Source organism: Mirounga angustirostris, unplaced genomic scaffold (assembly GCF_029215605.1).
Source record: "Mirounga angustirostris isolate CCGP_5_RB_7025 unplaced genomic scaffold, mMirAng1.0.hap1 SCAF_4, whole genome shotgun sequence".
NCBI lineage: Eukaryota > Metazoa > Chordata > Mammalia > Carnivora > Phocidae > Mirounga > Mirounga angustirostris.
This window is the reverse complement of record NW_026991712.1, coordinates 89,605,606-89,829,010: the sequence shown is the minus strand read 5'-3', so window position 1 is coordinate 89,829,010 and position 223,405 is coordinate 89,605,606. Positions and strand designations below refer to the sequence as shown.

The 223,405-nt window shown below is 43.0% G+C and overlaps 1 protein-coding gene and 1 long non-coding RNA gene across 25 annotated transcripts; one reads left to right on the top strand and one right to left on the bottom strand.

The window, feature by feature from the left end:
• The first annotated feature begins 5,106 nt into the window (after positions 1–5,106).
• PDE4DIP (phosphodiesterase 4D interacting protein) lies at positions 5,107–212,135 on the top strand. Of its 23 annotated transcripts, XM_045896835.3 has the most exons (48): positions 39,018–39,073; positions 58,077–58,132; positions 61,103–61,254; positions 79,367–79,477; positions 105,553–105,629; positions 108,185–108,308; positions 108,495–108,670; positions 112,724–112,841; positions 140,865–140,996; positions 141,956–142,075; positions 142,296–142,388; positions 142,529–142,741; positions 143,602–143,760; positions 144,656–144,769; positions 144,954–145,091; positions 146,212–146,391; positions 147,773–147,967; positions 150,577–150,741; positions 150,914–150,995; positions 154,498–154,589; positions 158,972–159,088; positions 159,474–159,611; positions 160,451–160,563; positions 161,714–161,841; positions 172,579–172,667; positions 178,366–178,598; positions 181,486–181,921; positions 182,757–182,949; positions 183,821–183,937; positions 184,558–185,068; positions 186,712–186,947; positions 187,949–188,000; positions 189,093–189,316; positions 189,973–190,125; positions 192,002–192,187; positions 195,410–195,661; positions 196,668–196,799; positions 197,498–197,617; positions 199,281–199,470; positions 200,557–200,681; positions 203,891–204,115; positions 205,344–205,460; positions 206,030–206,256; positions 207,396–207,539; positions 208,635–208,773; positions 209,072–209,118; positions 210,364–210,415; positions 211,083–212,135. In XM_045896835.3, exons 1-48 carry the CDS (start codon positions 39,054–39,056, stop codon positions 211,226–211,228), a joined length of 7,359 nt encoding a protein of 2,452 aa, XP_045752791.2. In that variant the 5' UTR covers positions 39,018–39,053; the 3' UTR covers positions 211,229–212,135. The 23 variants fall into 23 exon arrangements, with proteins under 23 accessions (XP_054368630.1, XP_045752791.2, XP_045752785.1 ...); XM_045896829.2 differs by lacking the exons at positions 39,018–39,073; positions 58,077–58,132; positions 61,103–61,254 and adding an exon at positions 209,395–209,421 and having other exon boundaries at positions 79,151–79,477; positions 112,727–112,841; positions 142,296–142,442; XM_045896830.2 differs by lacking the exons at positions 39,018–39,073; positions 58,077–58,132; positions 61,103–61,254 and adding an exon at positions 209,395–209,421 and having other exon boundaries at positions 79,151–79,477.
• On the bottom strand, positions 45,070–76,063 carry LOC123859196 (uncharacterized). 2 transcript variants are annotated; one of them, XR_010410754.1, is made up of 4 exons: positions 75,880–76,063; positions 49,671–49,946; positions 45,647–45,870; positions 45,070–45,336 (listed from the first exon to the last, which is right to left on the bottom strand). It is a non-coding gene; the product is annotated as an uncharacterized LOC123859196 (long non-coding RNA). The 2 variants fall into 2 exon arrangements; XR_006794377.2 differs by lacking the exon at positions 49,671–49,946.
• Positions 212,136–223,405: the final 11,270 nt, after the last annotated feature.

The following is a 223,405-nucleotide window of genomic DNA, read 5'->3' as shown; positions in this document are numbered from 1 at the left end:
GACACAGCGAGAGGGGGAACACAAGTAGGGTGAGTGGGAGAGGGAGAAGCAGGCTTCCCGCAGAGCAGGGAGCCCGATGCGGGGCTCGATCCCAGGACCCTGGGATCATGACCCGAGCTGAAGGCAGACGCCCAACCGACTGAGCCACCCAGGCGCCCCTAGTCGAAGGCAGACGCCCAACCGACTGAGCCACCCAGGCGCCCCTAGTTATTGTATTTTTATATTTAGAATGTCCATCTAGGGGCGCCTGGGTGGCTCAGTCGGTTGGGCGTCTGCCTTCGGCTCTGGTCATGATCCCAGGGTCCTGGGATCGAGTGCTGCATCGGGCTCCCTGCTCAGGGGGGAGTCTGCTTCTCCCTCTCCCTCTCCCCTCTGCTTGTGCTCCCATGTGCTCTCTCTCTCTCTCAAATAAATAAATAAAATCTTTAAAAAAACAACTTTTCTCCTCATGTTTAGTCATTTGGATTTGGATTTAGCATGCCTCTTAATTTTATGTAAGATTTTTGACATTGTGGAGCAAAAAACTGTAGAGGTTGTAGATGATGTTATCTACCTCCATAGAGTTAAGTTTTGTTCTGGTAGGCATAAAGAATACCAATGGATCACTTTGATTCTGTAAAGACTTGGCTTTAAGCTTTGTTAGATCGATTCTTATTTCAGTACTGTATTGCCCTTACTCTAAGAGTGCAACATTTTTGAGTCTCAACTGAAAGCCCTGGATGTCTCTTTACCTTGGAGAGGTTTGAAGTCCAAGTTGTATTAGTGTTACAGGATTTTTTTGTCTGTGTTGGTGCCCACAGTTCTTGGTCATGCTGCTTCAAAGAATGAAGTAGTAGACTGGACAGAGTGGTGGGCAGGAAAGGAAGGTTTATTGAGGGATAGCAAAATGATAGTACAAAGCTCCCAACAACATGAGGCTTGCCACTGGAGTTTCTAAATATCGGGGTTTTTTGGGCCTGTTGGTGGGCCATTTTATTTATTTATTTTTTTATTATGTTATGTTAATCACCATACATTACAATATCATTGGTTTTTGATGTAGAGTTCCATGATTCATTGTTTGCGTATAACACCCAGTGCTCCATGCAGAACATGCCCTCTTTAATACCCATCACCAGGCTAACCCATCCTCCCAACCCTCTCCCCTCTAGAACCCTCAGTTTGTTTCTCAGAGTCCATAGTCTCTCATGGTTCATCTCCCCCTCCGATTTCCCCCCCTTCATTCTTCCCCTCCTGCTATCTTCTTCTTCTTCTTTTTAACATATGATGTATTATTTGTTTCAGAGGTACAGATCCATGATTCAACAGTCTTGCACAATTCACAGCGCTCACCATAGCACATACCCTCCCCAATGTCTATCACTCAGCCACCCCAACCCTCCCACCCCCTACCACTCCAGCAACTCTGTTTGTTTCCTGAGATTAAGAATTCCTCATATCAGTGAGGTCATATGATACATGTCTTTCTCTGATTGACTTATTTCACTCAGCATAACACCTTCCAGTTCCATCCACGTCATTGCAAATGGCAAGATTTCATTCCTTTTGATGGCTGCATAATATTCCATTATATATAGCTACCACATCTTTCTTTATCCATTCATCTATGGATGGACATCTTGGCTCTTTCCAGTTTGGCTATTGTGGACATTGCTGCTATAAACATCTGGTGGGCCGTTTTAATATGACTAACCCTCCATGCGCCTACCATCCAATCAGGTTTTTGTCTTCTATCTATCACATGGGAAAGGGTGGAGGGCTCCTTCCAGGGTGGTGTAAAATCCTTTTAAGGGGGACTTCCTCTTAGGGCGGGGGCCCCTTGTCCCTGCCTGTCTACCTTCCAACTATCCTTCGTCATTAGGTGCTGAAATCTCTACTTGGCTCATTAGCCTCTAAACTGCTGTTTTCTGGTGTGTGTATGTGTCTAATCTTGCTTTGTGCATGTTGGGCTTTACAACTGGACACTACCCTGAGGAGAATTTGCACTAGATTTTTTTAAAAGATTTTATTTATTTATTTGTCAGAGACAGAGAGCAAGCACAAGCAGGGGGAGAGGCAGACAGAGGGAGCCCAATGCGGGGCTTGATTCCAGGACCCTGGGATCATGATCTGAGCCACAGGCAGACGCTTAACCAACTGAGCCACTCGGGTGTCCTTGCACTAGATTATTGAACTACATCTCTGCCATTCTTCTTTCTCTGGGAGTGCTCCCTCAAGTCCCAGCCACTTTAGCAGCTCTGAACTTTGACCTTTGACTCTTCAGCCCAGTAATACTGCCAGCTTTTACTTGGACTTTATATTTTAGGACTTGATTGGAAAATTCCCTCAGGAGAAAAATTTTAGGGTGAATATGGAGCCCACTTCATGTTCTTCTCCTCTTTCAGGATCATAGATTCAAGCCCTGACTGCTTTGGTTACTCTTTCATTTCTTCAAAGAGTTGTTTTGATGTTTTTCTATATTTATAAACATTTATATATTCTATTCTATCCTACCCCCCACCCAGAGGGGAAGTTAGTCTGATGCATGCTCTTTCATCCTAAATGGAACTGGAAGTTTCAGCACTTCTTACCTCTTGAGTTTGCAGTACTTTCACTGACCTATTTATTTGCCTGAACCAATGAAGATGGCATATTCTCTTTAAATTAAGGAACCTCGGGCGCCTGGGTGGCTCAGTCAGTTAAGCGTCTGCCTTCGGCTCAGGTCATGATCCCAGCATCCTGGGATCAAGTCCCGTGTCAGGCTCCCTGCTTATCAGGGAGCCTGCTTCTCCCTCTCCCACTCCCCCTGCTTGTGCTCTCTCTCTCTCTCTCTGTCAAATAAATAAATAAAATCTTAAAAAAATAAATTAAGGAACCTCAAAAAATTAATTAAGGAACCTCATTCCTTTTATTTTGTATATTAGATCAAATCTTCTGTCTGTGGGCAAAGCCAAAGTCAGACTGCTAAGACACCAGCTTCAGCTAAGTAATAGGATAAGAAGCCTGACTGCAGAGAATGACATGGTAAAGAATGCATGGAGGGGGTTGGGCGTCTGCCTTCCACTCAGGTCATGATCCTACAGTACTGGGATGGAGCCCCGCATCGGGCTCCTTGCTCATCGGGGAGCCAGATTCTCCCTCTACCTCAGCCTGCCTCTCCCCCTACTTGTGCTCTTTCTCTTTGTCAAATAAATAAAATCTTTAAAAAAAAAAAAAAAGAATGAATGGAGGGGCACCTGGGTGGCTTGGTCAGTTAAGCATCTGCCTTAGGCTCAGATCCTGATCCCAGGGTCTTGGAATGGAGCCCTGCCTCGCCTTGGGCTGCCAGCTCAGTGGGAAACCTGCTTCTCCCTCTCTCTCTCTGCCCCGCCCCGTGCTTGTGCTCTCTCGCACTCTCTCTCTCTCTCTCTCTCAAATAAATAAATAAAATCTTAAAAAAAAAATGAATGGAAGTCAGGAAGTATAGCTATCAAATGCATACAGTGTGTTTAAGCAAGTTGGTTAATGAAGGGAAGCCAGAGATATGGTAGTTAGAGGTGGGAGGACCTTATTTTCGAGATGACGAGACTTGAGCATGTTTATAAGAGTGGGGGTGGACCATGGGGTGCCGGGGTGGCTCAGTCGGTTAAGTGCCTGCCTTAGGCTCAGGTCATAATCCCAGGGTCCTGGGATTGAGCCCACATCTGGCTCCCTCCTCAGTGGAGAGCCTGCTTCTCCCTCTCCCTCCTGCCCCTCCCCACTGCTCATGCTCTCTCTCTCTCACTCTTGCTCTTTCTCTAATAAATAAATAAAATCTTAAAAAAAGAGGGGGTGGACCTAAAGGAGAAGGTAAAGCCAAAGATACAAAGACAACGAAAGATAATTAAGAATTCTAGAAGAGATGGGAGTGGTAGGGTAAATTGCCCAGGTAAAATATATTGGGGAGCAAACAGAGGTAAAGATACAGATTAAAGTTTGAAAGAGAGAATGAGATACCTGATAGTGTCATTTTCTGGAGACATTTGGAATCATGATAAGAGGCAGCACTTAAGATAAACAGTAAAGAAGTAGAATTAAAGACTGGATGAGGTGAATGAGTGAGAGAGATAAGTCTCTGACCACTCCCAGGTTTGGGGCTTGGGCAACTGGGTGGATGATACTGTTGGGTTAAAAAAAAAAAAGCAGAGGCCTGAACAGCAGACTTGGGAGGAAAAGGTGTTAAGGTAAGTTTCTTTGTTTACACTGAATCCATCAATAGTCCATATTGACTTTTGTCTATAAACTTTGGGGCCCATAGTGCCTACTCCAAAGATGAACCCCTGTTGCAAGTCTTGTTTATATACTGTAGCAAGAAGCATTCTGCTTTGCTGGATCCTGACTAGCTTCTGTTCTTAAAGGACACTGGAATATAAAAAAAGGCTTTTCAGAACGAACATTAAGTGGAGGATTTATTTGACCTATGAACTGTTTTTTAACCATGAATTCATCCCCTTTATGGATACCAAGCTATATATACTTTACTATGAATTCTTCACGAAAAATGGAAATCAGAAAGTCTCAACGGAAAGGAAAACTGAGGTTATTTAGGAGAAGGGTTTTTGTTTTGTTGTTTAACAACAACTAAAGGGAAAGTTGAGAGGGGGAAAAAAAGATTTTAAGAGAGAAAGAGGGAGAAACGGGGTTAGCCAACAGCCCGGAGAAGTAGTGATTCTGAGCAAAGAATAATGTAAAATGGAAGAGGCTGGCTGAGTTGGAGGGAGGAGGAAGACACTACCTAGGAAAATATGGGGAGAGGGAGTGAGAAAAGGAGAAACTTTTAAGGTTGGAAATTGAGGACGGTGACAATGGAGCGGGTAGAAGACAAAAAAGAGTGCCATCCGGGAATGAAAAGGTTTCCAGGTTGAGGTAGCGGGTGGAGAGAGAATGGGCTGATGAGAGGGTGAAGAGGCAGCGGCGGGTGTTTGTGCGCCAGGGACAGAAGCAATCTGGGCGGAGCAGGTGACAGAGGCAGCCGCGGAGGAGGCCTGGTCCTTCCAGGTTTCCGCCACCATCCATGCCCGGAGGATGCTCCCTGGCAGTGCGGGAAGACCGTAGGGAACGCAAGCAGGGACGGCAACCCGGACTGGAGCGGCCGGGCCCAGGAAACCCATGAAGAGGACCGAGAGCGGGTCCTGCTGCCACCGCCCCTGCGACTGCAGCTGCTGCCGCCGCGCGTCCCGCCGGGCGCACCGCGCGCCTTACTGCTCCGGGGACGCCGCGCGAGCCCCACAGCCCTCGCCGCAGTCTCCCGGCCGGGAGCGACGGCAGCCCGGGCCGGCCGGGAGCTGGGCAGCGGCGGCCGAGGAGGAAGAGGCAGCGGCGGCGGCCGCACCCTGGATGAGGTGAGAGCACCGCAGGAGCTCTGCGGGAGCCCGGGAGCCCGCGGTCTGCGCGGGGATTGGCGGCGCGCGGGGCGCTGGGCAGGAGCACGGCGCCCGGGGCTGGCACCTAGGGCGGCTGGAGATCCCGGCGCCTACGAGGGGTGGGCGCCGAGTGACCTCAGCTTGGAGAGGGTTGGGGGGCCCCGGGGAGAGGGGCTGCGGGGGCTGAAGCGGCTGGTGGCCGGGGAGAGAGGGGAAGAGCCAGTGGGGGAGTTGCCTAGAAATAAAGGTGTGGCGCAGGATCGTACCGGACTGAGGCTTGGGAAACGCGTCTCGCTCCCGAGGTCTTCGCTTGATGTGTGTAGACACCCGCTTTGTTGGTGCAGATGAGGTCGAGGCCATGCCTGTTGGGTCGAGTCGAAGGAGAGATGAACACATGATGCAGAAGGCCGTGCCTGGGTGGAAGCATTAGGGATAGCAAAAGAAGACAGAGGATCAGGAAATGCGCGCGGGTGTTCAATTGAAAGAGTACCCACTGCTTTATCTAACACCCCCCCTTTTTTTTTATACATATACTTTTTATTTATCTAAGATACAGACAGCAGGGTGGAGGTTGGTAATGGTTCTTTCTTTCTAGACTAGGTCTCTTCCCCTACAGAGCTGGAGCCATGCCTGTTGGCCGGATGAGGCTGTGCAGGACAAGCTCCATTTAAACTCAGCCCCTTCCTTTGCGTTGAGATGGAAGACAGGACAGATGAGGCCTACATTTTCGTCATGTAGCATCAGCCCGACAAAAATCTGCCATGCATATGATTTTTCGGAGAAGAGACAGATTGTGCTACTGCCTTTTTTGAAATAAGCATTTCTTGGCTTAGCATTTTTAGCTTACTCTTTTATGAGAACCCAGTACTCATAATTCATACTACAAGGCAATCGCGTCTTCAGTCTCTAAGCTGCCATTAACTAACTGGGATATGAAAAAAGGAACTTCATTTCTCTAGGCCTCAGTTTCCCGTGTATAAAAATCACAATCTTTTGAGGATTAATTACAGAACTAAATATTAATGAAAACTGTTCTCCGTGTTTAGGACTGTGTTTATTTGTAAACTAGGAAACTAGTTTATTCACACTTAATTGTATTTATTCATCACACTGTCCACTGTGAGAAAACAGAGTCAAAGACATTCAGTTAACAGTGCTTAAAGGAATCACATTTCTATTAAGAAACCCATAAAAAAATGACTGCTTTTAAGGAGTTGAGGCAACACCCCAAACTAATATAACATTGTCTGTTAACTAACCAGAATTAAAATAAAAACTTTAAGAAAAGGGGGGGTGCCTGGGTAGCTCAGTTGGTTAAGTGTCTGCCTTCTGCTCAGGTCCTGATCCCAGGGTCCTGGGTTGGAGGCCCATGTTAAGCTCCCTGCTCAGCAGGGAGTCTGCTTATCTCTCTCCCTCTTCCCCTTCCCCATGTTCATGCTCAGGCTCTCTCTCTCAAATAAATAAATAAAATCTTAAAAAAAAAACAACAAAAACTGGGGCACCTGGGTGGCTCGGTTAAGCATTGGACTCAAGATTTTGGTTCAGGTCAAGATCTCAGGGTCCTGGATATAGCCCTGTGTCGGCTCCGCCCTGTATCCATTTGTTTGTTTGTTTGTCTATTTTTAAGTAGGCTCCACACCCACTTAAAGTGGTGCTTGAGATCAAGAGTGCATGCTCTACCGACTGATCTAGCAGGGCACTCCTTTACTTTCAAAACCATACCTGTCTTATCTATATAGTATTAGAGGTTTATGAGTATTAGAGGCTTGTACTTGGGTAGGGGTGTTTTTGGTGTCCAATTTTCCAACTATCAAATCACCTATAAAATGGAAGAAAACACCTTTGCACAGTATCGGGATTCAATTTAATTCTGTTATTTATTGAGCAACAATGGTGGAGGCCAGTACAAAACTAGATGCAAAACTACCCTCAAGTAGGTCAGAATCTATGGTTTGTAAACTATGCTCATCTAACTATAGTATGAAGTGCTGTAGCAGAAAGATGAACTGTGGAAAGGATAAATAAACAAACAAATAAATGAAAGGAAAGCAGACTTCAGGGAAAGCAGACTGTGTCCCAAAAGGTCATACAAAGTGACGTTATCTTGGAAAATATATTAGAATCTGGTCTTTACCTTGTTGAGTCTGTTTCTCAGGCTGGTATTAAATCCACAAGACTACTATATAAACCCAGAAAGGCAAATTATTATAATGAGGATTTATTATCAAAAATTAAAATGAGGATTCTCACATCTCAGGGAACTAGACCCTCTTCTGTTGCTTAGTGAGGTCTCTTGGCATACTCGCTGTATTTGAAAAACAAATTATAAGCAAAAGGTTTTTTGTAAAATGAATTTAGAACAAGGGAAAATAATCAGTGCATTCCAGATTTTTAAAAAATTTAAAGCTTTAAACAGAGTTAACAGAGGTGCCTGGGTGGCTCAGATGGTTGAGCATCTGCCTTCTGCTCAGGTCGTGATCCTGGGGTCCTGGGATCGAGCCCCACATGGGGCTTCTGGCTCGGCGGGGAGCCTGTTTCTCCATCTCCCTCTCCCCCTGTCCCCAGCTCATGCTTTCTCTCTCTCTGTATCTCTGTCAAATGAATAAATTAAAAAAAAAATCTTAAAAAAAAATAAAGAGAGTTAACAGGGGATACAAGTGGGTTCTTTTTTCCTGAATGGTGCGTGTCATTAATGATCAACCTCTCTTCTTATGTACTTCTTCTTTTTTTCTATTTCTGACATGCTAATATTTTCAATTAGGTAATAATCTGTTTGGCCTGGGAATCCTTGTGTCCGTTTCAAGTGTTGGCACATCTTTTCTCTGAACCAGTTTGTCTTCACTGTGAAGTTTACATTTCAGACATCAAAGCTCACTTTCCTTTAGGTAAAATTCATGATAGGGGCAGGGAAGTGGGGTGGGGCTTGTTATAACCCCTACATGCTGGCAATATGAGCCAGGTGATTAATGGCTACTGAATGTGATGCTAAGAAGCAGAGGACCAGAGAGGGCTTTGCACATACATAAGAGGTGAATTCTGTCTGGCCTACTAACAAAATAATGAAGCCAGGGTTGGATGGGAGGCAAATTTTAGCAGAGCAATAAAACAAATGTATGGCCCTGGGAAAATGCTTTCTTGAAATGAGACCCATGCTGTGATAGAACTTTTCAATGAGGATTTAATTCAAAAGTGAGCTTCTTTCAAGTGTGCAATTGTTTAAAAGGAGGAATTGAGTGAGTTGCCAGCTGGTGGCAATCTGCCTCAGGGTACAGTTTTGAACCCTAGCTGACTGCATGTTCTAGGTGGATAGCCTGGAACCTACAGAAAACTGTGGGGCGGAATGTCAGAGAAGGTTATATTTCTAACATCAGACTTCAACCCGTATGTCTCTTTAGCCATCTCTCTTTTTGTAATTATTATTTTGTTACTGCTTTATTGAGATATAGTTGACATAAAACAAACTGGGCATATTTATAGTGTACAATTTGAAAAGTTTTGACATATGTCTGTATCTGTGAAATTATCACATGCTCATCATCCCAAAAAGTTTCCTTCTTCCCTTTTATGATCCTCCCTCCTGGCTCTTCTTGCCCCCACTAACACACAGGCAATCAACCACTGATCTGCTTTCTGTCACTATATGTTAGTTTGCATTTTCTAGAAATTTATATAAATGGAATGATATGGTAGGTACTCTTTGTTTTTGTCTGGCTTCTTTCACTCAGTATAATTATTTTGAGATTTATCCATGATGTCGTGGGTATCAATATTTCATTTTCTTTTGTTGCTGAGTAGTATTCCCTTGTATGGATATGCCACAGTTTATTAATTCACCAGCTATCTTGTTTCAGTTTTGGGCTATGACAAATAACACTGCTATGAACATTCATGTACAAGTCTTCGTGTGGACATAGGCCTTCATTTCTCTTAGGTAAATTTCTTTTCTTTTTTTTTTTAATGATTATTTATTTAATTATTTATTTGAGAGAGAGAGCACAAGCAGGGGGCTGAGGCAGAGGGAGAGAGAGAAACAGACTCCCCACTGAGCAGGGAGCCTGACATGAGGCTCGATCCCAGGACCCTGGGATCATGACCTGAGCCGAAGGCAGACACTTAACTGACTGAGCCACCCAGGCACCCCCATTTCTCCACATTCTTGTCAACACTTACTATTGTCTTTTTTATTAGAGCCATTCTAGTGTGTGCAAAATGGTATCTTATGATTTTGATTTGTGTTGCCCTCGTGACTACTGATGTTGAACATCTTTTTATGTGCTTAATTACCATCTATATTTTTGGTGAAGTGTCTGTTGAAATCTTTCGCCCATTTTTTATTGAGTTGTTTGCTTTTTTATGGTTAAATTTGGGAGTTCCTTATGTATTTGAAATATAAGTCTTTATTATAGTGGTACTTTTGCACACATGTTCTCTCAATCTGTATCTTGTCTTTCCATTTTAATAAGGATCTTTTGAAGACCAGAAAAATTTAAATTTAAATTTTGCCAAAGTAAGTACAAACTACCAATGTGTTTGGTACACACACACTCCTATGTGTTCTTCTAGAAATGTTAGAGTTTTACATTTATGTTTGATCTATGATTCATTTTGAGTTAACTTTTGTATGTGGTACAAGGTTCATTTTATGCATATGGATATCCACTTGTTCAAGCACTATTTGTTGAGAATTCTGTTCTTTCTCCATTTAATTGCCTTAGCACTTTCATTGAAATCTACTGATCAAATATATGTGGGTCTATGTCAGAATTTTCTATTCTGTTCCATTGATCTATTTGTCTATTTTAAGACCAATACCATACTGTTTTGTTTTTTGAAAGCCCCTGACTTTATTGATTTAAAAACACTTTACAAGGATACTGCCTGTTCTGCCAAAAAAGGAGCCAAATAGCGTAAGACAGACCAGAGATGGAAGTGGGGGTGAGGGAAGGGCCAGGAATCCACTTGGAAAAGCTGATAATTGTTGACTTGAAACTGACTTGAAGCTGATAATTGTTGACTTGAAGCCGATAATTGTTGACTTGAAACTGATAATTGTTGACTTGAAACTAGGAGAAGGGAAATGCATGAGAGTGAGAATTCAAAAAAAAAAAAAAAAAGCAAAGCAAAATTGAAATGGTGAGGGGGAGAACTCCCAAAGACCTTGGAGTACATCATAGGTGATATGACAACGGCAATCTCTTCCTTTGTAGAGGACAGGGGAGGAGTCCCCATGCGCTGCAAACTCTGGAGACTCAGTGCTGGGGCTGGGTTTGGGGGCCCATCCAGAGAGCCTCACAAGAAGGCCTTTTGCAGCACTCTCAAAGGCCTCCGAAGCAGTCCCAGGGTTGCTTGGCATTGGCACCACATGTGTCCTTCAGCCATTCCCGGAAGAGATTTTCATCTTTCTTTAGCATCAGAAACTGACCAAGGACAACAGTCTTTATCAAAGCCCCTTTCCTCCAGCTTCTTGCCCAGAACTTCACCAATCCTGGCCAGGCTCCCACTGGCTTTTCCCTGGTGGGCTCTCCCACCAAGTCTCAGTGCTTCGGGGAGGTTGTTATCTTGATCAGCTTAATTGGCAGCTCCCCATCCTGCATGGCTCCTCCTGCCACCCGACCACTCCCACTGATGCCTCATCCCACTCCATACTGTCTTGATCACAGCAGTTCTTTTTTTTTTTTTTTTTAAAGATTTTATTTATTTGAGAGAGAGAGAGAGCACATGAGAGTGGGGAGGGTCAGAGGGAGAAGCAGGCTCCCCGCTGAGCTGGGAGCCCGATATGGGACTCGATCCTGGGACTCCAGGATCACGACCTGAGCTGAAGGCAGTCGCTTAACCGACTGAGCCACCCAGGCGCCCTTGATCACAGCAGTTCTTTTTAAGTTTTAAGATCATGTAGTGTAAGTCCTCCAATTTTGTCCTTCTTATTTAAAATCATTTTGGCTATTCTAGGTCCTTTGTATTCTCATATACATTTTAGAATCCACTCATCAATACAGACAAAAATCCTGCTGGTGGTTTGAGTGGGATCGTATTGAGCCTATAGATTAATTTGGAGAGAATTGATATTTTAACAATTTGAGTCTCCTGATCCATAAACATAGTGCATATCTCCATTTATTAGGTTAGTGGTTCTCAACTGTGTCTCACAGTATCTGGACACATTTTTGTTTATCATAACTCAGGGCAAGGGTGATATGGGCATCTAGCAGATGGAGGTAAGGAATGCTGGTAAACATTCTACAATGCACAGAACAGTCCCTGCAATGAAGAATTATCCAATCCAAAATAATAATAACAATAATGTCTTTAATTTCTCTCACCAGTGTTTTATGTTTTTAGTGTACACTATTTATGTATCTTAGAGACACTTATGCCTAAATTCTTCATATCTTTAATTCTATTATAAATGATAACATCTTAAAAATTTCCATTTCTGATTGTTCATTGCTACTTTATATTGATCTTTGTATATTGATTTTGTATCCTTCAGCTTTGCTAAATTCACTGTTTAGTTCTAATAGATTTTTTTATAGATTCCATAGAATTTTCTACATGATGATGTCATCCCCCAAAAAAGAGAGATGAAATCTTACTCCTCTTTCCAATCTCAGTGTCTATCTGTCATTTATTTATTTATTTATTTATTTATTTGTTTGTTTATTTATTTTTGCTTTATCACACTAGCTAGAGCCTCCAGTACAAAGTTAAATTGAAATAGTGAGAGCAAACATCTTTGCCTTGTTCCAGATCTTAGGAGGAAGGCATTCAGTCTTTTATCATTATGTATGATGTTACCTGAAGGTTTTTCATGGGTACTTTTTATCAGGCTGAGGAAGTTCCCTTCTATTCTTAGTTTTCTGAGAGTTTTCATTAGGAATGGATGTCTAATTATACATCTATTGAGATTACTGTATCATTTTTCTTTTTTTATATTGTTAATTTGGTGAATTACACTGATTGATTTAAGAATTAAAATCAACATTGGGCGCCTGGGATAAATCTCACTTAGTAATGATATGTTATACTTTCTATATATCGTTGGATTAGATCTGCCACAATTTTGTTAAGAGTTTTTGCATCTGTGTTCATGAGGGATATTGGTTTGTATTCTTCATTTATAATACCTTTGTCTGAATTTTGTATAAGGATAATGTTGGCCTCCAAAAATGAGTTGGGAAGTATTCCCATCCCTTCAATACTGGGAGAGAGTTTAGGTGGAAATTGCATTATTTCTTCCTTAAATATTTGATTATATTCACTAGTAAAGAATTTTAAGACTAGTTTTTCTGTGTGCGAAGGTTTTTAACTACAAATTCAATTTCCTTTTTATTGATTTGCTTATCTATTTGTCAGAGAGAGAGAGCACAAGCAGGGGGAGTGGCAGGCAGAGGGAGAAGCAGGCTCCCTGCTGAGCAAGGAGCCCGATGTGGGGCTCGATCCCAGGACCGTGGGATCATGACCTGAGCCGAAGGCAGATGCTTAACCAACTGAGTCACCCAGGCATCCCCAAATTCAATTTCCTTAATAAATATAGGACTATTTGGTTTATCTGTTTTTTTCTGGAGAAAGTTTTGTTAATTTGTGTAGTCCAAGAAATTTGTTCATTTTTTTAAAAAAAGATTTATTTATTTGTTTTAGAGAGAAAGAGTACATGAGTGGGGTGAGGGGCAAAGGGAGAGAGAGGGAGGAAGCAGACTCCCTGCTGAGCATGGAGCCCAACTTGGGGCTCAATCCGAGGACCCTGAGAGCATGACCTGAGCTGAAACCAAGAGTTGTATGCTTAACCAACTGAGCCACCAAGGTACCCTGAAATTTGTTCATTTTATCTAAGTTGTCAACTTTATTGCCATAAACTTTTCAGTTTTGAAAATTGAAATATGATTTTATGTGTTTTTTTTTAAGATTTTATTTATTTATTTGAGAGAAATCGAAAGACAGAGCACAAGTGGAGGGGGAGGGACAGAGGAAGAGGGAGAAGCAGACTCCCTGCTGAGCATGGAGCCCCATGTCAAGGGGACTTGTTCCCAGGACCTTGGGATCATGACCTGAGCAGAAGGCAGACATTTAACCAACTGAGCCACCCAGGCACCCCAGAAATACAATTTTCTTATTAGTCCTTTGATATTTGTAGAGTCTGTAGTGATATCATCTTTCTCATGTTTATTTGTGTTTGTGTATTATTGTGTTTATTTGTCTCTTCCCTTTTTGTTTTGATAAACTTGACTAGAATTTTATCAGTTTTATTTACCTTTTCAGAAAACCGGCTTTGGCTTTATTAATTTTCTCTATTGTTTTTCTCTTTTCAATTTATTTCCTTTACCTTTGATCCTTATTGTTTCCTTTCTTCTGCTTACCTTGAATTTCATTTGCTGCTCCTTTTCCAGTTTCTTAAAGTGGATGCTTAGATCATTGATTTAAGAACTTTCTTTTCTAATACAAGTGTTTCAGTGCCATAAATTTCATTCCAAGTACTGCATTAACTCTGTCCCACAAATTTTGATATCTCATGAATTCATCTTCATTCAGTTTAAAATATTTTCCCATTTCACTTTTAGTTTATTCTTTGCTCTGTGGGTTATATAGAAGAGTGTGTTTAGTTTTAAGACATTTGAGGATTTTTCAGACTTCTTTCTGCTGTTGATTTCTAATTTAATTCTATTGTAGTCTTGATGATTTGAATTCTTTTAAATTTGTTGAGAATTGTTTTATGGCCCAGATTATGATCTGTCTTGGTCAATGTTCCTTGTGCACTGGAAAAGAATATGTATCCTGCTGTTGTTGAGGGGTGTGTTTTATAAAGATCAGTTAGATCGAGTTGATTCATTATGTTGTTCAAGTTTTCCATATCATGTGTCTACTTTTTTAATCAATTATTGAGAGAGGTATATTGAAATTCATTAATATAAATTTTGAATTTATTTCTCTTTGATTCATGTCTTTTGCTTCTTGTATAAAGTGAGCGTTACTAGGTACATAGCTTCTCAGTGAGTTACCATTCTCCTTTTTTATTTTAATTTTTTTCTTTAAAATGCTAAACTCAATGGCTTTATCTTAAGTTGTGTGAAATATTAGTATTCAAGAATGCTGAAACTTGTTGCTTACAGGCAACCCTGTAGGGACCCCTCTCACTCGAAAGCTTTTTCTGTATCGTCATTTAATAAGCTTCTGTCGCTTTACTCACACACACACACAAAAATGCTGAAACGGTTTTTATGTCACTCAAATGTTAATCAAAACATCTGAAAGGAATTGCTTTTATAAAAACATTAACATATTAATTGTTATAGAGCAAATAGATTTTTGTTTGTTAGCCTATTATATTTCCATTTTGAAATTAAAATACATCCACATCCTCTTGTGGATGTATTTTAATTTCAAGTAGGTTGTTTTGGCATTTCTGAAGCACAAAAAGTTTTTTATTTTATTTATTTATTTTTAAAAAGATTTTATTTATTTATTTGACAGAGACACAGTGAGAGAGGGAACACAAGCAGGGGGAATGGGAGAGGGAGAAGCAGGCTTCCCGCTGAGCAGGGAGCCCGATGTGGGGCTCCATCCCAGGACCCCGGGATCATGACCCGAGCCGAAGGCAGACACTTAATGACTGAGCCACCCAGGTGCCAGCACAAAAAGTTTTTTAATAAATGCATCCCAATACTGTGCTAAAGGCAGAGTTAGATTAGCTGGTCTCCTTGTTATACATTGTGGCAAACAACTAGAGCACCACCCACTGTTCTGGATTTCAGTCTGTAGTACTACATTCTTCCAGAAGGTTGGCTCCTAGAACTGGTGATGGTAAGAAAAGAAGTAGCGGCATGAACAATTGGAGGACTAAGCCTTGGGAAGATTAGCAATGAGATAATAATACTTTTCTAAATTGGATCAGCATCATTTGACCTGCCATGGACATGAGTTTAAAGTGTCTTTTTTGGCCCCCTTCCCTACGATGTGGAGACTCCATTTATCCCTTACCAAATGCAGCTACCACGGGTCATATCTCCAGTGCCCATTGTGCTTTATAAATCCTAATGTTTTCATTAATCTGAAAGGAGAGTCTTTTAACTTTGAAGGATACCCAAGAGAGCTTTATTACACTTTAGAATTTGAAAGTGCCCTGAAATTTGTCCTTTAAAAAAATTCTCTGTACTTTTTTTTGTGCTGTAAGATTCCTACAGGTGTTATTCTGTGATTAAATATTAAATCTCCAGCTTAATAGAAACGATACCTAAATTTTAAAGAACCAGTTCTAGTTATACCAATATGACCTTAAGGAAAAGTGAAGATATAAGCTTTTTATTTGCCTATTTGTTGGTGTGAAGAAAGATAGAAAGTAGGGGCGCCTGGGTGGCTCAGTTGGTTAAGCGACTGCTTTGGCTCAGGTCATGATCCTGGAGTCCCTGGATTGAGTTCCTGGATCGAGTCCCGCATCGGGCTCCCTGCTCAGTGGGGGGTCTCCTTCTCCCTCTGACCCTCCCCCTTCTCATGCTCTCTCTCTCTCTCATTCTCTCTCTCAAATAAATAAACAAAATCTTAAAAAAAAAGATAGAAAGTAAAGAAAAAGCCCTAAACCTTTCCAAAAATGGAAAATTAATTTTAAGTATATAATTATGTTCCTATCCCCTATTACTGTTACTGTTTTTGTGTAAATGAATACCACTGCTACCTGTAAACTCTCTTCGGGCAATAAGCAAGGGCTCATTTTGTTTCTCTTGTCTCTGGGATCACTGTCTATGTTGCCTGATAGCCAGTGCCTGAAAATCATTGTTTAATATATTTTGTCTGATTTTTTAGTTATTTCTGTCAAGAGTGAGGGGAAATAAATACAGACCCTGTTACTTCATGCTGTCTGGAAGTAGAAGTATCTCTCTAGTCATCTTTCAAATTAGTAGTTTTCAACCCTAACTGCACATTAGAATTACCTGCAGTTGGGGAGGAAGTTTTAAAAAATGGATGTACAAGGGGCACCTGAGTGGCTCAGTTGTTAAGCATCTGCCTTCGGCTCAAGTCATGATCCCAGGGTCCTGCTTCCTGCTCCGCGGGAAGCGTGCTTCTCCCTCTCCCTCTGCTTGTGTTCCCTCTTTCGCTGTGTCTCTCTCTGTCAAATAAATAAATAAAATCTTAAAAAATAAAAAAAAAAAAAATGGATGTACAAGCTCTACTCCAGACCAGTTAAATAAGATTCTTTTAGATTGAGACCCTAGCATCAGTATTCCTTAAAAACACTGATTTTTCTTATGTACAGCAGGGTTAAAGAACCCTGGATTTAAAAAACTGTTGCATTTAGAGGCACCTGGGTGGCTCAGATCGTTAAGCATCCGACTCTTGATTTCAGCTAAAGTCAGGATCTCAGGGTTGTGAGATGGAGCCCCACATTGGGCTCCACACTGGGCTTGAAGCCTGCTTAAGATTCTCTCTTCCTCTCCCTCTGCCCCTCCCCCCACCTAGCACACGCATGCACACACACACACACTCTCTCTCTCTCTCTAGGGAAAAAAAAAAAAGAACTACTGCATTTATGAACAATTCTGAGAGACTTTTGTGTTCTGTCACTCCAACCAAGATGTGCGGCGGGGGGGGGGGGGTGGGGGGTGGTGGCAGTATGGTGCTATAGAAACTTTTTAAAGCAGAGAACTGTCATATTTAGATCTTTGCTTTAGAACCGTAAGTGTGACAACTGTGTGGGAGATGCGGTTAGGTGGACTGAGTGAAGAGGCAGGGGATCATTGAGAAAGCTACTCAGGGTCAGAAGCAATGAGGGCCTGAACATGGGCAGTGGTAGTGGGGAAGGGGAAGAAGGGATACTTTTGAGAATTTCTAAAGTAGAATCGATAGGACTTGCTGATCAAGAGGGAGGAAACAAGAGTACTCTTAAATTTCGAAGTCAGTCATGGAGGGAGGAAGAATATAATTAACTGAGATAGATAATATGGTAGGAGAAGCAGGTATCAGGGAAATGAATTACTCCAGTTTGGGACATCCAAAAGGAGGTGTCTTGTAGAACCATCTCTGACCTTTAAATTTTTCTGAGTCATAGGAAAGAGAAAGCATTTAGGAGCAAATCTTCTGAATGTGCTGTATGATTTTTGATAGATGTATCTTACTCTTTTATTTGATGTAGGTTAATATTAAAATCTATTTACATTTCTTGTGTATGCATCAGTTAATATTAGAATAAAGTAGATGTCTTGTAGATGACAAGGTCAGGGATTATTGCAGAGATTTGTTAATGCCTTTTTTTTTTTGGCTGTGGGAGCATTCGTTTCTCCCCTTTTTGGACAATAACCCTGCATTTCTTTAAAGAATTACCTTTTTTGGGCACCTGGGTGGCTCAGTCAGTTAAGCGGCTGCCTTGGGCTCAGGTCCTGATCCCAGGGTTCTGGAATCGAGCCCCGCATCCGGCTCCTTGCTCAGCAGAGAGCCTGCTTCTCCTTCTCCTTCTGCCTGCTTGCCACTCTCCCTGCTTGTCCTCTCTCTCTCACTCTCTCTCTCTCTGTGTCAAATAAATAAATAAACTCTTAAAAAAAAAAGAATTACCTTTTTTTCCCATTGTTTATTAAAGGGAAGGTCAATTGAGGTCTCCTAACTATATGATGCTGACGAGACCCACACTAGGACAATCTGACTCTCTTCATAAAATCACATCTTCAGTGGAGCCACATAAAGTGGAAAAATGGGGGATGCCTGGGTGGCTCAGTCGGTTAAGCGTCTGCCTTCGGTTCAGGTCATGATCCCCGGGTCCTGGGATGGAGCTCCGAATCGGGCTCCCTGCTAGGCGGGAAGCCTGCTTCTCCCTCTGCCTGCCACTCCCCCTGCTTGTACTCTCACTCTCTCTTTCTCTCTAGCAAATAAATAAGTAAAATCTTAAAAAAAAAAAAAAAAGGTGGAAAAATGGTTGGAACCACGTGTTCCCTGGGTCCTTATTGTTTCTTCTGCCCTTTCTGAGGCTTTTCTTTTGATTCTTCAACCCTTCCTTTGATTCTGTGGGTCTTCCCTTCCAGTAATCCTTTATAAAGGAAAAAAAAACAAAAAACAAAAAACAAAAAACAGGGGCACCTGCGTGGCTCAGTTGGTTAAGCGTCTGCCTTCGGCTCAGTTCGTGATCCCAGGGTCCTGGGATCGAGCCCCACATCAGGCTCCCTGCTCTCCCTCTGCTGCTCCCCCTGCTTGTGCTCTCTGGCTCTCTCTATCTCTCTGTCAAATAAATAAATAAAAATCTTAAAAAAAATTAATTTAGCCAAAGTTGGCTCATTCATCTTCTCAAAAAGTATGTATGGAATGCCAGGAATAATTCTGGGTGCTGGAATAGAACGAAGAACAAGATTATTAGATAAAGGCTCCATCCTCACAGCTTAAGTTTAATGAAGTTGTAGGAATGGTGAGGAGATATACAAATGAGTACATACGTATACAATAAAGTGATTTCTCATGTTCATAAGGTTCATAAGGAAAATAAAAAAGTATCATTGATTGGCAAGGGATCGAGCAGGTTGTAAGAGAACTGCAGTTGTAAACCCCTAAGGTCCGAATACCTGGGGGTGTTTGAGGAACAGAAGGAAGACCAGGGCAGCAGAAACATGCTGAACAAAGGGAGAGTGGCAGGGGATGAGGGGAAGGCGTGGACTGAGATCTTGTAGGCCATGGTAAGAAGTTGATTTTATTCTAAGGACACTGGGAAACTGATGAAGGGTTTGAAGCATAAGCATAATGTGATCTGGAAAATGTTTAAAAATATCACCCTGTGCTTGTAGAAGAGACTTTAGGAGGCCAAGAGTGGAAGCAAAGGAGGCTGCTTTGAAGACTGTTGCAGGAAGTAGACCAGATACAAGATAGTGGTGATTCGTATTGTGGTGGTAATAGTCAGGCTGGTAAGAAGTGAACGGAGTCAAAATATGCTTTGGAGGTAGAGCCAACAGAATTAGATGGTGTATTGGATGAGGGGAATGAAGTTTAAAAAAGAGGTATCACAAGGCGCCTGTTTGGCTCAGTCGGTTAAGCGTCTCTGCCTTTGGCTCAGGTCATGATCTCAGGGTCCTGGGTTCGAGTGCTGCATCAGGCTCCCTGCTCCACGGGAAGCCTGCTTCTCCCTCTCCCACTGCTGCTCCCCCTGCTTGTGCTCTCTCTCTGTCAAATAAATGGATAAAGTCTTAAAAAAAAAAAATCTTAAAAAAATTTTTTTAAAAAGGGAAGTATCATGGGCCCTTTTAAAAAGAATAATTTAAACCTAAAATTGCTCTAAGAAAATTAAGTCTATTTAAACAAAAGATTTCTTTTTTCATGTTAATGAAAAAAAAAGATTAATTTTCCCCCATGGCGTCAGGAATTAGTTCAGGGATAGGCACTTGACTCAGACAGGATTCTTCAGGGGCTTCCTGAAAGAGGCAGCCTCTCTTCTAATGCACGTGAGCCTCAGAGAGAATGTAGGGTCTCCTGGCAGATAATTCACTACCTTGCAGATGCTGAAAATAAAATCAGAACAGAAAATGATTGAGATGGAGAAAGACGACTTCACTGTTGGAGTCTCTGTGTTAAGCTGTATTTGAAACCTCTGGTTGAAGTTTTTTGCTTAATCTTAGTTGAAGTTTTTTCCCCACTCATTATGGGGGACAGGGATGGAGGTCTCTCCAACAGAGAGGACTCTGGATAATATAAAAAATACCTTCACAGAGGGTTGCATATGATGACCAGATGGAGGGCCTCATAAATAAAGGGGATTTGTACTGGATCTCACAGGAGTTCCAAACAGAATTCTTTAAGTTAGATTTTGATCACTGACATTCATGACAGCAGTAGTATCATTGTTATGATTATTGCATGTATAATTTACGTCATTAGTAATTTTTATTAAATAAAATAATTTTTATTGAGCACTTGCTACATACCAAGCCATATCTTAAGCAATTTATTGTTTTATTTTTTTTTTAAAGATTTTACTTATTTTTTTCCAGAGAGAGAGAGCACAACCAGGGGGAGTGGCAGGCAGAGGGAGAAGCAGGCTTCCCACCGAGCAGGGAGCCCGAAGGGGGACTCGATCCCAGGACCCTGGGATCATGACCTGAGCCAAAGGCAGACGCTTAACCGACTGAGCCACCCAGGTCTACCTCTTAAGCAATTTACAAACATAATCTCATTTAGTCCTCAGTACAATTCTGTGAAAAAGATATTATTATTATCCCCATTTTTTTTTAAGATTTTATTTATTTGAGAGAGAGAATGAGATAGAGAGAGCATGAGAGGGGGGAGGGTCAGAGGGAGAAGCAGACTCCCTGCTGAGCAGGGAGCCCGATGTGGGACTCGATCCCGGACTCCAGGATCATGACCTGAGCCGAAGGCAGTCGCCCAACCAACTGAGCCACCCAGGCGCCCTATTATCCCCATTTTTTATAGAAAGGTTAAATAATGTGGCACCATGACACAGGAAATGGTAGAAGTGCTGCTTACTTGGCAGGTGCTAAATGTATGTTTCACGTGCATTGCAGTAATTATTTTTGTTCATCTTGCTTTTAATATGTTTCTTTTCTTTTCTTTTTTTTAATTTAATTTTATTATGTTATGTTAGTCACCATACATTACATCATTAGTTTTGTTTTGTTTTGTTTTATTATGTTATGTTAATCACCATACATTACATCATTAGTTTTTGATGTAGGTTCCATGATTCATTGTTTGCATATAACACCCAGTGCTCCATGCAGAACGTGCCCTCTTTAATACCCATCACCAGGCTAACCCATCCTCCCACCCCCCTCCCCTCTAGAACCCTCAGTTTGTTTTTCAGAGTCCATCGTCTCTCATGGTTTGTCTCCCCCTCCGATTTCCCCCCCTTCATTCTTCCCCTCCTGCTATTTTCTTCTTCTTCTTTTTTTTTTTTAACATATAATGTATTATTTGTTACAGAGGTACAGATCTGTGATTCAACAGTCTTGCACAATTCACAGCGTTCACCATCAATGACCCTAGATTTTCTTTTCCTTAAAAAACAAACCACAACAATAACAAAAAGCCTTTGGTAGAGCTTTGGCAAAAATGGTCTGGTCTCCAAATTAGCATAACAAGTGTAAAATGTCATCTGTTTTAACATAATAAGCTCCATTATTAAAATTTGACCTTGTGAGGATTTGCTTTCTAATTCATATGGTGTAAGTCCTGAAAGCACGGAGAAGTGAATGACCCTGTTTAAAACAAAAAGGAGCATACCTGGACGTGACTGAAAATCTATCAAAAAAGCATCAGATAGTTCCATATTCAGGTTAATAAAAATGGGTGAATTGTACGTTTCAAAGGAGAATCTGGGACACTGAGCAAATAACAAAGACTTAAAGCAAGCTGGGCTCCCCGCCCAGAACAATAGGCACATGAATTCACAGAATGGGGGGATTTTGTCCACTGTGTGTGTGTGCTCATCACACACTCACATTCAACCATACAACATTAGCTCACAGAAAGTGAGCTGTCAACATAAACAAGTGACCTTAGTGTACAAACAGAAATAGTACCATATTTTAGCATCCTTCTTGTCTCCATAATATTCAAATCCATAACATCTTTTTGCCTCCTTGTTATGTAAATCTCAACTTTGGAATCTCCAACTAAATCCCTGAGATCATATATACAGCTCTATTATAATCTCAACAAGAAAGGTTTTCCTGGGGGCGCCTGGGTGGCTCAGTTGGTTAAGTGTCTGCCTTCAGCTCAGGTCATGAGCTCGGGGTCTTGGGATCCAGCCCCTGCATAGGGCTCCCAGCTCAGTGGAAAGTCTGCCTCTCCTTCTGATCTCCCCGCCCCCCCCACCCCCGTCGCGTGCTCTCACTATCGCTAATTAATTAATTAATTAACAAAATAAAATATAAAAGAAAGGTTTTCATGAATTGCATCTATCTTCTAAAAGAAAAACGATGTTCTTGGTAGTAACTGAAAGCACATTCTGGAAAGAGAGTGTTTAGGCAATGTATTATACAGACTGGTCTTATAAAAGTACTATTTATTGCTCCCTTGATTTTCACCATAAATCTAGGTCCTACTGTGCAGCCTTAAATAAGTGCTCCAAATTCTTTGTCTTTCTTTACTCTAAAGAGAATAATAATAGCTTCTTTGTGAATGGGAGGGCTGGGTCTCTAACTCTACAGCATCACCTTGGATTAAGGGTAAGTTTAGGAGTCTGTGTATCAGTTGTCTATTGCTGCATAGCAAATTACCCCAAAACTTAGTGGCTGTGATGGTGAATTGTATGTGTCAACTTGACTGGATCACAGGGTGCCCAGATATTTGGTTGAAACATTATTTCTGGGTGAGTCGGTGAGGGTATTTCCAGAAGAGATTAGCAGTTGAAATTGGCAGACTGAGTAAGGCAGATTGCCTTCTCCACTGTAGATGGGCACCATCCAATCCCTTGAGGGCCTAAATAGAACAAAAAGACGGAGGTAGGGAGAATTTGCTCCCCCTGCCTGCATGCAGTGGCAGGAACGTTAGTCTTCTAATCTCAGCCTGGGATTTATACCATGGGCCCCTGGTTCTGAGAACATCAGTTTTCCTGGGTCTCCGGCTTCTAGACAGCAGATAATGGGACTTCCCAGCCTCCATAATTGCATGAGCCAATCCCTTATAGTAAATCTCTTTCCAATACCAAGAGTGTGATTACCAGGGATCATTGGGGGCTACCTTAGAGACTGCTTACCATAGTCTACAGCCATTACAGAAACTCCTGGAAATTAGAGGAACACCAGGATTTATTCCTTTCCTTCCTTCCTTTTGGACGGAGGCCATTACAAATCAAGCACAAAAAAAGAAAGGACGAGTGGAACCAGAGCTGAGGCCAAAGCTATTTCCATCTGTATCCACAGAACAAAAAACATCAGACTCTACTTGCTCAGTCAGCCCTCCAAGCATCCCAGGAAGACATTGCCAGCAATGACTGGTTCTGGCTATCTTCTTGGATGACTTAAGGGTTGAGGAGGTCAATGTCTGGACAGTGTAATCTGTTTGCAGCCCAAGAGGTATACTGGTTGGAAAGCTCTGCCTTAGATAACCTATTGGGAGATCACCTTGTATTTTTTACATTTATTTTTATTTTTTAATTTTATTTTTTAATTTTTAAAGATTTTATTTATTTGAGAGGAAGAGTGAGTGAGAGAGAGAGAGCATGAGCTGGGGGGGGGGTGTGCAGAGAGAGAAGTAGGCTCCCCACTGAGCAGGGAGACTGATGTGGGGCTCCATCCCAGGACCCTGAGATCATGACCTGAGCCAAAGGCAGACACTTAACCGACTGAGCCACCCAGGTACCCCGGGAGGCCACCTTGTATATGTAGTTTATAGTGATGGTTCCTACCGACTATTTGTTTATCCAAGTTGGCCCAAGAAAAGATCTTAGTTGGCGTATCCATTGTCTCACCTATGTACTACCATGTAGCAGTACTTGCCACCAAATTAGAGCATGTTTCTTTTTTTTTTTTTTTAAGATTTTATTTATTTATTTGACAGAGAGAGAGACAGCGAGAGAGGGAACACAAGCAGGGGGAGTGGGAGAGGGAGAAGCAGGCTTCCCGCAGAGCAGGGAGCCCGATGCGGGGCTCAATCCCAGGACCCATGACCTGAGCCGAAGGCAGACGCTTAACGACTGAGCCACTCAGGCGCCCCTAGAGTATGTTTCTCATATAAATCAGCAAAGCTGGCCTCATACTAGTCAGAGCTTAACAGAGCCAGAAACTGGGGGCATATATGCCTTTAAAATAACTATTAATAACATTACTTATATTATTAATATAATTGATAACTGTGGATTTTTAAATCAATAGCTTCCATAATTATTTTTCTTTTTTTTTAAAGATTTATTTATTTATTTATTTATTTGACACAGAGAAAGACAGCTAGAGAGGGAACACAAGCAGGGGGGAGCGGGAGAGGGAGAAGCAGGTTCCTGGCTGAGCAGGGAGCCTGATGCGGGGCTCGATCCCAGGACCCTGGGATCATGACTTGAGCCGAAGGCAGACGCTTAACGACTGAGCCACCCAGGCGCCCCAATTATTTTTCATTATTGCATCATTTCACTCTTGAAGTAACACTTAAACTTTTATACTTTGAAAGATTGACAGAATTTCCACATGTAAAACATATAAGGAGATTTTTCACTCCAAATTATATCTAGAAAACTTGCCTGTATTTGAAGGTGGGTGTTCAAATATTAACACAAATCTAAGTGGCACACTCTATTTGTATCACGGACATGGTATGTTCATCAGATATTATGGTACTCACATAAGCACAAGTTCAGAGATGCAAGAAACCACATGAAGTTAGCATTCAGCTATTGGGTTTTCTAAAACAAAAGCCAGCTGGCAGATTTTGGCACAATGGCAATGCTGAACTTCAGTGCATCTCTAAATTTTATACCCTCTTTTTACTCTTCTAGTTTGACACAGAGGCTAGTTTTTCTCAGCCTTCAACTAGAGCTCTTCAATGGCTGCAACTTTTTTTCCTCTCTTCCTTATTTCAGGGAAACCTTAAAAGCCTTTTGTGTCTTTTAAGACTTTTGTGTATCTTACCTCCCTTCTATCTCAGCTGGCCCCCAGGATTTCCTTTCCCTTTACCCCATCTTCTCAGGACTTTGTCTGTTCTCATCTTCCAGGCAGAAATTGGATGTCAAGGAAGACCGGAAAGGGCCCAATCCCTGAAAATAAAGATGTCAGAAACAGAGGTAGACATCTGGGACCCTGCTTTCAATTGGACTGGGCCCTGAGTTATACTTCAGTGAGAGAAACCGGGAAGCTGAGTCTGGCCTCAGGTGAAGGGACTGTCAAGAGCCTGGCAAATGGGTCAGTTCTTCAGGCTGAGGTTCTGAGCTGTGATTCCCTTGTCCTGTCCAGAGAATAGATTAAAAAAAAGGTGACACAAAGGACTCAAGATTAGAGAGGCAGACTGGTCCTGTGAGACAGATTTAGATACAGAGGCAGAAGGCAGGCCTCGGGTGCCTCACCACTCGGAACCAGGCATGTCCTGAAGGGATATGCAAATGCCTGGTGCTTGCAGACAACCTGGTAGTAACATAAATGAGTGAAGCAGGTCAGGTGTAAGACCATATGGAGTCGTGTTGGTGACTATGGATACCTGGAGCATGGATGACCCATCCAAGGGCCAACCCATATCTGTGAGCACAATTCTGTAAGATAGGTTCTGCCAGCAAGGGGCAGCTCTAGATGGTCTGCACTAGCACAAGATCAAGTTCATGGTCTTGTGGGTAGGCAGCTCTTGCCAAAGAAGAGGCTCCAGTCTGATGAAATTCCCTAAGCAGCTTGAATATAGTAGAACCTGAGTGGCGGATATAGAATGCCTACTCTGATTTCCAGAGCCAACTATAGTCCAAGTGATGGGAAGGCTAAAGGTGAAGTGGATTTCATCTTTGAGTTGAATGGGTAGGTGCCTCAAACTGAGAGATGGGGCTCAGGGTTTTCTTAAAAGGGCAGGTTCTTGAAAATTTGCATTCTGGTGTAATTGCTTTAGCAGCAGTTCATAAGATAAATTGTTCTTTTTACCCTCTCCCCCCATCTCCCCTTCCCACCCCCAATGCCCTATAAATCACAGGAACTTGCCTTTGAGCCTTGCAACTATTTGGGAAGGAGGTTGGGAGGAGGCTGGATAGTCACTTTTGCCTTGTGGTATCTTAAAGGTGCCACCTGATATGTGGCAGTTCATGATGCACAGAGAGCTGTTGCCAACAAGGTCAGCAGAACATAGCACTAGAGAATACCAGTGGACGCATCTAAAGATTTGGTTCTTGGGCGCCTGGGTGGCTCAGTTGGTTAAGCGACTGCCTTCGGCTCAGGTCATGATCCTCGAGTCCCAGGATCGAGTCCCGCATCGGGCTCCCTGCTCTGCAGGGAGTCTGCTTCTCCCTCTGACCCTCCCCCCTCTCATGTGCTCTCTCTCTCTCTCATTCTATCTCTCAAATAAATAAATAAAATCTTTAAAAAAAAAAAAAGATGTGGTTCTTGTCACACCAGTGGGGATGAACAACCAGGGCCCTGGCCAGAGGGCAAGTAAGGCACTCACTCCCAAGATCTTGCAAACGCAGAGGCAGATCCTGCCTTTATTTAAAATTTTGATGTTTTGTTCATCATGGATTTTTTTCAGTAATTTTGTTTTGAAAAATATTGCATTAAGATATAGTTATCTTGATTACTGAATCTTTGGCATCCCTCAAATTTTGTACTGCAGGTAAGGTGGTGCACTTCTCCCCTTACCTGAGGTCCAGTCTTGAACACCTTCACAGTTGAATCAAAAGCTTGATGGAGCACCTGGGTGACTCAGTTCTTTAAGCATCTGACTCGATTTCAGCTCAGGGTCCTGGGATCAAGCCCTGCTGCTGGGCTCCGTGCTCAGCAGGGAGTCTGTTTGAGATTCCCTCCCTCTCCCTCTTCCCCTCCCCTCTCTAGTGCTCTCTCTCTCTCTCTAAAATAAAATAAAAAATAAATCTTAAAAAAAAAAAAAAAAGCGGGTGCCTGGGTGGCTCAGTTGGTTAAGCGACTGCCTTCAGCTCAGGTCATGATCCTGGAGTCCCGGGATCGAGTCCCGCATCGGGCTCCCTGCTCTGCGGGGAGTCTGCTTCTCCCTCTGACCCTCTCCTCTCTTGTGCTCTCTGTCTCTCATTCTCTCTCTCAAATAAATAAATAAAATCTTAAAAAAAAAAAAAAAAAAGCTTGAACCAGTCCATCAGCACCAGGATCTTCTGGGTCTGATTTTCCCCTCCATCTCCTGAGAACATACCAAGGCCAACAAATATAGGATGCAATAATTCTTCTCTGTACATCACAACTTCTGATTTAGAGCCAACTAGTATTTCTGTACCTGCTGTTGTATCACAGACTTAGCCTAAAATGGGGATACTTTCATCTAATAAAAGATTATTTTAGTTAAAATGAATCACAGTGGTTGAACTATGCAAGTGTGGAACTTTGCGAGGGTGAAAGACTGTTGAAGTAGGCTAATTTTTTTGTCTAAGATTGCCAGATGTTTGATACTGAGCTCCACAGCTCAGTATTTTGGCTTCTTATATGCTAACATAGAAATTGAGACAAAAGTGAATATGCACATGTGGAATCTTTCTCATTAAAATTTGTTTTTGATTGTGTGAGGTTTTCTGAGGCTGCATGTCAGTATGCATGAATCCTTGCCAGCTGGAAGACAGGACGAAACAGCTGTTCAAAACTGACAAGAAATTGGCCTCCAGTGATTCTAAGTGTAGGAGAGGGAATTTATCTTTCTTGTATATTTACCTTTGTCCTGGGAGTGATTACTTTGATGAGTCTCATTAGTTGTGCAGATTTGAGCCAAAAATCTACCAGGGATATCTCCTGATATTAATTAAGTAATTCAGTGCAAATACTTCAGATTCTGTTTAATAGTGACAGAAGTGGACCTGGGAGAGGTGATATATTCTTTTACATAATCACAATAAGTTAATAGTTTTAGTTATTCTTAGGAGATGCACAGTGAAAGGTGGGGGTGAAGAGTCTGCATCTTACTTTCAAAAGATTCATCAATAATTGTGCGCATGTGTGTATGTGTGTGTGTGTGTGTGTGTGTGAAGAGAGAGAAACAAATGTGGCAAAATGTTAGTGACTGGTGAATCAACTGAAGAATTTATAGGACTTCAGTGTACTAATTTTGCAGTTTTTCCATATGTATACAATTTTTACATTTTTGGGATGCCTGGGTGGCTCAGTCGGTTAAGTGTCTGCCTTTGGCTCAGGTCATGATCAGAGGGTGCTGGGATCGAGTCCCGCATCGGGTTCCTTGGTCAGTGGGGACCCTGCTTCTCCCTCTGCCTGCTGCTCCCCCTGCTTGTGCTCTCTCTCTTTCTCTCTCTAACAAATAAATAAATAAAATCTTTAAAAATAAATAAGTAAAATAAAATTTTTACATTTTTTCAAGATGGCAAGTTTTAAAAACTGATTTACATTCTAAATAAATATATATACATATACTTATATATAAATGAAAATATATATACATGTACATATACATGAAGCGTAACACTGAATTTTTTAAACTTTAGGTATAATATCTGTATGTCCTTAGGTCCAGGCTGTAGAAGGAACAGAATACCAGGGATTCTCGGTGTCTGACAGAATTTTAAATCCAGAGAAATCCATCTTGGTCGATCTGAGGACAAGCTAGTAGGTGACATGATACAAGAAACAACAAAAGCAGAGACCATATATGGCTGCCTTCTCCTAAGCAATATGTTTTCTAATTCAGAATCTAACCTGAGCTCTAAGCCAGGATCACACGCTGCACTTAGTTATCATCTCTCTGGGTCTTTCAAGCGGCCTGGCCTCAGACTGGAAGTGCTTGTCCCTTTGCTGGAAAATGACTCAAGTTTTAGTGATGGTGCAGTTGTCATGAATGCCCTGGAAGCTATTTGTCAATTTATTCTAGTATTGTTTCTGGTTTCAGAAATTTATTTATTAACCCTCCCATCAATTGCTCCAATTTTTAAGGCCCAACATCTATGTTCAAATCAAAGAGAGTTATCCATGTAATTCACACAAGTCTCTCCTCACTGTTCCAGCCCCATTCCTAGAAATTTGCATACAACATTTCTTACAGGATTCCCCCTCCCCCAGCATCAGATACACATAAATAGTGGGTGTTGAAAGAATGAGGGGGATTGTAGGAGTAAATTACCACCAGCTGTCTGAAGGCTTGGTCATAATTTCTTTCCTTGTGGTTTTTGTTACAGCTGACAGACAAGACTAGCTAGTGACGGAGATGGAATAAACACACACACACACACACACACACACAGAGTCCTCAAGACGGCGGGGAGAAGGTTGGGAGACAAAGGTAGGCATACATGATGGAGGAAATATCCACTTTTTTTCCCACCTAGAACTCCAGCCAGGAAGCGAGGGAAGCAGCTTATCCAGCTTCCTTGTCAGTGCTTTGGTCTTATATGATAAATCAGAGAGCTGAGAAATGGAAAATCTGGGTCACTGGCCTAGCCCTAGAGTGCAATTTGGAGCAGAACTGAAATTAAAATTCACAACTTCTATGGGGTGTTGGAATCCTGCCTGGTATGCAAACATTAATAAAAAATAGCTATGATTTATTGAATGCTTAAAATGTGCTGGACAATGAATTAAACACTTTTCATATATTATCTCACTTTGTTCTCACAACTACCCTACTAGGTAGTTAATATCATTAGCCTTATTTTACCAACGAGGAAGCTAAAGCACAGGGTTTAATTTGTCAAAATCACAGGGCTGGAAATTGATGGGGGAGGGGAGATTTTCAAATCTCCCTGATTCTAGAGCCAGGAATCTAAGCTACTCTGTTGTGATGCCTGTCAGTGACATCGGCGATGCTACAAGGCTCTTCCAGATGAAGGGGACCCCAAGTAGTCAGTCAGGGGAGACCGGGAACATTTCTTCTCCTACCAGTGAAAATTTATTTTTTGAAAAATATTTTATTCATTTATTGAGAGAGAGAGAGAGAGAGCTAGAGGCGGGGGAGGGACAGAGGGAGAGGGAGAAGCAGACTCCTCACTGAGCAGGGAGCCTGATGTGGGGCTCGATCCAAGGACCCTGAGATCATGACCTGAGCTGAAGGCAGACACTTAACTGACCGAGCCACCCAGGCGCCCCTACCGGTGAAAATTTTAATTTTTAAATAAAAGCACTGTATTTTGCAATCCTAATATATGATAAAGTTTTGAATTACTAGCATCCTTCAGGACTCTACTCAGATGCTACCTCTCTTATGAAACCTTCTCTAGTCAGATTTAGTTAATCACTCCCTCCTTTAAGTTCCTCTTTGTACCGTTCCTGTAGCACTTTGCACAGCATGATTTGTATTGTTGTTTGATGAGTGCCTGCCTAACTTCCCACACTAGATTTTAAACACATAGCACAATGCCTAGCATATGCTCTGTACATGTTTGCTGAACTAATAGTGTTGAACTGAAAGAACTAAAGTAACCAAATTGCCCCAGAGTTTTGTCAGCTTGTGGGAATAAATTAAGTCCCACAAGTGTTAGCTACCTCTGAACTCCCACCTGTTCCTTCAGGAAATGAAGTCTTTCTCAAAGTCGCCGTACCTCACACAAGTATTTCTGCTTGTCCCAAGGGTTGTTTCCCATTCTCTCATAAACTGCTCCTGGTTCCGATCCCAGATGCTCTGACGTGGAGCTGCCACTTTGCCTCCTGTGTATAGTCCTAGGTCACACACGTCCTGGCCCCCACGGCGACTGCAGGGCAGATCTTTCAACTCATACACATGCAGCCTTTTCTCTCCAGGTTACCTGCATGGTCTGGGAAACCAGGCACATGCATCCGAGCTTCAGTTCTGCCCGTTTAGGTTGCTCTGTTTCACTTATAATACAGATATGGGATTTGAATTTGTGAACTCAGTTGGACAGTTTTTCACCACATGAAATTCCAGTTTTATTATACCTGGGAACCTGCTTCTTACTGGCCTGTCAGTCTCTCTGAGGCCCCACTTCCTCATTTATAAAAGAAGGTTGCCCTGCTGGGATGCTCTCTTGCCATCTGGCATATTGTAGATAATTCTTTGTTTATTGTCTGTTTATACCAATAGACTGTAAACGCCATGAAAACAGGGTCTTTTCTGTTTACTTGTCTGTTTGTTCTACTGCTGGGTCCCTCGTATATAGAATAGTGCCTGATACACAGTGGTTCTCAGTGTTTTTTGAATGAATGAATGAATGAAAGAATAATGTATCAGAATTTTTGCGCACACTTTAAGGCATTACTCCAGTTGTCGATTTCTGCATAACGAGGTACTTCAGAACTTCGTGGCTTAAAACAACAACCGTTTTATTATATCTTGTGATTTTGTGGGTTGGGAATTTGAACAAGTCTCCGCTGAGCAAGGTATCTGTACCATGTGGCATGGACTGGGTCACTTGGTGGTATTCGGCTGAAGGCTGCTCTGGAGGTCCCAGAACAACGTCACTCACCTCAGGCGTAGAATGTGAGTAAAGCCTGTTGCAGCTTCATGGGAGCTGCTGGATGATGTTGCATGTGTGGTCTCTGGGCCCCACCTCAGGGTAGTCAGACTTCTTTCATGGCGGCTCAGGATCTCAAGAGGTCCAGGTGGAAGGTGCGAGACTTCTTATTGTCCAGCCTCAGAATTTATGGCCTAGCACTGCATTCTCTTGGTCAAGCCATTCACTAAAACCATCCCAGATTCAAGGGGAGGAGAATTAGACCCCACCTCATAATGGGAGAAGCAGCAAAGAATTTTCGACTATCCTTAATCCACCACAGTCCTGCACCTTTTGGCCACAGATGTTACCACATGCATAACTCCTTCCCTCCGAAAGCACCCAAAAGTTTCATAACATTTACTGTATCAGCTCAGAAGTCCAGAATCTTACCACGTAAATCAAGTTCAGGTGAAGATGAGGCTCCCGGGGTATAGCTCCTTGAGTTCGGTTCCTCTGGATCTGAAGACCTCTTGGTCTGCCTTCTGGGCCTTCGGTTTCAATTCTTTGAGTCATTCTTTTTTCCGTAAGAAATGGTCCTTGTTTGCAGTTGGGTAACTTTCTCAGCTTGTTTGCTCTCGTTGGCAGGTTGAGGGTCCAAAAGCATCTTTTCATTCTGTCCTGTCTTAATCCCTTTCAGTCCATGCTGGTACAGTTTGCTTAAAAACATCGAGGGTGCTTTTGTACTAATTACAGTCAACTCCTCTAGACAAAAGCTATGCCCACATTTCATTCCGAAACAAGGTCTTCTCTACCTTGGGCTGCCTTGAGGCAATGGGCCCCTCAGATTCTTAGAAGCTTCTTTGTCTAGCAGAGAGGCACACCCGCGAGATTCTGATGGGCCTTTTGGTTTAACCGAAATGGTATATGAGGCACCACCTTAAATATTTTGAGGTATTAACCATGGGTCTAACAGTCACATGTTGGATTTGATTTTTGCCCTGAAACTACTTCTTACTTTGAAAGCTTTTGCTATCTGAAGAGACTGGGATGAGCGGCAGTTTAATTTTTGAACCTAGCAAGTCCTGACTCTATATTTCCCCTAAATTCTGCTTAAAAACTGCACAGTTCTTTTTTTTTTTTTCCTAACCCACCTTTTCCCATCCATACCCTGTCATATGTGGTTTAAAAAAGCCGGTTAGCACTTTTGAAATTCTGTCTAAAAATGTCCTTGGCCAGACCCACCCATTCATTAGGAATAGTTTCTATTTTCCACATTCCCACAGGTAATGGTTTGGCTAAATTTCTGCCACGACGTAACACAGGTCATTTTTTGTCAGTCCCTAATAAACTGTCCGCAGTCTCTCTCATAGTCCCCTCAGTGCCCTTCCAGCTTTCACTAACAGTCTCCCTGAGGCCTTTCCAGATTCGGCTGCATCCAGATCTCAAAGTCATTTAGGTTTTTGGTAAAGCAACACCCCATTTACAGGTACCAAATTGGCTTGGTTAACTACTGCTATTTAGTAAACTACTCCAAAACTTACGGCTTAACACACAGAAAACATGTTTTTATATCTCATGATTTGGGGGTCAGTAATCCTAGCACGACTCAGCAGGGCAAATCTACTCCATATAGGCACAGCTGGCGCTGCCCAGTTAGGCCCAGCCCCCCAGGTATCCCCAGCTTACCTCTTAACTCGAGTAAACGACCCTGCAGGCGGGACGCCTGGGTGGCTCAGTCGGTTAAGCATCTGCATTTGGCTCAGGTCATGATCCCAGAGTCCTGGGATCAAGTCCTGCACTGGGCTCCCTGCTCAGTGGGGAAGCCTGCTTTTCAACCTCTGCCTGCCACTTCCCCTGCTTGTGCTCTCTCTCTCTCTGACAAATAAATAAATAAAATCTTAAAAAAATAAAGATCCTGACACAAAGCATCCCCTGATGGACATTGTAACTATACCCTCAAGCAATAACGACTGCCCTGAACAAGCGAGACTGCTGTACCTGACCCCAAGACAATGATCGACCTGGCTTTTACTGTCCACCTGCATGTACCCACCCACCATTGTCCCACATTTTCCTTATATACACCTGGAAGTATTTCCAGCATCGTGCAGATGGTGTTTGAACATTAGTTCTCTGTCTTCCTAGGAATTGACCTCATTGAAATGAATTTCTTTCTTGTTTCACCACGGTTCATCTCTCTGCCTTTGGAGTTTGTCAGGTTAGTGGCTGAATTCACTGAAATGAATTTCTTTCTTGTTTCACCACGGCTCATCTCTCTGTCTTTGGAGTTTGTCAGGTTGGTAGCTGAACCTGGTCTGTTTGGGACCCCAGGAGCCATGTGTTCTTGTTCCCCTGCGCCCTGGCTATAGTTTCTCTAGTATGGGAGTTTCTTATCTGGTAGCTCTGGACTTCGAAAGCAAGTGTCCAAAGAGTCTTGCATGGAAGGTGCAACGCTTCTTAATGACTTAGCCTTGACAGTCCCAGAACATCTCTTACTGCTGCATTCTGTCAGTTAAGTAGGTCTCTAAGGCAGACCCAGATTAAAAGGGAGGAAAATTAGATCCCATCTCTCAATGGAAGAAGAAGGAAAGAATTCATGGCCATCTTTAAGTGCCACAGACACTCTTATCCTTGATTGTGGAATGACTCCTATCTGTCTAGAAAGGACATTTTTTTTAAAAAACCCCAAGGTTAGAGAGATGGACGTGGTGTGGTGAGGGAGAGAGGGGACATCCGCTAACTGACCAAGTCAGCTGAATCAACTACAGTGATCAGTGGAGTGAAAGAGTCACAGATGGTGTCCTCTTATCTAAGTCTCAGTGAATGCTGGGTGCCAGAATTAGGGAAGCAGTGTCTGTAGTGAGTAGTTAGGTGTGACATTTTGGAGCTAAGCTGTTTTACCTCTCAGCTTTGTGAACTTAGGCAATATACTTCACCTCCTTGTGCTCCATGTTAGTCATTTACAAAACAGAGGTAACTAGAGCCCAGCTCATCAGGTTTTGGGGAGGATGAAAGGAGTCAGTACCTACAGCACTCTTAGAAAAGAATCTGGCAAAAGTATGTTAGACATGTTTATTTTTATTGTTGCCTTATAGTTCATGCAATAATTTACATCAAAATCAATAGTCCTTTTTACCCAGCATCAAGCTGGGGAGGAGAAGAAAGGTGAAAGAAAAAAAAAAAAAGAATGGAAGGAAAAAGTACCATTGGAGTATTCTGAGCTGAGTATATTAAAAAAAAGAAATACCTTCCTATTTTTTGTCTTTTCTCATCAATGTAAACATTTCCTGAAGCACAATCCATTGACCAGTTCAAGAGCAAAGTACTTAAGAATAACATAAGTAATTGAATTTACAACTACTTTAATTTATTACATTAGTTACCCAGATTCTTTGAGTTCTAAATCAGAAACCTGGTAGAGATACACTAGGAGAAAGATGTGTAACTTTTTGCGTGATTCATGGGATCTATAGTCTTCTCTTACTCAAAATGGGGGTAAGAAATGTGTCAAGATAGGCAAGGCTATGGTGCAGTAGTAACTAATTTCCAAATCTCAGTAACTTAATACAACAAAATTGTATTTCTTGGTCATTCCACATGTTCAATTTGGGCCAGCAGGAACACTTGGATCATCCGAGTCACTTCAGAGACCCAAGTGGATGAAAGCTTCATGTTGACACATATTGATCTTCAAAGATCAATACAACAGTGGAAACTGCCAGTCACTGATTGTGTACTGACTCTTAAAAACTTCTACATTCTACCTAGAAGTGGACACATGAGACTTCCTTTCACATTTCAGTGGCCAAAACAAGTTACATTTCATTGACCAAAAGCCACACCTAACTTTAAATGGGTGGGGAAGGATAAAGTTACCATGCATCCACCAGGAGAAAAGTTTAACAAAAAGCCAGAAAGCACAGCATACAGGGACTGGTAGATTGTAAATTGCACTGTTGTTCTACACCTACTCACCCCTCCTGTAGTCTGTGGGCAGAGTGCACTTTTTTGCACCAATGACTTTGGACTTGGCCATGTAACTTACTTTGGGGAATGAAATACCGCAGAAAGGGCAATGTTCCAGTTCTGAGTGCAGACTTTAAGAGTCTGTGCCAACCCTCCTACACTTTTGCAATCTACCATGAAAATATTCCCCAGGTAGCCACTGCTTCTTCAGTGTGGGTCCTGAAATGAGAGCTACTTGGAATAGTCTTGAACCCATGCTCAACCAATCCATACCTAAAGCCCAGATCCTTGAGTGAGGAGTGGATGTTTGTGGTACAATATTGAGGTTTAGGAGTTCTTTGTTAAACAGCATTGTTGCAACAAAAAGATGACTAATACAGTGACAACACAACGGGATTTTAGGATGACTAGCTACTAGAGATAATGGTTTGCAAGAAAGCCTATGAAAGGGGCTCCAGGGGGGCTCAGTCAGTTAAGTGTCTGACTCTTGATCTCAGCTCAGGTCTTGATCTCAGTGTCATGAGTTCAAGGCCTGCATTGGGCTCCATGCTGGGCATGGAGCCTACTTTAAAAAAAAAAAAAAAAAGAAGACCTATGAAATAGAATTTTACTAGTTAGTATTCTAAGAAATATCAAGTAAAATGAGATAATGCTTATTTATATACTATATAGATAGATAGGCACAGATACATAGCTATATATATCTTATAACTATTAAATAATTTCTTACCTATTAAAGAGAACAGTTAAAATGATAAGTCCTAGTGTTATTCAGGCTGAGTAAGATGATAAAATTAGAAAGTCCTTTCTTTTTAAAGATTTTACTTTTTTTTTTTAAGATGTATTTATTTTAGAGAGAGAGAAGAGAGAGCAGTGGGAGGGATAGAGGGAGAGGGAGAGAATCCTAAGCAGACTCCCCACCGAGCATGGTGGGGTGGAGGGTGGAGGGGGGCTCTATCCTACGACCCTGAGATCATGACCCAAGCCGAAACCCAGAGTCACATTTTCAACCAGCCGAGCCACCCAGGCGCCCCAAAATACTTTATTTTTTTAAATAATTTCTACACCCAGTGCTGGGCTTGAACGTACAACCCCAAGATCAAGAGTTACATGCTCGACTGACTGAGTCAGCCAGGCATCCCTGGAAAGTGCTTTTATCCTCACATTCCTATGCCCTAAGAAGTTATCCTAGGGAAACAATTCAAAAGAATAAAATAATGGAGGCATTATTTATGAGTCTAATATTAGAAACAGTGTAACTATGCAGTAATAAAATATTATTAAGTAAACTATTGATTGATATTATGTAGTATTATACAATCTTTAGAATAATAAATATAGAAACACTCTCTAACAACATGGACAGATATCTAATAAGTGAGAAAAGGAGGGCATAACTTATGTCTAGGCTGTTATTATAGTTATAGAAATAGATATGTAATATGTGTAGATAATGACTAGATGGAACGTAGAGAAATTTAAAGTTGTGTTGGCGGAGTGGATATATGGGTGAATATTTTGTTTGACAATCTAACCAAAAACTTTGTTCTTTTGACAATAAACGTAATCCAGAAAACAACAATGAAATCTCTCTTTTTAAGAACATACTCTTGGGTGTGTAAGAGAGAGTCAGTGTTTTGGGTTAAAAGATACACTTTAAAAAGAGAACTGAAAGAAATTGCAACAAACATTTAACATTGATTATCTCTGGGTATTATGGGTAGTTTACTTTCTATATACTTCTTTTTGTATTTTTCAACTGTTTACAATGAATGTACTATGAATTTTGTAAAAACATGATTTAAAAATAAACCGGCATATTTTCTAGCTTCACTTCTGAGACCCCATAGTTCATGCAGCTAATGCTATCACTTCTTGAATGCAGCATATGTCTTGCTGTAAATACAGTTCCTCTCCAAACTCAGTAGCCCATAATTTGATTTGAGACAGAACTAAATATAGTGCCAACTTTGGTATGGAGGATGGAAAACTGACTCTCCTAGCCCTTTTTTGCTTGTTTTTTTTTTTTTTGCAGCAGGAGATTCTTTTCAGGACAGGTAGCCTGTAAGCCTTGTCTCGGGTCAAACTGGGCCTTAAAATGTTTCCTGAAAACATTCTAAGCTCAGGAGCAGTGTGGCCTTAGGTCCAAGCTAAATGCTACGGTTTGGGGATTCTAGATTAGGGGCCTATTAGATGGTTCCAATAAACCCTCAAATGTTTTATTATTATCCTGCCCTCCCCACCCCCTATTCTGTGCTGATAATTAGAGAAATTTATCCAAAACATAGTAGGCAGAATGACACCTCCAAGAATACCGGCTCCCCACAGTTTCACCAATTCTCAGGCATGCCGGGGCCCTTCCTGAGTTAAACTCCTAGGATACCTAAAAGAATCAGTTCACTGTAGAGACATCTTGTTGGCGTTATTTTCAGAAATTTAGAGAGTAGATGTCTGGGGTCACACCATGGAGAAGACAACCTGTATCAGAGCCTTAGCAGAGACTTTGAGCTTTTGGGGGTCTCAATTCTATCATCTCTGAAATAAGTATAACCAAATCAAACATTGCCACATGTGGGCACTATAAAGCTTTGTGCAAATTAAAAAAGGTCATTGGTAACGCTAATACTAACAGTGATCGTGTCACTTACTAAAAAGGTTTTACTTTAGAGCTAAAAAGGAGCTTGGGGCAGTAAGCACTTTAATTATAGCATGTCTGACTTGTTTAAACTTCATCCCATAAACAGATGGTACAGAGTCTCAGGCAGTGCCGTCACCAAAGGGCCCTTTTCCATGATCTTAGAATAATTAAGGAGGAGATTCTAGTTCTGTCGGCTACTGTCTTGAAGCTTCTCCAGAGTTCTGGGAAGTTCAGGAACCCTCTGCCCCCTTTGAAGCTACATGAAGCATAGTTGCCTCTGTGCTTGGGAAACTGAAGGCAGAAGATGTAGAACAGGATAAAACCAGGGGCTAACCGAGGTGGAGGCAGCGAACAAGGCTGCAAGGTTTCGAGGAAGGTTCCTGCCCCCCGTTTAATGGTGAGACTGACATGTCCGATCTCTGGGAAAATAACGTCACGTCCGATGACCATTTGGGGTGTGCATCTGCATTCAGCCAGGACTGCACCGAAAACCCTCCTAGACCCCGGCTCCCTCTCCGGGTTTACCTGTGGGTGGGGTGATGCAGGCACACGAGAGGGCCTTCTCTCCAAATTCTCCCGACAGTTAGTTGGGTTTCTTTTACAGCGCCCCTCAGTGGGACGGGGGAGGAACGAAGGGGCTTGGTAGGGCGCCCTCTGAGCCCTCTGCCCTCGCGCCCACATCATCCCGGCGGGGAGGCGTGTCACCTGGGCTGGCTGGGCCCCAGCACACTGGCTGCCGGGAGCCCCGCCTCCGCTCGCGGGTGACAGCTCAGCTGGTGCCGAGCAACTCGTGCCAGCCAGTCGTGGCTCAGCCTGGGAGCGGGCGCGCGCCCCGCAGGGCTGCCTCTGGCCCCAGTTCCCCGAACGGCTCCGGGCGCCGCTCCGCTCCACGTCCCGCTTCCTACTGAGAACAGTCCCTCCCTTGTGCCCGTCGCTCCGCTCGCCGGAGGTTCGGCCACGTCAAATCGGTTTTCTCAAAAAGCAGGGGGCCGAGCGCTCTCTTCGCCAACACAGAAAGAAGGAGCTGGGGAGGGAAAAGCTGCCGCTCCCGGCGCTGGAGCTTCGTGGGCAAGGGTTCTCGTTTTCCCAGGCTGCTTCCACTCCCGGGTGAGGAGCGCCCTGAGAGTGAGGGGGAAGCGCCTGGAAAATGGAGCAGACGTGGACGAGGTAGGTGAGCCGCTGCTTTCTCCCCGCATTCCGGATGTGGTGCGCCCCCCACCCCAGCCCGGCCCCCTCGCCCGCGCCCCTAAGGAGAAGTCGCCCCTCACCTAGGGGCCTTTGATATCGTCTCTCTCTTTTTAAATGCCTCTCTAATTCCCACTTCTCTTGAGCCTTCTGCACATGTGCTGTTCTCTGGCGTTTTCCTTGCTTAATGGATCTCCCTTCCACCCAGTCTTGGTATTAAAAATAGCCAGCGGGGCTTACCTGGAAGTTTTTGTAGAAATGGTTCTCTGTCTTTTCCCTTTTCCACAGATGAGAAGGATTGGCGTAGGTCATTCTTTAGAGATACCTTTATTTCAGAATTCCTCCTCACCCTGCCACGTTTTCCTTCTCAACCTCATCCTCTACCAGTCACACAAAAGGCAAAGCACTGAGTGAGCAGAGCCCAGCATTGCTCATCTCCAGAGTGTCCAGTTGGAGTGACTTTGGAGGAGGGAAGAAGGAAGGAAGAGACCAGGGTGCCCTTCATTGCCCAGGCTTTTTTAAGACCAGGGTGACAGCAAGCTTTTAGGTCAGATTTTGGAGGTGCCCAATGGAATTGTGTTTTCTCCTTCCCCCTAGTCCTTCCCCTCAATGTACTTTAAAACAGACCTACCCAGGGATAAAAGATAATGTGTTGGGACAAAGACTTCATTTTTGTTTGTCAGGGTTAGGGTGGATAGAGAGGCTGGATTCCAGAGGTGTTTCCATGTTAGATAGTGCTCCATCTCCAGATTTAGCTTTGGTGATTGGAGTGAGGCCAAACGTGTGTGTTGACTCCTAAGAGAAAGCAGACTGACTGTACAGACACAGAAGGGATATTGGGGGCTTAATAGGACTTGTGAAAAAGATCTGGGAGACTTCAGCTGATTGTCCAACGGGACGGGTCTATGTCATGTCAGTGTTAAAGAAATTGAAGCTTGGGGTGTGTTGGTAGACCCATGCTATCTAGATTTACAAGTAATCATTCTACCTTTTGCTCTTTCCTGCTCTTCTTAGGCCTCTCCTAGAGGGCAGTGCTCTGTTGTGAGCCTCACTAATGCAATCAAGAGACACAGGGGATTGAAGACCATACCTTGAGGGGTTACCAAAGGACCTGGGGTTCTTTAGTCTGGGGAAGTGAAGACGGGGCTGGGGTCGGGGTGGATATGGTGGCTTCCTTCAAATATTTGAAGAGCAGTTGGTGGTAGTGAGAATTGATGGATTTGGAATCTCTTAGGAGGACAGAACACATTGTGAGGAGGCAAGTTATGGCTTCGCCTAAGGGAAAAGCTTTCTAACAAGTGACCTACCTGGAGAGTAAATAGATTCCTTGACCCTGAAATTGTTCAAGCAAAGGCTAGATGACCACTTGATGGTAATGAGGGATTCTTGCTCTCTATCAGTGTTGTCCACACTTAAAAAAAAAGATATTGATGTTTTTCTAAACTTTATTTTTAAATGTATATTTAGATTTCAGATAAATTCAGAAATAATTTAGAAAACCACAAATAATATGTTTATAGTTCGATTAATGTCACAAACCAAGTATATCCATGTTAATAGGCATTCAGATCAAGAAAGAGGACACTACCAGCACCCCTGAAGCCCTTGTGACCCAAGAATAACCATTATCCTAACTTCGCACACCATAGATCAGTTTTGCCTGGTTTTGATCCTTATGTCAGTGAAATTATCCACTGTGTACTCTTTTATATCTGGCTTCTTTCATTCCATCTGATGCTTGTGGGATTCTTCCACATTGTTGTGTGTAGGTCATTCATTCTTGCTTCTGGATGGGATTCTACTGTGTGTAACTATATCAAAATTATCCATTCTATTGTTAATGAGCATTTGGGCAATTTCTGGTTTGGGGCTATTATGAATAGGTTGCTATCTATGAACATTCTTGGGCATGTCTTTTGGTGAACATATGTACATATTGCTGTTGGGTGAATGCATAGATGTAGAATTTCTGAGTAATCGGAAATGCATGATCAGCTTCAGTAGATACTGCCAAATAGTTTTCTAAAGTACTTATAAAGAGGATAGACAATGGGCTGAGATACAGTGAAAAAGTGCTCCACATCACTAGTCATCAGGGAAATGCAAATTAGAACCACAATGCCATACATTGTATACATATTGGAAGAGCCGAAATGAAAAAGACAGAAAATACCAAATGTTGGTGAGGTGGAAGAGTCAGAATGTTCATGGGTGTTTTTTGTTGTTGTCGTTGTTATTTTTTGGTTTTTGGGGTTTTTTGCCCTTATTCACAGTAAGAAATGTATTTACATTACAACCAGGTATACTCCCATACATAACTGAAACAAGAGTTTCATGTAACAATACTTAACCTTACTGTGTGTTTTGTACTCTGATGTTTTCCACCCTAGTCCTTTTCTTTAAAAAGAAAAAAATGCTAGTTTATTTCACCACCTGGTGGATCATAGATGGAAAAATCCTATAATCATATATCATAACTGATGTCTCAGGTGTTTCCTAACTCACAGCTAAGATCAGTTCATAACCATTTATTTTAAATGTGAGAGCCCAGTACAGGCAAAGCACTGTGCTAAATGCTAAGGGTGAAACAATGAATGAGACTGGGTTTCTGCCTTCAAGCATTGTACTTTCTCATTGTCTGTAATTCTAATAGAGGCAGAGGCACACATATGCATGAGAGCACAGGGGAGAAGCACAACTTGAGAAATTCAAAGAATAAAAATTAACTATAAAGCCACTGTTTATTAGGCTTGCCTCTATTAACTTGTGTGCTAATCCCTTCACAGACTTCATTTCACCTAATCCTCACGACCCTATGAGGTACGAGGGAAATGTTATTATAGTCATCATTTTAAGACAAGAAAAATTGAACTTCAGAGACATTAAATAATGTGCCCAGGGAACACACACAGCTGAGAAAGAAATATAGCCTGGAGTTGAGTTTTGCTGGTGATTCAGTTTCTGAGTTGGTTCTGGAGCTGGCTCCTTATCCTGAAGCTTATGAATAGCTTATGAATAAGTTTAAGACTGTGATTCTATTCCCAAGTTTCATTCTTGGCAGCTCTTGGAAAGCTTCCTCTCTGAAAGGTTCTTCACATGAGCCTCTATACCCTTTATCTTGCTCAGTCTATCCACGAAGGACAGGGTGCTGAGTATTTGAGTTCTCAAAGTAAAATATCCCCGACTGCTATCTGTGCATCATCTGCCCTGCTAGAGGTCAACTGGAGTGTTTTTTCCCAGGGATGTTGCCTGACCATTGCCAGATCCTTTGGTTAAATCATATGGGGAGAACATCATTGGTTCTGGAATAGCAAATTTCCTATGAATACACCGGCCTTACAAAAAAGCTGGTTTGGTCACTAATCAAGCCCATATCCATGAATAAGGTAAGAGTTATCAAAGGAATAAGCTCATGGAGATGATGAGGAACCTGATGATGAGGATAATTTTGCTCATCTTGTAAGTCTCGTATCTATCAGGCAAACAGCTTCTACAGCTCTGAATTTTTAGCATTCACTTACCAGAACTAGCAACTCATTAAAGAAGAGTGTGTATTTCAAATTCCTTATCTGGACTAGCAACTCACCGAAGAGTGTGTATTTCAGATTCCTTAGATTGTATTAGTTTCTTTTTGCTGCTGAAACAAATTCCCACGAATTTAGTGGTTGAAAACAACACAAATGTATTATCTTGCAGTTCTGGAGGTCAGAAGTCTGGAAATTGGTCTTCTAGGCTAAAGGGAAGATGTCTGCAGGAGTATGTTCCTCCTGGAGGCTCTAGGGAGGAATCTAGTCCTTGCCTTTTCCGGCTTTAGAGGCTGTCCACATTGCTTGATCCATGGCCCCTTTCCAGCAATGGCAATACTCCAGTCTCTGCTCCCTTGTCTCCTCTCCTCTTCTAATTCTGACTCTCCCGTGTTATCTCTTACAAGAACCCTTGTAATTACTTTGGGCCCAACTGGATAATCTGGGATAATCCCGCTATCTCAAAATCCTTAATCTCATCTGAAAGTCTCTTTTGCCATGTAAAGTGGCACACTGACAGGTTCCGGAGAATAGGAATGTGGACTTCTTTGGAGGGCCATTATCCAGCCTACCACACTATGAAATGCGGGAAAAGTCATTACTAATTCTCTTCCCCTTTTGGGGCGGAAATGCTCTTGTTTGTAGCACGTGGAAAAGCTGAGTAAAAGTCAGGCAAATCATACGTGAACCTTAGTCAACTTCCCTAAACAAATAACTCAAGGAAAAGTGAACTTGAACTATTTAAACGCTACCTATAAGATTGAAGGTTAGGAAAGGAATTTAATAGTCTGTTTTGTGTTGTTTTATGTAACCTTGTAATTTAATTTAACACAATGCAAGCGATGATTGTATTTGCCTGCTGTGGCTATGCAAACTTGGAGAAGGGAAGGAACAGTCAAGAAAAATAGTGGTTCAGTCTCAAAATTCAAAAAATTTGATTTTGTTTCTTCTCCCCCACATAAAGTGAGTTCAGCCTTCAAGTAAGACAAGAAGCCCATTTATCATGGTTATTTTGCACTTAAATGATCCCCATTGATAGCTTATTTGCATTTATTCTGCCCTGTATTAACGTTTAGCTTAACGCTACATTCACGCCTTCTTAACTGTAGAGGAAGCAGAGACATTTAATTCTCTTTGAATTCATGGTAAGTTGGCAGAGTGTCCTGTTTACTAATACATAGTTACAACCAGAAATCGCATTTCTCCCCATTTTGTAGATGCGGCAGTTGAGGCCAGAGAGGTCAGTTAGGCCCCAGGGCATGAAGGTCTGGTTGAGTCCAGTACCTTTGCCCACTGTGCCGATGCTGCTGCTTTGCATACAGCACTTTTTTATTAGGAAAATGCTCTTTCTCATAATTCTATTATTGAAACATCTTTGGTCTTTGAATTTCCCTTTTAACATTCAGCACTTCCAGCAATTAATTTCCTGCATTTGGGGAAGGAAAAATTTCTGCCTTCGAAACTCTGATCTACTTTTAAATAGGCCTCTACTGGGGCGCCTGGGTGGCTCAGTCGTTAAGCGTCTGCCTTCGGCTCAGGTCATGGTCCCAGGGTCCTGGGATCCAGTCCCGCGTCGGACTCCCTGCTCCGCGGGAAGCCTGCTTCTGCCTCTCCCACTCCCCCTGCTTGTGTTCCGTCTCTCGCTGTGTCTCTCTTTGTCAAATAAATAAAACCTTTTAAAAAAAATAGGCCTGGGCGCCTGGGTGGCTCAGTTGGTTGGGCGTCTGCCTTCGGCTCAGGTCATGATCCTGGAGTCCCGGGGTCGAGTCCCGCATCGGGCTCCCTGCTCGGCGGGGAGTCTGCTTCTCCCTCCGACCCTCCCCCCTTTCATGCTCTCTCTCCCCCTCAAATAAATAAATAAAATCTTTAAAAAAAATAGGCCTATACTTGGATTTTGGCTTGTGGAATTTATCTCGATCAGTGCTTTCATCCCCGCTTGCTTATTTCCGGTGTGCTAGATCAGACTGGATACCCCTGCCGCGCTTCTTTCAGCTTACGTGCTAAGGGTGGATTTCAGATACATTGAGAAGACTGGGAAGGGGTCATTTTGTCTCTGAAAGGATAAACTGGGTGACTCTCATCATAGCGCCCTCTCCATTCTAGTTGGCTCAGGGATAATTTATACAAAACTGTGTGGAGCCTCCATCCATTCAGCGGATGCCCTGGGACACTACTCCTGTTGAAATTAACCCGATTTTATAAATAAAATTCCAAAATAAGCTCGGAACATTCCACAAGTTGTCTCTGGCAAAAATCCAAGTAGCGTTTAAAGTTAGAAAAAGTCCAGAATAAAAGAGATCTCATGATGACCCAAGGTGGCTCTACCCAATTCTATTTTAAAACATTCAAATATACTGAGGACTTGTTTTCCTCAGTCTCAGAAAATCTTCTGAGTTCTGTGGTCAGCAAGACAAACTTGATCTGAATTTTTTTTTCTCATGATGAAGCACTTTATTATTCATAGACTATTCATCATCATCATCATCATCATCATCACAACTATAAGTAGTATTTTCATGGCACATTAATAGTTTCTAATACATTTTCCCTTAATGAGTCTCATTATCTCCAGTCCTCTTCTGCTTGTTCCACTCTCCAGAAACTTCTTTCTCCTTGGCTTCTCCAATGCCATCTAGGGACAGTAGCCACTGGTATCTTTTCTTCATGGCCAAGGTGGAAGGAGTATGAAGAAGCAGTAACTACTGACATAGAAAGCATTGACTGACAAAGAAAATCGAATAATTTTTAGCATTTCACACAGTGGAAGAATGTATTTATTTTACATGTCATAATGTGGAATATTGTTATTCATGATGTAGAATATGTGGAAATATACTACTTTACTCTGTCATTCCCTTATACTGAAGTCTTTAGGGTTCCAGTTTTTAACTATTATAAATAATACGTGATAAACATCTAGGTACATAAAGCATCTTCTTCCATAAGATTATTTTTGAACGATAGATGTTCAGAAGTAGGATAACTGTATCAAACATTTATAGTTGTTGAATATGTGTTGCAAATTGCTTACCGTTTAGACTCCTATAACTTGTAGAAATATAGAGGATATTTTGGCTCAATTTAACCATCTTTTTCAAGACCCGAGTCACTATATTGTAGAAGGGGAAGTGTCATAAAGTGACATAAAGTGATGTATCCCAGGTGAATCAGTAGCAACATCCCAACTTCTACTCCTCTACAGAGTAAAATGCTTCACTTTTGCTCTTAATATCTGTTACCATCTTGGAGTGTTATCTGAAATGGTAATAAACAGAAAATTTTAATAAAATTTTAAAATTTTAATAAGAAAGTAAAAGTGGATATAAATTACATCAAAATTACGCATACAAGGGAGCCTGGGTGGCTCTGTCGGTTAAGCATCCGACTCTTGATTTCAGCTCAGGTCATGATCTCAGGGTCCTGAGGTTGAGCCCCACGTTAGGCTCTGTGCTCAGTGGGGAGTCTGCTTGAAGATTTTTCCCTCTCCCTTGCCCCTCCCTGCCACACACATGCTCTCTCTCTAAAATAAATAAATAAACCTTTAAGAAAAAATTTTCTCTCCCTCTCCCTGTGCGCCTCCCCCTTCAAAAAAAGAAATATCAAATCATTAAAACAATTTAAAAAAATTATCCATACATATTAGGATGTCTATTGCAAGGAGAGGAAAAAAGAAAATAGATGCTGTATTTGGTGATCGGATTATGGGCAACATCGTTTATATGCTGCCTTAAACCTCAGTCAGTATGTTTTTACAGCAGGAAGAAATTTACATTAGTGTGTATCAAGTGACAACTTATAAAGTTTGGAACTGAGTTCGTCTGACAATGCTTCTTCTGTGTATTACTTAGAGATTTCCAGGTTATTGGCACCAGGGGAACAGTGTTATTGCCAGACCACCTAAGGAGCTGGTTGTAGAGTGTCATTTTACTCTTCTGAGCTAAAATTATTATGTGGGCCTTCCTATACCAGCTGTTCCCACCTACACACCTAGCCTTGCCTTTGCTAGGATAGATTTACCCTTCAAAGATTAGTTTTAGTATTACCTCCTTTTGGAATTATTTTTGGAACCTAATTCTGGGTGTTTTCTGTAGTCAGAGCATGCTGTCTGCCATTGCTTGCAGCTAGCTAGTTGGTTTACGTGGTATTTTCCATTCTCTAAGCTTATTGGAAGAAAGGACTTTTGTTGTTTGTCTCTGAATCTTCAGCATCTAACATTGTTTCTAGCACTTAGAAGATCCTCAATTTAGAACTTTCTAAAGAGCATTCCCCACAAGGCTGATATGAACATCTGTTTGGTAGGTGTCTCCCTATTATGGAATGGATACAGCAGATTACCAAAGCTTGATGACACTATATATTCAAATTGCATTTATTTGTTGTTTAAGTTATATGCATCAAATTCCTGTTATGATCTAGACTTTTTAAATGCTAGCGAAATGATAGTGAATGATATAAAAACCCTGCCTGCAAGTGGCTGATGTTCCAGAAGGGTCACTAGACAGGAGTGTATATTACTATTCTGCCTGGACCTCACACTTCCTTTCTTCCAGTCCACTTCCACACACCCTCAGCAAGCCAGCTTTGCAGCTCATCCTCCCTCCAAAGTCTCCACCCTTAGGATCCTTAACTCTGAGTTTGTGTTTCCTGACCATAAGGTCAAATCCCCCCATCTCCTCATTGTTTCTGAATATTCAGTTCACCTTATCGCTTACTACAGTTCCTCTATCTTTCAGGCCACCTACTCTGTCCCTCTCCCTGCTGAGCCTGGACCTCAGGGGCAGCCCTTTCAATTGCTCTCAACACTGCTTCAGAGTCTCTTACTGCCTTAACATTCCCCAAACCTTGGTCACCCTCGGTCAGTTTTATTATCCTCTAGGAGTCTATAATCTTTGTTTTATTTTTTTTAATTTATTTTCTTTGGTTGAAGTGAAATTGACATACGATATCATGTTAGTTTCAGGCGTACATCATACTAATTCAATATTTTTGTACGTTATGAAATGATCCCCATCGTAGGTCTAGTTACCATCTGTCACCATACAGAATTATTATTGTATTATTGACTCTATTTCTTATGCTGTACCTTACATCCCCATGACTTACTTATTTTATAACTGGAATTTTGTACTTCCTAAATCTCTTCATCTATTTCACTGATACCTTCAACCCCTCCCTACCTCTGGTAACCAACAGTTTATTTTCTGTATATATGAGTCTGTTTCTGTTTTGTGTGTTTATTTTATTTTTTTGATTTCATCTTTAAATGAAGTAATACAATATTTGTCTTTCTCTGTCTGACTTATTTCCCTTAGCATAATACCCTCTAGGTCCACCCATGTTGTCATGAATGGCAAGATTTTGTTCTTTTTTATAGCTGAGTGATATCCATTGTATATATATGCCACATCTTCTTTATTCATTCTTCTATTGATGAATACTTAACTTGCTTCCATATCTTGGCTACTGTAAATAATGCTGCAGTGAACACAGGGGTGCATATATCTCTTCAAATTGTCTTCAGGTAACTACTCAGAAGTGGGAATCCTAGATCATATGATGGTTCTATTTTTTTTTTTTTTTAAGTAGAGCTTAAAAAAAGTAGAGCTCCAGCATGGAGCTCAACGTAGGGCCTGAACTCACAACCCTGAGATCAAGACCTAAGGTGAGATCAAGAGTGGATGCTTACTTGACTGAGCCACCCAGGTACCCCAGTAGCTCTATTTTTAATTTTGTAAGGAACCTCCATACTCTCTTCCGTAGTGGCTACACCAATTTATATTCCCACCAACAGTGCACAAGGGTTCCTTTTATAAGCTTTTTAAATTACATTATAGAACCATACTGAAAAAGAAGACTCTAGATTCATTCTTTTTATTTCTAGCAGATCTATAACGTTAAGAAATTCCCCTCCTCCTCCCCTTACGTGCCTCCTCTGCTCTCCTCCCCTGACTGTTCCCCTAAAAAAATGCATTCTTCAAAACCTTTGATTTCAATAATATAAATAAAATCAAGATACAAAGTTGCACATGCAATGTTATTTCTATTTTGTGGAATTCTCACAGGTATATGAACTGAAGAACAACTGAAAGTAAATACATTAAAAATCTTTGTCGAGGGGGGCGCCTGGGTGGCTCAGTCGTTAAGCATCTGCCTTCGGCTCAGGTTATGATCCCAGGGTCCTGGGATCGAGCCCCACATCAGGCTCCTTGCTCGTTGGGGAGCCTGCTTCTCCCTCTCCCACTCTCCCTGCTTGTGTTCCCTCTCTCGCTGTCTGTCTCTCTGTCAAATAAATAAATAAAATCTTAAAAAAAAAATCTTTGTCAAGGGGGGCGCCTGGGTGGCTCAGTCGTTAAGCGTCTGCCTTTGGCTCAGGTCATGATCCCAGGGTCCTGGGCTACAGTCCCACATTGGGCTCCTTGCTCAGCAGGGAGTTTGCTTCTCCCTCTGCCTGCTTGTCCCCCTGCTCATGCACTCTCTCTCTCTCAAATAAATAAATAAAATCTTTAAGAAAAAATCTTTGTCAATGTTACCTTTAAGTGGTAGCGTTTTTTATTACTTTTCTGTATACATTTTTCTCCTTTCCAAAATTTTCTAGAAGGAGCATGTCATTCTTTTTAAATCATTAAAAATAGATGCAATAAAGAAAGGAAACAGTAAAAGATTATGTGAATAAAAGGTAGGTAGATACAGGAAAAAAATATCTATCTCTTGATGCTTGGTCTAGGGCTCCGAGATGGACTGTGCCAACTGCCTTGGCATACCACAGTGCCTTGTGAATAGTGGTTGTTAATGAAGACTGAGGACTACAGAATGCATTGCCAGGACCAAAAATCAAAAGCACAAGCTAAGTTTGAGAAGTGGGTGGAGAGACCATATACCATCTCCCGGTGATGTGACTGAATTTGAAGCAGATTATTTTTCACGTCTCTTTTGAAAGAGTGATTATCAGTGTCTTAGCTGATTTAGGGCATAGGGAAGAGAATTTATTAGATATTTGGGCATCTGATAACCTCATGGGGCAAAGTGAGAAAAAGAATTACTTGAACTTCCTTTACCTTTTTGTGGCATTAAGTGGTTTGTTTCTCTGAACCTTGATGGATAAGAGCAAGAAACATAATGTTCATTCCTTTTAGGCCGAAGACTTAGTACAAGAGCAAAGAAGGTGATAAAACATGGATCAGTTGTCGCAGATGCACAATGATGCTTGTAGCTCTCCGTAGCTGTTGAGGACTTAGTGGCGCTTCGGAAAACTGTCTGCCAGAGTTCCATTTGGCCGTGGTCACTCGCAGTGGGTAGAGTCTGTTGAGTGAAGGGTGTAATTGCAGCCTGTACTGGAGAAGAGTGGAGGTTGTTGTACCAGTGCCAAGTCGGCCCACACGTAGTCGGCATGCAGAGGGACACTCACGAGGGATGCTCTCTCTGTTCTGAGGGGGCTTTGCCAATTAAGCATCCTAGCTTGCAGAGGTTATAATGATAGGTCTTGGGATGAGAAAAAATTATCATCTCCCTGTATTTGTGCTCTGCATCTGTGCCTTCTACCCTATTTGCATGCAAATATGTTTTTGCAGTTCTGGTGCTGAAAGGGGGTGGGCTTTGGTAACATTGGGAGCATAGATGATACACTCCATGTCTCTGTTGGCAAGAGAAAAAGAAGATCTGAGAAGTCTCAGAGCTTGTTCACTATGGGCCTGTCCCGTTTTGATTGTGTCTGTCCCATCACTTCTTCTGCCTTTTAGTTTCTTCCCTTTGTCTGTTAGGGATGGTGGCAAGGGTTAGCACAGAAGACGTGCAGGGAAGGTATGAACATTTAGAGAGATTTGGGTAAAGATAGGGAAGTATAAAATGATGGATGACTCACTTTTCAGGATAGGACCTATAAAAAAACTCATACTAGCCACTTCCCTTTTAGGATTTTAATTCATTTGTCACATGGCATCTATTACACCAGTATTCAAATACTCAAGTGTGAGCTGTGTCCAGCCGGGATGGACATCTCAAAAAACAAGTTTGTGTCTGGATTTGAGTCTAAATCCAATCTTGACAGAGCATCACTGTCCACCCTCCCTCTCCGCTCAGATTCTCAGGGGTCACTTCCCTGCAGTCAAGCCAGGTACAGAGGAAGCTTCCGGTAAAGGCGTAGGTAGAAATAAGACATATTGGAAAGAGTAAAGGTTTGGAGTCAAGTGCCGTTTTCAAGTTCAGGCTTGACACCAGCTAGTGTATGATCTTGGGCAAGTCACTTCATCCTCCTAGGCCCCTTGTTTCCTCATCTGTGACACAGGACCTAGTGGACAGGATTTTGTGAAGACTGAATGAGGTGCTGCCTGGAAAGCATTGGGCATTTAATGAATTCTGGTGACAGCATTGGTGGTGGGTGGTGGTGGTTGTCCACAGTAATGATGGACATTTAATGCAAGATTGGTGCTGAGGGGAATTCCACTGGAAGAGAACATGTTGAACTGTGAAGGCAGGCACAGGCAGTCCAGAGATGGTCACCTGTAGACGTCTCTGTTCCTAAGCTGCCACTGCTCGTGAAACCCTATCATTTAAAAGTTCTCAGAGCCAGAACTTCACACATTAGAGAAAGTAGGCCACAGTTCTTCTCCTTCCAACCCTTTTCTATTTGCAAGTGTTCAATGTGGATACAAATAAAAAATATAAAAAATTGGGGCACCTGGGTAGCTCAGTCGTTAAGCGTCTGCCTTTGGCTCAGGTCATGATCCCAGGGTCCTGGGATCGAGCCCCGTGTTGGGCTCCCTGCTCAGCGGGAAGCCTGCTTCTCCCTCTCCCACTCCCCCTGCTTGTGTTCCCTCTCTCGCTGTGTCTCTCTCTGTCAAATAAATAAATAAAATCTTTAAAAAATATGTATATAAAAAATTGACTCTGAACATCAGAAAGGTTTCTTTGGACCAGAATTTAGTTACTTATGTCAAATGCGCTTTAAGAACATAGGAATTAGGGGTGCCTGAGTGGCTCAGTCAGTTAAGCATCTGCCTTCAGCTCAGGTCATGATCCCAGGGTCCTGGGATCAAGCCCCACATCGGGCTCCCTGCTCAGCAGGGAACCTGCTTCTCCCTCTGCCCCCGCCGGCCCCCCTGCTCGTGCTTTCTCTCACTCTCTCTCAAATAAATAAATGAAATCTTTTTTTTAAAAAAAGAATATAAGAATTAGAATGGAATGTGTGTTTGGTTCAGTGTCTAGTGCTGAGCAAACTTCAACAACCTTCCTGTCACACCACATAATCCCCACTGTTTGAGGAGGTCAGACTGAACCTAATCTCTTACACTGTTTATCTTTTTTTGAGGGCTTCATTGAAGGGCAGTGTAAATTGCATCAAAATACATTCTCTTTTTTAAAAAATAAAAATTAAACTGTTAGGGGTGCTTGGGTGGCTCAGTCGGTTAAGTGTCCAACTCTTTTTTTTTTTTTAAAGATTTTATTTATTTATTTGAGAGAGAGGATGAGAGGAGAGAGAGAGCACATGAGAGGCGGGAGGGTCAGAGGGAGAAGCAGACTCCCTGCCGAGCAAGGAGCCCGATGCGGGACTCGATCCAGGGACTCCAGGATCATGACCTGAGCCGAAGGCAGTAGCTTAACCAACTGAGCCACCCAGGCACCCAAGTGTCCAACTCTTGATCTCAGCTTAGGTCTTGATCTTGGGGTCATGAGTTCAAGCCCTGAATTGGGCTCCATGCTAGGTGTGGAGCCTAGTTAAAAAAAAAAAAAAATTAACCTTTTGGTATAAAATAGTAAAAAAAGAAAAAAGGCAGATATTCACATGTATTTTCTACTATCCTAAACCTCCATCCTTATCTCTTGTGCAGATTCTCTTCTAGTCCATATCTAGAGGCATTTTTACTATGGTACAAATCTTAGTCCTCTTCCTTCTTTGCTTGACATTTTAAATCGTCTTTGGGGGTTCTAAGTAGTTAGACAAAGCTAATGTGTTGAACAGGGAAATGCAAATGAAGAACCAGTTTGCACCCTTGACTTCCCTTAATACTCCTACCTGAGGGTTAGAGCTTAGAGAAGGAAGGTTTGAGGAGAGGGAAAGGTAAAAACATTGCCTGGGGTGGGGGGCAGGTCCTGGGGGCAGTTTGTGCTTACTCAGGTGGACAAAATTAATTGGTATCTCATTTATGTTCTGAAATCCCTGTTTTAAATCTCATTATTCTTGTAATTATCTCTTTGAATGCCATCTGCCTTCCCCAGTAGACTCTGAGCACCTTGATGATGGAGTATATTTCTTTTTCATCTTTATGTTTCCAGGGCTTGCCATATAAGCCACTTCTCAATAAATGTTTATGAAAAGGAATGGAAAAAAACCTAAGAACGTCAATCATGGCCCAGGTTTTTGCTCTAAGTACTGCTATAGCAGATTGTTTTTTCCCCTCCTGAGTTTTTGTTTATGACCCAAAAAACTCTATAAAAATAAGTCTGAAAGATAGAAAAATGCCTCCAAGAGATGGCCTTTGTCCACAGGCTTACAGATCTTAAGCAAGAGTGGTGGTAAGTGATGAAGGAGGGGCCCAAACTGTGTGGCGCTCCAACAACCTAAGTGGATGTGACTGCCCTGGGGAGAGGACCTGAAAATAACCGTCCCTTTGGGAGTTTGCACACTCATCAGGGAAGAAATATCCCTCGGTTAAAAATTTTAATAAGTGAAACCAAGGAGAAGAAAGTACTGGGGACTAGGCAGACATCAGCTCCTCAGACATGGTTTGGGGGGTGACTTTGGTCCTGGGATACCACCATCTCATACTGTTTAAAGATTTGTTGCACAACCTGCTTTGTAATGTAAAGTTGTGTGGTTGCCATCTTGCCATTGCTCGTGAATAATACAGTCCGATAACATGATCCATTCTTCTCAGTCCACAAATTAAACAGACCAAAATACAAGGCTATAACACCAAATGTGTAGTTTGCAAAGGAAGGCCAATGGGTGCCCTATAGAAACTCTCTCTCTGAAGGCTCCATCGTAGTGTTGCCCTTTGGTAAAAGGAGGACCCACGTTTCTACCCCCTCCCCACAATGTTAGGAGAGAATAGACAAGTGGCACCACTCTGCTGCTTACATTTTGGAAAGGAGCTATGTCAGGGTGGCCATTTTCGAGCAAAGCAAAATTGAGTGCTTGGATATTCCTGACATAATTGAAACTGCTATAGTTAGGAAATTACTGGAAAAAAAATCATCAGAGCACAGTTTGACAGCAACAGAGTAGCAGAGTGTAGCAGATGGCTTTGGGAAAGTCAATTATTTTCTGATTAGTCTCAACCTAATCACCCTGGAAAACTGTAGGAAAAACTAGTAATATGGGATATTGAATGTTGATGTGCTGTTTGAGTCCAATATCTTCTTAGCTACTTATCAGCAAATCAAGAGAGCATGGGCAAGATACCATGCAGCAATAAATGGGCGAACAGCTTGTGGGTGGGTTGTACTTGGAAAATGCTTGGTTCTTCAAATTAAGCAAGAGAGTGGCTTGGCAAAATTTAGAATTTACCATCCTATATTACTGCTTCACAAAGCCGTGGGCGTGTGTGTGTGGGGCCTAGCTAGCTTGGAGTCTGTCTCTAGTATACGTCAGTTCTCTTTGCACTTTGCACAATCAGATGTTGTCACAAATTGAAATCCCCTAGACATATACCCTGTGTTTCTTCACTATGAGCCCCTTCCCTGGGGGAGCATCAGATTCCTTCCCAACCTTTTGGAACAGATGATGAGCCCCACTCTTGGGCAATAAGGGAGGGAACTTGAGCTGTTAATAGAGTTAAAGTGATTTTTAAAAATCTCCTGAGACTGTAAGTATGTCCATTAACTCAGTACCCATCCAAAGTGACCTCTCTATCCTTCCACTTATTGATTCACAATGGGCAGACAGCTAGCTCAGAGTGGGTGTGGGTGGGCTGGAGAAGATGAAGTATCTCATGGGGCCTGTATGCTCTGCGTTGTTGTAACCTGCTCCTGATCTATAATGTGGAATCTTCAGAGCAAAGAGGATTGATTGAGATCATGTCTGGAAAGTTCCCCAGATCCTTGGAAATTGTTAAAATGAGTTTTATAGTTAAGCATCTATTGGAATAGAATTGCATAATTACTGTGAGGGACCTTAGAAAAATCTGTGCATTTCTTTTACAAATATTTGAGGAAACTGAAGCGCAAGAGGTAAAAGTGATTTATGAACCAATTTTAGTAGTTTATCATCATAGATTAGTGAATTGCATGCTGAAGCAATCAGGTTACTCAAGACTGTGAGTTTTTTTCCTTTTATTTGAGTGTGGTTGACACACAATGTTACATTAGTTTCAGGTATATAACAGTGGCAAGTTTAGGTATTGTCATCATTCTATGTTCATCACAAGTGTAGCTACTCTCTGTCACCATACATCGCTATTATAATATCATTGACTATATTCCCTGTGCTGTACCTTTTCTCCTCCTGACTTATTCATTCTATGGCTGGAAGCCTGTGTCTGCCACTCCTTTTCACCCATTTTTCCCAACCCCTACCCCCTGGCAACCATCAGTTTTCTCTCTGTATTTGTAGGTCTGATTCTGCATTTTGTTTCTCTATTCATTTGGGTTTTTGTTTTTTTTTAATTGCACATATGAGTGAAATCATATGGTATTTGTCTTTCTCAGTCAGTCTTATTTCACTTAACAGAATATCCTTTAGGTCCATCCCTGTTGTCTCAAATGGCATGACCTCATCCTTTTATGGCTGCATAATTTTCCATTGTGTATATATACACATATTCCTTATCCATTCTCAAAACTATGCATTAAAGCAGAAATGAAATTCTGTCTGCACTTGATCTATACCACGGTGACAGTCTCAGAGACCTACACGGAGCCAGGCGGGTATCATAAGTGGGTGTGCAAGTTAGGACTACAAAGATAGGGAGGATAAGGACTGTGACAAACTGGAGATCATGTGTTTGTTCTGTTGAAAGGCAGCAGGTTATCCCCCTAGGTGGGAAGGCAGGCCCAGTGTTGCTAGACCCATTCATTTTCTAAGAGAAGTTAGAAGTAGGTCATCCTTGTGCCGACCAAATGAAAACATGTTGGCTAGGCTGGATTTGGCCTAGGGAGTGACCATGTTGCTGATGGCAGATGCACAGTTACCTACCTAAGTCTGCAGGCTGAGGAAAAAAGAATCCATTCAGTGGCTGAATAGCAGCAGCTAAGTGCAAGTTTTCTCCCCACAAATCTTTCAACACATTGCTCTGGCTGATGGCTTCAACATCCTTCCCCTACTTTAGCTCAACAGAGGGGGATTCGTAAGCGCTACCATCATCTCTTTAATTGTTCTACTCTCAGGGAACATTTTTAATGGGAAGTAGAGAAGCGAAAGAGGCAGATGACCTGGAAGAACCACAAGCTGTTGATCTGCTTTCGAATAATAAAAACCACCAGGTGGTGTGTGTAGTCCAATGTGCCTTGCCTGGTAGTTTGATGTCCATCTGGAACTTAACAAAGTGAAGATTCATGCCAGCATCCAGGCCTGAGGCCCAGAAGGAAGAACAACAATTTCTAAACAAATGCAAGTCTCTCTTCCGCCTCCCTGTGAATGTGTTCTGGCTTTTAAAAAGAGAAGCCCTCTAAATCTCTGGCTACAGAATTCTTTTTGGAACGACTAACTGGGTATACCCAAGAGGTTTTTTGTTTTTGTTTTTGTTTTTTTAAGATTTTTATTTATTTATTTAACAGAGAAAGAGACAGCAAGAGCAGGAACACAAGCAGGGGGAGTGGGAGAGGGAGAAGCAGGCCTTCCGCCGAGCAGGGAGCCCGATGCGGGGCTCGATCCCAGGACCCTGGGATCATGACCTGAGCCGAAGGCAGATGCTCAACGACTGAGCCACCCAGGCGCCCGGTGTACCCAAGAGTTTAAGGAATAAACTAAATGTTGAAAGCATCTCTCTGTAGGATTATTCGGCTCTCTGTTTCTGCCTTCCCCACCCAGTCCGTTGTCAAAACAGTAGCCAGCCCATTTAAAACATTCATCACTCAGTTCAGCTCTCCTTTTGACTCACAAGATTCTAGTGGCTAAATTCTTCTCAATGGCCTGAAAGGCCTTATATGCTCTGACCCCTGCATAGCCTTCCCATTACTTCCTTGACCTTACCTCCTACTACTTCCTCACTATGTGCTCACTCTCTCTGCCCAGACATACTGGCCTCCTTTCTGCTCCCAAACACTTTGGCATGCTCCCTCCTGTGAGCCTTTGCATTTGATGTTCTCTGCTTAGAAGACTCTTTCCCCAAATACCCCCATGACTATCCTATTGCTTCTCAGAGAAACATTGCCTACTGAAAATTGCAATCCCTTCCTCTTCCCTGTACCTCCAGCACTCCCTCTCCCCATTCCCTACTTCAATGTTTTATAGTACTTGTCCCCAATTACTCTACACAGTTTACTTATTTGTTTCCCCTTTTTGTAAGTTCCACGAGTGCAGGCATTTCCGTCTGTTTTATTCACTGCTATATTCATGGTGCTTAAAACAGTGCCTAAAAACATAGTAGGTGCTTAACAAGTATTTGTTGAATACGTTTTGAAAAAAATTTTCCCTTCTTTGCTACGGATGGTGACTTTCACTGTGCTAGACAAACACACCTCTTGCTACCGAACCGTGGTATTTTTAACATTACCATTAACAGACTTTATCTGGTTTCCAATTTTTCTTTTTTCTTTTTAAGATTTTATTTATTTATTTGAGAGAATGAGATAGAGAGAGAGAGCATAAGAGTGGGGAGAGTCAAAGGGAGAAACAGACTTTCTGCTGAGCAGGGAGCCCGATCCGGGACTCCAGGATCATGACCTGAGCCGAAGGCAGTCGCTTAACCAACTGAGCCACCCAGGCGCCTCTGGTTTCCAAGGTGCCAAGTTTTCTGAGTCAGCTCTACTTCCTACACATATCTTGAGCTTTTTTGCTTATCTCCATCTCCACTGTATCTTATCTTAGTTAAAACCATCACAACTTCTTGCTTTTCCCATCCATTTCTATTCCCCCCACACTGGCCCACTCAGCAGCCAGAATCATCTATTTAAAATCTAAATCTGGTCATTTACCATTCACTCCCTCACTTAAAATCCTTCCATGGTTTCCCACTGCCCTTCACATAAAACTCAATCTCCTTACCCCATCACACAAGGTCCTGCATGGTCGGGTGACAAAACTGGTTTTCTCTGTTCTTCTAACAGATTGACTTCCTCCCCGACTTGGGGTCTTTGCTGTTCCCTCATGATGGAATTGTTTGTTCAGTACTTACTGAGGATGGGAACCCTTCCTGTGGCATTTGTGTTTGTATCTCCAACACTTAACACTGCCCTTGATATATAGTAGGAGCTTAATGAATACTTGTGGAGAAATAAAACAGAACATAGGTGTCTTACTGCCCCAGGGATGGGGGGACCATGTGGGGAGGCATCCCGTTAATTAACAATATGTTTTCTTTCCACAGAGATTATTTTGCAGAGGATGAAGGGGAGATGGTACCTAGAACAAGTCATGCGGCAGGTAAGGAGGCCGTGGGCCTTGCCTTGATAAATTCTTGAGTGCTTGCTGATCATAATTCCCATAAATTATGGCCCCTTTAAAGTCATCATGGCAATAGTCTCTGAATTTCCAGACTTGCACATACCACTGTAGCATATAATTTCCCACCTTCCCAGCACAGTGCAGTAAATCATAATTGAAATACTTATGCGAACTCTTCATGCTTTTGACGATTCTGTAATTGCAAGGTTTAAGGCACTTGTAAAAAGATTAAGATAGATTCTGCCACTCAAACGAAATCTCTACTCGTATACCATTAAAATGTACAATAGTAGTGTCAGCCTCATAAGTGAGATTAAGTGAGAGAAGCTCTTAGTACAGAGTTTATCGAGGAATAAGCACCCGGTAAATATTATTATTATTAATGTATTCATAATAATATCGTATCATTACTGAACTAACATTAGCCAGGGAGCTACCTGAATTATGAAACCAAAGTGAAGATCGTTCTCTTCCTGGGAGCATTTTGCATAAAAACTTTTAATCACGTAAGGGTTCTACTTACTTTGCTGAGTGATTTGCCTTTTTCATACCAGCCTTGAAGCACAAATGGTTCATATGCACAACATGGAAAAGGTTTTAATTTGAATGTGTTGAGGATTTCAGAGTCACTTAAAATTAGCATTTGTAACTGTGTATGCTAAGTCTACAAATTCCAAGGGTCTGCCATACTTATTTTGAACATCAGGATCCTCCATTTTGAGGTAAAGATCAAAGGGCTCGGGCAAAAATGGAAGGGTAGGGATGATACCTACTACAGGCAAGATATTAGGTTGAGTACTTTCATTTTTTATTTCCTTTAATTCACACAGAAGCTCTGTGAGGTAAGTATTGCTATTCCCATTTTTACCGAGGCAATGAGGCTCAGCCAAATTAAGAGATTTGCCTTGGGGGCGCCCGGGTGGCTCAGTCGGTTAAGCCTCTGCCTTCAGCTCAGGTCATGATCCTGGGGTCCTGGGATTGAGCCCTCCCCCCCATCCCCTGCTCAGCAGGGAGCCTGCTTCTTTCTCCCTCTCCTCCCTACTGTGCTCTCTCACTATCTCTGTCTCTCTGTCTCTCTCTCAAAAAAAGAAATAAAATCTTTAAAAAAAAAGAGATTTGCCTAAATTCCCACAATTTGCAAGTGGTCAGGATTCATATCCAAGCTTCAAAGGCTCGTTTCCTTCTATCACATCCCACTAATCTAACTATAATGTATTGTTCTGTTTCATCAAATCGCCTTCCATTCAATAGCCTATTTAATTTTGCCTAAATGTGGGATAAATAATTCTTTCCAATTTCTGTTTAGTAAAGCATTTGCATTTACTTAGAAGTAATCAGAATATCAACAGAACAGGTGCAGCATTACTGTAATTATTATTAATTTGCAATCACAGAGTGGTATACAATTAACAGAACAACAATTATTTCGTACAAGCTGAATGAAAGACAACTGAATATGGAAAAAATACCACCTCTATCCATAACTAATTTGTGCTGTGCACCAATAAAACTTGCTTGAAATTTCTGTTCTAATTTAAACCCCTATCTTCTACCAGGCAAGGTTCGTGGCTTTTGAAAATATACTATTAAGGACAGGGCTGTCAAAAGACACGCCTGATACTGTGTTAATTTTACACAAATGAAGACACTATATAGTGTGCAGTTTAAAAACAAATCATACGGCCTTACATTTCAACGTTTTTTTCTTTGAAACCAGTGGCGTAATGAGGAGTTAAATACTTTTAGACAAGAAAAATAAAAGCTACATTGGAATCATCCTATTTCTCATGACTATTTTCTTCTTCGTCATATTTTATCTTCTGCATTTTCCCCCTTACCATCATCTTCCTGATCCTTTTTGTCTTCCTCCTCTTTTTCTTTCTTTTCTTAGCAGAGACAAAAGTCTGAGTTGACGGCAATATCTGGAGACCTCTTCTTGTGCTCATTCTGGCAAGTTTGCAGAAAGAAAAGGAAGGAGGGAGGGAGGGATATTTGCTCCCATCCCATGGCTTGCCTTTTCATTATTAATGGTTTCCTTTGTGAGTCAAAGCTTTTTAGTTTGATGTAGCCCCACTTGTTTATTTTTGCTCTTGGTGCCCACGCATATATGGTCAATTGATTTTTGACAAAGGAGACCAGAATGTACAAGGAAGGAAGGAAAGAGGAAAGAAAAAAAAAGGAAGGGATGGAAAAAGCATAGGATGACATTTTACCCCTTAGCTCCTTTGTCCATAAGTGTATGTCGAGTTAATTTTTCCTCAGTGAGGCACAGAGTGACCCAGAGCCCCTTTTGCTCTTACTTATACTGATGCTGTCTATGGAGCTCAGTGGATTGTAATGGCTGTCATTCTTTCAGACTTAAAAAAAAAAAAATGCTCAGTAATGAAGGGTCATTGATTCCTCTGTCAACCAAGAAAAGATGTATTTTTCTACATCTACTACCTGTCTCTACAACCCTAAGCCCACCTCAGTCTGATGTCTCCAAAGGCTAGAGAAAGAGACTCCACTTCTTGATGAAGTAGCAGGAGCATCATATCACAAAGGGGCACAGACATAAACCAGTGTGTTTCACTGGGGACCACTATTTTTTTTTTTTTAAAGATTTTATCTATTTGACAGAGAGAGAGCGTGCGCACAAGCAGGGGGAGCGGCAGGCAGAGGGAGAAGCAGGCTCCCTCAGCAGGGAGCCTGATGTGGGGCTTGATCCCAGGGCCCTGGGATCATGACCTGAGCCGAAGGCAGATGCTTAACCACCTGAGCCACCCAGGCACCCCACTGGGGACCATTATTAATATGGTCAACCACAGGCTACTTTATGTGAACTGTTTCCATGTGGCCCAGAATTGGTTTATATTTTGTGGGAACCAAATTCTGCTGGAATGTGCCAGTTAGAATGATCATAGTGCTACTGTTATATAAAATGTTTTTGTCGTTCTGTTTCACTGGCAGCTTTTCTTAGTGACACTAAAGATCGAGGCCCTCCAGTGCAATCACAGATCTGGAGAAGTGGTGAAAAGACCCTCTTTGGACAGACGCCTTCCTTGAGAGCATTTGAAAAACCCCCTCAGGTGCAGACCCAGGCTCTTCGAGACTTTGAGAAGGTAGGTCATGTGGATGGAAAATCGTGTTATCCTGATTAGAAGGAGCACCATGGGATAGTGATGTCTCAGAAAAATATGACTCATGGCTTAGTTTGTGGGCATTCTTACCATAATGATGTCTCTTTTAAGAGTATATTAAGAGTGTATGTGTCCCGATAAATGTATGCGCTGAGCACTCTGGTTCATGGACAATTGCCTGTACCAATGATTCTGTCTTTCCATTTTTACCCCTGGTTTACTTCTTGAATAAATTAGGAAGTTTTGTTGTTGTTTTTTAGAGAGAGAGAGAGTGGGAGGGGGCCCAGAGGGAGAGAGAGGATCTTAAGCAGGCTCCATGCCCAGCATAGAGCCCAATGCAGGGCTCTCTCTCATTACCCTGAGATCATGACCTGAGCTGATAACAAGAGTTGGGGGACACCTGGGTGGCTCAGTCGGTTGAGTGTCTGCCTTTGGTTCAGGTCATGATCCCAAGGTCCCAGGATCGAGTCCCACATCAGGCTCCTTGCTCAGCGGAGCGCCTGCTTCTCCCTCTGCCTGCCGGTCCCCCTGCTTGTGTGCGTGCTCTCTCTCTGACAAATAAATAAATAAATAAAATATTTAAAAAAAAAAGAGTTGGACCCTTAACCAACTAAGCCACCCAGGTGCCCAAATAAAGAAGTTTAAATGGCACCCTGAAAATCTGAAACTAGACCATAGTGGGCCCAGGAGACCTAGTCAGCTGTCTTTATTTTCTCAGTGGCTGGCTTGGACCACTCTAGATATCTGGATACTGTCTGCAGTATAAGGTGGCCTCAGCCACAACCATTTTCTTTCAAAAAGAATCTGGCATTGTTGCTTGAAACTTCTGATTGAACTCTTGAAGTACTCTGTCTTGATATGTTTATCCTTAGATTTGGCCAAGAGCCAAATTACTGATAATGTAATACAAGTCCCCACCTCCCTGTGCCCTGGATTGATCCCAGGAAGTCTGTACAATAGAACCTGTCTACTGGGATTTTATGGCCTGGAAAGAGCACCCAGGATTTCTTACATCCCAGTATGCTAAAAAAAGAAGTAGCTCTTTGGTGCCCCCTGGGGTTGCCCACAGACTGTGTGGACTGAGGACTGAGACCCTCAGATAGTGGCGTCCTTTCATTCTTGGATTGATATCTTTGACATAATATAATGAAATTCCACGTTCAAAAAAGAGTGAATAAAGTGGTGTTGACATGGGGTTACCCCGTCTTCCCTCAACTTGTGAATAGAAATGTTTCACGAGGACCTAATGTACATCCTACCAGATAGTCCTGTGGACAAAGAACGTGCTCCATATAAACTGGCTGAGAATTAAACAGCCTACTCTTAGTGTTGCTATTTTTGGGGTTGGGTTTTTTTTTTTTACTCAGAGTTGTCATGGATACTGTTGTGGGGTTTTTTTTGATTGTTTGTTTGTTTTTAAGACAGAGAGCTTGCAGGAGTATTAAGTGGTTTTGAAGACTAAACCTCTGAACAGCTGTATGGTGCTGGTGGTGGGAAGAGGGGATGCTAACAACCCCTCCTCTTTTTTTCACTCTTTGCATCTGCTGCCGTGCAGAACGGGTGAGCAGAGCCACAGTGCTCCTCAACGTGGTGCGGGGTGCTCTCTGAGAGTCTGCAGATGTGTTCCTTTTGGTCCAGAGGTGATTTGTAACAGAGAAGTGAGGGAGTCACCTCCGCTGATGGAACGAGTGGCTAGAGGGAGCGGGGCGGGGGGGCTGGGCAGAGGGAAATAATCTGAGTTGGACCCCAAGCAGAGGTCAGCTCACTTGGAAGGCCGCACCTGAGAAGAAGTCCTTCTCTCTGCAGCCTGGTCTAAGATGACGGCTTGGTCCTCAATTCTCAGGGCCGGGAACCACTCACAGCAACCAAGAGAGGACACAGAGAAAAAGCCAGCGAGGGATATTTCACGTCTCTCCCCACTGTGTGTCAAGTAATAAATAAATAACAATGAGGCGACCACACACTTCTTTGTCAGAAAGGTGGTTGCCAGGGCTTATAGAAATTGTGTCATAGACTTTATGCACCATGATCATAAACCCTGACAGGCTGTTGGGTCAGAACGATTTTCTTTTTCTTTTCTTTTCTTTTTTTAAAATTTATTTGACAGGGAGAGACACAGCGAGAGAGGGAACACAAGCAGGGGGAGTGGAAGAGGGAGAAGCAGGCTTTCCGCGGAGCAGGGAACCTGATGTGGGACTTGATCCCAGGACCCTGGGACCATGACCTGAGCCGAAGGCAGACACTTAACGACTGAGCCACCCAGGCACCCCAAGAATGATTTTCACATACATACTCCTTGCCGTGTGCTTTCTCATGGGTCGCTCCCACCCACACACACCCCCTCCCTCCCGCATATCTGGGATGAGTGAGACCAGAGCAGCACGCGGATGATGAGCCAGCAAACGCCAGGCACTTTCTATGTGCCAGGGGCTACTCCAAGCGTGTGCATGACTATCTCATGTAATGCTCACCACGACCCTGTGAAGAAACAGAACTACCATCCCAATTTACAAGTGAGGAAATAAAGGCACAAAGAGGAGCAAAGGAACTAACCCAATGTCCCCTAATATGGGCCTAAAAAACTCCTTATTTTTGTGACCTAAAAGAGTGAGTCCTTTCTAGGCTGGGGGGCTCCCCTGGGAAAAGTATGGTGGTGTCAGGACTGGAACCATTAATACCTCCTACTTAGCTGAATGGAGTGTGGTGCTGTCTTCTCTAAGGATACTGTAAATCTCTTTTATTTCCCTATAGTTTCCATCACATGCTTTTTGCTCCATTAGTTCTGAACTGCTTGCAAGTTGAAGCTGTTTCATCTTTCTGAGTTTTTGTTCTGGTGGTCCCCTCTACCCAGAATACCTTTTCTCTCCTATTCCCTACCTGCCAGCCTACTCATCCTTCAAGTTGCAGCTCAAGCACCATTTCCTTTTTTGGGGGGGGGTGGGGGGTGGGGGGGGAAGGGTGCCTTCCCTGATTCTCCAATCTCAAAATATGACCCTGACTATAAGCTCCTCAAGGACAGAAAACACCTCTTGTTCATGCTTTTCTACTTTCTAGCATTTAGTATAATGCCAGTATGTAGTAAGTGCTCAGTAAATGCTCATCACCTAAACTAAACTTGTTGGATTTAGATTTGGATTTCCCCTGCCCTATTTTCCTCCAGCCAATTCTAGTGAATTTGTGTTTCCCCCAGCCTCCACTCAGTAGTCACTGGATGTATTCACAGTAAATTGCCTTGTTCTAAGGAGGATAATTGTGTATTAATTGATTGGTTAGGATAGGAAACTGAAAAGTCAAGAAAAGTATGCTTGTTTTTAATGATGAGTTTAAAAGAAGACAATTTTTCACCTAAACTGGGATGATAAAATTATAAATGTAGAGTAAAAGACCTTTTCTAATATCTGACTGGACTTTTTAAGATCATAATAGTAGCTAATAATAATAAATAATATTTATCCAGTGTTTATTATATACGAGGCACCTTTTTAGATGCTTAACATATTTTATTTTAGCTGTTTTTCAGTTCATTTTCTTAACTGATGAGATAGGTATTATTATATCCATTAGGCCTGTGAGGAGACCAAGCTTCAAATAACTTGTGTAAAGCTGTGCAGGCATAAAGTGGCAGCCGGGATGACTCCAGTGATTCTCAACGTCCTTGGGAAATGAAAGGACCATTCAGAGAAGGAGAGGTTACATTGGTGGAATGTTTACAGTTTGGTTTTATAGATAGGATCAAAATGGCAGATCCTACACAAAATCCCTAAGGGGTGGAGGTCCGTGGCTGCAAGTTCTAGAGAGGGCCTCCACTGCCCTCTCCTGTTTACCCATTTTCTAATAATGTCATCTTTAACACGAAAAGGCCAGCAAAACCAGCTGCAGTGCTTGCTTTCTCGGGCAGTCTCAACACAACACAGTGATTCAGCCTGTTGAGGCCCCACCCACGCTGGCAAATTTTTCCACTTGGATCTTGAAGTCTGTGGGGAGGGAGGGGAGAAAAGAAAAAAGCCCTAAAAGGTTTTTTTTCTACCTTTATGGAGATCCAAGTTATCACAGTCGGGTTCCTATTCTAGATGAGGTGAATCTGGGCCTCGTCACTGCTGCTTTTAGGTCCAGCCATTCCCAGAGCCTCTCCGGGGTTTCTCTGTCCTTACGGCCTTGGGAAAGGAATGCTCCCGGTGAAGTGCACTCTCATCAAAAAAAAAATAGAAAAGAAAAGAAAAAACGACATCTATGCTCACCAAACCACAGTGCCCCAAGCATACTGGTTTTGTTTTCACTGGCGTCTTGAGACATTCAAAAAGCTGTTAGATGAACAAGTAAAGGCAGGGGCAATTCTAAACTTTGAGGGATCATAAGCACAGATATTTTTTTCCATTATTTATTTATTTATTTGAGAAAGATGGAAAGAGCCCGAGAGTGCCCAGGCCCTTGAACTGGAGGGGGGAGGGGCGGAGGGAAAGGGAGAGAGAGAATCTTAAGCAGCCTCCACGCCCAGCATGGAGCCCCCTGGAGGGCTCCATCTCATGACCCTGAGATCATGACCCGAGCCGAAATCAAGAGTGGAGGCTTAATCAACTGAGTCACCCAGGTGCCCCTCTTTTTCTTTTTTAAGATTTATTTATTTATTGGACAGAGCACAATCAGAGGGAGTGGCAGACAGAGGGAGAGGGACCCAGGCGCCCTTTTTTTGTTTTTTAAAGATTTTATTTTTAAGTAATCTCTACACCCAATATGGGGCTCAAACTCACACTGAGGTCAAGAGACATGTTCTACCGACTGAGCCAGCCAGGTGCCCTGATTCAGCTGAGCAAAAACCTCACTAAGTTAATATACCTTAGTGAGTGGGTGTAAGGAATGCAGAGAAATCTCAAGACTGGAGAAAGACACTCTCTCTGACAAATAAATAAATAATTTAAAAAAAGGGGGGGGTGGCTTAGTCAGTTAAGCGTCTGCCTTTTGCTCAGGTCATGATTCCAGTGTCCTTGGATTGGTCCCGTATCAGGCTCCTTGCTCAGTGGGGAGTCTGCTTCTCCCTCTGTCTGCTGCTCCCCCTGCTTGTGCACACACACTCTCTCTCTCTCTCTCTGACAAATAAATAAATAAATAATTTTAAAGAGCGGGGAAAGACTGAGAGAAGCCAGGATGCAAGGCCTTGCAAATTGTGTAAAAGCTTTTAAGTGTTAACGGAGCTCAGTGGGGGAATTGCCAAAAGTTTGTGAACAGGGAGGTGACATGATCAGATTTTCCTTTTAGAAAATTCCCTTTGGCTTCTGCACGGACTCTGGGTTGGAGGAGGGAAGTCTAAGGCAGAGAGGGCAGTCAGGAGGCTATGGCAGGATTCTGGGCAACGGCTGGTGGTGCTGACAGTGTAGGAGTGGAAGAGATGGACAGATGAAAGAGAGAAGGAGAGTTCAGAAGCAGAGGTGACAGGGCTACGCTGTTGATTGGATGCAGAGCCAGGAAGGGAGAAGAAGCCCGAAGATGACCTCCCACCAATGCATCTCTCCATTCCTATCTCAGCTAGGCTGCCACTCTTGTAAACTTCCAAGTGCCTTGCACTTTTCCCTTTAACAATATGAGTTCTTTGTTCAAGGTCTGTCTTCTCTTTAGAATCTGAGCTCCATGATAGCAGGGACAGGGTTTGTCTCATTCATTACTAGATATAGTGATTAGTGTAGAACCTGGTACAGAGTGGGAAACCTCTTTCTTTTTTGTTGTGTTTTGGATGAATGAATGAGGCCAGGCTTTCTTGCTTGGGCAACTTCTAGGTGATGCCATCCTTTGAGAAAGGGAGAAACTAGAGTACGCAGGTGTAGTACTTCTATGATTATTAAAACAACAACAAAAGCCACTAAGAAGATTTTTATTTTGGGGGAAAAAAAAATAAGGAGATCCTTCCTGTTCTTGAAAAATTCTGACTCTAACTGGCAAGACAGTCAAACAGACAATTCCAGTAATAAGAGGGGTCCCCAATATGCTGTGGAAGCACTTGGGAGGGGCCCTTTTGGCTCTTACTAATAATGCTTTTATTAACATTCATATGCAAGACTTTGTGTGGACACAGGCTTTGGGTCAGATAGGCTTTCTTTACTAGGTAATATCTAAGTCAAGTCCCAAGGGCAAGTTGGAGATAGTCAAGTCAGAGCTGAGTGGGAGGTGAAGAACAATGACGTTCCAGGCTAATGCTGCCACCCATGAAAAGTCCTAGAGGCAGCAGAGAGCATAGTGAGTTCACAAATAGGCTTTTTGTCATGGCTGGAGCACTAGGGTGTTGATTGAGGTTCAAGTTGGCTGTGTCTCCTCCCACCCACCCCTCCTCATGGTCAAAGCCTTCTTGTTGTAGCCATGATCATTTATGGTATCACTGTGAACTCTTAGCTCTTATGCCTAGAGAGTCTTACTTGTGCCTTTGAAATCACCTTCTTTCCTAGAGAAGGTTGGAGAAAGGATTATTGAAAAGCTAGAAAAATAATTGAGGCCATAAACTGATATGTCACCCCCTGAATCCTAGAAGCTCAGCAAATAATCTGTCTGGGTTGAACCAGTTGTGAACAAAACACCAAGGCCTGCTGGTGTTGGTTGGGCCAAATGGATGGAGAAGTGAGTCTGGAGCCCAGGAGTCCTTGGGATCTCCCAGTATCAGTGCATTTCAGCTGTCCTCTCTGCCATGGAGCTCATTTCAGTGTCTCTGACAACACTATTTCTGGCTGGCCCATTTATTTTTGGTGTCCAGGGGAGTTGTTATTCATTTTATTTTGGTTTTATGTAGTTCACAGTGCTCTAATGTGATGGTGACCATGATACCTTGTTGTTCTAGGATCGGGGGTGGTGTGGGTGAATATCTTTGGTGGGGGAAGACAGCAGGAACATCATCTGAATCTCTGTCCTTTATCCACATGATGCTCTTGCCAAAGATAGGGTTTATTTATCAACCTGATGTAGTAACTCTGTTGTTAGCTCTCTTGCCATCCGGTCAGTTATATCAAGAAAAGGCTGTTTAGATAATGGGTCTCAGTATGCTTCTGAATTTTAGGGGAGAAAATGGAATGATATTATTAATATTTTAGCATTTAAAAGACCGCAAACTTCAGGAATTAGTTGAAATTTTAGAAACAGAGTTTGAGAAGAAAGATTTGGTTTTTGTGGAACCCAAAAGAAAAAAGAAAAAAAGCCAGGTCTTTGTAACATTTGCAGTCTGCTCTCTGAGGCAGGCATCAATAGTTAACTTCTGGTAGACTGGGCGGAAACCCCGTGTGGAAATGAAAGTGAAAGCTGATGAGTGGAAAACTACTTTGATTGACTTTGATTGGCATTTTCCTTGTTAAAATGGTGTGCAAAAGTTATGCATGTTCTTCAGGATAGCCTAAAGAGTATGTTTTTCCTGTGTCAAAATACAAAGTGGATTATATGTTTTCTGTTTTATCTAAGGGTTATAACAAAACTTTAACTTGATAAGACATGGGAACCCATGAGTTTTTGATAGTGAGTGCTAGAGAGGATACTTCCTCAAGCCTTCATGTTAGGGCCCCATAATCTAAGAAGGATTAATATACATAACACTTAGAAATGATCAGTTCTAAACCATTTGCTTTTAACTGAGTTGAAGTGAACTGAACTTTGAATCTCGATCATTAAAAATCCTTTGTATGGCGCCTGGGTAGCTCAGTCGGTTAAGTTTCTGCCATGGAGACTCTTGGAGAATCTGAGCTCCTTGCTCAGCGGGGAGTCTGTTTCTCCCTCTGCCCCTCCTCCCACTCGTGCTCTCTCTCTCTCAAATAAATAAATAAAAAATCTTAAAAAAAAATCCTCTGTAAAAGGCAAAGGACTGAGCAATTCACCTCTCCCAGCTTGGGTTTCTTTCTTCTTCTTTTTTAAGTAATAGCTTTATTGAAATTTAATTTGCACTCAATGAAATTCACCCTTTTAAAGTGTACAATTCCATGATTTTAGTATATTCACTGAGTTGGGCAACAATTACCATTACCTAGTTAAACAACATTTTCATCTCCCCCCACAAAAAACCTCATACCTATTAGCAGTCACTCCCCATTCCCTCTCTCTCCAACCCCTGGAAACCATTCATCCACTCTCTGTCTCTGTGTATTTGCCTTTCTCAAACATTTCATATAAAGAATCATACAACATGTGACTTTTTGTGCCTGGCTTCTTTCACATTAGTATAATGTTTTCAAAGTTCATCCATGTTGTATGAGGTATCACTATTTCATTCCTTTTTATGGCTGAAAAATATTCCCTTGTATGGTTACACTCAACTTTCTTTCCATTCATCAGCTGGTGGAGATTTGAGATGTTTCTATTTTTTTGGCTCTTACTAATAATGCTTTTATTAACATTCATATGCAAGACTTTGTGTGGACACACGCTTTCAATTTTCTGATGTATATAATGAGGAGTAGAATTGCTGGGTCAGATGGTAACTCTGTTTAACCTTTTGAGGTTCATCTTGAAAATGGGGAAAACTATGTTTTATATAGGTTCAGGTGGTCAGATCCTCCAGGGTCACGAGGAAGATTATTTACAGTGAGAGATACTTTTTAAAAAAATGCAGGGATGTGAGGTAGAAGTGGAAGTACTTTATCAGTCCCAGGGACTCTCAAATTCACAGGGGTCATCTAATGTCATGATTAAGGCCCTGGTCAGTATACAATAGGGGTCAGACTGTTGGAAGCGTTAGTCTGTGCTTCTCTACTTTCTCAACGAGCAAGGCAGCTACCTTCTTGATGTTTCACTGTCCTGGATAGTGATGGAGATAACAGTATCTAATCTGCTTACTTCTTCACAAGATAAAATGAACTAATATACATGGAAGTCCTTTGTACATTGTTAGATTCTATGCAGGTGATTGTCATTGTGAAGACAGCATAATTATATCCAATTAATTTTGTAATTCAGTCTAAGTCATTCAAAACAGCCAGGAATTAAACTTTTGTATTTCTTCAGCTTAGATTTTATCAGGAAAACATAGGAATGGCCAGGCACATAGATGTCTTTCAAATAAAATATTTATATGTGAAAAAGCCCATCCTTCTCCTTCTCCCTGCCCCATCTCTTCCTGTCTACCCCTATCCTCCAACGCAAAACAAGTTAGGCTTCTGGATTGGATTCCACTGGATGTTATAAAACAGGAAATAGTCTCCAATGATTTGTATGCCCCTCCCATAGTGCTGTCTTGGAAAATATGACAGTTAGAAAAGTTATAGGTTAAATCATCTATTGGGGATCATCCTTGGGTCCCAGTCATCGTTGCTGCTTTTGTCTTGGAAATATGATGCCCTTGATGCTCATTACTCTCCTCCCCACCTTCCTGTGAAGGCAGCCAGAGCTCTGTCAGAACAGGTCGACTCCCACCACCTTTTACGGCTCTACTATCAGAGAGCTAGTGGCATGTTCTGAGATTTCTTCAAAAAGTTATAGCTTTCTCACTAGTGCTACCTTTGGTAGTATTGTTTCTGTGAGAAAATATGCTTCGTACATGGAGTTTCAGGATAAGTAAGGATCCTTAAAGTCCTCTAGAGCTCACTCCTAGCCAATGTGTGAAGACTTTTAACAAAATCCCTGATAAGTAGTCCTTTAGTTTCAGTTGTGTCCTTCTTGTGACAGGAAATATACTGTCCCTCATAATGTAAGTGGTCAGTAAGTATTTGATGAATGAATGGATGGATGGAGTGTGGCAATGAGTTCATTACATCCAACTCTACTAGAGAATTTATCCTCCTGTCTAATTCAGAGCTGCCTCCCTGTACTTCCTAGTTTCATTCTCTTTGAAATAGTTTTTAAAAATTATGACCTATTTCACAAACAACACGAACATACAAAGGACAATAAAATACTTGTCCATGTACATAATATCTAAATTTTTTTTTAAGATTCATTTACTTATTTTAGACAGAGAAAGGGAGAGCGTGAGTGGGGGAAGGGGTAGAGAGAGTGGGGGAAGGTGCAGACTCCCCACTGAGTGCAGAGCCCCATCTCACCACCCATGAGATCATGACCTGAGTCGAAACCAAAAGTTGGAAGCTTAACTGACTGAGCCATCCAGGCGCGCCCCCCCTCATATCTCAATTTTAACAAACACTATTTTCACTCTATTTGTGTCAGATTAAAAAACAAATATAATTGCAACCCTCTTAGCAGCCTACCCAGATCCCAGTCTCCTGGCTTAATTACTATTAAGTATCTTTCCCAAAGTTACACGGTTAGGAAATAGCAGAGCTGGGATTTGAACCTAGATCTCTTTAGTTCAAAAGCTATTGCTCTTTCCATAACGTCATGCTATCCCACCTGGATAAATATGCATAATAGTGATAATATTTAGTGCCTATTTATAAATGGATAAAGTGTCCAGGATTACTGAAAACACTACTCCTGCTCCTCTGTTTACCGTATTAAGTTACTTAAGAATAATTTTATTTTCATGAAATGTAGATATGAATTATCATAGATATCGAGTTAACAGAGTTTAAGTTGCAGAAGTATTATATTTGAAAAGAATGTCAATGAAGGGCGCCTGGGTGGCTCAGTCGTTAAGCGTCTGCCTTCGGCTCAGGTCATGATCCTGGGGTCCTGGGATCGAGTCCCGCATCGGGCTCCCTGCTCGGCAGGAAGCCTGCTTCTCCCTCTCCCACTCCCCCTGCTTGTGTTCCTGCTCTCGCTATCTCTCTCTCTCTGTCAAATAAATAAATAAAAATCTTAAAAAAAAAAAAAGAATGTCAATGAAGATAATTAATCATTTTTGGTGGAGTGGACCTTTATTTTTAGGAGAGAGATTGGTGAGACATTAATATGTTTTCAACCATTTCCATTATGAGAGCAATCTGGGGGGTCTGAGTATGATTAAGCAAATGTGAAGCTGAGTTTTTTTAAAGGCCGACCTGCCAGTTGGTTATGTTAAAGGGGCATGACATACAACAACTGGCTTGTAATCCTCCTACTATTGTTAGCATTGATTGAGTCCTTATCAAAGTCTTATTTCCAGTGTGAACTAACACATTAAGAAGCGATGGGAAGAAGAGATTAAAAAAAGAACAGGGGGAGAGCCATTAATGTTTGAAAAAAGTATTTTGAGAGAAGAGTAAAGATTTTCGATGTTCTATGTAACAAAGGGAGAACAAAGACAGACGTGCTGTCGCTTGCTCAAGAACCTGCAGTGTCTCTTTATTTTCCCAGCAATGCAGAGTTTATAAAAACATACAGACCTGGGACCTGCCCGCAAGAGGCTGGATAGAGTAGGTCTAGTGCGCAGCTCAGGTATGTGCACTTCTGTTTGTTAAAGCTACGAGAGGCGAACAAGTAAAACAAAACAGAAACAACAAACCAAACAACCAGTCTTCCTAGTAAGCAGCTCCTGGCCCTCCTCCGTTGCCCTTTTCTTCACTGGTGCAAATCGAGAGCCAGTATCTGCCTGGAGGAACAAATTCAGGCTCCTCACCCTGACTTAAACGGGGGTGCCTGAATGTGTCGGTAAGAGTCCTGGGATCGAGCCCTGCATGAAGCCCCACATCGAGCCCCACATCAGGCTCCCTGCTTGGTGGGGAGCCTGCTTCTCCTCCCTCTGCCTGCTGCTCCCCCTGCTTGTGCTCTCTCTCTCTGTCAAATAAATATATAAAATCTTAAAAAAAAAAAAAAAAGATCTTTCAAAAATGGTTGTGTACTGAGCGCCTGGGTGGCTCAGTTGGTTAAGCGACTGCCTTCGGCTCAGGTCATGATCCTGGAGTCCCGGGATCGAGCCCCACATCGGGCTCCCTGCTCAGTGGGGGGTCTGCTTCTCCCTCTGACCCTCTTCCCTCTCTTGCTATCTGTCTCTCATTCTCTCTCTCTCAAATAAATAAATAAAATCTTTAAAAAAAAATGGTTGTGTACTTCCCATCCTCTGTCTCCCCATTATGTGACATTATGGGCTCTTTGTTTTAGTCTAGTTGGCCCTCTGCACTTTTGCTTCTGTTCTACCTGCCTGGATTGCCCTGTGTTCTCCCCGGAGCCTAGCCAAACCTGATTCATCCTTTCAGTAGAGCTAAAACGCCAGTTCTCTGTGGAACCTTCTCTGATAGTCTCTCTTTCCTATTTTCTATAGTTTTACTATTTGTACAGTTCATATTGTCCTTTGGTAGTAATGTGTCATTCCCCATTTGCTCAGAACTCTTGTTCAAAGTTCAGATTCTGTCTTGTATGTTGAAGTTAGTTTGTTAGAAAAGTTTATTTTAATTACAAAAATAACATTTTAGGGGTACCTGGGTGGCTGAGGCAGTTAAGTGTCTGCCTTCAGCTCAGGTCATGATCTCAGGGTCCTGGGAATGGAGCCCTTGAGTCAGGCTCCCTGCTCAGCAGGGAGCCTGCTTCTCCCTCTGCCTCTGCCTTCCACTCTGCCTACTTGTGCTCTCTATCTCTGTTAGATAAATACACAAATAAATCTTTTAAAAAAATAACATTTTATAAGGAAGGATGCTTTTAGATAAATTCCTTATCCTGAAACACCTGTGTAATCTTGTATACAGATTGAGTTCCATTAGAATTAAATCCAGAGAGGACCCTGGGTGGCTCAGTAGGTTAAGCATCTGGTTTCAGCTCAGGTCATGATTTCAGGATGGTGAGAGTGAGCCTGGGTTGCGGGGGTGGGGAGGGTGGGGGAGTGGGGGGGCGCCCTCTTTCTCTCTCACTCAAATAAATAAATAAAATCTTTAAAAAAGAAAAAGAATTAAATCCAGAGAGGTCAAAGTCAGTGGATTAATTATTCATCAATTCTTTTTTTAAAGATTTTATTTATTTATTTATTTATTTTAGAGAGGGAGAGAGCACAAGCAGAGGGAGGGAGAAGGGCAAGCATACTCCACACTGAGTGCAAAGCTCAATCCCACATCTCTGAGATCAGGACCTGAGCCAAAATCAAGAGTCGGACACAACCAACTGAGCCACCCAGGTGCCCTTATTCATCATTTCTTTTGTTCAACAAATATTTATTGAGCACCTATTGTATCCCAAGCTCCATTCTTGGTACTAGTGATATAGCAGTGAACAAAATAGGAAAAAATCCTGCCTTTCTTATGGGGTTCACATGCTAGTGGGCAGAGACAGATAAGAAACAAAATAAACAAGGAAATATAATATTTTAAATAATGAAAGTGTATGGATTAAAAAAAAAACAATGAAGGGATTACTGGGGTGAGGTCTAGGGAGAGTTACACTTTTAAATAAGGTGGTCTCTTCCTTGAGGAAGTGACATCTGATCAAAGACCTAATGAAGGTGAGGAAGAGAATCTGCAGATATCTAGAGAAGGAGCATACCATACAGAAGGATCAACAAGCCCCAAGACCCTGAGGAGGGAAGGAGCTGGCTGTTTTTGAGAAGGAGCAAAGGGAGGGGTGCCTGGGTGGCTCAGTCGTTAAGCGTCTGCCTTCGGCTCAGGTCATGATCCCAGGATCCTGGGATCGAGCCCCGCATCGGGCTCCCTGCTCAGCGGGAAGCCTGCTTCTCCCTCTCCCATTCCTCCTGCTCGTGTTCCCTCTCTTGCTGTCTCTCTCTCTGTGTCAAATAAATAAAATCTTAAAAAAAAAGAGAAGGAGCAAAGGGAAACATATGGCTGGAGCAAAGTGTGTAGGGAGAGAGTAGTAGGAAAAATGGAAAAGACAGGATGAGGAGCTGGGTTCTGGATTAGGGCCTTGGGCCTTAATGGGCTAATGAAATGACTTAGCATTTCACTCTAAACTTGATGGAAAACCAGTGGGGGTTTCCAGCAGAGGAGTAATCTGACCTATTTTAAAGGGTCCCTGTGGCTTCCGTGCTAAGAATACACTATAGGGGAGCAAGGGTGGGAGCAGGGAGACCAGTTATCGGGGCTAGTCCAGTAATTTAGGGGAGCATTCAGTCATAGCATCTTGGGCCAGAGTGGCCAAGATACCAGTGCAGTGGTAGTAGATGGATTCTCTCTTTATAGAAAGTAGAAATAAGGGGCGCCTGGGTAGCTCAGTTGGTTAAGTGACTGCTTTCAGCTCAGGTCATGATCCTAGAGTCCCAGGATCGAATCCCGCATTGGGTTCCCTGCTCAGTGGGCAGTCTGCTTCTGCCTCTGACCCTCCCCCCTCTCATGTGCTCTCTCTCTCTCTTTCTGTCTCTCTCAAATAAATAAATAAAATCTTTAAAAAAAAAGAAGAAAATAGAAATAGTAAGATTTACAGACAGATGAGATGATGTGTGTGAGAAAGAAGAGACAAGAATAACTCAGAAGATTTTGGCCCAAACAACTGCAAATACTGAGTTGTTATCAATTGAAATGGGATCCACTGGGGAAGGAACATGTGTGCTGGGAAAACTCAGGAGTTCAGTTTCAGATGCCACAAGTATGACAGGTCTATATTCAAGCGGACATTTCTACTAGGAAGTTAGATACATATTGGAGTTCAAGATAAAGGGCTAGATAGGCATATAAACCTAGAAATTTTCCTACAGTAACCATCCTAGCAAATGTAGTCTCTTTGGAGCTATTAAAACAAACTTTTCTATATTATTGGAAAATTGTGAGAATAATATAAGCAAGCTAGCCCCTATCTAACAAGCCAGATCAGCAAAAAGTGAAATATATAAGGAATACTTACCTACTCATTGATTCCACAGATATTTAGGGATCGCTTCCTCCATGCTATGCAGTGAGTGTGCCAAGACACCAAATACGCCTTGTCAGCCCTCAGAACACTCCAGTGTGGGGGAGGTGATTGTAAGCCAGCTGTGACTCCACAGGGCGATGCATGTCACTGGGGAGGGCTTCCTGGCTGTTGTGGGAGCTGAAGGAAGAGAGAAAGATGTGTGAGTCATTGACCCTTTCCTTGGGCAGCTCGCAGACTAGTTGGAGAGACATAAACACAGGAAAAGTTAAATAGCTCTAAGGTGTAAATAACCCCTCCAGACAACAGACAAGCAATGCCATGAGGCACCCGATGAACGCTTGCTGAATGTTGATATTTGTCTGAGGAGTTCAAAAGAGGGAGACATCTTTCTGGGCTGGGGTAGCAGAGAAGGCTTTGTTTGGGTGGGACTGGAACTAGGACTTGAAAAAAGAGGGGGTGTTTCTTGAGGGGATGTGATAGCGTTTTCCTTTATTCTGAGAGTGATGAGATGCCTGTGAAGGGTTTTAAGTAAGGGAGATGTCAGGATAAGATTTGAGTTTTGAAAACATTACTCTGCCTATAATATGGAGGACAGATGGCTGGAGCGAAGTCTGGCAGACATGACAGACTGTCGCAAAAGTCTTTGCTATGAGGTTTGCCTTGAGAATGGAACATTCAAGTTGAGCTGTCTAGCAAAAAGCTGGGTATGTCAGGTTAGCTCTTGGCGGAGAGGGCTCAGGTGAAGGTTTGGGGGTTGTTTGGGAGGCCACAGTGATAGCCCTAAAAGTGGATAAAATCTCGAGGGAGAAAGTATGGAGAGAAAAACATCAGAAGGGGGAAGAACTAACCATTGTTTAAGCACTTACCTTAAGGAGCTGGCAAGAAAACCCAAAAAAAGGGCCAGAGAGATAGAAAAGCAAGGTATCACTGGGCATAAGACGAATCAGGCATTTATGTACAGAAAGAAATATCTAGGTTGGGTAAGAATCCCTGCATTCATATGCAGTTTTACTTTCCATGAACTTTTATTAAGCTATCTTTTGTGATAAAAGAATCTAAGTAGACATTGAAATCATGATTAAACACTAATCTGGAATCTGGCAGCTTGGTTCCCCTTGTGCAAAATGGTAGTAGGTAGATAATAAGTAGATAACAAGTAGGTTATTTCCTCTAGGAGCTTAGACCAGAAAAGGGCCTTAAAAATCACTTACTTTCCAACCACCTCATTTTATAAATGAGGACACTTAGGCCTCTGGAGAAATGCATTTCCAAGGTCATACAGCTATTTAGTAACAAATACAAGCTATTTTCAGACCAGAAAAGGATCTTCTGAGTTTTTATTTAGACTTTCCTCTTCCTCGCTCTCTCTAAGCCTAAACGACACTCTTTAATTCCAAGAGCACAGATTTAATGAAAAGAGCTAAATGAATTTTAAATGTGTACATTTTTTTAGAAACAAGGAATATTTTGTCTTAAGTTACAGTTGATGGTAAGAAATGTGTTGCCTACGTACAATCCAAATCTGTTTGAGAGAATGCTCAGTTCTAATTATGACCTCCTAAGGCCACTTTATTCACTCAAACGTTTTCTCTCTTTCACAGGGCAGTGCAAGTCTTAGTGAGGCTTTTTTCTCATCTTTCCAGGAAGAATGAATCACTCTTTCTCCTGGGTTCCCATACAGGCAGTGTTTTTTTTAACTTCAGTATGAAACGTCTTAGTGGGTCATGAAATCAATTCAGTGGGTCACTCCCAGGAAGAAAAATAGAATGGAAAAACACCAAAAGTCCATCATAGTGATGGTAACATTACTTTGTGAAACTTTTATTTCAGTTATGTCTCTGTGTGTGTGTGTGTGTGTGTGTACCAGACTGCTGTATAAAATGTAAAAAGTTTGAGTAACACAAGCTTGGAGGATTCTAGTGGAAAACACATCCCTACGTCTGTATAGCCACCCAGCTCTTTTGAGAGTTGGGACTATCTTCATCTTTGCATCTGTCATGCCCAACATACTACCCGGTGGATACACAGGAGATGTTGGTTAGAATTATTATGAAGAATTAAGATAGAAGATTGAAGAACAGGTAGGTTAGGGAAGAAGTGAGTACTTGATTTAAGTAAAGGTCTAGTTTCCTTTTACTTTAGATGTTAATATTAATGTTTTTTCAACCTGGTATTACTGGAACTAAGAACCTGTGTTTCATATCTGTGTTGTGGGATGGTCTCCTAGTCACCTTCAGTGTTCCTTGTGATGTGGTATAAATAATACTTCCTGCTGATGTTGCAGCTGTCATTCAAGGATCTTAAATTGCTTTGCGAGCAGGATCTGGTGATGAGTGCCTGGCTCCACTTGGCAGGTGCCAGAGTTAAGAACCAGTGACTGGATGAAATCTCTGGGCTCCAGACTGACGCGCCCCCCCCCCCCCCCCTCAGCCCTCTCTTTCCCTCATTCCTTGGAGGAAGGAGCCTTTGACCCTGCCTCTTTGTGAGCTTGTCTAGCTGGTAATAGCTCGCAAAGATTTCCACGGAACTAGATTTACTCTTTCTTTGGGGATGGCTCTGGTGTGTATGGGGGTGGGAGGCACATGGTGGTAAAGACTATTTATTTAACTACTTCTGGACTTGAAAAGTCCAGGGAGCAAAACTGGGAAGGAACTGATTAGAGGTGAGTTCTGGATCATCAAAGGAAATTGGAGAGCCCTCCTGTTAATAGGTCTTTAAGATCTGCACCTGACAGAAAGGGGGTATTTGACATGTGCTCTTTCCTATAGCAACCTATTTCTTGCTCCTGGCCACACTCCTTTGGTTTGTTTTTTGTTTGTTTGCTTATTTATTTATTTTTTTTTAAGTAAACTCTATCCCCAGCCTGGGGCTGGAACTCAGGATCCTGAGACCAAGAGTGGCAAGCTCTACCGACTGAGCCAGCCAGGCGCCTCCTCCCCTTTGGGTTTTATTGTGCAAATTGGCCACCAGAGACTTAAGTGCCCACTCACACATACAGCCCTTCATTTTCTTCTCTTTTGTGCAAGCCCACCAGCACCTTGAAGTAGTCCTGTTCCCCATTTCCTGGAAGCTTCTGGGGGGCCAGTTCTCTCTCTTTTCCAAGAAACTGTTAACTGCCTACAGTTGGGCCTGCGAGGCTTGGGGAGGGTGACAGCTCGGTCCCGGCTTGGAGTCGGGTTACACCACTTGTGTCTGAGTTCACGCAGCATGTTCCTCTGTCAGGAATTCCGCAAATATCTCCCAGAGGTAAAAAAGGAAAGTGCGCTGCGCTCCAACACCCAGAGCAGTGAGCCCAGTCCCAGGTCCCCGAGAGAGCGCCAGCCACCGGGGTCATGTCGCCATAGCCTCAGCAGCGTCCCAGCGGCTCGCTTCATGCCACGGTGCAGCCGCACTATGTTCCTAGGGTGAGGGGGCGACTGGGCATGCTGCTCCCCATGGGTTGCCCACCATGTCTAATGGATATCGCACTCTGTCCCAGCATCTCAATGACCTGAAGAAGGAGAACTTCAGCCTCAAGCTGCGCATCTACTTCCTGGAGGAGCGCATGCAGCAGAAGTATGAGGCCAGCCGGGATGACATCTACAAGCGGGTGAGTGCAGGAGCCCTGCGCTCCAGCCCCGAGCAGGGGGCTCGTGGCCCACCCACTGATATCCAGGCTCTTCCTACCTCCGGCGGTGCTAACTAGGGAGGGAGGCGTGTTCCACACCAGGTCTGGCCACCTGAATGCGGGGGTGACCTTGGACCAGCTCATTTCACCTCTTTTGTGCCTGTTTTGTACTTTCCTTTTGTGTAAAGAGACTGAGCTGGATTAAATCAGAGTTTGCTCTGCCGTGGAACTGTTCAGAACAGTCACCTTTGGGAGCAGGTTTACAATGTAGATTCCCTGACTTACCCGCGGGGATTCTGATTTAGTAATGCAAGGGAAGGGGGTCTTAAAATTTGCATTTTTTTTAAGTTTATCTTTTTTTTTTAGTAATTTCTACACCCAACATGGGGCTGGAACTCAGGACCCCAGGAGGCGCTTGCTCTTATGACTCAGTCAGCCAACGCGCTCGCTGGACGTTTGCATTTTTTAAAAACTGCCAAGGTGACTCTGAAGCAGGTTGCTTGCAGGGCATATATTCAGCTAGAGAAGGACCCCTTCTAGCTCTGGCTCAGTGGAGGCAGAGAATGAGCCGATGGAGCAAGGAGCAGGGGCTGAGCGCGGTTCAGTTCCCTGAGAAATTCTTGTTTGTCCTTGAAGATGATAATGCAGATAACATTTAAAGACCGAATCTTAGGCGTTTTCAGGCTTAGGACTAGTTCACCTAAGAATGAAGAAAAGGGTGCTGATGGCCTCAGGGGTGGAAGGGGGCGGGCGCTTCTCTGAGAGGGAGGCCGGTCTGGGTTGCTGGGTGAGTGATTGGGGTGGGGAAGGAAGAGAGAGGGGGTTGACTGAGGGGAGGGTGAGATGAGACAGCACCTTGGTTGGTAAGAGGGCGCAAGGCTTTTGGATGAAGCTTCCTAACTGGTTACCACAATGTTGGCTTCTTCAGCCTTCTTAGTGTCTGGACAAGCTCTAAAGTGGCCTGAGTGACCTAGAGCTGGTCGCCTCTGATTTTTTCTGAGCTTCTAAATCTCCAGCTGTTTACACCAGAAGACTATACAAATATTATCATTGTCTATGTGTGTCCTGTCCTGTCGAGAAGAAGGTTGGGAAGCTTTTGCAGGCTGCCAGAGAATATGTTGGAGCAGAGGAATAACCGGTGTCTTTGAAACCCAGTTATTTGGTAAATTCAACTAATGTGGGCAGCTACATCTGGCGGATTTAGCCCTGTTTTCTGTCTTTCTTGGATTTCCATGTTTTAACTTGAATCTTCCTGAAATTGGTCCAGACTGACCTTCAATCTCTTACGTGGCTATAGAGTGAACATGCCTGAATGGAGTTGCCAGGGCTCAAGGTCAAGGAAGATATTATCAAGTGGCGATTGGTAATGCAGAGAGATGGAGAGGCGGGGAGGGTGAATGGCAGTCTGCCTCGGGGTAGAAATAGTGAATGAATTTGTGCCTTGTGCAGAGGGAGGAGCATTTTTCATTAGCTGTCTCCAAAGCAAGGCAGAAGGAAGGGGCAGTGTCTTGGATTATTTAAGGGAAAGGATTTTTTTTTTTTTAACTTGAATCAACTGACTGCTTGAATCATTTGGTCTCACCCTCTGCTCAGCACTGGCTGACAAGACTGTCCTCAGGGAACATTTTGGGTGGGGTGTGGGAGGGCACCGTTATACTCCTAGAGAAGTGTGATTAAGAAGATTCTTTAAAAAATAAAAAAAGATTCTAGAGGGGCAGGGTGGGGAGAGTCGGCAAAGGACATTGTCATATGCCGCGGTTGCTAACCCTTTTATTAGCCCAGTATTGCCACTAAGCCCTATCTCTTCCTGGCCTTAAGTCCAGAGTCATCAGGCACCCACTGGCATCCTATGATTTAAGGAATCGCAAACTACTGTGTCCCCTCCTTTCCCTTCTTACCAAATCTTTGTTCAATCCATCTGTCATATTACTTATCCCATTTGGCTGTGATTATTTGGGAAGCACTGAAGGTTTAAAATGTTCTTCTTATTTGGGAAGCAAAACACATAAAGCCATTATCAATCATTAATATCATGGTTGAAATTAGTTTATCACACTATGCAGTGATGAGGGCTTGATAGAAACAAGGGCAGTTCCATTTTGATGGAAGGACAAGGGATCAGAAAACCACCCCAGCCGGGGAGCCCTGGACAACCAGGGGACCTAGGCAAGTTACTTAACCTTTCTGAGTCAATGTCAGCCCCTGTAGAATTGGCATGAAGAATACTGCACAACTCCATAGGCACTGAAGATTATTTGTTGAGAGTGTGAATAAATAGCAGCCACAAAGATGAAAGGAGAAGACTTTGATCACAGCACTTTGTAAACTTCGTATCTTCCTATGTATATGAGGGGGTAGTAGTTCTACGTTTACCAGTAGTAATAGTTACTGTGAGATTTTAAAATGAGCAAGAGGCTCTTTTAATCTCACTTGCAGGCATTCCCATGAATATGCCTTACGTTCCACAAGGTTAGGACAATGAATGAGTAGCAGTGTGGGTGAAGAGACACCCAGGACGACATGCAGTGCATCACATTGTAAGTCAGGTGGTTCAGATGGGAATTTAGAGCCCTGTTCTGTGACCAAACTTAGCTTGATTTTTCTTTAGCATTGGAAGGACGCTTCTTTAAATATAGTAAAAACCATTAAATCACACCCAGCTGAGTCAGAATCCACACTAACTTGGGTGCTGTATGCATGATTCTTTTAAATAAAACCAATGTTTGTGAAACATACGTAAGTCTCTTGTGAATAGTAATTATTTTATTATTTTATGTATTTTTGCTACAGCAGATTTTTGTTAAGATATTTGCACTAAAGAATGAAATATTACTGTCTTAGAGACAATCAAACATTTCGCCATGACTGCAGGCAAGGGAAATGTAGGAAACTTTAGGAGAAAAGGACTGGAGAGAGGGTTCAGTCTTTCTCCCACCAAGTGGCAAGTCCTCAGTTAGGTAGTTGAGTGAGGGAGAGACTAAAGTAGATATAGTCCTTAGTTGTAATGGCAGCTATAAGGATGTTTAATTGTATGAGAAGGTGTAAGAGAGAATTATGTAAAAACCTAGAAGAATCAACTTCAAAGCAAGTAAATTAAAGGAGTTAAGGGTTTCTCTCTTTAGGGCTGTTCAGAGAATTTAGAAATAATCTTAAACTCATGCTAGGTATGGATTAATAAAATAGTATTAAATTGTACATAAAAATTGGTTCTGTGAGACTGGAGGCGTTTCTGTTGAGTGTTTATCCTTTGAACTTCAACTTTTGTAAGCAATTTAAAAAGAAACAAGACAGGAAGAGGCTGCTTACCCGTCAGCGCAAGTAAACTGGGGCATATTCAGGTACCACTGCCCCCTGTTGGTAGCAAATATTAATTGTAGGTTCAGCTTTTGTGGGAAGACCGTTTTGAAAGTCTGAAGCAGGGAAGGGAGAAAGCACTGTCATACATACAGCTCCTGATTCTGGAACAAAGTTAAGTCAGAAAATGCTGTAAGTGGTCCACAGCTGAGTATGGCCCACTCCGAGGGAGACTGGCTTGTGAGCATTTCTGGACTGCAGCTGCTCTGGTAAATAATTTCTGGGTGGCAACTTGGCTGACTTCCTGGTTGTTGTTGATTATCTAATCCTCCATCTTCTCATGATCGCTGAGTGAGCTGCCACTGGAAGTATGCCCAACCCTGGAATTTATGAAATCCACTGCTGTGTGGTAAACATCCAGTCCCCAAAGAGCACACAAAACCACTGTCAACTGTGTTTTGCCCCATGATGACTACTTACTTGTTAAACTTGTGTGAATTTAGTATTACCCAAGGTTGCTTTATTTTTTTAATATTTATTTATTTTATTTGAGAGAGAGAGAGAGATCACGACCTGAACCAAAACCAAGAGTTGAACACTTAGCCAACTGAGCCACCCAAGTGCCCCCTGCACCCCCCCCCTCCGCCCCCACCCCGGCCCCAACAAGGTTGCTTTAAAAAAATTTAAGGCTCCCTTTTAAGAATGGAATTTAAAATCTGACAGGGCCAGATCCAATAACAAAACCATCAGGAAAAACTGAATGTCATCCTCCTGGACCAGGTAGAGTCAATGTTTAAGTATGACATTATTGATACCAGAAGGTTAAAATGGTTTTGGCCTTTATTTAGATAGGAGTTGAAAGAGTTGTATTTCATTCATTATATATCGGCCTCTTAAACTTCCTGACTTCTCTGAGCTGTGCTTTCTCATCTTTGAGATTGGATGATATTTCTCCTGAGCAAACTTTGAAGTTTATTTATTTATTTATTTTTAAACTTTGGAAGTTTATACATAGCGTACTTCTGTAGCAGGTTTTAAAAATTGTGATAAACAGCCTATTGACTTTACTTGCCTCCTAAATTTTCATCATTTCTACTATTCTGTGATCACTGGGCATAATAGTTAAGAGCTGAACCCAACAGACCTGAGAAGGAATCTTGGTTCTACTACTTGCTACCTGCGTTAATTTGGGAAAATACTATAATTTCTCTGAGTTGAAGTGGGTGTTGTAATAGCACCTATCTTATAGGATCTGAGGGAGAATTAAATGAGCCAATTAGTTGAAATCAGCACAATGCCTATCATATAGTAAGCCCTCAAGAAATATTTGCCATTATTGTGACAAATTGAGAGATGACAAAATTGCCCAGATAAGTCCAATTATTGGATAAGTCCAATCATTTTTTATTTTAAGTCAGTTTTTTTTCCTCAATAGTGGATTTGGGACCATTTGTCCTATTTGTCTTAATTCTCCATTTTAGTTTGCCCGTAAATAACATAATATAATCCAAGTGTCCATATTGCAGCAAATCTACTGTCACCCTCAAGTACAAATATTCCTTCAAAGAGAATGAATAGGAAAGATTGGGTTTGTTAAATTTCTGTTTTTTGTTTGTTTTTTTTTAAAGAAAATATTGGAGTCTGATGTGGGGCTAGATCTCACCACCTCGAGATCACAACCTGAGCCCAAACCAAAAGTTGGATGCCTAACTGACTGCACCACCCAGGCCCCCCTTATTTTTTTGCTTTTTAAGAACTATCTTTCTTTTTGTAGTTGAATATAGGAACTCCAGTTTGACTTGAAGCAACGGAAAGCTATTAGAGAAAGACTATCTTTGAGGGATAGCAAAATGTAGGTAGACAACTTTTGGACTCAAATCAGAAGACCTGAGTTCTGAATATTCCTTGCTACGTGTCCTTGGCCATGTCCATAACGTCTTTGAGCCTCTGTTTCCTGAAATAGAGGCACGAATTCCTGTCCTGCCCTCCTCCCCATGTACAAACCTGTTTTAATGTGTTAGGTGTTAAATCAACGTAAAGGATTGTTACTATAATCTTGCATACCTGGAGATACCTACTAGAGCGCAGACGCACCTTCTCGGGTTATTGCCTAAAGGGATGGTGCAGTTGCTCTTACACAGTGAATGGTTTTCTTCTTATATTTAACAGAGTTGACTCTTGTTTTCCTTTTATAGTTTAGTAAACCTTTAAACCCTTGTTTAGTTAGCTGCTAAGGTTTTTATCTCCCTCTATGTTTTACTTATGTGAAGTCTAAGAAATATGCATAGTAGGGAACGGAGAAATAAATAAGTAGCGAGAAGAGAAATCAGGATGACTTTGGCCAAACTATTTTAAATAGTTCTCTGGAAGCCTGGTGTGAATGTAGCCCGTGTCTGCGCACACTGTGTGTGTGATTCCTCGTTCTCAGCTTTCTGAGGTCTGTAAGGCATGCTTGTCCATTTCCTCTTCTTTTTGGGAGTAGAAGTAGGAAGAAAGGAGGGAGACTCCGTCATTACATAGTTGTAACTGGTATTTGTGTTCTTGGTTTAAAAAATGTGTAATCTTCACAGCTATTAGGGTGACTGCTATAAAAACAAAACAAAGAAATAAAAAACTGGAAAATAACATATGTTGGCCAGCTGCTGTGGAAAATGGCATGATGATTCTCGAAAAAATTAAACATAGAATTATTATATGATCCAGCATGTCCACTTCTAGGTATATACCTGAAAGAAGAGAAAGCAGGGACTCAAACATATTTGTACACCCATGTTCATAGCAACATTATTCACAGTAGCCAAAGGGTAGAAGCAGCCTGAACATTTTATTTATTTATTTGTCAGAGAAAGAGAGCACAAGTAGGGGGAGTGGCAGGCAGGGAGCCCTGCAGGGCTCGATTCACAGACTGAGCCACTCAGGCGTCCCGGGGAGTTATTGTTTAGTGGGTACAGTCAGTTGGGGAAAAAGTTCTGGAGATGGATGGTTGCACAACAATATGAATATATTTAATATCACTGAGCTGTATGCTTAAAAATGGTTAAAATGGTAAATTTTATGTTTTTTATATTTTACTACAATAAAAAAAATTGTAAGCAACTTTCCCATAACTGTTATAGTTACTTTATTTTTTTTTTAAGATTTTATTTATTTATTTGACAGAGAGAGACACAGCGAGAGAGGGAATACAAGCAGGGGGAGTGGAAGAGGGAGAAGCAGGCTTCCCGCTGAGCAGGGAGCCCGATGCGGGGCTCGATCCCAGGACCCTGGGATCATGACCTGAGCCGAAGGCAGACGCTTAACGACTGAGCCACCCAGGCGCCCCTGTTATAGTTACTTTAAAATATTCTGGGAGCTTTGACCAAAACAACTTATTTTCTGTTTTTGCTTAACACAATGTTTCTCATTTTTAAATTTTACTTATGTATTTGAGAGAGAGAGAGTGCCTGTGTGAGAGAGGGAAGGGAGAGGAAGAGAGAAAGAATCCCAAGCAGACTCTGTGCTGAGTGTGGAGCCCAACATGGGGCTTGATCTCAAGACCCTGACATCACGACCTGAACTGAAACCAAGAGTCTGATGCCTAACCAACTGAGCCACCCAGGTGCCCCAACTTTTCTCATTTTTAAGAGCTTTTCATTAGAAGTCCTAATACTTGCCTGTTGGGAAAAAGAAAATTTTTTCTTTGAATATTTAAGACCTTTTCTTCCAATCACTAGAAAATAAATCTAAAACTAAATTCTGGAGTCTAATTTAATTCTAATCCATTTCTAATTATCTCCTTAACTATGTCTACAAAATTTGCATTTCTGCATAAGCTTATTATAAAGCTATTTCCTCTTCCTATTGGTTATGTACATCTAAGTTTACACACTGATAGAAATAGGCATTCTAAATTCCTATCTCAAATGTTTCCCTTGTTTGCCTTATCACCGTGGCCATTCAATTACTCAGGTTTGCACACATGCATTCATTCATTCATTCATTCAAACATCTATTGACTATCTACTATATGCCAGAGACTGTGCCAGCTGCCGGTGGAGAAAGATATCAAATAAATAAAAATGGCATAATAAAGGCTACCATAGGGGCACCCAGGTGGCTCAGCTGGCTAAGCATCTGTCTTTGGCTCTGGTCATGATCCCAGGGTCCTGGGATCGAGCCCCACATCGGGCTCCCTTCTCAGCGGCCAGTCTGCTTTTCCCTCTCCCTCTGCTCCTTCCCCCTCCACCCCTGCTTGTGTGCTCTTTCTCTCTCAAATAAATAAATAAAATCTTAAAAAAAAAAAAAAAAGGCTACCATAGAGGCATGTAAGATTGCTCTAAAGTCCTAAGGAGAATGACAAAAATCCCCCAGGAAAGGCTTTGCAAGTTAGTGAAGTTCGAACTGAATCTTTTTTTTTTTTTTTAAAGATTTTATTTATTTGAGAGAGAGAGAATGAGAGACAGAGAGCATGAGAGGGAGGAGGGTCAGAGGGAGAAGCAGACTCCCTGCCGAGCAGGGAGCCCGATGCGGGACTCGATCCAGGGACTCCAGGATCATGACCTGAGCCAAAGGCAGTCGCCTAACCAACTGAGCCACCCAGGCGCCCTCGAACTTAATCTTAAAAGGACACAACAAGGAATGGGGAGAGGATCTTAGAAGAAACAGCATATACAAGGGCACAAAGTCATGAAAAAGCATTTTGTGTTTGCCATGCTTCGAGTCATTCTGTAGGGCTAGAACATGGTCTCAAGGGCTTGTAGCAGTAGTAAGATGAGATTGGAAAGATAAGCAGGGGATAGATCATGGGGAGCTTTGGATTTATCCATTTGCTTATTCATCAACATTCATTGGGTGCCTACTGTATTCTGAGTACTGTGCTGGAAATTGGGGCTTTGAAGATGATTAAAGCACAAGTGATAGGGTGTGGTAAAAAGCAGTAAAAGAGATGTGTACAGAGTATAAGCAAACTCAAATGAGGCATCTCTAACCCAACTGAATAGAATAGATGGAAGGAAAATCTACAAAGGATTCTTTGAGGAGATGACGCCTGAGCTTTGTCTTCAAAAGGAGAGTAATCATTAGTCAGTGGGTGGTGAGGTGGAAAGAAAGGGCTTTAGCCAGAAGCAAATGCCAAAGGCAAGAAACCACATGGAATGTGTGGAGAATTATAAGTCGTTTTGTGTTGCTAAATTTAAGTGCTAGACACAGAATGATGCTGAAGAGTCTGTGGGACATAAATCTTTGTGCCATTTTTAAAAACTGTAGACTTTATCCTGAGGATGATAAGGAGCCACTGATGGGCTTTAAGCAGCAGGCAACACGCTAGATCCTTCTGGTGGGTGGGGAGGATGGAAGATAAGGCAGGAAGTCATCAGGACCGGCTAGACAAGAGATGATGAGGGCCACGGGAATAGGCAGAGGGGAGGGAACTGATCTGTGAAATATGTAGGTAAAATACCTGTAGGACTGGGTGATAGATGGGATGGAAAGATTAAGAGAAAGACATCAAGAAGACTGCTAGGTTCCTGGCTAAGACAAGTCACTTTTTCTGGGCCTCTGGTTACTTATGTGTAAAATCAGAGGGCTGGACCGGGATGGTCACTAACATCGCTCCCAGCGCTGAAGTTCTGGGGTTCTGAGCACCCTCTCACTTAGCATTCATCTCCTGGTCTCTCAGCTCCTCCGAAAGCCTTCTCAGTACAGGAGGGGCCAGCAGAGCTGAGACGGCTTTAAAACTGCCAGCCAATGTCAGGGAAATCTAGTGCTGTTACCAGGTAGCCGGAGTTATAATTAGCCCAGTTGCTAGGGAAAAACGGAGATTCTGTGAGCATGGGTTGCCAGAAACAGCTTTTCCCTACCTGATGAATTTGCTTGTTTACAGGAACAAAGGGGATATGGATGGAGTGTTTTTTTCTTTTTATTTATTTATTTTTTATTAGCATATAATGTATTATTTGTTTCAGGGGTACAGGTCTGTGATTCATCAGTCTTACACAATTCACAGCGCTCACCATAGCACATACCTTCCCCAATGTCCATCACACAGCCACCCCATCCCTCCCACCCTCCTCCGCTCCAGCAACCCTCAGTTTGTTTTTAATGTGCTTTTGGAGAATTCAATTTTTGCCTAGACTACGGGATATGTTGAAAGCAAAAAAATAGGTTTGAGCTAGGGCTAATCAACGTCTTGTCTGAGGTAGGAAGAGTGGGCACAAATATCTTTGGATAGCTGGAAAGAGACTTATTTTCACCTGAATGGAGATAAACAAGAACACAGAATCACAGTTTGGAGCTAGAGAAGACCTTGGAGATAATTTATATAACCCCTTTACTTTTTTTTTCAATTATTATTTTATTTGTTAGAGGACAAAAAAATCTATTTACACTTTATAAAATTAAATCATTTTTTAATAAAAACAAAATTAATAGTTAATATATAGTATAATAGAGAAAGCTTATTAGCACGTAACATGATAGAGAGCAGTTTTTCTTTTCTTTTTTTCTTTTTTTTCATTCCCTCCCCCGTGGCCCCTCAGGGCAGTTTTTCAGTTGCTACTATGGATGAGACACTGTATGTAAGAAATTTCAGACAAATTGGAGAATTATCAGCATAAACAATCACAAAACATTTTGTTGATAAGAATAATTTTTAATAGCAAAAATTGATTATTCTATACTTAGAAACTAAAAGTAGTATGATTAATCAAAAATTTTTGGATACTATGATACATCTCCACAGATAGATTTGTCTGTAAATTGGATGTAATTCCAACAATAATTTTTTTTATTCAAGTGTAACTAACATACGGTGTTGTATTGCTTTTAGATGTACAATATAATGATTGATCTATGCATTTGTCAGTGCTCATGATGATAAATGTACTCTTAATCCCCTTTATCTATTTCACCCATCCCTCCACCTACCTCTCCTCTGGCAACCACATTTGTCCTCTGTATTTTTTTTTTTTTTTAAAGATTTTTATTTATTTATTTGAGAGAGAGAGAGCATGAGCAGGGGGAGCAGCAGAGGGAGAAGGAGAGGCAGACTCCCCGCTGAGCAGGAAGCCCTATGCGGGGCTCGATCCCAGGACCCTGGGACCATGACCTGAGCCGAAGGCAGACGCCTAACGACTGAGCCACCCAGGCTCCCCTGTCCTCTGTATTTAGGAGTTTGTTTTTATCTCTTTTTTTCTTTGTTTGTTTTGTTTCTTAAATTCCACATATGCGTGAAGTCATATGGTATTTGTCTTTCTCTGATTGACTTATTTCACGTAGCATTATATCCTTTAGATCCATCCATGTTGTTGCAAATGGCAAGATTTCATTCTTTTTTATGGCTGAGTAATATTTCAGTGTGTGTGTGTATACTGCATCTTTTTATCTATTCATCTAGAGATGGATACTTGGGCTGCTTCCAATAAACATAGGAATGCATATATCTTCTCGAATTAGTGTTTTCGTTTTCTTTAGGTATATACCCAGTGGCGGAATTATTGGATCCCATGGTAACATGTTTACTTTTTTGGAAAGATTTTATTTTAAAATAATTGTAGATTCACAGAAAAGTTGCAAAAATAATAATTCACTTAGCTTTCCCTAATTTATTTTCGAGAAAGGAAACTGAGGCCCAGAACAGTCAAGTCACTTGCCTAAGGTCACAGAACAAGCTACTGGTCAAGTTGAGACTAGAATCCAGGAGGCCTTGCTACCTGTCCATGTATTTGCAGTGACTTCCTTGGTCTTCAACAAAAGTTCAAGGGATTTATATACTTGTCACAAGTGTAGACTTTCTTCCCCTTTGCACTACTGGGCTAAAATAGAATGGTACACAGCAGGAGCAATTCACAGATAAGTGATTCTGTAATCTGTGTGCACTTCCAAAAGAAAATATTTATTTCCTCAGCCTACATACCCCTTCCCCAGGAGTTTCATTTATGTCATTTACGTTTCCAAAAGTCATTGTGAACTTTTTTTTTTTTTTGCTCTGCTTCCTGCCTTTGCCATCTCATGTAAGCAAGTTCAACTTCACAGAGAAGTGGGGATCTGTTATACATGGAGAAGGCGCATCGTGGGGGGCTGGTGCAGCCTGGAAAAGAACCTGCCCTATCATGTTAAATAGCAGCTAATCTACCCACACACCAAAGACAGTGCTCCAACTTGGTACATGCCGTTCTGTGGAAACCTAGTAATAGTCAGGTGGCTTTTTGCCAAGGAGCTTTAGAATGGACTTGGGGCTGCACTGGGCAGTTACCACCCCTGTTATTTGGAAACTTGGCTTGAAAGAGGTTGGGAGCGAATGCAAGGCCCGGGCTGCCTTGTAAAGCCAGCTTTTCATCTCCCGATCTCCTGCCAGGCCCCGCTGCCATGAAGGGCAGGAAGCCACCTCTCTAGGCACACGGCGCTCTAGAAAGCCTGCACAGAGGCCTGAGGGGGAAAGCCCTCCTCCAAGCCCCTGGGGAAATGGAAAGGAGGCTGCCTGCAGGGGAGCCACGGCCTGGAGCTGCATAAGGAGAGTCTAGGTCCTAGCTGAGGGCCAGAAGGAAGCAGATCCTTCTAGGGCACCTTTCTTGACAGGTTTCAGAGCTTCTCTCTGAGGCTGCCCCTCTCAGAGTTACGGCAGTGGGCCTCCCCGTCCAGATTCTCTCTAGTCAAGCCGAGTATATGCTCAACATAAACAGTCTTGTACTGCCCACCTGCACAACTCAGTCGATGACAAGGTGTGTTGCTGGCACTCCACTCCAAAGTCAGGAACTTCTGTGTCCAGAGCTAGAGCCTCAAATGAAGACAGCGGACTTCAGGAGTTCAGGGGAGCAGATCTCTTACAGGCGGGGAGCAGTTTTCGTTCGAAGTCTTCTTTCTCTCAGATCCCTTCCCTGCTGTGGGATTGTGGAGAAGCCCAACTTGCTGCCAAACCTGTTCAAACCTCAGAGGACCCAGGCAGAGTCGTGATAGTAGTAACTGGGGTGAGAGCAGAGGGGTCCCTCCAGCTGTAGAAAGGTTGGGTTTGCAGGGGCCACATAGGGGGGATGGCCTGAATCGCTACAGTTAGCGATTCAACTGGAACTCCACTTGAGGCTTTCTCTACCCTCAACTGCTAGCTTCCTACTTTCTCTCGCCCCTCTTTTCTCTGTTTCCCCTACTTCTTCAAAGTGCCAGAGTATGTCCCCAGTGCCTAAGGGTCTTGATATAAGCTGGAGGAAAATAAGTCGTCATGAGGAAAAACAGCCTGAGGACTCCTCTGTCTATTTCTAGGTAGAGTTTCTAGACCCGGGTCTGGTCCTGTCTCTGGTGTCAGTGTTTTCCCCACGCTTAGGCCCTTTCTGTCCTTCTTTGTCCCATATCCTCTCTCCCCTTCCCCCAAAATTCACACAGACACAGGGAAACTAAATGCTAAATGCTTCCCATTTAAGCTCAGGGGAGGAGGATGTCCATTTAGTGTTTACTACATGCCAGGCACCATTCTCTGCATTTTACACATATTTCAATCTCAACCGTATTATAGCTCTAGGAAGTTGGTGTCTTGTCCCCAATTTTCACAGGACCGGCTGTGCCTCAAATAGCCTCAGGGCATGTACCTGGTAGCCCAGCAGCTCCATGGCCTGATTCTTCAGTTAGTAAGCAAGGCCTTGGCACATTCTTTAGAATTTAAAGTTAGTCATTCTTTCAAATGCAAATGATGCCTCTTAGTGAATCACTCTACATTGTATTAAGGGTTGACCAATGAGAAAAGAAGCAGCTCTAGTAAAATGCTATCTCTTTTCATAGTGGCTTTCACCAAGATGGTGGCAGGAAGAGGTGGCATTGTCTCATTGATGTATCTACACTGAGAGGTGGCATTTACCTCATTTTTCCTTGTGAAACAGGTGCAAATTGCCATATGGAATGTAATAGGAACCAGACTGTCCTTATCCCTGTACACTGTCCTGTCAGACTTGTGCGGAGTCTGGTATGGGACTCCAGGAGTTCAGAGGAAATCAGAAAAATGAGGCTTATGAGAAAAAGGCAATGGAATTGGATTTTTTAATTTGGGGAAGAACAGACTCAGAGGTGACCTAACAGTAGATTTGATATGTCTCAGTTTGTGACAGACGGTGAGTTGTGCTCTGTTTCTGCTGACAATTAGAATAGATTGATCCTAGTTGAAACCTAAACATTAGGCCTCATTCATTTAAAACATTTATTGAACACATACTATGTTCCAGATGCTATTGGAGGTGGTTGGAATATATATCAATGAGCAGAACAGACTAGCATTCTTATCCTCATGGAATTTGTATTCTGGCTTGAGGAAACAGGCAAAGAACAGTAAATATTATAAATAAATAAAATATGTACAATATTGGAAAGTAATAAGCCCTCTTGGGGAAAAAAAGAAAAAGGTAGAGCAGGGTAAGGGGGTCAAAAAGTGTAAGAGTAGAGGGAAGGTTGCAGTATTAAAAAGTGGTTGGGGGGTGCCTGGGTGGCTCAGTCGGTTAAGTGTTTGCCTTCGGCTCAGGTCGTGATCCCAGGGTCCTGGGATAGAGCCCTGCATCTACCTCCCTGCTCAGTGGGGAGTCTGCTTCTCCCTCTGCCCCTCCCTTACCACCCTGCTTGTGCTCTCTCTCTCTCTCTCAAATAAATAAATAAAATCTTAAAAAAAAAAGTGGTCAGGGAAGGCCATTTTTAGAAAGTGATTTTAAAAACACATACATATTTATTATCTCACCATTTATGTGTGAGCAGTAAAGGCAGGACTTCACTGAGTTCTACGCTCAGAGTTTCACTAGGCTACAACCAAGATATTGGCCAGGCCAAGTTCTCATCTGAAGGCTCGACTAGGGAGGAATCAGCTTCTGAACTCATGTGGGTTGTTGGCAGAATTTATTTCCTTGTGGTGGTAGGACAAAGGGTCCTGGCTTCTTGCTAGGTATTAGCTAGAGGCTGCCCACAGTTCCTTGAGGCTACCTCTGTTCCTTGCCATGTGAGCTTGCCCCATATGGCCACTTATCTCATCAAGTCAGCAGGCTCTAGAGCAAGTCTGCTAGCAAAACGGAGTCTTAAAACTTAACATAGTCACAGGAGTGACATTCTGTCACCTTTGCCATGTTCTTATTTATTTATTTATTTGTTTGTTTGTTTGACAGAGAGAGAGAGAACATAAGCAGGGGGAGCAGCAGGAAGAGGGTGAGGGAGAAGCAGACTCCTGGCTGAGCAGGGAACCCGTTGTGCGGCTTGATCCCACGACCCTGGGATCATGACCTGAGCTGAAGGCAGATGCTTAACTGACTGAGCCAGCCAGGCGCCCCTCCTTTGCTATGTTCTATTGATTAGAAGCAAGTTACGCATCCTGCCTGTACTCAAGAGGAAGGGATTATACAAAGGCATGAACACCAGGAGACAAGGATCATGGGGAACCATGTTAGAGTCTGTCCAGTCCTCCCACTTATTTTGCAGAGAGGAAATCGAAAGGGAAGTAAATAAACATGTTAGTGGGTTTTACCCTCACAACATTTATAGTCCTCAGGGCTGACCTGAGGCAATGAAGGCATCCCAGATTGGTGGTCCCTGTGCTGAGCTCCTTGCTCACCCTTTGCACTTGGCTGTTTGCATTGCCACTTTCTTTATCATTTCTATTTTCCTTTGATCTTTTTGTTTAATCAGTTGTATTAAGTGTATAGTTTGGTGAATTTGAACAAATGTCTGTAACCATACCACAACCATGACAAAATTGAGATGTAAAACATTTCCATCACCCAGAAAAGTTGCTTTTATGTCCCACTGGTGCCAATTCTCTCACAGCATTAGCTGCAGGAAACCACGGATCTACTTTCTGTTTATAGCTTAGTTTTGCTATTCTAGAATTTGATATAAATGGAATAATACAGTGTATATTCTGGTATTGGACTTCTTTCACTTACCATGATTTTGAGGTTTATCCATGTTGTTATGTCAGTAGTTCATCACTTTTTATTGCTGAGTAGTATTCCATCATATGAATATAATGTAATTTGCTTTTCCATTTACCTGTTGATGAATGTATGGGTTGTGTCCAGTGATTGGCTATTATGAATTAAGCTGCTATGAATTTTCACATCCAAGTCTTTGTTTTATCTCTCCTGGGTAAATACCCCATAGTGGAATTGTTAGGTTACACAAGAAGCGTCTATTTCAACTTATAGGATACTGCCAAACTGTTTTCCAAAGTAGCTCTGCCATTGGAAATGATTTTTAAGCAATGACTTGAAGGAAATGAGGAAGTTAGCCAAACAGGTAACGGGGAAGAACACTCCAGGCAGAGAAAGTGCAGGAAAACCATTGTGGCCAAAGCAACATGAGAAAGGGTGAGAATGTTCGGAGGTGAGGCCTCAGAGGTAAAGGGCCCTTGTAGATCATTTTAGAGACTTTAGTTTTTACTCCAAGTGACAAGGGAAGCCATTAAAGGATTTTAAGCAGGGGAATGAGTCCTATCTGACTTTTGAAAAGATCCTTGTGGCTATGGTAATGAGAATAGGCTGTGGAAGGACCAGAATACAGGCCAGAACAGGTGATTAGGAAGCCATTGCAGTAATTAACATAGGAGCCGGTGGTGATCAGACTAAGATAATAGCAGTCGTGGGGATAAGCAGTGAAGGGAACACCAACGAAATTGCTGATGGATTGGCTGTGAAAGGAGCCAATGAGAGAAGGAAAGGAATCAAGGAAGACCCCAGGGCTTTGGCTTAAGCAGATGGAAGGATGGAGCTGCCATAATTGAGATAGGGAAGGCTACGTATAGAATAGGTTCGAGGGTGGAGAGTGGGAGTTAATTTGGGACATTTTGTGTTTGAGATATTTGTTGAACATTGCCAGTGGCAATATCAAGTAAGCAGTTGGAAAAGGGTTGTGCTGGAGGTATAAATATTGAAGGTATCAGCATATAGTTGGTATTTAAAGCCACGAGACTAGATGAGATCACCAAGGGAGTTTGACCTACCAAGGGGGAGGACAAACAGACCAAAGGCTAAGCTGTGGGTCATTCTAATGTTAACAGTTGGGGGGAAGGAGGGAGAACCAGCAAAGGAGAAAGAGAGGATGCAACCAGTGAAGTGAGAGGAAAACCAAGAGTCTGGAATTGAGGAGGCCAAGTGAAGGAAGTGTGTAATGGGGGTGGGGGGATCAACCTTTCAAAATGCCAATGGTAGTCAAGTAATATGATGACTAAGAATTGACGTTTGGATTTAACAACAGAAATGCCCTTAGAGATTTTGATTAGAGTCATCATTTTGGTGGACTGGTGGAGGCAAAAGCCTGATTGCATTAGTTTAACAACAAACAGGAGGAGGAGTCGAGGCAGTGAGTGTGACCCAGTATGTTGAGGAGTTTTGTTGCAAAAGAGAGCAAAGAAACAGGACAGTAACTGGTAACAGTATGGGGTCCATAGAAGATTTTTTTAAAAGATAGAGGAATAATAGCACTTTCGTATACCAACAGAATTTTCCAGTAGAAAGTGAAATATTGGTAGAGAAGAGAGGGGAGACTTTCTGGATGTTATTTTTGATCAGTAGGGAGAATGAGACCTAATGCGTAGGTGGGAGGTTTGGCTTTAGATAGGAGCATGGACAGTCGATCTGTGGTCACAAGTGTAAAGACAGAATGTGTGAGCATAGATGCTGGTGGATGGATTGATGTGGTGGTAGGAGACTGTCAGTTTTCTTCCAGTTGTTTCAATATTCTTTTTTTTTTTAAAAGATTTTATTTATTTATTTGACAGAGAGATAGCGAAAGCAGGAACACAAGCAGGGGGAGTGGGAGAGGGAGAAGCAGGCTTCCCGCCGAGCAGGGAGTCCGACGCGGGACTCGATCCCAGGACCCTGGGACCATGACCTGAGCCGAAGGCAGACGCTTAACGACTGAGCCACCCAGGTGCCCCTGTTTCAATATTCTTAATGAAGCAGGAAGCAAGCTTTATTCTCACACTGTATATTTGCAAACGTGTTCCTGGAGTGAGTCAGTCCCCCTCGTGTGTGCTCATTCCTGCTGACACATCCTTGTTCACACCTGGACCACCTGTATCCTTTTTCTCTGCCTATCCAAACCCTACTTGGGTTTCAGAGTCCAACTCAGATTACATCTGCTCAGGTGGGCCTTTCCTCACCCCTATTGCCTGAAATATCTTTCACTCTCTCTGCTCTTCCCGAAATTACAGTTCAGATGCATTATTTGGCACCTGTTATTTAATCCTCAGCTGGTAATCATCTTTCCATGTATGCATTTCTTATCTCCTAGATTAGAAACACTCTGTGGGTTGGATTGATCTCAAACTTCCTCTGTAACTTCAACATAATCTTCAATAGTGCTGAGCCCAATCATAGAAACCTAGTAAGTTTTGTTGATCAATTGCAAACACCCAGAAGTTGCCGGTGAGGCCTGTCTGTACAGAAAAGGTGGAAGGGGGACCACCTTTGCTATTTCCTCCCCCTGAGAGGTCCAGAGGCTGGTGTTCCAGGTGAACATCCCAGAACTGAGCAGTCTCTCCGAGGGTTGGCAGAAGTAGAAAGCCAGCAAATTGGGAAAGTGTAAGACAAGGAAATTCTTGACAATGAGAATTGTTTGAGTGGGTTGTATTTCTATTTTGAACAACATCTTTTCATTTGATAAATATATAATCATCTTCTGTGTATGGGCACTATGCTAGTGATGAGGACACAATGATGAGGAGACAGAGGGGGCCCTGCCTTCCTGACATTTGCTGTTTACTGTCTGAACATAGTTTGGGTAGTACTGTGATCTGGCTTTTTTTTTTTTTTTAAGGTTTTATTTATTTGAGAGAGAGATAGTGAGAGAGAGCACAAAGGGGGCAGAGAGGGGATGGGCAGAGGGAGAATCAGGCTCCCCACTGAGCAGGGAGCCCAACTCAGGGTTAGATTCCAGGAGCCTGGGATCATGGCCCGAGCCAAAGGTAAGCGCTTAACCAACTGAACCACCCAGGCGCCCCGGTGATCTGACTTTTGTTCAGTTACTCTTATCACCCCCCTAGATAGTTTTGCTCCACTTGTAGTTAGCAGGAGTCACTTCTGTATTTTGTTGGTTGATGAATGCCATAACCCCATAAAAACTCTGAAAGGTGCTCTTATGCCGCAGAACTAACTGTGATGCAGGTCAGAGCACGTCTTCATGCAATGTACTTGAAACCAGTACACCTTTTACCTAACATCCTATAGAGCAGCACTGTCCAACAGAAATGTAATAGGAGGGACACCTGGGAGGCTCAGTCAGTTAAGCGTCTGCCTTTGGCTGAGGTCCTGGGATCGGCGAGCCCTGCATCAGGCTCCTTGCTCAGCGGGAAGCCTCCTGCTCCCCCTGCTTGTGCTCTCTCTCTCTCTCTCTCTCTGACAAATAAATAAATAAAATCTTAAAAAAAAAAAAGAAATGTAATAGGAGCCACAAACGTACTTTATAGTTTTCTAGTGGCCACATTACAAAAAAAAGTAAAAAGAAACGCATGGCATGAATATTAATGATATATTTAAAATATTATCATTTCAACATGAAGTCAATATTTAAAAATTATTGAGATTTTATATATGCTTTCGTTGTGGCTAGTTTTTGCAACCCAGTGTGTATTACGTCTTTGTTTTTTTTTTTTTTTTAAAGATTTTATTTATTTATTTGACACATCGAGAGAGATAGCAAGAGAGAGAGAAAGAGAGAAAGAGCACAAGCAGGGGGAGCGGCAGGTAGAGGGAGAAGCAGGCTTCCTGCATGAGCAGGGAGCCCGAGGCGGGGCTCGATCCCAGGACTCTGGAATCATGACCTGAGCCGAAGGCAGTGGTTTAACCAACTGAGCCACCCAGGAGCCCCGTGTATTACATCTTTGAAACCTTTACAGCACATCTCAGTTTGGACTAGTCACATCTTAAGGGTACGGTAGCTCCATGTGGCTCATGGTTGCCGTCCTGCACCACACAGCTTGGGGTCTACAGTCTAAGCACTGTCCCTGGTCCCAGGCAGAGGTATAATTTCAGAAGAGTTGCCTGATCAGAGCACCTGGCTTCAGGACACAGCGAGGTTTCAGAGGAGTGACTGCCCTGTGTTAGAACTTCAATTCCAGTTTGTAATGCAAGCTTCAGGGTGAGCAATGGATTCCGTCCTGCACTTTGCAGAGCACCAATGAGTGGCTTTATCCTTTTTGGAGAATACATCAAAGCAAGTGTCAATCCAGAATTGAGAGCTGAATTTGGACATGAATGTCAGATCATGTTAGAAGCCATGGATAACTTTAAAATACTTAGTAAGCCATTGGTGTCCTGAGCACCAATGTATCTATAGAAAAATTAATATAGTTTTTAAACTTTTTACTCTAGAGTAAATTTTTACTTATCCCAATTCTATACCTGCTGCCCAAAGAGAAGTCAAAGAATGCACAGGATGGCTCCCCTGAACTCCTGTTCCTGAATAGCTGAGGGAAACAGATCATTTTGAATAATCCTTTCAGCCCCTTTGGTGGGGCTGCATTCCTGTCTCTACACAAGGTGTCCTGGGATCACAGGGGCTCTAGCCTCACCCCTGGCTTTCACAAGAGGCCTGCACTTTGCTAAATTAAGCCCAGCCAGGCCTATTTGTGAACAGAGAGGCTCCAGCCAAGTGAGAGAGATTCGTCCTGCTAAGGAATGTGCTGGGAGGGGGAGAAAATCACTGAGATCATTGGTATTTATGTGTATGTTTTCTCACTTGCCAGCTCAGTTGGGTCAGATCAACTGAGGCTTCTGGGACTCCACCAGGATTTTTAAAGGGTGGCTGAGAAGGGTTTAAGTTACAGATCAGTGTGAACACCAAGGCAGTGTGTATATTGGGACCTCTGAGCTCAGAGTCTAAATAAAACAAGCTCAAGACACCTCTCCTATTTTCTCCCATATTTTTAAATAGACTTTGTCTTTTAGTGCAGTTTTAGGTGCACAGCAAAAATGAGCAGAAGGTACAGTGGTTTCTCATATATTCCCTATCCACCCCCCCCCCAACGTAGGCTCCCCCACCATCAAAATCCAAAGACACTTTTTTTTTTAAGTAGTCTCCATGCTCAGCAGGGAGCCCGATGCAGGGTTTGAACTCACCACCCTGAGATCAAGACCTGAGCTGAGATCAAGAGTCAGACGCTTAACCAACTGAGCCACCCAGGTGCCCCAAGACACCTCATTTTCATCTATCTTTTCTTGGGTTCCTAAACTCAGGGTTAGCCAGAAAGAGCTCTCTCTCCTTCCTGATTCATGCATCTTACTCCCTTCGGGAAACTAATGTTTATCGAACACCCACCATATGCCAAGTATTTTCCCTTACATCTTTTCCTTTAATTTCTCAATATCCCTGAAACATAGTGCTGTTAGCACCTGAAGCAAAACTTAGCTTACGTGTTTTTTTGTTTTGTTTTGTTTTTAAAGATTTTATTTATTTGAGACAGAGAGAATGAGAGAGAGAGAGCACATGAGAGGGGGGAGGGTCAGAGAGAGAAGCAGACTCCCCGCCGAGCAGGGAGCCCGATGCGGGACTCGATTCCGGGACTCCAGGATCATGACCTGAGCCGAAGGCAGTCGCCCAACCAACTGAGCCACCCAGGCGCCCCTTAGCTTACGTGTTTTACCTCTAGAATGCAGAGGATGAACTCTGTGAAACTACGTGAAACTTAAAAAATGGTTGAATATTTGCACTTCCATGTGATTCAACCTAATACAATGTGAGAGAGTTTGTATTTGAACCCAGGACGGTTTAGTTCTACATTCTACACTGTGGTGTCTAAATGGGTGTCTCTCGAGCGGATGGGAGCCCCCAGATGTGGGGCGATGATTGGGTGGAAGCCGGTGGCACAGACGGGGAAAGGATTCAGCTGAGGCAGAACAGAGGAGATAGAAGTTTATTGACTCCACCGCAAGGGAGCCATGAGCAGGACAGCAGAGGAGAGACTCTCTGCAAGGAGGCAGTGGTTGGGGCTGTTTTTAAAGGGGGAAGGTGAGAAGGCATGGCAACCTATGGAATCTTCCCTTTTTTGGGAACTGTGCCTGGTTGTAAAGCTCACGGTCAGTGAGGGCCTATTGCTCTGTTGAGGTAGGTCATCTGAGGGGCCTGTCTGTATTTGGCCAGGGGGTCGCTGTGGGCCCTTTCTACATTCCATCACTTGAGCCTATTGCCTACCAGCGGCCTCGACATACACTGTCCTGAGTACCACCTCCTTTATTTTCCCTCAGCAGCTCTGTAGTTTCTAATTTAGAGGCCTCCTCCCTGAAAGATTAGAATGAGGGAGCTGAGAGGAAGGGCAACCCAAGTTATGACGTACATGAGTTGAGTCTAGGAGTAATTTCTTTGTAGGCTAAAGCTAGGAGTTAACAGGAATTGTGTATCTGCTGCCATTTATACCTCCCACCTGCGTGCATTCCCGTTCAGCTATCTGATGCTAGGTCTCCTCTGTGTTTTGTTTTGTTTTGTTTTGTTAAAGATTTCATTTTTAAGTAAGCTCTATACCAACATGGGGCTCGAACTCACAACCCTGAGATCAAGCGTTGCATGCTCCACCGACTGAGCCAGCCCAGTGCCCTTAGGTCTCCTCTGCTTATCACACTCTATTATAATCGTCTGGTTAATTGCCTTTACAGGCTGCAAATTCCCTGAGGACCATGGTTGTGACTGCCTTGCTCTTTCTAGTACCTATTAGAGTACTAGAATTGGATGAAAATACAAATCTCACAAGTCAGCTACCCTGTCCTCTTCCCAATGAGCACCGTTTCTGTCTCTGTCTCTCTTTCACACACACACACACACACACACACACACACACACACGAACCCTGGCTGCATCTGTCCAAATACCCGATCACCTGAGAACCCATCCACAGCCTCAGTGTGGATTCAGTCCGTGTTTGTCTAACCAAGGTAAACTGGGCTAGGAAGGAAATGGTATTGTTTTCGGGCCTCTGGTAAGGACTGACATGGGTAGGGCTTGAAAGAGTGACCTGAATAGAGGAGTTTTGTTATTTGGATGTGGATCCTTGTATTTTGTATTGTAGAAGCCGAAACTTTTCCGCTTGTTTTTTTCCATCTCTCTGGGAGACTGAACACTAAGGCCGTCTCTGGCAGAAGAGTGCCCTTGTCTTGTAATCTTCTGGTTACTGAGGTTGAAGACACTGCCTTATTGTCCTTTCCCTGACAATGAAGGACACTTGTCACATGTTGGGGCAACCGGTGTGTCTAATTTGGGGCTTCACTGTGCTAGTGGATGACGTAGAAAGACAGGGACTGAATAAAGTCTTTCCTCTACCCTAGGTTCCAGGAACTTGACGTTTTGCATTTGAACACATTCTGGCTAGGTGTCTCACATCAGCTGAGATGAGCAGTGGGGGTTGATTATAATTCTTATGGGCAGGAGGGAGAGGCTCTGATTTAAATTAATTGTATAAAACCCAGAAAGTTTTGGGGATGACTTGTCCAAGGTCACACAGTTAGTTAATGACAGAACCAAATATTTAGACTCACTAGAGTTCTATTTTTGCTTTAAAACTGAGTGAATGGAGGGTGCCTGGGTGGCTCAGTCATGATCTCAGGGTCCTGGGATCGAGTCCCACGTTGGGCTCTCTGCTCAGCAGGGAGTCTGTTTCTCCCTCTTCCTCTGCTCCTCCCCCTGCTCGTGCTCTCTTTCTCTGTCTCAAATAAATAAATAAAATCTTTTAAAAAAATTTAAAAAAAACAAATAAATAAAAAATAAAACCTGGGTGAATGGAAAGAAGCTTCATCTACAGATAGCTCACTGGTAAGCTACTAAAATGCGTTTGTAGGGATTTGTAGGGACCAGTCATTTGTCCCTTGGTCAGGACACATTGAACTCCTTATGAAAATAGCTAATACTTCACCCTGTTTTATAGAGCTACGGCTTTGTCCCAGGGATATCAGAGAGGTCCGGAAAAGAAACTTACTCTGGGGGCGCCTGGGTGGCTCAGTCATTAAGCGTCTGCCTTCGGCTCAGGTCGTGATCCGAGGGTCCTGGGATCGAGCCCCACATCGGGCTCCCTGCTCTGCGGAAAGCCTGCTTCTCCCTCTCCCACTCCCCCTGCTTGTGTTCCTGCTCTCGCTATATCTTTCTCTGTCAAATAAATAAATAAAATCTTAAAAAAAAAAAAAGAAATTTACTCTGTATGCAAAAAATATTTACGAACTACACTTTTCCTTAGAAGGGATACGATTCTAAAAAGAAAAGATTTTAAAATAAAACTCACCCACTTAGAGTTAGTTTTCACTTTGAATAATCACAAATTATAAGAGGGTCTGCTCACAGATTTTGAGACTCTTCTTCCTGCTAACCTATTTCTTCTTGAATTACAGAATTGATTTAAAGTGAGATCTGGCCATATTTATTTTTGTCTCAGATAAGGATTCTTCTATGGAAGGCTGTGCTCCTCTCTGGCTTATAACCTACTGTCTTGCAAAGACGTGATATCCATTTCCTTCACTCACTGATCCCAATTCACATCTTACTACACTGAGAACTTCCTGAGGTCAAGAACTTCAATGGGAAGAACTTTGGTTCCAGCAACCTTTAATCTCTAACACATACTTTGCTTGCTGATTTTATCAATGACTGTATGCTGTCAAGCTTTTTGTTTTTTTATTTTAAGTGCCTGCACTTACCCCAGCAGCAAATTATGAGAGACATAAAATAAGACATAGTTCCTGTCCTCAAGGTGCTTGAAGAGTAATTAAAACACACACACACACACACACACTTGCATGAATATGAAGTTATGAGCAGTGGATCGGTTTGTAGAGTTAAAATTGAAGCCTTGGAGAGGAGTTAGGTAATTGGTTATCACTGGCGTGATTTTTCCGGAAACAAGACAAGTTGCAACACAAAGTCTGATTAAACACAGTTAATCTATAAACTCATCATTAGCCAAGTTCTCAAGCTCTAGGTACTAACATAATGAAGGTTTATTGTATTTCCAGTCATTTAATTTAGCTTCATCAGTGAAACTTTTCCTTCAGTTAGATGGGTGAATACTCCTCTGGGGACATGTATAAAAAAAGGCTCTCTTCCCTGCCAGCCCAGTTGCCCCTTTCTTGAGTACAGAAATTTCCTCAGATATCTTGACCAAGAGCTGACAAGACTTGGTGATAAGCAGATGGAGTTAATTTGGGATCCACTCCAGCTGTACTTAGAATTGGACAATTTACATATGAATATTTGCTAATGGATAATGAATAAATGTGATAAACCATGCAGAGATTTTTCTGCAGAGAGAGGTTACAGAAGGGTTAGACCGCAGTGCTGTCAATTGGTTATATACTCGCATTTCCATGTGGTAGATTTTCTAACACCCGTGAAAGTACTTTGATCCACTGGAATAACTGATCATAAGATTTAGGATCTAATCTTGTGGAGATGAGACTATTTTAGCAGTTCTGTGTGAGCCTCATAAACTTAATTGTCTGTTTGATTGAGTGGACCAAATGCCAAAGCCTGGAGAATTAATTCTATTTTTCATCCTTCCTATTTCTTCTTTTCTTTCCCTGCTTTTCTTTTGTCTTTTCTACTTATGTTAGAAGGATAAAGCTCACCTGCAGACTCTTCAAATTGGGCATGTATTTGTGTGCAGGTGTCTGGGATAGCCTGCCTTTGGTGTAGTAATTTTCTTTCCTTTCCATGACATGACATTAACTTAACATGTGATTGGTTGAGAAGTTCAGCAGTCCTAGTCAGAGAGGGTAAATTTTTGTTATTATAGTTAATAACAGCTAACATTGGCTGAATGCTTACTGCATGCCATGGATTGTGCAATGTACGTTTTGTGCATTATTTCATTCAATTTTCTTAACCCCCTAATAAGAGAGGTGCCATTATGATCCTCCGTTGATAGATGAGGAGGTTGAGGCTTTTAGAGAGGGCAGGTGGCTTGCCAACTCCTCTTCTCACCTTCAGGGCCTATGTTCTTGACCACTATACTTAACTGCCTAGTGTAGCACATTCCCTAATTCTATAATTTACCACATTCTACTAAATCAAGCAAAAATTGGCAGTGCTTCCTGGGCTGGTGTCTGGCTGAAATGCTGGAGCACATATGGAATGCTGCATTCGATTATTGTTTTTATCTTAGAGGAAGTCTTTGAGTTTCAATTTCCTTATCTTTAAAATGAGGGACCTGGAAACTTTTGCCAAGTTAATTCAAGTATAGAATCGTATCTTAAATATAACTGGGGACTTAATTATTTAAAGAAATCATGTTGCAAATGTTTTTGAAAGCAATATGCTGCCTTTATCGTTAAATTGCATTTTCATAAATTGCATTTGCTTAAGGTGATAGGGGATTCTTATGGTAAATCGATGAAGGAGACAATTTTTGTCAAGATGAAACAGCAACAAATTACGACTTGACAAACACAAAAAGGAAATAAAAACATCCCAGGAGAAGTAAAGTATGAACAGAGATTTGGTGAAATGTTGTCCACGGAACGTCCAGTACAGCTTAAATGGCCTGGTGTATGGTGAAGAGTGGGAAATCAGCACAGAAAATGTTCACGACAAACGGACTTTGGTGGCGTTCATCATCCAGGGGAAAGAATGAATGGCTTGGGAGAACAGATAAGCAGCTCTGGGGAAATCCCGAAGCTGTATAGTCCATTCATCCTTGACTGGGTTACTGATCCATGTGAATCTCATTTATGTCATGGGTCATGAAGAGGGCTGGGATAAGATGAGAAGCTGTGGACCAAGGCAAGACTCAAGTAGGAACCTGGTTGAAGGACAGAGGGTCTGTGGCAGTTAATGACGATTAATGCCTGTGTGCTTTTCAGAACATCGAGCTGAAGGTTGAAGTAGAGAGCCTGAAACGAGAACTCCAGGACAAGAAACAGCATCTAGATAAAACGTGGTGAGTTGCAGTTTGAACCAGTTGAGCTCTTGGTTCTTTCCAGAGTCTGGTTTATTAATCTGAGAACAGTAGATTTGGAACCAAATTCCTTCACCTTAACAACTCTGGCCTGTGAATGCTGTGGCCAATGGAGAAACTGAAACAATGTGCTTTCTTTCCCTTTGGCTCTCTCTGTTACTAAATCTGACAGACCTTGAGGTGGATCAGAAATTCACTGGGCCTACGATTATAAACTTCCTATTCAACAATCAGCTAATAACGTCAAGGGCTGACATAGATTTGGGGGAAAGTGGGCACTCTCAGATACTGCTGGTGAGAGTTTGAATTATGGCAACATTTTTGGTATGTGGTACTACCTACCAAAGTGAAAAATACATATTACCTTTGACCAAATAATCTCTAGGAGGAATCTATCCCTCAAAAATAAATGCAGAAGGATGTTTACTGCATCATTATTTATAATGGCAAAAAACTAGAAATAGCTATCCATCAAGAGGGCAATGGTTGAAGATATTTTGATACAAACATACTGTGGAATATTATTCAATCATTTAAAAAGAATGAGTTAGCTCTATATTATTATCTTGGTGGGAAGTCCCTGATAGACTAAGCAAGGGGGAAAAGTGCTGAGTGATATTTATGGTATAAAGCCCCTTTGTGTAAAGATAAACAGTCCCCTCTGTGTCTACCTGTGTTTGCTTGATTATGCATTAAAAAAACCCAACAAAACAAAACTAGAGGGCTATATACCAAACTCTTCAACATTACTTGTATCAGGGAAATGAGATTAGAGTTTTTGCTAGGGAGAAGACTTGTTTCTTTTTTTCTTTACGTAATTTTGTATTGTTAAAATGGTTACTTTTATAATTTATAGTTTTTATCATTTAAAACCCCTTCATTTTCAATGACAAGTATTGTTTAAATTGCTGTTAAAAATAATTTTTAGATTCTGTTCTGGGATCTGTATACATTTAATCCGATCTGGCATTCCTTCTGTCTCTACAGTATTTCTTGATATTTAGGATGACAGTCCAACAAGATCAGAATACTCAAAACCAGACTCGATTGTACACACGATGCTGCTATTACTAAAGACTTACTAAGTCATTAAATGAGCTAATAGACTTTAGGAAAACTTACGATTGAGAAATAAATTTTGAGATTCGTGTAATGCTTTTAAAACATGTTTTATGTCCGTTCAACTTTTAATTGGTTGGCATTATCCTATTTTTAGAAATGAGAAAACTAAGGTACATTAAAGTCTTCTCAAATGAGTGGCAGAGCCCACATCTCTGGCATCAAGTTCAACACCCTTATGACTTTACAACAGCTGTAGCCTATTAAATCAGGCATTCCCTGCCGAGTTACTCAGAAAATGTATAACTTCCATTCTCAAGATATTGTAGTTAGCTGTTGTCTTTTGCATTTGTCAAGGAATATGAAGTCAAAGTTGATGATTCTTGAGGTCTGCCTATTTACAGGTCTTGAGTTGTGTCCCTTGTACAACCAAGACCCTCTCTCCCCACCCCCAATCTGTATAATGATATGGGAACTCAAGAAAATGTAGCCTCGGAGATGGTGCTGAGTAGTGTCCATTATCAACCAGAGAATCCTAGAATCTTTGGGAAAGCCCCCTTTGGTCTTCACAGACACAGACTTCTGGGTCAAATATTAAAGTACCACTGGGCTTGGATAGAGCAGCTTTGATTTATCATGAATCTATGAAGGCATAATATTGTTCTCTGTCTTGAGAACAAGAAGATGATCCATGATTCTCAACAAATGGCTTAAAACAGGAATAAAACCAAACCGGAATTAAGATCATTCAGCACCTGAAATTGCCTCCAAATTGTTAATCCTCAGACATCAAGGGCAGCTGTCGTTAGCTATAAATAAGCTGGTGACACCTTACCCGCTTCATGCTAGTGCCTGGACACTCATTCCTAAGGATATCAGGGAAGCAGAGCTGGGCCAGAACCCTGAGCTTCATAGATTAAATTCCTATTCTCTGCATGGGGCCATGGGAAAACTGGATAGATAGCCCAGATTCAAGACAGTCTGTGGGTTACTGGCTATAAAGGAAGAGAGCATTTCTGTGGCTGTCCAAATGGATATTCTGTCCCAGCACCCTAAATGGAAGGAACACTTTAAATTCAAATAGCAAGAAAGACAGGAAATTAGCAAAGCACTCTGGGGGAACAGTCTAAATGGAAGAGACCAGGGACAGATGAACATGGATGTTGAATTCTGAACCATTTGATGACTGCGCACCTCCCAAATGAAAGAGTTTCCTCTTGAAGCAATAGCAATAATGAAGCCTCCTCTAGGAAGTCAAGTATATTCTGATTAACAAGCAACAAAAACAATTAGAGTTCCTGAAAGATTACCTGAAAAGTTTGGAAAAAGCAGTTCCACGAATAGTTGCAGAGGGAAAAATGCTTCATTTTTTTTTTTTCTTCTCATCAGTGTGACTCTGAATTATTCAAACAACCTTAACGGGTCCCTTTGCTAAATTATATGGCTGGCTCTGACTGGCGAATGCTCTGTGGTTTCAGGGCTGATGTGGAGAATCTCAACAGCCATAATGAAGCTGAGCTCCGGCGCCAGTTTGAGGAGAGACAGCAGGAGACGGAGCATGTTTACGAGCTCCTGGAGAATAAGATCCAACTTCTGCAGGAGGTGAGCAGGACTTCCAGAGATCCATGGCCCTGGGCCCCCTTTCATCTATTTCCCTACTGCTCTGCCTCCTGGCATTCACCTTTTCTCTCCCTGTTTTCCTTCCCCAACCCATCCAAGTGTCCACAGTCTTGGGCTCCTAACCTAGGGGGGTACTTCGCAGTCTCTCAGTTGTTGCTCTTTTTGCAGGAATCCAGGCTAGCAAAGAATGAGGCTGCACGCATGGCAGCTCTGGTGGAAGCAGAGAAAGAGTGTAACCTGGAGCTCTCAGAGAAACTGAAGGGAGTCACCAAGGACAGGGATGAGGCACCAACAGACCGGGTCAATCCTGACCAATACACTGAGGCCCTGGCCCAGCGGGACAAGTAGGTGCCTCCTGTGCTCTGTTTGTCACTTGTCTTTTGCCTGTTCTCAAGGCTACAAAAGCATACACCAGCTGTGCTGTTCCCTTTTAAGGCCCTAGGGTAGACCTTCACAATTTCCAAGACTTTACAGCCCCCGCAACCAAGGATTTTCTTTTTAGGGTTGATTCTTCAACGGTATCCATTAACAGAACTCACTTCTTAGCCATAAGGAGCCCAAGTAGGTATAAGTAGAATAATGGTCAAATGGTGGCAAACAAGAGACATGTATTCACTTATTCATGTTTATTGAGCACCTGCTACATGGCAGACACTGGCCTAAACACAAAGGTTACAGAGATGAAAGACCCAGGTCTTCTTGGTAAGAAACATGTTACGTGATTTTAATAAGTTCTCTGATAGAAGTAGCATGGGATGCTCTCTGGAACATAGAGGATTGTCATCTATTCCAGACTAAAAGAGCAAGTTGCCATTGAAAGTTTCCTGGGGGAGATGAAATCTGAGCTGGGTTTTGAAGGATGAATAGGAGTTCGAAGAAATAGTGTAGGAAGTAGGTGGGAAAGGGAAAAATTCTGTGCCGATGGAGAAACTATGCAAGGGACACAGAGGGAAAGGCATATTTCAAGACCAGCAAATAGTTCTAGGGTCTGGGAAAGACGAGAGGGAGGCAGGCTGCACTGGGAATAAGGTCTGATTGTGCTGGCTTTGTATGCCGTAAGGAACTTGAATTTTCTTCTAAAGGTAATTGGACAATTGTTGAGGTCACCCCTGTCTAGGTTAATGCAGCAACTTCCTAGTTACTTCTTTACTTCTGGGACCTGCCCCTCTCTATTTTATTGCAATTTAACAATTCAGAGAAGTTTTGAAGTGGAAAATTCAACAGTATCAAACTGGCACATTATGTGTAGGCTCTTAGATGCATAGTACTATGGTGGCATAAAAAGCCTTTAGTAGTTTTTAACTGGATAGGTGAAAAACACACAATGTAAAAACAAGGAGTAATGTGATCTCTTTGAGACACAGATCTGATCACTGACATGGCAGAGTCATTTAAAATGCTCTCCAGGGGCACCTGGGTGGCTCAGTTGGTTAAGTGTCCAACTCTTGGTTTTGGCCCAGGTCAAATTATATCATGGGTCGTGAGATCGAGCCCCATGTCAGGCTTTGTGCTCAGCAGGGAGTCCACTTGAAGATTCTGTCCCTCTGCCCCTTGCCCCACTTACTCTGTCTCTCAAATAAATAAATAAATCTTTAAAAAAAAAAAATGCTCTCCAACACTGTCAGGAGGTAAGGTCCATTTTCCTTATGATGGTCATCAAAGCCTTTTATGATCTGACCCCTGATTTCTCCCAGACTCATCCCTACCATGACCCCTTCTGTACACTTCACTGATGCATGACTAGTAATAATAATGATGACTAAAGTTTGTTTCACTCTTACTATACAGCTGAGCTGAGTACTATAATGTTGTGTAATTCTCCTAACAACCCCAGAGGTAGGGATTACTATACTTTATAAATGAAGAAACTGGCATTGAGGGAGTTGTGTAACATGGCCGCAGGCATTGCCGGAATCTAAACCCTGAATCCACACATTGCCTCCAGAAGCAAATGATGCTATGTCGGGTCTCCCAAATTTTGCTCATGCTCTTCCTTCTGTGGAAAACATCTGCTGTGTTTTTCCTTCCTGGTGAACTCCTATTCATACTTCAAAACTCACTCAGGCATCAGTCGTCACTTCTGCGAGTGCTTTTATGACAGCAGAATTAAGTCTCTATATTGTTGCTGTGTTTTATATACACATCCACTGTTGTATAGTTCTCAGTGTGGCATTGTATTTGCTTTCAGATTTTCCCTGTTAGATTCCCTGAGACCCTGTCTCATGTCCATATCCCAGTAAACACTTGTTAAACAAACAAAAGAAAACATATGCACACGTGACCAATAAATTAGGGAGTTTAGGGGCACCTGGGTGGCTCAGTCATTAAGCGTCTGCCTTCGGCTCAGGTCATGATTCCAGGGTCCTGGGATCGAGCCCCGCATCGGGCTCCCTGCTCGGCAGGAAGCCTGCTTCTCCCTCTCCCACTCCCCCTGCTTGTGTTCCCTCTCTCGTTGTCTCTCTCTCTCTGTCAAAAAATAAATAAAATCTTAAAAAAAAAAAAGCTAGGGAGTTTATATTAAAATGGCCTTACTAACTTTGTAAAGTAGGAGAATAGATCATCTATAGAGACTCATGGTCAAAGGGATAAGTAAAGTTGGAGGCTTGAGAAAAAAGAAATGTTCTAGTATAGATACCATGGGGAATTTGATATGGAATCCACATTCATCATCGTAATTACTATTTTTTTTTTTGAGAGAGAGAGAGAGAGAGAGCGCACAAGCAGAGGGGAGGGAGGGAGGAGCAGAATCCTAAGCAGGCTCCACACCCAGCATGGACCCCGACTCGCGGCAGAGGAAGGGGGAAAGAGACAGAGTTTCAAGCAGACTCCCAGCTGAGCCCAGAGCCTGATGAGGGGCTCAGTCCCACAATCCCGAGATCTCACAACCTGAGCCAAATCAAGAGTTGGATGCTTAACCGACTGAGCCACCCAGGCGCCCCTCATCATCATAATTACTATTACAGCTTGCATTTGCATGATGTTTTTAAGTTTTTAAAGTTCTTTCTCATCCACAAATCTTAGCTGATCCTCACAGCCTTAATTAATTTATAACTTGTAAATTAATTTATAAATTATGAGCAAATGCCTGTGTGCTTCCTACTTGACTTTCTGGTACCCCACACCTTTCTCCCAACTATTTCCCTCCCAAGGTACTATCACTGTCTTACACACCTACATAGGAATAATAATGACAATTGGAAACACTTCATTTAGTACCAGCATGTTTTCCAAGGACAGGTATCTCTAGTACTCTTAAGACTTAAGAGAAACAGCAAGATATACCTTGCACATAGCAGATGAGGAATAGCTATTGATGGGAACCTGTGGTCTGTATACTTTAGCACGGCGTGCACTGTCTGATAACCTAAAGCCGAGGCTGAATTTCCAGCCTCTTCTCTAGCCCTCACCTCTTCCCCCCAGCCTTTGTTCCAGTGACTCTTACCCCAAAATATCTTTTATCTTTATGCCTTTGTTCCTTGGTACAAGCTCCTCTCTGTACCTGGAAAACAGTGCAGTTTTCCAAATCTCTTCTCCTAAATATCCCACAGACTGCTCCAAGCCCAATGACTCTGTCTTTCTTCCTACAGTTCCATGGCAGCTCTCCGTGTACTCTATAGTGGACGCCTCTGTCATGGTAGCAGTCCTTACATTCTATTCCTGTTACTTGTTTGTTTTTTGGGGTTTTTTTTTGTAGCTGAGTATCCTCACTCCCCAAACCCCTGACAGACATACACACACACAGCAAAAGAATTTAAGCTTCTACGAGCAGAGCGTTGTCTGGGTGCCTCAGTTGGTTGAGCGTCTGACTCTTGATTTGGCTCAGGTTGTGAGATCTCAGGGTTGTGGGATTGAGCCCCGCATCAGGCTCTGTGCTCAGCTGGGAGTCTGCTTGAAACTCCTTCTCTCCCTCTTCCTCTGCCCCTCCCTCCCGCTCTCTTTTTAAAATAATAAATAAAGAAATCTTAAAAAAAAAAAAAGTTTCTACAGAGCAGAGATTGTGTGTTTTCCAACTTTATATTCCCAGGTATTTGGTAGGGTGTGTTGAGTTTACGTAATGACTATCCAGGAATTGTTTCTTGAGTGGAACAGTAACAACTAGAAACACAACTTCTGGGCCCTTATTCCAAGAGTTACATACCTATGGTCTATAGATCCGTGGGTCAGCTTCAGGAGGTCTGTGAACCTGGTGAAAATGGAAGCAGAAAGTCATTTGTGTACATAGTAGGGGGCTAGGGCAGAGAATACATGGCCTTCTGAGAAAAAGTACCAGAGTTCAATGACCCAAAAAGGTAAAAACTGACTGGACTCGATCATGCTGTCTTTGGAGTGGGCTGAAAAATAAGGGCAATAATAGTATCATGACCATAAGTGTTGTTCTGACTTTTTCTTCGCTCCAGAAGAATTGAAGAACTGAATCAGAGCCTGGCTGCCCAGGAGAAGCTTGTAGAACAGCTGTCTCGAGAGAAACAACAACTGCTCCATCTGTTGGAGGAGCCAACCAGCATGGACGTGCAGGTGAGGTGTGAGCAGTGCTTCCTGAGCTGTTTGCCTCGGTGTTCGTTATCTGTTGCTGTGTAACAGATAACAAACTATGACTACAGATTTAGTGGCTTAACACAACATACGCGTTCATCGTCCCACAGTTTCTGTGGGCCAGGAGTCCAGGCATGGCTTTGCTGGGTTCTCTTCCCAGGGTCTCACAAGTCTGAAATCACGGTGTGAGCAGGCTGCTTTCTCATCCAAAGGTTCACTTAAGGAAGGATTGGCTCCTAAGTCCCTCAGGTTGTCGGAAGAATTTATTTCTGGGTGGCTGTAGGGCTTGTGGCAGCTTGCTTCTTCACAGCCAGCAGTGGGGAGAAAGAGGGGGTCCGTGGCTTCTCTACCTCTATACACTCTTTTAAGAGGCTCGCCTGATTAGGTCAGGCCCACAGTTATAACCCTTTTGGTTAACTGAAGATCAACTGAGTAGGGACCTTAACCGTACGTGCAATATCCATTCACTTTTGCCACGTAACATAGCATACCTGTGCGGCGATATTCCATCATCTTTGCCACATTCTATTCCTTAGAAATAAGTTGCAGGTCTCACCCACGCTCTAGAGGTAGGGATTACTCAAAGATGCAACAGCTATCAGGGGCTGGGAAGCATTGGGGTCGTTAGAATTTTGCCCACCACCCTGAGTGATTTGTAACTATACAGAATGTTTAATGTGGGTTCTTTCTCAGTTAATTTTGTTTTTATTTATTTATTATTTTAATTCCAGTATCGCTAACCAACAGTGTTATATTAGTTTCAGGCGTGCATAATGTGGTTTTAATATTGAAGAGCTCTTACTGTGGTAAAAATAATTGTATTAGTCTATATTGTTGCTCTTGGAAGTTACCTCAGAGGAAACTCCCCTCTTCCGTTCAACTTTTAATTTTCTAGAAAGGTATTTCCTAAAAGAAGCCTAGAATACATCTGTGCCCAAGCAGCATAAACAATTACTGGATATTCTTACAGGTCTTAGACCAGTGATCAAGCAGGCTGTGAGGTTTAACTTATTAGTTCACATATAGAGAAGTTGGAGTCAGGATAAAAGGAACAGGGAGAAGAATTAGCCTAAAGCAGCGCTTCCCATCTTTCCTGTGTCATGGCACAAATAGAAAATGATAATATTTGTGAGGTACAGTGGTAAATGGATGGAGCTTCTTACTTGGAGGTGGTCAGTCTGGGTGCCTGGGCTGCGACGAGGGCAGAAGAAATCACTATCTCAGCTATACTTGTAAACTTCTTGGACCGTGGCTTCACTTTGGTTAGAAAGCTCTGGTTAACAAATTCAGGAAATGATGTATAAACAAGGAATTAGGCAGATAGGAGGGGAAAATAAAGTTCATAGGCTTTTTACAAGATACATATTGAAATACTTGTAAAGTCTCTGAAGGGACTTTTATTTTATTCAAGCATAATCACCATACAGTGTTATATTAGTTTCAGGTGTACAAAATAATGATTCAACAATTCTATACATTTCTCAGTGCTCATCAAGATGAACGCACTCTTATTCCCCTTTATCAGTTTCACCCCCACCCACCTCCCGTCAGGCAACTTTGGCCTAGAGTGTGCTTTTTTGTTTGTCTCTTTTTAGAAAGACTGTTTTATAGGCAAAGACTCAACTCAAAGTTGTCAATTTCTGTGATTGCTCCCCAGGAAGACCACAACAGAGTGTGAATGGTACAGGGCAAACTGGTCACAATGAGAATTATATCTCACTTTAATCTTCTAGACAAAAAGAGATATTGAAGCACTTTCTATAACATCTTGGGAACATTTAGTTACACTCAAACGGTTCACATTATTATAATATAAAACCTAGAAGTGGATTCATAGGATTTCTTAGATACATATTCCAAGTGCAATTTAAAAATATTTATCAATGAATACTCAACAACTTTTCAATAGTAGTAACTTCAGCACATATTGTAGCATTTTCTGTGCACCAGGTGCTACCCCACCAACCATATATATTAACTCAAATTAATATAAGCCTCAAAACAACCCTGTGAGGTATAGTAACATATGAGAGGGTTAGGATAGGATAGGATAACAAGGATAACAAGAATAATTTATATAAATTAATGGGCACAATTATATTAGCAGACATAGTCAGCTGCTTGTATCTGTATGGCAAATCAAGTGAATGTCATAGCTTCAAATGTAGCCTGATGCAGTCATGTTATATTGGCAATTCAAAAACGGCAAGGGGAATGACATTAGTAAATGAGGGTGACAATGCCAAGGTGAAAAACTCTTGGTAAATTTCCAAACAAAACAAAAATCAACCCTTTCTTCATTTTCATAGCAATTCAATTCATGGAAAACTCACTGTATATTAATATTGTGTTTATATATATAGCAGAACTCAGTTCTAGGTTCAGGTGATTATATAAAGTTATATTACCTCACCAGTGCCCCATGGAACATTTAAAAGTCACTCAGTAATGAAAGCACAAAACAAAACTTCACATTTTAATCCTACAGGGTTACTAATAATACTAATACTGTTCCTACCACAATCATAATGGTACCATGTTGGTAATGGAAAGCAACATAATTTTATTGCAAGTGAAAAAAAATTTTTTTTAAGAGAGAGAAAATGCGTGGGCATGCGTGTGTGCATGCGTAAATGTGCAAGCGGGGGTGGGAGGAAGAGGCAGAGGGGGAGAGAGAGAGAAAGAGAGAGAATCTTAAGCAGGCCCCATATCTAGCCCAAGCAGGTCACAGGGCTTAATCTCACAACCCTGAGATCATGACCTGATCTGAAATCAAGAGTCAGACGCTCAACCGTCTGAGTCATCCGGGGACCCCCTACAGTGAAAATATATTTTTTTAAGATTTTATTTATTTATTTGAGAGAGAGAAAGAGAGGGGGAAAGTGCATGTGCGCAAGAGTGGGGGAGGGGCCATGGGAGAGGGAGAGGCAGACTCCCCACTGAGCATGGAGCCTGATGCGGGGCTTGACATGGGGCTCGATCCCAGGACCCTGAGATCATGACCTGAGCTGAAGGCAGACGCTGAACTGACTGAGCCACTCAGGCACCCCTAATTCCTATGTTCTTAAAGCGCATTTGACATAAGTAACTAAATTCTGGTCCAAAGAAACCTTTCTGATGTTCAGAGTCAATTTTTTATATACATATTTTTTAAAGATTTTATTTATTTATTTGACAGAGAGAGACACAGCGAGAGAGGGAACACAAGCAGGGGGAGTGGGAGAGGGAGAAGCAGGCTTCCCGCTGAGCAGGGAGCCCGACGCGGGGCTCGATCCCAGGACCCTGGGATCATGACCTGAGCTGAAGGCAGACGCTTAACGACTGAGCCTCCCAGGTGTCCCTGGAGACCCAGCTTTTCTTGAGTGTCCATGAAACAGTGTCATGCTGCTAGCCAGTGAAGGGAAAGAGGAAGGACCCATTTTTTTTGAGTCCTGATCCTGCTCCAAGCACTGTGTGGAGGACTGAACACGCAGTTTTTTCCAGCTGTCATTACAACCTTTGAACTAAGTAGTATGACCCTCCCATGGCAAGTAGGGAAACCAATATTTAGATTAAGTGACGTAACCCAAGTTATTAAGGCAGAATTTGAACATAGATTTATGTGGGTTCCCACCCAAATTCACCACTGCTATTCTGAGGAGCTAGTATCACAAATGTACATGTGTGTCACTGACCAAATGAGATCTATTGACAAAGTTCAAAACCAGCTCTCAGAAGATCAATGAACCAAAATTTCCAGAATTTTTCAGTGAAACTACCCATGAAACAATAATTCCTCATTCTTCCCTTTCCCAGGTCCTGATAACCTCTGTTAAAATGAATTAATGAATTTGCCTTAGTGAATTTGGTTGTTTTATGCATTTCATATCTATCAGATAGATAGATAGATAGATAGATAGATGTCACTCAGAATTTGGAACAATGCTTTGCCCTGCCCATTGCTAGTTATGTAGCACCCATTGCTCCAGTCATCATTGTGATGACAATAAAAACAAGAAACACCCCATGAATTTGGAAAATGCACTTTAGGAGATGGTATAGTTGCTCAGTAAGAACGACAGGTCTGGGGGTTTTAGCTTCCAAAGGGTTTATAGTCCAATAAGAGATTGGCATGTAAACAAAGAACTAAAATACAGGATAATAAATGAAGAGATAGAAATATGTGTGAAAGGAACCCACAGATGACAGGGATTAACTCTACCTTTGAAAGTCAAAGAAGCCTCACCTGGAAGTTACTCTTGACCTGGGCCTTAAAGGCTGAGTACCCTAGGCAGAAAATAGAAGTGTATTATAGGCAGGAACAGTATATAAAGTGATATGGAACATAGTTAAGGAATTGGGAGAAATTGGTGTTACCAAATATATGTTAAGTGTTAGAGAATGATAGAATACATAACTGGGACATCCCATAAGTGTCAAGGTAAGGACTTCATGTTATAAGAAAGAGAGAATTAAAAAAAAAAAGTTAGGGGCGCCTGGGTGGCTCAGTTGGTTAAGCAACTGCCTTCGGCTCAGGTCATGATCCTGGAGTCCCGGGATCGAGTCCCGCATCGGGCTCCTTGCTCGGCGGGGAGTCTGCTTCTCCCTCTGACCCTCCTCCCTCTCATGCTCTCTGTCTCTCATTCTCTCTCTCGCAAATAAATAAAATCTTTAAAAAAAAAAAAGTTAAGCAAGGGGGAATAAAAGCATATGATTTGCATTTTAGAAAGGCAATCCTGGGGGTTGTTTAGACCGAGGATTGACTGAGCAGATAATTGATGTCATCTCATGAGATAGCAAATCATGGTTTGATACAGCCATTAACTGCTTCATCTAGTCCATTCTTGAATTGGATAGGGGCAGAGAACATTATAAAACCAATTATAAAGTACTTTGTCTCCCCCCTCTGTCTACAGTAATGTGTGACAGCTCTTGCTCTCTGTGACATTTGAAGTCTTTGCTGTGGGCGTCATCCTTGTCTGCCAACAGTAGCAGCATCTTACTCCCACTGTATTCTCAACCTTTGTCTGCCATGACATCTCTAACCACAGAAGCCACACCCCCACAATGTGGAAGGCACAGGTTCATTTTCTAAGCTCTGGGCCTGCTCTGCAGAGACTTGAGAATTCCCTCATCTCCAGCAAAGCCATCCCTAGAGTTCTGGAGACTGACTCACTTCCTCCACCTCCCCTGACCCCTCACAGCTGAGAGAATACCACAGTTGGGCTTTAGAAGAAGGAGAGTTCACAGACCTTACTCGTCTAGGTTTGAGTAGTTCAAGCGAAAACACTCCTCTTATCCCATTTCCCATAGATCAGTACTTCTCATGTGATCTCAGTCTGAAAGTCTGGACTGGGTATAATCTCTGAGCATAGGAAGTTTCACTTCAGAGCCTTCCATCCCTCAAATAAGAGACAGTTTTGATCAAGATTATTTGATTTAATTGATTTTACTATCCCTCAAGCTGTCTTCCTTTTCCATTCCACCAAAATATTGTACATTCATTTTAGCCATACTTACGCAATACTTATGACCTTCTATCATATAATTAACTCCATAGAACAGCAACAAGGAAAGCCATAAACTTGACATGCCACCGATGGACATCACTCCATGTTTGCTTCCAATCCCCCATGTCCATTCAGATGGAGAGCATGTGGTTGTGATCAGAGCACTCAGGAGCTTTCTGATATAGCTGCCATGCTGAAGTAACATGTCCACATCTTTTAGTAAAAAGAAAATCTAATAAAAGTGAAGTTTTACAAAGCATTTTTCTCTTCCTTCGTGAGTATATTCACAAAGTTGCAGATGAAAGACCTGTACTCTGAAAAGCTAGTGATAGTTCCAGTTATTGATATTATTCCCTTCTACAGGAGAGTAGAAGCTTCATTTCAAAGAGCCTTTTAAATGAAACCAGACCTAGAGGGTGTGAACGCAAGGGGAAATGATGTACTTACTTGCAAAGGAAAGTCTGGAAGAATTCTTGTTTTATTTCATTTTTCTATTGTCCAGTTTTCCCTAAGTATAATATTTATTAACATGTAATTTCACTATGGTTGCCTTAAAAAATGAAACAGGACAACAGAATTAGGATGAGACATCCATTAAGCAATCAGGACATTCCCACTCACACTGATCAGCAAACACTCAAACTATTGCATTTATGCCTTGTTTGGAACCTAATGTAAACAGCACTGCATGCAGTGAGGCGTATTTCTTAAAATAGCAAACATTCCAGCGTTACCATGGAGAGCTCTGACGTGGAGGTTAAGGCAAGAACACACTCCAAATGCTCCAGGCAGAGACTGAAAACCTTGCAGAGATTAGTAGCCGGGGCAGCTCCAGCCAACTTCATATAAGGAGATCTTTTTCAAAGCAGCTTTTCAGTATCCTCTTCTTAAAGCTGATGAATGTTGAAGTGGAGACTCATTTATAAATCCCCATTCAACCTCACTGTCTCCCAGATAAAACCTTCATTGGTAACATGTCTCAGAAAAAGCCCTTATCATCTAAGGCAATTGTAGTCCTGACCCTTTAGAGCAGCAAAGGAGGTGGAAAAATAAGGGATTTCATTACGGCTTCATGAAAAGTATTTATTGAGCATTTCCAATGCACAAAGTACTGTAACATGAAGGAAAAAAAGAACACAAAGATGCATAAGGTTTAGTCTCTGCCTTCTAGAGATGATAGTCTAATTGGAAGGTAAGGAAGCCGCTGATGGAAACAAAATATAAAACAGAGAAAGAACAAAAGGTCATGAGCTGGGGTAGGCAGTGAAGATTCTGATCTGTAAGAAATGAGTAGGATTTTAGTAAAAGATGAAAAGGAAAGGCATTGATTTATTCATTTAGTCATTCAATGATTATTTATTGATATCTAGAAACATACTGTCCAAAGTACCTCAAAAGAAACAATAGAACAGATCGATGAAACCAGGAGCTGGTTCTCTGAAAAGGTACACAAAATTGATAAACAGTTAGACAGACTTATAAAAAAAAAAAAAAGAAAAAGAAAAAGAGGAGACAGAGGGCAAGAGCACGAGTTAGGGGAGGGAGAGGAAGAGAGACACAGTGGACTCAAATAAAATCAGAAAAGAAGAAGAGAAGTAACAACTGATACCACAGAAATACAAAGGATTACAAGAAAATATTACAAAAAATTTATGCCAACAAATTGGACAACCTATAAGAAATGGATAAATTCCTAGAAACATATAACCTTCAAAAACTGAATCAGGAAGAAATAGAAAATTTGAACAGATTAATTACTAGCAATGAAATTGAATCAGCAATAAAAAAACAAAAACAAAAAAACCTCCCAACAAACAAAAGTACAGGACCAGACGGCTTCACAGGTGAACTCTACTGAACACTAAAGAAGAGTTAATACCTATCCTCAAACTACCTCAAAAAATAAAAAAAGGAAGGAAAGCTTCCATTCATTCTGTGAGGCCAGCATTACCCTGATACCAAAACCAGATAAAAACACTACAAAAAAAGGAAAACTATATAGGCCAATATCTCTAATGAACATAGATGCAGAAATCCTTGACAAAATATTAGCACCCTGAATCCAACAATACATTAAAAAATCATTCACCACCATCAAATGGGATTTATTCTAGGATGCAAGAGTAGTTTAATATTTGCAAATCAATCAATGTGATACATCTCATTAACAAGAAAAAGGATTAAAAACCATATGATCATCTTAATAGAGAAAAAACATTTGACAAAGTACATCCATTCATGATAAAAACTCTCAACAAAGTAGTATTAGAACTGATACTGAATTAAGCAAAGTCACAGGATAAAAAATTAATATACAGAAATCGGTTGCATTTCTATACACTAATAATGAAGTAGCAGAAAGAGAAGTTAAGAAAACAATCCTATTTATAATTGCACCCAAAGTAATAAAATACCAAGAAATAAATTTAACCAAGGAGGTGCCTGTATTCCAAGAACTATAAGACATCGATGAAGGATATTGAAGATGACACAAATGAAAAGATATTCCATGCTCATGGATTGGAAGAACCAATATTGTTAAGATATCCATACTACCCAAAGCAATCTACACATTTAATGCAGTGTCTTTTTTTTTTTTTAAACATTTTTTTTTAAAGATTTTATTTATTTATTTGAGACAGAGAATGAGAGACAGAGAGCATGAGAGGGAGGAGGGTCAGAGAGAGAAGCAGACTCCCTGCCGAGCAGGGAGCCCGATGCGGGACTCGATCCCGGGACTCCAGGATCATGACCTGAGCCGAAGGCAGTCGCTTAACCAACTGAGCCACCCAGGCGCCCAATGCAGTGTCTATCAAATACCAACAACGTTTTTTTCACAGAACTAGAACAAATAATCCTAAAATTTGTATGGAATCACAAAAGACCCTGAACAGCCAAAGAGGACTTGAAAAAGAAAAAACAAAGCTGGAAGTATCACAATTCCAGATTTCAAGATATGTTACAAAGGTGGAGTGATCAAAACAGTATGGTACTGGCACAAAAATAGACACCTAGGTTATTGGAACAGAACAGAGAGTCCAGATAATCTATGACAAAGTAGGCAAGAATATACTATGGGGATAAGATAGTCTCTTCACTAAATGATGCTTGGAAAACTGGACCGCTACATGCAAAAGAATGAAACTGAACCACTTTATTACACCATACACAAAAATAAACACAAAATGGATTAAAGACTTACATGTGAGACCTGAAACCATAAAAATCCTAGAAGAAAACATAGGCAGTTATCTCTTTGACATAGGTCTTAGAAACATTTTCCTAGATATGTCTCCTTAGGCAAGGAGACACAAAAGCAAAATTAAACTATTGGGAGTATACCAAAATAAACTTTTGCACAACAAAAGAAACCACCAACAAAATAAAACGTCAACCTACTGAATGGGAGAAGATATTTGCAAATAATATATTTAATAAGGAGTTAATATCTAAAATATATGAGGATCTTATACAACTCAACACCAAAACCCCAAAATAATCCAATTAAAAAATGGACAGAAGACCTGAATAGAGATTTTTCCAAAGAAGACAGACAGATGGCCAACAGACACATGAAAAGATGCTCTATATCACTGATCATCAGGGAAATGCAAATCAAAACCACAGTCAGATATCACCTCACACTTGTCAGAATGTCTAAAATCAAAAACACAAGAAATAACAAGGGTTGGTGAGCAAGAATGTGGAGATAAAGGAACCCTTGTGCACTGTTGGTAGGAATGCAAGCTGGTGCAGCCACCATGGAAAACAGTATGGAGATTCCTTGAAAAATTAAAACTAGAATTACCATACGACCCAGTAATTCCATTACTTGGTATTTACCCAAAGAAAACAAAAACACTAATTCAAAAAGATAAATCACCTCTATGTTTAGGGTAGCATTATTTACACTAGCCCAGATATGGAAGCCACTCATGTGTCCATGAATAGATGAATGGATAAAGAGAATGCAGTATATATATATACAATGGAATATTACTCAGCCATAATAAGAGTGAAATCTTGTCATAGAACAACGTGGATAGACCTAGAGCATTTTATATACATGAAATAGGTCAGACAGAGAAAGACAAATACCATACGATTTCATATATATATGTGGAATCTCAAAAACAAAACAAAAAAACAGAAACAGACTCATAAATACAGAGAATAAACTGGTGGTTGCCAAATAAGGGAGGTGAGGGGATGGCAAAATAGGTGAAGGGGATTATGAAGTACAAATTTCCAGTTATAAAATAAGTAAGTCACAGAGATGAAAAGTATGGCATAGGGACAATTGTATGGTGACAGATGGTGACTATACTTATTGTGAACATTGAATAATGTATAGAATTGTTGAATCACTATGTTATACACTTGGAACTAATATAATATTACATGTCAACTATATTTCAATAATAAATATTTTAAAAATACTTAAAAGAAGAAAGGCAAGAGCCCTTCCCCTTAAGGAGCTTGTATCTAATAAGGGAGATAGATAAATAACCAAGTAATCAAACAAATAGCTAATTGCAAATTGTAATAAGTACTTTGAAGAAAACAAAGAGCAGGAATTAGCCAACTTTTTCTGTAAAAGGCCAAATGGTAAATAATTTAGACCTTGGAGGTTATAAGGTTTCTGCCATTGTAGCACAAAAATAGCCATACACAATACATAAATGAGTTGGCATGTATGTTCCAATAAAACTTTATTTAAAAAAATAGGTGGGGGGCAAATTTAGCCCACAGTTCATAGTTTGCTGACCCCTAATAGAGAGTTAGGAGGAACGAGTGTGGGGGTATTATAGGTAAGGGGAAGATGGTAATTTTGAGATGTCTCTGACATATCATATGCAGATACAAATAGGTAGTTGGCTATTTCAGATTTGAACTCAGAGGAAATTCTGGGATAAAGATATAAATAGAAAGTTACTGGTATAAAGATGGGAAGGGATAAGATGATATTGAAAGAAAATAAAAATAAGGAGGTGAAAGGGTCTAGGACTGAGCCTCGTGAACACCTACAGAAGGTTCGCAGTGGGTATGACTCTTTGTTCACAAATTCAGTTAAGGGGCGCCTGGGTGGCTCAGTCATTAAGCGTCTGCCTTCGGCTCAGGTCATGATCCCAGGGTCCTGGATCAAGCCCTGCATTGGGCTCCCTGCTCCGCGGGAGGCCTGCTTCTCCCTCTCCCTCTCCCACTCCCTCTGCTTGTGTTCCCTCTCGCTGTGTCTCTGTCAAATAAATAAAATCTTTAAAAACAAAACAAAATAAATTCAGTTAAGTGGGAAATACCATGTTTCTTTACTTTCTTTAAATCGATTGAATGTTACCCTGAGTCTCTATCCTAATCAGGCTAGCAGGAAGTTCAAGTTCATCCATTTGGTACATGCATTGCTCCCTACTCTCTCAGTTACCATGAAAGTGAAGAGAATCAAGGGATTACTCTTACCGTTGGTCCACCCCTGAAGTACCCCCTCCCCAAAAAGCATGGCTCTCCCAACTCTAACAGCTTGTTATGTTAGTGTTTTATGGAGCCAGAACCCCTTGATATAGAGTCCAGCCTCTCCAAGTCACCCATTGCCTTTCCCCCTCAGGTCCTACTGCTTCTCTGGGGCACTAATATGGAATGGAGGTGGATCCTTGTTACTCTCTGATCCCCGGTCTCTTTCTTCCTTTTTTTTTTTAAGATTTTATTTATTGATTTGACAGAGAGAGACACAGTGAGAGAGGGAACACAAGCAGGGGGAGTGGGAGAAGGAGAAGCACGCTTCCCACTAAGCAGGGAGCCCGAGGCGGGACTCAATCCCAGGACCCTGGGATCATGACCTGAGCCGAAGGCAGACGCTTAATGACTGAGCCACCCAGGTGCGCCCCACCCCCCCACCAGTCTCTTTCTGATCTGAGTGAAATCTCACCCCCTCCTTTTCTGTTGACCTCAAAGACCTCTTTCTCCTCTTCCCCACTGGGACACCTGGCTTAATCTTCTCACGTGGTTTAGAATTTTATTGAAGTCAGGAAATGCATTTGACTGCAGCCTCTGCTCTTTGCTCTGCAAAAATTCCCAAATTAAGATAATGCTAAGAGCCTGACCATCAGATTAGAAAAGAGGGAGGCGGGGCATACAGATAATAAAGCAGTTTATGTCCTGTCACCACACCATATGATTAGGGAAGGAGTATGAGATGCAGCTGAAAAGTAGATTAGGATCTTTCTGTAGAGATATTGAAATGCCAAGCCAAGGGTTTTGGACTTCATCCTATAGTGGACAATGATGGATCTTTACTATGAATGTTCTGGAAATAGTATGGAGGATGATTAGAGGGGTAAGCTTCTAAACCTAGTGACATGGTTCAGGTTTTAGGTTTCAAGAACTAGAAATAGAAAATGTAGTGAAAATGTGAAGCAACATTTCTGAACATGCTAGAGATGTTCAGAAAAAGAATCCCAAATTTAATGTTTAACTTGATAGGGAAGGATTCTGAGGAGCTAAAGGTAACAACTCTGAAGTTTGCAAGTCACAAGTTTACAAGTTACAGTTACAGCAAATGATATGCTTGACCTTATCTCTCCTACTAATCTCTCCCTAGCTTTGACAATGTTAACTGTCCCTCTCATTCTTGAAACTCTGTCCCCGTCTTACCTGGGCTTTGATTGCAGAAGAGCACCACTTAGTTTCCCCCCCCCCCGCTTAGTTTTCTCAGTCACCTAAACTCAGCATGTTCCTAATCAAATTTTTCATTATCTTTTTTGCAAATGGACTCAACTCTCACATTTCTGTTCATTTAGACCATGTTTTCTGCCAGTCTTTGAGACCAAAACCTAATCTTCATCTTTAATCATTTTTTCCTTCATCCTCTCTATGTATGTGTCATCAAGTCCTGCTCTTCATTCCCTCAAAATGATTCTCATATGTACCACTTTCTTTCCATTTCTACATCAGACTGTTTTTTACTTAAATTCAATTAATTTACATATTCAAGGGTACAGGTCTGTGATTCATCAGTCTTATGTAATACCCAGTGCTCATTACAACACATACCCTCCCCAGTGTCCATCACCCAGTTACCCCATCCCTCCCCCCCCACCCCTCCAGTAACCCTCAGTTTGTTTCCTAAGATTAAGAGTCTCTTATGGTTTGTCTCCCTTTCTGGTTTCATCTTGTTTCATTTTTTCCTCTCTTCCCCTATAATCCTCTGCTTTGTTTCGTAAGTTCCACATATCAGTGAGATCATATGATAATTGTCTTTCTCTGATTGACTTATTTCACTTAGCATAATACCCACTAGTTCCATGCATGTCGTGCAAATGGCAACAGTTCATTTTTTGATGGCTGCAAAATAATTCCGTTGTGTGTGTATATATATACATATATATATCTCGTTTTGTTTATCCATTCATCTGTCGATGGACATCTGGGCTCTTTCCACAGTTTGGCTATTGTGGACATTGCTTCTATGAACATTGGGGTGCAGGCGCCCTTTCAAATCATTACATTTGTATCTTTGGGGTAAATACCCAATAGTGCAATTGCTGGGTGTTGGGTAGCTCTATTTTCAACTTTTTAAGGAATCTCCATACTGTTTGCCAGAGTGGCTGCACCAGCTTTTGCATTCCCACAGACTTTTTTTTTTTTTTTTTTTTTACCTCACATATGAATAACTGCAATGGCTTTTTAGCAGGTCTTCCTATAACCGTCCCCAAATCTCTCCCTGAAATTCCAGTCCATCCTGTTGTCTGGCTAACCTTCCTAAGATGAAGTTTTCACCATGCCATTCTTTGTTCAAGTCCATAACATTAAGTCCAAATTCTTTTGCCTTTGCCGAACATTAAACTCTAGTTGCCAGAGCTTCCACAACACCATAGCAGAGTGTCTGGCTTACAGTTGGCTCTTCGTAAGGGTTCTCTGAATGTACAATTATGGAGGATAAGTTGTATAAAGTAGGATGAACCAGGCCATCCTGGCTTTTTTGATGCCCCTCAAAATCCCCAACATCTCCCTTTATACAGGCTAGCAATGTATCCAACCCACTTCTAAGACTATTGATGATGCCCTTTTCTTTTTCTGGAGTCCCTTTCTTTGTTTCCAACATCCTAAGACCCATCTCAAGTGCCACTCTCGCCCCCCTCAACTATTTCAGCCCACACTAATTTCAGTTTTTTCTGCACTCGTATTGAATTAGTCAGTACCATTTCATTTGCCAGTCAGTTGTACTAATTTTGGCATGCACATTTTCTCCCCTTCAACTAAACTGAAAGCTCACTAAAGACAGAGAAAAGACATACTGAGTTTGTGCAAATTCTTGCTCATTGGTTGGCTTACTTAATGTGTACTTTAAAATTCACTTGGGGCGCCTGGGTGGCTCAGTCGGTTGAGCTTCAGACTCTGGATTTCAGCTCAGGTCATGATCTCAGGTCCTGGGATGGAGCCCAGCATGGGATTCCCTGTTCAGTGGGGAGGCTGCTTGTCTCCCTCTCTCTCTGAAATAAATCTTTAAAAAAATAAAAAAATGGGCGCCTGGGTGGCTCAGTTGGTTAAGCGACTGCTTCGGCTCAGGTCATGATCCTGGAGTCCCTGGATGGAGTCCTGCATCGGGTTCCCTGCTCGGCAGGGAGTCTGCTTCTCCCTCTGACCCTAACCCCTCTCATGTGCTCTCTCTCATTCTCTCTCTCTCAAATAAATAAATAAAATCTTAAAAAATAAATAAATAAAATAAAAAATAAAGAAAATTCACTTAAACAGCTATAGGTATTTATTTTTTTTATTTTATTTTTTTATTTTTATTTTAGCTATAGGTATTTAATTACTTGAAAAACTCTTTACTATTTTAAGATGGATTCTGCTGATGACCATATTGCAATCTGTAGTTGAACTGGTAATCTCTTGGTTTTAAAACAAGTCTTTCAAAATGCTGTGTTATTAATTAATGCAAAGCATGATTGCTTCTGGCTTCTTAAATATTTCCAACCATCACAGGGGAGTCATGCACATGCTTGTGTTTCCATAAAGCCTAACTGGCTTTACTTTGATATTCTTGTATTTCCTCATCTGCTTTAGCTTCTCTGCCAAAATCACTTTTTTTTTTTTTTTTTTGGGCATAGTTTTTAGTAATTAGAACAGCTATTTCCAATGTCATAACTAGGGCAGTGAAACCTAACACAACTGTTTGGGACATGGGGATTTTCCGTCTCTCTAATTCACTTGGAAATGTCTTCCCACCCCAGAATTAGGTCTTAGAAGCACTACAACATAGTGGTTACAAAAGTGGCTATGGTTCTATGAGATACTTCCCAGGCCCCAAAATCTAGAGGTCAAAATAGAGATAGTGCAAAAGATCTTTACCATAATACTACTTAGGAATTTCGATTCAAATGAGAATATAGTTCTCTAAATTCGACAATCGGTAAGTAGTTCTTCATTGATGGGTTTTTCTATTACTCTGCAGAACTAATCTTTTGACTGAGATTTTTCTAAATACAGTTTAGAATAGCTCTAATTCAGTGGTTTTCAAAGTGTGATTCCCAGACAGCAGCATCAGCAAGATCCAGGAATTTGTTAGGAATGCAAATTCTTGGGCTCCACCCCAGGCGAAATGAATCAGAAACTCTAGGAGGTAGGTTCCCGCAATCTGTTTTATCAAGCCCTCCAGGGGATTCTGATGCCTGCCAAAGGTTGAAAACTACTGTTTAAATTCAACATGTTTACTTTGTAGACTAGGAAATTAAAGGCCAGATGTAAATGATTTAACTAGTACATATAGCTAATAAGTGCTGTGAATGCATTTATCAATACATTTTGAGGTCGAACTGCTGATATATAAAATTAACAATTTAATTCATAACAGCTTATCATACTATGAAACCTGTTCTCAGTCCAATTTTCCCTTAAAATGTAACTTTGATAAGTGTTAGAAGTAATTATCCTATTCTAAATCATCTCAGAAGCCCCAAGTCTTACCTTATCAGCATGCCTTGCTTCAATCATGTATGTGTGGTGTGCATATGCATATAAAATGTTTTTCAAAGCTCCTATGGATAGTATCTATAGAGTTTTGAATTTGCAGTTGGGCTTTTTTTAGAATTTTTTCTAGGCCATATTTTATCTTCCCAATTTTCAAAGCTATTCTTACGATAAAGTGGGGGTTACTTCCTAACAACAAAAAAAATCTCTCAGATTAAAAGTTTATGGGTAATATTTTATATTTACTTCTTTTTTTATTGAACTATTCTAACATACATAAAATCTACAGATTTAAGCATTCAGTTCAGTGAACTTGGAGAATTGTACACATCCATGTAACCATCACTGAAAACAATATATAGAACATTTTCATCACCCCAGAAAATTCCTTTGTGCTCCTCTGCAACCAGTTCTTACCCTATGTCATCCCTCATAACCACTTTCTGCACTTCTATCACTGTGGATTCAATTTTTCTTGTTGTTAGACTTAAAAGGAATCACACAGAATGTACTGCCTTGTATACGGCTTGTTTCACTTAACATGCTTTATGAGATTCATTCATGTTGTGGGTATCAGATTTTTTTTATTGCCAACTAATATTGTATAAATATATCAAAATGTGTTTATCTTGGGGCGCCTGGGTGGCTCAGTCGTTAAGCGTCTGCCTTTGGCTCAGGTCATGATCCCAGGGTCCTGGGATCGAGCCCCGCATCGGGCTCCCTGCTCTGCGGGAAGCCTGCTTCTCCCTCTCCCACTCCCCCTGCTTGTGTTCCCTCTCTCACTGTGTCTCTCTCTGTCAAATAAATAAATAAAATCTTAAAAAAAAAAAAGAAACCTTAAAAAAAAAGTGTTTATCTTACCTATTTCTTTTTTTTTTTTTTTTTTTAATTTTTTATTTATTTGCGAGAGAGCGAATGAGAGACAGAGAGCATGAGAGGGAGGAGGGTCAGAGGGAGAAGCAGACTCCCCGCCGAGCAGGGAGCCCGATGCGGGACTCGATCCCGGGACTCCAGGATCATGACCTGAGCCGAAGGCAGTCGCTTAACCAACTGAGCCACCCAGGCGCCCTATCTTACCTATTTCTTAATAACAATTTTTTGTTTTACCACAAAAGCAATTCATGCTTAATATAGAAAATTATAGAATACAAATGAAGGAAGAAGAAAACAAGTATCCATAATTCAACTCTCCAGACATAATCACTATTTAATAACTTGTATATCCCCTTTGAATCTTTGTTTATATAAGTTGTCCACATATATAATACATGTAGTTATCATATGTATTAAAGAATTCTCATTTTAGGTTTAAGTGTTACCACTTAAACCTAAAATGAGACTCTGATATTAGTATGTTAAATTGGCACAAGTCTTAGTTTTTACTATTGAATATTTTCTAATTTAAAAAAAAATTTAAAATGCATGAATAGACATTTATTTCCAAAAATTCAAATGACACATAGTATATATATAAAAAAAGTAAATGTTCCTATTCAACCCCCAGTTTTATTTCCCTCCCCATAGGTAGCCAGTATTAACTAAATACAAAATATTAACCAAGGTGATATTGATAAGGACCATGAAGTTCTGAATTTATTATCACCTGATTTTTCTTAGGTTTTTTGTTTTTTTTTTAAGTTTTATTCATTTATTTTAGGGAGAGATTGTGTGCAAGAGCAGGGGAAGGGGCGGGGGGGGGGGGGAGCAGACTCTCCGCTGAGCAGGGAACCCAATGCAGCTCTATCTCAGGACCCTGAGATCATGACCTGAGCCAAAGTCAGATACTTAACCGACTGAGCCATCCAGGCACCCCTGTAAGTTTTATTTTTTCATTTTTATGTTCAAGTTTTGTTATCTATACACCAGTGATCTTTTAGATGGGATGAAATTTAGTTGGGATGAAATTCTGTAATACCAAATAATCATATTAGGACCAATTCTAGTACTATAATAGTTTACTATCCACTTCAAAATAATGTTTTTAAAATATATTTTCTAGGAGTGAATAGAGTGCTATCTCCAAATTTTCTTTGATTGTTGAGTGATTTATTCCTATCTGTTGTTGGAAGCCTAGATATGTATAGCTCTCTCTGTATGTTGATCTTTACTTATATCTAGCGAACCTATTCTTCAATGATAAACTACTTTTTCTCCGCGTATACTCATTTGCACTTCTACACCAAGCTACCTATATACTGTCATTAAAGTTTAGAAACTATTAATCAGATGCAAAATCTTATTAAGGAATAGAGAATACTACAAAGTATTATTTAATTTGCTTCTGAAAAACACTTTGTTTCATTAATTACTTTATTTCATTAGCCTTTTCCCCGGTAAGAAAATGCGGCTTGCATTGACAATTGAGGATGAGGACTTGATTAATGACTTAATTTGCACTTCTATGGACCTTCTGAGTTCTTTCAGCTCTTTAGAACTACACATCAGACAGGGTACAGCAGGATATAGTCCTGACAGGCTGTCTGTTGGTAGGTGAGTCCAGAAACTCTTTGCCTCTCTGTAGATCACTACAGATTTCAAAGATTATTGTTTACTTTCTTTTGACTTTGAAGTTCATATACCTAGAGGCAGGCAAAAATGCAGCTGTAGTGAGTTTTACTTGGAAGTCTATTTTACATTCTTGGTTTTAGGGCCAGAACATGCATATTTAGGTGAAGGAACATAGGCAAAGTTCTGTAACCTCCCAAACCCAAAGATACAAAGGACTGTTCTTCTCTCAAGAGGGAGCTACTAAGATTTTGTTTTGGTGATTAAATAAGAGAACAAATACAATCTTAAGTGTGCAGAGCCCCACAAAGTTTTAAAATTATCTTAAAATATTCCCATTATTATAATATTGAAATAACAGTATAAGCTATTATCCAATGAGCCAAGCACTGTTAAAACACTTCTAAATCATCTAATTCTCCATAGGAAGTTTGGTGGTTTATTCTGAGTTCTTATTGAAGGCATTTTAATGTCTTCCTGCTTAGGAGTATGGGCTCTGTCTTAGAGATGACGTTCAGAAATACTTAAGACTGTTGCTGGCCTTAACCTCTCCCAAAGGCCAGCCAGTGAAATTTAGCATTTTTGTAACTGGGAATGTCCTGCTCTGGGGGACTCCAGGTGATTGCGGGGGCTCTTTTCCTTCCTGTCTGGTGTCTGCATGCCTCTCCAGCCAAGAAGGGAATTCTCTATTATAAATGGAAGTTGACACCTGGATTCCTCCTACTCAGAGCTCCAGCGTCCCCCCAGTTCGTGTGCATTCTAAGTTCTATACTCAAGGATGGGGTGACAACTGTATGTTGTTGAATAAGACAGGGTACTAACTGAAGTCAGTGAAATGTCCAGCCCTAATTCTGCAGACCTCAGTACTCCCTGGCACTCTGTACTCTTGCTCAAAGAAGCTGTCTTTTGTTCTAAAGTTTGTGTACCCTCCCCACCCCCAAAATAGGGACTGCAGTACCCCTGAACCTGAAAGAGAATTTGGTGATGGTAATCTACTCTCAGGTGTCTACATTCTTGAAAAAGCCCATTTTCTCTTATTTTAAAAATCTTGGTTAACCAGATGCGCTCACGTGGTATTTGCCGGACTCTTTCTCAGGTGACTGCTTTGTGTCCTCTTTTGATTTCTTTTCTAAAAAAAGGCAAATCGTCCAGCGGTGCTAAATCCACCGCCCACCCCCGGAACTGCGAGGAAGAGAAACACTTGTCCTCTTCTCTAGATACTCCCACTTGTCGAGGGAGAGGCTGAATGTCCTCTCCTAAAATCCGCCCTAACTACCACCTCTGGTTTATCAACCCTGTTTCCCCGCCCGCCGCTGCAGCCCCAGGGCCTTTTAATCCCGGCACCCGACTGGGTAGGGGGAAGAGGTGGGGCTGCAGGCGGGAGGGAGGCGGCGCGCAGCGGTACCTAGTGGCGCTGCCAGGCTGTTCCATCCAGAGTACGTGGCACTAGCCGTGGAGAGAGGGGGAGGGGATTCAACCTTCTCCTCCCCACGCAGATCCTCGGGTCATCCCGTTAGGGCGGGAGGGAGGATCCACGAGGGAACTGGTGCGTTCGTTGGGTGAAATCTTAGCAGATGAAAGCAGCCTGGTAGTGGCCAGCGCGCGTCCTGCTGTCCATCGGTACCCACAGGGAGCCACGTCTCGGTTCCACCGCGAGGAGCTGCGACCCGATTTGGGGCGAGGGGGACGCACCCGCCACCGCGCATGCGCAGGGCGGGGAGCGGCCTCCCGGACTACAGCTCCCAGAGGAACCCGCCGCTGGCCGCAGGCGCCGAGCCGCTGGCGCCATCTTGAAATCTGATCCTAGATCTCCGAGTCTTTGCGTCAGCAGCAGGCTGCGGCTAGTGTACCGCGAACCCAGCCTGCTAGGAGGGAGGACGTTGGGGACGCGGCGGCGGGCGGGAGAGACAGCTGGAGGGGACATGGCAGGTTTCGAGCGTGGCCTGCGCTGCCGTCACTCAGCATCCCCCTAAGGCGTTTCTACGCCCGCCCCCTTCCCGAGGGGCGGGGCTGCCCACTCTGGTACCCAGAGCCAGCGCGCGGGTGGCGGAGGTGCGCCCCTGCAGAGCGGGGACCCCACCGGACTGTGCCATGCCGGCCGGAGGCCACCGAGGCGGGAGACGGAGCGCAGCCAAGCGCCAGTGATTGAACACCAAGCAGCAGCCGCCTCAGGGTTGCTCGGCAATCGCTAGGAGAGAAGATGAAGGAGATTTGCAGGATCTGTGCCCGGGAGCTGTGTGGAAACCAGCGGCGCTGGATCTTCCACACGGCATCTAAGCTCAACCTCCAGGTTCTGCTTTCGCACGTCCTGGGCAAGGATGTCGCCCGCGATGGCAAAGCCGAATTTGCTTGCAGCAAGTGTGCTTTCATGCTTGATCGTATCTATAGATTCGACACCGTTATTGCCCGGATCGAAGCTCTTTCTATTGAGCGTTTGCAAAAGCTGCTGCTGGAGAAGGACCGCCTCAAGTTCTGCATTGCTAGCATGTATCGTAAGAATAACGATGACTCTGGCACGGAAACCAAGGCGGGGAATGGGACGGTTGACATTTCCGGCTTACCCGATGTAAGATACTCTGCACTGCTCCAGGAAGACTTTGCCTATTCAGGGTTTGAGTGTTGGGTAGAAAACGAGGATCAGATTCAGGAGCTACACAGCTGCCATGCTTCGGAGGGTCCTGGAAACCGACCCAGGAGATGCCGTGGTTGTGCAGCCTTGCGGGTCGCTGATTCCGACTATGAAGCCATTTGTAAGGTGCCTCGAAAGGTGGCCAGAAGTATCTCGTGTGGTCCTTCTTCTAGGTGGTCCACCAGCATTTGCACTGAAGAACCAGCATTGTCTGAGGTTGGGCCACCGGATTTACCAAGTACAAAGGTACCCCCAGATGGAGAAAGCATGGAGGAAGGGACACCAGGATCCTCTGTGGAATCTTTGGATGCAAGTGTCCAGGCTAGTCCTCCACAACAAAAGGATGAGGAAACAGAGAGAAGTGCAAAGGAACTTGCAAAGTGTGACTGTTGTTCAGATGAACAGGCTCCACAGCCTATGTGTAACCACAAGCTGGAGCTAGCTCTTAACATGATTAAAGGTCTTGATTATAAGCCTATCCAGAGTCCCCGAGGGAGCAAGCTTCCTATTCCAGTGAAATCCAGCCCACCTGGAGCCAGGCCTGGCCATAGCATGACAGATGGACTTAGTTCCGGTTTCCTTAACCGGCCTTTGAAACCCCTTTACAAGACACCTGTGAGTTATCCCTTGGAGCTTTCAGACCTCCAGGAGCTGTGGGATGATCTCTGTGAAGATTATTTGCCACTTCGGGTCCAGGTATACAAAATGGCTACATGGTGCCTTTCTGATTGTAGTTAGCTGGCCTCAAGCTTCACATGATTTCTGTTTAGGTGAAGGTTAATATCCTACACTTGAGAGAACTAATCATTGAGCCCATTTTTGCTGCACCTTTTCTTGTGTCTGATTTCAGTAAACGTGATTCACACTCAACTGGCTTTTCACAGTCCTCCTTGTAACATTATCTATTGGTCTTCTGTTAATTATCAAAATCACAGAATTTTTAGGCAAGAAGACATTTTTAATTGACTTTTACCCTATTAAAAAACATTTAATCTTATACCTGGCCCTAGAACTCTTTTCTCTTACCTCTTTTTCTGTCTCCCACCTCCTTCTTTCTTTGCTTTGTTTTCATTTTTAGATTTATAGATGTTTTCTCCCAGTCCATGAGGGAGTTCTCTAGTTAGTTCTCCCTAGAGCATCAAGTGTTTCATCCCAGAGGTGTGTCTCCAACTGATTAGGGCATAGGATAAAGATTTGGGGAAAACCTATTAATCCACCAAAGTATTGTACTTTTTGGGCAATATTTATAATAAATAAGTCATTTGAGGACTAATGACTTGCTCATAAAAGAAACTGGGAATTCAAGTGTCATCATTTAAAACACTAAGGCAAAAACTGTTCACAGCCAGTTTGCCTACGGAGCTCTGTTAGGAGGATGTTTGACATCCTCTTGAAAGGTTTCCTCCATTATTGGGTGATAGGAGTTTCATCCATTATACTCTTGAATTTCTTAGTGACTGGAAGATGGCACTTGATCTTAATTTGAGCTATTCATTTCTGCCCAGTTGATTTCATACCAACCTTTTAAATTCAGCTATATACGGGAGCCTGACAGGTGTTATTTTGTTTCTGCAGCAACAGTGAATGCTAAGTTCAGTTAACTTTGTGAAACATCTGGCATGTTCTACTTGATACAGATTATTAGAACTTAGCAGAAAAATGGGAGAAATATTTTTAAATTTACATAAAACTGTCAGAAACATATATGAGGTGGTATGAAAAAGGATAAATAACAAAAAGTTTTAAATTGTGTTTTCATTTGTATAAAATGTTTAGAATGCCTAATTCTCCATACTTCTTTTCTTTTGCTTCCTTTTCTTTCAGTAGAGCTTCACGGTTGAATTTGGGTTTTAACAGTATTTCTGCAACTAGACATAGATGTCACAAATTAAACATGGTGTTTTCATATTAGGATCTACAAATAGTCTGGACAGGGTAGATGGCAGATAAACCCTTTTCCCCCTCAAATATGGCCAATATTGTAGAAAGGTAAGGAAAATTAGGAAATTACAGGCAAAACAAGAGTTTGTTTCTCCACACTTAATTAAAAATACTATCATTTGGTGCTTGGATTCAACAAATTTTGCGATTGGGAAGGATTTTAAAGACTGTCTCATGCAGCATTTCAATTTATTGGAAAGCTCATGGTTTAAATAACTTAGGCAGAGTCAAAGATTCTTAACCATTCTCAGCCAAAACCTTTTTATTATTCTGTATATGAAATCACATTTCCTGATGTACGTTGAATTAAATAAAACTTACTTTAAATAAAGAACCTTCTTTTCTGTAACCTAAAGATTCCAAGGAGATTTCTTTAGGGATTCAGCGAAGAAAATTGTCATCCTAATGAGCACATTTAAACTATAGTAACTGCACCTTTAGATCAAGTTTGCTTTGCTTCATTAAATTTGGACACTGGAAAAAAATAGACCTTTAAAACTGTAGTGTGTGATCTTTCTGCTGTCACTTGGCTTACATTCTTTTTACTGTTTGTAGAGTAATAAAACATTGAGAGGAGGGAGAAAACATTCAGCTTAAAGAATAATGGCATTTAATTGCTGTGCCATTTTCTCCAATAATTAAGGATGTGGGGGGAAATAGATTAAATTGGGCTCAGAGTGTTTGTAAATAAAATCTGTATTGGGGGCCTGTGATCTCTTGTTTAAATCTGGTTGACTTTTAAGCTCCTTAAGGCCTGTTGTGCTTTATGTCCAAACCGAGCTAACTGGGACAAAGGCAGACTGGTTTTTGTCTGTTTCTCTGAATAAATGTGGAAAGAGTAGAAATCAATGTAAATTAGTTTTGGTACTTCTGTTTTTAGGTTGTAGAAAGAAAAAACCATGAAAGAAAAAATTTTTTCTTTAGTTAAATTCTACTACAAATACAAAGAAAAGCTCCCATCCTAAAGAGCAAGATTGTTCTGTAAGGTCATTTTGATTCCTTTGTTTAATCCTCCACATACCTATTCTATACACTATTAAACGTCATCATCAGAGTTCCTTCTGATTGCTTTTTTCTTTCTCTTCTTTCTTTTTTTAAGATTTTATTTATTTATTTCACAGAGAGAGAGCACAAGCAGGGGAGCAGCAGAGGGAGAGCGAGAAGCAGGCTCCCTGCTGAGGCTCGATCCCAGCACCCTGGGATCATGACCTGAGCCGAAGGCAGACGCTTAATGACTGAGCCACCCAGGCGCCCCTTCTATATTAAAGAAAAATAGCAACAGTGTAGTACTCCTGCTTACTAATTTTCTGGCATTATGCACATTGACTTATTTGCTTTCCATAGAACTTACGCTTGAAAACCCAAGGTAGTTTAAATATCTAAAGAAAGATATTGAAGCCTTATTCTAGCTGGTAATTTCCTTTATTGTGTGGCCCTGAACTAGAAGACATGATAGGAGGGGTGTGGTCGCTTAGTAAACATCAATTCAGCTCTGGCTCATGTGCAATTTCCTTTTCTATCTAAATTCACAGAGCAGGAGATCTTTGCTCTAAACCTTGCAACACCAGGGTCTGCCCCTGTGTGGCTATGGAATATTTATCCCTCTCACAGTTTAGCTACATAACCTAGATCAGGCCCTTTGGAAGGTGTAGGCATTAGATGCTGCTCAAAGATTAGGCCTTTAATTTTATGCTAGTTGATAGCCCTTTTGTATCTCCCATTATTAGCAATAGGATAGAAAACCACAGCAGTTCCAGATCTAAGACTTGCTGTTGTGAGGACTAGGAAGTGCCAAGAAAAATGCTGTTAACACAGAAGATCTAAACTCCCTTTTTAGGCTAAAGGTCTTATTTTATGCAACATCAGGTCTGGAAGCAATTCTCTTTTCTGATGCTGGGAAGCTTTTGTCCTAAGTGAGTCAAAGACAGTTTAATTTAAAATTACATTAGTATTGTAACATGATTTTAGTAACCTGTAGTCTGGCAATTAGCCCCGATTCAGCCAAATTGAGTATTACTGATTTCAGGTTTTATAAAATTGTCGTAGGAATTATTGGTTTATGTACTTGATATTTCTCAAGAATTCATTCTGAGCTATGAACTCAGGGGACTTTGCTAAGTGGTCTTTTGGCAGACAGACTGCTGTCTGAAAGGACATTTTTCTGAGATGTTCAATAATAAGGTGTTATAAATAAAGACAAAACAAACATCTTCCAGCCTTTAGGTCAGTACATTACATTTACAGATTTAGAGATTTCCTGCGATTATTAATGCCGAGATGGGTTCAGATTAAATCACATTCATCATGTACTATTCTGTGGCATTCTTTGGGTTTAAAGTTGCTGTTGAAATGTCTTTGTTAAATATCTATCGATCTGGTTTTATTTCTAAAGAGCCACCGAAGGATTAGAGCATTGGACTGGGCCATTAGGAGACAGGCCTGTTTTTGTGGTTTTTTTTGGTTCTTGTTCTCTTATTAAACAGAAACTTTTAGTCCCTACAATATTCCAGGCAATATGGTAGCCAGTGGGTTTATAGAGATTGAAAGATACATTCCCAGCTTCAGTGCATCTGGTTTAACTGGACCCTTTTCCTGATTTCCTTTGTAGCTTCAGACGTTCCTTATCTTCTCTAAGTCTCCGTTTCTTCCAATGTACGATGGGATTAGACCAGATAGTTAGTCTATAAAGTTTCCTTCACAGCTCTGAGATTCTTTGGTTTAAAGTGAATAGGGGCGCCTGGGTGGCTCAGTCTGTTGGGCGTCTGCCTTTGGCTCAGGTCATGATCTCAAGGTCCTGGGATTAAGCCCCACATCATGCTCTCTGCCAGTGGGGAGTCTGCTTTTCTCCTTCCCACTCTACCTCTGTGCTCCCGCTCTCTCTCTCTCTTTCTCAAATAAAGTCTTTTAAATAAAATAAAGTGAATAAATAGGACCACCTTCCCTGCCATTTTAAACTTCAAGCTATTTTCTTGAATTCTGCTTGTTATGGTTTAAATTTGAAAAATATTTATAATAGATATCACTGGAAAGGTGTTTTACAGTGAGGAACTGAGAAGCCGAGTTTTGTAGAGAATGTTTTATCATTAAATAGATGATAAAATTATTTATCAGAATTGTTGTGAATATCTGTTCATGTAGTTAATTCTCTCATGGCGTGACATAAATCACAGTGCTTCAGGGCAAGGCTGCCTGTTTACCCACAGCAACAAATATCTCAGTTTTTCTAGGAGTCATCTTTGCTTCTTTTCTTTTTCTCCCTCTCCAGCCCTGTTGACTCTCCTTTCAAAACATGTCCAAATAGATCTATTTCTCTCCCCCTCCATTCCTACCACTATCATCCCAGCCACTATTCTCTTTCACCTACAGTACTGAAGCAGTCTCCTGTGTGGTCTCCCTGCTCCTGTTGGCCTCCCCAGTCCAATCACCACAGCTATAGTGATCTTTTTAAAATATAAATACAATTGCATTACTTTTCTTTTTTAAAAACACTGCAGTCCATTCTCATTTCAATGAGAATGCACTCCAGCTTCTTTAACCCTGCTGTAGAAGCTCTGTACGACCTGGCGCCTGGCTTCCTCTCTTCTGTGCTCAGTATGCCTTAGCCCTGTGCTAGCCAGCAAGGTAGCCCCCAGGCTTATGTGGCTGGCTGTTGAGCACTTGAAATGTGGCTAGCCTGAATTGAGATATGCTGTGTGTATAAAATACACCCCGAATTTCAGAGACTGAGTATGAAGGAAAGTAAAATACTTTGTGGATAATTTTTATATTGAATGCCTGTCTATGATAATTCTTTGGGTATAATATATTGGCTCAGATCAAATATTTTATTGAAATTGAGTTCATCTATTTTTTACTTCAGTCAATGAAGGTACTACAAAATTTTAAATTGCATACATGGCTCACATTATATTTCTGTCGGAAAGTGCTACTCTAACCACGTAGACCTTTCTGTCCTGGGCTCATAACCACTGTAAGCCTTTTTCATTAGCTGTTCCTTCTGCCTAGATTGTTCTACAGGATTGGCTTTCTGTCCTGCAGGTCTCCATTTAACCAGTTTAAAGTAGCTGGTCAACCAACATAGAGTAACTTTGCCACTCTATAATGCTTTTCTGTTTTACAACATAGGGTGTGTCACTATCTGGTATTTTGTGTATTTCCTTATTCCTTTATTATACAGCTCCTCACTCCCAACTCCCACAGTGCTTTGCATATGATGATACTTAACAGATGTTTTAAAAAATTGATAAATAGCATTGGAAGAATAAAAACCTTTTTTTTTCTGAAAGCTTTATACTTTCAGTCAGTTGCTGGCAGGAAAGGATTTAAGGGACGCTCTAATCCCACTGCCTAGAAGGTGTTAGAGTTTCAAAGTGTGAGGGAAAGGGAAAATGAACAGCAGTTGCCTTTTTCTCTTCCTAATGGATTTATATTTTTCCTAATTGGAATGGGTGGGGGGGGTGAGTAGGAAGGGTCAGGGAGAAAGGAGATGGATTTTAATGCCACAGTGAATTCCTAGTTTTATTTTAGTACCCTTAGCTCATAATGAATGTTAGGTCCAGTTCAGTAAGTTTATCTTAGCCTGATTTATTGTTACATTATATAAACAATACGTGTTTTTTTTCCTCCTGAATCTTTTTGGTGACTTGATATTCCTATAAACATACCTCTTTCCCAAACCATTATGGATTTGAAATTTATTTTTAATTTTTTTTACTTTTTATTTCAAAATCATTTTTAATTTATAGAAAAGTCATGAGAGAAATACAAAGAACTCCCAGATTCACAGATTGCTAACATTTATCCAGATTCACCAATTACTAATATTTTGCTACATTTGCTGTTTCACTCCCACTGTCTATATAGACACATTATTTTCTTTATTCCTGAACCATCTAAGAATTAGTTGTAGATATTATGAGTCTTTATACTAAATAAGCATATATTTCCTAAAGCCAAGAACATCTCTTATATAACTATAGTATAATTACCAAATTGAGGAAATACAGTATTGATAAAATATTATACTGTATAGTCCATATTCAAAATCTGCCCATTTTTCCAATAATGTGAACGGGCATAGTAGAAATGTACCTTTTCTAGGTCTTAGGGCTGGTAGAGGTTTGATTATTGAATTCCCTGATTAGAAATAGGATAAAGTAGATATTTGGTCATCTTAAGCATTTTCTTTTTTCAATCCTCTCTTCTGTTTAAACTATGAATTATTTGCTTTAACTGAATATGTAGTGTTTGTGTGAGTTCACAGGGAAAGATAGGGAGGGGAGCAGGGGGGTGTCATAAGGGTGGAAGTAAATCAGTACTCAATAAGGAACAGGACTGTCTTCAGGAATTTGTACTGATAATCGATGTAACAATTCTGGTTTTCTAAGTCTCTGCCAAAAGATGCCAGAGACATTTGAAGATAAAATTTATTGTTGGCTACATTTAACTCAACTTACTTGTCTTGCTGCTTCTTCCAAGCCCGTGACTGAAGAGTTACTCAAACAACAAAAGCTGAATTCAGATGAGACCATTATAACTCAGCAGTCTGTATCTGATTCCCACTTGGCAGAACTCCAGGAAAAAATCCAGCAAACGGAGGCCACCAACAAGGTATGATCAGTCCAGGCCCTTGGAGATCACAGGGCTTCCTGAGGATGTGACTGGCTCTAGCTGAGGCTTAACCTCTCTGAGTAGGACTTGGGAGATGGATACTCTGTATTCCTGTTGTTCTAAGGAATATTTTTGATTAAAAATGTAGTTCTTTCCTTTATCTCTCATCAAGATTTTAGCTTGCTCTACACAGATCCGAATTTCTGGTGCCTTTTAGATCTGTAATTAAAACTTGAATGTAGTCTTTAATTCTATAAGGCACCAAGATAGGTTTATGCTTTGGTTTTAGCTTAACTTCTTACCCCTTTAGAGCCCAAGGAGTCTAACATTTGCTTAGAAGAAAATTTTATCAATGCCCACAATTTGAATGCTGAGCTTCTGGCCAGATGTACTCTTGTAGTGTTCCATCCTGCCCTAGATAGCAGAGCTCCTTGGTCTTTGTATAAAGGATCCACAGTGAGGGGCACCTGGGTGGCTCAGTCAGTTAAGCGTCTGGCTCTTGATTTCAGCTCAGGTCATGATCTCAGGGTGGTGAGATCGAGCCCCGCAATGGGCTCTGTGCTGGGCAGTAGCCTGCTTAAGATTCTCTTCCTGCCCCTACCCCCACCCCAAGTCTGCAAGTGCGCATGCGCGCGCACTCTCTTTCTCAAAAAAAAAAAAAAAAATTAGAATCCACAGTGATTCATGTGGACAAGTGCCCAGTACAGCTGCCCATTACAGAGAAAGCACAGTACATGAGAATTGAAGCAATTGAATATTAAATGAAGTATTTTATATTTCCTGCTACTTTGTCTTAATGAATGATTTAGGGCTTTAATGGTTACTACATGTGAGGAAAAATTAACAAGGTAGTATTCTCGAGGAAACCCTTTAAACCTAGATTTGAGGAAGGACTTTCTAGTTGATTTAGAGGTTAAAAGAAATTGACCTAACAAACTGTTTTTCTTTGCCGAATTCAGATTCTTCAAGAGAAACTGAATGAAATGAGCTGTGAACTCAAGTCTGCTCAGGAGTCATCTCAGAAGCAAGATGGTACAATTCAAAGCCTCAAGGAAACTCTGAAGAGCAGGGAAAATGAGGTAAATATTTGGTAGTCAGGGACCTCTGAGGAAATGATTTGTTCCATCAAAGTAGACATGTATTCCATATTTTGTAGAAACCGATTGTCAGACCAACAGATGTTAGTCTAGAGAAACCATAGTGTAATCTAAATTGGTATTTCTAAAATCTGTACAGGTGAGATAATGGAATTTATTTTTAGTTTACTAATATGTTCGGTACTCCCTGTCTCGTTTTCAGACCGAGGAGTTGTACCAGGTGATTGAAGGTCAAAATGACACAATGGCAAAGCTTCGAGAAACGCTGCACCAAAGTCAGCTTGGACAACTTCGTGTATGTGAGGGTCACATAGGACAGGAGGCGAGACTCCGGTTGAGGCAGTGCCACGTTCAGTCACAGTTTTGATTTCGTTGGTCTTCTCAGCTGCTTGGTGCTTGCCCACCTTGTGATTCTGATTTTTCCTCTTTTTTCAGAACTCAGAGGGTACTTCCCCAGCTCAGCAACAGGTGGCCCTGCTTGATCTTCAGAGTGCTTTGTTCTACAGCCAGCTTGAAATACAGAAACTCCAGAGGGTAGTACGTCAAAAAGAACGCCACCTGGCTGATGCCAAACGATGTGTGCAATTTGTAGAGGCTGCCGCCCATGAAAGAGAACAGCAGAAAGAGGCGTCGTGGAGACATAACCAGGTAAATCGGCAGTTGTTTTGTGGCCAGAGATGCTGACTTTGCCTTGATAATAACTTTTTATCAGGGCAGTTTGTGTTGAATCCTTGAGTCACTTGCTTAATCGAAGTAATTCAGTTTGACGTTTATTGTCCTCATACCATGTGCCAGAGACTGGGCTGTGTTCTGAAAATACATGAGTCAATATCACAGGCTCTTTCCTGTTAAGTCACTTGTAGTTTAGTATGAGACAGTCACATAAACGGAATTGTAGTGCAAATACTGAAATGAGGTAAAGGAGGTATGTTTGGGTCCTATTGGAATATATTGGAGGGGCTGAGGAAGGGAGGCAGGGAAAGCTTCTTGGGGGAGGAGCTATCTGGGGTTATTCTTGAAGGGTGGGTAAAGATTAGCAAGACAGAATAGTGGGAAACAATAACCAAGGTTAAAGGAATGGCATGCACAATTAGCCACATCTTTAAAAAAAAAAATTCTTAGGTGGTTCCTTTATCTCGTTACATTAGAGCATATGCTGTCAATTTTTTTTTTTAAGATGTGAAAGGATGATAGAAATATTCTGTCCTTGAGCTTATCCAGGGTTACAGTGGGACAGAGTTCTGCTTAGTAGTTATATAGAGCTATCATTTTTAAACTAGAGAGTATTATATATAATATGAAATTTACATCTTACCACCATTCACAGTTTCCACAATTTCCCATATCCTATTTGATTCATGTATAATATTTCTAGAGTAATTGTAAGAATGGCCCTTTCCTGCTACTTTATATTTTATTCTGTATGCCTTGAAAGTTTTAAGGCCTCACTAACTACTAACCAGGTGAAAATTTTAGATTGTTTGAAAAAGGGAATCTGTTTAATTCAGGAATTACGAAAAGCCTTGCAGCAGCTCCAAGGAGAATTGCAGAGTAAGAGCCAACAGCTTCGTACCTTGGAGACTGAAAAATACAACGAGATTAGAAGCCATGAGCAACACATTCAGCACCTAAACCACAGTCTGAGTCACAAAGAGCAGCTGCTTCAGGTGAGTCTACGTAATGACTTTAGCAGAAACTGGGCTCACAGAGCTCTGAAAGTTCTGTTCATGTAATCTCAGATTAGTCCACCTGTGTTGAGTACCCGTTGAGTACATGCAGAACATTGAGAGGTGGGAACCAGGAGGGTTCAAAATAAGTAGAAAGTACAATTCATGAACCACAGTGCTAACCAGCAGGTGTAGGAAATAATAAATACAGACCTGAAAGACTTAAGCAATAAATATTTTGCAAGTAGTTATTAAACATCTCTGTGAACCAGATACTATGCTTGTGCTGGGAAGACAGAAGATATGACCACTGTTCTTAGTCTAGTAGGTGAAAACATCTGTATAGAAATTTCCAGTTACTTACATGATAAAATGAACGTCGGAGGGAAAATTTGGAACACTGAAGAAGACTGTGATCAGTCTCCTGCTCTAAGCTTCAGTCCTATTGAATCTCTTACATTCTGATGAGCATAGTTTTTTCATAGTGTGCATGTATTGTACATACATTTTCTCTCTGATAGAAATACCCCCACCTGCTCTTCACTTGGGAAACTCCCAGTACTGTAAGACTCAGAGCAAATGTAACCTCTTTTGTGAGATCTTTAGTGACACCTTCCGGCAGATTTAGACAGTGCATCTTGTATTCCCCAGTAGCTAGCTATGCAGACATACACACCCATATATACATAATGTGTATACACACACACACACATATACACATGTGTACAATAGTTAATAATTTGTATGTCTGTCTGTTATCTCTGCTAACCTGTGTTTTCCTTGAGAGTGATAACATTTTGTTTTTTATCCTGAATAACAAGTTGTTTAGCAAAGTGTAGGAATTTGATGCATATTGGATAAATGAATAAAGGGAAATATTTTTTGGTCTCATTAGGAATTTCGGGAGCTCCTGCAGTATCGAGATAAGTCGGACAAAACCCTTGAAGCAGATAAAATGTTGCTTGAGAAACTTCGGCAGAGAATACAAGATCGAGATGTTGCTTTAGAGGTACGCACCTTAGTTTTGTTTACGGCACTAGGGATTAGTCTATTCACATAGGTACTTAGAAATACGTGTCTACTTAATTTGCTGCTTTTTGGAGTTGGTCTTCCCTTCCTTTATATTTTTGTTGAATAAGTGTGATCACAATAGTGAATCCTAAGGAGCTTTAGGGTCCTTACTTTCCTTGCAGCGGGCTATAGATGAAAAGTTCTCCACTCTGGAAGAGAAAGAGAAGGAACTGCGTCAACTTCATCTCGCCATGCGAGAACGAGATCATGACTTAGAGAGATTGCGTGGTATTCTCTCCTCTAATGAAGCTACCATGCAGGTAAGAGCACAATCTGCCATGATTGTTATCTCTCTCCCACTTGGATGCTAAGCCTGAAGCATCGACCCTTTCCCTCATTTTCTGAAAACCAAGGTATTTGCTTTATAAGAAAAAAAAAATACGGAAACAACAAAAATAGTTATCCATCATTGTAGATTAGGAAGTGAGAAATGTTAGTACTTCTGCTGTGGACTTTGTAGGGGGAGGTAGTGAATATGGATTTCTAGACATCCTTTCAGATTTCTTTTTTTTTTTTAAGATTTTCTTTATTTATTTGACAGAGAGAGAGCACAAGTAGGGGGAGCGGCAAGCAGAGGAAGAGAAAAAGTAGACTCCTCGCTGAGCCGGGAGTCCGATGTGGGGCTCAATCCCACAACCCTGGGATCATGACCTGAGCTGAAGGCAGACGCTTAACAACTGAACCACCCAGGGGCCCCTGATTTGTTTCTAATCCTTGTCAATATCTATATACTTTTACATAAACATTGCCAGGGTACAACTGTTATACTGTTGTTTTCTCATTAATATTACATGCATATCCTTGAATAGCCACAGTCAGAACACTTGATTATTAATATTTACTGTGGGCTATTTTTGGATATGTATTTTAGAGCTTATATATTTAACCATCTTCCACTTCTTAAAGAAGTCCTTCACTTCCTGTGTAGCATAGCCTGCCTCCTCAAAAATGCTTCATTTTTATTTCTCTAAAGAAATTAGTTGGGGCGCCTGGGTGGCTCAGTCGTTAAGCGTCTGCCTTCGGCTCAGGTCATGATCTCAGGGTCCTGGGATCGAGCCCCGCATCGGGCTCCCTGCTCCGCGGGAAGCCTGCTTCTCCCTCTCCCCCTCCCCCTGCTTGTGTTCCCTCTCTCGCTGTGTCTCTCTCTGTCAAATAAATAAATAAAATCTTTAAAAAAAAAAAAAAAAAAAGAAATTAGTTGAGAGTTTCTAAAACCAAAGAAAAGATTAGTATGGCATTGTTAGATTAGATACTAAGTTTTCTCCTTTTGCAAAAAATTGATACGTTAGGAGGTAATTTGAAGGTGGATTAAGTGTCTTATTTATCCTGGGGAGTGTGGGGTGGTCCTTTGACTTGTCCTTGCTTTCTCTGTTACTGTAGAGTATGGAGAGTCTCCTGAGGGCCAAAGGCCTGGAAGTAGAGCAGTTATCTGCCACCTGTCAAAACCTCCAATGGCTGAAAGAAGAAAGGGAAACCAAATTTAGCCGTTGGCAGAAGGAACAAGAGAGTATCATTCAGCAGTTACAGACATCTCTGCATGACAGGAACAAAGAAGTGGAGGCAAGACTTTAGCTAATTGGTTTAGTGGCAGTTGGTTTAGTGATTATAGAATCTCAGTCTTGGATTGGGACGTTTTAGGTCTGGGGGGCCAGTGACCCAAGTCTTAAATTCCATCCTGTGCCTGGGCGAGTCATTGGCTTTCACTGGGACTTTTATTCCTCTACCTCTAAACTCAAGGTGACAATTATCTTTCTCAATTAAGTCATGTGAGAATTAATGAGAACTAAAACATGCACCTATAATGTGATAGCCAACCTTTATTAGTGATGGTGCTCACGCTTGTTAGGCACTGTTATAATTGCTTGATGAATGTTAACTCACTGAATCCTGACAAGTTTATGAGGTGTATATTATTATCCTTCATTTACAGACAAGGGAACAGACTTCTGAAATGAAATAACTTGTCCAAAGTAACATAGTTAATAAGTGACAGAGTCAGTAAGCCACCCAGGCAGTGTGGTTCCACAGTTTTTTTTTGTTTTGTTTTTGTTTTTTTAATTATTTATTTATTTGACAGAGAGACAGAGAGAGAGTACAAGCAGGGAGACCAGCAGAGGGAGAGGGAGAGGGAGAAGCAGGCCTCCCGCTGAGCAGGGAGCCCGATGCGAGGCTCGATCCCAGGCCACTGGGACCATGACCTGAGCCGAAGGCAAACGCTCAACCCACTGAGCCACCCAGGTGCCCCGGTTCCACAGTTTTAACCACCATCTACAACCTTTCAGTATGGAAGTAGGAACTTCATCACCATGCTGAGAAATATAGTGCTCATTATTCTTTTAGAGCTTATTATTTTGTGTTTCCCCTACAAAAGTTATACTGGGGAGAAAATAAATACATGGACTGCGTGTCCATTCATCTTCATCTAATATTGATTATTATGTACCCTGAGCAAATAAGGAAAGGGCTACTTCAGAAAACAATATGTAAGTTGCCATTATAAGTATTTTTCTGTATTGTTAGTGCTCATTCTTTGAGCATGTACTTACAGCCTTCTGTGTACCAGGCCTGTGCGAGATGTGGGGAAACAGAAGTGAATAAAACATGATACTTGTTCTCCAGAATCTCATAGCTCTTTCTTCTATAACAGATTCTTTTTTTTTTTTTTTTAAGATTTTATTTATTTATTTGACAGAGCCACAGCGAGAGAGGCAAACAAGCAGGGGGGAGTACGGGGAGGGAGAAGCAGGCTTCCTGCAGAGCAGGGAGCCTGGTGCGGGCAGGGCTCAATCCCAGGACCCTGGGACCATGACCTGAGCTAAAGGCAGACGCTTAACGACTGAGCCACCCAGGCACCCCTCTATAACAGATTCTTATAAACCCCTTGATATGTAGTAGAGGGAATTCTTTCCCCCAGAACTTAAGAGTGTCCCTTCTGTATTAGGATCTTAGTGCCACATTGCTGTGTAAGCTCGGACCAGGGCAGAGTGAGATAGCAGAGGACCTGTGCCGGCGCCTACAGCGAAAGGAAAGGGTGCTGCAGGAACTGCTGAGCGATCGAAACAAGCAAGCAGTGGAACATGAAATCGAGATTCAAGGCCTGCTTCAGTCTCTGAGCACCAGGGAGCAGGAGAGCCAAGTAAGGACTAATGCACAGACCAGAAGAGTGTCAGTGCATTTGTAGTCTGGGAATAGGGAGCGTTTGAACATTGTAGCGTGTATGTGTGTGTCATTTTGCAGTCCATTCTGTTAGGGGTTCTTCCTTTAGTCTGTTACCTAGACTACGGTTTTACATCTGTCATCAGAGCATGCAAGATTTTTAGGCACTTTGCATTGAGAAGGGTGCCTAAGCAACACACGTACCCATTAACTTCATTCTGTACATTTTCTTTCCTTAATATTCTGATAATTTTGACAGAAGGGAATACAGGGTTCTGGAGTGTTTTGATTTTGATTCTAAATTCTCAAGACTCATGATATTTTCTATTTTTAGCCAAGTTGCGGGAAAACTTACACTTGACATATTTTTTCTTAATTCTTATAAAATCTGAATTATCTTAAGAGGAAAAAAGACTGTTTTCTTCAAAGGCCATGATGAGAATAAATAATTTATAGTAACATGGGATATATTAATCTTACAATACTGGTACACAGGTATTTCAAAAGTCAATTTTTTTTTTTAATAGATTCTACTTTTTTTTAAGATTTTATCTATTAGAGAGAGAGCATGATCTGGGGGAGGGGCAGAGGGAAAGGGAGAAGCAGACTCCCTGCTGAGCCGGGAGCTCTGTCCTAGGACCCCAGGATCATGACCTGAGCCAAAGGCAGACACTTAACTGACTGAGCCACCCAGGCATCCCTCAAAAGTCAATTCTTAATTTATCCCCATTCCCAGGTATCTTTCTCCTCAAGGCTAGAGATGTGTGCTGCATTTCAGGGACCAGTCGCTCACAGTCGCCCCCAGCCAGTTTCAGGGAGGATTGGATTCTTATCATTTGCCTTTGTTATTTGACCATAATATTTTCTAATGCTTCCTTATATCATGGGATGGTTATAATCCTCTTTTCTAATCCTCAGGCCCACTGAAGTGAATATACATTTCCTTAGAAACATTCTGCCATGAGCTGCAGAAATTGCTTCTAGAGAAGACCTAACAAAATCACTGAATTATTTAAGTCTTTGGCAGGAGGCTAACAGAAGTCTTTATATGAGTGTTCTTTTTAACCCGTTTGTAGCTTGAAGTAGTTTATTTCACCTAAGAAAGAAATATTATACACTCCCGATAGTAAAAAAGTAGAAGCTAGCAGATGACTAAATTACAAAAAATTGATTTAACTCAAGAAAAAGAGTAGTGGTTGTATTCTAGATCTGCTTTTTAAATTTTATATGGAGGAGAAATTCCCCCTGGATTGCATTTTAGAAACACAGATTCCCAGGCTTACTCCTGGGGACAGAAATTAGGAGGTATAGATAGGACTCGAGAATTTGCATTTCTTACAAGCTTTCAGGTGATGGTGATGCTGCCAGTCCACGAGCAACACTTGGAGGACCATTGCTAAAAACAACACTGCTAGGAAAAGAATACCAAGCCAGATAGATCATATATACATATACAGAAGAGATCTTGTATATTATTTATTATGTTTTTTCTCATAGTAACTTCTTCAGATTTTTATTCAGGCAAACTTACAATGTAGTGTTAACCTCTAAGATGGTTATGTCCAAATCCTTAAAAAGCCCAAATTTTACTTACTAAAAATGTAAGGTTATTCTTTTATTTACCTTAGAAATTATGACAAGAGCTCAGTTTCTCATTAAAACAGTAGTAATTGTCCCCAGTTGATGCTGATACAGCTAATACAGTACTGATTAATCATCTTTTACCCCCAGTAATTTTAGTCTGAGTTTATTGTTTCCAGATTTTCTGATTAAATGCAGACTTCCTATGTGGTAATGGTCACATAATGTTCTAGATCTTTTCCTTATTGTGCCATCATCTGTCTTAGAAAACTGGGATTTGAAATTAAATAAAGTGGGTTTGGTGGTTTTGAGGTTTAGATTCTCCTGATTATATGGTCTGATAAAAATGTTTCCGGGTATATTGATTCACTCAGTAAATATGCATTGAGTGCCTACTATGTGCCAGACATTGTTCTGGGTGCTTGTGATTCAGTGCTGAAGAAAACATCATAGAGCCTGCCCTTAGCAAACTTACATACAGTTGATGGACAGTGAACATATATCAGATAATGGTAAGTGCATTGTAAAAACTTATCAGGACAAAGAGAACTGGGAGTAGAGAAAAGATGTCTGTTTTAGATAGGATATGCAGAGGAGGCCAATCCGATAAGGTATCAGTAGGCAAAGATGTAAAGGGAGCAAACCAAACGATTGTTTGGGTAAAGAACATCCAGGCCAAAGGCACATGTATCCCAGAGTAAAGGACATCTGCTATCCCACTTCAAACCAGAATCTTAATACCTCAGCCTGATCAAGTTCTGGCAGAGCCAATTTCAGGTTGTTTGATCTGTAACAGATGTGTTACATTCAGCTTTTCCAATATTCTTTACCTGAGAGACTTTCTTTCCACTCATCAGCTGTTTTTCCCTGTAAACTGAAAGCAAGGAAACTATTTTGGGGGGCCCCCACTGGCTTTTCATGAACAGTTGACTTTTAACGAATAACTTCAGAGCACAAATTTTGTTTTCTAGAGTATCTTTTTAATGGTGTGTGTGATTTCCTTACTAGGCCACTGCAGAGAAGATGGTACAAGCCCTGATGGAAAGAAATTCAGAATTGCAGGCCCTGCGCCAGTATTTAGGAGGGAAAGACTTCATGTCCCAAGCACTCATCTCTAACCAACCCACCGAAGTTACCTCCAGCAGCCCCCATCTTAGAGAGCAGACTGACCAAGTAAGAATTACATGCTTGTATAGATGTTCATGCCAACTGCCTTTATTTTGTGTGTCTGAGGCATGAGTTTGATTATTTTAATACCAAATTGTGTGAGGACATTCCGGGTCCTTGTCATTATGATCATGGTTCCTGTAACCTTTCTAAACCCCCTGACTCTTCCAATTTTTAGGGTTCAGTTCATATACCCTCCAAAGATGATAGCATTTCGTTGACTGCCAAAGGGGATACCAGTATACCCAGGTCCTCATTAGGTAAGTATCAAATTTAATTTCACTAAGGAATCTTCTGTGTTTTCTTTCTGTAACTCTGTTAATAGGTTTGGCCAGGACTCTCTTTTCCTACCTTAATGGAAAAAAATAAGTTTAGATTCCCCCTGAAAGGCTGAAGACCTGTCTATTCTAGAAAGAACTACCCTCGTTGTATTGAATTGAGACTATTGTTCTGGGTACAGTTTGGCTCAGGGAAACTGCCTCCTGATTATTCTTTCCAGATAGCTTTTCAGGGGTTCAGAAATGCAGGAGGTGTGTTTCCAAGCCTACACAACAGGACAGTGGGGCTGACACCTTCTCCTGGGTATCTTACAAGCAGGCCGAGGCTACTCACGGTAACTTGACATAACCTGCATTACAGTGTTGGGAGGGGGAGGCAGTGTACATTAAGTTAGTTGCCAAGATCACAACCATCTAAGAGACAGTTGTAGGCCTTGAACTCCCTAAGAACAAATGAATTCTGTGAAGAGTAGGAACAAAACTTAAATGAGTGCTGGGGATTAGAGTCTCTGACTTTCACAGAGCAAAAGGCTGGGATCTAGGGTAGCTTCAAGGAAGAGATTTACCCAGTGAGTTGTAGAAATAGGGGCTCACCATCAGCAATGAAGTGGTAATTATAATGCTATAAGAAATGTTGTGGGGGCGCCTGGGTGGCTCAGTCGGTTAAGCGACAGCCTTCGGCTCAGGTCATGATCCTGGAGTCCTGGGATCGAGTCCCACATCGGGCTCCCTGCTCGGCGGGGGATCTGCTTCTCCCTCTGCCCTCTTCCCTCTCATGCTCTCTGTCTCTCATTCTCTCCCTCAAATAAATAAATAAAATCTTTAAAAAAAAAAAAGAAAGGTTGTGGACTTGAAGAATTAACTTATGATTTTTTTAATATTAAAGAATGTAAGGGGGTGCCTGGGTCAGTCAGTTAAGCATCCAACTCTTGATTTCAGCTCAGGTCTTGATCTCGGGGTCGTGAGTTCAAGCCCCATGTTGGACTCCTTGCTGGGCTGGGCATGGAGCTACTTTTAAAAAAAAGAAAGGAAAAGAACGTAAAAAGTTTGTGTCTGTGTTATAGTGTAAGGTATTAATGGAATTCCATAGGTAAGTCATGCAACTAGTTATTTTTTTGTAGGAAAACTTTGTCAAAGAGTAAAGAATGCTTGATTTGTTTAATTTACTCCCTATTTACCTTTTTTCAAAAAGTACCTCTCTCTAATTTTTTATTTTGCAAATTTCAAACTTCTAGAAAAGTGGCAAAAATCCTGCAGTGAATACAGTGAATACAGACTTTTATTAAGATTCACCATCTATTAACGTTTTACAACATTTGCATTATTTCTTCACATGTACATGCACAGATGGAATGTTTTTTCTAAGCCTTTTAAAAATTACTTAGATATCATGACACTTCATTTCTAAATACCTCATTATGTATTTCCTAAAAGCAAGGGCATTCTCCTACATAACTACAGTATAACGATCACATTCAGGGAATTTAACCTTGGTATAGTCCTGGTACCTAAGGTACAGTTCATATCCAGAGTTCCCATTGTCCCAGGAACATTCCCGGTGGTTGGGTCTCCCTCTCCGGGACCATGCATGCATTTAGTTGTCATGTCTCGTTAGTCTCTTTTAGTCTAGAACAGTTTTCTAGCCTTTTTTGGTCTTTTTTGACATTGGCATTTTTGAAAACTCTGGGCCAGCAAATGGCCTTCAATCTGGCTCTGATTGTTTCCTCATGGTTCGATTCAAGTTAAACATTTTCAGCAAGAATACTACAAGGGTGAGGTCTTTCTCAGTGCACCACATCAGGAGCACATGATAGCAGTTTGTATTTTTCCTTAGTTAAGATTGTATCTGCCAGACCTCTACACGTCTCCCTTTGTGTTGGTGACCTGCTGCCCAACACCCTGAGAGGTTGACCGTCTCCCCACAGCCACTCACCCAGGGCTCCTAGCATCCCCTCAGCTTTGCCCAAAGCAGCGATTACGTTGGTAGTTTAAAAAAGTGATTTCTATTTCTAAAATTTCTTCCTTGTGTATTAGCACCTGTTCTTTCATAAAGAGCTGCCCTTTCCCTATTCTCCCCCACTCCATTTTTTTTTATATCAATGTGTTCTAATGGATTCTTTTAAAAAAAAATCATTTTATTATCTGTTTCTGTCATTATTCCATTTGATGCCCATATTACCCCTGATTTGGCCAGTTGGAGCCCCTTTAGGCTGCTCCTCTGTCCTTTTGATATGTCACCATCAGTTTTTCAGCATTTCCACACTTTCTGGCACAATAAGATGTTCCGTGATCACCTTTCCCTTTCCCTGCCTTGGCCCTGGAACTGCCTGTTACTTCAAGGAGCTCTGGTTCCTTGAAGTGGGTAATGGCACTTAGGTACTAATATCTGGGCATGAGATGGGTTCATAGCCACCACAGGTATGTCATTTGCTTCTAGGGCCTTTTAGGTGAACAGAGCTAAGGGTGTGTGTGTGTGTGTGTATGTGTGTGTGTGTGTGTGTATTTGATACGGATTTCTCTAATTCTAATTTAACACCACAGGTTCGTTCTTTGCCTTATTTTGTATTTGTATCTGCCTTTTTTTGACCTTGAGAAACCTGCTTACCTCTAACGTGAATATACTTACCCATTCACACAATACACTAAAGTAGTTTAGAATTGCTACATGAATACCACAACCAACAATAAGTCTATTAAATAATGTTTAAGATTTATTTTTTTAATCCTTAGACTATTTCCCACTGAGGGCATACAGTTAGAATAGTGAGTTCAAAAAATTATTCGGATTAATTTTTTAATTTTGTGGGTGTTTATATTATCTATTTATTATATAGGCTCATTTATTTATGTTAATATTCAGTTTTAGGCTTTTTCTCCCCCATTATTATTGAACTAACTTTACACATTAAAAATAAAACATTAACGTGGTTCAAAACTCAAATATATAAAAAAGTATGCTCAGAAGACCCATCAACTTCTCTGACATTTCTCTCTGGTTTTCACCCCTCCCTTGAAGGCAACCAATTTCATTTCTGGGTTATCCTTCCTATGTTTCTTTTTGCAAAGTAAGAGAGCAATCCTGTGTCTATATGTGATGTGTATGTGTGTGTTCTTATTTTCCCCTTTCCTAATGTAAAACAGACTCCGCTAGATGTATTCTTTTGTACCCAACTTGTTTAACTTAACAATATATCTTAGAAATTATTCTGTATCAGTTCATAAAGAGTTTCCTCATTCTTTTTTGCAGTTGTATATAGTACCTCATTGCATGGATATACCATAGTTTATTCACTCTTCTTTTTATAGGCATGTAGATTGATTGCAGTATTTTGCTATTACAAATAATGCTGCAAAGAAGAATCTGTGCATATATTTTTGTTGTCATCGTGAGATTGTGTATTCAGACTAAATTGCTCAGAAACAAAGCGGCAGAGGTCATATGATGTTATAGTGATTAAAACGAGTGCTATGTGGTCATTTTTAGGAGACTTGGACACAGTTGCAGGGCTGGAAAAGGAACTGAGTAATGCCAAAGAGGAACTTGAGCTCATGGCTAAAAAAGAAAGAGAAAGTCGGGTGAGTGTTCTAGTGAGCCTAATTTCAAAATTCCTATTATTTTTTTCCAAAATAGTTTATTTTTTTCTTTTCTTTTTTAAATTTAATTTTATTATGTTAGTCACCATACATTACATCATTAGTTTTTGATGTAGTGTTCCATGATTCATTGTTTGCGTATGACACCCAGTGCTCCATGCAGTACGTGCCCTCTTTAATACCCATCACTGGGCTAACGCATCCCCCCACCCCCTCCCCTCTAACACCCTCAGTTTGTTTCTCAGAGTCCATAGTCTCTCATGGGTCGTCTCCCCCTCCGATTTCCCTCCCTTCATTTTTCCCTTCCTTCTCCTAATGTCCTCCATGCTATTCCTTATGTTCCACAAATACGTGAAACCATATGATAATTGACTTTCTCTGCTTGACTTATTTCACTTAGCATAATCTCCTCCAGTCCTATCCATGTTGACGTAAAAGTTGGGTATTCATCCTTTCTGATGGCTGAGTAATATTCCATTGTATATATGGACCACATCTTCTTTATCCATTTGTCTGTTGAGGGGCATCTCGGCTCTTAACACTGTGGTGGGAATGCAAGTTGGTACAGCCACTTTTGGAAAACTGTGGAGGTTCCTCAAAAAATTAAAAATAGAGCTACCCTATGACCCAGCAATTGCAGTCCTGGGTATTTACCCCAAAGGCATAGATGTAGTGAAAAGAAGGGCCATATGCACCTCAATGTTCATAGCAGCAATGTCCACAATAGCCAAACTGTGGAAAGAGCTGAGATGCCAAAATAGTTTATTTTTAAAAGAGTACAGTAGTCCAAGTATAATATCTAGGTCCAAATGCAAAGGAAGGCTTTTTTTTTCTTTCTGGAGAAACATAGAAATTGCTTTATGTACACTTTTTCTCAAAAGATGCTCTTATTTTTATAAATGGAGACCATTAAACTTTTAAGTTCTGAAAAGACAAAGGCCGCTTTCTCTGCCCATTGCTGACTGGAATAATTATAAAGGATCTGTGAAAAAATGAGATACTATATAATTGCTGCTTGGAATTACGATGTTAGATCCATGAAATTAGCTTTAGAAACATGGAACAGAACAATTTGGGGAATGATCAATAAATTCATTGAGTACTTGCTATATGCAATGTACCATACTGGGTACTTAAATTAACACTAAGGCTTACAGCTCTGCAAACTAAGTGGTATTGGCCCTATTTTATAGATGAAGAAGGTGAAACACTGATTTATTTATTTATTTATTTTTATTTATTTATTTATTTATTTTAACATGGAGGTAGGAAGGGCCCCTGGGTGGCTTAGTCAGATAAGCATCTGACTCTTGATTTCAGCCCAGTCATGATCTCAGGGGCATGAGATTGAAGATTCTCTCTCTCCCTCTGCTCCTCCCCCGCCCACCTGCTTAGCAAGCTCTCTCAAAAAAACAAAACAAAACAAAACAAAACCATGGAGGTGGGGAATTGTCATAGAACTAAGACATACCAAAGCTAAGATTTAAATTTAGGTCTTTTGTGACTCAAAATACTTGCTAAGAAGTCGTTACTTGGAGAAGATCATTTTTCCGTTGGGCTGTATTTCTAGCAGTAGAGTTTTCATGAATTTTCTTAGACGAGGCCTCTCGGTCTTACAGAATCCCTTCTCCTTCTCCCTCCCTTTACAGCTGATTGTTATGTTCAGCTGTGATGTGGAAGAAGTATTAGGGCCACAGAACAGAGTTACCAACTAAAACTAAAAGGCTCTATGTGACCAGGGCATCTATTTTAGAGGGTCAGCAGTACATTAAGTTTACCTGGCTAGTCTATGCAAGTGCCAACTAGAAGATGAATAATAGTGCTCTAGTGGGTCAGATCAATTAACCATGTGGTGTGGTACCAAAGGGTGTTTTATGGGAAGCTGTAATGGTAGCTTTAAGGATGTCCTCCAGTTTAATTGGCACTATCATTTCAAATTTGTTTAATTAATGAGTTTATTATGCTGCTTAAAAAAATGGGTCCCCATGAGCAGATGAGTGAATCCTCCCAACCTCCCAAGCCTCTTGGCTTCTCAGATTTGGTCCATCTCTTTGCCAGAGTTAGATCTAGAATATAAAACCTGTATTCATATTTGTGGTAAAATTATCTTACTGTACCTCTTAATTTCTCTTCTCATTACTCTTAGTTCTTACAACCAGCCTCCTATTCTATGACTCAAGTTTTGAGGATATGAAATTGTGTGGCATTTTAAAAATACCAGTTTTAAAAATCCCCTAGCTCCCCTCCTTTTTTGGGGTTCCACCCTAGCCATTATCTGATTACTCATGTTGGAGATTTCGGTTTCCGTAAGCCGTTTCTGTTTTTCTAATATATACTTGATTCAGAGTAATGTTACTTTTTGGTTCTGTCCTGTTTGGGGGATCATCAAATTAGGGCTATGAATGGTTATTTTGAGTAAGTGATATTTAGCTATATTGCTTACTTTTGTGTCCTTAATCAGTTACCAACCTCTCAGTTCAGTGCCATATATATTCATTATCACATTCCCTTTGATATTAGTTATATACCAAAATCCATGTCGATTTTCCTGAATTTTTAAGCATTCCCCCTACTGTCTTGAAATCATAGTAATAGTGGTAGTAATAGTTAACATTCAGTGATTGCCTGCCAGGCACTTTTAAATACATTTTCTCTCCTCTCACGTAGCCCTAAAAAGTAGGTATTATTTGTTTTATAATTGAGGAAACTGAAGCTCAGTTTAAATGCCTTGTAGGGAGATTATGCCAAGATTTAAAACCCAAAACCCATGTCTGCCTGACTGCAGACCTTTATCTTGCTGCCATAATGTTTTCTTCCTCATGTTTGAATTTTTCTAATATGGAGCAAATACCTGGCTATATAATGATAGAGGTCTCTGAAGAGGGCCTCCTGAGAAGCACTCCTTTTCCCTTACCCAAGATCTGAACGAACGGAGAGATAAAACAAAGTAGTGGCAGATAGTTTGGTATTTTATCAACTGCATTACTGATAAAGGCTTAGGTAGAGAACTTAATGCAAGAACCTAGGGGCATGCTAGCCAATCCCCAGAATTAGGTAGACTTATCTACCTAGTCACAGATGACATTGGGCCTTGGCAGACCACTCTACATGGTGAGGAAGAGCCTGTTCTTGGAGAAGCAGTGGCAAAAACAGGCTTCCTGCAGGCAGGTGCCTCCCAAAAAGAAGAAAGGTGGAGCTAAGTCAAGCATGCCTGGTTTATTCTTCCCCAACATACTGTTAAGATAAGTCCCTTTACCTGCCTGGGGCTGACTAAAGGGGTGGAGAAAGGTCAGGAGTTAAACTGAGGTCCTTCAACATGGAAGGAAATGGGAGGAGAGGCATTTCTTCCTAACGTGCCACAGGAGCCCAGAACATCAAATAACTTTGTGTAGTTATAAATCATTACCAGCCCACATAGTGAACTATCATCATTGATGGAATTTGAAGTAAAATTTTTACTGCTCATAACTTACATTTTATATCTTCTTAAAGAAACAGGTGCTGCTTTCTTTAGGAAGTTTGGCTATACCTTAAACTAGGTGTGTATCATCTGTCTTCTTTGTCACACCTATTTCCTTTAATTATCTCCATATAGTTCCTTACATGGGGCACCGGGTGGCTCAGTTGGTTAAGCATCTGCCCTTGGCTCAGGTCATGATCCCAGGGTCCTGGGATGGAGCCCCATATCAGGCTCCCTGCTCAGTGGGGAGCCTGCTTCTCTCTCTGCCTGCTTCTCCCCCTGCTTGTGCTCTCTCTCCGACAAATAAATAAAAATCGGAAAAAAAAAAAAAGCTCCTTACTATGTGTACTTACAAATAACTTGCCATTACCATAAAGAATATATGGATGTGTTAGAATCTGCAGGAAAGGCATTATAACCTCCGTGTTCTGAGTCTGCTTCCTTGAGTTCACATTCTGGATCTCCCCCTTCTTAGCTCTGTGACTTTGAACAGGTTCCTTAATTTCTCTCTGCCTCAGTCACCTCCTCTGTAAACTGGGGAATAGAAGAATAGTGATCCTCTAGGGTGTTGGGAGGATTCACTCATCTGCTCAGGGGGACCCATTTTTTTAAGCAGCATAATAAACTCATTAATTAAACAAATTTGAAATGTTTTATAGTGCCAATAAACTGGAGGACATCCTTAAAGCTACCATTACAGCTTCCCATAAAACACCCTTTGGTACCACACCACGTGGTTAATTGATCCGACCCATAGACCACTATTACTCATCTTCTAGTTGGCACTTGCATTACTGGCTCATGGTGATACAATATGGAAGAACCTTGGCCTCAGTGTTAAAATGGGAATGTGACAGATACTGCGTCCTCTGCACACCGACTTCAGGATCTCTTCTCTCCACAGATGGAACTTTCTGCGCTACAGTCCATGGTGGCCGTGCAAGAGGAAGAGCTGCAGGTGCAGGCTGCCGACATGGAGTCCCTGACCAGGAACATACAGATTAAAGAAGACCTCATAAAGGTCTTTCACAGCTTTTTCAAGATCCTTGGAAATGATGACAGCTCAGAATACCTGTAGGGCATCTTCAAACGACATTTGGATACCCTGAGTCCCTTGGCCAGTCCTTATTTCCTTGATGCACTGTCAGTTTGAGCCTCTTAATATCACCATGTTCTTTCCGACTTGTATTAGAGTTGCTGAGATTTCACAAAGAATGTATTATTTCATATGGCTTATCAATATTCCACTTGAAAGTAGAGCAAACCATTTCAGGGACATCTGCTTCTTTGTCCCACTGTTAAATAGCACTGGACAGCCCCGAGATCGAGAGTCGCATGCCCCACTGACTGAGCCAACCAGGCACCCTGCATTCCTATTACTAGTTTTTTTTTTTCTTGACTTTCAGGACCTGCAGATGCAACTGGTTGATCCCGAAGACATACCAGCTATGGAACGCCTGACGCAGGAAGTCTTACTTCTTCGGGAAAAAGTTGCTTCAGTAGAATCACAGGGACAAGAAACTTTAGGAAATCGAAGACAACAAGTAAGTCTTTGGAATATAAACCTTATTTTTACTGTGAAACAAACAATGGAAAAGCTGTCAATCTCAGTGATCTCTGAAAGGGTCTGTTGATGGAACTTCATAGAGAATCTGTGCTCTAAAGTTGCCTTGCCTTGGTCAGCAGCAGCAAGAGATGCCCCTAACATCTGTAATTCCTTTCGAGCTACTACCCCATAGCTGACCTCTCATCAGTGCCAGACTTTTAAAAAAGACCTTCTTGCCTGTACTCCCTGTTTGTTATCCTCTCTCTCACTAACTCCTCGTTTCACTCCAATCCTGGCTTTTAATTCAAGCAGTTCACTTAACCAGACCTCTCTGCTGGTTGCGTACATCATGGCTCATGTTCTTTATAGCACTCACTATAAAGCTCACTGTGATACAGGTCTGTGATTGATGGTGTCTCCTCCACCCACTAGATAGTAAGTTTAGCCCTAGAACAGAGCCTGGCACATAGAATATTCTCAATAAATCTTTACTGAATGAGTGAAGAATACCAGTAAGTCCTACAGTATGTCTTCTGGCCCTTCCTCTCTTTCCCTTCCACTCCCTTCTTTTAGCTCTTTCCTGTGCTTCTGGCCTCTCCTCTTTCTTCTTGCTTCCATGTTTGACTTCTGCCCTATAGAGTTTTAAAGATTAAAAAACACGGTAATCTGACATTGATTTGAAAACTGTAAAATATAATAGAAAGTTTAAGCAAGTAGTAAAATAGTGAGCTTTTTTGGTCATAGTGCATGTGAGTACATTCCTTTGGCTGCTATCTCAGGATCTGCTGTGCTTCATGTCTCATGTCCGTTCGCGTATTGCTTCTGCTCTTTCCTCAGTTGCTGCTGATGCTCGAAGGGCTGGTAGATGAACGGAGTCGGCTCAATGAGGCCTTGCAAGCAGAGAGACAGCTCTATAGCAGTCTGGTGAAGTTCCACGCCCATCCAGAGAGGTAGGAGAGTGACGGCGGTGTTTATCCTTCTATTCCTCTTTAGGTGCAGATGCTCATGGTCTCAAAGCAGGGAGAAAAAAAAACAGAGACAATTACTAGGACTACTCAGTTTGTCATTTGTTTGTTTGTCATTTGTTGTGTGTGGATCTCTCAGAGCCTAGTGTTTAAGTCTTAAGTCAGGAATAGTGCCTATCTCATATAGCTACACAGTGATCAAATGAGAAGACTTGTCAGGTGTCTAAAATAATGCCTTGTGTATAGTAAACACTCAGTGTTTTCCTTTCCTTCCTCTGCTCCATGTCCTGGTAGGGGCTGTTCCGTTCCAAGAGTGAGGATATAAAGGGTGTTGATACTCAGTGAGTATCACTGAAGAAAATATATTTACCATGATGGCTAATATCAACCCAGGATCACTGATAGCCATCATGGTGAATATATTTGCTTGTATTCTTGATTTTTGGATCACGTATATATCATTCTGGTTCATTTTATATTCCCTTTATTTTTTTTTTTTTCTCATTCTGCCTTCTGCCCTTGTCCCTTTTTCTCTTTCCTAATTTTTATTTTTTTACTATTCATTTTTTTCTAGTTGATTGTTCAGTTTAAGCCTTGTTTTTCTTTCTACTTCAGGGAAATGAAGGCAGAGGAAAGATACAGTAGGACCAGTTGATTGTATTACTTTTTAAAGAATCTCTGGATCTTTGGTCTCTCTGAACTGGATTCCTTTTCAGAGCTCTGTCCAGTCTGGTTACCAAATGAGAGAACACAGATCTTCAATAGCAGTCCTCCTTGGCTCAGTATTGCTTCAGTTTGCATTTAGTTTTTCCTGGGTTTTGGTTTTTCGAAACTAATACTCTTCAAAAAGTAAAATTTCTCTTATGTGGCTATAGGGGTATGAGGTAAGTTTTAGGAACTATAATTTTATGTGACATTGGCTCACAATCTAGCATAAAGAGGCAAGCTTTAAAGAAAGGGCAGGCCTTGCTAATCTGTCCGCAGTGAAGGATAACAGTGCCCAAACAAAGACTGTGTTCACTTACGTGTGCTAGCGAGCATCCTTTAGAAAGTGTCATGGCTCTTTGGAAGTATGCGTAGACTCATTACAGTTGATGGCTAATCCGTTTTCCTTCCATGTGGCATGTTTACTCAGCTCAGAGAGAGACCGAACTCTGCAGGTGGAACTAGAAGGGGCCCAGGTGATACGCGGTCGGCTAGAAGAAGTTCTTGGAAGAAGTCTGGAGCGTTTAAGCAGGCTGGAGACCCTGGCCGCCATTGGAGGTGGGGAACTGGAAAGTGTGCGAGTTCGTCACAAGCATGCCTTCTGAGCACTGGCGGGTCAGCCTGCAGCCCAGGATGGAAAACCTTGTTTGCACTAACCCGAGAGCCTTGTCTGACTCTGACAGAATTAAATGGTGACTTGCTAACGGTAAAACTGTTACAAGTAGCATCAACTACAAAGTGAAACTCACTTTAGTCTATCTGTATGGCACTGTACATATCTATCTCTGAGTTGAACGGTGGAGGTTACAAAGTGTATGTGCACCTTTTAAAGCATTCCATTTCAGTTTTCCCACCCATATTCACTCTTTCTAGGCCCGTCCTTGTTCCCCCATCTCTCCCCGTGGGCCAATAAAGTTTATTCCTCCCCCGTTCTCACCGTCCATTTCATATGTTCCATATCATGTCATAAATGCATGCATGTGTATTATTTTTGCCATCAGCCAACTCCTCTTCGTGTGAGAGAAATTTTTTTTAATCAAATAAACGTCTCAAGATGAAAGAGAGATTAAATGTCTATAAGAATGACTTTGCAAAAGTGGTATAATCCTTATCAGAAGGTAATCAAAGCCATGTCTTGCCACAGCAGACTACAAGTATTGGAAGGGTCAAGTTGAAGAGAGGAGGCAAAGACAGTTAAAGTGTTTACAGTAAACCTTCTCCTCTGACAGTGTTTCAGAGTTGATAATTGAATAATAGCGATAGTGAAATTAGATTAGGTGGAATCTAATGAAATTATAAATTCCATTAATATTTTTCCTTTAAACCACAAGAGTATTATGTAGTCAAAACGATTTCAGTAAAAACTCATTTCAGATTTTAAACTTGGAATTTGGTCTTTCAGAATCATGATTCTTTATGTAAAAAGAAAATTTCAAATGTAATGTTCCCCTTTAAATTCAGCATTTCACCAAATTGCTTATTGCAGCCAGAGGAAAGTATTGCTTCTGGTTTTTCATTTGGTAGTGGCATGAGATGGAGAACTATGTTTTTCATGTTTTAGTGCTTAAACATTACTCCATTAAAATAAGTAATAGGCTTTGAAGTGTTCGAATAGTTTAGAAAGAAAGGTCGTAGACCTGGGTTTGTAGGTTTGGGTCATTGTCTTAGTGCTTTGTTACGGCAGCGTGACAGGTTTAAGGAAAGGGGCCCTGGAGATTGTATTTCTGCTAGCTTCAATGTCAAGAGTATAACAAGTAATCAGGATTACTTTGGAGCTTTGCGGGTTCAACACCATGAGGTTTCATATTTCTGCTGGTTATAAATTTCCTAGATTAGAAGCTGAGATTGCAGGTTTTAAACATGGACTTTGGTGAACAGGGATTGAGGCTTTCCAGCATCATAAAGGTGACTGAGTACTCTTTCTCAATGAGGGGGAGCACAATGAGTTTTCTCTTTTCCCTCCATTATTCACATGGTACTTTAATTTCTTTCACGTTCATGTGTTGACATGGGTTGCCTTACATTCTAAATTCTGTCCAGCTTTCTGTAACCTTAGCCATGCCTGTAACAACAGATAGAGCATCGGTCAAACCAAAGTGGACAGGGAAGAAAATGTTCTACTGGAGAAACACCCTGGGATTTTTCTGATGAAGTATTTTGCAAAAGATTGACAGCCATAAGCCTTCCTCTTAATGAAATGCTTTCCAATTTTCATGGCCTTTGGAGTGGGGAGTCCTTTAAGGAAGGGGATGGGAAGTATAAGCAGAACCATCCACTTTCTTAGTCTTCCAGTCGTTAAAGACCCTTCCCTGCACAAAGATTTTTGTAATTTTCTAGAAGGAAAGAGGGGGTAATGGAACTTACAGAAATGTCAACCCAGCAAAGACTAATCTGTCATATGATTACAAGGCATTTAGGAGTTGTTTTCCCTTAATTTTGCTAACAGACCAAGGAAGCTTTCTAAGTGTCCTATTAAGATTCAACCACGGGTGATTCTTAGGTTCTAAAGGCTTATAGTGATTACAGTAATTTCTAATTACTACTCCTGCTTCTATCATCCTCCAAGAGTAGGAATTTCTCTTTGGTATCTTGAACTGTTACTAAGTGTTAGAAATATTAAGGTAGCTGGATGAATAATGAGAAACCCAACTTCCTATTGAAAAATGATCAAAATAGATTAGTGGGGAAAAAGTAAGTGAATTCTGTTCCTGATTTGGATCCTGAAGAGACAAACCAACTTGTGCCACAGTTAATCACCCTTAATATTGGTCCTTGGGAAACATTTTAGATAATTAAGTGATTTTTGTGGCAAAGGATAAACTAAGAGGTTGATCCTGACACTATGGATGGGACTAAAATCTGGAATGAGGCTTGCAAACAGTGCTACCTGGAGAGAGCTTGCTAGTTTAACAATTTTGTGTGATGATTTGGCATCTCATTAGAGAACTCGACTGATGAATTTTTTCTGTAACCCACAGATAGATGATGCTATGATTGGACACATCATTCATAGAATTCTATTTACCACGATATAATATGATTCCATTCTGTCTTCAGGAGCACAGACCCTTTCTCTTACTGGATTATTCTACCTTTGTCGGGCATTTTTCAGCCTTATAATAATTTTAGAGAAAGCGTCATGGGCTTGTAGAACCTTGTGCTTGAGTTAAAAAAAAAAAAAAAAAATCTTGAAATGAATGAATTAAACCCAGGCCATGATTAATTAGAAGCGTAGAACTTAAAATGAGAAAAATCCATATTGATAGATTTGCTTTTACATCCATTTCCTTTTTGAATAATAGCAAATACGCAAAGTAATGGTTGTAAGAGTCAGGGGAGATGAAGTCTATAGTTCTTAGAGCTGTAGAGTTGAAAAGGACCTCTAAGAAGATGTATTTAATGAGTGAAATGGAAGTCCTTTTAATAGATCTTTCCCTTAAACTCTGTTCTGTTGCAGAAGTCTGACGATTATTAGTGCCTAGTAAAAGTCAATGTTTTTCTGGTGTTTTCTTCTTAGCTATTTAGCCAAGTTATCCTTTTTTTTTTTTTTTTTGAAAAGGGACGACTGGGCTATTTTAATATTGTCAGCCTTTTGCTTTGATAGGTATGCACTTATCCTGAGTCTCACCCACCCCTCTCCCACACCCACTTCTCTTCATTCACTGTGGACAAGAGCAGTACTTTTGGTACTTCTACTTCTTTATTCATATTTTAAAAAAGATGTGTCAAATCATTAAATACAGTAAGAGATCTATAAAGATTAAGAAAATTGTGACCTATACAGGCTATTAGATCCTAGCCACAAAAAGTTTCCTGGAGGGTTTTTTAGTATATTCTACTTGCACAGTTTATACCTAAGTGACCTCTGGCACAGATATACATAAAAGACCTTTCGCTTTTATGCTAATTTATGCTAATTTGGTATCTGGTGCTGGGAAGTTTGGTTCACAGATGCAAAACAATTCAAGAAAACTGATGTTAGTTCTGTCTCTCTAACAGTTTGATCTAGGGTTCTCTGATGAGGGAAAGGAGAAGCAGATGAGACTATACCAAACGTTGCTCTTTTCTTTGAAGGATAAAAGTTGACCCACCTACAGTCACTTCCCTTTAGACTGTAAACCTTAAAGGGACAATACTTCAGTTCCTTTGCTTTCCTTGAGCACCTAGTATTAGCAAACTCTAGTTCCTGTTTGTTAGGATAAAATTGTTGTTTTCTGGTTTCATGGTCTTTTTTTTTTTTTAAGATTTTATTTTTATTTGAGAGAGAGCACAAGCCACGGGGAGAGGGAGAGAGAGAAGCAGACTCCCCACTGAACAGGAAGCCTGACTCGACTTGGGGCTTGATTCCAGGACTATGGGATCATGACCTGAGCTGAAGGCAGACACCCAACCGACCGAGCTGCCCAGGTGCCCCTCATGGCCTTTTTATATGAAAAAGTCATAGGATCTCCACATTTGATGTCCCTGAAAAACTCAAGTTGCCTATTCACCTAGGCCTCCGTAGTAATTCTACAGGTCTGCAGGGAAATGCGACAATCGTCCCATGAAGCTAGGAAGAAATAGTAGTAACCCATGCCCTGACAGTCCACTTTCCATCTTGCCTTGTAAAATGATATTAGAGGTAGAATAAATAAATTAGCTTTCTTTTTCAGAAACTAACATCTTGTGAGATCCGAGCATATAGAATATTTTCTCTCAAAAAAAAAAAAAAAGAATATTTTCTCTCTTTTAAGGTTAAAATTTAGAGCGCTTTTCTTCTCCCTTTGGTCATGAAGAACCATCAGTACTGTAGAAAGAGTAGCTAGGAATACGAAGCTTGTATGAGGCAACCTGGTAATGGGACAATAGAAGGAATGAGTCAATGGGACAATACATCAGAGTGGTTTCTGTAGGTTAATCGTTTTTGAGTCTTACAACATTTTGGAATATGGATTTAAGACACCTTCTCACTAGACATTTAGAATAATAACTTTGTTAAACAACTTTATTATAATTAAAAGACAGGCATGTTGCTTTTAAGTAGTCTTGAGTATTGACAAAAGGTAAGTCCTCAACTTCTTTCTATGTAATTACATGAGCCGGGACGCATTTCCCAAATAAAAAATTTGCATTGTAATTTGTTTCCAGTAGAGGATGAGAAGTGGAAGGAAAACACAACATGTAAAGCTGACAATACAAATTTTACCAGATTTCAAAAAAGAATGATTAAACTTACAAAGTGATGTACTAATTCTTTTTGCATTTGTTTTCCTTTTGCTAAAACTGAAAGGATAAAATAGGAAGTTCAGCAAGAAAATGTTCAATAGAAAATAATATGAAGAATAGAGGTGTTAAGTAGATGAACTAAATCGGCTTCCTTGTTCCCTTTAAAAACTCAAAATTGTCTAGCACATGCATGTAGCTTTGCTTTTAGTATATAACATGAGTATATAGTGCTTCCTTTGCAATTATCAAAATCATTGCTCTAAAATACCAACATCTCAATCTGTACACTTTAGAGGCATGTGTGTGTACAAGTATTTTCTATAAGTCATGAATTTCTGTTTCCATGAAGTATTCAGTTTGATAATAAAAGCAGTTTTACTTCTGTCACTTAAAATTTTGATCCTAGGGCTGTCGAGAAAAAGTAAAGCAATTTCATAACAATTTAAATGAAGGAAGTGACATGTTAAATGATCCAGTAACTTGGCATTAGATTATTTATAGGACTATTTTCCCACCAAAATAAGCTGTATATTTTCCTCTGGAAATTCATTTCTTCATGGCACTGTGCTGTGTTAAACTGTGTTAATAACATTTGTGCTGAAATGGAGAGTGTGCTTTTTAATACCTAAGTGTTAGAATTTCAGCTGCTTTAGTTGAGACGCAAAAAATTGTTACTGATCCAATAAAAGTATCAAAGGCCAAACAGTAACCACTTGGTTTCATTCTTGAAAAGACTGATGAGAAGAGAAGTAGAGAAAGCTCATGTCTTTTTCTTTGTTTGTTTCCTTATAGGAGAATCAGTCTATTGATCATTGTACTAAAAATCCAAGTCAAAAGTTAAGGCTCTGGAATGAGTGAATGCTTTTTTTTTTTTTTTTTTTAATTTAAAGATTTTTGTTTATTTATTTCAGAGAGAGAGCCCAAGCAGGGGGAGCTGCAGGCAGAGGGAGAGGGACAAGCAGACTCCCCGCTGAGCAGGGAGCCCGATGCGGGGCTCGATCCCAGGACCCTGGGATCATGACCTGAGCCGAAGGCAGGCGCTTAACCGACTGAGCCACCCAGGCGCCCCTGAGTGAATGCTTTTGTAATTTGTTTAACTAGAGGAGGGAAGAGGAAGAAACCTGGATTGTTCTTCTCTCACGGAAGTGAGACTAAAGAAACAGCATCACACTTCCTCCAGAAATGTGAATGGAACTCTTTTACCTTAATAACTCTTTCTTGTTCTCCTTGTTGAGGGAGAGCAGTAGCATACAGGATGGAGATCTGAGGAGCCAGTTGTTCTGGTGGGTGGTTCTCCTCCCGTAAATGTTCCTGGAAAGAAAGGCCTGCTGCTTGTGTTCTTTGAAGGGAAAAAAAAAAAGAGGCCACAAGCAGGAAGAACTCCTTGACATTACAGAACTTTAAGTCCCTGGAAAATTGCTTTCTGAATAAAGTACAAGCTAGAAAGCTGCCTAAGAGATGTTACAATCCAAAGACAAAAATACAGCCTAAAGGGGCTCGACTGCAGACAGCAGCTTTCTTTCCTTCTGTCCAGTGGAAGAATTTTATTTCTTAGCAGAAGCTTATGGAGAACTATATGAAATCTTAAAGTTCCTTTATGGTCCAGAAGGGAATGGATGCGGAGTTTGACAGGAGAGCTTTTTTGTTTGATTCTGTCATACAGCATCATAATATTTAAGTCAGGGGTAGTTTAGTTGGTTCATGACACGACCATGTGAGAGTTCTCGTAATAATGAGCACATGGCAGGTGCCTAAGAGTGAAAGTGAGATGGCCCAGAGGATTTGGTACGAGAGCCTGGTGCTGAGGGGAAGACCAGCCGGGGGCTTTGGGCACTACACGATTACTCATGCTATACAGTTTTCATTGTTTGAATCCCCTTTCAAAATGAGTCAAATAGGACTCCTGCTATGTTCTGAGTAACTCTGTGGGAAATATCACTCCTTTTCTGTTGGTTGAATATAAATAGCTTAAAGGGGAAACAATAATGACTGGAGAGTGGCATTCAGGGCAAAGGGTCTTGTCGTAACCCAGTTTGGGCTCATGACTGAAGAATTAACACTATATGACTTTTCCTCTAAGGCTTATTCATACATGATGGAGTTTTAAGGCAGTTATAATATAATAGTGATGAATCCTATTTGTAAAACACCTGTTCAAAAGAATTCATCCTACTTTACTGACAACTGTTTTTTTCAACTGTCCTGTGAAGCAGAGAGACCAAAAAGTATCATTTCAAGCCTCCTGTTGGGGGAAACAGATACTCAGAAGTAAGGAAGTGCAGATAGATGCAATCAAGATCATCCAGTTACAATATTAGGTATAAAATTTCTCTGCAGATTGCACTTAGGTTCTGTGGCCACCTTTTTTCAGCCCATAGACCGTGTCAGTTTACCAACAACAATAATATTGCTTAAAGGCAGTATTTATTGAGTATACACTGCATGCCAGGCACCATTCTAAGCACTTCAAACGCAGCAAATCCTTTGAAGTTCACTAGGGAACAACTGTATGGAGTGGATATCAACTGTTAACCATACTTTGTAAGTGAGGAAACAATTACACAAAGGTTGTGTCTTGCCTAAAGTCACATAACTAATGACAGAAGCAGAAACCAAACCTAAACAATTGGGCTCCAGGGTCCATGTTCTTAATAATTATGCCATCCTCAATTTAAAAATCTCCACAAAACTATCCATTTTTGTTTCAACGATTAAAAGAATACATGTGCATAACACTTAAGTTTTCACGGAAGAATTTACAGTATTTTAGAAGCTTTTATTTCTGTGTAGTTTATCAAGTTAGATAGCTGGTGGAAAATAATTCTCTAAATCTAAAAGGGAGTTTGGGGCACCACCTATATTATATATGGCTCTGAGCCTAGAGATTTGCAAGAACCACAATTTGGGAACCACCATCAAAGCCTCAAATAAAAATTTTTTAATAAAATTTCTAGGCTAACGTGTGAAACTTAACCTGGAGATAAAACCTGGAGAAGAAAGTTAAATTTGAAGTGACAGACTCTTACTTTTCAGAGTATCTAAAGTAACAAGCAGTAGATTCACCAGTATAAAGTATAGTACCTATTTGTTTTAGTATAGTACCTTTAAACTAGAAATTTGGAACATTACAAGTTAGTTTGGAAGATGGTGTTTTGTTGCCTTGTAAAAGCTTAGAAAAGGGTGTACCCTCAGCAAAGAGAAATTATTTTATTGTCATTGATTAAAAAAAATGGTAACAGGTCTCTAGTGTCAACTTACAGGGCTTTATGTGGGATAACTTATTCCAATATTTTCTATAAAATTTTTTCAACTTTATTCTAGCCACGGCCCCCCACCCCAGCCTTCAGCATTCTAATTCACATTGGTAAAAGGCTGAGCACCTGTTGAAGCTCCCCGGAAGGAACTACAGCAGACTAAGCTAGCTAAAAATAAATAAGGAAAGCAAAACTCCTATGTAGTAGAATGTTGGGATGAAATGGGAATTCTTACTTTGTTTCCATTTAACTCCCGATTTGTTTCCATTTAACCCCCCATTTAACACATGGTATTGTGTCCCTGAGTGACTTAAAGAGAGAACATCATCTAAAAATGCAGACATGGTATCAGAAAGGCAAACAAAGGTAAGTGGAGGGCGGTACGTGTGAGATGAGAGCCTTCAAGACCAGTGGCAGGCACTTTTTCCAATCCTCCCTTACCTTACTCCTGGAACCCAGCACAGGAATCCTCTGGGGATATGGGGCAGCATGGTCACACAAGCCACCAAGAATGGTAACGGAGATGAGTTCAGCTCATCCAGTGGAAATTTCTTCAACCACAGGATCATTCTCTAGCCCAAAGCTGAGGGGAGAAACAATGTGAAAACTATGTTTTCTTAATCTGTCATTGTGTGGGACATTCATTTTCTTTGCAAGGAAAAAATAAAAGATTCTGATCTCTACTGTTGTACAGGGAAAGATTTTCCAAAATAAGCATAGTAAGATACGGATGTCCACAAGTGAATTAGCATCCTAGATTTCAAGGAGTTGTCAAAGCTTAGTGAGTGTGTTTATCCATCTCTCTGCAACCAGTATTGTGAATGAGATGGTTCTGGGGCTGGTTTGAAAAAGTATTGGAAATCCCTATTGTACACAGTCTGCCAGGGAATTTCTAAGAATGCTGAGTGGTGTAGGTACCTCCTTGTAGGTAGGACCTTATTGAACAGGGCATAGGAACTTGGTCCAAAGTTAATACAGCATCTATGGAATGAGTCATAAGTTGTTAGGGCAACATGCTTACTACCTTTTAGTACTTTAATAAGATTGGCCTGGGTCATTGCAAATACTCTGGCATGAACTTGCAGATAACAAGAGATGGAATGAAGGTGTGATCTGCCCCTCTTCACCTTATCTGCAGAGAGGATAGTGGATGCTCATTATTCATCCATGGATGTCTGAGCTCAGGAGCAGTTTCTTTGGTCTTGGGGGAAGAAACAAAGATAAAGATCTGATTTGTCACCAGAAGGAACCGTGAGTTGCCTCTGTCTGAAAGTCCAGAGACTTGACTCCTTGGCACAGCTCTTGTCAGGACTGGCTGTGTAACCTTGGACAAACCATAAGTCTCTTTCAGGCACAAGTTACTCAGTGGTCAGAAGAGGAGTTTTAATAGGTTGGTTGCTGAGGCCAGGGTCAGAACTAGATCTCAAGCTTCTCTAACTTGGGCAGGTTCTATAAGACCTGTTCTGTAGACCCGGGGAGTGTCATGGTAGATTTTCTTTGGTGTTAAAACGAATTAACCATCATAAATTCCTCCATTTTCAGAAGAAATCAGTAATGTGGTCCACGGGTCTTAATCTAAAATTGGATGGATAGTCTTTTATTGTAACAGATGTGGAGAGGGGGTGCCTGGGTGGCTCAGTCGTTAAGTGTCTGCCTTCGGCTCAGGTCATGATCTCAGGGTCCTGGGATTGAGCCCCACATCCGGCTCCATGCTCAGCGGGAAGCCTGCTTCTCCCTCTCCTACTCCCCCTGCTTGTGTTCCCTCTCTCGCTGTGCCTCTCTCTATCAAATAAATAAAATCTTAAAAAAAAAACCAAAACAAAACATATGTGGAGAGGAAGAAATGCCCTAGCTTTGTTCTGTCCAATATGGTAGCCATGAGCCATGTGTGGCTAGTTGAATTTAAATTTAAATTAATTTAAATTAAATAAAAAATTTAGTTCCTCAATCATCCTAACCCATTTCGAGTGCTCAATAGCCACATGTGTCTACTCTATTGGGCAGCACATACATAGAATTGCAGAAAGTTCTATTGGTCAACACTGTCTCAGACCTTTGCCTAGACCACAAACTGCAGCTATTTGTCCTCCCTTAGTGCAAGACATAGATGTTTGTGCCCTCAGATGACTGTGTCCATCTTTAAGGAATGAAAGAATGTATTAAAACTCATGTGGACAAAGAAGTATAAGACACCCTTCAGGCAAAAGGTGTTGGCATTGAACAAGAGCTTGAGAGAGATGGGGAGGTTAAAGGAAGGAATTAGGAAACACCCAAGCTATTCTGTGCCTTGAGTCTTGGCTAGTCCTGAGCTTCTGTAGGACACAGAGCCCCTAGTGGGGTGTTCCTCAGAGATACACTCACCCTATGATCCCAGAGATGGAGAAGTATGAGAAAAGCAGGTCTCCCTTAATCCCCAGGAAATCAGGGACCCTCTCAGTACTCGAGGGTGGGGAAAAGGTTAGTCATGTTGGGCTCATGCTTCAAAAGAGAAAGTTGTTACATAACTGGACTTGCAGGACAGGAAATAGTTCAGGCTTTCTGAAAATAGGTGAGAGGGGTAACTATCTAACAGCCAGCTTCTTAGGTGCAGGTCTGTGCAGTCAAAGCCAATGAATGTTTTAAGGCTTAAGTTTAAATATTAGTAAGAAAGTATCAGTGATATAAGGCTTTGCTACAGATTTGGCACACTGGTTCCGCCTTCAGCCCTGCTGGCTAGGGGGCTATGCCAATGGGGAAAGGAAGAAAGCAGAGGCAGGTGGCAAAAAGCGTAATTTTAGGTGCTGTCTGAAAGTCACCTGTGAAGGGAATCACCTTTCTCTTCTGGACTCACTTCCAGGTGCAGCTGCAGGGGACGATACCGAAGATGCTAGCACCGAGTTCACAGACAGCATCGAGGAGGAGGCTGCCCACAATAGCCACCAGCAAGTAAGTCCAAGTCAGGTTCTGGGTTCCCAGGGTGGAAGGCTCATAGCCCTTTGGGGTCTGGTGGTCTCCTGCAGCCCTTGTGAGCCTAGAGGAATAAGCTATCTTTTTATAAAAACCACTTCCCAGTCTTCCTTCCGCCCTCCCTGAGCTTCCCAGTCACTTTGCCAGCCAACCCCTATCCTCACTCCACTTTTCTCTCCAATCCACTTTTTTTTTTTTTTTTTTACTCTATCTCTCGCCCCTCCTTCCCACCTTTGCCCCTATGTACCATCTATAGCTATAGCTTCAGAAGAATGTTTACTTACAACAAGACCATGGACAGTTCCCCTCTTGGGTTTTTGTATCTGAAACACACCACAGAAGACAGGGAGTCATCGGAGGGCTGCTTGGGGAGGTGGCAGGCCTAAGACCTGCTTCAGGAGAGTGTTCTCTGAGAACCTCCAAGAGGATTGGAATGCTTCCAAAGCAGGGATCTGTCTGGTGAAAGCTCGTTACACAAAAGAGAAGTCTGTTGGGCAACCTGACAGACTACCCAGGTTGGGATACATCAGTGACCAGCAGGTGACACTTTCAAGAGCAAGCCCCCATCAAACTTCAGAACTTGGTACCCAAGGCTGAAACACTGTTCCCACCAGCCATCAGTGAAGGTGTAACCAGCATGTTCGAAAGCTCAAGAGTTGAATATCCTGGACCTCAGAGATTAAGTCACTGACAGTGATCCCATTGCACTCACTGGCCCTCCTATGTGTCTCCACCTTGCATAGTGATACTTAGCAATCACATCTCCTACATGGACTGTGCCTGTGAGTCTCTGAGTTATTAAGGAGAAAGTGGATCATTGGTATCCATCCTTCTGCAGAAGTAGCTGGGCTTTTCCAGTGGTAGCTTCCTTGGAGCTATTAGAAAAACTGCTGGGAAAATGAGGCTTTCTGGGTCTGCCTCTATATCTCCTGTATAAGAAAAAGAGACCAACAAAAAGAACCTACATGAGCATTCCTCAAATCTCACTGGACTTGGCATAATCTTTGGCTCTTGAGGACATGAGCAGTTAGTTGTCGGGGCTACCTCATGTCCTCAACACCATTTCTTTACCTTCTACCAAGATCCCCTTTTTGTTACTCTAGCCATACCTGACCCTTACTTCTCCCTTAAATTCTTGCATGAGTTCCACTTCTCCTTTTGCTTGAACAGCTTCTTCTAAGTCCTCCTAACGAATGCTTATGACTTTAATTATGTATACTGCTGCCTCTCTGGACAGATCCCTCTGCCTTGCACTCCTTAATGTCACTGAGGAGCTTTGGGGAGAAGAGAGGGATCTGCAAGATAAGCAAATGTCCACTCTAAGAGTTAGATTGGGATGTCAGCTGGTCACTGGTGGTTATTGCTGCTGTGGACAGGATTAGCTTCAGAAAAAGTGAACCAGAGACACAGATGTGAAGACAGCCCGATTCTTTCCTATAGCCTAGCATGGAGCAAATGACCAGACCACATACTGAGAAGGTCATTTCAACCCTGGAATAAACCTTTACATTGGGGCATGTGTATTTCCCTTGCAATGGCTGCCCTATTCCTTGGCAGAATTACTTAATAAATTATTAGTTAAGCTTTGGATTAGGGCTTGACTCATGATAGACAAATTTATATACCTGCTGGATGAAGACTATCTTGGGAAAGCATCATTTTCTTTCCATCACCTTTCCTTGAAAATCAGTCTCCAGTTTTGGGTAGGAGGAACCATGGTGTATGAAATCATTGTAAATTCACTTCAACTTTTCTGGAGTTTGAGGGTGTGACTCTCCTGCTGCCAAATAAATAAAGCTTGTTTTGCCATAACTGTTTTGTGTCTAGATTCTCAAAACTGTGTTTGCTGGTTTCTGGGGAATTAGGCTCTGAGTTCCTCCTTGCTGTGTCCTTGGAAGGTAAACTTTACTCATCACCAAGCTACCTTCCTACCTCAGGCATACACAGACTTCCCCTAACAAACAAATCCCACTTTGTGTTCCTTCTAAGGCAAGAGCTATCTTTTAGCCAAAGCAAGTTGCTGCATCCTTATTTTTAGACTCACTCACATCAGGAAGTCTCAGGTCTGGCTATGTTGGTAATTTTCCCCAGGTATCTCCCATAAAATCCCATTCTCGAGCAAATGTAAGGTCTGTAATAAATAACTAGGAAATGCCTGTGAAATGAATCAAGCATTGCCTTTCTTCATTTGAACTTGTGCAGTGGAAAAAAGTTAATCAAGAATCAAGATTCCAATGCAATGAAGGAGAAAAAAGTCAGCAGACTCAGTGTGAAGAACTTGAGAAAAAATCATTAATGCCCTTCACTCATGTGAGAACTGATTTACATTGTGAGACATATGTCATAGGGTAAAAACAAAACAACTCGATTTAAACAAGAGGTCAGATGTGCACATAGATTTCTGTAGGGTAAAAGGAAACCCAGCACACACAAAAAAGGTTTAATTATACCATGGAAGCAATAGAACAGATTAATTAGGAAATGACCAGTGGGGAGGAACCTGTAAGAGATATAATTCCTTGTAAGGGAAACTGTAAGAGACCTAAGGGATTCATACTACCACCACACATACTGAAAGCCCTGGGGAAAATATCACCTTTCTATAGATGAGAAAGAAAAACTGATTAAAAAGCTAGATTCTGAGTCATTTTTCATGCATTTACATTTCAACTTTAAAGATAAGTTAGCCTAAAGTAAGCTCCCTTTGACACAGAACCCAAATTAGCCTGGAAACAAATCATAGCTCTATTTTCTAATTTTAAAGTGGGAAATTAGACCAGGTGTACCTTCAGGTCCTTTCTGGTATTGACATTCTGTGGTTCTTAATTTTTTCTTTTTAAAGAAACTAGGTATATTTAAATCAATGGAAGATAACATACATTCAGAAGGCAGTTTAAAAATAGATAGGTATAGCGGGGGTACCTGGGTGGCTCAGTCAGTTGGGCATCCAGCTCTTAATCTCAGCTCAGGTCTTGATCTCGGGGTCATGAGTTCAGGCCCCATGTTGGGCTCCTTGCTGGGTATGGAGCCTACTTAAAAAAAAAAAGATAGGCATCATTAAAGTGAGAGGGTTTTTTTTTTTTAGATTTTATTTGAGAGAGAGAGAGCACGAGCAGGGGGTAGGGGTAGGGGGAGAGGGACAAGCAGACTTCCCTGCTGAGCTGGGAGCCCAATATGGGGCTCGATCCCAGGACCCCGGGATCATGACCTAAGCCAAAAGCAGACGCTTGACCGACTGAGCCACCCAGGCGCCCCGAAGTGAGATGTTATTTTTAAAGAGAAGGAACACTTAGGTTTTAGAGAAGAATAAAGTGCCCATATTCAAAGCTGATGGCAATGTTTATTTATTTATTTTTTAAAGTTTTATTTATTTATTTGAGAGAGAGCACGAGCAGGGGCGGAGGGGGAAGCAGACTCCCTGCTGAGCAGGGAGCCCGATGCGGGGCTCGATCCCAGGACCCTGAGATCATGACCTGAGCTGAAGACAGTCACTTAACCCCACTGATCTACCCAGGCACCCTGGCAATGTATATTTTAGTTAAATTAGTTGGAAAGGGTTTATATAGAAAGGTAGCATCACATAGTTGAAATGAAGGGTTGAGGTCCTAAATTTTCAAAAGTGGTTTTATCCAGTCCCCCTTTCTTTATCTTGTCCCAAGTGCTTGGTGGCACATGTAGAGATAGGCCAGTGTAACTGAGCCCGGCAGCAGAGCCAGGGAGACAAATGTCAGGCTCGGAACCCTAGGAATGCCAGGGAAATGAGCAACTATGTCTATGCATCTTTCTTCATTTTCTTTCTTTGCAACCTCAACTGCTGTTCTACTAAATGCCATGGCACATACATATGGCACACCCATGCTGTGAATCGACTCTACCCATACAGCCTAGGTCTCGCCATGCTCAGTTACAAGCAGAAGTTTATGGCTTTGTGCCAGGCCAAGCAGCTCTCTCGATCATTGATCCATTGAAGCTGCTCGGGGCCCTGTTCTGTTCAATGTATTTGTGATCTGAATGAAGGTATAAAGCATATAATTAATTCTACAAATCATCCCCAACTGAGTGGCTACTACTTGATTTATGAAGATGCACATAAAATATTTTGAGGACTTGGATCATTGAGAAATGATTCTGGATAGCCAGAATGAATTTACCAGCAACAAGTACAAGTCACACTATTAATACAGATAGAAGAAACCGCATGAGCCAGAAATAGCTGTGGGAGAGAGGTGGGAAGCTGGGAGATCAAAATGCACCCGAAGCTAAGTAGAACCCCAAAGTGCAGTTACGGAGAGGAGAAAGAAGCAACGTGGCATTGGGATGTATTAAGATAAATATTGGATGGATGGACAAGAAATGCTTGCACTAAAATACTTAGTCATACACTGAGTGGGTTCTCATACCCAGGTTTTGGTTTCTAAACTTTTAAAAGTGTGGGGGAACCTGGAGAGGAACCCCAGATGAACTGTAAGAAAGTATTTTTTAAAACATTTTATTTATTTATTTTGACAGAGAGAGAGAGAGACAGTGAGAGAGGGAACACAAGCAGGGGGAGTGGGAGAGGGAGAAGCAGGCTTCCCGCTGAGCAGGGAGCCCGATGCGGGACTCCATCCCAGGACCCCGGGATCACGACGTGAGCTGAAGGCAGATGCTTAACGACTGAGCCACCCAGGCGCCCCAATAAGAAAGTCTTTAAAAAACTCTCCTTTGAGGAAAAGCTACGTGATCTGCTTGAGTTGACACACTGAAGAGTAACTTCAGGAGTATCCACAAAACACAGAAAAGTGTTGGGAAGTTATTTCCACCTTTTTTCTCTCAGGTGCTGAGATTTGTAGAGAGAGTTGGCCTGGCGGCATTAGCACAAGGGTGATAACCAACAAGTGGGCAGGTGGCCTCACTTAACTTCTCTGTAGTTATAGGGTGGGATGCTCCTGCTGCCGGTGCAATTAAGCTGCTGTTTTACCTGTAGCTGAGTGTCTTCCATCTTAGTCTTCCTTTTTAGGGCCTGAGGTGCAGGCTTGGCCTTATGCTTGGAGAGCTGGTGTCTCAAACCGAGATCTTTGTAGTCAAGGACTCGGATGTTGTGGCGTCAAGGAAGTTTCCTGTCTTGTAAGAAGTCTCTCAGGGGACTCTGTCCCCCAGGAAGAGAAGAATCACAGCATCCACACTCTCCAGTCCTGTGTAAACATCATGTGTTTGCATTGGGTTTTTATTTATGATGTGCTTGTGTGTTTTTCTCACCCACATCTGGATGCGGCTCTTCCTGCCCATGGCAGCAATCACCCTGCTTTCTTGTGTCCTCCCCACCCAGGCCAGTCTCCAGGGCCCTTATGGCTGAGGAAGTCCTTAGGGCAAGCTCATTTTAGGGCTGCCTTTTTTGTTACCATTAAAGGCTGTTTTTGCAGGGCGCCTGGGTGGCTCAGTCATTAAACATCTGCCTTCCGCTCAGGTCATGATCCCAGCGTCCTGGGATCAGCGCCACATCGGGCTCCCTGCTCGGTGGGAAGCCTGCGCTTCCCTCTCCCTCTGCCGTTCCCCCTGCTTGTGTTCCCTCTCTCTGTGTCTCTCTCTGTCAAATAAATAAATAAAATCTTAAAAAAAAAGGCTGCCTTTGCAATCTGATGTTCCTCTCGGATCCTCTTTCATGACCTAACTTCTTTAAATTATGATTTTCCTTCAGCTCATCAAGGTGGCCTTGGAGAAGAGCCTGGCAGCCGTGGAGACCCAGAATGCATGTCTTCTCCCTCCTTCCTCAATAGGAGGGGACAGTCACAGAGGTCTTCAAGAGGAAATGCTCCACCTGAGGGCTGAGATCCACCGGCACTTAGAGGAGAAGAGGAGAGCTGAGGGGGAACTGAAGGAGCTAAAGGCTCAAATTGAGGAAGCAGGATTCTCCTCTGTGGCCCACATCAGGTAGGACACCGCCCAGAGGAGGAGAGCCTGCCCACTGAGAGGCCACCAGAGCCAAGGAGGTCACCCTGCTGCAACCAAGGCATTTGTGCTGCTGTAGGGCTTCTTGGTCCACATGCCAAGCTCCATGCGTTAATGGTTCGAATTCTTGAGAGACAACTCAATAATATTGGATAATGGTGATCATTCAGATGATTTAAATCTGGTCTTAATTCAGTATAATAGTGCCCATTATTAGCCGCATAGTCATGAGTGAAAATCTCCCAAATGTATGCCAGGTATTGCTCTTTTGCATTGACTGGAATGTCCTACTACCCATGATGCTTCACTGCTGCATGTGGAACCAGAATAATCCACAAGGGAGGAGGATTTATACAGGGGCCCCTTCGTCTCCCCTCAGCTCTCTCTTAGCAGCATGAATCCCTAAATCATGGAATAGCGATTTTCATAATCTCTGCTGTTTTGTTAACTTTACAAAAGTGGCATATAGCTGATTCATTGGTTAGATTGGCCACTCTGTGTTTGTTTTTTTAAAAGATTTTATTTGTTTGACAGAGAGAGACACAGCAAGAGAGGGAACACAAGCAGAGGGGGTGGGAGAGGGAGAAGCAGGCTTCCCACGGAGCAGGGAGCCCGATGCGGGGCTCAATCCCAGGACCCTGGGATCATGACCTTAGCCGAAGGCAGACACTTAACCAACTGAGCCACCCAGGCATCCCTGGCCACTGTTTTTAATGGCATTTTTTCAAAAGATGCTTGGAGAACATGCTGATAATGTAGGGCTAATCTGTTCATTCATTCATTCATCCCTGAGGGTCATAATCATTGTGGGCCTGTTGTTTAGAACACAGCAATGCAAATGTACAATTTCTAATTCATGCCCTATTGTTTCCCTGCCTAGTAGGTGCCACTTAAACGTCCCCAAGTCATAGAATAATATTAGCGCTGAAGAGGACCTTGGCATGTAGCCTAATCCTTATTTCACAGTCAAGGAAACTCCAGTCTAAAAAGTTCTAGCAACTTGCTCAAAGTTGCATATTAGTCTATGGCTAGACCCCTGCCTCCCAATTTTTAATATCTAAGCCTTTTCTTCTATGCTATATACTTTGTCGAACAATCTTGGAAATATTCTTGTGATCATCCTTTATGCTGGTTTTTTTACTCTGAATTATCATGATATTTCTTTTTCTTTTTTTTTTTAAGAGAGAGTGAGCAAGAGCATGCATGCGAGGAGGGGGAGGGGTAAAAGAAGAGGGAGAGAGAATCTTAAGCAGGCTCCATGCCTGGCGCGGAGCCTGATGTGGGGCTCAATCTCACAACCCTGAGATCATGACCTGAGCTGAAATCAAGAGTCGGATGCTTAACCGACTGAGTCACCCAGGCACCCCCATGATATTTCTTTCTACTGAAGTGAAATTCTACTTAAGTGAAAGCATAAGTTGTTGTTGTTGTTTTTAAACAACTCTATGCCCACCGTGGGGCTTGAACTCACAACCTCAAGATCAAGAGTCGCATGGTCTACTGACTGAGCCAGCCAGTTCAGGATTCTAAGACACCCAATCTAGGGAGATATCCATCTGCTAATCCCTCCAGGTGTGAATTACTAGTTTCCCTTGCCTCTTCTAGTCAGCAGTTCTCAATTTAGCATGCTTAAGGATCAGCTGCAGAACTTAAGTAAAATGTAGATCCATAGACCTTAGCTCTAAAGTTTTTGTTTTTTTTTTTTTAACAAGCACCTCATAGGATTCTGATGTTAGTACTTTTCAGGTCTGCAGCTGGTACAGCAGAATAAAATCCTCTGCTGCAGACCCTGAGCTGACCGACCATATATGCAATTTCATTTAAGCGTCCAGTGACTCCACTAGGTATGGGTTATCCTTATTTTATATAAAAGGAGACCAAGGCTCAAAGAGGTTAAGCGAACTGCCTATTTAAATGAATTGCCTTGTTAAAGCCATGGTTTTTTTTTTTTTTTTTTTTAATCACTTCCATCCAACCCTGGTGAAGGGTTTGGTGTGAAGAAAGGATGGAGTCTAGGATGTCTTGGTGAAAATTAGTTGTTTATCCATTTTATTTCTTCTACAAATATGAATGTTTTTTGTGGTAGGCTCTGGGGATACAGAGTGAACAGGACAGAAAGAGTCCCTGACCTCATAAAGATGATCTATCATAAGAGCCAGACATAAAGCAAATAATTACAGAAGTACATTTGATTGTAGTTCTGATTGGTATTATTTATTTCTTATTTTCCTAGGTCCCAATTTCTCATCCAGTGGTTGAAAACTGACCAATGATAATTAATAGAATTGTAGAACCCATAATAAATTTGCCCCAGGCAAGGTCTTCCTTATTTTTTTTTTTCTTAACACTGTAAGTACCTTGTTTATTCCAGAGGCCACTGAAAATTAGAACATGAGGTTGAGGGGGCACCTGGGTGGCTCAGTCGGTTGAGCTCCTGCCTTTGACTCGGGTCATGATCTCAGGGTTCTGGTATCGAGTCCTGTGTTGGGCTCCCTGCCTGCTTCTCCGTCTCCCTCTGCCTGCTGCTACTTGTGCTCTCTCGCTCTCTCTCTAACTCAAATAAATAAAACCTTAAAAAAAAAAAAATGAGGCTGAATGACCAGGATAAAGACAACTAGACCAGATGTGTTGAGTCCAAGATTTTTAGGGATTGTGTTGCCACCAAGTAGCTGTGGTGGCGTGGGCAAGTCTCTCTTCCTGAGTTTTGGTTCCTTGTCTATAAAATAAGGGAGCCCTTGTTGGTCTCTGAAGTTGCTTCATGTTTTGGGGTGTCTCTGAGTCTCTGCTGGACTGAGATGGGGGCTACAGGAACTGAGGCCGAGAGCGGAGCCAGCCCCTCATTGTGTATGTGTGTGTGTGTTTCCTGCAGGAACACCATGCTGAGCCTTTGCCTTGAGAATGCAGAGCTGAAAGAGCAGATGGGAGAAGCAATGTCTGATGGATGGGAGATTGAGGAAGACAAGGAGAAGGGCGAGGTGACAGTGGAAACTGTGGTAGCCAGAGGCGGTCTGAATGAGAATAGCCTTCAGGCTGAGTTCAGAAAGCTCCAGGGAAAACTGAAGAATGCTCACAACATCATCAACCTCCTCAAAGAACAGCTGGTGCTGAGCAGCAAGGATGGGAATAGTAAGCTTAGTCCAGAGCTCCTTGTGCCCCTGGCCCGGGAGATTGACAGAATGAACACAGAGCTGGTCTGTTCTCCCGAGAAGCCCCAACACCAAGAGGAGGAGCACGTGACCATAAGGCCCTGCCCCAGACCCCAGAGCCTTGACCTTGGGGCTGCCCTCGCCATGGATGGCCACCAAGTAAGTGTGGGATTAGATGGAATGAAAGACCTGTGGAGAAGGGCTGGAGGTAACAGTTCTGCCCCCATGCATCAGAAGGGACTGAGACAAGGGCACCTTTGCCCCCCAAGTAGTGGTAATAATGGTCCTCACACGTTCAGCCTTTAGAAAAGTTTTTACAACATTATCTCATAAACATTACTTGGGTAATTAATTTTTCATAAATATTTCTTTAGCGCTTAATTTTCCAGATAACACACCAGGCATTGGGCAGAAGGCAGCAAGCCCTGGTCTCTGCCCCCTAAGTACTTGGTACGGTGAGGAAAGATGGCACAAAACAGATCACTTCAATGGGATGCTTATAGGGATGCCTGGGGGTTAAGGCAGCCCAGACAAGTGGTGTGTAATGACCTCTCTCCTTATCACTGCCATTTTCGTCACAGCTCATCCCAGGTGTCTGTTCCTGAGCCGCAGGAAGGGCTCTCGGGAGCCTCGTAAGGGGAGAGGCTCTGCTGAGTGTTGAGTAAATGGAGAATATAGAGGATGGGGGCGGGGGGACAAAAGTGCGGCAGGAGTACAGGGAGAGATGAGGAGAGGTTTCTACCCCCCCTCTTTTCAACCACTGAACCAGTGTTTACTGAGAGCTCCTCAGTGGACCCTACTGGCACTGTACTGTGAGCTGTAGATACAGACATGAATAAAACATTATCCTAGCTCTGCAGGAGCTCAGAGCTGGAAAGCAAGCCACTACCAAATGGCGTGAGGAATGCCGTAACAAACCCATGAGTAAAGTCCACAGGGTTCAGAAGGGGAAGGGGCCGTGACTGCCTGGTCCCTGTGCTGGCTCTTTTCACAGCTGGATAACCGGTCCCAGGCCCGAGACCCTGGGCCTCAGTCAGAATTTAGCCTTCCCGGATCCACCAAGCACCTGCGCTCCCAGCTGGCTCAGTGCAGACAACGCTATCAGGATCTCCAGGAGAAGCTGCTGATATCAGAAGCCACGGTCTTTGCCCAGGCCAACCAGCTGGAGAAATACAGAGTCATGCTTAGTAAGTCTTAGGTTCACCATCACCAGGGCGTCTGTCTTCTGAGAAGCTACGTGCTTTGCACACTTCCCTTTTCTTCCCCAGCCTCAAAACAAATTTAATCCTGACCAGGGTCCCAGAACTGTGGAAAGGGATATTTAACTTCAGTTTTTGCACCTGGCAGAGAAGAATAAAGACAAAGCAAGTTTGCAGTGAGCATATAGGGAGGAAATGGGCTAACATCTAGGTTTGCTGATTTCTGGTATAGTCAGCAAAATGCTTTACATCTCTCAACATATACTGATGGTTTCTCTCCTCCTCTTGGCACCAAATCATATTCTTCAAAAATACATCCTCACCATTGGTTGAGAATCCATGCTTTCGAACAGAACTTCCCGCGGTGATGGAAATGCTTATGAAGCACATGAAATGTGGCTAGTTCAACTTGGGAGTTTTATTTAATTTTAGTTAATTTAAAATGAAGTAGCCACGTGTGGCTAGTAGCTATCTTATAGAACAGTATGGATCTCGATGTTTTAGGACTCTAAATTAGTTCAGCTCCATTCACGTATTTACTGCGCCTCTGTGGATAAAGCACTTGCTAGTTTCACTGGGGCTTCTAGGGATGATAATGCCCAACTTAAAGATGTCTGGTCCCCATAAAGCCTCAGTTGTTGTAGGTGAGATCATCAGTGGCAAACATGGGCTCATCCTGGTGGAAGAAGTCCTGCCTGGAGTGGGTGGTCTATTCTCCCACTTGAGTCCAAAGAAGCATCCATCCCACTCTGACTTTGACCTCCGTGCCCCCTGAGGGCTAAGGCACGTGCCACTGAGGTTGAGGGGGTATGTGGGACCTTCAGAGCCTCTGTGACACCCTCTGTCTCTTCCTGAGCAGGTGAATCCTTGGTGAAGCAGGACAGCAAGCAGGTGCAGGTGGACCTCCAGGATCTGGGCTATGAGACCTGCGGCCGAAGTGAGAATGAGGCTGAGCGGGAGGAGAGCACCAGTCCCGGTAGGAACACCAGGGCATGGCTCACCTGGCCTCCCTGGAGTTGGCCTTCACATCTGGGAGCTGCTGGCCAGTCCCACACCTGAAGAGGAGTAGGGCTGAGGGGGTATTGTAGACTGAAGGGGACCCAGGACCAGTGAGGCACAGGAAGCCTGGCAGAGAACTCTTGTCCAACATGAGGCTGAGTGTGAGTTGGAACGTCTCTAATTAGTTTTCAACATACTGCTGTTAATTAAAAGAAGAAAAGTTTTATCCAACAGATGATCATCTAAGGCTGACTTTTTAATGAAGAGACCAGATGAGCTTTTGCAGATATGCAAACCCTAAGCTAAAAAACCTGTTTTTCCGTCATAGAAGGACTTCGACTGTAGGGACACCCACCAAACTGAAATGGAGAGAAGAGAAAACACTCAGTGCAGTAGAAGGTGACCGTACCTGACCTGCAGGGCTGTTGAGGGGATAAGAAATACCATGTTTGAATGCTAGTAAAGCACAGGGCTGAATAAAGTAACCGCCTCAACTTTTGCTCTAGTAATTCCTATCCCCAGCACCAAAGCTACCTCCAGCTACGGCAGCAGGCGAGGCGTAGCTTTATTCAGGAAGATGTCTTTGTCTTTTCTCAGAGTGTGAGGAGCACGACAGCCTCAGGGAAACAGCCCTGGTGGAGGGGCGCCTGGGCTCACCAGTGGCCAGCCCCCCGGGTACGAAGCCCTTGGAGAGCCCTCGAGGGAAGCAGGAGGAGTTCCAAGCATCTGGAAAGTCGGAAGACATCTCCATCCTACATAAGGACATCAGAGACCTGAAGGCCCAACTGCAGAATGCCAATAAGATCATTCAAAACCTCAAGAGCCGGGTCCGGTCCCTCTCGATTACAAGCGACTATTCATCTAGTCTGGAGAGACCGCGAAAGCTGAAGGCCATTGGCACCCTCGAGGCATCTTCACCTCATAGTGTCACTGACGAGGATGAGGGGTGGCTGTCTGATGGCACTGGGGCTTTCTACCCCCCAGGGCTTCAGGCTAAAAAGGATCTGGAGAGTCTGATCCAGAGAGTGTCCCAGCTAGAGGCCCAGCTCCCGAAAACTGGAGTGGAAGGGAAGCTGGCAGAGGAGCTGAGATCAGCCTCATGGCCTGGGTAAGGGGGGCACTCTTTGGACCCTTATTTGATTGGTGACATCTCAGTTTGTGTTGGAGGTGGGCTAGCCCAGGCAAGTAGAAGAGAGAACCCATCGGGGCGATCAGAAGAGCGCCTACTTAAATGCTAGGCCTAGATCCAAAGAAAGGTCAGTAGGCCCTGCTGGGAGACACCAGTCTCTGGGATTTCCTCTCAGGAATCTATTAGTAAAGCGACCGGATATGTGGTGTAGCAGGAAGACTGGAGCCAGACTGCCTGGGTCTGAATCCTAGCTCTGGCACTTTCTAGCCGTACAACTTACTTAGGCTTTCTGGGCCTCTTTCCTTACCTATTAAATGAGGAGAGTAAGAGAACCTATCTCAACGGGTGGTTATTGGATTTAAGTGAATTAGTACAAGTGCTTATAATTGCCTAACATACATTCAGCTCTCAGGACTACTTACCATAACTGTTACTGTTACTGATACTTTGTGTTGCAAAACACTGGGTAGACTTCTATCTGGGTATCTGTCCTTATTATGTGCACTGAGTATCAAACCATCCAAAAGCTTAGTGGCCTCAAACAATAATTTATGTGGATTGACGGGGCTCAGCAGGATGGCTCTCACTTGGGGGTGGTCTCTCCTGGGACTGCCATCCGATGGTGGCTGGTGCTGGGACATAGCTTCTTCCTTCACGTGTCTGGAGATGTGGTGCTCCTTGGCTTTTCTCTTTCCCCCCATGGCTTCTTGTCTCCCAGTGCTTTCTTGCTGGGATGGGCCTCTCATAGGATGGTGGTCTCAGGGTAGTTCTACTTCTACATGACAGCTAGCTTCCAACAGACAGGAAGTAGATGTGGCCAGGACAATTAAGAGCTACTCCTGTTCTTGGCACAGTGTCACTTCCATCATTATCTCGGTCACAGGGGTCACAGAGCTTGCCCACATTTAAGGAGGTGGAGAACAGCTTCTACCTGCTAATGAGAGAAGGGGCAAAGGCACATTGCGAAACATCGTGTGGCACAGGAACTTCCGTAATGGCCATCTTGGCAAAATACAGTAATATAGATGGACTTCCAAATAGAAGGCATTGAAGAGCCTATCTAGACTTAGGATTAAGTGAGTCTTCCCGCCCCCCCCCCACCCCGCAAGTTTATATATTTATTTATTTTACATAATCTCTCCACCCAACGTGCGGCTTGAACTCCCGACCCTGACATCAAGAGTCGCGTACTCTTCCAACTGAGCCAGCCAGGTGTCCCAGGATTAAGTGATTCTAATCACTGAATTTATTTTTATTTATTGTGTTTATTGAGTATCTACTCAGTAAATACATTTAGTGTTTCTTGAGTATCAACTGTGAATCTGCATTCTACTAGTCCTGTGAGGAATGTAAAATTTGGCACCGTATTTACCTCCACAGGACTTAGGATTCTCCTGGGCGTCTGACTAACATATATAAAACAGTGTAAGAACAATGGCACACTAAATTGATGTCATGTATTAGAGTAGGATTTACTCTTAAATACCTTCTTTGGTTTCTGTGCCAGAATTCAGCCTGGGGGAGCTCCTTAGCGATGTTCTCACGAAAATCTCTACCGAAGGCCCATAATTTAACATTCACTCGTTTTCATTCTTACTTTTTCCTCTTGTCTCCTGTATTAGGAAATATGATTCCCTGATTCAGGATCAGGCCCGAGAGCTGTCATACCTACGCCAGAAGATACGAGAAGGGAGAGGTATCTGTTATCTTCTCACCCAGCATGCAAAAGATACAGTAAAATCTTTTGAGGACCTTCTTAGGAGCAACGACATTGACTACTACCTGGGGCAGAGCTTCCGGGAGCAGCTCGCCCAGGGAAGCCAGCTGACAGAGAGGCTTACCAGCAAACTCAGCACCAGTAAGTTGGCCATAGGGCTTTGGCACACACTCGGTCACTCCCACAGCCCCAGGCCCAGGTGGCCACCACACCTCCAGCACGGCCTGCTTCCACTTCATTTCCTGAGGCCATTACAGGATCAGGACTGGGGAGCATTGAGGAGGAACACGGGGTTGGGGAGGTCATGATTGCAGTGGCAGAAACGAGCACTCGTGGCAAGTGACCTTTAGGGAAGCAGGCTGTGTCCATCCAGTGCTAAGGGGGAGAAAGGGAGAAGAGATCAGAGAGGACCTCATCAGAGTGAAAAGAGCCTGACCCGAGAATTGCAAGACCCAAGCGGTGGCCTAGATGCCGCCCTTAACTTGCTTTGGGCAAGGGCTTAGCCTTTCAATGTCTGTCTCTTTGTTTATTGCGTGGTGTCATACATGAATATAATCCCAATATGGGTAAAGCACCCTTCCTTTGGACATGATTTGGACATTGAATGTCACAGGGCAAGGGCTAGGAATATTGGTTATTATTGGAGCTCTTTACTTAGAAAACATTTCCTGAGAGTACCCGAAGGCAGGATCCGTCTTGGGGGCCAACCAGCCCACATGCTGCTGGCAGGTGCAGAGGTGGGACAGGGTGGTTTGTCATTTCCTCGGAGCAAGAGTGGGTTCTACATGAATGCTGTGATGGGACACAGAGCATGCATCTGGTAGTCTGTGGCAGGCTTGGAAGCTGGAATGTTCCAGAGAGAAGCTAGGCAAGTGCCTTTTAAACTTCTTTGCATTGATTTAGGGCAGAGGAAGTCATGATGCTGATCACCCGGTCAGCGGAGGTCTGCTGGTGAGCTCAAGAGAGCCTACAGGTCTCCCCTCTGAGGATACAATCTGCAGCCTTCCCAAGTAATTCTCCTACATGTCCTGGACATACACAGAGGAGTCACCGTTCTGTACTCACAGAGGCTCTTGCCTTTATAATGTGGGAAGTGGGACTGGTTTAATTTCTTACCATTTCTTTCTGATTTTGGCTTACAGAGGATCATAAAAGTGAGAAAGATCAAGGTGGAATTGAACCGCTGGCTCTCAGGTAATTTGTAATAGGGTCTGGTAAAGGAATCAGGAACAAGGCCCAGGGGGTCCAGGGTGACTGTACCTTTACAAATCAGGGCAGGGAAATGCTGATTATAATGAATTCATTTATTCATAAAACACCTTAGCCTAATTCTTTACTCTCTTTTGCTGAAATTCTGTTGATTTCTATTTGCGTATTTATTCTCCAGGCTTGGTAACCTAGAGTCAGTCTGACCCAACAGTAAACTAACCAGGTTCCAGGGGTCCTTGGCACCCCCAAGGTTCTCCTCTGCTTTCTTCCTTTGTGCTACTAAGTTGGCTTACCCTGAGTTGAGTTGGCAGCTAGTTTAATAATCGTCCAATTTCCTTGGGTGGGGTGGGGGAGGGGGGAAGAATCAAAGAACCACAGTACAGTTCCTAGGAGGGGAAAGGCCTGGATGTTGCAGATAGATGCCTGGGAGGCTACACAGTGTCTCAGGAACCAGTTTTCAATGAGTTACTGCATCTAATCTTATCACGGGCAGTAAAATATGGGCTCAAAATCCACTGTAGCCACTAGTTCAAGCCCCTCTGTGTCGGAAGTGTGCTTTAGACCACATAGTGCTTCTCAGAATACTGTGGTGAAGAGCAAAGTGTTTGGTTTTGTTTCCATTTCTAACCCATCACAGACACATACATGGGCTGCACCCTCAGTCAACCAGATGATTCCACACACCCTGCTCTTGGTTGCCAGTGGCAATGCCAAGCTGCTCTATGTTTCTCACTGCTTACCTTCCGTTACTGTACTTATCTTCCTGGAGACTGGTAACCAACAGTTCTTGGGCTACAGCTCTGCTGGGGCCACACTTGGAGCAGCTGTGCTTCAGAGGGCTGGCTGAGTCTCCGCTAGTCCCCAGCATCGCCCGTGGCCAGTGCCCTGGGTGGCGACTGCACCTCCTCCTCCCTCTGCACCCCACCTACCCTCCGCCCCTAATCAGCGATAGATTGTTTTGATCGTCCTTTGCAGGAATGGTTCCCTTGACTTCTGTGGCTTTTCCCGTGTGCCTCAGTCAGGACCAGTTGGTCCGGTGAACTTGGCTTCACCTGTTGTCCCCTTTCACCCCACTAGGCTCAGCAGGGAGCTGCAGGAGAAGGAGAAAGTGATTGAAGTCCTGCAGGCCAAGCTGGATGCCCGGTCCCTCACGCCCTCCAGCAGCCACGCCTTGTCGGACTCCCAGCGCTCTCCCAGCAGCTCCTCCTTCCTGTCTGATGAGCTGGAAGCCTGCTCTGACATGGATGTAGCCAGCGAGTACACACACTATGAAGAGAAGAAGGCTCTGCCTGGTCACTCAGGTAGCCCCCACTGTCTGAGTGGTACCACTTTTCTCTAGGTGGAGAGGAGACGTCCATAGCCAGACCTTATAGATCCACCTTAGTGTGTATCAGGCTTGAACGTAGCTGTGGGACCAAGCACCAAGCACAGGCCCCAGTGGCTCAGGATCTTTGCTCTGCTCCTGACTCCGCAAGGTGTCACTGGGTCTCCACTGGATGTGCATGCTGGTAGACCCAAGGGGAGCCATGGTGGGAAGAGCGAGAAGATCCTAGTAGACTTTTCTTCCCTGCCGCCTCATGAGCACAGTCTGTCTGACTGACTTCCTTCTTAAAATGGGACATCTTCTCCCTCCTGCAGTGGTCCTGCTCACTGCATGTCCTGAGCCAGTATCCCCTGAGTATCTGTCAGTGGTCGCAGATGCTGTTGGTCCCGCCTGGTATTTTTGGAAACGCCATTTTCACGGTTTCCGGGTCTGGGCCCCACTCTCACCTCAAAGGTGGTTTGCCTCACTCAAGAAGCTATCTGCAAGCAAGGAAATGAACATTGCTCACAGTGCTTGTGCTTGGTGCTTTCCCAGAAAGCATGGCTCTGCCTTGGTACCCCTGGCTAAATATAAGGCCGGATTCCAGTTCTTTGTTGATCACCCAACATTTTCTTTCATTCATGGGTTTTGTAGATTCCATCCATCATTCGAATCATTCCGCTGTCCTGTCTCCTAAGCCATCAGCAACCAGTGCACCTCGGGGGGTTAAGGCCGAACCCAGCAGCAACCCCATCAGCTTGCCAGCTCCCCAGAAACCCCCCCAGGAGGCCAGCCAGGCCCATCCAGGTATGCGACAGCCAACACGGTAGGAGCTCTGTCTCCTCTCCCTCAGCAGCCTGTATGGCTTTTCTTCAGGGACGAATGTTTCCCCTGTCAGGGGCTTCTATGCATCAACCCCTACATGAAATCAAGAGGCCATCCTAGTTCACCAATTGTGTCTGCATTTTCTTTGTTTTACATATTTTAGACAAATCAGACACCTGCAGTAGACTTTGATCTGCATACCAGGAGCTGGTGAATCATTTTAAAGTAAACATTTTCCTTTGTTTCTTTCGTTTCACTCTGGGGAGCAAAGAGGCAAAATGTTTCTCCCAGGATTACAGAAGCCACAGAACAAAAAGAAAGTCACTCCTACTGCTCGCCTGTAGGCATTACCCATTTTATCTGCGTGGTGAGCCTCTGCAGCAGCTCAGGATGCTTCGGTGTCCTACAAGATGCTGTTCACATTGTTGTAATGTAATTACATATGATCATTCATGGATTTATGCACCGCTGGGCAGCCCTTGATATGTACATAGTGCATATCCTACAGCCAGCTGGAGGGGTACATTTCATTTGCCTGCTCCAACCTAATCGCCAGGGGGTGTGCTGTTCAGTTAGAGCCTGGCACCTTGTCCTCGCCTCCCACCTCCTGCCACTACCGGCCGGCTGCCTTCAGTGTGGTTTGTGGTAAGGTGCCCGCAGAAAGCACCGTGCTTTCCTTCTGCTGCCCCCGTCTCTCCAGAGAACAAGTCAACCAACGTCTTAAGAAGGGGGTGTGTCTGACTCTGAGCTGGGGCTCAAAGTTTCTGGGCCAGAGTAGGCAGCTGCTGGCCCAGGAAGTCATGGGGAAAAGCTATTTGCCTAGCACTATAGACATATCTGTAAATGCTCTGGGGTCAAACAGAGCAGAAGGCCAGAGGTTTTAAAATCAGAACGCCTCCCTGAAGGATGCCTGGCCTATGTTGCTTGGCAACGTGGGGGTCCTTGCAGCGCTGTTCTGAGAGCGTGTCAGCATCCCGGGGCGAGGGATGTGATTAGAATGTATTCATTGTCTTCCACGGGAGGCATTCTCCGCAGCTCAGTCTTGGTTTCTGCTCCCTCCATAGGCTACCTGCCATATAACTGTTTTTAGGAAAGAGGAGACAGAATCAAACATCAGAACATCCCAGGGTCCCTAAAGACCTGTCCGTAGATGGGCTGCATCATGGTCATCTGTGAAGATTTATTTTAAATGCAAATTTCCAAGCCCTCCTCCCAAAGTTTATGACTTAGTAGATGAGGGCCTGAAGAATCTGCATGTATTAAGAATTTTTCCTCCGTGATCTGAATGCCCAGACAGGCGTGCGAGGTACTGTGTCTGAGTCACTTCAGCAAGACCTTTATTTTTCATTTGGTGAATGAACCCATGGATTTGCAATTCTAAGGTTTGTTTCCATGAGACTCTTGAATTATATGCGTGAGGAATGCGCATTTCCCCACAGTCCTAGCCCGCTTCTGCCCTCCTCAGGGTGAGCCCTCATGCTCTCAGAGGGGTTCTAGGTGTGGGGAGTCTTGTCAGAGGGCCAAGGACCGACTCATGCCCAGGGGGGCTCGGGAGCATTGAGGCACAGCAGTCCTGACCTATCCGTGCCTGGGTAGCTGCCTGGGGTACAGGTATGCCACCTGGCCTTAGAATATGTATGCCGGCTGTCCCTGGCCAGGGAGAAGGCGGGGGGGTCGGCTAACGTTGGGTAACAATGCTTGCCCTTCTGCTTGTCAGCCAGCACCACGCTGAATGGTAGCCACCCCCCAGGGAGACATTTGGACAAGAAATAGTTTCATCTTCTCCATTTTTTCCCCATTCGTTTCTCTCACTTTCTTTCTAATGACGTGTCTCCTTTCTTCCCAACTCTGTTTCTAGGCCTTCATTTTCCCTCCATACCCACGCTGGTTAGCCTTCCCCAGGCACCACTGCCCTCAGCTCCACCCAGCTTCCTGCCTTTCAGCCCTGCTGGCCCGCCCCTCCTTGGCTGCTGTGAGACACCCATGGTCTCCTTGGCAGAGGCTCAGCAGGAGCTGCAGATGCTGCAGAAACAGTTGGGAGAAAGTGAGCACTTCCTGCTGCACGTGTGTGCTTGGGCATGGCAGCCCCACCCCGTGCTGCTCTGCATGGCTTCAGCTTGGTGGCAGAGTTTTAAAAACGACATGGGGTGTGCACCCCGCCAGGGGATGCTTGACAGATGGCCCTGCTTGCTTTTTTTGGAAATACATTTACTGTTGTCTTTCTGGCGTGTGTGTGTCTCATCGGTTCCTCAGGCCCTAGACCTGCTCCTTTCCCGCTGCTGACAGTGTGGGGCGCCACCAAGTATGCTGAAGGCCTGACACGCCGGTGACGTGTCTGTGGGCAAGGCGGGGCACAGGCGAGAGCTTCTGGGCCTTGCCTGTGTGAGACGAAGTGGCCACTTTCCCGGGAATCCTTTCCATCCCTGTGATATTCTCCTGCTGTGAAAAACGCTCTTAATCAAGTTCAGATCCTGACCTCATCAGGTTGAGGATTCAGGTGACTAAGCCTCTCTTCCTATGGCGCAAGGTTCACTTTTACCCCTGGACAGGTGACACGGGGGTGGCTAGAACCAGAAGTACAGGCTGTGCTACCTGATCGTAATTTCTGTCCTCTGACTCCCAGAGATCACTGATCGTATCAGTTACAGACTATGTACGGTCATCTTTTTGGAATATATGTCTGAGCTCATAAATGATGAGCTCATAAATGATGTCTCATCATAAAAACTGTGTGTGTGATCAATTATAGCTTAGAAAAAAATAAAACCCTCACATGAGGAATTTGCTCTCTAGTAATGCTTAAAAAAAAAAACAAACCTAGAAATCAGTTTGATGTTACCTTAAAACCACATTCTGTGCCTTTGAAAAAAAAAAAACAACAAACTACTCAGGTGAGCCAAAGATTGATGGTAAGGGTCACCGGGCACAATATCCAGTGACCTAGGACTACAGCCGAGAGTTCATATACCTGAAACCCCCGTTGTCATTTACCCCAGCTTATTTCTTTTGTCAACCCTGAGAATGAATACACTGTCTAGTCTACTCTGTCCTAGTATGATTCCCAGAACCAATTAGATGAGACCCTTTTTAGGAGAGTTTGTACATCTTCCATTTTTGCAGGCAGTGAAGTCTAGAAGACTGCCTCCTGCGTATCACAGCTTTATGCAGGTGTAGCAGTCTAGGCTTACCCAGCAAGATGAACCTGGTCTCACCTGAGCCTCACGCCACTTGCGTGATAGGTAGAGCCTTGAGCAGGGAACTAAGTCTCAGGGAAGTAGAGCTACTTGTTGAAGGTTACTAGTAAGAGGGAGAGATGGGCTTGAATCCGGGTCTTCTGCTCCCAGCTCTGTGTTTCCATGATACTTTTTCTGTCTAGGATGGTTTTGTTACCATCCTGCTCTGAGCTAAGCTCAACAAATTCTGGAAGCCCCTTGTAACAATCTTTTCTCTTTCTCTTTAGAGATCAGTAGAAGGTTCTGATGTCTCTGACCTAGAACTTATTATTTTAGCAATTCTGGAACCAACAGTTGATGGATAACAAATTTGTCCCATATCAAAATGGCAAGAGTGTGCTCTATCTTACTTTTCCTTTACCTTTCCATATTTGTAATGCCTTTGTCCAAAAGGAAAGACAGAAGGAGATATCTGTGCATGAAAAAGGGTCTGTTGATATGGGTTGAAGTCCTATCTAGTCTGAGCCACTGACCAGAGTGTGGATGGTCCCAGCTTTGGTGAGCAAGATTATAGCCCTGTCTTGTCCATCCATCCTGAAGCACAGTCCTCTCTGAGGAACTACAGCTTACCAGTGTTCCTTGTTTGCTTTGAACCAAGCTTACACGTGGACAGTGGTGCATGGCGGCTTCTCAGGTAACCGTGGGGCAAAGATCTCCTTGTGCTAGAGTCTGTCTGGTGTCTTTGCATGGTTCAGGGCATGTGCTTTCTGCTGTGTGGCCAGGGCAAAACTGGAACATGAGAATACTGATCACTGTTACTGATAGACTTGGAACCTTCTACGACTTTGGTTAAAAAGTAAGCTGTCGACAGCTCCTGATTTCCCCCTTTGCCTTGTGTTGGGCTGGGGAGAAAGGGGGTGTGAAAGAGGTAGGAAATAACATCTTTACTGAATCCCAACTAAAATTTAGATGCTTGGGGGCACGTGGGTAGCCCAGTTGGTTAAGCATCCGATTCTTGATCTCAGCTCAGGTCTTGATCTCAGGGTGGTGAGTTCAAGCCCCACCTTGGGCTCCACGCTGGGCATGGAGCTTACTTAAAAAAAAAATTCAGATGATGACATTTTTCATCACTCTCTTTAACTTCCAGTGATCCTAATGAACATCTAGTATTTTGCACATTGGAGAAGGAGAGACCCATGACAGTACTTCTCAAACTTTGCTGCCTATTTGAATCACCTGGGATGATTTTAAAACATTCAATGCCCAAGCTATACCCCCAGTTAAGGCAAAATCTCTCAGAGGTCCAGGCATCAGTATATATTTGTTTACATTTTCCAAGGTGACTCTAGTATATAGCCAAATTTGAGAACCAGTTACAAATGGAGATAAAAATTGGCAAGTGCCAATTGCATTATCCCCTCAGAGGAGTTTGGCTTGGTTGGAGGGAATGATGACCTCTTCCTCTTTGCTTAGGTCGAGCTACCTGTTTATTCTGCTGCCCATGCTGATAATCCCTGAAAGAAAGCAGTCTTCTGAATATGAATATCCTAAACTACAGCCCTGCCCACCTCTCTCTCCCAGTCTCTCCCACAGGCTGAACTCCCACAGCAGAGATGATTTGGCTCAGGGGAAGGCCCATGATTTCCTAAGATCTATGAACGGGTCAGCCTAAGTTAAATGAAAGGTTCTACATCCCTCCATGGATGCTAGCACTGAGCACATCTGTGAATAGGAATGTGCTATATCCCCTGAAATTGGGACTGAGTTCTCTTTCTGGAACTTTCCTGGACTCTGTCAGGAGGAATTATAGTAGAAGGCAGGAGTGGAGCCACTGGACTTTTCCTTTGTATACACTGGTGACTTTCAGATACTTTATCCATCCTCTGCCTCTTGGTGTCTCATGCCAGCAAATACATGGGGTGAAAGTTACAGCCTGTAGGTTATGGTCTTCATCTAACTGGTATTCTGCAATGGACTGGGATCTCCGACATGGCACATGTCCCCTTTAGTGTCCATTCTTAACAATCCCACACTTGTTTGCTGGTCCTTCCCTTCCAATCTTCTCTTCCTCACTCTGGTTTCTTTCTGCCCAGGTGTCAGCACCGTCCATCCTGCTTCCCCAGCTGCATTGCCAAGCAACCATTTAGAAGCCAGTTCTTCCCACTATCTCAACGCCACGCAGCCCCACTCTCCTCTGAGGGGCAGCACAGAACTGGGCAGAATCCTGGAGCCTGGCTACCTGGGCAGCGGCAGCCAGTGGGATGTGATGAGGCCTCAGAAAGGGAGTGTATCAGGCGACCTGTCCTCAGGATCCTCTGTGTGTCAGCTTAACTCCAAACCCACAGGTAAAACACAAAGTCGGGCAGGTCAGCCTGTGAAATGAAATCTCATTTAGAGTCTACCCCTCTCCTACCTGGGCAGGGGCATTTTTCATTTCTCTAGTCCCCGGCTCACACAGTGGGGGTAAAATGAAAGGGTCCTATCCATGCTGGACCTTTCTAAGTGTCCCCCTTTGGCCTCCCTGCCCAGGGCCTCAGTGCTGTTCAGGGGACTGGGAAAGTCAGGGAGCCAATCATGCTCTCACGTTCATGTCATTAACCACATAGGAGAAGTTTATATCCGTGGACTTTCACCTTATGCCTCCTCTCTGAGGCTGGAGGAAGGGCTTGATGCCTAGTTAAAGAATGTTCAATCAAGCAAGAATCAGTAAGAGGAACGGTATCAGGGTAGAGTGAGGTCTTCCCTAACACACTCAGGAGAGAAAGTCACACTCAGGTCACCACACTTTTCCAGATACTTCAGTTATTTTTCTAAACCATGTGGAACTCCCTCACACTCACCAGTTATACTGGTCACTGCATATTTTTATTTAAAACTCCCTCACACTTTGGGGTGCCTGGGTGGCTCAATCGGTTAAGCATCTGCCTTCGGCTCAGGTCATGATCTCAGGGTCCTGGGATTAAGTCCCCCATCGGGCTCCCTGCTCAGCGGGGAGCCTGCTTCTCCCTCTTCCTTTGCCCCTCCCACCCCCCCTCCCCCGCTCATGTTCTCTGTCTCTCAAATAAATAAATAAATAAATTTTAAAACTCCCTCACACTTACTGTGTGTAGGAGGAGGCCCGGGGACATGCTTCGCGCCAGGCTGTCCTGGGTTTGAGAGCCAGTTTACTCTTTAAGCAAAGTCACTGTGTTCCTGAGTGCCCACGTGAGAGAATGCAGTTGGTGGAAGGATGGGGATGTTCAGGGATCCTGCTGAGGAGCCACTGGCCGAGCCGCATCCCCACCTGGGCCCCACTGGTGACCAGGATTCCCCATCTCCCTCCTCCTTCCTGTCCTGGCGGGATGGCTGCAGGGGCTGACCTGCTAGAAGAACATCTTGGTGAGATCCGGAACCTGCGCCAGCGCCTGGAGGAGTCTATCTGCATCAATGACCGCCTCCGGGAGCAGCTTGAACACCGGCTCAGCGGCGCAGCCCGTGGGAACGGTAGGAGAGGCCCAGAGCCGCCCACTTCTGTCACGACTGGCGAACTTCTGAAGGGAGGGCCCTTAGGCTGAGCGGCATGCTTTTCAAAGCACCTGCTAGGCTTTCCTCTACTTGCTCCTTCCACACAGCCCGGCAAGGCGGGTGGGGCAGGTCCTCTAATCCTCACTTTGTAGATAGACTGGAGCTAAGAGAGAACTTTCCTCCTGGCAGAACTAACAAGGTGTGTCTGCAGAGTGTCTGACTTCTCACCCCATCCTTAATCCGCTCATATATGTGCCTGCTGACCTCTCCGGGCCTTGTCGTGGGATCGGCAGGTGGTAGAGCCAGGTCAGCAGGCACCCTCCCCCAGCCACTCGCCGAGGTGGCCTTTCTCCCGACACTCTCCTCTCAGGCTGCTGTCACTTGGAGGCCGCTCCCCCTACATGCCCTTGTCCTGCCCGCAGCACATACGCTGCTATTGCGGGGCAAGAGCCCCCGGAACCGCTGTAGCTGGGGCACGTGGTGGGGCCCGCACAGAACCCACGGGCAGGGGGCCCACAGAAACCAGGCACTTGGCCCACCATGCTTGGGGGCCAGGCCTCGAGTACCCAGGCACTCCTGCTGGGTTGGAACAGTATTTCTGGAGGTACAGAACGGGTGGCTTCTTGAAAGCCTGTCACCCAAATGTGTAACGTGTCTGCTTGCACTTCCTGGGACAGGATCTACCTCTAATTTCTACAGTCCCAGCCTGGAACCCACACCTCAGCTCTACAACGAGAACAGAGTCCTTAAGGAAGAAAACCGGAGCCTTCAGGCTCAGCTGAGTCATGTTTCCAGAGGTGGGTGGTAAAAGCCACACACTATGCTCATTCCGGGTCCCTTTCCTCCTGGCCACACCAATCACCCCTTGAAGCCAAGAAAGAAGGTGGACATAACAGCCAACCAGATCTGCCCACCCAAAGTCCCATGGCTGTGCTCAGTCTAGAAGGGGCTACTTCCTGAGAGGTCCCAACCATGGACCCTCATGCTCCAAGGCTCTAGGGACAAAGATAGCTCTAGGAAATCCACCACCTCTGTGCAACCCATAGACATTCAGATATTCAGTCATTAGTTATGAAACTGGATACCAGTTAGGTGCCTGTTCTACCTGTCCAGACTTTACCGCAGCCTCATGTGTCTCCCCCAGTACTGAGTTGCCATCCCCGTCTCCCACTATCGCCCCTCACTTACCCACTCTGGGCTCCTCTCTGCTCAGGAATCCTCAGGACTCTGTGTCTGGAGGCACCAGCCAAATGTCTTCCAGAGCATTCCCAACACTATTTGATGGGCATCCAAGGGGGGAGGGGGCATCATTTCCTCTGGGACCTGGGAGCAGCTGACCTTAGTGTCAGTTGACTTGATCGAATCAATATATGATCAATAACAAATTATATTTATCTGCAAATATTTGTTTAGTAACCATAAAAGACTAATAGTTTCCTACAGGATTAAGCCCAGAATGAAAGAATGCTTGTGGAACTGGAAGAGAGACATCAAGTGATATTTCTAAATTTGCCTCTCCAGAGCAGGAAGATGTGAGGGGAAAGGTCACTGACGGGGAAGTAACGAGAGGTCACAGATAAGAGGGAAGGCACAGCTGCTAACCCCCCATTGTTGCATGCCGGGACAGGCTAGCACAGACCTCACAGGGGAGAAGACACTAAGATGTGAATAAGTGCAGTCGGCCAGGCCCGGGGCCTTCCCCCGGACAACTGACAGCACCTGCAGCCTGATTCTGAGAGTCCCTGTCCATAGTCCCTGAGAAACCATGCAGATCACTGAGATGCCACAAGCCCAGAAAAGAACAGATGTCCCCATTTTCAAATTGATGAATATAATATATTCTAAAACCGTAGACAAGAAATCTTGATGTTGGTCTTTGGCAAAATTCAAGAACGGATTATCACACAGAGGGTGTGTGAACTTAGAAAATAGTGAGCATTAGAAACCACAGCGTTTTGGGCGCCTGGGTGGCTCATTGGTTAAGCACCTGCCTTTGGCTCAGGTCATGGTCCCGGGGTCCTGGGATCGAGCCCCCGTGTCAGGTTCCCTGCTCAGCGGGGAGTCTGCTTCTCCCTCTCCCTCTGCCTCCTCCCCACTGCTCCTGCTCTGGCTCTCAAATAAATAAATAAAATCTTAGAAAGGAAGGGAGGAAGGGAGGAAGGAAGAAGGGAAGAAAGAAAGAAGGAAAGAGAGAAAGACCACAGCATTTTCTCTAAAAGCAGGGTAGACCTTGTAGACCTATGAAATCAGAAGATCAAGGGCATTGCAAAGATGGAGGCTCCACATTCCCTAGGGCATGTGGATGTGGTGAGCTGACACCCTCTGCCTCCCCAAGCAGCTGCAGAATTAGCTGGCCTTCCTGTTGCCTTAGTTCTGTGTGTCAGGATCCATGAGCTTGGACTCCTCTTCCTGCCAACCTCTGGCGCCACAGTATAAATCCTCCTGTGTTCTGCTCACCAGAGTGCTCCCAGGAGACGGAATGCCTGAGGGAGGCTCTGCTGTCCTCTCGAGCCCGGCTCCAAGAGTTGGAGATGGAGCTGGAGCACCAAAAGGGGGAACGGCAGCAGCTTCTGGAAGACTTGAAGGAGAAGCAGCAGGAGATCTTGCATTTCCAAGAGGAACGCCTGTCCCTCCAGGAGAAAGACTCCAGGTAAGGGGGAGCCCAAGAAGAAGGAAGGTGGCCCTGTTTTCAGATTTAGAAGAAGGGATATTGGCAAGTCAGGTATTGGTGCCTTTTGGGACCCTCAGTTTCCCCTCTGCTATTCCTGATTTATGGATGACTTTGAGCAGAAGGAAGGACTTCGCAGGGAATGCCTTTTTCACTCCAAAGTTGGGAGAATAAAACCCTATTTTAGAAGGCTGCAGCAGGGCGCCTGGGTGGCTCAGTTGGTTGAGCGACTGCCTTCGGCTCAGGTCATGATCCTGGAGTCCCGGGATTGAGTCCCGCATCGGGCTCCCTGCTCGGCGGGGAGTCTGCTTCTCCCTCTGACCCTCCTCCCTCTCATGCTCTCTGTCTCTCATTCTCTCTCTTGCAAATAAATAAAATCTTAAAAAAAAAAAAAAAAGTAAAAAAAAAAAAAAGAAGGCTGCAGCATATCAGGGGCACCTGGGTGGCTCAGTTGGTTAAGTGTCTGGCTCTTGATTTTGGCTCAGATCATGATCTCTGAGTCCTGAGAACAAGCCCTGTGTTGGGCTTGGCGCTCAGCTTGGAGTCTGCTTGGGCTTTTTTCCCTCTTTCTCTCCCTCCTCCTCTGCCCCTCCTACCACTTGCACGCACACGCTCTCTGTCTCTCTCAAATCAATCAATCAATCAATCTTAAAAAAAAAAAAAGGTTTTCAGCATATCAGATCCTGGAGAAAAAATGTTCTCATTCTTCCAGTTAGTTTAAGGATATTAGTCTCACCGTAATGTAGGAAGTATCCTCACCAGCCGTCATGCGCATCCCCGGCATAAACCCTGTAACTGCCAGTCACCGTGAAAAGAACACTAGGGGCAGTAAGAATACGGAGCTGTGTGTCTGCTCCCAGCTAACGTAGCTAATGGCATGACTTTAAGCAAAGTTACTTCACCTCTCAGAGCTTGTTTCTACATCTGTAAAATAAAAGGAACGGTTCATGGCCCCTGGGTTGACATCTCGGGCTAAAACACCGTGATGCAAAGGCAGGCTGACAGCAGGTTGCCTGGAGCGGCCGAGGGGCGCTGGCCGCTCAGAGGGCCCTTACTTCCCCCCTGCAGGCTGCAGCATAAGCTGGCCCTCCTGCAGCAACAGTGTGAAGATAAACAGCAGCTCTTCCAGTCCCTCCAGTCGGAGCTACAGATCTACGAGGCGTTTTATGGCAATTCCAAGAAGGGGCTGAAAGGTATGTGTCTCCTGTCCCCCCTCCCCATGAGCTCCCTGCCCTTGCTTAGGATCCCGGTGAGGTCTTTACCCTGGGAGTTGTAGAGCTCTGGAAAGAGTTCTGCCTCGGAAACTCCCAGCCAGGTCTGGGGCTGCCAGTGAGAACAGAGGGGTTCTCCCATGCACAAAGCCCAGGGGTTGGTGACATGAGCAAGATCCAGCTGAGACATCCTTAAACGTAGGCCACAAGAGTCCATCCAACTCTGCCTACCTAGATGGCCAGAGAAAAGTTGATCAAAGTCCAGCTTATACAGTGATTTTTTTTTTTTAATTCAAAGAACTGTCCTGATGGCACCATCATGTGAGAAGGTCTTGAATACTGTGACTAATACAGATTGACCACCCATGCGGCCAGTACAGTGGGCAGCCTGCTCCCACCCCGACCCGTTCCCCAGGGAGAAAATGAAAAGATGCAAAACATTTACAGAAGTACCTCTATTAGGGTCTAAATGTCAAGCCTGGATTTAAATTTTAAACCATTTTTATTGAGAACTTTTGCCACCTGCTAAAATACTGATCTAATGTTGGAGGAGAATCTTCTTCTATTTCCCCATTGTTGTACAAATGGGAGAGGGTATTCTAAACATCAAGTTAATAACTCCAACCAGGCTAGAACAGAGGACTGATGTCAATATGATGAAATTTAGAAAAGATAAAAAAAGAAAAACCAAAAAACCTTGAGTTTGATTAAAAATATCAGTGGTAGAGGTACAGGATGGGGAGGCCTGGCTCTCTAGCCATTCGTGAGCTTGAGGATGGGGAGTTAGTTAGAAACCCACTGGGACAAGGAACTTGTAGGCAAAGGTTGCTACAAAAGCCAATTCAACCTGAGACCACAGTAGGGTAAGAGTGGTGTCCATATGAAGAGACCATGTCAGAAATATTGTTAGATTGTGGGGCACCATCTTGTAAAAGGGACATTGGCAAACCAGGGAACATAGTGAAGATGGGTCACCATGCCAGGAGACCAGGAATCTCGAGCTGTCAGAGAAACAAACCAATTTTAGGCCTGGAAAAGATCACAAGGTGATGAGAACTGGCTTTAAATATTTGAAGAACTATCAGGTGAAAAAGAGCTGATGTGTTTGGTGTCCCTTTAGAGGGCTGAACAAGAGTCAAAGGATGAAGGGCAGTGGAATTTGGACTTACATAATTTATGCCTTCCTTACCCCTAGAGCCTTCTAGTTTGTGAAGGAATAAGCTTCCCATCCAAGCCCCCTTTAAATAGAAAGGGATGACTTGGGCGCCTGGGTGGCTCAGATGGTTAAGCATCTGCCTTCGGCTCAGGTCACGATCCCGGGGTCCTGGGATCGAGTCCCGCATCAGGCTCCCTGCAGGCGGGGAGCCTGCTTCTCCCTCTGCCTCTGCCTCTCTCTCTCTGACTCTCATGAATAAATAAATAAAAAAACATTTAAAAAAAAAAAAGAAAGGGATGACTTGTCAAGGATCCCATAGAAATAGCTCTTGCTTTGGATGGGATGTTGGCTCTCTAAGCCTTTCAATTCTAATTTTTTTATTATTTTATGTTTAAAAATTCCTTAGGCAATATGGAATTTTCAATATTCAGCCAAATTTGCATTTTCATAAAACCTGATTGGATTTCCTAATTTGCTGATGAGAAGGTGAACCAGAACTCGAAGTAGTATCAGGCACACCGAAGGCTGAGAGAATAGCTTATGTGCGCTCATGGGAGCGTCGGGTCCAACCTGCCTGTGGGAGAGCTTTGTATCAGGGAGTGTGAGAAGTCAGGTCAGTTGATGAGACAGCTACCGGTATATAGAGGACCTAGGAAGTACAATGAAAGTTTACATTCTACATAGCAGGCCATGGAACATGAGTATGTTTTTCCAAGCAAAATAGGTACTTGATGGGAACAGAACTCTCAGACGGTAGGACTGGTGGGACACGCTGGAGTCAGGAGACATTGGAATCAGGGAAACCCACTGAATGGGGGCGATTATAGGGCATTTATGTGAGGAGAGTCTGATATAAGGTGGTATTGGGAAGATAAAGAGGAATGGATAGATGGACAACATTTTTTAAAAATAAGCAAAACTTTGTGAGAATTTGGATGTAGAGAAAGAAAGATAGGAAGGAGCTTCATGGAGCTTTGGGGTTAGTATCTAGAAACCACTTCATCCTGACTACATCTTCTTTCATGCCTTTCTCCCTTCTTATAGGCGTTTTAGGAGTCATTTCAAAGCTACTACCACTAAAGCCCCATAGTTTCTTATCCTTAATTCTATAATCCTGTGAGAACCATGAATTCTGTGATATCTCTTTCATATACTCATTTGGTCACAAAACCTATCTGAACTGACCGAAAGGGTATTCACAGTCTTTACTTCCCCACCCAGTGATAATGTTCACCCAGCTCATCACAGAAATATAAATGTATTTGACTAAAGGCCTGTGGCTCAGATGCAACCCTGTGCACGCGCTACATGGTAGATGGTATATGGATCCCATTGCCTTCCTACACACCAAAACAAATCCAACTTTTTGAAATATATTTGGCTTCAAGGTTTCAGATAAGATATGTGGTCTTGTAAAATATTGCTTAGCTTTCTTCATCCCTGGTATGAAGAAACAGACTGTGTGTGGCAAATGGAGGTAAAAAACAAAACAAAACATGGTGAAGTAAAACAGTTCAGTGAGTGTGACCCCCGGCCTCTAGTGGAGACCCCCATTCCTACATGCTGCCAAAGGCCTGGTGCCTCCTCTCCTCTCCCTGGCGGCCTCCTCCTCCTCTCTGCGATGACTCCTGAGCATGGAGGCATCAACTCTCCTTCTCCCTCATCCCCTGCCCTTCTCTAGCGCAGTACTGACCCCCTATCTTGGAAGACCCCACTCCCTGGCCTGTAGGACTAGGGTTCCCGTGGAAGGGGAGTAATAATAGGCCTTGACCCCACCTGCTCATCCAAGGCTCTCCAGATGCAGGTGGGTCATGGGAGCCTCAGGGAAATTCCCGTGTGCAGTATATCTCACTCAGTGCGTGCCAGGCCCCACACGGGCAAAGGGGCAGCTCCATCCCAGATGTGTTGCCTGGGACCCTGAGAGGACAGCGGGGTCCCGAGCCAAAAGGAATGTCCCAGAGGAGTGTTCTGACGAATGCTTGGAAAAGCTTGGCTCCCAGCCACCAGACCAGACCCCTCCTCTCTCTTCTTTCAGCTTCCACCTGGGATGCTGGGCACCAGGTCCCTTCGAGCAGTGACTTGAGCCAGCTGGTGGCAGAGATCCGAGCTTTGCGAGGGCAGCTGGAGCGAAGCATCCAGGTGAACAGCTGTCTGGGACAGCAGCTGGAGCAGCAGTTGGACAGCGAGGGGGGCAAAGCCAGCCTCAGCCCCTCCTCCGCCAACCAGGAGGACCCTGGAAACAAGCAACTGCTCTTCCAAGGTGGGAAGGACAAGGGGACCGGGACGGCCGTAGCCAGGGGGCGGGGGCCAGGACGTCGGTGGTGGAAGGGACCGGCTTCCCTCTTCCACACTGCTTAGGGTCAGGGTGAAATCGGAGGCGTTTCAGTGTCCAGCCTCAGGCGAGGGGGCGGGATTGAGGGTCACAGCTCGCTAGGGCTCCAGACTCTGAGTTTGCACGTGCAGGTTGCTTGCCTTGGGCAAGGTGTTTGAAGTCAGGTACTTAAGCCTCACTTTCCTCATCTTCAAGATGAGGATAATAATCATGTATATGTTGTATGGCCATTTGGAGCATTAAGTGGAATAATTTACAAGTGCCTGACACGATAAGGATTGCTCCACAGTTAACAGCTGTGTATGTTAGTATCTCTTTCTTGTATTTGTGGAGTGCTTTAAAATTTACCACGCGTTTTCAAACAATTTTTCAAAGTCTTTCATCCGAGAGGTAAGGGAGGGTTTACTCTCAGTATTTCAGTGTGGGAAGACTTTGGCATTGAGATGTTAACCCACACACCAAGGTTGGCAGCAGCTAAGACCCGACCCAGGATTCGAACCAGATGTTTTGGTTTCCAGCCCCCGTCCTTCCTCCTCACTATGCTCTGTCTTGGTGTAGCTGGCCTTCCAGATCCCCATTCCCTGATGGGAGGGGAACTCGGCTGAGTGGAAACCGTTCCTGTCCAGGAGGCTGTCATCCCCTCTCCTGCTTGCCTGCTCTCTCCCTCTTGTCAAAGTCCTTCAGCCAGCCCCCTTTGCCTAGCTTCAATCTGAATGTTAATACTGCCCCCCCATCTTGACACACTCAGATCAACTTCCTCTTCTTTCTCTTCTTCTTTTTTTTTTTTTTTTTTAAGATTTTATTTATTTATTTGACAGAGAGAGACAAAGCGAGAGAGGGAACACAAGCAGGGGGAGTGAGAGAGAGAGAGAAGCAGGCTTCCCGCTGAGCAGGGAGTCCCGATACAGGACCCCGAGATCATGACCTAAGCGGAAGGCAGATGCTTAACAACTGAATCACCTGGGCACCCCTTTTCTCTTCTTTTATTAAGTCACCAACTCCTCTCACCTCCAGGTCCCTATTTTCGATTGTATTTCAACAGAAGCCATTTCTGCTTGGGATTATCTAAAGCTGAGCTTTCAAACACCTTCCTGCCTGCTTTTCCTGGGGCATGTTAATCCTTAGCTTTTTGTCTGTTTTTGTCTTTACGCCCTAGACTCCATTACTTCCCCTCCAGTACGAGATGTTGGCATGAACTCTCCAGCGCTCGTGTTCCCTAGCCCTTCTCCCGCTGCTCCTGGCTCAGAGACCGCCATCTTCAATAAGACAAATGGTAAATATGGCAACTGAAGGATTCAGGGACTGACGATGTAAAATTACCAATGCAAGTAACTTTTGGTTACTAATGGGCATGTTATCTGATTGTAGAGATTTTTCTCCCCAGGTCCCAAGGTCTTCAGCCCTACTCATTCCACCTTCTGTGGCCACCTTTCTTGCCATTATTCTTCCTCCTGTGGTTTTTTTCCTATTGCTCTGTTGTACTTCATTGTACAGTGCTCTCTCCCTCCTTGAAAGTGCTCTCTGTGTCCAGCTTAATTTGTCTGTGTCCTCTTCACCAGAAATTAAAAACCTTCTGTTAAAATCATATTTGTCCTGGATATTTCATTTGTCAATAAGGATAAAATTTGCCTCCTGGCCATTTTATCATTATGAGATGATGTAAGAAAGATTATAAAAACATAGAACCCAGAAATCTATGGACTTCATACCTCGCTTGTACTTTCCCAGAGTGCCTTTCCTGTTCCTAGCCTCTTTCACTATTTGATGTCTATTTTAGAATGGACTGGACTGAGGATATGCTTATCACTGTGGATTCTATGTTGTTCTGGTTTTGTTTTTCAGAGCTGGATTTGGATGCTTCTGCAGTCATGAAGAATCCTCCCAAGCTGGAGGGCGAAGCTACTGATGGTTCTTTTGCCAATAAACATGGCCGCCATGTCATTGGCCACATTGATGACTACAGTGCCCTACGACAGCAGATAGGGGAGGGCAGACTGCTGGTCAAAAAGATAGCAGCTCTTGTGAGATCAGCCTGCACCTTCCCGGGCCTTGAAACTCAGGGCACAGAGGTAATCACATTGTAGATCTTAGGTGCTCCTTTTCCTTGTGCCCTTTCTCCTTCTGATCTTAGCTCCTTCTCCCACTGCACATCTCCCACAGCTGAGGCTACATCTTCTGCTTACGCCCAGCCAGGCCTTTCTTCTCCATCTCCTATTTTCACTATAAACTCTGCTCTGACTGATTTTTCCTCTCAGAAACACAGAAGAGCTGAGGAGCATTGTCATCCTCATCTGTAGAACATTTGCTGAGTATTGGCTTATGTGTGGTGCTCTACTGAGCACCCTTTGTTCGCTTATTATCTAGTCCAGTCACCCTGGCATCTGTGGGCAGAGTAAAACCACTTAATCAGGTGGCTGGAAATTCAAGATCTGCATCCAAATGGGCCACATGTTGTAGAAGGGGTGAGAGGCCTGGCAGCCGTGGGATTTCTCTGTGCAGACTGAGCAGGGGAGGGAAACAGGCAGTGTGCCTTCTCAGAGTACTTCCCTGTTCAGAGAACAGGTGCCGGCTGCTGGGCTGTCTGAGCCACTGGAGACTCATGGACATGCAGGGACAGCCCTGTCCTCAGGAGCCCCCAACCCAGAGAGAAGGCCAAACATCCAAGTAAATAAGGACAACAGGGGGCCTGGGCTCAGTATCAGAAGCCATCCTCTGAGTTGGGAGGGCACGAACACAGAGGGGTCATTGTGCCAGGCAAGGAAAGTCACAGGCTCCTAGAGGAACCACTAGGGGGATACACAGGCTTTCTGGGTGATGGAGGGTTGCATTCCAGGTAAAGGGAATGGCCTTTCAGTCCTTGGAGCTACAAATAGTTCAGCCCACCTGAAGCAAAAGGTATGATTTAGAGATGTGCACAGGGGTGCCAGGGCAAAAATCAGGGACCTTAGACCCGAGAGCACGGAGCAGGACTAGGAGCTTACAGAGAGTATGGTGGAAGCCGGAATCTAGTGATTCTTGCAAGTCGGAGGTCACTGCTAAGGTGGAGATTCTGGGCTTCCAGGTTAAAAAAGGGTTTCACAGGGTCAAGCAGGCCTGCGCCCGTGCCTCCCTCACGAAGGAAACCTGAGCCCTGTGCTGGGGGGGGCGGGCGGGAGAGAGCGATCTGTCAGCCTTGGTGGTGCCCAGGGCTATATCCCCTCTCCCCCAGGTGCCAGGCAGAGAAGGCATCCATGAACTTGGAAGCAGCGCCCAGGCCCTGCAGCACATGCTGGAGGAGTCGGCCTCCCTCCTCACCATGTTCTGGCGAGCGGCCTTGCCCAGCTCCCCCGGCCCTGTCCTGTCCGGCAGCACGGTGAGTGGTGGCCTCCTTCACCGCTTTTGCCCCAAATGCCATTCTGCCTCCTTAGTTCCGCAAGTCCTAAAGGTCAGGAGCTGGACAGCTGAGTTTGCACTGAGGGGCCTTAGGGGCGCGTCCCCGGGGAAGACCTGTCATCCGTGGTGGTGGCTGGCAGTGCAGCTCTGATGTCATCCCTTGTCCACCCCCCACCCCCCAGCAAAGAGGGAAGGACAGGATAGGAGAGGGCAGACGCATGACCCCCCAGCAAAGGGGGAAGGACAGGATAGGTAGAGGGCAGACGCATGAGAACCCTGGTGACCAGGAATGTTGAAGTTCTTATACTTTTGGAACTTAGCTGAGCTGAAAAATTTAGGGACCTGTGAAAATGTCGACAGCTCCTTTCCCCATGCCACCCCCACAGAATGAGATGACCAGCCTCCTTGAGCCACCCACTGCGCCATTCCAATATACAGCGCCCCTCCACATCTCTGGGCCAGGCCTGGGACAGTCAGCCTCCCCACCCGCCAGGTGCCCTCAGCCTTGAGGCCTGGACTCTGGGTAGTGGGAGCCTGGACAGGAAGGTTTCTCAATTTATCCCCCCACCGCCCTCCCCAGGATTCTAAGGCCAGATTAAAGTCACGGACACCTTATGGGCCCAAACAATGCCAGTTCCGAGGGAGAGGGTGTTTGGCCATCTTGAAGTTGGTCCAAAGATTTACAGAATCGCAGACTGTCTCCCCAGGCATAACATTCCCAACCAGCAAGGCTCCTCCGAGATGCCAGGCACTAGAACTGGTGTTAGCGCTAAATGTGTGCTCTTCTACCACCGCTGGGGGTCCTGGGGCTGTCCTGGGGTCAGTTCTCCTCAAAAACGGGGGTGGAGGCCCGTGTCCATTGGCATGGGGGCTCCCAGGTTCTCAGTGTTCCGACCTAATGGCCTCATTCTAAGCGGGCCTCAGCTGGAGGGTTTTAGAGGCTTTCATGGAGGGACTCCAGTCCAGAAATAGTTGAGAAGATTGTGGAATCCCACTTTTGATTTTCAGGAGCCACAAAGCATGGGGTGCTTTAGGCCTTCTGACCATTGACAGAAAGCCTGGTTCCCTTCCCCAGGGACAGTCCATGAAAAGGGAACTTCTGGAACTGAGAACCAAACTGTCCAAACAGGAGAGTCTCCTTCAGAGCACAGTGGAGCGTCTGAAGACCGCCAACCAGCAGAAGGAGAGCATGGAACAGTTCATCTTCAGCCAGTGTGGGTGCCCCTGAGCCAGGGGATGGGAGAGGAAATTGGGGGTGGGGGGACTTCCAGACTCCCCACTTGTGCTGCAGATGGACCGTGACCAGAGAGACTGGGCGGAGGGGGGGGGTGCAGACCGAGGTAATGTCCCCAAACCTCCTGTGCCATGAGTAATTGTGGATGCAGAGGGAGGGGCACTGGGGGCAGCAGGAGACCCTGAGCTGGGCGACCAGAAAGACCCCTTTTAGAACACACCAGGCAAGTATGGGCCCAGCTGGTCACTTCTGCCTGTTGCGCTGTTTTGTTGTTTCAGTGACCAGGACACATGATGTTTTGAAGAAGGCAAGGACTAACTTGGAGGTAAGGAGACTATTGCACCTGCCAGAGCCACAGAACCCAGGCCCAACCCATCCCAAATCAATCCCCACCTACCTTCAGAGTCTGCAATGATCCCGGACCCGCTCTGACCTTCCCGGAGAGGATTTCCGGTCCACTCCTAGGACTCAGGTCCTCACTAAGTGTCCTTGTAGCTTCGCTCCCCATCACCTTTCCCACCCCAGTCAGTCCCCTGCCATCTCCTGTCCTTGTCACATTGTCACCCTCTTCTCTTCTCACCCCGCTTCTTCCCTCCTTTAGGCCAAGTCAGGAGTCCCAGGAAAGCAAGTGAGTTGATTCCCAAGATCAGAGGACATGGAGAGTCCGCCTCTGAATTAGCTTCCAGGAAAGCGCTCTGGGGCCAGCTCTAGTGTTCCCTGTAGCACCTCTCACTTCATGAAAAAATAAACCCCAGATGCGATCGAGTCCGTTGATTCCACTGCACCCTCTATCGGCAGGGAACAGCCATTCAGTTTTGATCTTTCTTTTTCCAAAGAAAACCACTAGGTCTTCTCGACCTAAACGAGAATTTGATAATAAATAAAAATGACACTTGAAGGGAAACATTTTGTGTGTGCAGGAGCTACTTTGTACATTCACTTCAAATACGAAGCCATTCCCTGGCAAGTAAGCTGACTGTGGCCAATGGCTTGTAAATCAGAAACTAAACCTCGAGGTAAGGCACCTGGGTGGCTCAGGCAGTTGAGCATCGGACTTGATCTTGGCTCAGGTCTTATCTCATGGCTTTGGCTTCAAGCCCTGTGTTGGGCTCCATGGTAGGCATGGAGATTACTTAAAAAAGAAGAAAGAAAGAAACTAGGGGCGCCTGGGTGGCTCAGTTGTTAAGCATCTGCCTTTGGCTCAGGTCATGATCCCAGAGTCCTGGGATAGAGCCCCGCATCGGGCTCCCTGCTCGGCGGGAAGCCTGCTTCTTTCTCCCTCTCCCACTCCCCCTGCTTGTGTTCCCTCTCTCGCTGTCTCTGTCTCTGTCAAATAAATAAATAAAATCTTTAAAAAAAAAAAAGAAAGAAAGAAACTAAACCCTTCACTTGGACTTTAAAGCTCTGCCGTAAGCTATTGAGCCGATTCCTAGGAATGTTCCTTAGGGAACCTGAGAGAATGTTGATCCCACAGTATGAAAATGACTTCATGACTTCACCCTCCTTTTTTGGGGGGCGAATTCCCTTTTGTTGTTCTCTGATGATTCCTTTCTTTCCTGAGCCTGTTTAGAAGAACACATACAAGATGGCCTCTGTAAAGCCTTATTCCTGCCCCAGCAAAGGTAACCCAATAGTCCCACACACCCACTGGCTTCCCCTTGTTCGGAAGTTTCCTCTGCACTTCCCAGAGACCAATGGAAAGGGCCCAAGGCCTGGGTTCTAATCCCAGGCTTGTCACTAACTGACCCTGTGGCTGGCTCCTCAGTGTCGGTGAGCCCGCCGCCCCTCATCTGTAAGAGGTGGCACTAGACGTTGGGCGGGGGGCGTTTCTGAGCTCCCTGCTGATGGGGCCCCTCCCTCTCCTCATTAAGTAAGTGGGACATGAACTTAACAGGGGACTTCGCTGCACAACATCCTCTCCTTCCTACCACAGGCTGTTTCTACATGGGCATGTTTCATACTAAGCACATCGGTTCCCGGGAGGTCACAAAAGCCATCATTTTGCTCCAAGTGAACTGGGGAGCGAACTGGCCTGTGAGGAGGGAGTGTGGGATCTGGGCACCTGGTGTGCAGTGGCTCTGAGCAGGGCCATCACCTGCCCGAGGTGGTGGGGAACTTTCCCTCTCACCTGGTGGCACCTCGGGACCGCGCCCCTTCCCCCGGGCGCATCCTTCTGTCAGGCTCTCTCTGAGCTCCCGGCTCTGCCACCACCCAGTGCTCACTGCGGCTCAGGGAGCCACCAGCAGGCCCTGATCCTGGACTCTCACTTTGTTCTGTTTCTGTCTCCAGGTGAAGTCCCTAAGGGCTCTGCCGTGCACCCCAGTCGTGTGACCCTTGCCTTCCAGGAGCCACGCAAGAAGAGGAGCCGCCAGAGGTCTTGCCAACAGCCGGAAGGATGGGCCTGCCCCCCTTCGGTGCAGATCCCAATCTGCTGAGGAGACCTGGACCCCACTCCTCCGCACCTGCTGGAGGGTCCAGGAGGAGTCAGCGGCCGGCCCGGTGGAGGAGGGCGGAGGGCAGACAGCCTCTCCTATGGCTAAGGGACGCCATCCGCCAGGGGCTGCTCAGCCCCGCACTGAGCAAACACGCTCGGTCTGGAGAGGGGCTCATGACACTGCTTCTTAGCGCCGCACTGACCTGGGGACTGGCAACAGCCACTTCTCGCTCCAGCGCCCGTCCTCAGATGGTCGGCTCGGGGGACACAGGGCCCTGCTGCCTACAGATGTGACACCTGGTTCCCACACGGGAGCCCCTCGGCCCGTTCCACAGCCCACGAGTGACAGCGGTGCCCTGAGGGCCAGTGGGGCTCCCAGATCCACGCTTCCCCGGGGCCAACTCAGCCGGGCCGCCGTCAGGCTGCGCGTCAGTCTACACTGCGGCTCCTGAGTGCTTTGAATGCACATGGCCAAAGCACTGGCTTCCCACGCACCATCTCCTGCTTAGCCTAGCACCTCCTAGTTCCCTTCTTTTAGGATCTCCAAAGTGTGGCCACCTCGCTCTGAATATGCTGTCCCCTTTCATCACCCCAACTCCTCTCTGGGGAACTGGGACTCGTGGCCAGGCCAAGCCCAGTGAAAGTCGTGTGTAAGACAAACCAGTGATCATTTTGAAGTGGCACCTGAGAAGCCCCCAGTTGTGGGAAAGCCTAGTCTGTGTCCTGACAGTGCTTTAGAAGGCGTGCATGTGTGTATAAATGTACCATAGATATTTATATATGTTGCTATAGCGATATGTTGAGGGCAACATAACTGGTGGACAGGGTCTGGTAGAGGAAATGAAACACGGTCTTTTGGGTGGCTACAAAAGGAAAATGTGTATAAAGAAATAAAACGTTTTTCCTCACCTGCTCTGTTTCTGATTTCGGCACCAGTCTCTAGGCTGAGCGTGTAAGAGTAGGAAAGGCACACTGTCCCTAAGAAGATCATAGTCTAAGGCTTGGAGTCTAAGTTTAAGGGAAGAAGTTTTGCCTTCTTCATCATTTTGTAAAAATCCCCAATCTAAAAATAGAAGAGAGTGGTTCTTAGATTTGGAGAGCCTTAGAATCAGCTGTGGAGATCACAGAAGCCACTTCCTTGGTCCCAATCCCAAGAGATTTCGTTGGTGTGGGGCCCCAGAATGTGCATTTCTTACATAAATACCCCAGGTGATTCTGATGCGGGTGGGCTGTAGACCACAGCTGAAAACTGTTGTTCTCTAACATTGACCCAAAAGTATAAATAGTTTTCTTTAAAGTTTTTATTTATTTATCTGACAGAGAGAGAGCACAAGCAGGGGGGAGCGGCATGCAGAGGGAGAAGGAGAAGCAGACCTCTTGCTGAGCAGGGAGCCCGATGTGGGGCTCAATCCCAGGACCCCGGGACCATCACCTGAGCCGAAGGCAGAAACTTAATGACTGAGCCACTCAGGCGCCCCCAGTTGTTTTACTTTCACTGATAACCTTCAGTTGAAAAGTGTATAAGTCCTTCCATAAATGTTGGCATAGAGATCTGCAAATATTCCTTGGGAAGAGTCCTTAGTTATGTCCTTTTGCTTTCCAAGAATTACTATAAAACTACCACTCCACAATTATTTCCTAGACAGAGTTAAAACCACGGACAGTAACAACAAACAAAACCCTCAAATACGATCCTCACAACCATCACCACCACCACCAGTAACAAAGAGACCCAAGAAAAGACTCCCACCCAAGGTAGGGCTGTCCCCTACTTTTACAGTCGATGGAGTGACCGCCCATCTGCTCTCACGCTCTGTTGTTCAAGTGTTTCCACGAAGGCCTTCGGCCGTCGACAGAGAGGAACTCGCTGGCCCAATCAGCCGAATGGATGAAAGTCAGCTGGGCGCCCGGGTGGCTCAGTCGGTTAAGCATCTGCCTTTGGCTCAGAAATGATCCTGCCTTTGGCTCAGAAATGATCCCAGGGTCCTGCTCAGCGGGGAGCCTGCTTCTCCCTCTCTCTCTGTCTGCCTCCCTCTCTCTCTGTCAAATAAATAAATAAAATCTTAAAAAAAAAAAAAAAAGAAAGACAAACCAAGTGCAAGACCATGTTGCCCTGTGGTGATTCCAGCATCCCAGCAATTTGTCCTCCATCCCTGTGCCACCAGGGCTGGTGTGCACTGATGGGATAGTCAGTAATCAGGGGAGAACTCAGATACTGCTGCTACAAAATTCATTTTCGGTATAACATTGAGGAAAGCAAAAGCATATGGTGTCATATAAACCTCACTCTGCTCAGGATCCAGTCTCTTTTGGGGAAAAGCCCTAAAGCCCATTCTTTATTTCACCCTTTGTGAAGGTTGAAAAGTAGCTCTGTGCCTTAAGAGAACTCATTGCAACAAAAATGTACCTTTGATGGGAGGATTGTCCAATATTCACCTTTTTGTAAGTCATGTCCTACCCCTCCCCGTGAGAGTAACAGAGCCCACTCTTAAAAATTAAAAATCTTTCTGTGTGACCACCAATTCCCATAAGAACCTTGCTGAGCCCCTGCAGGGAACAGACTGTGAATCCCAGGGAAAAGAATGGAAAGAGAAAAGATGGCAGGTGATGAGAACCAAGGCAAAAGAAATGTCGGTAAAAGTAAATTTCCTTACAACCTGCAGCCCATGGATACATACCTGAGACAGGTGGAGCAGGACATTCCTCCAGGAACTCACAACCGTCTTAATGGTAATGTTTCGTCAGAGGCAAAAAGCACCTTAGCTAGAAAATAGCCAGACCTCCAGGTTCCTGGAAGTCTCCGTTAACACCTAAAAATCCTTTGGAAACTTCTTTATCTCTACCCTCTACCCCCAATGTAAAGTATATCATCAGTCAGTCATCACAATCCCAGGGCAGCTTTTCCTGCCCAGGGGTCCTGTCCCTGAACTTTAATAAAACCACCTGTTTGTACCGAAGACGCCTCAAGAATTCTTCCTTGGCCGTTCGCTCCGGGCCCACATCCCATCAGCAGGTACCTACACGTAACACGTAAACACGAATAAAACCAGCCCTTGACTTGTCGACCTAAGACAGACAACCTGCAGAATTTGTACAGAATTTATCGTATCCCCCAGATCTCATTACTGCTGAGGTGAATGAGCTAGACGATTACATCGGTTTGCTATTCCTGTGGTACCAAGTCGCCTAAACATAGCACCTTAAAAGAACACACATGTTTTATCTTAAAGTTCTGAGGGTGCAAAGTCCCAACACGGCTCTCACTGGACTAAAATCCAATGTCCACAGGGCCACCTTCCCTCTGGAGGCTCTAGGAGAGGGTGGAAGTAAGTCAAGGGAAACCTCACTAAAATGCAGTCCTGAGGCTTCAGCAAGGGAGCTCCTCCGCCCTCCTTACCTCCTAGGGCATCGCAGCCCCCAGGGGAAGAGACTGATCTGACCTTACAGGGACTTGACATGCACATGGATAGGCCTCTACTATCCCGGCCAGAGTAAGAAACGCTAACCTTGTCCCCCAGGGAGTCGCCAGCACACTTCCAACCCACAGTTCACCCCGATGGACTTTTATAACAGCCTTCCCAACTGACCCTTTCTCTCCAAAAAGAAGAGCTTACCTCCCCTTTATTCTCGGGACTGGCCTATGGTTTTGCCACAGCTGTTTGTCTGAAATCGCCTTTCCCTTTTATTCCCCACGAATCCCGTTTTTGCTGGTAAAATAACTGGCAGTTTCTATTTTTTCGGTTAAGCAGTGAGTCTCTCTGCCTGTTCCAGCTCCTAGAGGCCCCTCCTCCATGCTCAGCCCCAGCCCCAGCCCCCGCAGGCAGAGTCCCCCTCACACAGCCTCCTTCTGACCTCCTTCTCTGCCTCTTTGGGTTTTAAGACCCCCTTGTCATTGCAGGGGGCCGCCTAGAGAATCCAGGATCATCTGTCCATCTCAAGGTCCTTAACATAGCACCTCGGCAGGGTCCCTTTTGCTGCGGGACAGAACATGGGCACAGGTGACTTGTGATGGGGTTTTGGAATACAGGTGAGTTTTGGTGGGGTGAGGTCCAGAGCCAACGATGAAGAAAGAATTCTTGAGATGTCTCTGGGGCAAAATGGTGGTTTTATTAAGGCACGGGGACAGGACCTGTGGGCAGAAAGAGCTGCTGCCCCAGGGTTGTGAGTGGTAGCTCATTATATGCTTGGGAGTTGGGGGTAGGGGAAAAGGTTCTCAAAAGAACTTCAGGGGAGCCTGGGTGGCTCAGTCCGTCCAGCGTCTGCCTTCAGCTCTGGTCATGATCTTGGGGTCCTGGGATCGAGCTCCTCATCAGGCACCCTGCTCAACGGGAAGTCAGCTTCTCCCTCTCCCTCAGCCCCTCCCTCTGCTCATGCTCTCTCTCTCTCAAATAAAAAAATAAAATCTTAAAAAAAAAAAAAGAACTTTCAAATGCTAGAGAGGACTCACAGGAAAAGGGGAGGCCTAGCCATTGTCACGTTAAGGTTGTCTTTCCCTCTAGCAAGGCATTAACATTAAGACAGTTGGGAGCTTCCTGGAGGAATGTCACAACTATCCCACCCAGGACTGGGGGGTGGGGATTCAGGGTGTCAGCTTGTGCTTTATCCTCAGCTAGCCTTCTGCTCCCTCATCATTTCACCGCTGAACAATTGTAACCCTTAAATCTTTAAGGTTGTTGAAGGTCTCATCTTCTGTAACTTCTTCCTGCTGAATAGGGGCATAGAGATGTCCTTACCTATGGGTCAATACTGGTCAGTTGGGGAGCATAAAGGGGAGTTACGAAAGGGGGGGCAGCTGAATCCAATGCGGACGACATATGTGAACCTCCTTGAGTAGGAAGGATCATCTGTCAGCAGGAAGTTACGTCAATGAAGGAGTCTTGGCACCGGGCAGGGAGACTCCGGAAATGACAACTAATATTATAACGAGAAAAAGAAGTCTGAATCAAAGACCCAAGTTTAAAGCAATCACTAAAGGAAAGAGAGATCATTTAAAGTGTCAATTTGAGTACTCATGTCAGTTAGAAACCGAGAAATATTTCTGCGGTCATCGGGAACGTATGCACAGCGTTCTGCTTCTATGACAGCACAAGTTCTACCTTGTGCAGCAGCTAAAACATCTAATGCCATTCTATGTTGAAAAACTGCGTCATGCATTTGTGTTACCTCAGTATTTAATAGAGAAATGCTACTTTGAGTGTCATTTAGGGCTTTGACCGGGTACTTATTAGGAGCTTCCATGTGCCAAACAACATCCTCCAGTCTCAGAGAGGGAACAGAGATGGATGTCAGTTGGTCATACCAATGAGACATAGAACATGTCCACCATTGTTTTAAATTTGGAAGGTTGGCTGGGTTGGTAATGGTTTTAAGAATGCGTCTGTGTATCCAGGCAAAACCCAGAGAACGGTGGGCTATCCAGCCTGGGGGAAGCTAGGGACACAAGTGAGAGCCACAGAGAACCCTTAGGGTCCATTAGGAGCCAGCCATCTAATTTTGGGCCTCCTTGAACTGCAGTCGGGACTTCAAGGGCTATTCGGTTTTGGAGAGCCATCCTGTGAATCTGTGTAGTAATTTTAGGCCCACATTTGATTGGGGAGTTACTGCTTGATAATAATCCCCTTTTCTTCAAATTGCTCCATGGGCATATGGGGCTAGGAAGGCATATTTTGGAGTCAGTAAAATATTAATTTTTAAGGCTTTTGGCAACTACAAAGCATCGGTGGGCACTATTAGCTGCTTTTGGGACAGATGTATTTGCTGACAGGGCTTTGGCCTCAATAGTCTAAGTTAGACCGACCATGGCATACCCAGCTTTTCTTATTCCCTTTTCCATGAAACTAGTCCCCTTGGTAAACCAACTGTCATCTGCATTTTTAATAGGGGCATCTTAAATCTGGTCGACCAGAATGAACAAGATCAGTAATGTCTGAACAGTTATGCTCCATGGAAGTTCAATGGTCAGGCTCAGGCATAAGGGTAGCTGGGTTTAAAGTCTGACAGGTTGTAAGTATAATTCCAGGCATGTCGATAAGCATAGCCTGGTATTTAATAAGTCAGCCTCCCATCAACCATTGGTGGCTTTTGGTCTCTAAGACACTCTGGGCCTGATGTGAAGTCATTAGGGTCAGGGACTGTCCCACAGTGAGCTTGGAGGCTCCTTTTACCAGGAGGGCTGTTGTAGGCTTGGCAAAAGCCTTTGTTTCCAATTGTACCTCAATAGAGGTGGCTTCTAGGATAAATGTGACTAAGTCATAAAACCATCAAGAAGCCCCTTTTGTTTGAGGTCCAGCCTTAACAATATTCTAATTATAAGGAAACACTGGAAAATGAGAGAAGACTTGTCTCAAGAGATAAGGGCATCCCTAAGTGTACCATCTAATTCAATCATAAAGAAAGTGGGGTCATCCATTATCTCCACAAATCCACAGTTAACCCCATGGAGTGGGGTACACTCTGGCTTTTAAGGAGCGATTTTGTCATCCCAGCCACACAGAATTGGTCAAGGTGCTAGTTGCATTATACAATTGTTGCATAATCAAATCCATTTTTCTTTTTCAGGTGTTTAATCATAACCCCATGGAGTCCTGTTATTATCCCCACAGAATAACAAGCAAAAAGATTGCCTATTCATGAACTATTGTGTCAATTTCTCTAAAGTTTATCAAGTTGTCTAGCTCAGGCAAACAACATTTAAGGATAATCAAAACTAGGATTTAATATCCATAAAGGTGGGTTATTGAAACATTAATTTTTCTCTCTAAGATAACCCTCATTTCCAGAGAAAGCCAAATCAAGACTAATTAATTTTACTAAACAAGTCCAATTTTAATAAACTTGGCCAAATTATTTACAGCAGCTCAGCAAGAATGGTGATAGATCATACTGATCTTTTAGAATCTGCTTTGCTGGAACTTTTTTATAAGGAATCTCTAGGTTGAACTTTTAGTAGCCTCTCCAGGCCAGAAGCCAAGCCAAGTACTTGCCATCAGAATTGCCTGCAATACCTGTAGATTGGGGCAAATTCCTCTTCATGAGGTTCCCAAAGTATCTGGAGGTTCCTGCACCTGCCAGGAAGTGACATTTACTCACCTAGTGAGGCCGCTGAAACTCTGGAAGCAGGGTATCAGGCCAACATTTCCAAGGGGCTTTATAGCTCCATGTTTCATAAAGTCAACCTTAGTTCTTTAGAGCTGTTTGGTCACAGCTGAGTCTCTGCATGTCTCTCTCAAATATGACATTCCAGTCAAAGCCTTGGTAAAATAACCACTGTTTCCAATGGTGTCCTGTTATAAGGAGAACAGATTCTTATTGAACTTACACAAATGACTATGACTGCCATGGAAGAAAGAATAGTTACTGAGAGACCTTTTGGATTTTGGAGGGTTCAGGTAGAGAGAAAAGTTAAATGCTTTGGTTTGTCTTATTATTTCTGTACATCACTTATGTCTTAAGAGAAAATCACCTTAGTCTGGAAAAGCAAATATTAAAGAACCAGCAATGTTTCAACCAAGAGTTACAAAAAAAATCCTATAATCATTTTTCGCAATTTACTTAGTCCCACGTTACTATTCTTGTTTAGTTTGAATGCAGCTTTAATTAGTTCTGGAAATTCTTACATTTCAATTTTTTGATCTTAAAGATATTGAATACCTGTATTTGTCCTAAAAGTTCTTTATATGAATCTCCTTGAGGATGAATTATTTTACAAGAGAATAAGAACAATAACTATAAGTGACAAAAGACTCAAAAATGGACATGGTTAAAGCTCTAATGAGAGGTTACAATATGGCTGGCAAGGCAATCTGGTTAGTTTTGTGACACGTAAGACTTCAATAATCAAATTATTAAGTGATGGTCTTATACCAGAACGTACTAAAACTTTAGGAACTGCATATCATCTCTAGAATAATCATAGCATTTACCCAAATGTAACCTAAGGCTTAACAGAGCTTCCAGAGTAACTTAACATACCAAATAAAAAGGCCTAATGAGTCAAAATGACTTTATTTACAATTTAAATCTTGGGAAGTTTGTTAAAAAACCTCAACGTTTTGGGGCGCCTGGGTGGCTCAGTTGGTTAAGCGACTGCCTTCAGCTCAGGTCATGATCCTGGAGTCCCGGGATTGAGTCCCGCATTGGGCTCCCTGCTCAGTAGGGAGTCTGCTTCTCCCTCTGACCCTCCCCCATCTCATGCTCTCTCTCTATCTCATTCTCTCTCTCAAATAAATAAAATCTTTAAAAAATAAAAAAAAAAACCTCAACGTTTTAAAGCACATGCCTGAATAGGATTACATATTACAAAACTTAATTATTTTTATTTAACCAAGGTGACTATAAGAGATCCCAAAGGCAAATATGTAGGGTTATATAGTTGCTAGCAACACTTAGCTCCTTTATATTGAGGAGGTTTTTTTTTTTTTTTAAGATTTTATTTATTTGAGAGAGAGAGAGAGAGAAAGCAAGAGAGTGGGGGAAGGTCTGAAGGAGAAGCAGACTCAGGCTGGGCTGAGCGCAGAGCCCCATGAGGGACTCCAATCTGAGACTCCGGGACCATGACCTGAGCCAAAGGCCGACTGACTGAGCCACGCAGGCACCCATTGAGAAGTTTTAACCAAGTAATCAAAGACCTGAGAACGACAAAACATAGAAACTGGTTTTCTGGGCAGACAAAAGAGGAAAAAAGTTTGTTTACAATTTCTTATTAAGAGCAGACCACTAATTCAAGAAAACTTTGTCTTTTGAACAGAGAGAGAATTTCAATCTTATACCACTGTACTTTTAAAATCCTTTTATTTCAACCTTCGTCTGTCCTGACCACACCTAAAATTCCTTTTCAGAGATTTCCCTTTACAAACCTTCTACAACTTCCTTTTGCATTTAGATTTTGTCCCAAGACCTTTGTCCCCAAACAACCATCTTATTTAGGACAATATTACCTTCTTTGACCTTCGACAAAAATGCATTCCCATTCCTTATACCTTTTTTACACATCTCCTTTGTTTCTACATACAGAGTTGTTTCCCTTATTTGCATCAGTCTTAGTTACATCTAGCAGAATTACGCACTCTTAGAAAGCTTACTCTAGTGAAGACTAGGTAGTAACCAATTATGAACTGTTACACCAAAACTCTTTAAAGAGCACATTTATGAACCAGTTCAGCACAAAGCATGTTTACCAACAGATTCAAATATCCTTCGTTTTTTGCAAAAAGAAGTCAAAAGTACAAACCTACATCCAGTAATCAAGGCTTTGGTATTTTTATCTCACCGAGAAAAGACCTAGATGTCCAATGAGTTCAATCCCATTTACCATCCAAGCAAAACTTTACAGTTTCAGGTTCCCAAAGACTTTGAAAGCTTTTTTAACAAGTTCCTATGAGAACTTTGAGACAGACAAGATTAACCATCACTTTAAGTCATCTTTTTGCTAAGTAATTGCAACAGAGGTAACAGGAGCTTTTTTGCCCTTCAGCAAACCTCGAGAGAACAAAAGTTTCACATTTCATGCTGATACCTTTAAAGACGTGTCTAACTTAATTAAACCAACAAACTTAAATCACTTTCAATACTGAATTATGTTCCACTTGGATCCTCCCCATTGCCAATTTTTACCTGAGACACTGGTGGGGAAATCTGGAGTGGGTGGTGGTAGGTCCAGGGGGCGCTCTTCCTCCCTCGTTGATGGCGAGGGGAGGAGAGGGAGCCATGGTGCCTGAGGCACCGAGGATGGTCTAGAAACCAGTTCTGCAGACAGCAGCCAAGGTGGCTCAGAGTCAGGAGGTGGGGGAGGGGGAGGCAGAAGAGGAGAAGCACTGCCAGAAGGCAGAGCAAGCGTTCCCGGTTCTAGAGCTCATCAGCTCCAGAGGAGCAGACGCCATGTTTTCCCGCCGACAAGGGGGGAATAGGCAGTCCATGTTGGGCCAGAGAAGACAGGGAAATTTCCCCAACACAAAAGGAGTTTCAGCAGCTGCTTGGGAAGATTCTTTAACGTCCCTGCCTCCAGGTAGACTAATCACAGTTGGCTCCAGTCACAGCCATTGACCCGGGAAATGAGTGAGGGAGAAGCCCCCAACTCTATGAGGAGGAGGGACAGAGAGAGAGAGTGCGAGTCCCCTTTGTCTGGGAGAGCCTGTGTTTTCTCCAGCAGCCCAGGTTTACTGGAGGAGGCCTATTTAGATAATTATCATCCAGTATGTCAGGAGGGGGTTTATTAGGTAAACACATTCCGCAGGAGGCCCTTAGGTCGGGGCCCTGGGGTAGGGCGATGGAGACATAGGTACGCGCAATGAAGTTAGCTCAGGTCCATTTGCCCTGTTTCCTGCCCAAGAGATCTAACTGATAGATCCCACTGAGGCCATGCAGTGTTGCAGGAGCTCAGTTCTTTCCTAAATTGTGCAAACCGAATTGTTTCCAGTGGGTGAAAAGGCATCCCAAGGGAGAATCCTTGGGGACTGAAGAAGCTCCCATGCTAGAGAAGGTCCATTACTGAAGAAAATCCACCGCCCCCCCGAACTCCCAGGTGGTGTCCCACAAGTAGGATATGTCAGAGGTTCCTGGTGTCAAAGCAACCCAAGGCGTCCCCCAAAACAAAATCGCTATGATTGCTATCGCCTTTAAAGGCCCCTGTAGGAGGGAGGCCTGCCCTCCCCCTTTCCCCATCGTATTCTGGACTCGATGGGTGTCAGCTATGGACAGAAATACCATGCCTAGAAGGTTCTGTTCACGCCTTATTTTACCTTGCCTTGAAGAACCCACTGTTTTTAACCCATGGAGAACACAAGAAAAGTTTTACAAAGGGAAATTACCCAATTTTGTAGCATAAGTAGTTAGTAGAGGACATTGACCGAAAACAGTAAAGACAGAAACCCGTCGTGGTTCTACGCGGCATCGCAGCACATGTAGCCTTTCAGCCTCTTTCTCGGGAAACGGTCCCCGGGTGGGTTTTAGTGCAACCAGGTACTAGTTTTGGCCAGTGCCAAGGGGGGGGAGGGGTCACATTAGACCAATGAGGAGGAAACCTCACGCGGGAGTCTTAAGATTGGCAGCCGTCCTGGTGACTTAGGTGGCTGTCCTGTGCCCAAGACAACTTTGTATAAGGACAGGAATAAAGAGAGGGCAAAAAGTTTCCCGGTCTCATTACCATTCCCACCAGGGTACTAACTTCCAGCCAAAAGGCAGGCTTTTTCTTCCCCATAGAGTAGCCACGGGTGAGAGGACTACAGCCTAAGCAATGGACAGCAAAGTGTTCCAGTAAGACTGTAATCCTCCAAGAGCCCCTGGAATGGAAGTAAAGGAAGAGGAGAGGAAGTACTCACCCAGTTTGCAGAGAAGCTCAAAGTGCAGAGGAAAAGACTCCAAGCCCCATGTTTGGGTGCCATATGATGTACTTTAGGATATAGGTGAGGTTTGGTGGGGTGAGGTCTGGACCCGATGACGAAGAAAGAATTCTTGAGATGTCTTTGGTGCAAAACGGTGGTTTTATAAAGGCCCAGGGACAGAATCCATGGGCAGAAAGAGCGGCTGCCCCGGGGTTCTGCGCCCTGCCTCATTATATACTTGGGAGTTGGGGGTAGGGAAAAAGGGAGGTTTTCAAAAGATTTCATATGCTAAAGATGAACCAGGAGATACTGGAGGTGTTTGCCATTGTCAAGTTAAGGTTGTTTTTCCCTTTAGTAGGACATTAACATTAAGACAGTTGGGAACTTCCTGGAACTGGCCAACTTATCCCACCCAGCAGTGTGTGTGTTGGGGGGGGGGTGGTGTTTGCAGGGTGTCAGCTTGTGCTTTGTCCCTTAGCCTTCTGCTTCCTTATCATTGGCATTAGCATGGGCACCTCCTAGGAGGGGCATTAGTCTGCCCACCAGCACACTATGATCTCAGATGACAAGGAAAGTTGGGTGCCCCCTCTCCGCCCCCCAATCTTTTCAAATCTTAACAGTCCTGTAAAAGTAAACCACTACGTCCAGGTGCCATCAAGACAAAGGCAAATCAGAACCCTAGGGCGCTCCATCCATGTCCATACAACTGCCCAAGTGCTAGGCTCTTCAGAGTAGCTGTTCTGTTTAGTTTTCCAGACCTGGCTGTTTTCCCTCCCAAGGCCGACTTTGACTGCAGAAATCCCACCCAGGGGGAAGCGCCCAGCGGTGGAGGGAGGGAAGGCGGGGGCAGAGTGGGGAGC

Coding starts and splice junctions, on each gene's coding strand:
- PDE4DIP (XM_045896818.1), top strand. CDS start 133,017: ATGAAGGAGATTTGCAGGATCTGTGCCCGGGAGCTGTGTGGAAACCAG. Junction 196,800..197,497: donor CGGCGCAGCCCGTGGGAACG/GTAGGAGAGGCC, acceptor TTCCTGGGACAG/GATCTACCTCTAATTTCTAC. Junction 208,774..209,071: donor ACAGTTCATCTTCAGCCAGT/GTGGGTGCCCCT, acceptor TTGTTGTTTCAG/TGACCAGGACACATGATGTT.